Source organism: Polypterus senegalus, chromosome 18, assembly GCF_016835505.1.
Source record: "Polypterus senegalus isolate Bchr_013 chromosome 18, ASM1683550v1, whole genome shotgun sequence".
Classification (NCBI taxonomy): domain Eukaryota; kingdom Metazoa; phylum Chordata; class Cladistia; order Polypteriformes; family Polypteridae; genus Polypterus; species Polypterus senegalus.
In genome coordinates this window covers 31,169,538-31,457,895 of record NC_053171.1, presented here as the reverse complement: position 1 = coordinate 31,457,895, position 288,358 = coordinate 31,169,538, and the positions used below count along the sequence as shown (strand labels likewise).

The following is a 288,358-nucleotide window of genomic DNA, read 5'->3' as shown; positions in this document are numbered from 1 at the left end:
TATCCCAAATTCTAAACGTGCTCTGCACACATGAGAATAAACGTGTGGGTCAGTGCGCTGCGAGGGGGACTTCATTCGATCATGCCTTGTGTCTCGTCACGTAATTTGCGCGTTCTCTTTTTTTTTTTTTGCATGTATTTCTCTGTTATATTCCAGACATCATACTGTACCTCGATCAGATCATGGTTGGTTCCTGCTTTGCATCTGATGCTGCCTGATATGCTATAACTTTCGGCTACCTTACAAAAGCTTAAAGCGAGTTCAGGAAGCGTACAGATTGGAATGGACCTGCTGCAGTCCATGTTCGTCACCTGTATGTAACTCAGCTGGCACTGTGGCGAACACATCACGTACCGCCGTTGAGCAGACTAAACATCGGGAGCTAACGTTACACTTACACTGATTACTTGGAAAGTTTTGAAATCAGTTCTGATTTCATGTATTTAGTCCTCTGCAACAGACATTTTGAATAAGACAGAGAAACGGGAAATCTTAGCTATAAAAGAACAAACGATAGATAATTTGCATTTAAATGAATTTTTGTTAAAATATAAACATGTAGAGAAGTTATCAGTAACTGTAAAATTGCCAGCAGCTTGAACTTCTCAAAACCAACATTATTTTTAACAATGTTATTACGCAATTACTTAATGAGGCATTTGTCATATACAGAAACATATTATTTTCCTATTTCCAAAAGATCTCAGATTTTTCAGCACTTTGTTGGAACAGTTAGTTAAATCTATTTATTTTCCTTTTAACAGTAATTTCTAGAAGGCATGCTTAATATTGATTCTCATGTATGGAATTGATCAATTTATTCAAAGGCCCTAAATATGTAAAGCGAGTAAGAGAAAATGTATGTTTGTGTGAATGGACGGGACTGTTTTCTTTATCTGTAAGAATCCATCAGGAGAATTTCTCAAGTTTTCTAACCCACTTAATCCAAATCATGGTTGCAAGATTTCCTTAAAGAACTTCAAGAGGGAATTTTGATTCATGCAATGTAATTCAGTCCTTAGCTACTGAGATTATACTGGATAATGAAAACTACTTTTTAAGTTAAATCAAGTCATTTTCATATCATCCATACATCATATGCAACATACAGTGGCATAACATAACATCGTCCAGGACTGCAGTGTAACATATAAATAAACATATAGGACAAATCAAGACAGGTAAAGATACTATACTATAAATAGATAAATACATAATAAATGATAGGTAAGGGAATGGATAACAATCTGTCTATCTAAGAAAACACTAAGATCTGAGTGTCTAGTCCCTTAAGAGCAATCTGATTGATCAGTTTGGCTTTGGTGACGAGATGAAAGAGGAAGTGTGAGTGTTAGACACATGAGCAGGGATAAAGGTGTAGGAGGCATGCTGAGAGTCGCATTCAAAGATGGGAAGTATAAAACCAGACAGGAGGTGAGAAAGGCGCCTTGAAAATAATAACAGAGATTGAGAAAGCAGGCTTTATGGGAGCACGATTGAGAGAGAGAGCATTGATGGAGACTTTCAGAGACAGGCGAATATAGAGAAAAGACACTAAAGTACATGTAGGGCAAGTGATAATAAATATTTTTAAATTATCTGTCTTTCACAGGTACTGTGGGTAGAAAATCTTTATATATAATACACTACCGTGGCTGTTCATTTGTCTGTCCAGGATTTTAAATCACCCGTAGCTCGCAAACCATTTGAACTATTGACCTGAAATTTATATACTACGTGATGTCTACTATCCACTTTCAGGGTGATGATTTTTATTCCTCTTTTTATTTTATTTTATTGTAGAATCAACTATCGGCAGCCGTCAGCAGGGCGGCTGTGCAGCACATGCGTATGGGTGCCATTCTCATCCCTACCACCTTCCCCATCACTTTCCCTACCTCTTCATATCTTAAATCATTCTTGAGGCAGATTGAAGACTTAAGTGCCAGCTTAAGTGAAAAATTAAGGAAAATGTACTATGTAATTGCAACACAAACACTGACTTAATCAGTTTTAATGTGAAAAGATGCCGACCAAAGAAGAGAAGAAGCGGGCCACTAGGGTGGAGAAAAGAGAGCTGCTCATAAAGCAGCAAGCGCATCAACCTCTGCCAATCATACAGAGAAAGATGATGAAAACTATGAATGCTCAAGTCAAGAGTATTCACTGCACGTTATCGTGCAGTGCGCCGTTACTGGTAAATAAATAATACCAATAAAACAACAGAAGTAGCAATTTTAACAAATGTACTGCATATACAGTAAATAGGCAATATTATGATTGTGAGGTAAGTGAGCAAAACTAAATTCCTTTTGAAATGCTGTATTCAAAGTTTGGATTATAAAGAACTAATGGTAAAAGCTGTCACATTAATCCCCAGTATCAAATGCCACAAACTTAACATGGCAGGTAATATTAATTGTGTTTTAAAATCCTCATTTAGATAATCAATAACTACAAGTACACTTTACTAAATTCAAATATTGTCAAAGATCTCACTTTGCCAAATTCATGAAGGTTTCTCCACCACCATTACTAATTTTGTACTGGTAATTACTGTTGTTCTCAAATCTTGCAGGTACAAGATACTCATATTTTGGATGTGTAATCTTTAAGCTACACTGGTACAACGTACAACAGGAGATTCATCAGCTGTTAAAAAATGTATAAAATTCATTTCATAAAAAAAGCCAATAATGTTTTTTTATAGATATCTGTAAGAAAACTTTTTTGAGTCAAAAAATCATTTAATTTGTTTTGTAAAATTACAAGCTGGAAGGATGTCAAGACCAATTTAATGATTTCTGTAAAAGATTGCTCAATACTGTATTCTAAAAATATTTTGCCTTAAGCAGAATCAATGTTAATGTCATGATATTCTTCTTATGAACAAAAAACAAAAGCTAATAAAGGTTTAGCTCAACAGTATTACATGGAATAGAAGTAGGAGCAAAAGTTAGCAAACATAAAGTAATAAGTAAATTATTTAAGGGATACATACAATGTTATGTAAATCAGAGTGTAAATAAAAGTGAGGTGCATGTTGATGATTTGTTAGATTGCCACTACTTGATACAATGCACATAGAGGAGGTGAATAAACTGCCGAGGCTCTCTGAAATCCAAGATGCTATTAATTACTTACAAAATGGAAAAACCACAGGTCCAGATGGCTATCCAGCAGAACTTTATAAAAAGCTACCTGTTCATTTAGTGGAGTTAATTCTAATTAAGTTTAAGAAAGTTGGAGAAGATAATATATTACCAAAAACAGTATGCTGGGCATTATGTTCTTAAGTAAAGAATAACATCCTATTAGAGTGTACATCAAGACCAATCTCCCTGCTAAAAACTATATTAAAGATCTCAGAGAAAGCTCATTTATATAACATCACAAGATCAAAGTGCATTTGTTAAAGGCAGACATCTCTTATCAAACCGTTAACTATTGTTTAGCGTATACCTCTGCAGTGTGTGAGGTCTGCAGAGGTTTTCCTATATACAGTGGCACATAAAGCTTTTGATAGTGTTGAATTTAGGTATCTGTTGACTGTATTGTGAAAATTTGTCTTTTGGCCCTAACTATGTGCATCGATTAAATTATTGCACTCAACTTCAGAAACAACTGTAGAAACAACTGTAAACTTTGGTATGATTTTTTCTTTACTTTTTTTTGATACTATACAATGAATAATATTTGTAATTGTTTCATTTTAAGGAAATGGTCCACCCAGAAACAATGCTTTTATATGGTTCAAACTCTTGTAGTCTGTAGTGATGGACGAGAAACAGATTATAAAAGTTTCTGACAGAATAGGCACAGGCAACTATGGTGACCAACACTAAAACAATTTTTAAAAGTCCATGAAAAAATCTCTTGTTACTTGTGTCACATAATCCACATGTCAACCCATCCATTCATATGGTCACAACATCACAAAACACTTGTGTTTTTACATGTATACTGTTCAACAAATGTCAAAATGCTCTTGTGAACTAAAACAGAACCCACTCAAACACAGCCGAGAATTTAAATTGAAATCCTGTCACCTCTCTTATTCATTTCTCATGATGGTTTCAGCCCAGAAACAGCTTATTCATTGATTTAACGTTGCACTTCAGGTGATATCAACAGTGCAAAGTTCACTGAGTGGCATATACAGCTAAAGATTTAAAGTTTAAGAAAACATTATCTGGAAGATAATATGCCTAGAAGGTCTCCAAGATGCTTCAAAAGCTGAAGATCAGTTCACTTGTGCAGTTTCACAGGCTGCTACTAAATAGTCCTGAGGTACTCCTGTCGTGGAAATAAGTATAAACATAACTACTGGAGGTGGGTCTACAATCCACACAGTATGTTCCACCATAGATGACGAGACTGAACAAAAGAGTGAGAGGTGTAATTATGGGAAGGAATCTGTAATTCTTCATTGAAGCATTTATTTTAGGTTAAGTAGTGTAATCTTGTTTGTTGATAATTATCAGTGCAATTAATTTTTTTTTCAAACATAAACAGACAGTTGTCATCGTTAATGTGATCACCAAGCTTGGCTTTGTCCTTTCTTTCTTATCCTCACCCCATTGTGATAGCTAGATGTTATGAAGCTTTTTTTTCTTATTCACCTTCATTTTGTCAAACATTTTACAGAGGCTGGTCATGAACAAGTAAACTGAAAACAAGTGACGTTGCCGACTTACTTCATGTACTCCAGCAGTAAATGAAGCCAGCATAGGTTCGCCAGTATGGAGTTAGTAGTCTTCTTCTTATCAAGAGTTGACCATCTTTTACATATAATTGTATACTTGGTAAGAGATGACAGCATAGCAACCAGATGATGAGACTACTCATTGATGGGTGGAGTCTGCCAACTAATTGACTGCAAAAGAAAAGAAAAGCGACTAGGCTGATTCCAGGGTTAAAGGATAGGAATTATGAAGAAAGATTAAAAGAGCTGAACCTTTTCAGCTTAAGCAAAAGAAGATTAAGATATGACATGACTGAAGTGTTTAAAATTATGAAGGGAAGTAGTACTTTGGTTCAAGACTGTTATTTTAAAATGGGTTCATCAAGAACATGGGGACGCAGTTGGAAACTTGTTGAGGGTAAATTTTGCACAGATATTAGGAAGATTTTCTTTACATAGGGAACCATAGAATCTTGGAATAAGCTACCAAACAGCGTGGTAGACAGTTGGACTTTAGGGACTTTCAAAACTAGACTTGAAGTTTTAGATAGGACTGGTGAGCTTTGTTGAGCTGAATGGCCTGTTCTCATCTAGATTGTCCTAATGTCCGAAAAGAGAGCTGCCCAGGGGATGTTACACAATCGATTTTAAATACCAGGCACTCTGGCATTTCCAATGGCAGCAGTGGAGGGAATCCTTTAGGGGAATCCTCTGAAAGAATGGAAGGGTTTTAGTTTTGAGTAAAACAATGTATATGTACAGTATGTTTATCTCAAACATTTAAATTTATGCATCTCTTGTTGCTGATCGAGAACACACAGTCCTAAAGAGTATGCCTTCTTGTCTCTACTGTTGATGTCCCTTGCCCGATGTTTTGTTGCTGATAGGTAATTTGATTTCATTAAGTTTTGGCATAATTACTGTGTGGCTGTGGAAGGAATTGCAACTACACTCCATAGTGTGGCCATATTGAAGAATAATTAATCATTTATTTTATTTCTTTTTAACAAGTACACAAAAAAATTGTACCAAAATTGAATGCATTGCATTAATATGCTTTGCATTTCAATGTATTTTATGTGTTAGATTTACTAATGAAGTAATGAAACACATGTGAACAATCACAAACACCTGTGATGCCAATTGTCACAAACATTATGGTGCCCTGAAATTGGGGGACCATGTTTAAAAAGTCTTCATGGTGAGACTGAAATGTATGCAAATACCCCTAACTTAAATTTTGCAATATGCACTTTAGGGCGGCATGGTGGTGCAGTGGTAGTGCTGCTGCCTCGCAGTTAGGTGACCTGGGTTCTCTTCCTGTGTCCTCCCTGTGTGGAGTTTGCATGTTTTCCCTGTGCCTGCATGGATTTCCTCTGGTCTAAAGATATGCACGTTTGGTGGACTAGCGATCCTAAATTGTCTCTGGTGTGTGTGCCCTGCAGTGGGCTGGCACCCTGCCTGGGGGTTGTTTACTGCCTTGCACCCTGGGATTGGCTCCGGCAAACCCCTTTGACCCTGTAGTTAGGATATAGCGGGTTGGATAATGGATGGATGGATGCACTTTAATCATGTCTGAATTGTTTGATTTGTATATATACGTTTTTCCAGTCTTCTATTATCGAATTTTGCTGAGCCCATGTGAAGTGTAGCCTTTGTTGCCTGTTGTTAGCTGATAGGCATGACACCTGGTGTGTTCTCCTTCTGCTGTAGCCCATCTGCTTCAAGGTTCAACATGTTGTGCATTCAGAGATGCTCTTCCACATACCTCAATTGTAATGAGTGGTTTTTGACTGTTGTCTTCCTATCAGATAATACCAGTTTGGCCATTCTTCTCTGACCTTTGGCATCAACAAGGCATTTTTGCCCAGTGAACTACCACTCTCTGAATATTTTCCCTTTTTTGGACCATTCTCTGTAAACCTTACAGATAGCCGTATGTGAAAATCTCAGATCAGCATTTTCTGTAATGCTCAGACCAGCCTGTTTGTCACCAACAACCATGCCACATTCAAAGTCACTTAAAATCACCTTTCTTCCCCATTCTAAAGCTCAGTTTGAACCTCCGCAGGTTACTTTGCTTGAGTTGCTACCATGTGATTGGCTGATTAGATATTTACATTAACAAACAGTTGAACCTAAAGTACCTAAAAAAGTGTGCCACAGTAGTGGTAACAATACTGCCTCACAACACGAAGACCAGGGCTTATGTTCTGGGTGCTCCCTGTGTGAAGTTTGCATGTTCTCCACATCTCTGTGTTGGTTTCATCCAGATGCCCTGATTTCCTTCCACAATCCAAAAACATGCAGGTAAGCTGAATTGGTGTTACTAAAATGGCCAAAGTGCATGTTCACCGTGTGATAGGCTGGGGCCTGGTGCTCAGTGCTTGCTGGGATAGACTCCTGTGACTCTCCTCAGGATTAACAGATTTGGAAAACGTGTGTGCGTGTGTATGTGTGTGTGTGCGTGTGTGTATGTGTGTGTGTGTGTGTGTATGTGTGTGTGTTATGAATGGGTTTGTTCAACCATTGATGGATTGGTGCTCTGTCTAGAATTTGTTCCTGCCTTACACCCTATACACACACACATATATATATATATATATATATATATATATATATATATATATATATATATATAGTAACAAGAAGAGACATGGCAAGGTTTGGGGCAGCCACCCGTTTAATGCGGTTTCCTGGCTGCAAAAGCAAATGATTCATGTGAGTCAAGTTTACACGAGTCCAAAACAGAACTGCCTCCCAGAGAAAAGGCGGGACGCTTTATAGGAAGTTGGGCGGAAGTGACGTCGTCCTGGTGGGATTTCCCGGGAAAGACCTGTAGGGAATTTAGAAAGAGCGTCAGCGTACCCCCCGGGCAGATGTATAATCAGTCCTCTCTAAGCCCTTCAGCTGCCTCCTATGCACACGTGTGTGACAATATATATATATATATATATATATACTGTATATATATATATATATATATAGTATATATATACTGCTCAAAAGAATTAAAGGAACACCTTTTAATCAAGTATAGCATAAAGTCAATGAAACTTATGGGATATTAATCTGGTCAGTTAAGTAGCAGAGGGGTTGTTAATCAGTTTCAGCTGCTGTGGTGTTAATGAAATTAACAACAGATGCACTAAAGGGGCAACAATGAGATGACCCCCAAAACAGGAATGGTTTAACAGGTGGAGGCCACTGACATTTTTCCTTCCTCATCTTTTCTGACTGTTTCTTCACTAGTTTTGCATTTGGCTACAGTCAGTGTCACTACTGGTAGCATGAGGCGATACCTGGACCCTACAGAGGTTGCACAGGTAGTCCAACTTCTCCAGGATGGCACATCAATACGTGTCATTGCCAGAAGGTTTGCTGTGTCTCCCTGCACAGTCTCAAGGGCATGGAGGAGATTCTAGGAGACAAGCAGTTACTCTAGGAGAGCTGGAGAGGGCCATAGAAGGTCCATAACCCATCAGCAGGACCAGTATCTGCTCCTTTGGGCAAGGAGGAACAGGATGAGCACTGCCAGAGCCCTACAAAATGACCTCCAGCAGGCCACTGGTGTGAATGTCTCTGACCAAACAACCAGAAAAACTTCATGAGGGTGACCCAAGGGCCCCATGTCCTCTAATGGGCCCTGAGCTCACTGCCCAGCAGCATGCAGCTCGATTGGCATTGCCATAGAATACCACAATTGGCAGATGCACCACTGGTGCCCTGTGCTTTTACAGATGAGAGCAGGTTCACCCTGAGCACGTGACAGAAGTGAAAGGGTCTGGGGAAGCCATGGAGAACATTATGCTGCCTGTAACATCATTCAGCATGAGCAGTTTGGTGGTGGGTTAATGATTGTCTGGGGAGGCATATCCATGGAGGGTCACACAGACTGCTACAGGCTTGACAAAGGCACCTTGGCTGCCATTAAGTATCAGGATGAAATCCTTGGACCCATTGTCAGACCCTATGCTGGTACAGTGGCTCCTGGTGCACGACAATTCCTGGCCTCATGTGGTGAGAGTATGCAGGCAGTTCCTGGAGGATGAAGGAATTGATACCATTGACTGGCCACCACACTTTCCTGACCTAAATCCAATAGAACACCTCTGGGACATTATGTTTTGGTCCATCCAATGCCACCAGGTTGCACCTCAGACTGTCCAGGAGCTCAGTGATGCCCTGGTCCAGATCTGGGAGGAGATCCCCCACAACACCATCTGTCATCTCATTAGAAGCATGAACCGATGTTGTCAGGCATGTATACAAGAACACAGGGGCCATACAAAGTGCTGCATACAATTTTGAGTTGCTGCAATTAAATTTTGGCAAAATGGACTAGCCTGCCACATAATTTTTTCACTCTGATTTTTGGGGCGTCTTTGAATTCAGGGCTCTGTAGGTTGATCATTTTCATTTCCATCAAACGATGTGGCATCCTTTCGTTCCTAACACATTACCCAGTCTATATCAGTATAGATATCCAGGAGGATTTCTTTTTCCCATTGAGATCTGATGTGTTTTCAAAGTGTTCCTTTAATTTTTTTGAGCAGTTTATATATATGCAGTATATACACACATATATATATATAATCAACAATTAGCATGTCACTGTAACTTAATATTTCCATATTTTCCATATTAATTTAGCCAGTACACACCATAATGGCAGAAGAAAGTTTTTTGAAATGTAAACGCCTAAAGAAAAAGAAACAAAATGACAGCTGCAGGCCTACAATTTGCCATAGTATTCTGAATGCTGTAAACAAGAGAGGAAAGAGTGGGATAAATGCAATTATGTGATTTATTGGACAGATGCTGTAAATAAAATTTAAATTGAAATGATTAAATAGGGCCAATGAAATAGTCTTCTGCTGCTATCTACTGCTTTTTCAAGAAACAGAAAAATCCAGCCTTTGGACCTTACGTTGTATGGGCATGGTAGATGAGCCAAGAAAACTAAATGACAGACAAAACACTGGCCTTAGTCTTAGTATCTAATGGTATGATATACTAACTTCACAAATTAAATTTGGATTAAGGTAAAATGTCTAAAATTTGCACATTGTGTCCTACTTCTGCAATTTTGAGGTATGTGTGGATGTTTTGCATTTGCTTTAGACCTGTTATGAAATAACCTAGTATTCAGGGAGCTTTTGCCACATAGAAACATACAGTATAGACCTGGAGCATGGTGCTACCTATTTTCCAGTTTTATTATTGGGTTGTAAACATACAATATGAATTTTAAGGAAGCAGAAAGTAATGAAACTGCTCCTGCTTTGATATCTAAGGTAAGGAGATCTGTTCAAGCTCTTCATGTGACGCTTTTCTCTCTGCCTCTGAACTCACTAATTATTACCAATTTTCCTGTAATCCAGTGGTACAACACTTACTCAAAAAACTGTACCAATGTAGGAAACACTTTAAAGTCAAAAGGCTATTTTCACTGTTGTCCAGTGCAGGATAATCATGTATTCCAACTATCCTTAACCATATAAAGTTTAATTCATAGACGTTGCTAGTATCCAGATCTGTAGGGACATTTTCATCCTTTCATCAGTTATGTTGAAATACAATCTACCACTAGCGCACCACTTTTAGTATGTGCATATAAGGAACTTATCATTCGTCATCATCTATCAATATCTGTTGCTAAAACTATTCTATCTAGTGGTGGTGAAGCTATGGGCAGCATTACTATACTGTACACTATGTCCAAGTTTTTAGAATCTGTGAGGAAATTGTGTTGTGTTAGCTAGTGATTTAAATTTATTCATGGATTAATTACTTTTGCCTTTAATTTTGATTTTTGGTTAATGTTTTGGAGTTTGGTGATGCTGGTTTCCTTAAATTTCTTGACTTTTGTCCTCTGCTAGTTTAAGAATAATGTTTTTGGCTCCGCTCCTGGTCATGTTACCATTCTTTCCTCCAGGCCTGCCAATTGCACCCCCTTGCAATACAAATTTTGTTGAGAGCAATCTATTCAACTCAGATCAATCTTGTTCACCTCCTTACTCATAATTAACACGATGATGAGTTTTTAAGGCCCACATAGCCATACTGTCTACCACACTCCTTGGTAGCTTATTCTATGTGTCCACTGTTCTCTGTTTGAAGAAAACCTTTTATAAGATTACTGCACATTTACCTTTTAATAACATTTGAACTGTTGTCCAATCTTATTGTTAAAGAACTAATATTTAACTAGCACCTGATTTCTACGTAAACAGTCTTTATATTACTTATTAATGTGATTATCTTGCATTCTGACCTCCATACCATCATCACCACAATAGAGGCCATCCTGATGGACCTACAGACTGGATAGGCTCTGTTTAAGTCCACACTGATTTTTCACTCCCATAAATCTCCAGCACTACACAATAGCAATAGACATATACAATTTTACCTCTAAATCGACAAAGTTTAGTAGCCATAGGGGTACACTGGAGACACTAAAATATTTATTCCTCAAAACAGAAATTTGTTTTCTGAAAGAGACTTCAGCACCTGACCCGGGACAATACAACAGTCTGTTCCACAGTTAATTAATTTTAGTGAATGTTTTTCCTCATTTTGTTCAACATAAGAATTTCAGAAATAAATATGCATCTCAAATGAAAAAGCCAGTTGCCTTTATTGCTGAAATCTGATTCTGATTGATGTGATACCATCTGCTGAAAGATGGGAAGGATAGGTTGCATCAATTTTGATATAGGATACATCACCTTTTATAGCAAAATTCATATCACGTATTCTTTCTGTTGTGAAGAAATGTAGGTAGTATTGTTTTTCCAGGTCTACTCATTATAGACACATTTCATAACCAGCGGCTAATTTTGAAACAAAGAGTCTTTCAAATTATGAGATTAGGAAGGCGAGCAGACGATTCTCTTTCCAGACAGAGAAAAGTGACCCAAATCCCCCTCAAGGTAAACTGCCATTATTGTTTTCAGGTTTCATATTCTTCAATCAAAAATTTGATCTGCTGTCTGTAAAGGAACTGTAACACAGTAAGGAATATGACACTGTGTCCTCATATGCAAATTGCAGTTCACTCCTTTTTCAGAGGTTCTGTAAAGCTTTCTACTCAGAGTTTTCTGCTTGCGTGGAACTTTATTAGCAGCTCACTAAAGTGGGAGAGAATACAGAAATCTCTGATGGCTAATAGTTGCTTTGTGTTCTCATCCCAAACAAACCGTCTGCACAATGTGTTATAAAAAGGTAGGAACCCTTAAAGGTTAATTAAAATTAAAATATGCAGCTCTTGAGGAACCAGTTTTCCTAAAACTTCTGAAACTCCATTCATTCAATAATTTGTATTTAAAATTGCTTACTTTATTTTGTCAGACACAAATGTAGTTAATACCCAATAATATTAAAAGGCGCCAGGTCTGGGTGAGGTGACATTTATTGCTGACATTTATTATATTTGTGAAAAAAAATGGAACAGCATCAATTGCCATTAAATGTAACATTTATATTCATTCATCATCTGAAGATAACTGCAGTGCACTTCACATCTGCCAGGTGATTTGTGCATGAAGTTTATTAAAAAACAACATGGGGTAGCAGAGAAAGCTGTTATAATTAAACTGAGTCGGGTGATTTCACTACAGTAACTGAAAAATCATAATGCCTAAATTTAACTATGTAGAGACACATTTGCGCAAACGGTTATGCTTGCAGCTTGATCCTCATTTGAAACATAAGTCCTATATGATGGTAGAGTTTTTGGAAAATTTCTTTGCCAAAGTCTACATCCAGAATTCATACATCTGTGAGAGATGCCAGCTTATCCAGCAGTTTGTGCTCGCTGAACTTGAGGAGGATGTGGCTAGCCTGTTAAGGACTGGTAACTCTTGCCCAGATGTTCTTTATGTAGATAAAGTGAAACCCTAAAGTGCTGAGAGAGAAGACTCCAGATCATAGAGGAAAAATATGCGAGTCATGGCTGGACATAAGCACAAGGCAAGAGGTGCACACTGTCTGGGGCACCAACCTCAAAGTCTGAAGTTTCCAAGAAGCCTGAGGAGCTGAACAGTGATTCTAATAACTCTGAGGTGATACATATGGATGGGGAGCCACAACAGGTCACCTCAAGACCACTCCCAAGAAAGGGAGAGGTTGTGATAGTGAGGAACACCATCGTTAGGGGAACTGAGTTGCAGGTATAATCCAGGGACATAGAGTCTTATACAGAGTGCTGACTTTAGGGTGCATAGGTAGGAGATCTCTCTGGAAGGGTGGTAAAGCTCTTAGCTGGAGTGGGGGTGGATCCAGTTGTCATTGCCCATGTTGGAAGAAATGAGATATACAAGGGTAGGTTGTCAGTTATGTAATTTAAATATAAAGAGTTAGGTGCCAAGCTGAGGAGCAGAACTGACAAGCTGGCCTACTCTGAAGTTCTGCCTGTAGCACACACCAGTCCAGCAAAGATTGAGGAGATTAGAACACCTAACATGTGGCTCAAATATTGGAGTAGGGTGGAGGAACATAGGTTAGTGGGACATGGATTGGAAAAGATGGGACCAGTTTCACCGTGATGGGTTACATTTGAACAGAAGGGGAACCAATGTATTGAGGAGGCATATAGGTAGGTTAGTTGAGGATTGTTGAAATTTTCAGATTCCAAAGCTGAATTTCTTTGTTACAGCCTTCCATGCAGTAGTGATATTTTTAATACATTTAAAAAAAAATTACTATTTTCAAAATTCTTGCAAAGGTAGTTCTGGGTCTGTATGTGTTGCGGCTATAGCTTGGGCGAAAGTGGCTTAGAGATAGTACGCCTTACATACATTAATCACACCTCGGTCCATAGGTTGAATGAGTGTAGCTGTGTTTTGCAACAAATAAACAACTTCTGTTTGGAGGTTGTCTAGATGAGGTGGATGGCCAGGTACATTATCTAAGATCAATAAAAGTTTGAAAGGAATTCCTCTCTTGACACCATATTCATGAGCTTGAGGTATAAAACAATCCAGGAACCAGTCTTCAAACAATGCTTGAGTCATTGCTTGAGTGTTTGAGTGAGTCCTGATGCCGTTGTCTTCTTGGGGTTCACTGCCCACAGAAGATTTGTATACAGGTCCTCTGCAAATGATGCTAGAGTATCCTGCCGGCTATGCCACTGTGGTAGATAGGGGGCTCTCTCGCTCCCTTGAACCCTTGTCCACAACTCCAGACACCAGGTAAAAGTCCAATACTTGACTTTATTCTTCAGCCACAGTGTACAAAACACACTCTCCTCCACAATACTCATTCAACTCAAACAAATACTCAATAAACCAATCCTCCAGCTCCCAGATGCGTTGCCACCCTTCCACCCAGCTCAGCTCGCCATCTGGGAGCTCCCACAGTCCTTTTATACTCCCTGACCTGGAAGTGTTCCTAGCCAACAGTCCACAAGTCCTTATTCCTTCCGGGTCAGGGTAAATAGTACTTTTTTTCAACCAGGAAGCCCGTCTCTCTTCCTATGATGAACTTCCGGGTCATAGGGCACGAAGAACTCTTCGGTCCTCCCAGCAGCTCCCTCTCGTGGCCCCCATGGCATCCAGCAGGGCGGTGCATAAAAACTCCATTGTCCATGATGCCCTGCTGGTCTTCTGGGGACCCCCATGCTGCAAGGAGGGCTCCACCTGGCGGCTTGGGGGTATTGGCCAGGATAAACAGCCGGCCATCCTCCACAGCGGGTTTTCACAATGATAATTTAATAAAGGCTTGCAATGCTCCCACCAAAGAACAAAGTCAGTCCATCTTTAAATGCCTTAAAACCAGACATGCTTTTGACTTCTTTGTGAAAGTAGGTGCATTCTGACATCCTTTTCCAAAGTAATACAGTTTCAACCACATTGAAAAGCTGCTCTGGTTGATACCCTTCTTCTGTAAGTATATCATCCACACTTTTAACAAACTTTTGAGCTCTTTCTTCATCTGAACTCTTTGCTTCTCCAGTTACTTGACACTATGAATGATGAACCATCCGGTTCTTGTGTGTAGTCTTCTCCAGCACATTCGTTCACATGTTCAGAGTTGGTTCCTGCCTGATTGCAAGTGTTGCACAGATTCACCATGACCATGAACTGGATACCTGGTTAGAAAAACATATGAGTGTTTGGATGGATGTATGAATGGATGCATGTGTGGAGGAATGGGTGAATGGATGGATTGAATGATAATGTCTGATTATGGATAAAGACCACCTATCACTGTTGGGGACATTATAGGCACCTAAAAATGCACTTTGTTTCTCTGCAGTGACATGAACGAGAGCCACAAAATATAATTGATTTTAGTGGTTTACCTGCAATATTCAGCTGTGGAAAAAACTAGGCCTTAAGGAAAAACAGTCCTTGCTTTATGTCCAAAGAATTTTCAAAAATCCCCCAAACTTTAGCATCAGTTTTGAAAAACTGCATGCAAAAAGAAACTCATCTGTTCTGCTCATCACTAGTCTTAACAACAAAAAGTTTCATTTCCACTAAGATGTTAACAGATTCTCTGTATTTGTTGGTACTTGGAATTGTCTTCCCTGTACTCCACATCAACACACAATCTGATTATTTATAACCTAAGCTGAGTATCAAAACATTCTTTATGGCACTATGTAAGAAAGGCAGAATCATTCAAATTTTCATTGAGCAGTGGGCATGGCATAGAGAAGCGTCTAACTGTAGCCTGCAATACCGATGACATACTGTAAGTCAGGTAATGCCTACAACGTCAGTCACAAAACGCCCTTTGAGTCAGATAACCCACCCACAACCCTAATCTTAATCTCATAGTGTAAGGGGGTCCTAATGTTAACAATAGTCTAATGCGATGAGTGTTTCATGACTGACGTTGAAGGCATTTCGTGATGTTGGGTCATTACATAACTGACCTCATAGGTACTGTGGTCTGCAGATTAAAGTAGAGTTACTTGTAATTCCTTTATGGCAGAGTTAGGTTCAGTTTTTGCAATTCAATATTATATTTAAAGGAGAAATATAAATGTTATGTTTGTTTGTGACTAAGTTACAACTGTTGGCAGGTTCATACGTATAACTGAAAGGATAAAATGTCCAGATGCTGATTACTACACTGTTGAACTTGTTATTTTATTGCAGCATGATCTTTTAATAAAAAATACAGAAGATTACCTGCCTGCTGGTCTTCGTTCTTTTTGTGATGGTGCAAAGCAAGGCTTCCTGATACATTTGTTTGTTTAGTTGACATGCCTGTTGTGAACGGAGTAGTTGGAAATAGCGTCCTAAGTGGGGGGTCCTGATTCGACTGAGTATCCTACCCCACACACTAGTTAATTAAGGTCACTTTTCAAATGAACTTCTCACAGTCAGTTCTGCTTATGAACAGTCCTCACAGATTTGATTATTGCATCACTGATACATGGCTGATCAATAAAGATTATTTAAAATGAACAATTGATTGGGGAGAAGGTAACTTTCATGTAGAATTTTGTTATTTTTACACCTTCCAATAACAGTCCTGAAACGCACAATCAGAGATGGAGTGATAACCCCTCAAGACATTCCTATAGTGAAGACAATGAGGAGCTCTGGTTTTCAATAATGTATTACAAGATATGCAGCTACAGCAGATCTTGAAGCCATTAGTTGTTGATGAAAATTCTATGACAATCCAGATGAACTATGATGTGTAAGCATAAGAGGATTCATGAAGTATTTGAGGAACCACATTTTTAACCTCATCATTTTATGGAGCACAAAAATGACTGTGATAGACAGATGTCTGTTCAGAATGATTCCGGTTTCGCAATTCTGAAGACTGGAAAACAAATACAGTAGATGATAAGAACTGACAGAATGTGAAACTTGATACTTCGCTCTTGGAAGTTTCATGCTTGGACCTAATAAACCAAGCATTATAACATCTTTTCACTAAAACTAAATTGCTAACCAAATACAAGGTGTCTTAAGTAAACAATGTCAAAGATTTTGTAGTTAGCTGAGTGTCCAGGTTAATACAGATCATCTCCTTAAAAGGTTTTACTGCTAATACCATTTGTACTCTAAAACATGGTTTCATGATGTCATATTTTGAGGTGTTTAGCCAGCATGTAACCTGAATCACCTTCTGTCAAAAAGATGCCACAGTCTATGAAAAACAATGGCAACATCATGATTACAAAGATATAATTCAAAACTGAAAATGAAAGTCAGTAATGCTCAGGGAACAACAAAAAACAAAGTTCAGTTTTACCCAACACAATTGCTAATTCTGACATGAAGATGAAAGGTCAGGACAAGTTATTAGCATGCTCTGATTATTTGTACAATGGCCAATCTCAGAATTTCTTCTTTCTTTGAGTCTCCAATGGCTAACAGGAGCATCCATCCATTCATCCATCTTCTTCCGCTTATCAGAGGTCGGGTCGCAGGGACAGACACTTGAGCAGATAGGCCCAGACTTCCCTCTCCCCGGCCACTTCTTCCAGCTCTTCCGGGAGAATCCCAAGGCGTTCCCAGGCCAGCCGGGAGACATAGTCCCTCCAGCGTGTCCTGGGTCTTCCCCGGGATGCCCGAGCCACCTCATCTGACTCCTCTCGATGCGGAGGAGCAGCGGCTCTACTCTGAGCCCCTGCCGGATGACTGAGCTTCTCACCCTATCTTTAAGGGAAAGCCCAGACACCCTGCGGAGGAAACTCATTTCAGCCGCTTGTATTCGCGATCTCATTCTTTTGGTCACTACCTATAGCTCATGACCATAGGTGAGGGTAGGAACGTAGATCGACTGGTCAATTGAGAGCTTTGCCTTATGGCTCTGCTCCTTTTTCACCACGACAGACTGATACAGAGCCCGCATCACTGCGGATGCTGCACCGGGTCCGGTGCCCCATACTCCCGGAGCACCCCCCACAGGATTCCCCAAGGGACACGGTCGAACACCTTTTCCAAGTCCACAAAACACATGTAGACTGGTTGGGCAAACTCCTATGCACCCTCCAAGACCCTGCTAAGAGTGTAGAGCTGGTCCACTGTTCCACGACCAGGACGAAAACCACACTGTTCCTCCTGAATCCGAGGTTCGACTATCCGACGGACCCTCCTCTCCAGAACCCCCGAATAGACTTTTCCAGGGAGGCTGAGGAGAGTGATCCCTCTGTAGTTGGAACACACCCTCCGGTCCCCCTATTTAAAGAGGGGGACCAACACCCCGGTCTGCCAAAAACAGGAGCATCATAACTCTTTAATATATTAGAAAGAGAGTAAAATAAACACAATTTTAAATCTGCAACAAAAGATGGACATTGATTTTATAATTTTAAAACAACATAACACAGTCTTAAATTATGTGTCATACTAACTTTTTAAAACCTGTTTCATGTGTAGGCCATCAAGGCATGTCCTGCACCATTTGTAGTGTTTTCGGTGGAGCTTAGCAAGGCATATGTGATGATCTTAATGAGACTGGAAAGGCTGCAACCAGGAAATGAACACATTAAGAGATTGGCAGAACAGGCATGGGTGATTAAAGAGTGAAAGAAAAATGTGCTGAAAGAACAAACCAGAAACACTAACTAAATCTTGAAGTCTAAAATCATTGCTAAAAAAATGGTCCTGTCACTGAATTTCCCTTGGAAGACTGTTACAATTTCTCCAATGCTAACAAGAAAGGTTTACAGATTTAAGATGGAGGTCAAATACACTGATGACAATGATTTTTAATGGCTGTTTAGTGCTCTCCCTGTGTGGATTTTCTTGACTAGCTGTGAACGTGCTTCTCAGAAGCAATACAAATGTGGAGCAAGTTACTGCCTGAAGGACTGCTGATTTTCATACGCCTTTGTGTTGTTGTATTTGCTTCTGGGGCATTAATAAAGTCATTTAGCCACTTTGCATTGTGGTCTGCACACCTGTCAATTGCATAGATGACTCAGCAGCACCAGCACTTTCCTATAATTTCACTGAACTTTTGTTGGATGTGAGTTTTGCACATGGAAACCAGGTGATTTTGTGTTAAACCTTGTTGTTTTGGCTCAACGTCTTTATTTAGTGTTTATAGCTATGCCTAGCTTACGTGGTACATAATTCCTGAAATATACATGTATTGCACTAGTAAACATTCCAGCTTCTTCATTCATATGAATATATTACCCATTAATTATTCAAATCATGATATATTTATATATTATGACAGTGCTATCAAGCTAATCATGTACCCAGAATAGACAGACCACATTAAGGTTTGGTGGGGTAATAACAAACAAAATAATAAAAAGACAGGAAAAAATCAAAAGGAAAAATAATACAAATACAAATTGCAAATTAGCAAATCTATGCCCCTCTGGGCCTTCTTATTCCCAGCCTTTCTTTTAGTGAATATAATAATATAATATTTCCCTCTGTACCTCTTCTTAGAAACACTGACCTCCTTTTTCTCCCCATCTGGTAAGACTTTATCTTTGCTGCACTCCTAACTCCAAGCCTGTCTGACTGAGGAGTTGGAGGAGCTTTTTAAGTTATTCCCAGGAACTTTTTCAGTGCCACTCCAGCCTACTCGATCATCATCATTCCCACAGAGACTCTCTCACACACAGGAGTCTAATTAGGAACCTTAAATATTGCGGCAGGGAAAGACTACTGCCAAGTAGTGGTCAGTTGTAAAACAGCAGCTTTAGTGTGTGTGTTATGAAATGCTGCCCCAACAAAGCACAGGAATGGCTGTAGACCACAAAACAATCCATATAAAAGGACAGACCTTCAATATTTTCAGGTCTAGGCTCAATGGATTGCCAACACACCTACTAGACAATATTCAGCCCAAAGTCTGGAAGAGGACCAGGAGATGAAATGTAGTCAAAATCAGAAACAAGTCAAAACTGAGAAGACAAAACCTAATACCCCAAAGCCTAATCAGAAATCAAAGTCAAAGGGATAATCAAAAGTTCACAAGCTAGAAATGTGAGAGAGGACTTCATACTATGTTTGTCTGAGTTTTCATCCAAATCCTAGCTACAAATTAGGCCCTGACCACACAGGTGTTCAAATGTTGGTTAAATGAATGCGCTCTGAGTGACCTTGGCCTTTAAGTTGCAGACTGTAGTGACTCTTAATTGACTTCAATGTAGCATTACATTCTCGTTCGTTTGCCTCTGGTAAATGCCAACCTAAATCTCAGATTGTAGTTTTGTGTGTTTACCATTGGAGGGCAGTTATCAGGCAGTCCAGAGTGTTTTTAACTTGTGGGGTTTGAGGTTCATCCTTTATTGGATTTGAGAAATATGGACCAGTTGGCTTTATTAGACTTGAGCCTTGACCTCCTTGTATTAAAAAACTTCCTGATATGATGACGTAGGCAGAGAAAACATTGCCACCGCTACTGAGTTCACCCTCTGACTGCACAGCGTGTGTGTAATCTATGAAGAAAGACAACAATTTCTGCATAAGTTCTTCAAATACTGTTGGATGTCAGTTTTGACTTTTGATTGCCTGCTGAAGCAAATGATGTAAACATGGGACATGTCTGGTCCTTCAGAACGTTAAATGAATGACATCTAAGTGCAATACATTTTCTTCACCCTCATCAGGGTTTTGGCAGAAATTTGATGCCAAGATAAAGTTGCATGCAGCATTTTTTGATGCCATCCGAATGCGCTTCCAACCGAATGCAAGTGGTGAAAGCCCGTGTAGACAGTCTGATTCGCTGCAATGAGCAGAAAAATGCTCAGCGTTCAATCTGATCTCACCTGATGCTACAGATGGCAGAAAAAATGCTATATAACAAGGATAACAAATACAATCATCAAAATCAAAACTCAATGCAGAAGCATCAGTACAAACCGAAGCTTCTCCTTTTTTCAGCTAGGACATTTAGGTGGCCCTTCCGCCTTGGCCTCTACTTTAAGGTGTCAGGGCAGATAAAGGAAACTAAAACTTCCAGTATTAACATCCCAAAAATGGCAAAGTAATTAATATACACAGTATTACAAAATAATATAAATACAACTAATGAGGCAATAATAAAATATAATTGACAAAAATATAAACAAAATAATATTCATAAGACCAAAGAAAATTAAATAAACAAAAATCATGCTTGAGCCAGTGATGAGACCCTGGCTAGCACATAACACTTGCCCCCATGTAAACAAATGTATGGAAGACATCCTGGGTGGGAAAAATTTGTGCTGTCTGTTATCCCCTTAATTAATAAATACATAAACTGAATTTAAAGATAGATAGATAGATAGATAGATAGATAGATAGATAGATAGATAGATAGATAGATAGATAGATAGATAGATAGATAAAGAAAGGCACTATATAACAGATAGATAGATAGATAGATAGATAGATAGATAGATAGATAGATAGATAGATAGATAGATAGATAGATAGATAGATAGATAGTACTGTACTTGCTTTATCAATTTTAGGATTACTGAGGACCAAAGCCAGGATTCTAAGTCAGGAGCAGCATTGACTTTACGTCACTGAATTCATCCAGTTTATAAAACACTCTTACACTAACTCTTATTTTACTGATTTAGATTCACCAATTGATCTGTCATTCATCTATATAGCAAGTGGGAGGATTACCTAGAGAAAACCCAAAAAAGCCATGAAAAGAATTATAAATTTCACAAAAGTAACAGAGAAAATGTTGCGTTACACATTTTGCCTCCATTTAGTCCATCGATTTGTCGTTCATTATTACTAAGTTATAATTAGGACTATCAATTCAAGACCTACTAAACCTAATTCAGGTTCATGATAAATAAGAACATATCTTGGCATTAATTGGGGGCCAGGGAACAACTTGGTTGGTGTGGCAAACCAGTAAACAGTGCACTAACAGGACTGCAACTACTGTATACTTACACTGCAACAATTTAGACTTACTGTTAAACAAACATGTACATCTTTGTAAGATGTGAAGAATGTTAATACAAACATTGTGATATGATGTAAACTCTACAGGGACAGTGACTGTGTGAGAGCTTTGAACGCAGATTGCTGGAGCTTTAAGGTAGCAGTGCTAATCACTGGGCCACAATGCTGGGTTAATTCACTGTAAATGCACATAAATATAAAATATAATCTAATACATAATGAGAAATGTAGAGAAATATGATTTCACCATGAAGCCATCATCAATCATTAATACCTTCAGGTAATTAACAGTAATCATAATGATAAACAAATTAATTTAGAGTTATGTCATTTTATTTTTATTTTCCTCTTTGTGTTGTGACACAAGGTGCTTGAAGTTTGGACAGTTGCTCATTGGAAAAGGCACTATATAGAGTAAACACTAACTGAGCAGTATGGTGTATGTGGCAGCATAACTAAAGATGTCTCATTTACATTCTCAAGGCCATGTTCATGGTGCTAAACAAATCATTCTGCTTTACATGTAAATCAGATCATTTGTTTGGAGGCCTACAGATGTTAAATTCTGGTTGAATTCTGAGGTCACCCAGTGAAGATGATTTAGAGTTTATCCACCGAGGGCAAAACTGACTGTTGAGTTCTACTCAAGCAAAAGCTCTTTGATTAAGTTTGAATAATCTTATTAATAGCATGCACTGTAAAAAGACAATTTAGGGGACCAAAAGATCCCTGTACAGATGCAAGTTTTTATTCTTTTTACTCATTATTTTTTTAAGGTTTAACTGCGGCTTTGGCTGAGAAAAAAAAATCTTAAAAGGAATGGAAGTATAATGAAATTCAAAGCCTCAAAGAAAAAGAGGTAAGTAACTAAAAGGAATAGAAATTGAGAGGTCCAGTGAAGAGGAGAATAAGTGACAAAGTGACCTTAGAAAAGGTGACAAAGAACAAAGTTGAGGAATTAACTGGGAATTAGATAGATAGATAGATAGATAGATAGATAGATAGATAGATAGATAGATAGATAGATAGAAAGGCACTATATAACACATAGATAGATAGATAGATAGATAGATAGATAGATAGATAGATAGATAGATAGATAGATAGATAGATAGATAGATAGATAGATAAAGAAAGGCACTATATAACACATAGATAGATTGATAGATAGATAGATAGATAGATAGATAGATAGATAGATAGATAGATAGATAAAGAAAGGCACTATATAACACATAGATAGATAGATAGATAGATAGATAGATAGATAGATAGATAGATAAAGAAAGAAAGGCACTATATAACACATAGATAGATAGATAGATAGATAGATAGATAGATAGATAGATAGATAGATAGATAGATAGATAGATAAAGAAAGGCACTATATAACACATAGATAGATAGATAGATAGATAGATAGATAGATAGATAGATAGATAGATAGATAGATAGATAGATAGATAGATAGATAGATAGATAGATAGATAGATAGATAGATAGATTCCATAGTCACTGATATTATACTTATCCATTATTGCGTTCTAATGCCTGAAGACAACTGGTGAGAGGAAATTAAAATATAGGTCCATTATTTTTAAGTAGTGGGTTTGCCATCATCATCATTCTGTACCCACTTTTCCAAGCTGATGCAATTTTGATTAGTTTCTCAAGTCAGGTGAGCAAATGACAAAGATGGACATGTTGGTCTCTCCCATTTCCACATCACTTTGTGGTAGGCTCAGGTGACAGAGATCAATCACCATTAGGAGGATCCTCTTCCGTCGTCTGACTGCCTTGTTGTTGTTTACTCATTCTCTATCAAAGCAAAGTGTCAGGTATCCCACAAGATGAAGAAGTTGATCCTACAAATGCTTCAAGGATGACATCTCAAACCATGCTGAACATTCAAAAACCCCGGGATTCTAATAAAGTAACGTGAATCTATAGGTGGAAGAGGGTTACAGTTTTGTTTATGTTGCCTAAATACATAGCGATGACCTTGCATTTGTAATGGCCCGCTTCTTCATTTACAGAATCATTCAGAGATACAGCATTACCTGGCCATAGAATAAAATATTTTAGTGGGTGGAAGAGATATAATGCTATCAAATATTATTGTCTCAGATGGTCACGTACTATTAGCATTGAGGGTGTGGAGAACTTTGGTGAGGGTTGTCCAGATTAGGTTCATTCGGGCCACGTAGCCTACAGGTTTAAATTTTAACCAATTTGCTGTTCTCTCCATGCGCATAAAGCCATTCTAATGCTGGTAAATGAGGTCTTTATCAAAGCACTCTTTCCACCTTCAGTTCAACTTCCATTATACTCTGCAAAAACCTGGACTGAATATTTGGAGCAATGCCTGGGGAGCTTTAAGAACAGGATCTGAAATGGATAACAAGGAACATGAGAACAAACCAAAGAACATATAACATACTGAAATGAGAAATGATGAGAACATGTAAGGCAGGAAATAGGCCAGGATGGAACATCATCTTACTCATTCACACTCCCAAACTCATTCAGTAAAAAAATGGGATTGCTGATTAATCTAACTTTAATGTCTTTAAAAATGTGTGGAGAGGCAATATAATGAGTGCACAAAAATGAATCCACAGGGCAGATTTAAATGAAGTTATAATAAAATAGAGATTAAAAACACAAGAGAAAGAGACAATGAAATTGAAGATTATTAGATAGACTAGAAACTAGGGAAATTAATCAGTAAGTGATACACAAGGTCAGATGCAAGCAGTAATCCTAATGATAAATGAACCTCAGGCGAGGATGCTTCACAAACCCTCAGCTTCTAAAGCAAAATATCATGAGAGACATTGTTGATGGCTCTGACAGACAAGGAGTTCAAAATATTTGCTATAGAATACATCATCTTAGTGTGTTTCGTTGTCAGTAAACCTTTCAGTTTGTGTTTCGCACTGTCCATCCAGAGGAGTGTATGCCCACAGAGGAGTAGGGAGTCCCCCGTATTGCCTGTGGCCTCTGTGAGCTATGTCTTCACCACAAGAAGAATTTCTACAGGGGTGTGCAGAGAATATATAGGTTTAATAAACTGCAGCTGAGGACAAGAAAGAAATAAGTTATTAACGAAATAATAATAAAAAACAGGGCCATTCTGTCTTCAAAATCATAAAAGTGCAAGTTGCAGGGTAGTACTCTGAGAATGTTAGGCACACCTTGGAGACCAGTATTACGCTACGTTACAGTATACGTCAGCCAGACCACACCAACATACGAATGATTGAAGGATGTGTAATGTTATGTATGAAGAAACTATGGAAAACACACAATGAGACAAGCTTCAGAATTTTCTTCCCCATTTCCTTCTAATGTTATTATCTAGACTTGCAACAAGATACTGAGTCCTGCTCAGTTCAACTACTTGCTTTCCTGAGTTGCAGGATTCTAAATCAGTTTGCTTGGGAAAGTCATGCATTATTGCTGTATGTGCTGGAAAAAAAAACATTCTTTCGCTGAATAGCAGTGTCAGAGCTGTTAATGGCGGTGCCTCATTGTCAGTATCTGTGTGTGATCATGTCTACAACCTCTTCCACTATGTATGTACGTATTTTTCCATTGGCCTCTCATGTAACAAAGTTGCATGTTGCATGACTCAGAATGCTGATTTTAGGTGATCCATCCAAAATTCCCCTTCCACCAGACTCAATCAACCTTCTTGTACATGTTCTCTCTTTTTTTTTGATAATCTTGCCTGGATAAAGAATGGATGGGGAACATCTATGTGATAAAATAGAGCTTTGTCAACAAAACATCTTGCATATAGCAAATGATTCAGCTGTCCCTTTTTGCCAGAAAGTCTTGCTACACATGCTACAACTGCAAAGTACAATTGTTTCAATGATTCTTCACCGGAAGCTTCAATAAGAAAAATGATTTGCATGAAGTCACACATCACATTAGGTGTGTAATTTACCTGTACAGTCTAATACCTTAGCCACTCATCCATATTCCATGTAATACACAGAGAGTGGGAAAAATAATGGAAATGAAAGATGACTAAGTGGTTCAACTTTGAAGTAGCCATATAACATTGCAAAGGTGCTTCATCAAGTTATTTCATTTAGATTAGATTAGATTAGATTAGATTAAATAAACTTTATTCATACCAAGTGGACATTTAGATTCATACAGCAGCAGAAACATAAAAAACAAAGAAACAGATTCATATAGCAAATAATCCATCCATCTATATCCTAACTACAGGGTCACAGGGGTCTGCTGGGGCCAATCCCAGCCAACACAGGGCGCAAGGCAGGAAACAAACCCTGGGCAGGGCGCACACACACGGGACAAATTAGAATCGCCAATGCACCTAACCTACATGTCTTTGGACTGTGGCAGGAAACCCACACAAACACGGGGAGAACATGCAAACTCCATGCAGGAAGGACCCGGGAAGTGAACCCGGGTCCCCTAACTGCGAGGCAGCAGCACTACCCACTGCACCACCGTGCTGCCCTATAGCAAATAATACAATCAGTTAATCAAATAAATAAATAAATGTGTAATGTCCTGAAATTGCATATTAAATGTAATGAGTATCAGTATTTGGGATGTCAGGAGTAAGGATTGAATTGCCTGATAGTAGTGGGCAGAAAGATCACCAGAGGTGCTTCTTAGCACACCATGGAGCAATGAGCCTGTGGCTAAAAGTGCTCCAAGACAGCACCTCTTGGAGTGAATGCAGGGGATTTTCATGATGGCATCCAATTTTACCACCATCAACTTTTCCATAGCAGCATCCAGTGTGTTCAGGTTTATCCCTATGTTGGAGCAAGCTTTCCTTATATGTTTATTTGGGTATTGAGCTTGTTTTGAGTTCAACAACAACAACAGTATCGATTTATCAATTTGTATACCCCAAAATCACACGAAACATGTCGGAATAGGCCTTAACAGGCACTGTTTTTTGACAGCCCCCAGCCTTCACTCCCTAAGTGCTCAAGTTGCTTCCCCATTAGACCACTGTGTAGAACAACAAACTGGCTACACTTCCAGAAGCTTGTTGTAGCTGCATACACCAAAAGACCTGAGTCTCCTAAGGAAGTGCAGTGTGCTCTGGCCTTTCTTGTACAATGTAACTATGTTGTCAGTCCAGTACAGACACTTGTAGCTCTACACCACTTCCACATCCTTCCCCTGAATTGTGACTGGTCTCAGATGCCCTTTAGCACCCTGGAAGTCCACCAACAGCTCTTTTGCCTTGCTGATGTTGAGCTGCAGTGGTTCTCTCTGAACCACAAGATGAAGCCCTCCACAAGCCTCCTGTACTTCAGTTCATCTCCATTATTAATGTAGCCAATGATGGAAGAGTCATCTGAAAATTTCTCTAAGTGGCAAGCTCTGGTATTGTACTGGAAGTTTGTTGTGGTGAGAGTAAGCAGGAAGGGAGACAGGACAGTTCCCTGAGGTGCTCCAGTATTTCACACCTCCATTGCTGACACACAGTCCCAGACCCTCACAAACAAAGCCTTGAGATTTTTCCACAGTCAATGAGGCAGAATGATGTAAAAGGCAGTGTAAAAAACAAAAAAACATTATCCTCACTGTGGAGTCGGCTTTGAGCAAGTAGTAGTAAGCTCTGTGGAACATGTAAATCAGAGAATCCTACACAACTAAATGTGTCTGATAGGAAAACTGAAGGGGATCAAGATGTTCTGAATCCAGCGGTCGCAGCTGTTTCAGGACTAGCTTCTCAAAAGTCTTCATGATGTATGAAGTAAGAGCAACTGTTCTGAAGTCCTTGGGATTACTCTAATGCCCTTTCTTTGGCACTGGAACTACACAGGATGTTTTCTACATTGGATAACCTTCTGCAAACTGAGGAAAAGATAGAACAAGTGCTGAAGGACCTGTTTGACTGTCCATTAGCATTATGTCTTAACTGTGAAGGAGGTCTGAGAAATAGCACTTTGAGTTTTTAATGCAACATGTAGTAACTAAAGGTGCACCTAAAGAACAAATATTTAGTGTCTGAATTGTAGGCATACTTCAAACAGAAATTGCAAAGTTATTTCATGTGTCAAAAGGAACAGTCTCAAAAATGATTACGCTGTACTCCTAACATCACAAACGTTCAGCATTAAAAATGGCCGCATTATCGAATCAGTTCCTCTGTATTGCAGTCTCCAAAAGAAATGTATGTTTCAGGCATCGGAAAGCTGGAACTTGTCATGTGTTTGACATTTAGAAACAACTTGTATCCAAGACTAACATACAAACAAGTACATTCTGGCATAATGAGCACAAAAACCTAGATCACTGAGCAGTGGAAAAAGTAGTGTAGTCTAATGAGTCACCCTTCACCCTATTTTCTACATTTAGACAGGTTTGTTTTTGGAGAATGCCAAAGGAAGCCTTTAGCCAAGAATGTCTGTTAACAGCTGTTCAAAGCAGTGGGAAATCCACAATAATATTGTCAGCCACCTTATGGAAGTTAATGTTTAGGGAATGGTACATATTGTTCAAATATCTGTGAAAGCAAAGATTAATCTAAGTTGAGCAGATAGAGAGGTTTACTTACCTCGGCAGTGACATTCATGTCTCTGGTGACTCTTCCCATTAAGTCAGTAGACGGATTGGGAGAGCATAGGGGGTCATGAGGTCACTGGAAAGGGGTGTGTGGTGCTCCCGAAATCTATGCAAAATGACCAAGATCCAAATCTTTAGAGTCTTCCTGCATTGCTATATGGTTGCGATTCATGGACGCTATCCAGTGACCTGAGATGAAGACTGGACTCCTTTGGTACTGTGTCTCTTTGGAAGATCCTTGGGTACCACTGGTTTGACTTTGTGTCGAGAGAGCGGTTGCTCATGGAGTCCTGAATGAGGCACATTACCTACATTGTGAGGGAGCGTCAGTTACGACACTACGGCCATGTGGCACGATTCCCCGAGGGTGATCCGGCTCACAGGATTCTCATTGTTGAGGACCCGAGTGGCTGGACCAGGCTAAGGAGATGCCCATTTAACACCTGGCTGCTGCAGATAGAGGGTCAGACTGGGGCTGGACTGTGTGTCTGCCTGGGGGGTTGCCAACCAGGATCCAAGCTGTTTCATCATGTGATGGGTGCGGCAACGCACTGTACTACTGCATGCTCACCAACCTGACCTGACTGACCTGAACAGATAGAAAACTAGAAGCTGAATACTAGAGCTGTTCCCCATTGAAATCAGGACTCAGCCTTTGCTTAGGAGTTTGATGTCACTGAAATTTTGCATCCAATGCTGTCCTCTGGGACCAGGATGAGATACCCATTAGTTAGTTCATAAGATACATACAATGGTCCAGTCAGCCAGAAGGATACGCTACATACCATAAAGAACAGTTGGGTAAAACTGATAGGTAACATCTCAACAAATCTATAACTTAGACTCTGCTACTAAACTGCCATCCTTCTTCCAGATTAAAGGCAGATACATACACTGAAAGTTTCATTTTTTGAGTTGTTTATACTATAATAACCCCAAGAATGTGAAAATCACGACATTTTAATAACCACAGGGTTATTCCTCATGGTTTCATTTATTAGGACATCTATAAAATTGCAAACTGCTCAGAGTTAGAATATGAAATGGTAATTGATTGAGTGTGCTTTCATTGACTGCCAGCTCCCCTCGCACATAGCATTCAGGTTTAGGACTTGCAGTACTCATGGAGCCTTTGTCTATTATGGAGACCTGAGTGGCTGACACTTTGAGTTTCACTTGGACCAACATCAGCATACAAAATAGTTATTGATTTCTTATAGTCTTGGCTGTCACCTTGTCTAGGTTGATCAACTATTATGTTAAGGTTTATTCAAAGACCCCCATTTTGGCAAATTTTCCTAATCTTTTTAGCAGGAAACATTTTTCTATGTTATGTTTACTTACTCTTTCCCACTTTGTTCTCAGCAGTGCATCCCAAAGACTTAGAAGGGATCAAACTACCAAAAGCTTCAAGTCTGGCAGATGCAGCAGTACTCAAGCGATCTTTTAAGTGGAGGTCAAAGCTCTGGGCGTTCAATAGTCAATAACCTTTGACCTGTTCAGTTTGTCAAAAAGACGCTACAGCATGACATTTAATGGTTGGCCTGTGGGTCTCAGATTTCAGCTGATGGAAGCTGTTCTCCCTGGTGAGACTATCAGGGAGTTGTCCTCCACTTGCTGTGCCGCTGCCAAAATGTAAGTAAAGAGCAAACCACTTACATGGAATGCTGCTGATATTTACAAGGTAAAGGAAGCAGTGTTACAGAAAGGAGTAATATTATGGAAAAAGGATTTTGGAAATGGAAACCTGGCCTTTGTACATGAAGAAACACACAGGCTTTATTGTTATTGAGCTACTCCTGTGCTATCTCTATGAAGATAAGTGACATAGGTGAATGCACTTTATTTATGTAAAAAAGGTTACTTGCATGTGGATCAGAATACAGCTTGGAAATGTCAACCTAGAGAGCCAAAGAGGTGCTCACATGCACTTGGACAGTGTGTTCCTTGTGGCAAAAAAGAAGAATATGTTGATTTACTGACCCTGCTTAATCCAGTTCACAGACAAAGAAAAGCCGAAATCAGAAATTAACCCCTGATGGAGGGCTAGGGATCAAACCTGGTCTGGGTGCAAGTCCATCTCAGGGTACATAGAGTCTCTCCTACAGCGACAATTTACAGTTACCATATAGAGCAAAATGCATATCTTTGGGAGATATGAGGAAAACTGAAGACAAACCCACATAATCACATGGCAAATGTAAGAAATCCTCATAGAGAATGATGAGACAAGAATTCTAACCCAATCACTTGGAGCTACGAGGCAGCAAAGCAAAACACTGCCCTACCAAAATGCCTTCAGAAAAAAGAAGCAAAAATGGAAACAGGAATTTTAAACGAGAATAAGGAACACTGGTTAACAATGTGCCTGTGGCTACCACAGTACAGAGTCCTGGAGTTGTATGTGTCTCCATGGGTTTCCATCCCACATCCTATAGATATGCATGTTATATTATTTTTCAGAAAGCATTTGGCAAGGTCCTTTTATCTGGCAGGGGGTACATGCACCCTGGGAAGAGGTTCATTAGAGGTTGCAGCCATTACTAACGCAAACAATACACAGGATAAGGATATACAGTATCTTATATCTTTTCTTAGTGGTATAGCAGTGATTCTAAAAGGAATAATAAACCAATAACCCCAAAGGAAAATTATACTAGATATAATATACAGGAAGGCTTAACACTCACAAGAATATAATACTCTAAGGAGAGCTACTTGGCCAAAGGATGATAAAGTCGGGGTTTCCTGAGATCGTCCCACATGAGAGGTTGGCTTATTTTTAATTTAAATAAATGACTTGGATAGGAATATAAACAATATGCTGGTTATGTTTGCAGATGATACCAAGATAAGGAGACTGGAAAATAATTCAAAATCTTGTGTATCATTACAGAGGAACTTGGACAGGACAGCATACCAGATTGGGCAGATTTGTGGCAGATAAAACTTAATGTATGTAAATCTAAAGCATTACATGTAGGAAGAAAAGTGTTAGATTTGATTACTTGAACTTGAAAATACCTCTTATGAGGAGAACCTCAGACTCATAGTGGACCCATCACTGTTAGCATCCAGGCAATGAAGAGAAGTCATTAAGAAGGCTAACAGAATGTTAGTTTACAGTATATAGATAGATAGATAGATAGATAGATACTTTATTAATCCCAAGGGGAAATTCACATACTCCAGCAGCAGCATACTGATAAAAAACAATATTACCGGTTAAAGAGTGATAAAAATGAAGGTATAACAGACAATAACTTTGTATAATGTTAACATTCACCCCCAACCCCAAGGTGGAATTGATCAGTCGTATAGTGTTGGGGATGAACGATCTCCTCAGTCTGTCAGTGGAGCAGGATGGTGACAGCAGTCTGTCGCTGAAGCTGCTCCTCTCTCTGGAGATGATCCTGTTCAGTGGATGCAGTGGATTCTCCATGATTGACAGGAGCCTGCTCAGCGCCCTTCGCTCTGCCACGGATGTCAAACTGTCCAGCTCCATGCCTACAATAGAGCCTGCCTTCCTCACCAGTTTGTCCAGATGTGAGGCGTCCCTCTTCTTTATGCTGCCTCCCCAGCACACCACCGCATAGAAGAGGGCGCTCGCTACAACCTTCTGATAGAACATCTGCAGCATCTTATTGCAGATGTTGAAGTCTTCTAAGGAAGTATAGTTGGCTCTGTCCTCTCTTGCACAGAGCATCAGTATTGGCAGTCCAGTCCAATTTATCATCCAGCTGCACTCCCAGATATTTATAGGTTTGCACCCGCTGCATCACCAATGATGATCACGGGGTCCATGAGGGGCCTGGGCCTCCTAAAATCCACCACCAGCTCCTTGGTTTTGCTGGTGTTCAGTTGTAGGTGGTTTGAGTCGCACCATTTAACAAAGTCCTTGATTAGGTTCCCATACGCCTCCTCCTGCCAACTCCTGATGCAGCCGTTATCGACGACGATAGCAGTGTCGTCAGCAAACTTTTGCACGTGGCAGGACTCTGAGTTGTATTGGAAGTCCAATGTATATAGGCTGAACAGGACCGGAGAAAGTACAGTCCCCTGTGGCACTCCTGTGATGCTGACCACAGTGTCAGACCTGCAGTTCACGAGATACATACTGAGGTCTGTCTGTAAGATAGTCCATGCCATCAGGTATGAATCTACTCCCATCTCTGTCAGCTTGTCCCTAAGGAGCAGAGGTTGGATGGTGTTGAAGGCGATAGAGAAGTCCAGAAACATAATTCTTACAGCACCACTTCCTCTGTATATGACATGATGTATGGAATACAAGTCAAGGGATGTTATGCTTAAGCTTTATAACGCACTGGTGTGGTTTTACCTGATGCACTGTGTACAGTGCTGGTTTCTGGTCATAAAAAAGACACAGCAGTGCTAGAGAGAGTCCAGAGAAGAGTGATTAGGCTGATTCCAGGACTGATGAATTATGAGGAAAGTTTGAAAGAGTATAATCTATTCAGTTGAAACAAATAGAGATTAAAGGGTGACATGATTGAAGTATTCAAAATTAAATTAGGGTGGTGCAGTGGGTAGCGCTGCTGCCTCGCATTTAGGAGACCCAGATTCACCTCCCAGGTCCTCCCTGTGTGGAGTTTGCATGTTCTCCCCATGTCTGCATGGGTTTCCTCCCACAGTCCAAAGACATGCAGGTTAGCTCCATTGGTGATCCTAAATTGTCCCTAGTGTGTGCTTGGTGTGTGTGTGTGTGCGCCCTGTGGTGCCCAGGGTTTGTTTCCTGCCTTGCACCCTGTGTTGGCTGGGATTGGCTCCAGCAGACCCCTGTGACCCTGTAGTTAGGATATAGCAGGTTGGATAATGGATGGAAGGAAATTTAAATTAAGCTATGAAGTGAATTAGTACAGCAGATCAAGGCTGTTAATTTCAAAGTGAGTTCAACAAAAACTTGTGGGCACACTTGAAAACTTGTTACGGTTAAACTTTGCGCTAGCTAGCACTGTTGTTTGACTCTCACTTTTTGCCCAGTGCTTCCATGATGTATGTGTGGATGGATAAAAGATGTAACTAATGCAATGGGAGAGTGGCACCTCTACTGCCAGAATAATGAATAACTAAATAACAACACCAACATGAGAAGCATGGACAACAATTATTCCACTTTCACATGTGCTCCATTCTGCTATGATTCTAAATATATTTGAGAAGGTCTCCTTGTACTCATTTGGCAGACTGTCATGGGGTCACCCATGTCCTTTCAATTTCTTGCTACATTCACTTGTGATTTTTCACCCTTAGTCTGCACTTTGTGTTTCGGCCTCGCCAGTGTGTTGTTTCCTCAATCAGACCTTTGATCTTTTTACATGTGCAGTATATGACTCCCTTTTCTTGTCTTCTCTTGTTGTTCACTTTTTTCTCAATTGTTTCCACTATTGAACAGTGCTACAGGAGCTCTCAGCAATCAAACGAAAAGTATGGCTTACAAGCAGGCTTAAAAAAAAGTGTAAAGTAGACATCTTCTCTTGGTATCATGACAGCAACCATTATTAACATATGATTTGAAGAAGGTGACGTCAGAATATTGTGGTGGCCATGACTGGAGCTCAATCTGAGAGGACAATTATGAGGTAACAACGGATGACCGTCCTATTTCTTAGAGAAACTTATTAACACTCTTGGATTAATATAGTACAAAATGACCAGCTTTCAACAGAAATTTATAAAAGGCCTCTTCAAAACATATGTTGGAACAAAGAAAGTTTTGTTCATGGCTATACATGTGCATAAATACTTGATTGGATAACATACAGAATTAAGAAAGTAAATATTCACACCAGGCCTTATACAAGGTAGGTCCTACAAAATTGACCAAGTGGGGAAGAAAAATCACATTAAATTTGAATCTGATTTCATGTACTTTTGAATCTGGTGTGGTACACTACCACAGTGGGTAGCTCTCATAGTAGACCTCGAAATCTTAGGGGCCTGAGTTTAGATCCTTGGCCTAATTTGTCATGACTACTTTGACTGGTCATGTTTATATTTTATTTCTTTGCATATGTACATGATTTATTTTTAAACAGCCATCGCATTTTGTTCATTCTCGTTTTCTCCCCAGACTATTTTATACTCAAGTGGGTGGGGCACCATAATTACAAACAGTGAAGTGACACCATGAAACAACTGAGCTAATTAAGCAACCAGCTCACCTCCCCGCTGAAAACCCGATGGCCACTCTGCTCCACAGCAGCCGCTGCACCCAAAGAGCCTGAACCAGACTGTTTTTACTTGAAAATCTCACACTGCTATGGACCCTTTAATGCATTCATTTTCAGTGCATTTTAATATCATCCTTAACACAGTTGCGCTCCTGAACTTGTTTGTGTGTGTGTTTTTTCCTGGGAAGTGCAATTTTCCTCCAGCATCTGAAAATCATTCCAGTTAGTTTGACTGAGGAGACACGGTGGCGCAGTGGGTAGCGCTGCTGCCTTGCAGTTAGGAGACCCAGGTTCGTTTCCTCCCACAGTCCAAAGACATGCAGATTAGGTGCATTGGTGATCCTAAATTGTCCCTAGTGTGTGCGTGTGCCCTGCCCGGGTTTGTTCCTGCCTTGCGCCCTGTGATGGCTGGGATTGGCTCCAGCAGACCCCCGTGACCCTGTGTTAGGATATAGCGGGTTGGATAATGAATGGATGGATAGTTTGACTGAAGATGCTAATTTATAAGAAAGTGGGTGAGTGTAAAAGACTAATAAACTGGACTACAGTAGTATAGACTGGTGTCCTCATGATGGTTAGTTCCAGGTTAAAGTTCCTCCATCATCACCATCAACACTGGCCCCCCGCAGGGCAGGGTGCTGAGCCCCCTGCTTTACTCTCTCTACACCCATGACTGCTCTAACACCACCCTCACGTTTGCTGCTGATACTACTGTTCTGATCAGCGAGGCCTACAGGGAGGAGGTCAGACTCCTGGCAGAATGGTGTCAGGACAATAACCTCACCCTCAATGTTAGCAAAACAAGGAAAACAGGCAACATAGAACAGCCCCATTTACATTGGAGGTGAGGCTGTGGAGCAGGTCAGCAGCTTTAGGTACTTTGGAGTCACCCTCACTGATGACCTTAAATGGTCAAGTTACACTACGGCAGTAGTCAAGAACGCCCAACAACGCCTCCACAGTACTTCCTCAGGAGACTGAGTAAGAGCCGCCACAACCCTGGGCAGATTCTACAGGTGTACTGTGGAATCCATCCTGACAGGATGCATCACAACCTGGTACAGCAACTGCTCAGTTCAGGACTGCAGAGCTCTGCAGCATGTGGTGAATACAGCACAGCAGATTACGGGCACACAACTCCCTGTGATCCATGACATCCACACTACACGCTGTCTCAGGAAAGTGAACTGTATCAGGCAGGACCCCAGCCACCCTGCACTGTCACTTTTCACCCTCCTCCCATCTGGGAAGCAACTAAAGTCCATTCGGATGCACACCTCCAGGTTCAGGAACAGTTTCTACCCAACTGTAATCAGACTCATGAACAATCAGCAGCGTTGTGTCACCTCCACTGCTACCTGCACATATACTTCTGCCACTGTCTCTATTTATTCCTAGGATTCTGGTTTTATTTATTTACTTATTTATATTCATTTATTTATTGTGTGCTTTTTTGATTATGTTCACTGTCTGCGGGTGCACATGCAAGCAAACATTTCATTGTACATGGTACTTGTACACATGACAATAAAGAATTGAATTGAATTTAATTGAATAGGTTTGAAACTGGTGTTCCAACCAACTTAAACTCCTAGACAAATTAAGTGAGCTGTTAATTCTGAGTTTCTATATTTTGGAGTCAATGGAGAAATAACCAAACTACGTTTGGTAAATGTTTATTAAAACATACTAAGGACTTGAAGGGGATAGTTTTTTTTAAACTTTTTTACAATTTTCAGCCTGATTTTCATTCTGCTTTTCCAGGTGTTCTGATTATTTAATTTATCATTTACTAATAGTGGGTCTGATGCTAAAATTATTGCAGCCTTTCATCATTCAGAGTTGTTTACCTGGCTGTTATTAGGATACAATGAATGAAATATCCAGTGCGACTTGAACTTTATCGACGGGAAGCCTAATTGCTCGAAAGTTCTCTTGGTGCTCCATCCATACACATAACAAGGTACATGAAATTAAACAAAACAATTTATAATACATGACACCATCAGTTGCTAATGACCACCAGGAACTGCCCTTTAAATCTGTAGGGTCTTCCACAGTTCCTAGTCGTTCATTGTGAATGCGCTCCGCAGTTGGTGAGTTCATTGTGTTTTTGCTATGTTTGTGCTGTTGGCATATTTTGGATTTTTTGAACAGAGAGAGGTCCTGTCCCATTGTGACCCTGAAATGTACAAACTGGATTCAGAAAATTGCTGGAAGAATGGAAGTTACCATAATATATGAGGGGGCATTCAAAAAGTTTCCTCACTTTCATATTTTCGTTGAAAACAGTTAAGATGGAAGGAGTAGTAATTGGGCATCAAAAAGTTGGTATGATGCTGGGAAAATTGCATTGCAAAGGAAGGTGACTATGTAGAAAAGTGATGTCGTTTGTTTTTGAAATTCTCTCGTAATAAGTGAAGTAATACCACTTAAAATATTTCAGAAGGACATATTTCATTTGAGGACTACTGGAATGAAGCATCTTAATTAGACGTCAGCATGTTATAGAAAAAGGAAAATTAAAATGAGTTCTTGGAACAAATAAAGGGTAATTATAGGAAGGCAGAGTGGAGTCACTAGACATTTCGAGAGTGGGTCTTGTTACACTGCCCTGTATACACTTCTGACAGTGTGAAATCCCAGGAGAAGTGACGATGGCTTGCAAATGCCAAAGTTGGAATTGACTGAAGTACTTGTTTCTTCCGAATGTGAAGTAGCTGGATCAGTGAAAGGGAAGTTTTCTCTTCACAGTTTAAAAATACTTTTTCTTTCACTATTTTTAATAAAAAAATATAGAGTATTGGCTAATAAGATACGTTTAGCCTTTGTTTAGAATTTATAATATAATCATTTATGGAAATTCTGCTTTGATTTGAAACATAAGAGTAGCTGTGTGGAGCAAGAAGAGAATAAAAACATTTTGATGACTTGTGTACAACCTGCCTGAGGCAAGATTAGTGCCCTCTAGTCCTCCCACGCCAATGGTGGTCCATTGGACAGGACACTCCCGATAACAAGCCCAGTCTCTTGCTGAAACTGGGCCTCCCAAACGTGCCTTGGCAGATTGTCCCAGGTGTTCATTACTTTTTCCATAAAAACTTTCCAGCAGCTTCCAGCTCTCAAATTGCATTTCTTCAATTACCAAACAATGCCTCTGGTTAGGCTGTCTGTCACCTTAGAAAAATGATTTATGAACTTCACCCAAGTAGATGCATTAAAAATATTGAAACAAAAAAAGCACTTTTGTTAAGATCTCTCCCCTCTGTTCACGCCAAGGTGAGCGCCCTTTTCCTCCAGAAACTGTTTCCTTTAGTCTGCTCTGTGAGACCAAACAATTTCACACAAGTTCAATTCTAAGATATTCCAATATGTTTCTGTCCTTCAGGCATACAACGGAAACTAATGATCTATCATGACTGTCAAACTAGAAAGCAAAACATGCATATCTAGTGAGTCCACACATGGCTGCAGATATACAGTGCATCCGGAAAGTATTCACAGCGCATCACTTTTTCCATACTTTGTTATGTTACAGCCTTATTCCAAAACGGATTAAATTCATTTTTTTTCTCAGAATTCTACACACAACACCCCATAATGACAACGTGAAAAAAGTTTACTTGAGATTTTGCAAATTTATTAAAAATAAAAAAATTGAGAAAGCACATGTACATAAGTATTCACAGCCTTTGCCATGAAACTCACAATTGAGCTAAGGTGCATCCTGTTTCCCCTGATCATCCTTGAGATGTTTCTGCAGCTTAATTGGAGTCCACCTGTGGTAAATTCAGTTGATTGGACATGATTTGGAAAGGCACACACCTGTCTATATAAGGTCCCACAGTTGACAGTTCATGTCAGAGCACAAACCAAGCATGAAGTCAAAGGAATTGTCTGTAGACCTCCGAGACAGGATTGTCTCGAGGCACAAATCTGGGGAAGGTTACAGAAAAATTTCTGCTGCTTTGAAGGTCCCAATGAGCACAGTGGCCTCCATCATCCATAAGTGGAAGAAGTTTGAAACCACCAGGACTCTTCCTAGAGCTGGCCGGCCATCTAAACTGAGTGATCGGGGGAGAAGGGCCTTAGTCAGAGAGGTGACCAAGAACCCGATGGTCACTCTGTCAGAGCTCCAGAGGTCCTCTGTGGAGAGAGGAGAACCTTCCAGAAGGACAACCATCTCTGCAGCAATCCACCAATCAGGCCTGTATGGTAGAGTGGCCAAACAGAAGCCACTCCTTAGTAAAAGGCACATGGCAGCCCGCCTGGAGTTTGCCAAAAGGCACCTGAAGGACTCTTAGACCATGAGAAACAAAATTCTCTGGTCTGATGAGACAAAGATTGAACTCTTTGGTGTGAATGCCAGGCGTCACGTTTCAAGGAAACCAGGTACCGCTCATCACCAGGCCAATACCATCCCTACAGTGAAGCATGATGGTGGCAGCATCTTGCGGTGGGGATATTTTTCAGAGGTAGGAACTGGGAGACTAGTCAGGATAAAGGGAATGATGACTGCAGCAATGTACAGGGACATCCTGGATGAAAACCTGCTCCAGAGCGCTCTTGACCTCAGACTGGGGCGACGGTTCATCTTTCAGCAGGACAACGACCCTAAGCACACAGCCAAGATATCAAAGGAGTGGCTTCAGGACAACTCTGTGAATGTCCTTGAGTGGCCCAGCCAGAGCCCAGACTTGAATCCGATTGAACATCTCTGGAGAGATCTTAAAATGGCTGTGCACCGACCATCCAACCTGATGGAGCTTGAGAGGTGCTGCAAAGAGGAATGGGCGAAACTGGCCAAGGATAGGTGTGCCAAGCTTGTGGCATCATATTCAAAAAGACTTGAGGCTGTAATTGCTGCCAAAGGTGCATCGACAAAGTATTGAGCAAAGGCTGTGAATACTTATGTACATGTGATTTCTCAGTTTTTTCATTTTTAATAAATTTGTAAATACCTCAAGTAAACTTTTTTCATGTTGTCATTATGGGTTGTTGTGTGTAGAATTCTGAGGAAAAAGTTGAATTTAATCCATTTTGGAATAAGGTTGTAACATAATAAAATGTGGAGAAAGTGATGCGCTGTGAATACTTTCCGGATGCACTGTATATTCATACAAGCTTCCTTCTGCCATTTGCTCTTTTGTCGAGGACATGAGGCAGCAGTAGACACAAAACATAATTCAAATGTCCCTGGTTAGGTGATTGAAGACACTGTGCTCTATATAGAATATAAAGTCTTGATATCTGATCATGTGAAAGGTTGCCCAGGTGGAAGCTGGCTGGCCCAGGCATAAAGACAAATGTAAAGGAAAATAGAGGCCACAAAAATAGCTACAGGGCTGATAAATTGCCAAAAGTCCTGTGTAACTACCAGTTCCATAGAATTATAATAGACAGGGACATGTATGTGACAGAGACAGAGACAGAAAGAGACAGAGAGGGAGAGAGATGGCACCTGGGCAGAGGCATGCCATCCTACACCAGGAGACCAAGCTGACAAGAGGGATGTATGGCCCTCAACTCTGAGTGTGATTAAGGGTGCATTGGGTGTACAATGCTATATGTCAAGAAGAATGGGCCCATGTCTGTGTTAAACATTAGGACTGAAAGGAGGACAATCAGGAACATGCAATCCTGTACATGGCAGCACATGGTTCTGGACTGGAAAAATTGGAAGCAAACTGACTCTTTGAGGAAGGTAGCATGGAGACTGCCTGTAGAGATGTGAAAGATCGAGAATTGTTATGACAACAGTAAAAAACTAACTAGATTTCAGTCCCTTATAGAAAAGTATCAAAAGTAGGACAAGCCCTGAATCCAGAAGTAATATGCAAAGCTTGGAATTCAGTAACTTTAGGAAGGGGTTTATATCTCCCTCATCACCGTAAACCAATTGAGTGTAGAGTCAGAAGGTACAAAACAGAGCAGACAGAACAAAAGTCAGAAAAGAGAAGCAAGGACTATGGAATAGAGCGCTGGTGTTATTGGAGTAGTGGGCAGGTGGGGCAGTCATCCTCCCTAGCAGAGGTCATCTGGACAACTTCTCCTTGTAGTTCCAAGATCTCGGCTGAAGTCTAGTGGAGACAGAGCTTTCTCAGTTATTGCTCCTAGGCTTTTGAATGACCTGCCCTTCCATATAAGATCTTCATCGTCTGACGAGGTTTTTAAAAGTCGGTTTAAGACCTACTTGTTTTCTTCCGCCTTTCACTGTGTATGATGGAATTATGGGGGATGTTTTAATTGGTTGATTTATGAATCCACTTCTGTATGATTGTTTGTATTGTGTTTATTTTAGTGCTTCATTGTACAGCACTTTGGCACAACTTCTGTTGTTTTAAATGTGCTTTTATATGAGGGACGTTCAAAAAGTTTCCGCACATTTTTTTTTTACTCTATTCATTAAGAATTTCAAAAACAAATTACATCACTTTTTGGCATAGTCACCTTCCTTTGCGATGCAATTTTCCTAGCGTCGTACCAACACTTACATTCAGTTATTTTTCTGTTTTCACGAATCAGTTCCAGGGTTCTTTCTTCATTCCTTATGGTTGTGGCTGTAGCTGGAAGTCCGGAGTGCTCTGCATCTGTCACACTAATATGGCCATTTTCGAACGTTTCAATCCACTCATAGACGATGCTACGAGAGAGAACTTTATCCCCATAATGAGCACGCATGCGGAGATGAATTTGTGCTCCTGGCACACCTTCTGCCCACAAAAAATGTATGACAGAATGCTGTTCTTCTTTGGTGCAATTTATAAGTTTTGCAGCCATCTTCACCACAGGGTGAAAACTCTTATATTAAACTGCAAGGGCAGCCAGCTTGCCAGACAGAACTAGTCATATGACACTCTCAGACACAACAAATATATTCTAACAAAAATATAAAAGTGTGGAAACTTTTTGAACGTCCCTCTTAAATAATCTAATCTAATCAGAAAGAGAATGCCAGTCACTTAAGGTGGGCCTAGAGAGGAGGCGGGTTGGTTCTTTTGCTTCTATTTATTTTGTACTTTGCATTCTCCCTGCATTCTACAATCTGTTGTCTTATTTAGTTGCATTCATATAAAATGTGGAATTACCTACTAAAGGCTTGTCTGTCTATCCGTCTGTCTATTATCATGAAATAACTTGGATCCCAGTGGACCAATTGTACTGAAATTTGGTACAGCTATTCTCAAGAAAATCTGTCAGGAAAGCTCAATTTCCATTTAGATAGTTTGAACAGAGCACACGGTGCACATACTTGAGTTATGAAAAACTCCTTTTTGGAAAGTATTGGTGAATTTTTGAAATCGTGAATCTTAGAACAGAGAAACACTACTCTCTCCTTCAATTATTAAGCTGACTGCAAGTAGCTACAAATTGGAAGCTACAGGCAGGAGGAAACCATGTTCAAGAGATGTACCCCAAGGGTATGATAAAAGAGTTTGTTATGAATATGTCTTGCTTTAATTTTTTGCTGGGTTTTTGTTATGATTCAGGGTGGCTTCCTACCTTATGCCAAGTGCGGAATAAACAGGCTCTTTGTGCCCATGACTCTGCATCCCATTATCAGATTTGAAAATTATTGAATAGATTGAATGTCTTTATTATAAATAAGCAAAACATTTAAGCATGCATTTTCATTGATTTACTGACATCAAGACAAAAGAAAGCAAATCCAAAGTTGTAACCCAAATGAATAAAAGTTTCTTTAGAATATATTTGGTTATACCCCTACAGATATTATTTTTTTCTCCAGCCTTTTTTTTTTGTTTTTTCTGTCCACCCTGGCCATCGGACCTTACTCTTATTCTATGTTAATTAATGTTGACTTATGTTTATTTTTTATTGTGTCTTCTATTTTTCTATTCATTTTGTAAAGCACTTTGAGCTACATTTTTTTTGTATGAATATGTGCTATATAAATAAATGTTGATTGATTTGGTTATATATTAGTTGCACATCTTCTACCTAAATGCACACATCTGACAGACTATGCCTTTATTTTCATTTTTCAAATAGCATCATAGCTCTTTCACCTTGTTTAGCTAATGACAATCTTGTCTTAAACATGTGAATTTAACCTTTACTCCTTCCTTTAACCAAATTTGTCCGTGTCAATGTTGTTATACAGTAGGCCTCAAGTTTACAGACATTAATAAGAAGGCCAAACTGATCCTGAAAAGAGTGCTTATTGTGAAAAACTCACCCTCTGCAGAGAATTTCTGGTAACCTTTGTGTTTTTTTGGGACCAATAAAGCATTATTATAGAGTGCATTTTTCAACAGAATCATTCAACTTTCTCTAAATACATTAAGCCCTACTGTACATCTGCATGGCATAAGTAAATAAAAAACCATGTAGAGAAACATCCAGACCCACCTGTACAATATGAGTAAACAGCCCCCATTCTTCATATTCAGGGTGAACAATGTCCTGCAGCTGTATAAACGGACAATGTGAAAGCCTAGTACTTTGACTGCTAATAATAGTTGGCTTTATTCATATAGTGCTTTCATATTTAAATGTAAAAGAGCTTAATAATACACACAACACACAACTTTTACTTCTTGTCATTGCTTTATTCTTTATAACTCTAAAGTACTTGGGTGATTTAGGAGATATCGTTTGGTTACTTTTTCAGACAAAATGTGTGCATTGCAGGTAATACACAGACGCGTGGGAATTTTTATGCCCTCACAAATTGAATTGCTAGTGTAGAGCAACTACATTATAAATACTTTCTAGTATTTATCTATTTTCATTAGATAAACCAAATCAGGTACCCATCAAACCACGACGATGGTGAATAAAAATGTCACCAGGCCTAAAAATGTCTGAAATTATCATCTGAAATTAAATCTTCCAGGTTTGTTGTATGACATTTGATATTGGATTTAAAAAAGCAGTGTTAATGTTAGTGATGCACCATCTGTTGGATTGACAGATACATAAACAAACAGATGGACATACAGATACACAGACACAAATCCATTCATTGAGCTGGTTTTATATATATAAACATATTGTCACAAGAATGAGACATACTCAGATAAAGGTTTGGGGCAGACACCCGTATAATCTGGTACCCTATCTGCAAAGTCGTCTTTATAGAAATACAGAGCACTGAAGTGCATACAACCGAGTCCAAAACAAGACTGAGGGAAAAGGGAAAAAGGGCAGGCTTTTAAAGGGGAAGACAGGAAGTGAGGTCATAAGGATCGGGCACATGTTCATCAATCATTGACGTGATGTCAGAGGGGCCGGAGCTGGTACGGCCTATTTCCATTGGTTAGGTCCTGGAAGTGACGTCAGGTGGAATCTCCCGGGAATGGTCTACAGGGAAGGGAGAAAAAGAGTCAGTGCACTCTGCCACATCCCGGCATGCCTCCGAACTGCCTCCACTCAAGCCCTTTAGCTGCCTCCCATGTGCACGTGTGTGACAATATATATTTTATATTACATATATATGACTGTGCAAAAATCATAGGCACTTGTTAAGAAATGCTATAAAGTAGTTATTAATTACATTACTTATTTAAATATTTATTAATTAAACCCTTCTAGAAAGTGCAGCAAAAAAAAAAAACAACATAAAAGAAATGGCTGTTTTGTTTGTAATCCCAGACTGGCTCGATGATGTTGAGGCTCTGTGGGTGCCATACTGTCTGTTCCAGGATTCTCTGTTGCTGCAGATATTTTTTCATGATTTGGTAGTGTGTTTGTGGTCATTGTCATGTTGCAGAATGAAGTTGGAATTGATTAGACGTCTCCATAATGGTATATTGCATGATGGAAAAAAATCTGCCTCAGCAATGAGGAGGCCTATCAATTCCGATCAACTCACTAGCTCAGTTTGTGCAAGTGACAGCCAGGCCTACAGAAAACCTCCTCTGTGCTTCACTGTTGCTTACAGACATTCATCCATGTGCCATTCTCTAGCCCTTTGGCGGACAAACTGCCTTCTGTTACACACAAAAATGTTAAAGTTTGACTCATCAGTCCAGTACCAATTTTCTGCACATCAGTCTCTGCATTTTCATGCAGAGGTGTGTCATTTGGCTTTATTTCCAAGTTAGAGGAATAACTTTTTTTGTGGCTATTAAGACTTCTCTGAACTGTATATGGGTGCTTGATGATTCTGGATGCCCATTTTGTGTCTTGTGGCTATGTTTGCTTTTGCCATGGTGTAAGATTTGCAAATTAAACCTCTGCATCTACCATGACCTCACCACTTTTTTTAGTATGGTTTTCTCTGCTCCCTTTCGTCCCCTCTACACAACCATTTCTGTATCAGATAATAACTTTGGATCAACCTAAACATTATCACTGATCATTAGTTTATCATTATAGATTATTGTTATTTTTGCTTAATTAAACACCGGGTTACATACCTACAAAGATCTCATATTTTTTCACTGTGGTCCATTACTATGCTAGTTTCTTTCTTCAAGGACATGTGCTCTTTTCTATTGATAGACTAATCCAGAATATATAAAATAACTTTAAGACAAATATTTTTGTGAACTATCTAGAGTGTCACAATCTTAAGCACAGTATAAGCACTTATACCTACAGTACATGCTACAAAACCTGGTAAATAAAATTCCCCATTTGTGAAACATGGAGGCTCAGGCTAAAGTATACAAACTGACCAAATAAAAAAACTTACAAAAGCATAGTCTTCATGAGTACCTAAATGTACTTAAGTACTTAAACTGCATTAAAAAATCATTTTCTTTTATAGTTCATTAATGTATTTGGACAACTAAATAAAATGAATAAATAACATCTTGGACTTACTAGGGGGCTCTACCCCCTGCTCGCTTTGCTCGTCAACCCCCATACAGACCCTGCACGCTAGTCATTTCCTGAATCTGCTGCTTTGCGATGAATCGTGCTTTGCTTTTGGATAAGCACGAATATCAGCTCTGTCTGTGATATCTCCATCATTTGAAACTATTATCCCTGACAATTCGTCACATGTTGGTTTATTTTATATATGTGAGCGTGATCTTTCGGATTCATATAGAAATCCAAGAAACTTCTTTGTGTTTTTCAGATAAATTTTGTGTAAAGTGTGATACCTTTGGACATATGGATTTGTATCCGTTATTGGCTGTAGAATTTCTAATACTTTCCGATCATTTTATTCTTTTGATTCTATGTTGTATCGCTTCTCCATGAACATAAATATAAACCTGGCCGATTTTGTGGTTTCTTTGAAATTAAACTTGTAGTAGCTTTAATTGTTGCAGGACCACAGATTCTCATAGCGTATGGTCCTGAATCGTGTAAATCTATGTTTTGAGCATTGAATGATGTGAACGCAAACATTATTGTAGATTCTGATATTTTGCCTGTAGTGTTTGTGGATTTCACTTTCACCAAATAAGAAATCTTTTATTTATCACGGATACGCCTCTTCACTGGGAAGAAACACTATTTTTCCCTGATGGCAACACAAATTAGGCGATCTACAAGTCTCCAACTTAAACAATATCTACATACTTCTGTCATATCACCTATGTCCATATATTCGATCTCTTTTTGCTGCTCCATTATTTCACCGAGTAATAATTTCCATTTGTTAGCACTAATGCAATCTTTACTATCAGTTTTTTGAGATATGAGAATTTTAGTACTTTCATAATCTCTAACCTGCTCTGCATGTGTATCGCACGTGTATCTGACATTTTTGAACCTCTTTACGATGTTCTACTTTGTCTTCTACTCTTTGTCTTTTCTTCTTCTACTGTTTATCTTTAGATTCCGCCCCCGCTTGAACCTGTTAGGTTTTCAATTCATCTCTTGGCACAAAGTCTCGTCTTGCGGGACTTGAAATTATCTCTCTGAAAATGTCTTGTCTCGTCTCTCTGAAAAAGTCTCATCTCGTGCCAAGATTTTTTTATGTAATAGAGAGATATAATAGGGAAAAATAGTGAAAATCAGCTACTGTAAACATATGTATAAATAATGGACTACATTAGTGCAGACTGAGTGAGTAAAGAGATGCACCTAAAATACACAAAATGTAGGCCACTTACATCTTCTCCATTATAATTCAAATAATCAAATGTATGTATAGCATAGCATTTTATATAATGCGTTTAATGAAATGCAGATGATAGTACTGTACATAAACTAAGAAATGCACACAAAATAAACATGCTAACTAAAGTTATTTACCTCAATCGTTAAAATAGTTAAAATTCTGTATCCATGTAGATCCTAGATAAAAATAAATCTGACCATGGTAACATCTGACCAAATGAGTTTTGTAAATCATGGATGGTGTTTATAGTCTCCAAACCAGTTCAATAAACTCTTCAACTGAGTGTTTATACTTTGGATAAAAGAACACAGCACAAATATGGTGTTAGAGGGTACAGCTCTCTATGTTTATTGACACAGTATGTAGCATTATGAAAATGTCTTCCCAGGGACAGTCTAATTGTGCAACTTCAAGTAAAGAAATCATGAGAAAGTTTCATGCCGTCCCTCTATGGAAAAGGTAATTGGAGAGCCGACAGCGTTCCAGTTGGAATGGCTTAGCTAGCAATAAGCCCAGCCTGAGCGCCCTGCAGGCAGCCATGTGAAAGCGATGAGTGACAGAACTTCCTGCAGATAAGAAGGCCCAAGGCCACTGACAGCTTGGGAGCTGAGAAACAGAATTTTAAAAGCAATCCTATCCCTGACTAGCAGCAAGGCAGAGATTAGCTGAAACAAAGGGAATGTGTTGACTTGTTGAAGTTTTTACCCAGGAAGCATCCTAAGGGAACTGACTCGGGGCCTACGTGTCATATAGCTTGACAGAGATGAGTGTGAACTAAAACCTGATCGTAGACTATGCCTGGGAATGAACACCTTGATGGCCTTTGTCTTCTGTGACTGAGAAAGCAGACAATCAGAGAACTGCATTCTGAACAAATCCAATGCCTCCCACTTCTGTTTTGCATTAGCTATATATTGACAAGGAAGTTAAAACGAGTAGCTACTGGCTTGAAACTTTTATTCTCATTAATTTGTGAATGCAAGCTGGTAAAGCTAAAGGTGTAATCGGGGAGAAAAACTGTGAAAGGGAGGGAGCAACACAGAGGCAGATGTTCTGCTTCCTTCAGACACTGATCATAGGACCTGTTGCAGCTGATTCTCATTTTTATGAACATCATATAAATTACTAATCTGTGAAAAATTCTGAACTGCAGTTTTAAAAAATATATACAATTTAGTAAATCTATGGAAAAAGGTATGAAAGGTAAACATCCATCCATCCATTTTCTAACCTCCATCCATCCATCCATTTTCTAACCTGCTGAATCCAAATACAGGGTCACGGGGGTCTGCTGGAGCCAATCCTAGCCAACACAGGGCACAAGGCAGGAACCAATCCTGGGCAGGGTGCCAACCCACCGCAGATGAAAGGTAAACAGTGTAGAGTTATTCCATTATTGCTTTTCATATTAGATGTCATGGCCTATTGAGCTCCCCAATTAAGATGTGAAAATTAGTTTGTTCTTTCATTGTCACTTGTTTTAACATGGGGTCAGTTTGGAGGGGATCATCTGGCAGGCACAATATGAGAATCAACCATGGATGGGATCCCTGTTTATCACAGGACACAGTATCTCACTCATAAGTGAAGAGTTCAGAGGCATAAGTCCATTGGGTGCACATGCTGGGGTCATGCGTGCAAAGGGGTCTTCGCATATTTGGGAGAAAAAATGCCTAATAATGGGAAAAGTCCAAATGTACATCGACAGTACACAAGATCGTGAGAAATCTGTCAAACAAGAGGAGGCCATTCAGTCTATTAGGATTGTTTGTTCAGCTAATACGTGGCAAAGCTGTCCCAAAATATCATCCAGACACTTCATAAAGGTTGTCAAGGTTTCTGTTTTAAGTACATGGCTTGGTAGCTTGTTTCATATTCCCACAACATTTTGAACAAAGAAATGCTTCCTGGCTTCATTCCTAAATGTGCCACCTATTCATTTCAACTGATTCTCCATTTAGCTGAAAGAATTCGGGTGTATCTACTTTATCAATGCCTTTGAGAATTTTGAAGATGTGGAGATTAGGCCCCCATGCAGTACAGGCACACACAGCAATCCACCATCTCTAGCCCACCTCTACCCCACTTCATACCTCATGACTGCAAACATATCCAACCAGACCTAAATAAAAAGTTAAAAAAAAAAGGAGTCCTGGTTGGTTGATATTTGTGGGTCACAATCAGAGCAGGTATCTAATAGGTCACTTTTATGAGATTGAACATTTGACATGTTACAGAAAAGCCCACATGGACAGTCATTCAAAATGAGAGCCCCGTAGTGCAGCAATGAGAAAAATTTGAAAAGATTTAAAAGCAAGATATGTTGTTTTGCTGAACACTAACCTTAACTTAAATAAATAAATATTTCAACAAGTACTTTGAATGTGCCTTAAATACCGCAGTTGAGACTAATGAGAGCAACATCACAGAGAGCCAGGAGAGGTCTGATATCACCACTTCTAGCAGCTTCAGCATACATGCAGTTCAATACTGTGGATGCCAACATAGACATGAACAATAAAATGGAAGACAACAAGACCACTGCATCAGAGAAAACATACCAAACAACTCCCAACCTGAATGAAGGATCCCCTTTCCATTGATTAATTTTTTTATGGCCCCAAAATGCTCAGTTACATATCACCATTCTGCCACAAAATGAAACAGGTCTTTTAAAAATGTTTCATTGATGTTCAATAATACACTATAAGGAGAAAGTTGATTTCCTGCACTCATCAATTTGTTTGTTACTTTCATTGCAATACTGAAATGAACAAAAAGGGAAGTTGAAGTTGACCCTAAATAAAGCTTTGGAGATATTTCTACATCAATTCAGGCTCCTGATATTTTTGTACATGAACGATTTTCATAATGTTTGATAGGCAGTTGAAGAGTCTTTGGTGGAGTGAGGTGAGGTGAGAAGTGCCTTTTGAGCTTCGACACCCAGGGACACATGGGGGTCTTAAAGGTGGCCTTGCACCAGCCAAGCTAACATACCGTAGATGTCTTTGGGATGCAGTAGACACAAAGACAGTGGCCTGGTCAGAACTTGAGCCTAGTCTAATAAAGATGTAAGGCAGCAGCCTGCATGCTACTCAGCCGTAGGAGTTGTAACAATGAATGGCCCTAAGCACACCCTGATTACTGCAGTGAGAAGCTCTTGAGTGTCTGTCGGGCACACGTGTGTTTTCTGTTTCCCCAGATAGTTCCACTAGGACTATTTATATTGGTCCTGAGTATGATGAACTGCTGCTGCTTCCAGCCTATTTTCTTTGTGTGACTCAGTCTCATTCTGACTTTGCAAAGTAAATTGTGCTTAAAAAAATGGAATCTGGAAAGTGACGGTGTATACTGTGATGGATGGCCAGCCGTTTATCCCGGCCAATACCCCCAAGCTGCCAGGTGAAGCCCTCCTTGCAGTATGGAGGTCCCCAGAAGACCAGCAGGGCATCATGGACATTGTGGTTTTTATGCGCAGCCCTGCTGGATGCCATGGGGGCCACTAGGGGACGCTGCAGGGAGGAATAACGGATATATTCCCTACGCCCCAGAAGCACACGTGGACAAGAGGAATAACGTGCTTCCGGGGTGAAGAAAAGAACTTGTACCTGACCCGGAAGTGATTGAGAGTCACATGGACTGGGGATGGAGAACACTTCCGGGTCAGGATATATAAAACGACTACAGGAGCTCCCAGATGGAGAGCTGAGCTGGGTGGAAGGGTGGCAACGTGTCTGGGAGCTGGAGGATTGATTTATTGTAGTTATTATTGTGATTTATATGAATATTGTGGAGGAGAGGGTGCTTTGTGCACTGTGGCGATTAAATAAAGTCAAGTATTGGACTTTTACCTGGTGTTTGGAGTCGTGGACAGGGGTTCAAAGGAGCGAGAGCGCCCCCTATTTACCACAATACATATGTGGGTTTTAACAGCTATGAGGGTTTGTCTCAAGCAACTGAAATTGGAGAAATGAAAGTTACCTCACTTGTGACCCTTGTGGCTGATGGAGTATATTGCACTTGATTTGTGGACTGAAGAAGACTTGATCATGGGGTCTGGGTGGGTACACTAAAACACTAACTTCATGAGTACATGTGGTTGCACAGTTCTTTTAGGTTAGATTAGATATACTTGTACTTTATCAATCCTCAAGGGAAAATTTCATACTGCAGCATAACAAAAATCATGGAACCATAACATACACAAATATTGACTCGAAGTACAATATAAAACAATAGACTAAAAACACATATACTGTATATAGTTGCTGGTTGGAGAGAAGGAAGGAACATTGGGAGGAAGCACTAAAGTGTCTAATGGCAGCAGCCAGAATAGATCCTCAGAAGAGTTTCTTATTACACTGTGGATGAATGAGCTCATGGTTACAAGTATGCCAAGAAAGCACCCCCTGCAGTAGATGTCCGTGATGGCATCCGATTTCAGCACTGTCCTCTGTTCCATAACAGCTTCCATAGTGGCCAGAGTCAGTCCTGTGGTGGAGGCGACTTTACTGATAAGTTTGCTCAAGCATTTTGCATCTCCTGAACTCAAGTTGCTTCCTCAGGAGACAACCACATACAATAACACACTGGCTACAACAGACTTGTAAAGCATTTTCAGAAGTTTGCTGCACAAATCAAAAGACACGAGTCTCCTCAGGACGTGCCGTTTACTTTGGCCCTTCTTATACAGTGTCATTGTGATGTCAGACTAGTCCAGTTTGGTTTTCATATGGACCCCATGTACTTGTAGCTCTGCACCACATCCACTTCCTCCCCCTGAGTGGTGACTGCTCTTAGGGACTCCTTACCATGGCAGAAGTCCACCACTAACTCTTTTGTCTTTTTTTCTAATGAAGCTCCAAATCAACAGTTCACTTTACCATTGAATCCGAATCCTTTTCTCTTTTCTTTATTAACAGTGCCAAGTGATAAACAGAGGACTTTGCTCACTTTTCAAAGACATATGATACAGGAGTAAAAAAAAAATCCTGAGGTTGCTTGATAGGCTGTTCTTCAGTTGTCCATCTGTCCATTTTCTGAACATTGTTTTTCCTATACAGGGTGACAAGGAGCTGAAACTTATTCTGGCAATAAAGCAATTAAAGCTGGGAGCAGCCCAGGACTGGATGTCAGTCTATCGACAGGGCCAAAACACAAACATCATGTCAGTTTTCACCAATCTATCTAACTTGCATTTATTTAGTTTGTAGATAGAAACCCGAGTGTCTACCAAGAACCCACATGCACAAGGGGTGAACATACAAAAATGACCACCACAATGTTATGCATTATAGCTTGTTTTGATTTATCTTACTTTGAAGCATTTGCAAGGTGGAAGTCTTCTCTACTGTAGCATTCATAAGCAGTGCCTGATCTTTAACTGAAACTAGAACAAAGGTAGCACACTCTTTAAATAAGCATACATCAGTTGGGACTGCAGTGTAGGAAAAGCTACAACAAAGATGACAATGCAAACATATATATATTTATAACACATAGTGACCTGTGGACAGACTATGAGAGAGCCAACACGAAGAGCTAGAGCACCAAGCCAGGTTACTCCATTTTATCGTCAGCGCTGAGCCACAGAAAAATAAACAAAACAATTATTTCAGTGCTTTTGTGCGCACAAGAATCAAACATGGCTACTGCCAAAGACGCCAACTTAAGATAACACAATAGACTTTGTCAATGGGAACTCCATTCACCAGTTGGTTCTTGGGACCACCCATTTTGATTGTGTCCTGGCCAGAAAGGGTGGCGCTGTTCTGGGGCTATAAGCAGTCACTAAGACAATGTTAGTGACAGAGCCCCCTCTTGTCATGGAATGGTACTGTTTACTTCCACAGAGCTAGGAAGGTGACCCCCAGACGCACATGTGTGACAATATACTTTTCATTTTATGTTGTGCCCTTCAGAAGTGAACACCATACTAATATATTAAGCTACAGTATATTACATTAACATACGTATACATTTTTATAGATCGAGCAGAAGAAGGCTAAGTGACTCACTCAGTGTCACACAGTGAGTGCGACACAGCAAATGAACTGGCATCCTTGTGGTTTTATAGGACATTCCCTTAGCTGCTATGCCACACCAAGGGTTTGTTTATGACTGCAAACATGGAAAACAGGCCTCCTATTTAACAGAGGACTCATTTTAAGGCAGGAACAGATGACTTGCAGGCCCTGGGATAAACATTTGGATGCACTCAGCTAGAGTGTCACGACCACAGCTTTAGGTCTTGAAAATGACAATGACAGAGCTTCAGTGTGCAGCTTCCTGCACTGTAAAATGATCCCTTCAATATGCTAAACTGGAGGACAAAGCTCCATCTTTATTTGAAACAGAATTTTCTGTTTTGCAGGAGGGACTTTTCACATAATGATGAATATCAGGTTGTGCTCTTGTGAAGGTCCTCAGACTGCCAACCAGACATACCAGGGTTAGGAGACGTGACAGAAGGGCAGACCGCGTGAATTGCCTGTCTGATACACTCGTTCCTTAAGCCTGTATTGGTGTAGGACAGCTCCCTACACTGCCTCAGTAATGGAGGGTGAAAACAAAGCCAGAACAGGCTGTCGTGTACTCTCCTGTCATCACAAGTCTCCCCTGACTCAGTCAGTCTCAGATCTCAAAGGTAAGTGAGCCGCCTGCCTTTTCAATGGGTTTGCCCCACAAGCCCGGCTCACATTCCCAGGATGTGCTTTCACAGTTGAAAAAGCTGCCCTGAGGGTTGCTGAGTGGATCAGCCACAAAAAGTCTCTCAGCCTCATTAAGGGAGAGGACTGCCGCCTGGTCTCTGCTGGCTGACTCTTAGTGGTGGGGAGGGACAAGCTGGGCCGCTCCATATATATCGCCCACTGATGAATGCAGGAATACTATTTATAAATGTATATTACACTCTTAAAGACGAGAATAAAAAAAATCTAATATCAATGATGGCTTCCAGTTCATTAAAATCCTGCCTCTGCCTTTTTCAAGGCTTTAATGCAAGTGCGATAAATGATGGACTCAATTAAATTGGAAATAGATTACAGCTATTGAATAAATATTTATCTTTGGAAATTTTTTCTTGGAACTCAAAAAAAAAGTGTTACTATGTAAAAGTATCTGGATATTTAAAAAAAGGCCCGATTTCACAATAATTACAGTATTACTTTACAAACATATTGGTTGTTACTGTGGGCATCACTGGGCACGTGCGTTGTCTTCAGTTGTCTAGTGTCATCTGCTGAGCGAGAGATTAGTGTAGTGTGCAGTAATATTTTTCATTTTTAAGTGCTGTGGTGAAAATAACAATCAACACCAACCTGAACCCCCAAAGATTTGAAGTACTGTATGAACACTAGCTATCGTGCCACCAGATCAAAATACTATCAATAGAAAAATAACAGACTTAAAATGAAACTATTACTTTATTCATAGGTTTCTCCTTCTGGATTGCATGCAGCACACTCTCTTCTGATTGAATGCATGATTGTGCCCTGAAAAGAACTGGTGTATCAACCACCATGACTGAGTCATACCTTACAACCAGTGCTGCAGCGATAATCGCATGCTCCTTGTGACACTAAACTGGATGGATTAAATTTATCCCTCATGACGTGTAGGATTAATGGCATATTTGACTGGAAGACAAATGTGAACAAGTTGCTTCAAAATGTCAGGCACCAAAAGGGTGTCCCCGTTTAATAAAGTCAAATGAAACAAACCTAGGCATGAAGATGTCAACAAAAAATGCCATTTTCAGCCCAATAAACAGGTTTGCTTTATGCTTACAGAAGCTATAGCAACTTGATGGAGCTTGCGCCAGTTTGGGCTCAAGGTCCCATAGCAGACGCCACTCTGACTGTCTGGATTTACAGAGCCCCAACTGAAAGGAGTTCCCCTACTCGAAGCTCGGGATGGAAAAGGAGAGACAGTGTGAGCACGTCCCCTTATCCTGGAGTGGTACCAACTTACAAGGCAGAGCTGGGAAGGTAAAATAACACCATTTTTTTGAGAAGTAGGAATAAGATTCCAAAATGAGCTTAAATACATCTCAAAACATTTCAAATGAAACTTTCTTAGTCATTGTATACATTCCTGTGACCCGTGCAAATGAATTCATGTTTGAGTGCCGCAAATAAAATCATATAATTGGCAAGTGAGGGAAGGATAGGTAAAGGACAGAAACAAGAGCAACAGAATCACAGAGAGCTAGAGTTGACCGCGAAATGAAGACTGGGCATAAAGTATAAGTGGAAGAGAAGGAGAGGAATTGTATGAATCTGTATTTTATATGATGTCTTCCATTGTGAACTCTAAGTCATTAAGCTGTAAAATTATTATGAACATTCAAGTTTAGGAAGAGTTAGCAAAGGCCTGCGCATATGTAGAGGAGTTAATACGTCGTACTGTAAGATCCATTTTTGCTCCAGTACTCACCTCTAGCTGCTAGCTTCAGTCAGAAGACAATTCCTACTGTCAATCACCAGTTTCAGAAATTCAAACACTTGTTTTTGAAACACTGGAGCTAACCTTTTCTTTATATAAACACACACATGTAATATATGAATACATACATACTGTTTATATCTATACTTAAACCTTGTAGAAGCTGGTTTCTATCTCTTCTTAACTAATTGGATTCAATAATGGATGAATCTTATGGACATTCACTTTTCAAACCTGCTTATTAGTTCAGTGTCATGGATTGCTAGGGTCTATCAAAGTAGGAGTCAATCCTGAGTGGTGTGCCGTCCCATAACAGGCTACAGTCATTCACACACCCTATCTCACTCATACTTTGCCAGTTAATAACAACCAATGAACTTAACAAACTCATATTTGAAGTGTGAAAAGAAAACTAGAAAAAGTAGGAAAGTAAACTCCACATAGACTTTGGGACAATGCACAAACTCCACACAGACAATGCCAATATACTGTATATAACATCATTTATCATATCAGGTAAATCAATTTCTGAGTTGTGGAGGAGGCAAAGGTATTTTTGGAGCATGGGAGTAAGATGTGAACCAGTGTTGGACAAGGTGTAAGTCTGTCTCAAGGCCTCCAAATGCACTCACCAGTGACCAGTCTAGAATCTCACATGTACAGTATATTACCATGTTTCAGCCAAAACACTTGCAGATATTGTCAAGCTTGGGTCACATAATGGCACAGTAGAGTTCAGCAGGTTATCCAAGGAGTAGAAACCTTATTGCTGTTCTGCCAGTTACAAACACAAGTTTCTTACAGAGGCAATTCAGCCTCACAAGGAACAGCTGTCAAACTTGGTGCATCGGGCCCGACTCCTGCTCAAAACAACACAAAGTCTTCTTCATCAAGGGGATCCAACGGGCCGGTAGCAGTGGCAGGAGGGGAGGAAGTCTGGGGGAAGAGAGACAGGAGAGTGAGAGACCTCAGGATGGCTGAGGTTTGATCTTTTAAATGTTCATAGCCCTCTGCGAGGAGTATGTCGCGTGGCAAGCCAGCAAGCTGGTGCACAAAGAGGTCCCGCAAAGAGATACTGAAAGAGTGTGTTTCTTTTACATTGAAAAACTGTTTTGAGGGGGGTTTCTGAAAGGCCACCACATCCCCCTGTGGCAGTGGTCACAATATGAAGAGCATGTGCAAACTGCACATGGACATGTAAAGGCTTTAAGGATTAAGGTGGACACACACAGGTGCACATGAAACCAAACTATCTACTCGAATGTCAGACACTTTGTTCTTTGTAGCTATGCATTCATGTTAGTAATAGGCGGCTGGCTGAAATACAGATTACATTAGAAGTAGGCCTCAATTTAAAGAAAAGGACAGAAATTAAACCAACCTTAGCTGTGAAATCCGAATTTAACTCATAAAGCAGTGCAGGACGACAAAGCCGGCAATTGGGATTGTGTATGAAACACTCGTGGGCCTCAGGTGAGCTCAGCTCTCTCATACCGCTGCACGGGGTTGGAAGCACAGATGGGCCGTGGATGGTCAATGACAGCAAAAAGGAGGTGGGGGTGGGAGAGTGTACATGGCCTCAGGCAGATGAGTTAGATAATGGAGAACAAGGACAGGTTGTCACATAAGAGATGATCTTGAAAGTGTAATGGAAACTTTGGAAAGATGGAAGTGTAAGAAGGATGGGGCCACCCAGAGAATGAGGAAAATGCAATATTATAAGTATTTATAGAGCATCAACCACTGAAAGAGAATTCAACAGCAGTTACAGTTTCAAAACTGAGCAGTGAGCGATCTATGATCCTGAGCAATTATAAAAAATTGATTTATAACAAGGACCAAGCAATTCCAGGGGTTGATGTGGGGAATGTCTTCATTAGTCCACACAGACAAAGAATTCTGAGTCTGCTAGGATGCATAAAATTTTTAAAATTTGTGTCATATCTATAATGTACTTATGCATATACCATAAAAGAGAGATGAAAATCAATTAATGGCAATGCATTTTAAGTGAAATCAAACAACATGCAAAGAAGAGTACTTACATTTACCATAGTATGGGTGTGGAGTCACAGAACTTTGAGGACCATCTGTGGTTTTTTTTCCCATTATTATTATTGTTTGCAAAATTTGAACTCGATTACTTGCGACAATATGAAAATACTGCAGTGGGCTGATGCTCTGCCCGGGGTTTGTTTACTGCCTTGCGCCTTATGTTGGCTGGGATTGGCTCCGGCAGACCCACGTGACCCTGTAGTTAGGATATATAGCGGGTTGGATAATAGATGAATGGATGGATGGATGGATATGAAAATAAATTAGTTTATGAAGCTTTCCATACCTTTGTAGTTTTGGAGTAGACAAGCAATATTCAATCAGTAATAATCACTTTTATTTCGTTTATAGAATTGTTTCTGGGACCATCCTGCAGCTGCTACTTTTAATTTCAATCAGTTTTCTTAAAATTAGGTGCCAAAGGCTTTTGTAAGTGACCCGTGTGACCCATATAAGTGCAACCTGAGAATCTCATATTCAGCCCCAAAGGACAAGGTGCAGTTGGCAAGCAAGTGAAGGATGGATGAGAGAGAGAGAGAGAGAGAGAAGAGCAGGGTTATCACTAAAAGATGACACTGTTCGAGTAATGGAGATGTGAAAGGTGAAAGTGAAGGTGAGGGATGGTGCCTCACAGGGTTATGATAGAAATCAAGCAACCAAAATGTATTTTATAAAATGAACTTTCAGGGAGAGCTATCCAGAATAGACCATGACAATTTATAAAGAAAAAAGCAACACATGGTTGAGTACAGAAGAATACATTCAGAGTGGATGAGGAGGAACTCGCAAATTCCAGTTAGTGGCCACCTGCCATTGTCCGTGTTTAGAGCATATTAACATATACTGTATATAAGGTGACCAAAATTTTTTGGGCCAATCCAGGGACATGGCGGAGCTAGAGGAGTGTAGACTACTCCCCTCGTGCTCCGTGATTGAAGTTCTCCCACCACTACCAATGGAAAACTTTGAGTTGCACATGCTGCAGATCACAACAGAAGCATCTGGGGTCGGACGCAAATACAAAAATTCACGCTGAAGCCCATCATTGAACTGACACTTCCTTTTAGTACTTATGTTGAAACACAGGGATCACTGCGGCAAAATGCAGAAACAACAGGTGGAAGAAAAGAGCCGCCATGCTTCTCTCGCATCCAGAAGCAAGCCACGTGTAGACACAGCCACAAGCAGAGTAAGAGGCAGAGGCAGAGGCAGAGTACGGCGTGCCTCTCTTAGAAACACTACAGAGTACAAAGCGAAAGTTTATGACGTGATTTCTCACCAAAGTTGCAGGATGCGGTAAAGCATAACCTCCGTCAAAACACTGTGTGCGTGCGCCGAGTTCAAATTATCGTGGTGATGAGATACATTCAAAAAAGTGAACCAGCTGAAACCGGGGACAAAACGGGGACATGTTTCTGAGTGGGGACAGTTGTCCGAAAAAGGGGACTGTCCCCTGAAAACGGGGACGGACGGTCACCTTAATATATAGCACCTTTGATGGTGCATCTTAAGTAGCTGAAACCTACATTGTGAAGCAATTATGATACAGCAACAACGATACCTTATGTTAATGTGTGAAGTGAGGCAATTATATTTGGTACAGCTGGGGGTTCTCAGTCATAATTTTGGAGTGGACCTGTAGCTGCAGGTTTTTAATTGTAATTGGTTTCTATATTTAAGTTACAGGAGACAAACTGGTTAACTCCACTGCTTCCAAGATCAAAAATCTTTGGTTCACATTCAAGCATTGTCGCTACCCACATGAATGAATGTTCTCCTCTTGGCTTTGTGTTTTTCTACAAATACTGCAATTTTCCTTCCAAAAATCTCACAGATATGAAGATTAAATTATTTACTGCCTCACAATTAGTCCCCTGAGGCGTGTATGAGTGTGACCTGTCCAAACCTGGCTTCTGCCTTGTGTCCAGTGCTGCTGGGACATTGCTCAGTGATCCTGAACTGAATATATATGCTACAAAATGGATGGGTCTAAAAAAAAAAAAGAATATTAATGAAAGCTTTAAGTAAATGTGAGTGACAGTATGAAGTAATTAGCAATGTAGTGTGAAGAGCAGCAGGGGCGTCCCTGCCGGGCATGGGACCCGGCTGTCCTTCACAGTAGTCATAATTTGACATCTGTGGCAGAACAACGGGCGCTGAGCAGGCTCCTGTCAACCATGGAGAATCCACTGCTTCCACTGAACAGGATCATCTCCAGACAGAAGAGCAGCTTCAGTGACAGACTTTTGTCACCGTCCTGTTCCACTGACAGACTGAGCACATCGTTCCTCCCCCACACTATGCGACTCTTCAATTCCACCTGGGGGGGTAAACGTTAACACTACACAAGATTATAGACTGTTATACCTGCCTCACACTCTCCACCTTGCATTTTTTAACTTGCACTGTGCTTTTATTGATTGTTTTTATCAGCATGCTGCTGCTGGAGCATGTGAATTTCCCCTTGGGGATTAATAAATTATCTATCTATCTATCTATCTATCTATCTATCTATCTATCTATCTATCTATCTATCTATCTATCTATCTATCTATCTATATAATCAAAGAATATCTGAATGAAAAAAGAGGAGCAGTTACATTTAGAACATTTAGAGGGCACTGCGGCCCTGCAGTGGTCTAGGTACAGTTTTGTAATATTAGCAAATTCGCTGGCTACCTGTCAGATGGGTTGAAATGAACTGTAAGTAATAAACATAGACTTCAGTGCTAATGTTTTCAGTGCACTATTGATTGGAATGTATTTTTGTTACAGGAATAAAATGCATTGCATTTGCCATTCCAACAGATGGCACATCACAAACATTTGAAATAATTGTCAGTCCATCAGTCAATCATTGTCCAAACCGCAATATCCTAACATAGGGTCATGGGGGTCAGCACAGGGGGCAAGGCAGGAACAAATCCCGGGCAGGGCGCCAACCTACCGCAGTGAAATAATTGTTGGAATGACAAATGCAATGCATAAGTCTCTGTTATATACATTTTGGTATGAAGTACATAAAGCCAGTTTTAATGTTTGTGGTGCGCCATCTATTGGAATGACAAATGCAATGCATTTTATTATTACAAATGTTTGTCATTTGCCATCTGTTGGAATGACTGAAACATAGCAACCAGGCAGACACACGGACACTTGTCCTTTCATTAAGGTTTATAAGCGAACCCTAATTGGGAAATGAGAACATTAGAGGGTCAGCTCAGGTTGGACGGTTTGGAGACAGAGTCAGAGAGGCGAGATTGCATTGGTTTGGACATGTGCAGAAGAGAGATAATGAGTATATTGGGAAAAGGATGGTAAGAATAGAGCTGTCAGGCAAGAGAAAAAGAGGATGGTCTAAGAGAAGGTTTATGGATGTGGTGAGAGAGGACATGCAGGTGATGGGTGTAACAGAACAAGTTGATGAGGACAAGAAGATATGGAAGAAGATGATCCCCTGTGGCGACCCCTAACAGGAGCAGACAAAAGAAAAAGAAGAAGCGAACAAAAAAATGCAACAAAATAAGTCATGCACATTTAAAGTAAAGCCAAGAAAAGTGTTTGTTTTTTTTTTTCTTCAAAGAAGTAAAATGCACAGCATAGGGAATGTCCAATATTACAGGCTGAGAACAAACCAAAAGATATCAAATGCAGGAAGGCACAGGCCTAAAATTATGAAACTGAAAAACAAACCAGCAGGCATTGTGGGTTAATAAAGTGGGGACAGGAATGTTCCAGTAAGTCAAATAAAAATATTATCAAAGGTAATACAGATTCACAATGTAAAAATGAGAGTATCCGCATTTGGGTGTACACAATAACACGCGTTGCACTGTGCTTTAGAGGATGGTTCAGAAGGAGAGATTTTAATGGCTGATTTATACTTCTGCATTGCGCCTTTAACAGAGCTGTGTATGCAGTCTACGCCATTGAAGGCAGATTATACTATTGTGTTGCGCTGGGCTGCAGGTACACATGCCAGAACACTAGCTGGTGGTGTTTGTAGCATGCAAGAAAAGAGAGTGATCCATTACAATGCAGGCAGTTTTTTCCCTCCAGGATCACCGTTCCTCTTGCAACAGATTTTCTTTCATTGATGAACATATTTTTCAACTTTTTCATACATTCATCAAATTCAAAACTGGAAAAAGAACAGAAATATATTTGAAGAAATATATAGATACAAAACTGGCAAATCAGAGTCACAGGGTTCAGCGTAGAGTTCATCTTGATGCGGCACAAAGTCGTATTTTTGAGGAAGTATACATCAGAATATGCCTCAGGTACACCGTAGGCTATGCATGTAATGCTGTACCTACAACGCACGCTCAATGAAGAAGTATAAATCAGCCTTTAGGAGCAGCACACAACTGAAAGAGGTTGAGCAGCATGAGCTCCATGTACTTAGATGTTTGGCTTTAGATCCCTGCAGTTGTCTTATACACCTTGACCATTTATGACTTTGTGGATGTGATTAGTCAACTGAATTCAGAAATGAGAGAGCAGGTTGGCTTAACACAGATGAAGGAAAAAGAAATAACTAGAAAGAAGGGAAGATATGTGAAGAGGATAGATAAAAAGAGAGTGAGATGGAAATTTATAAAAAGTGAAGGGACTCACAGAGTAGGATGATAGAAAGTCACAAAGGGGGTCCTCACGGGTACTGTAGGTGAGGGGGTCATAGAGAGGCGAAGAGAGTTCACTACAAGAAAGAAGGGTATAGAAAATGATGCACTTCTTGTTTGATATGAGAAGAATAGAGGAATACTTCCTAAAATTCAAGGGAGGCAGTTCCCTATCCTCAACGAACACAGCAAGTGAGAACCAGAAGTAAAAGAGTGTGTGAAGCTAAAGAGCGGTCAATATTACTACAAAGGACAAAAACAGAAAACGAGGAACTGTGAATACGATGTATTTCTTAATAAATTACTTAAATAATTTTTTACACATTTTATTAATGCTAAAAATATATTGTTAGGTTAATTGGTGACTGTAAAATGGCTCATTTTGAAGTGTGAATGTATGCATGAGTTTGCTCTGTGATCGATTGCCATCTCCAGTGCATGGTGGTTAACACTATGTTTTATTTTTTCTTTTAAGATATACAGCATCTCCTTTTGCTTGGACTTAAATTTTATTAAGAGAAATGTGAGAACAGTGGAAGAGTGGATGGAGGAAGGGGTGGTGATAAACATAAGGAAAGAGGTGAAAATGTACTGTTATTGAGGTCTGCAGGATCTTCCTTTCAAATAAAGTAATCTACTCCCCCACTACACAGATCAGAAACTGGACCATGAATTACTGGCATGATGACAAGTAACAAAGTGACGTAGTAAGATTTCTTTTTTGGGTCAAAATTGCTTTTGGAGGTGACCTGCTAGGCTTACCCCAGAGTAAGGTGGGGACGGGCAATGGCTGAGCCTGACAGGCTTTCCACAGGGCCAAAGTCAGTCGAAATAAAGGGAATGGACAAGAACAGTCTAATTAATCCTCCTCAGTCTTCCCATGAGTGATCACCTGTTTCAGGGGCCATGAATAGCAGGTAGCGCTCTCAGGCCCCAGCTCTCAGAGGTCCGTTTGTTTAGTGACAGCTGAATGGCAGAGACTGAAACCCGAGCTCACTCTTCAGCCTGATGTATGGATAAAACCTGGATGTTCCCTCAAACATCTCAGGAAATGAAAGTTGTAACGCGATCCTTTTGCGCCAACATCTCCCCGAGCAAACACAAAGGCTCATAGGAATCCACACGTATTATTTTCAGGCTGGAGATGATGGAGGGAAAATGGAGATCAGATTGAGAAGCAGGAAATTTGCAGCTCTTTTAGGGCAGCTACCTGAAAAAAAATATATATATAATGGGACAAAGGAGCTCCATTTTTAATAAAATTTCAAACTGTTGTGTTCACACACACACACACTAGCTCAATGCTAGAGGGGCCTGAGCCGAGATTAAGCAGTAGTTCATTTTTTAGCTTATCATTTGGCATTTGGTGACAGTCTCCTTTTGTTGGGCTTCAGTCGTGTGAATCCAGACAAAGTCACTGGAGGGTAACAAAGAAGAAGAAAAAAAAAACAATCAATTTGACTTGCTGAAAAGACAGAACATGGTGTTCTCAGCATGTCTGGCTTCTGAGGAACTTCACACCAGCAGAGTGGTTGTTGGGCTTCAAGAGCTGTAGTTTTACAGACCGGGCTGCTTGGACACCGTTGATAGGTTCTCACAGAGCACAAACCTCTGGCTCTCAGAGTGTATCCATTAAATAGTCAAGATCTAACTGATTATCTGTTATAATGGTAAACCTAATAAACAGAGCACGAGCAGTGCCCCCAGCCAGAAATACAGCATAGCCAGCAGCAGACACCAATAATAAGCATTCACCCTTTCAAAGCCCCCAAAACAGTCATGAGAATAGCTGGGCCAGACAACCAATCTCTACCTTGAGAGCCGGCAGCTGGAGATCACATAAAAATGACTCCCGTGAACAGAATGTGAATGAATAACAGTCAAATTCCCTATTAGAACTACAACATAGTCCATGTTGAATCACATAAAGCAGCCATCTTCTTTCTAAACATTGCCAACAGGAGTCACACACAGAAATCACTCTCTAACAGATTATCATTTATGAAGACACAAATTCTAATTCTAATTCATACAGTAAAATGTAAGGAAATGACAAAGTTGCCTATTACCAGCATTCCAACAGAAGAGGACACAATCAGGTGAACGTCCATCAAAACCAATACATCCAAAAAAAATAGTGTGAAAAGTCAAACCCCATCACTTAAAAATAGTCATCAAATTCTGTAATCGGGTCCCCCTGAATCTGACCATTTATCATTTTTTGTATAAAAAAATGGAAAGCCGAATAATTGGAGCAACGACAACAGCATCCTGTCCTGTCAATGGTGCCATATATAGAGGTGACTGCCTTCCCAAATTAGTAATCAATGATTGAATGAATTCAAAAGAATGCGAATCAAGAACAGCAACATGTCAAGAAAACAGACAAATTTAAAGACTAAGATGTCATACATATCAGAGTACAGTCTGGGCCAGGGGTCCCCAACTCAGGACCTGGAGGGCCCCTGTGGCTGCAGGTTTTCATTCTAACCTTTTTCTTAACTAGCGACCTGTTTTTGCTGCTAATTAACTTCTATTGAATTAATTTTATTTCACTTGCTCTGGAAGACTCAGACCCCTTAATTGTTTATTTTGCTTTAATTAGCAGTCAAACAATAATGAGATACAAAATGAGCCAAAACATGACCATCAACGTGTGACCATCATACAATATTTGCAAATAAAGAAAGATGAAGGACTCAGGATTTCTGATCTGCTCAGGTTATCAGAACATTTTAATAGTGAGCTCTTAGAAAAGATAAAATCATCAATTTTGGAATTGTATGCTAATGCACTACGATAGCAGCAACAAGCCGTGGAATTAAAGAACGGGTTTAACTAACGACAAGAATCAGACCCTAATTAAGCAACTGGTTGGAGTGAAATTGGTAGGCCCTGACTTAGCTGGTCTTCTGTTGGCTCACTCACTTCACATTTCATTTCTGTTTAGATGCCATTTAAGGAAAGAAATGAAGCAATGCAGTGGAACGATGAAGACATTCAGGGGAACAAATCTTAAAAAAGTAATCCAATTAAAATGAATTCACAAGAAGTTAATTAGCAGCAAAAACAGGGCACTCATTAAAAAAGGGTTAGAATGAAAACCTGCAGCCACGGTGGTCCTCCAGGACCGGAGTTGGGGACCCCGATCTAGGCAATATATAGTAAACCAATCTGAAATGTTTATTATACAGCGCACCTCTAAGGTAAATGATTTCATTTATAAAGTAGATCCAAAGTGATGTCTTCATGAACTATCATTGCAGGCACATGAGGACAATGTAACATTTCTTTTTCTGTAGTTATTTCCATTTCCATATAGGGGCACTTTTTTTTTTAGACTTCTCCAATAGAGATTAAGGTATGATTTTTACACCAGATGCCTTTCCTGATGCCAATCCTGCTCATTTATTCGATCAAATATATTACTAGAAATGTACTGCGACATAGAAAACATAACAGATAAGACATATTAAAGATCATTCATTCATTCATTAAGTTTATTTGCTTAGCCAACAGCTAAGCTGTTGTAGTATCTCAAGCAAATACTTTTTAAAAGATGTTGAGGTTGTGGATTCAACTTCATGACAAAATAGTTCTCTCAAAATGCGTGGACATTGGTCTAGTTCATGTTGGGATGCTTTCTGTGTGGCGATGGCTTTAACTTCACAAGACAAAATAAACAGTTACATAGATTTGAAAGTATAAACTGGAAAGAAGTCAGTGAGTGTGCCCTGCAATGAACTGATACACCATCGTCTGGTTCCTTCCATAGGCCAGTTGCTGCTGGGTGACTCTAACTTTTGAAAGCCCTAACCAAGAATTAGAGGATATAGAAAATGGATTGATAGATGAGTGGAGGCACACCGATGTCTGTTTATACAACATGATCAGTGACAAGGGGTTTGTATGCATGCCACTAACGTTTATGGGTTGTGAATTAATGTGTACAAGTGAGCATGTACAAACATACTGGATATGTTGTATCAGTTTTGACATATTGAATACACAGTATTAATCTGAACAGCAAGTGCCCAACCATTTAAACATTCATGTCCATAAAATCACAATGTCTTTCCTATGCCATTAAGCCATTAAGTCTGAATGCAAGAACACTCACAGTGTAGTGTGAGATGCAATACAGTTGTAGGTGTCTTTTGGTTAATATCCTCCTCAGACCTTTAGCTGTTTAAAAACAATATTTAAACAAGTTCATGCTAACTTGACCCTAGAGTGTGGGTGTATGTGAGTGTTCACCCTATGATGGATTTGTTCCTGCCTTGCACCAGATGCTTGTTCGGATAGGTTCCAGCTTCCCTGTGACCTTACTCAGGATAAAGGAGTTTGAAATAGCTCCTTTATGGGTGATCATTTAGTATTACGTTGCAGCTCTTCCCATGTCCCCTCATTATTCTAATTCCTATCATGCATTAAACAGGTTTGCTTGCCTTTTCAATGCTAAATTTGCCCAGCTCTTGTTTTCTAACATTATGCACGTCCTTGCCTACTAAAGATCATGTCTCAGTATGCTAGGGACTGCCTGACGAATTCTCATTTTAATTGTCATTCACCATCAGTGCCATGCTACACCACGAGATAAGCTTGTTATCACACCTTTGGCCACACTTTTCACATTTTATATGTCACCATTTGGCCAGCCATCACCTAATACTTTTGTTGTGCTGCTCATAATCTTATTTAATGGCTCTGTGGGCTCATTCTCTTGATTTCTCTAGACTACATTCAGTTACCTTCAGATACTACTGTGTTGGTGGAACTGCCTTCAACCTTTATTGGTCAGGCTTTTCTTTATGATCCACCTCCTTATCGGCCATGGACTTTGTGTTCACATTTTAGCTTTTCTTTTACTGTGTACTCATCTACCTGCCCACCACCCTGTTGAACTACCTCCAGATTATATCATTCAATTTACATTTAATAAGGACCTTAGCTAATTATGTTTCATATACAGTAGCTGGTTAAAACTCTCAGTCTACATCTATTTTAAATATCCTACTGAAAGAGCAAAGATGGATGAAGGTCAAATGCTGGTGCATGATGTCAGCTAGCTATGGTCTGAAAATCAGTCCTGACAGTCACCGGTGGTGCTATAAACAGATGAAGATGACTCCAGAATTGGTCAGCATTGGGCTCAATTGTTGGCATCATACTTGACTCTTGGGTATGGCTATCTCTATATATAATCTTCATTTGGGTCTTGATCTTTGTTTGTCGCGAATGAATTAGAAGATGAAGCACTAGATGGCAATAGAGAGACAGCTAAAACATAGACATTGCATTAAGAATCTCCTCCAGGCTTATACTACTGAAGACTGTAGTACGCCAGTCACACCTCAAAACACAGGCATTCAAACTAAACAAATTGTTGTGCTTTAAATTAACTAAAGAGATCTTCATTTAGATCTTGATCTTTGTTTGTCCGCGAATTCCACACATGCGTAGACCACCTTCCAGTTTAGTACGTTGTTACTCACGGATGTGGACAATGTGCCGGAATAGGGAAAGGGGTGGTGGACAGTGTTACGCTGGTTAGCTCCTGAGGCCTGGTTAGAGAATGAGATTGCCGAAGATAAAAGGAACGTGCCTACTTAACATTTGAATGAAAGAAAGACAGTGGGTAAAATGAATGACAACGTAACAGCAAATTCTGGAAATTATTATTGTTACGTTGTAGCCGGTGAGTGCAGCGCGTCTCACAGTTGTACCGTGGCTTGCTCACATGTCAGTGAAGTGGTCCCTATTTATGCTTTAAAGAGCCTGGATACCTATGTGTCCCCCTTTTATAATCATTGCTCCGTGTATATTGCCTTACTCTTTGGATTGCCACAAAGCAACCTGCAAGATTGGAGAAAGGTTGAGAAGACATCATGAGAGGAAACGATAGCGTCGTGAAAACGAGACAGACTGTGAACGGACAGAAGCAGAAATGCTTCCACACCACCACCTAATTACTATTCGGACAGTGATTACGAGTAGGCCGTTCCTATTGAATCAATGTCCAAGGATTTTCTTTTGTAATTTTGTTTCTCTTATAAAAAATCATAATGCTGTGTGACTGGCCCAGTTCATGACTGCCAGCCACGTTTAAACAGGGAGCCCTTCACAGACAACTTTAACACGCAACGTAGTTGGGCGCACATGGCTAGTTGATGTGTAACATTAGATGGACATTGAGACAAGACTGTAAGTCTGCTAATGTAATATGTTTGCTCCTTTGTGTAGGTATAGATATCTGAGTGTGTGCCACTGAGTGCACATGCATGTGTATCATACAATCCTATATGACCCTTATGAGCACATACAGCAGGTGGTTGGCCATATGTTTGTGATTGTGAGCAAGTATTTCTTAAAAGCACTTTCTGTTCTCAAAGATAAATCATCCACACAAAGCAAGAGAAAAAAGGAACAACTTTAAAATATTTTGATTTATTTACCTTTATTAACAAAAGAGATATCATTTTCCTATCCTGGGAGCAAGAAGATTTGGCAAAGATTCTTACTTTGATGAATCACTCAATTTAGTCTTCCTCGGGGACTGGTCTCCATTGGTGTGCAACTCTCACTCTTGCTCTGCCTTTTCGTTTCTTTGTGTTGGATTATGAAAGCACTCAAATTATGGCTCCCAGTGCTTTGATCTGGCACAAATGGTACAGTGCCAACTACAGTGGGTTTTTCAAATCAGTTAGGTCATCAAAGTCGCTTGAGGCATCAATGGATGTGAACTGAAATGCTAGTCTGAACAAGATGACCACTAAAGCAAGAAAGCTGCTCTGCTGCTATACTGAACAGTTTAGCAAGTGAAACTACAAGGTATGGTAAAGAAAAACAGGAATAAAACAGTTTTACTAAATGAGCTCTCTCTGGACTTGTCAGTAGTTGAATTGGGAAATTAACCAATCTAAATAAGCTACTCTCTGAAGAAAAGCTGCAGCAACCGCTTTTAAGTCAAAATCAGTTGACTTAATGGTATGTTCCACAAATAGTAGAAGTGTGACAGCGAGCTTTAGAACTCAGGCCAAAAATAAGCACAAATAAGTCACAAATGCATATACTACTATAACATGGTTCAGACTTTCTCTGCTTTTCCCCTCGAGCATTAACTGGAGACAATAGAACTAATATTGGATGGATGAACACATATCTACTACTTTTTGTTTTTAAGAAACGCATACCAGTTTTGTTGCTGTTTGTCTGACAATACATCTGCTATCAACATTTTGACATCTGAAAATCCATCACTTCTGAAATTGCTTACTCTCATTCAGGGTTACAGGAAACCAGAACCTATCCCTGCAACATATTTGTTTATTAAATATTGATTTTATCCAATGCAACTACAAAGTACAGGTTTCTAGTAGAGCGGCGGTTCTCAACCTGTGGGGCGTAACAAAAAAGGGGGTGCGAAGATGTGAAAAAAAGAAAACAAGAATCGAAGATATGAAATATACATCTATTGAAACCAAACAAATGAACTCAAACTACATTCTGATACTAGAAAAATAAATTCAGATTAGACAAACGTCAATAAAAGTTAAGTAGGTATAATAAAACTTGTAGCGGTGCATCGGCAGCAATAAATATAGGAATAAATTTTATTAGGGTTTCAAAAAAACGTTAGGGAGGGCGCGATTAAAGCTGTTATGAAAACTCGGGTTGCAAATACTTAAAGGTTGAGAAACGCTGCAGTAGAGGTAGAGTGTGTTTGATCTCTGGCTGTTGTTGTTCTTGTCTGTTTTGTCTAATATTGTGTCATTTATTTGTATGAATGTTTCTTTTGTTTTTTATGTACATTAGTCTTTGTGTTTATTGGAATATGCCTTACTTATGTCCCATGTGTTTTGTGGTCCCTCCAAGAAGCGGGGTAACCTGCCAATCACCGCCCTGCACCAGAACTGCACCCCTCCCTATATATTGGAGGCCCTTCCGTAGTTCCTGGCGGTTCATTTTCAGAGTGCTAGGGAGTGGAGTGTTACTTGTGTTTAGGGTACTTTTTTGCATTTGTGAATTCCTGGATTTTTTGAACTTGTGCTCTGTTTTCGACTTTGCCTTAGGATTCTGTATTGGGACTTTGTTTGTGGTGGATTGCCATGCCTTCTCTGGCACATTCTTTTGTGCTCTTAGCAGCTTCTTGCATTGTAGAGCCTTTGTTAAAATAAATCTTTCATTTTATAAAAAATCTTCTATGGCCTTTTTGAGTCTACTCGGGGTTTTGGCAGTAATTCCCCCATAGAATGCAGCTTTTGAAAGTATTTTTCTGTCTTCTATTGCTTTTGGGACTCCTGAGTGACAACAGAGTGGCTTTAAATATTTTTTGATAATGAAGCCCTAGTAGGATCAGTTTTTCCTTTGATAGAAATGCTTAGAAATCAATATAAAAAAATAGAAGTAAAAACATAAGAAATATGACAAACAACAGGAGACCATTTAGTCCATCAAACCCATTTATTTAACTGATAGCTAAGCTGTCCCAGTACCTCATCCAGATGCGTCAAGGCTGTCAAGGTTTCTGGTTCAGCTGCATGACTCGGTAGTTTGTTCCAGTTTCTCTCAACTTTCTCAGCAAAGTGGTGCCTCCTTGCTTCACTCCTGAATGCACTACCCCTTAACGTCTATTGAATTGCCATTTACTTGAAAGAATTCAGCTGGATCTACTTTTTCTATGCCTTTGAGAATTTTGAAGACTTGGAATAGGTCCCCAAACAGTCTCGTCTTGGCTAAACAGGTTTAATTCTCTCTATGTCTGAGCATGACATGTCCTTAAGTGGTAGCACCTGGTTGCTTTCCTTTGCACAACTTCAAGTGCTGCTATGTCTTTTTTGTAGCATGGCGACCAGAACTGAACGCAGTACTCCAGATGTGGTGCCATTAGTGCATTATATATATTTAATCATTTCTACACATTGCCGTAATAATGAGAACGTTTTGTCAACATAAAGCTCTGAATCCTTTTAGAGGTTGCTTCATGTAGGACAGTGTCTCCCATTTTGTATTCGTAACTGATGTTCCTTTTGTGCTCAAATATCACTTTAAACTTTACTATGTTAAGCTGCACTGCTGTATTTTTCAAACGTTTACAGTTTTTGCTGCCTCCTCAGTGTCTGCTATCCCTCCAATTTTAGTGTCATCGACATATTTCACAAGTTTACTAAGTACACCAAAATTGATACATTTAACATAAATTAGGAATAGTAACAGCCCAAGAATAAACCGATGATGGACTCCACTGATGACCTAGCTCCATTTGGAGCATTCTCCTCTTATCTCTACTCTTTGTCTCCTCCTGGTTAACCAACTTCAGATCCAGTTTTTCAGTTTACCTCTGATGCCAACAGTTTCTAGCTTTTGTAATCTATTCCTATAGCCTGCAGAAAAAAATCTAATAGACTGGTTGGACAGGATCATTGTCTAATAAATTAATCCTTGCTAACTTTCATTTAGTATGCTCTTTTCATGCGGTAATTTTCTAGTTTTTGTTCTATATAGCTTCCATAATTGTGCATGTTATAGAAGTAAGACTTTTTGCATTTTGTCTCTCTTCTTGTATATTGGTGTCATGCTTTTATTTTTCCAGTTATCTGGTACTCCTCTTCTCTGAAATGACTGCTGAAATAGGCCTAATAAAAGTTTACATGGGTTTTACTAGCCTTCAAAGTACTGATGGCTTCAAACATAGCTGACTCATCTAATTTAAAATCTATAAACTCACAGGTTTTCATTTGTTTCTTCTTTAATAAATACTTGAGTAAAATTTTATTTAGTTCATCTGATGTTTCCTTTTCAATTATGTTTCTTGTCATGGCCTCACAGTTAAGGAGTGGACAGGATGGAAGTGTGTGGTTAACCAGTAAAATAGTCTTATTGCCATTTCTCTAAATAGTACATGCCATCATCTCAAATTGTACTAGTACTGTAGAAATATTGTATATACTGTACTAAAACTACAATATATATATATTATAATAAAAACATCCTGGGACGAGTCTTGACTTTTTCAGGGAGATACTTTCATGTCCCGCAAGACAAGACTTTATGCCAAGAGATTTAACCACACCTGGGGCCAGAAATAAAAGACAAAGAGTAGATGATGAAGTAGAACGTCGTAAAGAATCCAAAAACGTTTGCGAGGTACACATGCAGAGCAGGTTAGTGATAATGAAAGTACTAAAATTCTAAAGTCTCAAAAAAATTAAAGTAAAGATCGAATTAGTGCAAACGAACGGAAATTATTACTTGGTGAAATAAATGAACAGCGAAAAGAGATCAAATATATTGTTCGGATTTAAATTTTAAGTCAAATCCCTATATGCAAGCAGCAGAGACACGGAATAGCTGGCTCATAGTGCAGGCCAGGAGGGTTGGCGAGCGAAGCGAGCAGGGTGCGAAGCCACCTAGTATATATATATATATATATATATATATATATATATATATATATATATATATATATATATATATATATATATATATATATATATAAACTGCTCAAAAATTAAAGGAACACTTTGAAAACACATCAGATCTCAATGGGAAAAAGAAATCCTCCTGGATATCTATACTGATATAGACTGGGTAATGTGTTAGGAGCGAAAGGATGCCACATCGTTTGATGGAAATGAAAATGATCAACCTACAGAGCCCTGAATTCAAAGGCGCCCAAAAATCAGAGTGAAAAATTATGTGGCAGGCTAGTCCATTTTGCCAAAATTTAATTGCAGCAACTCAAAATTGTACGCAGCACTTTGTATGGCCCCTGTGTTCTTGTATACATGCCTGACAACATCGGTTCATGCTTCTAATGAGATGACAGATGGTGTTGTGGGGGATCTCCTCCCAGATCTGGACCAGGGCATCACTGAGCTCCTGGACAGTCTGAGGTGCAACCTGGTGGCATTGGATGGACCAAAACATAATGTCCCAGAGGTGTTCTATTGGATTTAGGTCAGGAAAGTGTGGTGGCCAGTCAATGGTATCAATTCCTTCATCCTCCAGGAACTGCCTGCATACTCTCACCACATGAGGCCAGGAATTGTCGTGCACCAGGAGCCACTGTACCAGCATAGGGTCTGACAATGGGTCCAAGGATTTCATCCTGATACCTAATGGCAGCCAAGGTGCCTTTGTCAAGCCTGTAGCGGTCTGTGTGACCCTCCATGGATATGCCTCCCCAGACAATCATTAACCCACCACCAAACTGCTCATGCTGAATGATGTTACAGGCAGCATAATGTTCTCCATGGCTTCTCCAGACCTTTCACTTCTGTCACGTGCTCAGGGGGAACCTGCTCTCATCTGTAAAAAGCACAGGGCACCAGTGGTGCATCTGCCAATTCTGGTATTCTATGGTGAATGCCAATCGAGCTGCATGCTGCTGGGCAGTGAGCTCAGGGCCCATTAGAGGACATGGGGCCCTTGGGTCACCCTCATGAAGTCTTTCTGGTTGTTTGGTCAGAGACATTCACACCAGTGGCCTGCTGGAGGTCATTTTGTAGGGCTCTGGCAGTGCTCATCCTGTTCCTCCTTGCCCAAAGGAGCAGATACTGGTCCTGCTGATGGGTTATGGACCTTCTATGGCCCTCTCCAGCTCTCCTAGAGTAACTGCTTGTCTCCTAGAATCTCCTCCATGCCCTTGAGACTGTGCAGGGAGACACAGCAAACCTTCTGGCAATGACACGTATTGATGTGCCATCCTGGAGAAGTTGGACTACCTGTGCAACCTCTGTAGGGTCCAGGTATCGCCTCATGCTACCAGTAGTGACACTGACTGTAGCCAAATGCAAAACTAGTGAAGAAACAGTCAGAAAAGATGAGGAGGGAAAAATGTCAGTGGCCTCCACCTGTTAAACCATTCCTGTTTTGGGAGTCATCTCATTGTTGCCCCTCTAGTTCATCTGTTGTTAATTTCATTAACACCACAGCAGCTGAAACTGATTAACAACCCCTCTGCTACTTAACTGACCAGATTAATATCCCATAAGTTTCATTGACTTTATGCTATACTCTGATTAAAAAGTGTTCCTTTAATTCTTTTGAGCAGTATATATATATATATATATATATATATATATATATATATATACACATATACATATATATATATATATATATATATATGTGTATATATATATATAGGTAATGCACAAGGTAATGCACAAGTACAAAAAATAAATTCTGGGGTACCAACCAGGTTGCCCCTTTTAATAAAGGTGTGATCAGGAAAAATAAACAGACACACAGTAGAAAAAAACAAGTACCTGGAAGCGCCTTCAAAATAAGGGTGATTTAATGTAACTTTAGGTTGGAGCTTTGTCTGGTGGTCTGGTCTTTCCTAAAATGAAAGCTTCTTGGATTTATGGTCTCTGGACCAGATGGGTCAGAATCATTTGCCCTTATTGGGAGTCTTATCAGAGCTGTTGGTGGAAAAATACACAATACTGTCAGCAACAGCCTCCTCTGCTGTCCTAGGGTGGTAGTGCTTACCTCTGATGAACCTGGAAGGTGACCCTCTGCTTTGCATATGTCATACACACACACACACACACAGAGTACAGAGATTTTACTAAAGCGTAAAGCCCTCACCTTTATATCCAATCATTGGACGGAAGCACTGTAAGTTTTCATGTAAACTGTAGCTTTTCTGAATGATCTCTATTGTAGGTAAGTCAACTTACTGAAAGTTAGTTTTGCTGTTGTATGTCAAATTGAAATACACACTGTACGTCCTTGTTATACCTCAGCGAGGATTTCTCCTCTTCAATTCCTTGTTTTATATTATTTTTGTTTGTTTTTCAGTCATTTATTTGTGTCAAGGCGGCATGGTGGCGCACTGATAGCGCTGCTGCCTCGCAGTAAGGAGACCTGGGTTTGCTTCCCGGGTCCTCCCTGCGTGGAGTTTGCATATTCTCCCCGTGTCTGCGTGGGTTTCCTCCCACAGTCCAAAGACTTGCAGGTTAGGTGGACTGGCAATTCTAAATTTTCCCTAATGTGTGGGTGTGGGTGAACGTGTACTGCGTTGGTGCCCTGCCCGGGATTGCCCAGTGTTGGCTGGGATTGGCTCCAGCAGACCCCTGTGTTCGGATTCAACGGGTTGGAAAATGGATGGATGGATTTATTTGTGTCAATGCTACATTTGTTCATTATCTGCTTTGTTGTTTATGCTTGCATTATGTTCAATGTGTTTTGTGGGTGGTACCCCAAGAGGCAGGACCACCTGGTAAACACTGCTAATCAACTGCCCTCTGCTCTATAAATCTGGAGGGTCTCCCACAGTTCCTGGCATTTCATTTCAAATGTTCTAAGGATTTGTGGGTTACTGGATTTTGACCTGGCCTTGGATTACTGTATTAGGACTTTGTTTACATTGAATAGCTTTTGAGTTTTTGATTCATTACTTTGCTTTTTGTGCTCCACAGAGCTTCACTGTTATTGAAGAGCATTTTTGAAAAATAAATCTTTTTATTTTATAAAGATATGGTGTTTGCCCTTTTATCCAGCCAGGGTTTGACAGTCCATCCCCCCTCTATTGAGAATTTTTTTGTAAGTGTTTTTGGTACTACGTGCTTTGAGACTCCATGTCAATGCAGTCCTGAACACTTGCCTCTATGATTTAAACAATGAGCAGTGATTGTTTAAGGAGTCTGTCAATTGACATTGGCCTGAGCATTGTGTATCCCTCAGTCAGCAAATTCAAAGATGGTAAATGAGGAAAGGCTGATATGTGAAATGGATGACCTGTCACAGAAAATGAGGTTCAGGACAACAGGATGATGGACAGATTAAAAAAAAAACTGTCAGGTCAACTAAAGAAAAATTTGCTTCCAGTGCTGGCATTTCACAAGACCATCTGGGTTCTATTATTACTGTTCTTAAATATCAGAAAATGTGTGCAAGGTGGGTTTGTTCACACTCCCAGTAGCAATGAAAGCTGAGAGATTTAAATTTGCCAGCAACATTTCTAAACAATACAAAGGTGAAGATTTTTATAAAAAAAATCATAATACACAAAACATCCACCATACAGTGCATATATGGCACCGTACAACTTCCACCCTTTTCCAGAATTAAAAACAGGTTTCTGAACATCAGTATTCTTTAAATGAACAAGTGAAAAATCTGTGTTGGCGAAAAAATGTGGAATTGTGAAATTTTCCATTACATCTTCATGAAATATGTTCATTATTGGCAGAAGTGTGAAACTGGTGTGGTGATTAAGTGGAAATTATTGCTGTTTGGGTTACTTAAAAGCATTATCTCCATAGTAGTGAAATTAGATCATTTTGGAAAAGTAGGTATATGGGAAGGGACAAAATCTATAATTTGTTATTTTAGGAAATTGTATTTTTCACAGAGGCTGAAATTATTTGAAAGTGCCATTTATATTTATATTTCTAAGGGTCCTGGTAACATACATACTGTATGCCAGAGTTTCAGCACTTGATATTTCAGTAAAGGAGTAAGTATGTTGTGTTTTAAGGCTGCAACAGACAGAGCTGGCATTACATTTAAAATGGTGCCAGTGTGGAGATCAAATTCTCATAAAATTTTGATGCACTGGGTTGTTCATATAACTGAGACGTTCTTTCCATAAAAACTCAAGTTGGCAAAAACTGAGAGATGAAGCCTCAAACTGTGGCACGGTGTATCTACACAGTAAGACATCGGTAAGTATGGCAGAGCCTGTCATCCATTCATCATAGACATTGGGGACTGCACTGTTTTTCTTAAGACAAGGACAGTTATTGCTTTAAATGAATAAGGATATAGCTGCATTTAAAGTCCTTAAAAGGCACTGGTCATATAAAGTATACAGTATGTTCAAAAATACAGGAACATAGGAAGAAATGTGCATTTTAATTTAATTCATTATTACCAACAGTGACAGATTTTTGGCACTTGGAAAGTCCTAATTGATATTTCTTAGAGGGAACATACAAATATTCTGGTGGAAAGGTGTATGGGAAAGGAGATACAGGACATCCTTGACAATAGCAGTCACCCTCCGCACAACATCAGAGAGGTAAACGTAGCAGTCGTCTTCTCTCACTGCACAGTAGAACAGAACACTTCATTTGTTCCTACTGTCATGAGACTTTATAATGCTGTTGTCAATACAAGTCATTCATGACTTGGTCACCATTCTGCCTTCCAACAGTGTAACAGTTGACCTATTTGTACCTTTTACTATTTATTTGTTTTTGTTCTTCTTGCTTTTATAATAACTTCTAAACAATATTTCACATGTGTTTGAGCTAGTGTATGCCTGAATTTCTTTGAAGGGATGAATCTATCTATCTATCTAATCTATCATATAGTGCCTTTCAGATCTATCTATCTATCTATCTATCTAATCTATCATATAGTGCCTTTCAGATCTATCTATCTATCTATCTGTCTATCTATCTATCTAATCTATCATATAGTGCCTTTCAGATCTATCTATCTATCTATCTGTCTATCTATCTATCTATCTATCTATCTATCTATCTATCTATCTAACATACTCAAGAGTATCCTGAGCCTAGAAATATTTTGTCACTTAACCTCGATCAGTAATGTCTAAGTAAGAGATAAACATCTAAGCCAGCTATTGGAGTGAAGGCACTACAATTGAACAGCAATAATGAGAAACTGAAGGAGAACGCACAACTCTGAGCAAAATCATGAATTTATAGAATTTGTACATTCTGAGGCTTTGGGATTTGAATGCAACATATTTTTGGGGGTGGTGAGGTTCACCCTAATCTGTGCTACGGAGGAGTGCATTTGAAACTGAAGCCAGGAAGCACTTCTTCACATAAAGAGTTGTGGGACTCTGGAATGACCTACTGAGACATGTAGTTGAATCAGAAACCTTGACAACCTTTAAGAAGTATCTGAATGAGATATTGGGACAGCTTAGAAACTGAATGTAATGGTCTCTTTGTGATATGGAACAATTAAGTGCTTGAAAAAAACTAAAAAAATATTTTTGCATCCAGAACCTTATAGCTTCTTGTCTTATTTCTTCAGGTTGATTTTTTAGGAAGGGCGACACGGTGGCGCTGTGGGTAGTGCTGCTGACTCGCAGTTAGGAGACCTGGGTTTGCTTCCCAGGTCCTCCCTGCGTGGAGTTTGCATGTTCTCCCCGTGTCTGTGTGGGTTTCCTCCGACAGTCCAAAGACATGCAGGTTAGGTGCATTGGTGATCCTAAATTGTCCCTCGTGTGTGCTTGGTAAGTGGGTGTGTGTGGGCTGGCGCCCTGCCCAGGGTTTGTTTCCTACCTTGCACCCTGCGTTGGTTGGGATTGGCTCCAGCAGACCCCCGTGACCCTATAGTTAGGATATAGCGGGTTGGATAACGGATGGATGGATGGATGTTTACAAGAGTACCAGTTTAAAGAAATTTTATTTGTGAAATTTTTACTGCTTTATTAATTTCCAGAGGGCACAAGAGAGGACAAAATATTGTGTCTGAGATGCAAACAGCATTGATTTAAATTTAGGGTTAGACTTGACTTTTTGGATTATTGATAATTCTTTATTCTGTACCTTGCAGACTTTTCCTTATCACAGCCTCTTGGAAATGCTGTGCTAACCAACAAGCGTACGACCTAAATAATGACCCAGGAAGTGAGATACAGCCATCCAAATGATAGCAGAGCTTTTCAGCATGCAGTTCTGCCCAAGGCGGATGAAAAGTGTTTCATCAGGTAGGAAATGTTTTTACCTATTAAGTTGGAAAGCATTGAATAATGCAAGAGACCTAATGAAAAGCTGCAGCGTCAACAGAGAAGCAAACAATGCAGTCAGCACCTGGTCACATCAGCAGCCCCCCTGCCTCCACCCTGCGACCTAAGCGAGCAATTAATTACTGTCATCAGCCTCTCTCAGGCACCCAAAACTTCCCTGTCATTGCATTGCTTTGTTTAGTGGTTGCTTGGCCACCACTCATTCTTCTCTTCTGAAAATTTTGAAAGCTTGGATTTAATTATCTACATGTTATCCTAAAGTACAGTACAAGTAAAGCACTCTAAAATATTCCACACTGGTATCCAATTCTCGAACTCTCTAAACCTGAATATTGAAAATTACATTTTTTAGTCCCGAATTATTCCAGTTGAGTGGCAACTCTAAGCTAGTCTGCTGTGAGGGAGTATGTGTAGGAGATGGTTGTGCTTTCTGTCCAGGTTTGATTCAGAAAAAAAAGTCAATGCTATTCATTTTTGTTTGGTAATAAACTTTGCTAACAATAAAAAAAGAACTTTTTTAAGATTTTATTTCTATACTCTGTAGCCGCAGATCCATAAGGCAAAGTCAGGCACGGGTAAAACGCGTGTCAAAGAAATCTCACAGTCCAAAAGTTCATTTTAAAATATTTAGTGAAAGTTAAAAACTAATAATCCACACAAGAACAAAAGGAAAAATAGTTACACACGTAGAATAAAGGCAAAAAAAAAAAATGTATCTTCTATAAACTTAGCTTTCCTTGAGAAACTTTAGTTATTTCTATGCTTAAACGTTCTTTACTTCTTTCTATACTTAAAGGTTCTTAATTTCTTCTTCTGTATGCCTTAAGCATACAGTTCAACATTTAAATAAAAGTGCTATTTTACGAGTTACTTCACACTCAAAAGGCCTGTAGGGCGGTTGGCACATAGGCATGTACCCAGGCACGATCACGAGCACGAACACGGTTAAAAACCGTATGCCTCTGTACCTTACACAAGGCAAGGCTAGACACTAACTGGAGAACATTATTCACTCAAAGCTGTTAGAAAATGACAATACAAATTCTATTCACGGGGGTTATAGGAACCTCCCATAGTTTCTGTATTATCATCTAGTAAAATACTCATGAATCTTATAGAACTAGGAAAATGGCTCTTACACACTCAAAAGCTAAAGCTAAACTAAAACACATATTCTAATACCTATTCAATATGAATGTGTTTTTTTACTACTATTGTTGCTATTGTCAATTTTATCAAGACGGGTATCACTTTCAGGTCAGTAATTATTTTATTGTGATTACTGACAACTGGCATACAGTATATTATAAATTTTTCATGATATTGACTTCATTTTTTACTACTGGGCTTCAGCCATCTAGAATTGAATAAAAGAGTTTGAGAATGATGTCCTATGCTGATGAGCACCCCATCACCTTGTTGCCAATTCACTTTTCAGACATGTCACTATCAGCCAGTCCACAGATCCACGTATCTTAAAAAATGGGTCCCTTAATAGTAGTTTACTAGGACAAAGAGTAATGTCATTCTGATTAGGGTTCTGCATGTATAAAATAGGTTCTTGAGGCTTGGAAAAGGTTCCTAATATGAGGACAAAACTAAAAATGCTCAGTATATTGTAGGCTACATAACTGGATAAAAGGCATTAGGGAAACTTGAATTTAGTCAGTGCTATGCAGTAAGAGTCCTTTTAAAATAAAAAAGCCCATTGGTGTGGTCACAAACCTGTTATCATCTGTTCATGGTTATTTATGGAGCAGGTTACAATCTAAATAAACTAAGGTTCTTTCTGGAACCTTCATGTGGATGGTTCTTTTGGAAAGCCAGATTGGTTCCCCTATGACAGTGGTTTCCAAACTCAGTCCTGGGGACTCATTGTGGCTGCTGGTTTTTGTTCCAACCAGATTCACTGCCTGATAATGACTGATATCATTTCAGTAGCTGTTTTTATCTCTTCTCTTCAGAAAAGCACAGCAGTACGATTTTTTTTACAATTGTGAGACATTTAGAAATATTTAGCTTTAAATTCTTGACTCTCTTTTGCTGTTTTGCAATTTCTTTGTCCTTTTTCTTCATTGTGTTCTACGAATGACAATTAAAAACAAGCAGAGCAGACACCCGGGCAAACAACACTGAATGATGAACTGCGTCAGCATCAGACCCACTAATTAGTGAATAATGCGTTAAATAATTAAACACTGAGGAAAGCAGAATTTAAACTAGGATGTAATATAGTTAAAAAGAAAAAAATCTAACCTATCCCCATAGTACATTTTAATACAAAATTACCAAACTTAGTTTTGTAATTTCTACATTGACCCAAAAACACAAAAAGTGGGAGTGACACTTAATTAGCCTAGGAGTCCAATTGAAAACAGAAGTTGGTTGGAACCTCAGGATCGAGTTTGGGAATCTCTCCCATAAGGCATTGCTCAGAAGAATCACTCTAGAAACTTTCTTTTTAAACAGTGCACTGTTAGCTGTTAATTAAAATCACTGCGTATGCGCTTTAACATTATAAGAGCAGTGCGCACGCGTGAATGGTTGTCACTACGGAAATCATTCATTTGATTACAAGTCGTCGAGTTTTTGAACCCATTACAGGGCCGCGGAGGCCGGAGTCGGGATCTGGCGCAAGATTTCCTTCGTTGAAATCTCAGCTTGCGACCTTTACTGAAATGTTTTTCTTAAATACAGGATATTTGTAAAAACCGATTACGGATTGTGTATTTATGTAATTTTCCCTGATGCACCTTTTCTCTAAATGCTGGAAATTTTCAAAATGCTTGAAGGCTGAACCGGAGTTCGGATATGCGTATCCCGCCTTACAAATGGTAATCAAAACGACAATGTATTGTTATCAGTCTTTAAAACGCTGATAGCGAATCTCTGAAGTAATTAGTCGATTGGGTAGAGCCTGCAAGAGGACTGATAAGAACTGATAAAACTCAGTCTATTGTGGACAGCAAATTCTCTTAAAATATTTGTTCACTTGGTAGTCCAATACAATTGCGCCATTATCATTAGCGTGGATACTTTAATTGTATCACTGTATCAGCCATCGGTATTACTTTATATATTTAAAATTGTTCAATTCGCGTATCCTACTTTCCATTATCAATTTTCAGAGCCCGAACAAAGACGCTCTCCGACACAGCAGGAATGAGCCCTGGACGGAGCATCACGAGGCCTGTGTCCACGGCACATACTGTATATGACTTCTTATAAGTGCCCAATTCAGAGCAAACAATTAGCTTATCACCTCAGACTTAATGTAATGAGAAGAAACAAAGCCTCATGGAGAAGAGCCAGCGCGGGTGAGGAGAACACCAAACCGCTTCTACTGCTTTGCCAATCCTTACAATTACTTACCACTACTGCTCTGGTTTTAATTCCATTATTGGTGTTTAGCTGTAATTTGTTACAGTCATACTTAAGTATTAGTTGCTCGATTTGCAATAGTTTAACTTCATTGGATATATTATTAACTTTGTTTATTTATATTTATTAGTCACGTATTACAGCCCGAAGGGCTGATTTGGCACATTAATCCTAAAGTATGATCTATGTAAACCGACTCGAAAACGCTCCACGTTTATTGTGCTCGTAATTTCCCTTTGATCTCCTGCCAACCTACACGATAACATAAAATTATTTTACTTCACTCACCCAAAAAGGTAAAAAGTTCATGTGCTAGCTCCCTTTGAAATAAGCAGTAAGTAACGTTTTAGTCAAATCCTTTTGCAAAACAATACGAATATCGCTAATGAACATTTTCTTCAATGAGGACTATACGGATTTCCTACTAAGGAGATTAAGAGGATCTCGGTACCCCTGAGGCTGACCAAACGATCTGAACAACTCAGTGCTAAACGGTGTTTTGGCCCAGCTTATAGTGGTCTTTCCTTCAAACGGTCCCGATCCTCGACCATTCTCTAGTTTAAGAAACTCCTTCAAGAAAGCGGACCATCCAGAGGAGCTATTGAAAGTCTTCAAGAATACGCTGTTACTGAGCTTGGTGACGTCAGGTTCATTCATTTGCGTAAACTGCAATTAATATTTTATGATTTTTTTGATTTGTAGTAACGCATTTGTTTTTCAGATGCTGTTTTGTCATGGTTTCCAGCACGTGAAACTGAATTTGCATTTAATTGCATTTAATTAATTTCTGAGTGCCACCGATCGACTTCAGCAGTAACGTGTGCATATAAATAAATAAATCTTTCTCATCTTGCTAGTAACTTCTCAAAAGACAGATACGTGCATGTGAACTGTAAGAGACTGTCTGTAGACTTTCTTCTGAATCTGAGGAGCCTTTATAACGACATCTCATAAAAGGCAACCTGGATAAGCCTATGCAAGACCTGAAGACAGCTGTACAAATGAAGACACACACACACACTTATTTATAAGCCTGAAAAACTCCCCAGAATTCCCACACACTGACCTAGCAGGCCAACTGCTGAACTCCAAGGGTATTGCAGCCAGACTGACTGTGAGCCTCTGCAGTGCAGCCTAATAAAAATCTCATAATTTAGTGAAAAGGATCAAAGGGGCAGAATCAAGTAACACAGTCGGGATTTAATGACATCACACGTGGTCTATCGGGAACTTCCACCCCCACTCTGGGCCTCCCAGTTCTGCTTTCTTTTTGGAGATTTCCAATTCGATTTGGTGAGGACAGTTGCAGGCAGTAGCCCGCAACCCCAAAGGACCTTATCTTTGAACACAAATTATTCACCAAATTCAAAGCCTTTAAATCTTCATGTCCAGATTTCAGCCAAAGTCATTCTTCCTTTTCCCTTCATGTTTGCATTACTGTTTGACATAGAAATGACCAAAGGACAGTATAAATATCTTCAAACTGTTACATTAAGAGCTTCTGAATGACCATTTTGAATAGTTTAATTGTTTTTTTAATTGTTTAATTTGACTTTTAAAGTCAGAACAGTAATGTCCAGTAGATTGAGAAAGTATTCAGACCCCTTCACTTTCTGTACTCTTTTTTTTTGCTGTAGATTTAGCTTTAAATGTATGCATTTGCCAACTTTGCCCATTTGTCTACACTCAGTATCCCATAATGACAAAATAAAAACATGTTTTCAAAAAGGTTTGAATATTTATTAAGGATCAAAAACTGAAATCTCTCATCCATGTAAGTATTCAGATCCTTCATTTAATATGTACAAGCGCATTTGGCAGTAATTATAGATTCTGTTCTTCTTGGGTAAATCGCCACAAGGTTTGCACACTCGGATCTGAGCAGTTTATTCCATTCTACCTACATGGCAGATCCTCTCAAGCTCCATTAGATTGGATGGGAAGAATTTGAAACTGCAATCTTCAGGTCTCTCTACAGATGTTCCTTGAGATTTAAGGCTAGGCTTTGGCTGGGCCACTCAAGACAGGCCAGAGACTTGTCCCAAAGCCACCTTTGTGTTGTCTTGCCTGCATGTGTTAGGTCATTGTCATGCTGAAAGCTGAGCTTTTGTCCCAGGCTGAGGTTGTGTGCACTCTTGAGCAGGTTTTCTTCAAGGAACTTTCTGTGTTTGGCTGCATTCATTCTTTCTTCAGTTCTGACCAGTGTCCCTGCTCCTGCCATTGAGAAGCACTACTATAGCATAATGCTGCTACCTCCATACGTCACCGTTGAGATGGTGTTAGGCAGCTGATAAGCAATGCCTGGTCTTCTCCAGATATAGTGCTTGAAGTTCTGCCTGAAGAGTTTAGTTTTCATCTTATCAGATCAGACAATTGTTTTCTTCATGCTTTCAGAGTCCTTTAAATGCAATTTAGAAAACCGTTACCCAATAGTGGCTTCCATCTGGCCTGACTGATGGAGTGCTGCTGAGATGGTTGACCATCCGAAAAGTTCTTCCTTTCAGTAGAGGACACCTGATCTCTGTAAGAGTGACAATTGGGTTCCCTCCCTGACCAATGACATTTTTGCCCAGTTACTCAGTTTGGCTGGATTGACAGCTCTAGGAAGAATCCTAGTGGTTCCAAATGTCTCCCATTTCACAATTGTCAAGGCCACTATATGCTTCTGGAAACACTTAAAGCTTTAGAAATGGTTTTATTTGTTGTTCATTCATTTCCAAGATCCTCACTGACACTATAAAACCTAGAGCTTGGCGTGACCCCTTTCCTAGTACCTTTCTAATCTGATTGACTGAATTCTCTCTCACTGTTTGTGACAGATGATAAATATTTAATTCCTTTAATTTTTAATTTTGGGTTGTCTGCCTTCTGCCATCAACTAGTCATTTCAAGCTGCAGCAAAGGTAAAACAAGAGCTGTGCATAGATAAGATAAAGCTTCATTTTTATTGGAATATAGATATGCATTTGCAGTTCACATGGTTACATTTAGAATTCACAGCAGGTTAGAAATGTATTTTGAAAAGCCATAAGACAATTGTTTAGGGAAGATATGAATAAACCTATTTTTCCAGGCTCGGTTCTCTGTACACTAAAAATACAAAGCCACCTAATAATTTTTGACTTATTAGTGAACTGCCATCAATCTCTCACAGCCTTACTGCTTGAATTCACATTTTTAAGTCTAATGGATGCAGCACTCCGTGTAAGGGCATGAGGCCATCTTTTTTTTCTTTACTCACATACGCTTACCCTTCCTCTCTGATAAAGCGGTTATCTCATGTAGTACAAGGTGAAATAGGCCAAAATACAGAGATCGTTTTAAAAAATAGACGTCATTTTCATTTTCACATCCTTTTAAATTATTCATTGAAATACCCAATACAAAATAAAGGCAGGGTTTCAATTACATCAGTGACCTCTGGCAAAGGCAAAGACAAATGAAAGAACAGAGGATGAAATCGACCAACCAAGAATAATGTGATGCAGAATTGTTTTACTGTTACTCAGATGGTATGCGAGGATGGACAAGATGAGTCATAGAACATGCTAAGGTGTGGTGGGAGCAATTACGAGGCGAATGGATACAGTGCGCGCCCACCCAGCGAAAGCCGAGCTTAACCGCGGAAGTGGAGGCAATCACAGGCTGACAGCGCCGTCTGCTGGTTAACGCACGTCTGCGCTTTTAGAGTAGAGAAACGCAATGGCGAGGATTTGCTGTTAACTAGCGATGCTCGCAAATTTCAATGCAGCTTTAGATTAGGAACAGTGCTTTGTATCTTACAGCAACAATAAAAAAAAATATATAAAACTGTAAAGGTGGTTTATTATTATTAACCAACTGTGGGTCAATTCTTCTGTCATTTAAATATTGTATTGACAAGCTACAAAATACAAGCATCTATCTATCTATCTATCTATCTATCTATCATACATTTTAAAATACCTGTAAGGTGCGCTTTGTTACCCGGCCACAGATGGGTCAAATTAACATTTGGAATGACTCTATTTAGCAATTCGTAGTCTGTGTGAGTCTTGGAGGGGTTCAATGGAGTTTGGTTAATAGGCTTGTTTGTAGAGTTGCTTACTCCTGACGAATGTGCGAGCTCCGCGGTATCTCCTCTTAGCCTCCCTTTGACAGAAACTAAAAGCATTTCGGTTGTGGTCTTCACCCTCAAATACATTGCCCCATCTTCCCGCCCGAGTATATTTGGTTATTATTTTTTTTAATCCATTCAAATGTCGGTTTTCAGTGGCATCTACTTTACAGCCAAAAAGCAGCAATTAGAAATGAGTACATTAGAGGGTGAACTCAGGTTGGACGGTTGGGAGACAAAGTCAGAGAGGCGAGATTGCGTTGGTTTGGACATGTGCAGAGCAGATGATAAGGATAGAGCTGATAGGGAAGAGGAAAAAAGGAAGGTCTAAGAGAAGGTTTATGGATGTGGTGGGAGAGGACATGCAGGTGATGGGTGTAACAGAACAAGATGTAGAGGACAGGAAGATATGGAAGACGATGATTCGCTGTGGCGAGCCCTAACGGGAGCAGCCGAAAGAAGAAGAAGAAGACTAACGGGAGTGCACGACTAGAGCTTTTTAAAGGCAAAACTCCTACAAAACTCGTCATTCGACACTAAACATGATGAAAAAACCTGCAAAAAAATCGCTTGATGATTTCTGAAATAAGTTAATAAAGTGGAGCGTTATTTTATTATGTCCTGATATGCCTGGTAACTTTTATACTGATGCCACGTTACCAATATATTCATTACGAAACTAATGGGTGCATGAAGGAACTTGATAAGCTGTCATCTCGGAATTGCTTATTAAACGACTTAGTCATTAACTCCTATGCATTATAGGACCCCTTTAGGGACAAAATTTGATTTAGTGTTGAACGGACAGTGCACTGCAAGGAAAACGGCATCTCTGAAACAACACCTCTCACGCCGACACAAATTAAAGTCGTAAATCAACCAGCCCTGGTTAATCCGAATGTCTCAAAAAAAAACCAAACCAAAACAAACAAAAAAAAAAAAACCAAAGAGATACGAGGAAAGATCAGGTACATTCCAAAAAATAATAAGAAATATAGCAGTTCTTCACAGCAGTGTCAGAGGGAAACCATTTTTGCATCCCGAAAGAATCATCCACATGAAGGTTCCGTAAATAACCTTAACCAGGTCCCATTAATAATGATGACTATGATAACAGATTTGTGAAATACCAGTGAGTTCGTGATTTCTAAAAGGATACTCGCTACATATGTTAACACAGGCTCAGGCTGTCTCGGTCTGTTAGTTTCCTGATAGGTAGCCTGTTGTACATTAAATATTTCTGTTTTATCCGGCTATTAGGAAGGCCCAAGGCCCAAATAACCAATTTCATACCCACAGAACTTGCATGAAACGATTCTTTGTCAAGAAAAGGTTCTAGAACCACAAAACCCATTAAAACGCCATTAAAAACATTATTTTCAAGAGTGTAGACCGGGCAAATAATCAAATAGAGTGTCACACAGACCCCATTAAGTTGCAGCAACGTAGAGCATTGCAGAATTGTGCCATCTCATTCTGAATTACACTTTATTTAAACTTGTTCATCCATCAGGTAATTCGTTTTCTTTTTCCATTACAGGGTAATGGGGAGACATTGTACCTCCAGTATATGCGTTAATTTCACGTTAGACCGTTGCAGGACAATCTCAAAAGTACGCACATTCGTTCTTACCAGCTCAATTTAAAGTCATCAATCAGTCGTATCCCTGTTAACGACACACAGAAGTTTAAAGTTATAATCGCTAACTATTTCATCACGACACTTATTTATATAGCGTCTTCTAGTACAAAAGGTGCTTTGCAAATGGTAGTAAAGTGGAAACAAAGAAAAGCAATAACCAAATAATCGAATTAAGGGTCAGGTGGTCAGTGGGGAGAAAAAAAGGATAAAGGAGTGAAGACACCAATTAAAGACAGAATCAAATGGAAAACGTTATTTCTTTAATTCATGCATTATAGGAAAGGCGCTTTACACTTCCGAGGTTAATTGATCTTAAAGCATTCTGAAATATAACGATAACTTGAAAACTGTCGGCTATACATTGTTCAACAAAAGTTTAAAACAAACAAAAAAGCTATTTTAAACATGTTTACATCAGGTAGAGCTCAGCAAACTTGACATAAGAGTGTGGATGGAATGCGTTTGTCAATGATAATCGGGAAAGAACAGCTACGAATCAACGGGATTAAGATATCAGACCATTTTTATGCGATTTTTTTAAACCAATCTTTGACGGTAATGGGGAGTTTCCAGAAATCTGTTGTGTGTACAGTTTATTGCTGTGTAGGGCACAACTACGATAGGAACAGCGGAAGAGAGCTCTGGGACGGACGGTCAAGTGATTCCGAATGTGAAGAAATGGCGCCACCCTGCGGATTAAAATGGTCACAATCACTTTAGTAAAATTACCGTGTTATCTTTTTACAACAGATGGTGCTGAAAACATTCTTCTACACTACTATTATTATTAATAATAACAGTACAATAATAGATACTTAAAATGTTTACTTGAAAAGTGGCACAATGGTCATTGGCTAACAGCTCCCGATTACTGGGAGTAATGCCCTCCAGATTGGTGGTGAATAAAAACGGAACAGTACCGCATCTACCAACCACGGCCATCAACAAAAACAGGCGGCGCAGTGGCGCAGTGGTAGCGCAGCTGCCTCGCAGTTAGGAGACCCGGGTTCGCTCCCTGCGTGGAGTTTGCATGTTCTCCCCGTGTCCAAAGACATGCAGGTTAGGCTGATTGGCGATTCTAAATTGGCCTGGGTGTGTTTGTGTGTGTCCTGCGGTGGGTTGGCACCCTTCCCAGGATTGGTTCGTGCCCTGTATTCGGATTCAGCGGGTTAGAAAATGGATGGGGTCTTTGCAGCTCTGCCTTCCTGTGAGGCGTATTTTTCAACTGAGACACTCTAGTCTATTGCACTGTGATTTTCTCCTTCAGCAACTCCTCATAAGAAAAGCTATCCATTCCAAAATAATTAGGAAATAGCTTTGTGTTCATGGTAAACACACTGAAAATAGTTTTTTTTCTGTTGTCCATGCGGCATTCGTCAGCAAAACAAGCAGACAAAGAACAAATTCCACAGGTTTGAAGTAGTTCTGTATAGTTCACATTTCCATTGACTATTTTATGGAAAACCTCCACCATCCTCTCTGAAATGGCAGTGATCTTCGAGTTCCTGTCAGGTTTGCAGCACCCAATGATTTCTTTTGCACTGGTCCACTTCTCAAAGAGTCCTTTTTTTATCAGTTTGTTTTCAAGTGGGAGTTATGGGGTGAAAACACTCAAGGTGCTCTGGATGTCACCTCACTCTGGAGTGTTTTTTTTCACATGTACGTTTGTCAGTGCCCTCAAATGATGCAGCCCACTGCTGGATGTAATCGAGAGCTGTTGAATAAAAGCTGGTCACTGTGGCACAAAACATCTCCGTTTTTACGTCACCCGCTCCAGTCAGGTCATTCAGTCACATTTTGATGACAGATGCAACAAATGTATCAGTGAGCCGAGCCTGTAAAAGATCGAATAGTTTCTGAATGTGCGGTGCAATTTCTGCTGTGGATATATTGTCCTGATCTACTACCTCATCTGCATGATTAGACAATGATGTTTGCTTTATCTACAATTAGGCACAGTGGTAAATGTTAATGTTTTTTCAGAAACGTTAGCCAGAAAAAATGCACAAGGTCCATCAAACTGAACAACATTCTTTTAAGAGAAGGTCCTAGAGACAGAAGATGGTTTGTTCTGGCATTCTGATATCCCCTTTTAAGGTTCGCATTCCATCGCTTGCTCCTTCAATATAATATATACACATCACTCTGCTACAGGCAAAACATTATACGTGAACATTTTGAAATGTATATGCCATTGAAACAACTAATTGTTTGCACTGGCAATACATGCTTTTTTGCAATATTTGTTGCACTGCTAACTCCATTTTGTCCACCTTTTGCAACAGATTACAGCGTCTGGCTCGTGCTTCTTGCTTTGATAAAATGGGAAAGTGTAAATAACTCATAGGGAGGATCAAAAAATGTTCAGCGTATCTCTCTCTACCTTAATCAGTTCATAAGCACTCTCCAGAAAAAAACGCAAAACTGTGAGAAATGATCAACTGGCAAAGTCATGTAGTGCCCACCAGGGCCCAATGTGTTTTTTTAAAAGTTGGCACCTTCCCAAACAATGGTCTCTGTATGATAATCTTAGTCTTAATTACTTTTGAGGGCAGTACTCTCTTTGCTAATTTCTTCTGACAGCTCAGAATTTTCATCTGCATCTTCAGTGCAGAATCAGAGTCATCAACAATCCAAAACATCATCTGCCTAATGCTTCTTTTGATGTAAAACTCTGCATTTGATATTAAAGAAAAATGAATGCATGAAGAGTGTGATGCTATTTTTCAGCCAGGGTTCCTCCCCTGTTTGGAGTTGAAACTCCTTTTTAATGTATATTTTGTTCAATGTTGATTACAGTACTTTATATTAATATTATAATTTAGTTAGTTTCTGTAAATCTTTTGTTATGCTCCATGTGTTTTGCGTGTGTTTCTCAAGAGCTGGGGCCACCTGCCCATTACCAGTGGGACTGCCCTCAGCTCTAGAAAGGTAAGAGTTTCCCACAGTTCCTGGCAATTCACTCAGATGCACCAGGGACTCAGTGAGTGTCTTTCCTTTGCTTATTGTGATCCCTGGAGTTTTGACCTTCTGCTCTGTTTTCGCCTTCACTTGAGATTTTGTTTGCCAGGGTTTTTTTTTTTTCTTAGGAACCCCTTTTTGTGCCCCACAGACCTTCATGTTATTTCACAGCATTTTTGTTAAGAACGCAGTTTTACTTTCTCGTATAGGGAAAATATTGTAGTTGTCCAAAAATTCGACCTCAAGATTTTGATGAATCTCAACATTTTAGACCTCCTTGAGTCCGATTTACGTTCTCATTGGGGAAAGCATTGTAGTTGTCCAAAAATTCGATTTCGAGATTTTGATGAATCTCGATGTTTTAGACCACTCTGAGTCCGAAAATATAAATTTGGGAATTATGTCTGTGTGTGTGTGTGTGTGTGTGTAAGCACGATAACTTTAGTACGCTTTCACTTAGGTCAACCAAATTTTGCATACAAGTATTAGGTACAAAACGTAGATTTCCATCAACTTTTGAGCTATTTCCGCTAACAGAGAGTGGTATGTTTTTATTCATGCAGCTGCAGCTTCCGATTTATTCAACTTTACTTTTATAAAAATTGTTCAATATATGATTTGATTTTGTTGATGATGATTCTTTAATGTACATGATATAAAATTATAATCATTGTCTTGTGGTGTACTCCTCAAATATTCATCCTCATACCTGAGTATACGAGGGGAGACCACGCCCGATTTTTTATTTTATAAATATTCTATGTGGCCCTCTGTGTTACTAGCCAGGTTTTTTGATGGGATTTCGCCCCCTAGTGAGCATTTTTGGAACTATCTGATACTTACCATATACTGTATGATGGGAACTCTCAAGCGATTTAAGATGTCTGTTTTACAGTTTTGCTGCCAGCAGATGACAAAATCAAGCAACACAGTCTAAGGTGACCTTTCACAACATTTAGCCTTTTACCCCTTGATGATGATTTATGCTAGAGCTTCCATGGGCGATTCCTGGTGTCCCTGCATTCCTGACACTTCAGTAGCTCTTTTAGGCAGCCTCTCAGCCCATTCCTGTGAAGGGGCAACCCCATACTATTTTCTGCCAGGTCTCCTTTGAATGGGTTACCCAGGCCAAGCTCTTTTGTCTAGTGGCCTTTGACTCTCCTATATCAGGTAGTATGACTATTAGGACTAGTTGTTTTAATCCCTTTGTAATCAGGACAGCATTGATTTCTTAGGTAGAACTGGAGGTGTCTTCATGGGTTTTCATCTGGCAGTGTTACTGCCTCATCAGTTGTGTACAAAGGGGTCACTGGGTGTTTCGGCCTTTATCACAATACACCCTCGCCCGAGGACAGCCCACCACAGGCTGATCAGACCTGGGTGTGTGCCGCGCTGGAGGCTCCATGAGCAGCCCGGTCTCATTCTGCTTCAGCCACAACCAATGGCTGCTTCTTATGGCGGTATCTGCCAGCTCCTTGATGGTCTTCCGCTGAGCCTGCCCACTGACTCCTACCTCCTTCAGCAGCCTCGTGGTGAAACTAGCTACGAAACCCCTGCAGCCCACCTCCACTGGATGCACAGACACTTTCCAGCCCCGGTCCTCTGCCTCATCTGCCAAGTTTGTATATCGCAGCTTTTTCCTTTCGAATGAACACACATAGACAGGATTTAGACCAAAGGACCAGGTCTGGCTGTAGGTTTGTTATTGCGATTTCAGGTGGGAAAGTTAGTCTTTGATTTAAATCCACTTGCATTTCCCAGTCTCGGGCTGCATTCAGAGGACAAGAGACTGGAGGCGCTCTTTTGGCCAGCTGCTTCTCCCCCTCATGGACAAAAGATGTTCGTTGCCAAGAGGCAGTCTCAGCTTCCAAGGGCATGGCGTTAGTAGTTACCCTCTTGATCTCCAGTGCAGCTGCGAAGCTCCTCAACACTTGGTTGTGGTGCCAGGTGTATCTGCCTCGGTTAAGGCTCTTCTTGCAACCCACCAGGATGTGTTTAAGAGTTACTGGGGCAGCACACTTGAGACAGGCCGGATCCTCTCCAAACCAAAGATGCAAGTTTCTTGGAGAGGGCAGGACATCATATGTGGCTCTGATGGTAAAGCTCAGCAAATGGTTTTTTGGCTTGTTGCAAGCTTTCTATGATCTTAACTCGCTTTCAGATGAGAGCATCAGACACGTCTAGCCCTGCTGCATCACCTAGACTCTTATAATTTTCTTCCTGGGCCATCATTTTTTTCTCTTTTCTGTATATGGTGCACAATCCATGCATATTGTCATTCTAGTATACAGTACCTAGTACAGTATATCAAAAAGGTATACTGCCTCCTTGTGGTGACCTGCTTACAGTGGCATTGTCACTGCCAGTACATTTTCCTCTATACCAGCGTTTCTCAACCTTTAAGTATTTGTGACCCGAGTTTTCATAACAGTTTTAATTGCGCCCCCTAACATTTTTTGAAACCCTAATAAAATGTATTCCTATATTATTTGCTGCCGATACACCGCTACAAGTTTTATTATACCTACTTAAATTTTATCGACATTTCTCTAACTCTATATTTATTGTTCTAGTATCAGAATGTAGTTTAAGTTAATTTGTTTTGGTTTCAATAGATGTATTTTTCATATTTTCGATTCTTGTTTTCTTTTTTTCACATCTTCGCGCCCCCACAGGTTGAGAACCGCCGCTCTATACCATAAACCACGGATATAAATATCTCTCTTAAGGTTACCCAACTATTATATAACCTGATTTATCAACCTCATGGTGCATTTAATGCAGTAATAAGAAGGAGTTTGTCTATGGGTATTGAGTTGAGATTGGAACTTGGGAGCTTAACTTCCTGCATGAGACACTTTACCATCTGAACCTACAACACAAGAAGGAACACCGACGGGGTTCATTTACAATATGGAAAGCAATGATTACAATAAGGACACAGGCTGCATTCAATTCTTGATTTTCAATTTCAAGTCCACACAATTCCTCTTTGAACTTTCATGTCAACAACTTCTTAAAAAAAACAACTTCCAAACAAGCTTGCAACACATCAGATCAACAGACCCTCTTTTCCTTTATTTGCAATAACACGCATGAGACAAACGTGTTATCACAGAGAGACGAAATTCAGGCACCTGGTGCTTTTATCTACCATGGAAACTGTCAAAAGCTCAGCCAATTATCCTGGCCAGCCAGTTCACTTTTTGTCAATTGAGTAATGATTCACTCAGGAGTAAATTGCCTAAATCAGTCGAAATTTGAACACAGAAAGAGCTGTTCACATCCTTCCCTCAGCTTAATGCCAATAGCTTTAAAGCAGTGCTGTAGAGTACGGTATGGAGTTACAAAAGAAAAAAACCTTATTTCAATGGTTCCAACAATTCAAGAAATTTGTCGGACATTTAAAGAAACATGTTGAAATATAATTTATTACATATGGATCAAATGACTCACAGAACATGTGTATTGATTAAAAGGTTTAGATGTTGGAAAAAATAAAGACTAGATATTAACCTAATTGTTTCCAGTATTGCAATTCTTCAATGATTTTTAAGTTTATATAAAGGGGAACTGAAGCTGTCTAGACATGCACTTAAATAAAAGTATTTCAGGGAGTATGACTAATGCAATATGGGATAACACCCCCCAAAACACGCCCTGCACTTATTGCAATTATCAAAATAATCATATTTATTTATTTATTTGTCTATGCACTTAAAATATATTTTTGGAAAAAATTTTGGCCAAATGTGTCACTTTGTATAACACTAATCTTTCGGTAAGCTTTGACAAACTTAAGATCACGGGAGAGTTAATAGAGGAAGTGTGCAAAGAACCTGAGGTCTTTTTTTTTAATTTTTGTCAGCTTTTATATGATTTCTTAATTTTTTTCACATATTCCTCCTTTTGTACCTCTTTAATGGAAGCAGCCATGTTGTTTACAGTTTTCTTGTGATCGGCGTCATTCACTGCGTCACATATTGTCGATTCTTTTAGAATGCTGGTGTGCAGATCTTGCTATCCTAGTACTGGAATACATCCATCCATCCATCCATTATCCAACCCGCTATATCCTAACTACAGGGTCATGGGGGTCTGCTGGAGCCAATCCCAGCCAACACAGGGCACAAGGCAGGAAACAAACCCTGGGCAGGGTGCCAGCCCATTGCATACTGGGATACAAATAACATGAAATTGTTTCATTTATATTTTCTTGTATTTTAGAAACGTTCCTGCTCGTAGTGGTCTGAACTTTTGGAAGCATTATTTCCAAGTACAAGTTTAGTTTAGTGTTGGTTGCCAGCTTTATCGCCTTCCAATAATGTCTTTCGGCCCATTTTTGTCTTGTTATATACAGTAAAACTGCATCTTTCCTGATCATTTTTTTTTCCAGAAACCATTCTCCTTTTGGCAGTCAGTTTTCCCTTTGGCATTGCAGGCTATCACTTGTCCAAAGTACATTTGCTTACATGAGTTTTCAACACCATTAGATGTTTCTTATTAGTACCCACTTGTGCATACTGGAGATTTATGATTAAGTTAATAACATTATTAAAGGCCAGAAATTGTTGGAAACCACAACTCAGAAACCATCAGTCCTAGTCAAGGTTCAGTTTTAACCACACAAACTGGTTTATTCAATAATTAATAAATGGCAGAGAGCCTCACTTAGTGTGCATGTGTTTACAATATGTGGCCTCATGGTGGCACTCCAGCAGCCAGCACAATAAATCTTTAATTAAGTTTCCCACTTCCAGAATATCCATCCATTATCCAACCCGCTATATCCTAACTACAGGGTAACGGAGGTCTGCTGGGGCCAATCCCAGCCAACACAGGACACAAGGCAGGAAACAAACCCCGGGCAGGGCGCCAGCCCACCGCAGCACTTCCAGAATAGAGAAATACATTTCATTACCTTCTTTTTTTATCTTAATTTATTAATTTTGTTTCAAAAAAATAAAATTGCATGCAATCAAGTTGAACTTACACAACAAATGACTTCATAGACAAAATAGAAAGAAAAAAAATCATAAAATAAACCTAACAAAACAGAAGTTAACCCCCACCTGAATTTTAATTACATTATAAATAAAAGCACAAGGCAAAGCAAGCACTAACGTCTGCTCGCATTACTCATTTGTCACTATTATTTATCCCTGAAGAGTGCTACACAAAATAAAGGTGGAGAGTCGTGAGCTTTTTTCTTTAACCCGCACACATACACCTGTCCCTAAGTTGTCAGAGTGAGGGTTCCATTAGCTAAGGTCGAGATCTGCTCCAATTAAGTGCCAGATGTGAACTGACTGGCTTTGAAGAAGAAATTGTTTTCTACGATATTGGAGTCAGCTGACCTGAAGAGGCCACTCCTTTTCTTTTCATAACTTTATTCGGATGGGCAACCTACTGGATATTTCATGTGAGCTTCTGTCGTGTGTCCTCATCTGGACAGTTTTTGATTTTCCTCTAAAGAGAGTTAAGACAATACAAAGAAGGATCCAGAGGTCTTCACCTTTATTTGATGCAATCACTTGTGCACCTGGCAAAGTGAACTTTGACAATTTAAATTTTAACTCAGAGATTTGTAGATGGTCTAATTTGTGTTGCTATCATGGAAAAGTAGCGTTTCTTCCCAATGAAGAGGCGTATCTGCGAGAATTAAAAGATTTGTTGTTTGGTGAAAGTGAAATCCACATACGCGAGCGGCAGAGACGCAAAGTGGCTGGCGCGTCACACAGGCACTGGGGGTTATTAAGCGAAGAGAACAGGGGGGATATCCCCCTAGTTTTAAAAAAAAAACTTTTCAGGAAGAAAACAACCCATTATTGGAGATTTATTCTAGTAAAATAGTGCATTCGTTAACTCCACTAGCTCAGACATCTTGGGACAAGTTGGCCTGTGAGTTGCAAGTTAACAGTTACAATCTATTAAATAACGTAAAATGAAAGAACACTCAGTACAAGTCCTGTTCATAGTTGCCACTTTATATAGCAGGGAAAAAACTTCAATTGTATATGTAGGGGACTTTAAACCTTTAGACCTCATTCAGAACTCAGATTCATTCTACAAATTACGCCATCTTGTTGACCACACTTGCCAGGACAGTCTTTTGGTGACTGCTACCAGGGCTGAAGAACTTTCAGAATCCACCTCTCCACAGTTAAACAGAAGGGAATTTTCTCTGGTTCCTACCTGCCTTCTGCTTTATTTACTTTGGGGTAGCAACGTCAATTTCAGTCAGTCTTTTTCCATGCATCTGCTTCAGGATTGCACAGATTTCCTGGCTTTATTTTCTAAAAAGACAATGACAGACCACCTAGGGCTGAATACTCCTGGGTATGACTGATTTCCTCAGAACTATCTGTAATGAAATATATTTGGAACATTCTGGAACACCAGTGTGAGAATGTACTACATTTAAGAAACTGTCTCTGGAATTTATGCAATAAAGATAATAATAAGGTTTCTTTTCTGCTTCTAAAATTACATAGAGAACTTTACAGGTTTGTAGGGTCATTATTGTCGCCTTACAGAGTTCAGTGAAATTCTTTCTTACTTGCTCGTTCTAATCAATATGTAACAAGTCCTCACTCTCTGGCAGCATGACAAGTGAGTTTATACAATTTAAAGGTAAAGTAACCTAAAATGAGTTTCATTTTCTGAAGTTTAAAGATGGTAAAAATTGTTTAAATAGCCAGGTTTTGATTGGCAAGCAGTGCATTCTGGAGCCTTAATTGTTTTAGGACTGTGCTACCCTCTTGAGAAATTGGTGGGATTAAATGGGTCTGGAGAACTCACAACAGGATCTGAGCATTGACTTTTAGGTATTGTAACATCGCTGTGTGTGTCTTAATAATAATAATAATAATAATAATAATAATAATAATAATAATAATAATACATTTTATTTATATAGTGCCTTTCCCATGCTCAAGGCACTTCACAGAGATTAAGAAAGAATGGCAGGGTATACAGTATATAGCATTGTACTAAACCAGATAAATAAATAAAGAAGCGTAAGATAGTAAATTCAGAGAAAAAAAGCCTAACAGACAACATAGTTGATGGTCTCATACACACACACAGGTTACATGAGCATCTTGACAGACAGGTAAACTGAGAGAAGGGTAATAAAGTCAGGTAGAGCTAAAAGCCTTCCTGAACAGATGAGTTTTGAGTTGTTTTTTAAAAGAATTCATGGAGTCAGCTGATCTGATTAATTTCGGTAGGCCATTCCAGAGTCTGGGCGCTATACAGCTGAAGGCCCTGTCACTCATGGAGTGTAGATTAGTGGGGGGTACAACAAGATTGTCAGAATCAGAGGACCTTAGTGGGCAGACAGGCACATAGTGATGGAGAAGGCCACTGTTGTAGTTTGGCGCAAGGTTGTTTAAGGCTTTGTAGGTTATTAGTAGGATTTTATATTCGATTCTGTAAGACACGGGGAGCCAGTGAAGGAGAAGCTGGATGGGTATGATGTGCTCGCTGCTGCTGGTCCGTGTAAGGACTCTGGCAGCCGAGTTTTGAATAAGCTGGAGCTGTGATAGAAGATTAGAAGGGGCACCTGCCAGTAGGGAATTACAGTAATCGATGTGGGATGTGATAAAAGCAGGGACAAGTTTCTCAGCGTTAGAAAAGAAGAGGAAGGAGCAAACACATAATATGTTACGTAGGTGAAAGTAAAGTTCCTTAATGTGATTTATGTGGGCGGAATAAGAAAGGGAGGAATCAGAAATGACACCAAGATTCTTTGCAGTAGAGGCAGGTCTGATGAGATCACCACCAAGATGGACTGGGAAGGAGCTCATTTTATCAAGTTGCATTTTAGCCCCAATTTGCAGGAGTTTAGTTTTGTTGCAATTTAATTTTAAAGAGTTCTGCTCCATCCAGGTATTAATTTCACTAAGGCAGGTTGTGAGCTGAGAGAGCTCTGATGAAGTTCCACTTTTAACATTGAAATACATTTGAGTATCATCTGCATAAATGACTTGAGAGGGACACACTCCCCAAGTGTCCATAAACAGTAAGAGGGGCCATAAAAGCAACTCCCACACATGTGGGATGGGGGTCATAGACAGAGTACTTGGAGAAACCACTTGAGGCAAGTCTCCCTGCTGGTGTAGTTTAATGGCCTGGGTGAACAGCTGCCAGTGAGACTCAGATGGCCTTGGGTTGGCTTATAGAGCCAGGGAAAAATGTGGTATACAGGTTACCTCAAACCCCAGGTGAGTGAGATAGAACTGGAAAGTGTGTATGTGCGGGCAATGGGACAAAGCAGCTGGGAGCATGTGGTGCCACAGAAAACCTGTGTGGCACAGAGGAGCAGCCAAGGAAGGCAGTAGCAGGACTGGCCAATGGTCCTGTTCAGGGCTAACTACCACCAGTATTCCATTCCTCGATCTCTTGCACTTGTTGTTACAGTATTAAGCAGAAGAGATAACAGAGAAACTGACTTAGAGAAATACCAGGATTACCTTGCTCCGAGTACAGCTTTGTCTTGTAGTACAGGCATCCCCTAAGTAGGTGGTCCGTCCTGCATACACCTAATTGGATGATTAAAGCATTGAATGATACAGAGACCAGCTCAACAGCTGAGGGGTGATTTTTGGCAATTATGTTGGCAAAACAGACATTACATAAAACCCCTGCAGGATACTGAGATATCATTAGGTAAAACTGAAGTCAAAAGCATAATGGAATAGCCAGCTTTAAATGATTGGCAAGCCCAGTGGGAAAATAGTCAGAAAGGAGGACATTTATTGCAGTGGCCTGAGATATGTTTAAATATCATCTTCATTATAGAAAATAACAATTTATTATAAATACAGAAAGAATAATATCACTGCCAAGTAAAACAAATTTATATGAAATTAGGAATTGGTAATAATGCCAATAAAGTGGTGTAAAGGAAATATTAGAACATTTTATAATGTATTGTTTAAAATATAGAGAGCAAATGCAGAGATTAATTTAAAATGACTCCAGTTTAAGTAATTTAAACAAAATAATTATGAAGATTATAGAGAATAAAACTGGATATTTGAAAGACACACATACAGTGGTGTGAAAAACTATTTGCCCCCTTCCTGATTTCTTATTCTTTTGCATGTTTGTCACACAAAATGTTTCTGATCATCAAACACATTTAACCATTAGTCAAATATAACACAAGTAAATACAAAATGCAGTTTTTAAGTGATGGTTTTATTATTTAGGGAGAAAAATCCAAACCTACATGGCCCTGTGTGAAAAAGTAATTGCCCCTTGTTAAAAATAACCTAACTGTGGTGTATCACACCTGAGTTCAATTTCCGTAGCCACCCCCAGGCCTGATTACTGCCACACCTGTTTCAATCAGAAATCACTTAAATAGGAGCTGCCTGACACAGAGAAGTAGACCAAAAGCACATCAAAAGCTAGACATCATGCCAAGATCCAAAGAAATTCAGGAACAAATGAGAACAGAAGTAATTGAGATCTATCAGTCTGGTAAAGGTTATAAAGCCATTTCTAAAGCTTTGGGACTCCAGCGAACCACAGTGAGAGCCATTATCCACAAATGGCAAAAACATGGAACAGTGGTGAACCTTCCCTGGAGTGGCCGGCCGACCAAAATTACCCCAAGAGCACAGAGACGACTCATCCGAGAGGTCGCAAAAGACCCCAGGACAACGTCTAAAGAGCTGCAGGCCTCACTTGCCTCAATTAAGGTCAGTGTCCACAACTCCACCATAAGAAAGAGACTGGGCAAAAACGGCCTGCATGGAAGATTTCCAAGACGCAAACCACTGTTAAGCAAACAGAACATTAGGGCTCGTCTGAATTTTACTTAGAAACATCTCAATGATTGCCAAGACTTTTGGGAAAATACCATGTGGACTGATGAGACAAAAGTTGAACTTTTTGGAAGGCAAATGTCCCGTTACATCTGGCGTAAAAGGAACACAGCATTTCAGAAAAAGAACATCATACCAACAGTAAAATATGGTGGTGGTAGTGTGATGGTCTCGGGTTGTTTTGCTGCTTCAGGACCTGGAAGGCTTGCTGTGATAGATGGAACCATGAATTCTACTGTCTACCAAAATATCCTGAAGGAGAATGTCCAGCCATCTGTTCGTCAACTCAAGCTGAAGCGATCTTTGGTGCTGCAATAGGACAATGACCCAAAACACACCAGCAAATCCACCTCTGAATGGCTGAAGAAAAACAAAATGAAGACTTTGGAGTGGCCTAGTCAAAGTCCTGACCTGAATCCAATTGAGATGCTATGGCATGACCTTAAAAAGGCGGTTCATGCTAGAAAACCTTCAAATAAAGCTGAATTACAACAATTCTGCAAAGATGAGTGGGCCAAAATTCCTCCAGAGCCCTGTAAAAGACTCATTGCAAGTTATTGCAAACGCTTGATTGCAGTTATTGCTGCTAAGGGTGGCCCAACCAGTTATTAGGTTCAGGGGGCAATTACTTTTCACACAGGGCCATGTAGGTTTGGATTTTTTTTTCTCCCTAAATAATAAAAACCATCATTTAAAAACTGCATTTTGTGTTTACTTGTGTTATATCTGACTAATGGTTAAATGTGTTTGATGATCAGAAACATTTTGTGTGACAAACATGCAAAAGAATAAGAAATCAGGAAGGGGGCAAATAGTTTTTCACACCACTGTAGCTATAATACTTTTAAGAACAGACATGAAACTATAAAAAAAGTCTACAACTCCGTCCAGCACATGGAAATAATGAATCATTATTAGTGAAGCCAGCCATACCAGAAACCTAAAGGGGTTAAGGTGGGAGAGTCTGAATGAAGACATGTTGCCTACTGTGACATGACAAATTCGTTTATTCTGACTTTTCAGTCAAGGTCTGAATTTGACTCTCAAGAACTTTTTAATTAAATTGAAAGTGAGGAAAATTATTTTATAGGTTTATACATTAGTTTCAATAGACCATTATTGTGATATGTACAAAGTGCAGTGAAATTTATAATTTTATGTGCTAGTCAATATGCAACATGTCCTCACTCTCTGGCACCATTATTTGTGAGTATAATATACTTACCTTGAAACTTTTGTGTTTTATACCTTAAAAATCTCCAAACATGTTTGTCATAACCTAGAAGTATAATAGATTACAATATATGCCAAATGTTTATATCTTAGTTGAGCATTAAGATAGAAAAGTTAGTCTGACCTCAGATTTCTAGTGCTTGGTGCCTAGTTTAGATTTATTTTACTTTTTCTTTTTTATTCTTTTTCATGATAATTATACATTTTCATTGAGCATCCTCAACTTTTGCCAATTCTTGATGTATATTATTCTTTTCAAAGAATTTTAACTACTCATGCACTGAGTGTCAACTTCTTCTCATCGTTGGTGTCAGTTATTTACTAGCACAAATGAAACACATTTTTTGGCAAGTGTATTATTTATTTATTGTAAAGAAAATCTATACAGTATTCTTAAATTTGTTGATGTGAGCTTTATTAGTGTCTCCTACATTTGTCTCAAACTACAAGTGAGTTGTGGTCTGATATTTGACACAGTTAGTGCTCTAAGTTTAGAACGTACTCTGTATAAACATGCATATACTGTAGGCCTAGTGCTCATTAACTTCCTGAAGGAACAGATTGACAGTGCTGTCCTGCATGTGTCACCTCAAGAAGAGCTAGACAACAAGAGGTAAGATTGAACTGCTTAAAAATGGTGCTTCAAAATGAACAAGCAAACAAGCCACTCACCAGACAGATGAGGGTCCGAGCCTATACAAGAGCGCTTAGTGAGGTGCCAGGGGTTTGTCTTGTTTCGGTCTTCTGCTACAGTGTACTGTAGTCTCATTTGCAGTATGGGACTTTTTCTAGTCATTTAAGAGTGAACACATCTCTAGATGCTGATAGAAGTGAACAGCCACTATGGCGCCGTGTGTTTTAAAATGTAAATGTTTATATGGTGTTTTCTGTTTTTATTTAAATTTACTTTTTATTTTATCATAACTCTTATCTAAAAGGTGTACATTACTCAGAGCTAGTCAATGGGAAGTGTTGTATCTTCTTCTTCTTCTTTCGGCTGCTTCCGTTAGGTGTTGCCACAACGGATCATCTTCTTACATATCTTTCTGTCCTCTGTCCTCTGTCCCATCGCCTGCATGTCCTCTCTCACCTCTCTCACCACATCCATAAACCTTCACTTAGGCCTTCCTCTTTTCCTCTTCCCCAGAAGCTCTACCCTTAGCATCCTTCTCCCAATATATCCAGCATCTCTTCTCTGCACATGTCCAAACCAACACAATCTCGCCTCTCTGACTTTGTCTCCCAACCATCCAACTTGAGCTGACCCTCTAATGTACTCATTTCTAATCCTATCCATCCTCGTCACACCCAGTGCAAATCTTAGCAGCTTTAACTCTGCCACCTCCAACTCTGTCTCCTGCTTTCTGGTCAGTGCCACCGTCTCCAACCCATATAACATAGCTGGTCTCACTACCGTCCTGTAGACCTTCCCTTTCACTCTTGCTGATACCGGTCTGTCACAAATTACTTATGACACTCTTCTCCACCCATTCCACCCTGCCTGCACTCTCTTTTTCACCTCTCTTCCACAATCCCCATTACTCTGTACTTTTGATCCCAAGTATTTAAACTCATCCACCTTCGCCAACTCTACTCCCTGCATCCTCACCATTCCACTGACCTCCCTCTCATTTACACACATGTATTCTGTCTTGTTCCTACTGACCTTCATTCCTCTCCTCTCTAGAGCATATCTCCACCTCTCCAGGGTCTCCTCAACCTGCTCCCTACTATCACTACAGATCACAATGTCATCAGCAAACATCATAGTCCATGGGGACTCCTGTCTAATCTCGTCTGTCAACCTGTCCATCACCATTGCAAATAAGAAAGGGCTCAGAGCTGATCCCTGATGTAATCCCACTTCCACCTTGAATGCATCGCTCCTACCGCAGACCTCACCATTGTCGCATTTCCCTTGTACATATCCTGTACAACTGTTATGTACTTCTCTGCCACTCCCGACTTCCTCATACAATACCACAACTCCTCTTGAGGCACCCTGTCATATGCTTTCTCCAGGTCTACAAAGACACAATGCAACTCCTTCTGGCCTTCTCTAAACTTCTCCATCAACATCCTCAGAGCAAACATTGCATCTGTGGTGCTCTTTCTTGGCATGAAACCATACTGCTGCTCACTAATCATCACCTCGGTACTTAACTAACCTTCCACTACTCTTTCCCATAACTTCATGCTGTGGCTCATCAATTTTATTCCCCTGTAGTTACTGCGGTCCTGCACATCTCCCTTATTGTTAAATATCAGCACCAGTGCACTTCTCCACTCCTCAGGCATCCTCTCACTTTCCAAGATTCCATTAAACAATCTGGTTAAAACGCCACTGCCATCTCTCCTAAACACCTCCATGCTTCCATAGGTATGTCATCTGGACAAAAGGCCTTTCCATTTTCATCCTCTTCATAGCTGTCCTTACTTCCTCCTTGCTAATCCATTGCACTTCCTGATTCACTATCTCCACATCATCCAACCTCTTCTCTCTCTCGTTCTCTTCATTCATCAGCCTCTCAAAGTACTCTTTCCATCTGCTCAACACACTCCCCTCACTTGTGAGTACGTTTCCATCTTTATCCTTTATCACACTAACCTGCTGCACATCTTTCCCCACTCAGTCCCTCTGTCTAGCCAATCTGTACAGGTTCTTTTCTCCCTCCTGAGCGTCCAACCTCTCATACAACTCATCATACACCTTTTCTTTAGAACCTCGCTACCTCTCTCTTCACCTTGTGCCTTATCACCTTGTACTCCTTGTCTACTTTCTGCATCTCTCTGACTATTCCACTTCTTCTTCACCATCCTCTTCCTCTGTATACTCTCCTGTATTTCCTCATTCCACCACCAGGTTTCCTTTTCCTCCTTCATCTTTCCAGATGTCACGCCAAAAACCCTTCTTGCTGTCACCCTTACTACATCTGCTGTAGTTTCCCAGCTGTCTGGTAACTCTTCACTGCCACCCAGTGCTTACCTAAACTCAACCTTGCCATCTTCTTTTTTCAACTTCCACCATTTGATCTTTGGCTATGCCCTCACTCTCTTCCTCTTCTTGATCTCCAGTCATCCTACAGACCACCATCCTATGCTGCTTAACTACACTTTCCCCTGACACCACTTTGCAGTCTTCAATCACCTTCAGATCAACTCTTCTGCATAGAATGGAATCTGTCTGTGTGCATCTTCCTCCACTCTTGTACATAACCCTATGTTCCTCCCTCTTCCTAAAATACACATTCACCACAGCCATGTCCATCATTCTGGCAAAATCCACTATCCTCTGACCTTCTTCATTCCTCTCCTTGACACCATACCTACCCATAACCTTCTTGTCTCCACAGTTCCCTTCACCAACATGCCCATTGAGATCTGCTCCAATCACAACTTTCTGTCCCTCTGGGTACACTGTTCATCACTTCATCCAACTCACTCCAAAAATCTTCTTTCTCACCCATTGCACACCCAACTTGGAGTGCATATGCACTAACAACATTCATCATCACACCTCCAATTTCCAGCTTCATAATCATTACTCTGCCTGACACTCTTTTCACCTCCAAAACACTCTTGACATACTGTTCCTTCAGAATAACCCCTACTCCATTTCTCCTCCCATCCACACCATGATAGAACAATTTGAATCCACCTGGCCTTACTCCCCTTCCGTTTAGTCTCTTGCACGCACAATATATCAACCTTCCTTCTCTCCATCATATCTGCTAACTCTCTCCCCTTACCAGTCATTCTGCCAACATTCAAAGTTCCTACCCTCAGTTACACTCTCTTTACTTTCCTCCCCCTTCTTCTTCTTTGGCCAACAGTAGCCCAATTTCCGCCAGCACCCTGTTGGCTAACAGTACTGGTGGCGGTCATTGTTAACCCGGGCTCGACTGATCCGGTATGGAAATTTGTATTGTTGTCCGCATATTGATTTGGCAAAATTTTACACCGGATGCCCTTCCTGACGTAACCCTCCCCATTTATCCGGGCTTGGGACTGACATGAAGAAACACACTGGTTGTGCATCCCCTGTGGCTGGGATGCATCCCCTGTAGTCAGAATGATATTTTTAACCACTTTTGTAATTTCCGTTGGGGTCTTGACCTGTTCAACTATACCCATAACAGCCCAACTAGCATCATAATGATGAAGTCACAAAATGACAGCAAAACAAAAGATAAATATTGTTAACATTGAAAAATAAATTTCACAAAATTAAACTGAAGCCCAAAATATAAAACACCTACTGAATAATAAGCCTGGTAACCTTGAAACTCTTAAATACCTTTGTAAAAGAAATGGCATTAATTAATAAGACAAAGAAAAATTGAAGAGCCAGGCCAATTCAACAACAGTTCCTTGGGTTCAATCCTGAAGAGCTGCAGAAATGAATGTTTTTGTTCCAACCAATTTTTAAACCAGTGGGTTATTTTACTTTTAAATTACCACATTGTTTTATTGTCCGTCCTCTTGCTCCAACTCTCAGTAGCAAGACATTTACATCTATGACAAATGTAGAAGTATTTGCATTTTTGCCATGTTTTTGAATTCTTAACACTCTTTTGTCAATTTGCTTTTAATTCATAATTAACATTTGTAGCTTTGTTTCTATTCTGATCTTAACAATTAAGAAGCAGAATAGACCCCAGAACAAAGCTGTTGAAAAGCCGCCGTTACTTCAATGTCAAACATACTAGTGTGCTCATTAGTAAATAAAGGCTTAAATAACTGGAACACCTGGACAACCAGAGTGAAATGATAATGATGAAAATATTAAAAAACATTAAAGATGAATATGTTCTCATGTAACACACATTAGTGCTTATAATATTCACAGTGAAAAATAGCAATTTTATAAGTTCTGGATTGACACCAGAAACAACAAACTTGGTAAATAAAAATTCACTTTACTAAGCAACAGTACAATTTAAAGCAGGAGATGGTTTGGAAGAAACCCCACAGTCACAATGGGTCCCAAGACTGATGCCCTAGGACAGGAGTCTTTCAAATAAGTCCTGGAAGACCATAGTGGCTACAAGTTTTTGCTAGAACCCGATATCTTAATTAGAAGTCAATTATTGCTGTTGAAGCACTTATAACTCAACCAACATTTTTATGCTTCATTTTTGTTGTCTGGCTTGTTTGTTCACTCTTTTTATTTGCCCCTTATTAGCAATAAGATGCAAACGATAAAGAAACCTACAGGCTACAAATCATTTGGATGACATTTCTGGAAGGGAAAAAAAGCCTATGATGTAAGAATGACCTGACATGGCAGAATGAAAACACTAACAGCCACAATATAAACTAAAATCTGTTATTGGCAATGATTGGTTTCTAATTAAACATTCGGGTTGGAACAAGAACCTGTTAGCCACTACGACCCACTAGAACTGACTTTGCAGACCCCCGCCCTAGGATTTAATAGCCACATGCCAAGATACATTTTATAAGGATCCATGGACATTTTATGAAAGTTGAGAAAATGATCCACAACAGAGAACGAGTCAGACAGAGAGTGAATGCATTTATACAAGAGGACTGTTTTGAGATAATAGCCAATATAACACTGCCATCCATGTTATTCTAACCACTTTTCAGGAGAGACTGAGGAGCTCCCAGACTATTCTCAGCCATTGAGTGTGTTTCTATCAAAATACTAAACAGTACTAAAAATCTCAATTCCAGTCCACAACCACACCCTCCATCCCATACGTCCTCAGTCCTTACAGGAATATAGATACCCAGAAGGCTCAATAGTGTACAACAAGGACCAACGGAAATGATGGTTTTAGATGTGTAACTTTTGTTGCCATAGTAATGATAGATTTGATCATAATAGGAGTTCAAACCAGCAGAGATAAAAGAAAAAGTGTACAGATTTAATAAACCAAAAGGCCAAAAATGTAGCCAAAAAAAGCAAAAGACGAGTTTCACAGTGCAGGTAAAAACCTGGAATAAACTCACTAGGCCGATGCCAGACACAGGGTAAAATTCAAAAATTGAACGAGATGAAAGCTTTTGTAATCAAAGGCTAAACATGCAATAACTGAGCTGCATAGGGAAGAAAAGCAAAGCTCTAGTAAGGAATCTGGAGCAAACTGCCAAGTCACATAACTGAAGAATCCTTGACTTTTAAAAAGTGTCTGAATGAAATATTGGCACAACAAGCTATCTGCTAACCAAATGAGCTTGATGGACTGAATGGTCTCTTTCTAATTATCAAAACTCTTATGCTTTCAACCCTCTCCTCATATCACAGCCAGGTAAGCAGTCAGTTCATAAGCGAGGTGGAGCCAAAGGCAGAATGCGCATGGTGGGCAGAACCAGCTGAAGTCTGCACTTAACTCTTGGGCTCTTTAATTTGGGGGGAAAAAGCACACTCTTGTTAAGCCTGCAGGCCATGCTCCTCAGGTACTTTGACATTGTGGTGGAGAAAAATGGGAATGTCTACAAAATATTGCTTTTACTTATACATTCTACAGTGCCCAAGAAAATGGCCAGAGCTTTCACTTTGGTGACTTTGGAGTTAAAACTGGACCAGATTTGTTTGTGTATTCCTAAATTTAATGGTCAAGTAAGATGATCCATGCTTACAGAATGAGGGGTTTTTGCTTTTTGGAAGCAGAGGTTTCATAAGATTGACGGGCTATTTGAAGGAATGCTTTGATCCACCAGTTAAATTGCCGTGTAATGGCCTATCATATGACACACTGAACTTTTGCCTGAGACAGAGTCCCTCGCAATGGACAAGAGCTAGACAACAGCTGTGGGTTTGTGATATGTCTCATTGTAAAAAGGATATTAATTATTGGATAGTGTGTACAGTGTAAAAAAATCTTACATGTATTCATCTGTTGTGAAATCTTCTTAATCTGGTCAGTGTTGCAGGAATTACATTTCTTTTATTGAAAAAAAGATTACATGTTTGTAATTGTAATGCAGCTAGCCAAAATCACTCATTAGCATAGCAGCAGTCCTGAGAAGATAATTAGTTTGTTATACAGTTCATTATATTAAAGGTGAGTTTATGCAATATCTGGTGGTAGAGAAAATGTTAGGAATTGGGTATTTATTGCTGTGGTATCACTGATCTTGTTTTTTGTCTACTTCAGCTTCAAAGCGAGGTACTCCTGCCAACCTATTCAGGTTTCAGCACAAATCTCCAGCTATCTCACTGCCATCTCAACATGGGTGAGTAAACTGAACCTTTCAAAATCAATCTTATTCTTATTCTTCTGATTTGTCACCTAGCATTGCCCTTGAAGATGTCAACTTTTCACCATCGGTCACAGATATTTTGCCATGACTTTAGACATTTCACTTTCATTTATTGAATATATTTCTTTAACAATCCAATACTGCCATTTCTTTCCTCATAATGTTCAGAGGATTTGATCCTTCCTCACTACTTATGCCACACAACACCTTGTTCAGGCACTGGCTCTCTGTCAGCTGGACTACTGCAACTCTCTCCTGGCGGGGCTTCCCTCAACTGCTATCAGACCTGTTCAGCTCCTCCAGAATGCATCTCTTTGAATGGTGTTCTCTATTCCTCATTTCGCTGATATTACACCTTTGCTTCACTAAATCTACTAGAATTTTGGTGCTGCAATGATCCATTTCAAAACTCTTGTCTTGATCTATGGTTCATTGAATGGTTCTGCTCCTCAGTATATCCAGCCCTTAGTCTCTCCATATGTCCCTTCATTTCATTAAATATTAATGAAATGCTGAGTCTATCTACTACTGAATAGCTGCTATTGAATTAACAAAGAAATTAGGATACTGATGTTTGTCTTAGTTTAGTTGCGGGTTAGTTTATATAATAGAAGTAGTATCTTGGTCTCTGTTAATTTTGATGCTTTCACTTTCTACTCATCCTTGTATGCATGATAATAATAATAATAATAATAATAGTAGTAGTAATAATAGTAAAAATAAATTAACCAATTAGGTAGTGTGGCTTAGTGGCTAGAGAACTGAACTTGAAGGCAAAAGAGCAGCAAGTTTATCTCAGCTTCAAACTCACTGTGTGGCTCATAGCAAGTCACCTAACCTGCCTGTGCTCCTAAAGAGTTGTAATTTATCCTGATCCTGTAAATCATCTTGCGTAAATCAATTATATATTCAATCAAAATAATAATAACTTGTCAGTCTTTGGATTTTCCTGGGAGATACAGCAAATCTTGGCACTGTTTTGATCTTGCATAAATTAACACTTTAGGCAACCATTTCCCAGTCCTACTCTTGTTGACCGGCCATTGTCCATGCCTGGTTTTAGCTGAAAGAGCTCTCCTAACTGTATAAATTTAAATATTATTTGTTAGTTCTCACTGGGAGTGTTGAAAAGAACTGATTGAGCACCATTGTAGGCAGGTCCAGTTCCAGAAAGGTCATGTAGGTGAGCTAAGCCCTTTATAAATATCATGTCATGCCCTCCACCTGTTACAATGTCATGTTATATTTAACTTTCTCTAGTCTTGCAAGGGGATATTTTTTGAAGTATGTGCACTCACTGTTTTTTGTTACGGCACTTACTGATGATGCTTAAAAAAGTAAGTGCATCCTTTAAGATTGTTGCTTGTTCCTTTGATTTTTGATGATCTATTTTTTCTGACTAGCTGGTTAAAATGTTTGTTCCTGACTGATCCCTTATTTTCATGCTGCTGTTAGATAATTGGTCTGTTGGCTCACTTGGGATTCTATTATTTTTTAGCTTCTTATTTAGAAAAAAACAACAATTAGGGGTTATGTTTAGGGAACAGAACAGGATTACTAATCTCAAAAAGCAGTTCAGTTGAAATTAAGGCAAAGGATCTGTTTTCTACTAGCAGCATTAGTAGAACTAAGTAAAGAGCTAGAGTGAAAGCCTACCACCACGAGGCCCCATGCAGGATCCGAGTTGACAGTCCTACCCTATCAATTCCCATCAGCATTGTGGAGATCTGGCACAGGTATTCCCTACAAGAACCCTCACTGCATGCCTAGTTGTATGATATATCTTTTTGATATACTTTGTACATCCCCAAGGAGATTTTGTCTTTTCACATGACCTGTGGGGGTTAGACTGCAGGGTCAGCAAAACTATATCGGAATATACAAATAATGAAATACAATAAAGCAAAGCAAAACAGAGAATCCCAGTGCAAAATATCACTTCTGGGGTGGCTTGGTGTGGCCTACTGACCACTGGACTGCACACCACAAGGCGCCTGAATCAAGTCACCTAACTTCCCTCTGCTATAGCTGCAAAAAATACCAAATTCAGTTTATTTTTATCATACACAGCAGATGTAGTAAGGGTGACAGCAAGAAGGGAGCTTGGCGTGACATCTGGAAAGAGGAAGGAGGAAAAGGAAACCTGGTGGTGGAATGAGGAAATACAGGAGAGTATACAGAGGAAGAAGATGGTGAAGAAGAAGTGGAAAAGTCAGAGAGATGCAGAAAGTAGACAAGGAGTACAAGGAGATAAGGCACAAGGTGAAGAGAGAGGTGGCAAAGGCTAAAGAAAAGGCGTATGATGACTTGTATGAGAGGCTGGACACTAAGGAGGGAGAAAAGGACCTGTACCAATTGGCTAGACAGAGGGACTGAGTGGGGAAAGATGTGCAGCAGGTTAGTGTGATAAAGGATAAGGATGGAAACGTACTCACAAGCGAGGAGAGTGTGTTGAGCAGATGGAAAGAGTACTTTGAGAGGCTGCTGAATGAAGAGAATGAGAGAGAGAAGAGGTTGAATGATGTGGAGATAGTGAATCAGGAAGTGCAACGGATTATGAAGGAGGAAGTAAGGACAGCTATGAAGAGGATGAAAAATGGAAAGGCCTTTTGTCCAGATGACATACCTATGGAAGCATGGAGGTGTTTAGGAGAGATGGCAGTAGAGTTTTTAACCAGATTGTTTAATGGAATCTTGGGAAGTGAGAGGATGCCTGAGGAGTGGAGAAGAAGTGTACTGGTGCCGATATTTAAGAATAAGGGAGATGTGCAGGACAGCAGAAACTACAGGGGAATAAAATTGATGAGCCACAGCATGAAGTTATGGGAAAGAGTAGTGGAAGCTAGGTTAAGAAGTGAGGTGATGATTAGTGAGCAGCAGTATGGTTTCATGCCAAGAAAGAGCACTAGATGTAATCTTTGCTCTGAGGATGTTGATGGAGAAGTTTAGAGAAGGCCATAAGGAATTGCATTGAGTCTTTGTGGACCTGGAGAAAGCATATGACAGGGTGCCTTGAGAGGTGCTGTGGTATTGTATGAGGAAGTCGGGAGTGGCAGAGAAGTACATAACAGTTGTACAGGATATGTATGAGGGAAGTGCGACAGTGGTGAGGTCTGCGGTAGGAGTGACGGATGCATTCAAGGTGGAAGTGGGATTACATCAGGGATCAGCTCTGAGCCCTTTCTTATTTGCAATGGTGATGGACAGGTTGACAGACAAGATCAGACAGGAGTCCCTGTGGACTATGATGTTTGCTGATGATATTGTGATCTGTAGTGATAGTAGGGAGCAGGTTGAGGAGACCCTGGAGAGTTGGAGATATGCTCTAGAGAGGAGAGGAATGAAGGTCAGTAGGAACAAGACAGAATACATGTGTGTAAATGAGAGGGAGGTCAGTGGAATGGTGAGGATGTAGGGAGTAGAGTTGGTGAAGGTGGATGAGTTTAAATACTTGGGTTCAACAGTACAGAGTAACAGGAATTGTGGAAGAGAGGTGAAAAAGAGAATGCAGGCAGGGTGGATAGGGTGGAGAAGAGTATCAGGAGTGATTTGTGACAGATGGATATCAGCAAGAGTGAAAGGGAAGGTCTACAGGACGGCTCTGAGCCCAGCTATGTTATATGGGTTGGAGACGGTGGCACTGACGAGAAAGTAGGAGACAGAGCTTGAAGTGGCAGAGTTAAAGATGCTAAGATTTGCATTGGGTGTGACGAAGATGGATAGGATTAGAAATGAGTACATTAGAGGGTCAGTTCAAGTTGGATGGTTGGGAGACAAAGTCAGATAGGCGAGATTGCAAAGAGGAAATGAGGAAGGCCTAAGAGAAGGTTTATGGATGTGGTGAGAGAGGACATGCAGGTGATGGGTGTAACAGATCAAGATGCAGAGGACAGAAAGATATGGAAGAAGATGATCCGCTGTGGCAATCCCTAATGGGAGCAGTCGAAAGAAGAAGAAGAAGAAGTTTGTAGATATTTTCCAAAGGCCAAATTATGTTTACTCAGATTTTTTATTCCTTTTTTTATTACTGATTTTTTCCGATTACTGTTTGACTTTGATTTTTGCATAGTACTTTTCAGGGGCAGACTGGCCATTAGGGCATTTGGGCAATGCCCGGTGGGCCGGAGACTCTGGTCTGGTTATGGACCGGCCGCTTCATAAAATAAATTTTATGTACTGATTACTGTTTGACATTATAAATAATTTTCTAAACTGCTAAACATTATCTGTCTGGTACTGTGATTTATATAGTCCTATATAATATACGGTATTACATCATCATGTTGTTTTAGTTGTCAGTACACCATGTTGCAGCGAAAAATTTGGTCAAAACTGCCTTTTGCCAATTTCTGTTTCAATACCTCTACATTTTGGTTAGCATATACATTATTGCAATTTATTTTATCTCATATCTAGTATTTAAATTCTTCAGTACTAATAATTAGTTTAGATTATTTATTATACATTTTATTGTTGTCTGGTCGTCGGCATGAGTGATAATAGTGATAATTAGTGGTTTTTAGCTGCAATTATTAGTATGATGAAATAAAGTTATAAAGCACAGGTTAGGAATTTTTCATATTAGGACATTTATAGTTATTTATCGTTAAGTTAATGGAAAATTTCAATCATGTGAGGTTTTCATTACAATCTCGGTTATAATTTATTCCATTGTAAATGAGCAGCTACTAGCCTACTAGGGTACTGGCACTTGGACATGACATTGACATTTGACATGTACTCCAATAACGTGTAAAACATGTTACTAAATTTTTATCCATCCATCCATTTCCTAACCCGCTGAATCCGAATACAGGGTCACGGGGGTCTGCTGGAGCCAATCCCAGCCAACACAGGGCACAAGGCAGGAACCAATCCTGGGCAGGGTGCCAACCCACCGCAGACTAAATTTTTATTCTTCATGAAATTTCATTTCTAAGCATTTCATCAAATTTTAAGTTATGTCTAAACAACAGTGTACAGATTAAGTTTGGCAACAGTTTAGATAGAGTTCATATCATAGGCTCATAGCAAGTAGAGAGTACTGAGTACTCATCACAAATTTTAAGAACATCCCAATGAACAATGGGCTGAGTGAGTGAGTGAGTTGAAGGATGCTTGGGCCGGTTTTGAGACTCAGTCAGCTTCTGGTACTTTTGTTTCTTTTGAGAGATTGGCCTGATTTTCTTGCTGTGGTCCTGGTGTATTTATTTACTATGTTTTATTTTCTGGGACTCTCTTAAAAATCTGTCCCTTTTCTATCTGGGACAGTCAGCTTTGGAACAATGTCCTAAGCCAGGGGTGAGTAATCTGCAGCCCTCCATGCTGCATTAAGCACTTTGAGCTACTGTTTGTATGATAATGTGCTATATAAATAAATGTTGTTGTTGTTGTTGTTGATGACTGATGTTGCTCACCCCTGTTCCTAAACAAAACTTTCAGAACGATAGGAGCAGCACTAATACCTCAATTTTATGGCTTGTAGCTGACTAACTTCCCTGTAAGCTAAGCCTTAGTGACCCCACTTATAACAGTATGTTTACTTTTATGCAGTACAGTAGTTTGTGGATTAAGGAATTTCTCAATGTTTGTAAATCCTATTAGAAAGAAATTAACCTATAGAAAAGTAAATTAAAAAGTGGTTAAAATTAATTATATAATTAAACAGTAATTGGTTAACTGGATCAAACAACATGATTCTTACAGTACAGAGCATATATGGGTGTCCCTTCTGGGACGGGTTGAGTCTCCTTACCTGGCGGGCAGGCCAACTGACCAGAGGAATGCCCTACCTGGGCCAGGACGCAGGCAAAAGATCTCTTTGTGAAAGTCAGTATGTTGGCACCCGGCTGGGAATGACCGAAGATCCTTTCCCAGCTGGAAGTCCAATGTTATGGAGAGACCGGTTGGAGGAAATCTGCTATGACTTTTTGCACCCCTAGTATGCTAAAATGCAGAATCCCTGAGCTTTGGTGCCCATTCATACATTCACAGAATATGCTGGGAATTGTAGTTCCATAAAGCAGCTTTAGGGAGTGCTGTGGGAATTCATAACCCTTACATTATGGGACTTCTGGCTGACAGGCAGTGCCCTGCCACCGGAAGTACTCCATGGTCTCAGATAAAAGGAGGTGCTCTGCCTCATCCAGGCAAGTTGGAGTCGGGAGTGGAGAAAAAACAAAGCTTGCCTGAGAGAAGTGGAGGAAGGAAAAAGATACAACCTCAAATCAGAAAAAGTTGGGACAGTGTGGAAATGTGAATAAAAAATAAAGCAGTAATTTACAAATTTCCCTTAACTTTTATTTCATTGCAGACAGTATGAACACAAGATAATTCATGTTTTTTTGGTCAACATCATTTGATTTGTAAATAAACATCCATTCTTGCCATTCAGGCTTGCAACACATTCCAAAAAAAGTTGGAATGGGGGCAATTCAGGGGTAGTAATGAGGTATAATAACTAAATAATGATGTGATTTGAAACTGGTGATGTTAACAGGTAATTGCAATCATGATTCTGTACAAAAGCAGCATCGAGGAAAGGCCTACTCCTTTAGGAGCAAAGATGGGCAGAGGATCGCCAGTTTGCCACCAAGTGCGGGCAAAAATCTTTGAAATGATGAAGAAAAACGTTTCTCAAAGACAGATAGGAAGAGATTTGGGCAATTCTCCCTCTACAGTGCATAACATAGTGAAAAGAATCAGGAAATCTGGAGAAATTACCGTGCGCAAAGGCCAAGGGCGCAAGCCTGAACTGAATGGCGGTGATCTCCGAGCCCTCAGACGGCACTGCATTAAAAACCGTCATTCATTAATAAATGATATAACTGCGTGGGCTCAGGACTACTTCAGGAAGTCACTCTCAAGCACTACAGTACATAGTTACATTAGGAAATGCCAGCTAAAACTGTACTGTGCCAAAAGGAAGCCCTACATAAATAGTGTTCAGAAGCGCCGTCGACTTCTCGGAGGCATCTGGGATGGTCCATTGTGCAGTGGAAACGTGTATTGTGGTCAGACGAATCGGTTTTTCACATCTTTTTTGGAAGAAATGGATGCTGTGTGCTGCGGACCAAAGAGGAAAAGGACCATCCAGACTGTTACCAGATACAAGTCCAAAAGCCAGGGTCTGTCATGCTATGGGGTTGTGTCAGTGCCTTCGGCAAAGGTAACTTGCACTTCTGCGATGGCACCATCAATGCTGAGAAGTATATCTCAGTTTTGGAGGAACAAATGCTGCCTTCAAGACAACGTTTTTTCCAGGGACGCCCATGCTTATTTCAGCAAGACAATGCCAAACCACATACTGCGCGCATAACAAAGGCATGGCTGCGTAAGAAGAGGGTGCGGATGCTTGACTGGCCTGCCTGCAGCCCAGATTCGTCTCCTATAGAGAATGTTTGGCGCATTTTGAAACGAAAAATGCGTCAACGAAGACCCTGTACTGTTGCGCACCTAAAACGTTGTTTGCAGGAAGAATGGGACAAACTAAAACCTGCAACACTTAGTCACTTGATTTCTTCGATGCCTAAACGTCTTTTAAGTGTTGATAAATGACAGGGGAAGTGTACAAAGTGGTAAACTGTCCCAACTGTTTTTGAAATGTGTTGCAAGCCCGAATGGCAAGAATGAATATTTATTTACAAATCAAATGACGTTGACAACAAAAAAACATGAATTATTTTGTGTTCATACTGTCTGCAATGAAATAAAATTTGAGGAGAAATTATAACTTGCTTTTTTCTTTTTTTATTCACATTCTCCACACTGTCCCAACTTTTTCTGATTTGGGGTTGTAGAAGGGAAGAAGATTTGTGCCTGTGCGACCTTTCGAGAGGCCTTTGTAAGGTACTTGGTTGTAGTAATCCTTTTATCTGAATTCAGGACTTGTGTCTGTGTGGTTGTGTCTGGCTTTAGTGTGCTGCAGTGCCCCCTACAGGTCATGATTTTAAAATGTAACTAACACTAAAAGTTGTTCATACTCGTGACATTGTGGAAAAGCAAGACATATTTTTTTTAATTAGCAATACCAGCTACAAAATTCATGAACCTGTAATGTCTAAGTTGATAAGCAGCTCTGATTTCACTCATTTCTCCTTGTACAAGGTTTACCAATAGGCTTAGTAAATATGCCTATACAAGCATTTGCCATGTGAATGTTGTTCTAAAGATAAGCATTTTCTTTAAATTTAAACAAATATCTTGTCCTCACTGGCTTCTTACAATGGAGGTTAATGGGGATTGAGCCACCACCAGAAAAAAAAAGCCTAAAAACTTACAGATGAAGTGTCAAAAGTTTCAATGTAAGTAAAAATTTTGTTTGTGGCAACCAAAGGGATACGGAAATAATAATTTTATCACATATTCCAGGTACTCTTTTCCTTATAAAAAGGATACCTTTACTATTAGTGTGTGTGAGCTCTCACATAAATATAGCGGAAAATCAAAACTAAATATCCATGTAACATGAAAAGTTTACTGCGATTTGGTTTTTTGAGAGGAAACCATGCCAGTGGGGGTGTAAGAATATGGCAGAAGAAGACAAGCACTGAGATTTCGTGCATAGCTGGGTTTCTTTTAAAATGGCTGAAATTCATACTATTGGTGTTTATTTGTTCAAAAATAACACATATAAATGATTTTACAAGGTGTGTTGTCTGCAGTGGGCTGGCACCCTGCCCAGTGTTTGTTTCCTGCCATGCGCCCTGTGTTGGCTGGGATTGGCTCCAGCAGACCCCCGTGACCCTGTAGTTAGGATATAGCGGGTTGGATAATGGATGGATGGATGGAGGTGTGTTGTGGACAAGTGGAAGGACAATAATAATGCCAGATGGTGATAATAGCAATTAAACAGAAACAAAAAGCTGTCTTTGTGACTTTTCTTTTAAAGGTAGCAGCTCGATTGAGCAGGTCTTTCCTTGGGAGCTCTGTTCTGGTGGCACCTTGGGTTCAAAATGAGACGTCTTTCTCTGGAGTGTCCGCTCTTTTATTGGACTGCAGCCGGGAAGGGGCGGAGTCAAGGGTGAAAAGGGAGATGACAATGTTAACAACAGCAGCTCCTCTCAGCCAAATGGTGGTATCTCTTACCTCTGATAAACTTATCCTCTGATGTGCATGCATGACAGTGTGTAATTCCAAGACGCAGATGAGTACTTGACAAACGTCTTGGATGTATTTGCTAAGTTTTTAAGATTTTTTTATAGCATGATGCCCCATTAGCCTCCATTGTAAAGCTCCAGTAAGGGCAATTTATAGAAAATACATAACTTGAGAATGTAATTTCGCAGGGTAATTGCATATATACTACGTTTGTGAAGAAATAACTTTGAATTGTAAAATACTGAATTGATCCTATAACGTAATAAAGTAACCTCACTACATAATTATAATTAAATTAGAAATATTGGTCATTTCATAACCATTTATTAAGCACATAATAAAGTAAAAAATAAGCTAATTCATCAAAATGGCTGGTAACATCAAGGACAGTCATTAGAATGAAATAATAAAGAAGCAACCCCCAAGTTACAAGCTTAAAATCCGAATTTGAAAGCATTCCCCAAATGTCAAATCACAGACACTCCCAAAACTAAAGCTTTCAAAAATAAAGGGGCTCAAGGTGGTGAGGCCTCCACAGAACATTACAAAATCTCTTTTCATTTAATTTTAAACTATCCTTTTTCATACAAGGAAATGATGCAGTAGGAGTATAGACACCAGAAGGAACTGTATTGTAGTTTAGTGAGGATGGAATTAGATAAACCAATGAACAGGTCAGTTCAGGTCAGGTTGGGGAGCGTGTACTGGTACAGTGTGTTGCTGCACCCATCACATGATGAAACAGCTTAGGATCCTGGTTGACAACCTCCCAGGCAGACACACGGTCCAGTCCCACCCTCCATAAATGACCCTCTATCTGCTGCAGCCAGGTGTTACGTGGGTGTCCCCTTAGCCTGGTCCAGCCACTTGATTCCTCAAAAATGAGGATCCTGCAAGCTGGATCACCCTCAGGGAATTGTGCCACATGACCATAGTGCCGTAACTGAAGCTCCCTCACAATGCAGGTAATATGCCTCATTCTGGACTCCATGAGCAACTGCTCATTCGACACCAGCTTGTACCCAAGGATTCTCCAAAGAGACAAAGTACCAAAGGAGTCCATTCTTTGTCTCAGGTCACTGGATAGCGTCCATGTCTCACAATCATATAGCAAGACAGGAAGCACCAGGACTTTAAAGACTTGGACCTTCGTACTTTTGCATAGATATCGGGAGTGCCATACATCCCTTTCCAGCGACCTCATGACCCCCCATGCTCTCCCAATCTGTCTGCTGACTTCATAGGAAGAGTCACCAGAGACATGAATGTCACTGCCGAGGTAAGTAAACTTCTCGATGAGGTCAACACTCTCTCTGCAGACAGACACACTGCTGATGGCCGTGACCAAGAGGTCATTAAAGGCCTGAATCTTGGTTTTTATCAGGAGACTCGCAAGCCCAGGCACTCAGACTCCTTGCTCTGTCTCTCTTTCTTAACAGTGTCACCAAATTATCTAACTCCTAATAAGTGAGGGCTCAAAACGTTTGATCTGTTAGGACATGTCCAGCAGGAGCCTTGGGATGAAAAGGGCATGTCTAGGTGAGGAAAAACTGCATAACTAGAGAGGTATCACCTGAAATTTCATTTTCTTTTCAAGCAATGTAGAGACTATTAGCTAGCTACATCCTGCAGGGGGTGCTCTCTCACCAGGCATATTTTCTTCTACTCATAACCCTAGATGAATACCAACATTATTTGCCAACATTGCAACAAAAACTTCACTTCGCTTGTTACTTTCCTTGTGTGCTTACATTATCAAAAACAAAGAAGTGAAGAAGGCACAGAAATCAGAAGACTGTCACCTGGTCACGCCTGTGAATCCAGGAGTAGGCTTCCTTGTGTTGATTTCATCAGGAAGACTTTGCAAGGTGACATACTGAAACTGTAGGATTACAGGAGACCATGTTGCTAAATTCCCGTTCAGAAGCTTGACTGACTGTGAGTAAACTCATATTTACTATAATACCAATTCCTGCATATGCAGTAAGTTTCCATTTTCTATCTTTTAAACAATATGAATATTCCTCTTGTGAGGAAATTAACTAACAAAGAAATACATAAAGGGGGTTTATAGTTTCATTGACCCATCAAATATCTGAACCCAACTAATCCAGTTCAGGTTCACTGGGGCCTAGAGACTATACTGTAGACTGGCACCAGTCCTATGTAGGACCCCAATTCATACACACACGGGCTGATTTATCATCACAGACAAACCTATCAAATGCCTATTTGAAGTTTGGGAGCAAACCACTGAATATGTACTCAAACAACGCCTTTGCATGGATTTGAACGCTGTCTAATGGAGGCACAAGCAGGAATTGCTCTTTCAGCTTGACACTCAATAACTTTTATATTTTTCAAAGTTTAGAAAGCCACTTGTTCTTTACATTTCCATTGAGTTTATTTTTACAGAGTACAATATATGTAAAAAAAAGAATTAAATTGGTTTAGTATGGTGTAGTGCACTGAAAAGTAAATGGAAACTTTGTAGAAGAGCATACTATCTATATCTTTATAAGCATATGGAATCCATGTAAGTTTAGTAACATAGCATAATATTTTTGAATTTACTTAATCCAATTCAAGAAGACAGTGTCTTTATCTATTCCTACAAGGCATGCTACAGTTTTTAACAGGGCACCAGTCCATTGTGGGCCCAGACACATGCACAACCACAGCCATAGTCACACAGGCCTAGTCTCATTAGGAAACATAATGTTAATTTTCACTCGTATGCAGATGACACCCAGTTATACCTTTCACTTAAATCAAATGAAGTATCTCCGATGTTGTCTTTAATTAGTTGTGTTAGTGAATTAAAGGAGTGGATGGATGAGAACTACTCATCTTTAAACACAGATAAAACAGAGATGTTAATTGTTGGAGGGAATGACGCTGATCACAGCAATATTCTGTCATCATTTAACTCAGTTGGAATCCCCATTAATTTTACTGAATCAGCCTGCAATCTAGGAGTTATCTTTGATTCTAGCATGTCATTTAAAGCACATATTACAAAGTTGTCCAAAACATGTTTCTTCCATCTTAAAAATGTTAGGAAATTAAGGTGCTTTCTAAATAAACAGGATTGTGAGAAATTAATTCATGCATTTATCTCTAGTAGGATTGACTACTGCAATGCGGTGTTCACTGGCTGTTCAAACTGTTCTTTATACAGCCTCCAGTTAATCCAAAATGCTGCTGCAAGAATTATTACAAGAACAAGAAAGTATGAACACATAACTCCAGTTCTTAAATCCTTACACTGGCTCCCGGTTAAGTTTAGGGCAGATTTCAAAATCCTCCTTTTAACATATAAAGCATTAAATGGCCAAGGTCCGGCTTAGTTGTCTGAACTTATCATGACTTACAAACCTGAGCGCACATTAAGATCTCAAGATGCTGGTCTGCTTAGGATTCCAAGCTTTAATAAAATAACAGTGGAGGTCGAGCTTTTAGTTACAGGGCCCCTAAACTGTGGAATGGTCTTCCTGCTTCTATAAGAGATGCCCTTCGGTCTCAGCCTTTAAATCTCCGCTGAAGACTCACAACTTCAGTTTAGCATATCCTGACTAGAGCTGCTGATTAACTGTACAGACTGCATCTCTGTTGTTAGTTATTAGCACTAAAACATAAGTAACATGATAGTTAGAATTTGATACTAACCCTCACCTATTCTGTTTCTGTTCTCGGTACCCAAATGTGGCAATTGGTGCCACGGCCCACCTGCCAAGTTGTTTGCCTGCCTATGGTAAAGTCATCCCTGATGGAGGATCACAAGAATCATGGGAAAGAGGGGTCCTTTCATCAGAGCAACGTTTCAGCCGTGGAATGGCCAAATGGGGAGGCAGCTTGATGGATGAGGTCTCCAGGACTCTAAAAATATCCAAATCTTATTATGTGATATCATCTACTGTTAAATTCTGCTCCGTACTTCTAAAATTTTTATTATTATGCTGTATTGAGGATTTGTTCTGTTCTGTGTATTGTGTTGCATTGACCCCCTTCTTTTTGACACCCACTGCACGCCCACCCTACCTGGAAAGGGGTCTCTCTTTGAACTGCCTTTCCCAAGGTTTCTTCCATTTTTCTTACATGGTTTTTTGGGAGTTTTTCCTTGTCTTCTCAGAGAGTCAAGGCTGGGGGGCTGTCAAGAGGCAGGGCCTGTTAAAGCCCATTGCGGCATTTCCTGTGTGATTTTGGGCTATACAAAAATAAACTGTATTGTATTGTATTGTATTGTAGTCTGGAATCTTCAGTCCACCTAACACATGCAAATTTGAGGATATGTGAAGAAAACCAAAGAATCCAAAGGATGCTGAATCCATGAGACTGCAACATTAACTATTACACACACTTAAAAGAATGGCATCTATTTAAAATATTAAGGCCTTATGATTATCAAACAAAATGGTAATCAAAGAATTAAGACAACAGTTTTACTCCATATTCTCAGATTTCTATATGAGCATGGACAGTAGTTCTGCAGACATCAAACTAGTGCTGCATCGTTCAGTTGTGTCTTTTCAATCATATCTGGTGTGATGATGGCTACAGATGCAATGAAGTTCTCTCACAGATGATTCACATTGTTGACTTTTTCAGTTTTTCACATACTGCTCCATGAAAAAATGTGGAGACATTGGATCTAAACATCGGGGTGATTACCTCTATAGTGGTAATGTAATAGACAGTTTTTTGATGTGTAAATCTATTAGGGTGAGTTGTATTGAGACAAACTGCCAACTTTCCTCTATCTTTACATGTGCCCTTTTGTTTAGGATGTGTCATGATTTGTGATTTTGTTAAGCTATAATAATTTCAGGGCGGCACGATGGCGCAGTGGGTTCGCTTCCCGGGTCCACCCTGTGTGGAGTTTGCATGTTCTTCCCGTGTCTACGTGGGTTTCCTCCCACAGTCCAAAGACATGCAGGTTAGGTGCATTGGTGATTCTAAATTGTCCCTAGTGTGTGCTTGGTGTGTGGGTGTGTGGGTGCGCCCTGTGGTGGGCTGGCGCCCTGCCCGGTGTTTGTTTCCTGCCTTACGCACTGTGTTGGCTGGGATTGGCTCCAGCAGAACCCCGTGACCCTGTAGTTAGGATATAGTGGGTTGGATAATGGATGGATGGATAATAATTTCAAATAGTCCATTTCATTTACAGTGAAGATTGCAACAATACAATTTTAGAGATCATCCATACTTTAAGTGCTGGTTAATTGCAGCTTTACTAAAGTTTTAATTGAATAAACTACGTCACGACTCCTTACATATTGTTAATGTTTTTATTCCCTGTGGCTTACTGCTTATCTTTATCTTATGTGTACTGTTTGCCTTGTAATACTTGTACAGAGATGACCAAATGATTTTACTATTATGGCATAATAGAAATTTGGTATAATGTTAATTTATATAATCTTTAGCCTATCCTGTAATCTTTTAAAATTAGCTGACTGTGGGTCTCGATTCTTAACAGCTTGCCTAATCTCATCCCTTAGATACTCAAATAGTATGTAATATAATTAAAGTGGCGGTCAATGCATGGAGCTGAATTCTGTAACCATGTTCCTAGAATCATCCCACTGAAAATTCTGGAATGATGTTCAGATCATTCAGATCTTCTTACTTATACCAGTTAATCCAATGTATGTCACAAGAAAACCTGCAATGATAAATCTGGAGTCATGGAGTTTTCATCAGATTCTAATCTTTTCACTAGTGTGAATAAGAAGGATCCAGCATCTTACTAAGTGATATTGTTCGATTTCTATCATTTTGTCCACAACTACAGTTTTGTTTGCTTTATCACATCTGTGACAAGGTACAAGAAACTGTATATTCTGATAAACCTGTTTTTGTACCTGTGTTGTATTTAACTGACATTACTCTGATTGCTTGTTTGCCTGTTACTCTATAAAAGTCATTCAATCCTACAACAGCTAAAGAAAAGACAGAGCAATATCATTTTTTAAGCATTATTTATGTAAAGTAGCTGTTGATTAAAATTCTTAAAAAGTCTTATCTACTGTAAAAATGAATCAGTCATTCCTGTATAAATGATATTTGCTTCACTAAGACCCTCCATATTTTATTAACTTGATGTTCTGATTTTAGAGGATATTATTATTCAGACATTTACAAATTTGATTGGATTCATTTTTCTACTTTATTTGGGGGATCATTCACTATGCTTGGGTGACATGGTAGCTCAGTGGATAGTACTGTCACCACACCAACTCATCTTTCTGGGACTGACTCCTGTGCCAGTCATTGTCTGCATGTAATTTGTATACTATCCTCTAAATCCTCTGCTTTTCTTCTTACATCCCCTAAGTCGTGTTTGTTAGGTTAGCCAGAGACTACAAGTAGGACTCTGTATTATTGTGAGTAAGGATTTGTGTGTATGTGTGTGTGTGCATACGACTAGTACTAACAAAAGGACCGTCACCCTGTCCAAGGCTGTTTTCAGCCTTTCACCCAGTCATGCCAGGATAGGCTCCAGCCCACTGTGATTTTGGGTTAAATTAATCAAGTCTGGGAATGTTACAGTAAGTTAAGTTAAATATTGCGCTTATCATAAACCAAGAAATAATATATTTAAAAAGTCTTACTACATTAGTTTCTCTCTGATAAGAACAGTAAGGTAAATCATAGGGCAGCTCAGAGAGGATCTAGCAAGTGAATAACAGAATTCTGATAGTAAAGACAAGATGGTGATATGACAGAGGTATCCAAGGCTACGGGCATTCAGCATTTGTATATATATATGACAGGCATATGCTATTCAGCATAATGGCTAAAGCTAAGTCACAGTGCAAGTTTCAACTCTGCCCTTCTGTAAGTCTTGAAACTCAGCTTTTGAAATGACTGTCAGGAAGCAATGAAACATGGCGGTGAATATTAACTTTTGATAGAAAACTGGTGAATTGTCCTGGTATGAGAGAGACTGATATCGCTTGTTCCATGAAAGGTCACAGATAAGCATAACCTGTCCTGGGCCGCATCAAAAATAAGAGAGAAGCCAGCCATGGGTAAGATGCAGGGCAACGTCTTAGAGACTTTATAGCCGGTGATTTGGAAGATCTGCATGTCTTTTGGAGGTGAGAGAAAAGTGAAGTGCCTCAAGAATACATGGAGATCGTACAAACTCAACGTTGACGGTGACTTGCCTAGGATTCAATGGACTGTGATGTTTAATGTATGTTACTTGTCTTGTATTCCAGTTTGCCAACGCCCATTTCCAAAGAAAATACAGTGCTTTTTATTTGTCACATGTACACACACAGGGGTGCACAGAGAAATACAACTCATTGAGCAGCCTGTATTTGCAATAAAATTAGAAAGTGTACGTTAGAATTTAATATTAAAAGGTAAAGATTTAAAATACTCATTAATTACAGTTTTATCCATCCATCCATTATACAACCCGCTGAATCCGAACACAGGGTCACGGGGGTCTGCTGGAGCCAATCCCAGCCAACACAGGGCACAAGGCAGGAACCAATCCTGTGGCAGGGTGCCAACCCACCGCAGGACACACACAAACACACCAAGCACACACCAAACACACACCAGGGCCAATTTAGAATCGCCAACTCACCTAACCAGCATGTCTTTGGACTGTGGGAGGAAACCGGAGCGCCTGGAGGAAACCCACACAGACACGGGGAGATAATTACAGTTTTAATAACTGTTAAATAATTATTCAATATTAAAAATAGTTCATACAAAAACAAATGACTATTTTCACAATTTTGAGAGATGCCTGTCAAGATGAGCATTAGTTATTTTTATCCCCTAGAAATTAAGCTCTATTTCAGTCTTTCTGTTCTTGATCTGAGGTAACGCAGGCACCTTCTAGATCTTAACCACTTAAACTGGCTGTAGAAAGGGTGAGAGGAGCCCATCATGTTCCTGGCTACCTTAGTAATATGCCATTTTGTATATCGTCCTATCGGGGTGGATGGTAGTGATATCCCCAGGACACGCTCAGTCGAGTACATACCGGTAGCTCTTTTTATCCCAGGCACTGATGAATCTTGCCAGTATGCTTTCAATGGCTGTGTGGTAGATGTGCCTCAGGACTTTTTTTGACAGTCAGAATTTCTTCAGTTGCCTGAGATGATCAAGGTGCTCCCTTGTGTTTCTTACCAGAATGTCTGCGTGTGTGGACCATGTTAAATCACTCCTGATGTTCATCCCCAGGTACTTGAAACAGTCAACCTTCTCTACAGCAGTACTGTTAATGAACAGACATGTACTTCATTTTTTGCTTCTCGTTCTCCCTGCTGAAGTCCACTATGAGTACTTTTGTTTTGCTGACATTGATGAACAGGCTGTTGTCCTGCCCCCATAGTGACTGGACAGACACTTTGTCTAGGTAGGGCTCCTTATTGTTGTCGCTGTTGTCATCAGCAAACATTACAATGTTATTTCAGCTGTACCTGGCTACACAGTCATGAGCTAAGAACACATCCCTCGGGGTTGCCAGTGTTCAGGATAGTGGAGCTGGAGGTATGTTTTTCCACCCTGACTACTTCAGGTCTGGCTGACAGAAAGCCCGAGATCCATGTGCAAAGGGAGAAGTCTTGTGGGGACAATTATATTGAAGGTTGAGCCTCACATAGGATTATGTTGTATTCTTTGAAAATCAACAGGTAATGATGTTATCTGTGCAATCGTCTGCATAAAATAATGATTGATCGATGGTTCACATGGTTCCAAAGGGATCTATTTGGAGGGCTGTTTCACCGCATAACAATAGTATAGAGGGCAAAACTTTAGAACAAGACATTTTTATAATGTAGAAAATCTGCAGGATTCAAACTTCAAAATGAGTAGAGAAGTATTGCCTCTACTGCGATTGTTTAAAAAGATATTGGACAATTTCAACCCCATTTTAGCCCATTTTGAGTCCTTGGACCCGAAGAGTGAAAGCTTAATCTACAGTAGTAGAGTGGCGAGCCTTTGAGTTGAGGCATAACTTCAGTACCGGATAATATTGATAGGGAAAATAATTCGACAGCATCTCAAACTGGAGTCAATAATCAACTGTGCAACATTAAACTGATTTAGATTTTAATGAATTTTCCTCGTGCAGATGAACAAAGGTGTGCAAATGTAGTTATTCCTCATGGAGTATACCATAAGCATTATTGTGATTTCAAACTAAATGATTAATAGCTTGCTCCTACCAAAATAAATTCAACAAAAAAGAACCAGAGCTCCAAAGATCTTCATGTTAGTCTTTATCATTTGTATCTGCTGAAGACATTGAAGTGTTGGAGAAATTACCTTTTGAGCTTAAGCACATCCCATATAAAGTGATGCAGATAGAATGCCCCTTGACTATCAACTGCTCCATCATGCAGCTGTTTAAATTAACCCTCACTCAGGTCACCATTGGCCAGAACAGGAGGCATCATAATGGAGATGCAGTCAAGACTCTTCAGGTGCAGTACCACCAATTTGTAAGGAGATGTCAAACTGTATACCAGTAAGATAACAACCCATTAGAAATCACCAATACACTGAGATTAAACTCTAAACCCCAAAGCTGCATGACCAACATCTGGCCTTCTTAATAAAATACACAAAATAATAATTTACACTACTGTCTAGTCTACGAAGTGCCTTTTAAAGTTATCCAAATTCATTTAATTGGTTGTTAAAAAGCATAATGTATCACACATTGAGACTCTTTCTAACTGGACTTAGTGATATGTTTAACTGAGAGGTCCACTGTAACCTTTTACAAACATTTATAAATGCATAATCACACACAAAACAGAAGTATCTATCTTTGGTTTGTTCCAGAGTGACCATTCTGCAGCAGAATACTTTCAGTTGCTAAATTGCCTCCTTATTCTGTTTTTTTTACCTAATTAAAAGATTCTAATTAATGTGATTGCATGATCAAATCAAGATTGGTGGTACAGATTTATCCATTTCCTAAGATTGAATTTGACAAGTTATAATCTTGGTGGGTTAGAGACTACCCTGGTACAGAACAGTAACCAGTTTTGATCAAACCAGCAGTGCATCAGAGGAGACACCACACACTCACACACCATCCGGCCATCATCACCCCTCCAATTTCCAGCTTCATAATCATTACTCTGTCTGATACTCTTTTCACCTCCAAAACACTCTTGACGTACTGTTCCTTCAGAATAACCCCTACTCCATTTCTCCTCCCATCCACACCATGATAGAACAATTTGAATCCACCTCTGATCCACCTGGCCTTACTCCCCTTCCATTTAGTCTCTTGCACGCACAAGATCTCCATCATATCTGCTAATTCTCTCCCCTTACCAGTCATACTGCCAACATTCAAAGTTTCTACCCTCAGTTACACTCTCTTTACTTTCCTCCTCTCCTACCTGCCTCCGGACACGTCTCCCCCTTCTTCTTCTCCTTCTTCTTCTTTGGCCAACAGTAGCCCAATTTCCGCCAGCATCCTGTTGGCTAACAGTACAGGTGGTGGTCGTTGTTAACCCAGGGCTCGACCGATCCGGTATGGAAATTTGTATTGTTGTCCGTATATTGATTTGGCAAAATTTTACACCAGATGCCTTTCCTGACGTAACCCTCCCCATTTATCCGGGCTTGGGACTGGCACGAAGAAACACACTGGTTTGTGCATCCCCTGTGGCTGGGTCAGCAAGAATACATGTACTGTGGAAAGCAAAAGAAAAGGCAGAGGAAGGTGTTTGTGCTAGATGTGGTCAGTAGAGGGTGCTATTGGCATTTGTTTTAAATTTGGTGTCTAAATGGAACCAAGCATTATGGATTTCATAATTTTCGGTTTATGTAAAGTATGCCGCTGTAATGCCAATCAGTTGTTGCATTTCTTTTCCAGTGGGTTCATACTGCTTCTTTATTATATAACATAATGTTTAGGTTAAGCTAATGCTGTAGTTACTTCCATAAAGATCTGAATTTATCTGCAGCAACTAGTTTAATGAAGCATGAATAAATGACAGCTGTATGTTTCCTGGACCCGTTTATTCTTTTACAGGAATGTGGAGAGCTCTAGCCGATGTCAACACTTAAAGAGGTACATAAATCCAGTGCTGGGCACACAACCACATGGCGACAAATTTCCATGACTAATAGACATACAGTATGTTCTGGCTGCAGTGAGAAAGCAGATTAACTGAAAAACACAAAGACGCAGAAACATTTTTAAAATCCTGAGGATCGTGACAAGATTCTAACTATAGGATGTACAGCTCAGTCACCTTTGATCCACATCAAGCTGCCTTTAATGATCAATTCATTTATTTCTCCTTTCATTTTCAGTACTTGCTTATCCAAGTTAGGGCCCCTTGTGGCATGAGCCTATTCTGGCATTATCAAGCGTGAGGCAGGAAGCAAGCAGAATGTGCCAGTCTGTCTCAAGACACACACCCGCACTCAGTTTAGTCAAGATCTCTGACCCATTGTTAACAATGTATATTTTCAACTCATATAAAACTTGACACCACAAGAATAATGTTGTGATTCATATAACACCAACTGTGATATGTTAAACTCGACCTCCAGGAGTTTTTTCATCTTTGCCTATACAGAAAATTAATTTACTTTGTCATTGGTTAAAAGTATATTTGCTTCCTTTTAATCACTGTGGTCTTCTAATAATGGAGTCATAGCAGTAGTAGTGATATGAATATTATTATTAGTAGTAGTAATAGAAGTGCTACTAGTTTTAGTAGTAGTAGTAATATTAGTTATAGTAGTACAGAAGTACTAGTACTACTTGTAGTAGTGGTGGTAATAGAAGTACTACTAGTTTTAGTAGTAGTAGTTGTTGTAGTAATAATATTTGCAGTAGAAGTAATAGAAGTTGTGATGGGCGGCCACGGCCACTACCTGGCCAGGACACCAGCAGAGTGGAAGGACCAGGGGAGAGGGCATTGATGAGGCAATACCTCCCCTGGGACACTAGAGGGCAACCTTCTGCAGGGCATGTCAGGAACTGGAGTTTGGTGAAGCCCTGTTGGCTTCCGTTGGGGCCGCCAAGGGGAGCTGCAGAGCCCTGTAGAGGTCCTCCAGTGCACCTGGGAGTGATTCCAGGTTATATTTATGGTTATATTTAGGACCTAAGAGGAGCAGCCTCACTCCATTGAGGGGCCAGAGTTTGGAGGAAGGAATGGACAAAGCCTGATGAAGAGTGGAAGTGGATGGACTGGAGGCAAGGAAGGGAATGGACTGTATATTGGTGTGGTGTTGGTGGTTTGTTGAATGTTGAATTGAACCTGTGCACTGCCTGTCTGTGTCGGGGATTAGGGTGGCAGTACGCCCCCTAGTGGCTCACAAAGTACTAGTATATTCAGTTTAAATCTAATGAGTGGTTCGTTTCACCTCTAAATTTACCAAGATTATTAAGTACAGTACTACTTTAGTTTTGAAGGGTTTTCTGGAAACACTTGCTGATTAACCAACAATCATAATTACAAGGTAATGAAGTACTTAGCGTCGTGAAGCTCTCAGAAAATGCTGCTCAGTTTCTGATGACGGAACCGGTATTACATGTTTTAAGCCTGTTTTTACATACATGCTCCATTGAAAGCCACGCAAGTCTTACACTAGCCGATTCTCCCACTGAACTGTATGCACACACGATCCGACATACCTGCAGCTCTGCCCTCACGTGTGTGGTTGTGAAAAGGAGAAAGCAGAACGTTAAGATTATAGCCCACTTTCATTATCTTTAAACAGTGCAGAGACACCACAATTTAATAAAACTGATGAGGTTCTAAAAAATATATAAGCAAGAGCAAAACAGACAAAATGTTTTAAAGGTTATATTTAAGACAGTGTAATGCAACACAATGAATCTCAGGAGTCCACGAAGTGTAAAAATGCAAATACACCTGGGAACTCATTTATAAAGCTTGTGTACGCCGACTCGACACAGACTGGACACAGAGGCACACGTAAAATAAAACACTAATTTATTTTTCTTCACCTGTGGGTGCATGTCTTCCCCGTGTCCCACAGGCACAGCACCGTCTCAACAGCATTCCAAATACCAAAATAAAGAACACCACATTCTTCTTTTCCTCCACTCCTCCAAGGCAGCTTCGTCCTCCTCCTCCCGACTCTGGTGCCCGCAGCAGTGGCTGTAGGCTCCCTTTATAGCCCACCTGGAAGTGCTTCAGGTGGTAATTAACCTAAATTAGGCTGCACTTCCGGGTGCGGCTGCGTTGCCGCCCACACGGGGTCAGGAAGCCTTGCAGCTCCCCATGGCGGCGGCCACGGAGCCCAACAAAGATGAGCTCCGGTGTTCCAAGTTAATGGCCCCGATGCAACCCAGGGGGGCTGCGACTGAGTGTTCCGGGGGATGTAGAGTGCACCCCATGGGTGCTCCCCTGGATCCAGTGTTGAAGGGGCATCCCGAGCGGGCATGGGTCCTGGCTGTCCGCCACAATGCACCAAAAGAAACTCCAAATGTATGTAAGGAATTTGCCACGCAAATGTTGTGATTTATAAAAGAAAACTCTATGGGGAAACATGCTTGTATTTACAGCAACTCTGACTTATTCGTATGTAACATTTTGGAGAAAGTGGGAAATGACGACACCCTTGACCAAATAGGGAAATGCAACCAATCCAGCTAAATGAAGAATCACATCCATCCATCCATCTGTCCATCATCCAACCCGCTATATCCTAACTACAGGGGTCTGCTAGAGCCAATCCTAGCCAACACAGGGTGCAAGGCAGAAAACAAACCCCAGGCACGACGCCAGAACCACCGCAGGGCACACACACACACCCACACACACACCAAGCATACACCTGAACAATTAAGGATCACCAATCCACCTAACCTGCATGTCTTTGGACTGTGGGAGGAAACCGGAGCACCCGGAGGAAACCCACGCAGACACAGGGAGAACATGCAAACTCCACACAGGGAGGACCCGGGAAGCGAACCCAGGTCTGAAGAATCACATGCATTATTATATTATAACATAATTTAATAACAGCTTGTGATATCTATATATATAATTCACTAAGGCAAGACACCCATGGAAAGCACGCCGTAAGGGGCGTGGATTCACTAAGCCGCCGACAAGTAAGACACCTATGGCACACGCAGGTAGGAGCCACGCCAGAGGTGAATCGCCATATGCCTCGTGTAAAACGGTTTGCGAGGGGTATCCCATGGGATCCTTAAAACAATCCTTTACAACTGAGGTTAAAACACAATGAAGTAAGCAGTCTTTAAAAACCGAGTTTTCGGTTACGACGCACGACCGTGTGCACCATAACAAACTGTTTTACACGCTACATACAGCAATTCGCATCCGCGACAAACATGCGTCTTCTTAGATGCTCCTGCAGGAACACGGAAAGTCTACGTGAGTCACAGGTGCATCTGGACTGTGCAAAGACGACAACGACTCAAGTGACAAGTTGGAGGTGGGCACATGAGCGATGGCGGTCCGCCAGTTATCAGTCACGGACGATTGTGTGTTGGTTTGTTCCGTGCATTGTTACAATGTTGCTTTTCTTGCTGATTTATTACATTACTGATTTTTCACATGTTAATTTTCTCCCTGTGCTTAAAAGTGATTAAAAAACCGGCCTGATTATGCGGCGTATGGTATGCCGCGGGTTGGTTGGCTAGTTAATTATAATGCGCCAAACATTTTAAAACCCAAAAGTGATAAAGATGATGGAGAGATTGTTTTTAGTTCCCTTTGAAGAGGCCAATGCTGCTTAATTTTACTGAAGAACTTGTTTGGTTTTTCATCAGTTTATGTTGGTATTCCTGTTGTTACTTTTCAGAGAACTGGCCAATAGGTCAGGAATATCTCAGCCAGTCTTCACTCCATCATGCTCGGTGTGCTGAAAGCCATTAGCTGACCGAGGAGGCACTATATCCCAGTTACGTATGGTGTGGGTGTACATACATCAAAACTAACATTTTCACCAATATAAAAAGAGAATCTGCAGCAATGGAGCACTTAACTGAACTCATAAGGACATCTAGCAAGAATAAAGCTGTTTTTGTTAATTGTACGGTGGTACATTATATAAAAGTAAGTCATATGTGATTCCATGAGGAGGGTGACAAACAAAACATCTCCTTGGCCTCTTCAACCCGTGACTCATTTATTTTGAGGCAAATTGGCTTTGGCAGACCTCAGTTTTTCATATGTTCTATACTATTTGACATTACATCCATCCATCCATCCATTTTCCAGCCTGCTATATCCTAACTACAGAGTCACGGGGGTCTGCTGGAGCCAATCCCAGCCAACACAGGGTGCAAGGCAGGAAACAAACCTCGGGCAGGGTGCCAGCTCACCGCAGGGCATGCACACACACACCAAGCACACACTCGGGACAATTTAGAATCGCCAATCCACCTAAACCTGCATGTCTTTGGGCTGTGGGAGGAAACCGGAGGAAACCCACGCAGACACGGGGAGAACACGAAAATTCCAAGCAGGTAGGACCCAAGAAGCGAACCCAGGTCTCCTAACTGCAAGGCAGCAGCACTACCCACAGTGCCACATATAAGGTAATAGCACCCACCCACTGAAACGGTGGCACCATGTGCCTTTTCTGGACACTCAGAACACAGAGAAGAGGAGCTATGATGCTGCACATGATCTTGTAAGCTCAGTAGTGGAGTGCAGGCAGATACTCTTGAATGCAGTTGTGGGGTCTCAACACATCAGGAGGATGGAGGCTCTACCAGCCAGTGGAGATCTACTGCATCGTGACTGCATATGTGTGAGGCTGATCAGCACTGAGGTGTGTTCACTAAGTCACTAAGGCACATTTACAAGGTGAATGTGGTTTATCAAGGGTAAGTCGCATAACTTTTTTTTGACATGCGCATATTTTCACAATAATATCCATGTAACGTTTTATAAATGATTCCTCGGGTGATGATGGATGCGAACGACTGCCAGTGCTCAGTGGTGAATAGTTTAAAGACTCCGAAAACATCACTGACATAATTGATTGTTTAGAGGGAAAAAATAATGTGCATTATGGAGTGAACTGTGCATTGATTTGTTGTGGGGAAATCACACACACCTTTCACTTTATAAGGTAGTGTAATATTATTCACACTTTTTATGGTGTATTATTTTCCTAAATAATAATAAAAAAAAAAACAGAGACAGCTATTTTTGAATGGTGGCTGCAAACTTTTATTGTAATAAGCAGCTTCAGAAAATGAATGGATACATTATGACAGTCTGTAATAATTGATTTGCTTAAAAATTTGCATTTTGCAGCTCTTTCCTTCAATACATTATGTTTTTAAGTGCGAATCAAAGAACTAATACCAGATATGACCAGGGTGCTGTTCACATTTGAGAGCTTGAAAGCTTCATCGAAAGGCAGTCATTGAACTGCTGATTTTTCGGTGCTGAAAAATCAAAACTGTTCTGTGGATTCTATCTGTCCTGATGTTAGATGTTAAACAAAGTTCTGAGATCACACTTTCTTTGGTTTGATCCTAATCTTACCAAACTCGTTCAACTGCATTACTAATACACATATATATGGTTTGTCTTTGAAGATTGGTACTTAATGCCAATGTGTGGAGGAATTAAGTGGTTCACAGTGGAGGCTAGATGCTGGGAGGAACTAAATAAAATGAACAGATATGTATGCCTGTTAAAGCATTTTAAAGAGTGACTGAAGCTGTGAATGTTACATGCTATTTGCAGCTACTGTATCATGCTTTCTGGTCATTTAACCATGTTTTGGTCAAATGGTCATATTAAATTACCAAAAAAAAGTCAAGAATTCAGGTCCATTGAAAGCCTGATTGCTGACCATTAAGACGTTCATGTGATCTGAGACTCTGTTGTCCGGAACCTGAAATTTCTGACTTCTCTGCACAAGAGGCTTGTATCCTTCTCCCCTGGCACCTGTGCTTATGGACATCTCAAGGATGCTCTTGTCTGTTTTCAAGACGCACCGGGCTACAGATATAGGAAAATTGTGCTACACCAGCAGCGTGAACGGAATCCAAGCTTGAAGTGCTGAAGAAGGTCTTTGCGTCACTCATTCAAGCCATCAAGGAAAGGGCTCTGACCTCTAACACCTCTAATGATGAAAAGATGCGACAAGGGTTATAGTTGACTAAACAAATGATTGAGGTCCTTCTGTGAGGGACAGGCTGTCAGCTTCATTGAAAACATAGACCTTTTATGGGAAAGACCACTCTTCTACAGATGGGATGGCCAACACCCAAGTAAATTAGGCACCTGGGCCCTTTCCGCAAACACTGCAAATGTACTACAGCTTTCATGGTACTTTGCATTATGCATAATAATAGTCATGAACGTGTAGTAAAATGTAATAAATATAAAATGGGTTTACCTGTATCAAGCCTATAATTACGAAATATATATAAGTTGAAGTTTTAATCCATCCATCCATTATCCAACTCACTATATCCTAATACAGGGTCACGGGGTTCTGCTGGAGCCAATCCCAGCCAACACAGGGCACAAGGCAGGAACAAATCCCGGGCAGGGCACATGCACACCAAGCACACACCAGGGACAATTTCGGATCATCAATGCACCTAACCTGCATGTCTTTGGACTGTGGGAGGAAACCCACTCAGACACGGGGAGAACATGCAAACTCCACGCAGGGAGGACCAGGGAAACGAACCCGGGTCTCCTTACTGCAAGGCAGCAGTGCTACCTCTGTGCCACCATGCCACCCTTGTTTAGCTTTAATATTATGTTTAATAAGTATCTGTAGTTACCGTACCACTTCTGTGCTGTCTCCTTGTCCCAAAACCGTTAATATGGCATTACTTTATTTTTGAGGATTAAAATGTAAGGTCTTTTATGTAAGTGATCTTATAGCAGACAGGAAAGTCATTTTTTTAATTCATGGAATATGGCCCAGTAGTGACTACTCCTCTGAACTGTAATTTAATACTCAGTAGTTTCATCAAAGGGAGAGGTGGTAGCTTAGTGAATACCCCCCCGAACAGTATAAATTTTGGTACTTTTTAGCATTTCATCACTATTAAAGGAGTTTCCCATTCCCCTTTACTAACTATTCATCAATCTGCAAAATAAGCTTATAATGCCACATTTATTGATGAATGATCTGATTCATTAACTTATAATAACTAGTTATGATAATTTTGTAACAAGTGATTTCAATTGCCATGTAGATAATCATTGTGATCCCAAGGGTACAGAATGTATTGATTTTTTTTTTTTTTTACTTTACTTGACATCTGGGGGAGCTTTCAATAGATCTGGTCATCTCCTTCTGGCTTAGAAGTGCTGTGATACTTGTATATCCCATCATTACTCTGTTGTCTTTAATGTAACAATGCATTACTCTAGGACTAAAGAGGAGCATGTTTTTAACAGATATTTTTGATGACGCAACTGGTCATTTAATTTCTTATATAAATAATGAGTCTTACTCTGGCACTTACTGTAATAACCCAGTAATGTAAATAATAATGTTGACAGTTTTAATGCAAAACTGAAGACCATTGATGACATTGTACACTTTTAAAAATAACGGTTCATTAATGGCATTTTACTGGGTATCTGTGATTCCAGAACCACTTCATTCTGTGAAGTTAAGTCTCGGTATATGAGGTTGGTTCTTTGGCCTTTTAATTGGGTCCTAATATGTGAACCATGCAGTAATCTTTAATGTACAGTACCTGTAGCAGAATACCACACATCAAGGAACCCGGACTTTGTCTGTGTTATTGTATGCAGTAAGTATCCTTTGGCAATCAGAAACCCACTGGTATTTCATAAATCTGTCATCATCTATTCATAATAATTTATGCAACCTATTACAGATTTGAATGAATAAAGGTTCTTTCAGGATCCTCCTTGTGGATGGCATCATTCTTAAGAACCACTTTGGCCCCTTTTTTTAAAAGAGTGTAAAACCCTGAAAAACTTGTTAAAAATTGATGAGAAAGCACAGCTGGAAAGCAGAAACAATCTGGATACTTAAGAAAGCATCCCATAAGGCAGAGCATAAACAGAGAGAAACAAAATTATGAAAACACAATGAAATACCAGATCTGAGAGATGGTCCTGTTTCTCCAAAATTATAAACAATAATAGAATCTTATTTTCAGCCATTGACCATCTTTTGCACCTGGTGAGTCTATGGAAGGGATGTTTAAACTATCAATGGCTAAATATGAAGGTTTTGCAGCATTCTTTTCAGTGAAAGTACAGTGGTGTGAAAAACTATTTGCCCCCTTCCTGATTTCTTATTCTTTTGCATGTTTGTCACACAAAATGTTTCTGATCATCAAACACATTTAACCATTAGTCAAATATAACACAAGTAAACACAAAATGCAGTTTTTAATGATGGTTTTTATTATTTAGGGAGAAAAAATCCAAACCTACATGGCCCTGTGTGAAAAGTAATTGCCCCTTGTTAAAAATAACCTAACTGTGGTGTATCACACCTGAGTTCAATTTCCGTAGCCACCCCCAGGCCTGATTACTGCCACACCTGTTTTAATCAAGAAATCACTTAAATAGGAGCTGCCTGACACAGAGAAGTAGACCAAAAGCACCTCAAAAGCTAGACATCATGCCAAGATCCAAAGAAATTCAGGAACAAATGAGAACAGAAGTAATTGAGATCTATCAGTCTGGTAAAGGTTATAAAGCCATTTCTAAAGCTTTGGGACTCCAGCGAACCACAGTGAGAGCCATTATCCACAAATGGCAAAAACATGGAACAGTGGTGAACCTTCCCAGGAGTGGCCGGCCGACCAAAATTACACCAAGAGCGCAGAGACGACTCATCCAAAAGGTCACAAAAGACCCCAGGACAACGTGCCTCAATTAAGGTCAGTGTTCACGACTCCACCATAAGAAAGAGACTGGGCAAAAACGGCCTGCATGGAAGATTTCCAAGACGCAAACCACTGTTAAGCAAAAAGAACATTAGGGCTCGTCTCAATTTTGCTAAGAAACATCTCAATGATTGCCAAGACTTTTGGGAAAATACCTTGTGGACTGATGAGACAAAAGTTGAACTTTTGGAAGGCAAATGTCCCGTTACATCTGGCATAAAAGGAACACAGCATTTCAGAAAAAGAACATCATACCAACAGTAAAATATGGTGGTGGTAGTGTGATGGTCTGGGGTTGTTTTGCTGCTTCAGGACCTGGAAGGCTTGCTGTGATAGATGGAACCATGAATTCTACTGTCTACCAAAAATCCTGAAGGAGAATGTCCAGCCATCTGTTCGTCAACTCAAGCTGAAGCGATCTTGGGTGCTGCAACAGGACAATGACCCAAAACACACCAGCAAATCCACCTCTGAATGGCTGAAGAAAAACAAAATGAAGACTTTGGAGTGGCCTAGTCAAAGTCCTGACCTGAATCCAATTGAGATGCTATGGCATGACCTTAAAAAGGCGGTTCATGCTAGAAAACCCTCAAATAAAGCTGAATTACAACAATTCTGCAAAGATGAGTGGGCCAAAATTCCTCCAGAGCGCTGTAAAAGACTCATTGCAAGTTATCGCAAACGCTTGATTGCAGTTATTGCTGCTAAGGGTGGCCCAACCAGTTATTAGGTTCAGGGGCAATTACTTTTTCACACAGGGCCATGTAGGTTTGGATTTTTTCTCCCTAAATAATAAAAACCATCATTTAAAAACTGCATTTTGTGTTTACTTGTGTTATATTTGACTAATGGTTAAATGTGTTTGATGATCAGAAACATTTTGTGTGACAAACATGCAAAAGAATAAGAAATCAGGAAGGGGGCAAATAGTTTTTCACACCACTGTATATAATATGATATGCAGTATATACCCCAGATGTCAGGATCAAACCTAGCAGTGAATTAAAGTGAATGTAGTGAATAATGTGAATTTAACGCATTTAACTGATATTCACTCACTAAACACAGTCCATGTGTGTCTTTGATCCAGTCCATACAGGTGTCTGACTAATCAAAAGATTCATTTAAGACAGTTAATTGTTCTTTGGATTTGAATTTTTTTCATGATTCTCTAAGACCTCAGCATTGTTAAGCAACTACTTAAGAAAAATAATCTTGATGTTTCTGTTTTGGACAATTTTGATACCTATCTCTAATCTTTCTTGAAATTCTAGACGAATTAAATTATTGATTGAATACAATTTTTATTCTGAACAAGTATCAGGTTTCAGACCAAATCATAGTGCAGAAACTGTTTTGGTTAAAGTGTGCAGTGTTTGATAGCACTGATCACAGTATTCTTATTACCCATCTTAGACACTGGGTGGGTCTTTCTGGCAGTGCCTAGAGTTTTTAAGCTGTGGTAATTATACAACATAAATCCATTGAATTATGCATGATGTAGTGTGCCACAGGAATCTCTTTTTGGGTCCCTTATTGTTCTTAATCCAGCGTTTCTCAACCTTTAAGTATTTGCGACCCGAGTTTTCATAACAGTTTTAATCGTGGTCCCCTAACATTTTTTTTAAATGTAGATGCATATTTTATTATACCTACTTAACTTTTATCAACATTTATCTAACTCTATATTTATTGTTCTAGTGTCAGAATGTAGTTTAAGTTAATTTGTTTTGGTTTCAACAGATGTTTTTTTTCATATTTTTGATTCTTGTTTTCTTTTTTTCACATCTTCGCGCCCCCCTTTGTTGTTACTTCGCGCCCCCCTAGGGGGGCCCACCCCACAGGTTGAGAACCACTGTCTTAATCTGTATGCTCCTATTAGGCCTGGCCATTTCAAAACATAAATTGATTTACCACAGCTATGTATCTATCTATCTTAGTAATGCCAGATGATCCTGAGGCTCTAAATCCTCTGATCCAGTGTCTTCCTAGCATCACCAAATGGACAAGTGCCAATTTCCTGCAACTAAACAAGGAAATACAGAAATTTAAATTGTTGACAGCAAGCAAAAAAGTACAATTAAATTAGACAATCTCATTTTACAAATAAGACTAGACATAAAGTATCTTGGCATAAGTTTTGGTTCAGACCTAAACTTCAAATCTCATTAACCATGTTACTAAGACCGTGTTCTTTCACTTAAGATGTTTTGTGCTAATAGATGTCTTACATCAAAGATGTCAAAAAGTTAATACATTGTCTTTAGTCATCTAGATTATTGTAATGCACTTCTATTAGGAATATCTAAAAAGATATAACTTGGCTGCAATTAGTCCAAAATGTATCAGCAAGAATCTCAATGTGTAAAAAGAAAATCTGAGCATATCTCACCAGTTTTTACATCATTACAATGTCTGACTGTGTCCTTTAGAAGTGATTTTAAAACACTTGTAATTGTAAATAAGACTTTAAACCATCTACCACCTTCTTATATTTTAGACCCACTACATTCCTCATTGTAATCTTAGATCCTCTGACACTGACTTGCTAAGTACTCCGAGAATGAGGCATAATAGAGGTGGCATTTCATTTTATGCAACACAAATGTGGAATTCTTTATTGCTAAAGATGTATTGGGCCAAAACAGCTGAATGCTGAAGCTGCTGAAAAAAACATCTCTTTAATTTGGCTTTTTCGTGATCTCTTAAACAAATGACTAGCTTCACTAGCAGCCCCTTGTACTGGGGAAGGTGGAAATTGGTTCTTTTCATAAGACGCAATTTTATTTGTAGATCTATAGACTGGTGAGTGATGAAGCCATTTGTGTGTTTTCTTGTTTTTGGTAGTCCGTGGTGGCACTATGCACCCCTGGCCCTTGATTTGCTTCAGCCAACTTCAGTGCTGGGCATGAAGAGAGTTCCACAAGAGTGTCCTGCTAATGGTGACACATTTATTGACTGTAGAATGCCAACAGTTGGATGTGTGGTCTTTTGGCCTGGGGGCATCTGCAGGGTCATTTTCTTCAGCATCCCACCACCTTCAGGTATTATTTTCTCCCCTTCCCATAGTTTTTGCTACAAGCCTGAACATTTTGATTGTCGTTTCTAATCTATTACACAACCTGTTACAAATAACTGTTCTTTCTTTTTCAAGTCTGTCTTTTCATTATTATTGTGAAAACACTTTAACCTACTTTCAACCCTTAAAATGTGCACACTAAATGAATTTTGTTGTTGTTGTTCTCCTTGTTTGTATGTTGATTTTCTCTAGAACTTTCTTCCTTTACCACTCCAACAACAGTGACACAGCAAAATGACACTATGGCAAGTGAGTATTTTAGTATTGCCTTGCTGAATCAGGCTGAATGTGATTCATCAAACACAACAGACTCTTTGCATTCTCCTTTAGACTTTTTACTGGTTACTTACCTCAAGTATAAGTCCTGTAATTACGCTGTTGAGTTCAGGGACTTTTCCAATGCTGTCTTTTATAGTTACATTTAAAAATACCTCCAGAATTCTGAGCATTTCGCAGGCATTCATCAATATCTTTTGAGGTTGTTTTCCTGATGGAATTGGCCACATCTGTCCACAGAGATTAACCAGATCTGAGCCGTTATATGTCCTTGATCTCAATCTGCTTGCTCTCGCAGCGAAGAAATGTCTCACTCAAAGATAGTAGAGATATTTATAGAAAAAATATCCATTTTTAAGATTGTATATAAAATATTGAATGAATGACTCATATATCATTACAGGTACTGCATAACAAATGTTGCTTCATTCATTTCCAGACTTAAAATTGCTTTTATGTTTAAAACTGATTGAAACTAAACAGTTAAGTAATGATATTATGTATGATTAGGAGTGAAATTCACATTTTATTCCAAAAGATAAATATCACCACTGAACTTAAGATCATTTAACACATACCTGTGATTGTGGCTCAAAGCATAACATTAAAACACGGAGGAGGCAGGTACAAAATGCACAAAAGGATGATTGGATGCACAGAAAACCAACAGTTTGTTAGATGATTAACACGTCAAAAATAAGGGGAACTTTCTTGTCATAGAAGAATAAGAAAATTTTGAATGTGTCTAAGATTATGGCATACATTTCTATGTATTTACTTCACTCTTATATTGATTGATGTTGAATAATTTGTAGTGTAAAACTGCATTGTAGAATTTTCCTTAGTTTTCTGAAGCATGTAGAGGTTCACATCTTAAGAAAATGGCTGCCTGAGCTGGTCAGTGTTATAATTGTATTATAAACTCCTCCCCCTTTCTTCATTAGTTTTCTGGAGCTCATAGAGGTTCGCATTTTACATTGATCCAGCAGTCAAACCAAAATGGACAATCGACATTAAATGTATGTATACTGTGAAAGAAAATATAACAAGGGTATTTTCAAGGGCATTAATTAAAATGTGTTCATTGTAACTGAGAAAGTGCTTAGAGTTTCTACAAATGTTTGCCATAGTATTCAATTTGAGACTCTTGTTTTCTGAGCTCTCTGTTATCAATGTCTTCATAAGCCATTCAGACAAATTAAAATGAACATTCATTTTCTAGTAGAGAGCTTAGATTATTCTTAATGTAAAGGCTTGATCTCATATGTGGGTAGAATTCGAATTTCATCATTTTAATTAAAAGTCAGATTCTATTTCTTGTTTTAAATAGTGACTTGCTTTATAAGAAAGCTCACATCAGAAGATCTGTGACATTTTCAATGACATTCATTATGTGGTGCTGGTATTCCCAAGGGAAAATACGATGTCCATTTTCATCCTTCAAAACCGTGGCATTGGTATATTGAGGAGTGTCGGGAGAAGTTCTTGTGAGACAAAGCATAACTTGGCAAACCGCAGCAAGAGCAGATATTCTAAAACGCTGGTCAAATTACTTTTCATTAAATCTGAATACGTCTTTCTTAAGGAATGATTATTCACAATTGCTGGACTTATTTTCTGGAAAGTCCTTCATGTACTTGTTTGACAAGATTCGCCCCTCCAAAGCCAATTTTTTTTGTATTCTTTTAATGTGGCATTTATTTTTCTGCTAATGTGATATGATTGACTCCACAGCTAAATCATCACAGTTACCCTATAAAACCTATAAATGAACAATTCAGTCTATATATAAAAACACCATTTCTGTGTACACTTTAGAGTTAAATAAACACTGACGATTTTGTTGTTTAGCTGTATTGTTTTCATTTTATAATCTTTAAACTTAATAGTATAGGTAGTACTGACGTTCTTCATTTGTTCATACTTTTTTCTTTTATTTTTGTATAATTTTTATGGTATACTATTCATTTTGTTGAAATAGTGTTTACAGTGAAAGTCATAAAATAAAGATTCATTGATTCCACAGATGCCATATACACAATAGATGTATTTTGGTTATTTATTTAATATAGGTATCCAAATACCTCTGATCTATAAGCTACTCTGGATGAATGTAACGAGTCATTCATGTGATGTCCAAATTCTGTTTTAGAATTGCCGGGAGTCACGGCCCATCTTGCCCAACATACAGCACACTCAAAACAGATTCACTCATAAAAGTCAGGCTGATTGACCCTTAATGCATGTCTTTTATATGAGGGAGGGCTATCTGTGCTCTTTGAACAGATCCTTAAGCAGAAATTGGAAGAAATGTGCAAACTCCATTAAGATATTGATCAGTCAAAATCTGAACCTCTTCATTTAAAACACAGAGAAATGAAATTGTTGCTTTGCCTATTTTGAGTAGATTTAAAGTTTAAATTATTAAAAGTACATTTGCATTAAAATATATCAAGCAATTATACAAAGTCACTACTCTTTGTGATGTAATAAATAGCTCACTTTCATTTGATTTTATACATCACACCATAAGCATGGATTAAGAATATTTAGCACCACAATTTGATTCTGCCGTGGGTACTTCCTATGCAGATTTTTTAATGCTTGTTTCGTGAAGTGAAAACAACTGTGCGCTCTTCCTGGGTCCCGTGGAATTAAAATGTTTTAGTGATTAAAAAAAAAAAAAAAGGCATTTCATCCAGAATAGTTTATGGCCTCTACCGTTAAGATGTCTTTTTGGTCCTTCGCACTCTAAACTTGAAGATGTGAGTAGCTAGAAATAGATAGAAGTATAGATACAAAGAATGGGCACACAAAGTAAGCTTTTATATTAATCTTGATATGAAGGTAGGCAATGCTATTGAAAAAACAAGGTAAGCATTCAGAGCACTGCGCTTTCTGTTACTATTGTGATTTTAAGAAATCAGTCATGAACTGGTCACATTCTAGTCAGCTCCATTAAGCATACAATTCAGGGTGAGATTAAATAATACTCTTGGGGTTTTTAAGCATCATTTATTTGCCCCTTATATACATTCTTAATATTTTGAGATAGTAATGGTGTGTTCAGTCAGTAGCATTCAACGATCAATACTATTTTTGCACCTTTTGTTCTATAAATGTTATACTTCTAAATGTCTACTATTTCATTTCCCTTATACCTTTGCTATGCCATTTTCATTTTTATAGTTTTTAAGTAATCATCCTAGTTATGAAGCATGCACAGAATTTATTATATGTTTTGAAAGCGTGTTTTTGGAAAAACATTTAAATCCTCAAATCATTAGCACTCTTCTACTCCAAAATGCAAATATGCATGATTATGAAAATACTATTTTTAATACAAATGCATTCGGCATAGATTAGTCGAGAGTTCGTTTGACAAACACAATGGTGACCTCAGACTAGGAGTTTACGTCTCTGAATGGCAGTGCTCTTAGACAATGACAGGGATTGTACACAAACCAGGAGTAAACAATCAGCAGCTCAGTGTACGCAATGTGTCCTGAATGTCTAAAGTGACATCTTTTTTGGAAGGGATGGTTACCCAGTAATAGGCTCTAATCAACTGGAACCTTTGTTCCTCTCAGAAAAGATTACTTACAGAATTAGTCAGTGTCTCTGTAGCTGCCAAGTAAGAGCTCCAGGGAGAGGTCCCACTGGAGCCCTGGGAGAGGGACCCTCCCACAAGGGGCCGCTAATTGCCAGGGCGGAGCGCTCACTCTTGTGTGCTGTGTACTTTGCAGTGCCAGTTTTATTCAAATGTGAAAGAGTGGCAAGAAAACTTGAAAGGCTTAGAGTGAAGAGCCCACTTCAACTCGAGGAAGTTGGATAGAAATAAAGGTAGAAGGAGGAGAACTGGGCCTTAGAGCAAACTAATGAGGCCAAGAAAAAGAAAAGAGGTCCATCCAGCACACAATCCAGAAATTTCACTTAAATATTAGCATTGCGGCAATATCTTGAACAATAGCACTAAAAACTTTGTTTAAGTCTTTGGCGTTTGAAGCAATGACTGCAGCCACTTTGAGCAGCATTAGAGGGGAATAAGGTTGAGTCACATCACCCCTCACGTCTATTATGAATAAACACCCAGTACGCATACTCACAGAAGAAAAGGTAGGTGCTTAGAATCACATTTTGTGTACCAGACGCATAAATAACACAATAGCACCAATTCAAAAGATCAGAAATGTTTCAACCCATCTTTGCATTACATGGACACAGGCGGCACAGGAGCTAACCCTGTTCAGGATGATAGTCCTTCAGATGGCGTATTCACAAAACTAATGGTGAGCAAAATCTAACAGAATGTCATTGGACTCTAGGGGTCAATAAGTGCACACATGGGTAGAACATGCAGACTCCAGACAGAATGCACGCTAATCTGGAACAGACTCCAGCTTCGAGCTGGGAAATAGTGGACTATCCGCTACAGGACTAGTCACATTCGCCAAAAGCATATGATACACAACACAGTAGACCACGTACGCTAACTGAACACTTATAGCACACATAACCAGTTAGATTATGCAGAGAAGACAAGTCTCGTAACTGTTTCCAGACTATTTCTACCCTAATTGTTTATATTTCAGTTCCAGGGTCCTAAATAAATCCACACATGCAGCACCACTAATGAGTCCAAGAGATTTTGTTCTTCTCTCTCTACACAGAATGAACAGTATTTGTAAATCCCAAACAACTGAAAACGACTAACGCGGGCTTCGTAGAATCTCGCTGACTAAACACGAATAAAATCTCGCATGAATAAATGAACAAAAAAAAAAAAAAAAAAAAAAAAAAGCTGGGCGGCAACGTACGAAGATTCCAATTTGTATAGACAATATGGTTAACATACAACAGAGAGTTTCGAAACGCAGCCAGATTGAAATATTCATGGCTGAACATTACACTGATGGGATGCGTTTTATGTCATCGCATTTAGCACCAAAAAAAAGTGATCAATTTTAAAACATCCTTTCTGTTTACATTTGACATAGTTATTGTTAAAGGTTGAAGAAAAAGTCGTGCATTGTCAATATCATTTTCAAGTAATCCATGACTCTGAGGTAAAAAAAAAAAAAAGATCTTCCAAACCGGATTTTTAACTGGTTTCAAAATGCACCATTCCGAGAATTATATGTGATAAACAGAAGCAAATGCATCAATGCAAAGCGGAGGATGCTGTACATCTTAATTCATTACATATACTTCTGACAAAAAGAATACCATGCATACAGTAAACGTCAAATGAAGTACTAATAAAGATTAAAAGTTAAAAATGAATCCGTGAAGCTTGAACAACGTTTACATACGAGCTAATGCATCTGCTACTCAAAGAACATGCGAACTGTGAATTCGGCGCTGTCGTGCACTTGAGGGTCATTCATCAACGAGAAGAAATACGTGGGGATATCAGGAACACCGTCGGGTTTGATGAAAAAGTCAATCGCGATTTATGTTTATAACTAAAAAGCTGAATTTGCGTGTCAGTGGAAGCAGCTCACTTTATGACCCCTGAAACACGCGGTTCTTTGGAGATTCTCAGGTAAGATTACCAGTACTAAAAAGCAACAGACTGGATCTTTAAAGGCGTGTATAGCAGATCGGCTGGAAACGTTACAAAATCAAAAAATAAATAAAATGACAACAGAACACATATTCCTTTCGCATTTTAATAATGGAATGTGAGAAGAAATTCTCCGTAGCATAACTAATGTGATTGTTTTTATGTAGTCGTAATTTACATTAGACAACAATGTCATAAAACTACACATACGACCGTATTTCGTCAAATCAACCAGCTAACTGCTAATTTTTTAAATGCAACATTTTATATCAACACTTTACTGTACTAATATATATATATTGTGAATTTCCCCTTGGGGAATAATAAAGTATATATCTATCTATCTATCTGTCTATATCTATATGTTTGTGTTTGTGGGTATGTGCTTGTGTTTTATTTAAATCGTATTTAGGAACCGTTTGTGCGTATGGATTAACCTAAAACTACGCCTATTTCTTCAGTTTCAAATCTATAATGAGCTCCCGTTAATCATCTGTAGGTTATTTCGGGCGGTGGACTGGGTTAATTATGTATATTCGAAGACTTGTAGCGGATTTAGCCTTTTCTCTCCACGCAGCTGCACATACATTCCCCCATTAAAAAAGTTTGATTTCTTTGGCCTCTTCCAAACTCAATCTGTTGACAACTAACTCTTTCATAAAAACTCCTTATTAGCCCATTCTGTTCACAAAACATTTGGAGGCCACTTTTGTTCGGCGGGGGTCTTAAGCCCCAGTCATTAGCACGTATTACGCTGACCAGTCTGACAACCTTATTGACTGCTTAAAAGACTTCTCTATTTATCTGTGCCCAGGGCTGCCCCCGCTCTCAATGAAAACGGAAATATTCAAACTTTTTTTGTAGCTGAATGAGAAGTAAGCTGTTTCGTTTCCCCTACCTCCCTCCATCCATTCATTCTGAAACAATATTTTCCCTGTTTTTTTTATCTTTCAGGATAAAGGCGACAAAACATTTACAACTTAGCGGTTTTGTTTACGCCGATAATTAGATGCAAATAAAGCCAGAAACAACTAGAAGTGCACGTGTATGTAAAACACAATGTAAATTTTATTTTTTAATACTCTGAAGTTATGAGGTTTATTGAGAAAAGCTGTAATGGGATCATTAGACTATAAGTCAGTGACTGCGATTTGAAGCCGTAAAAAGAGAATTATTTGATTTCAGTTTGTCTGTCAGTGTCCAAAAAAGGTACTTGAAAAAGAAAGCGCGTCCCCGTCATTCTTCAAACCTTCCTGCAGTATTGTGATTTTACTCTTGTTCGTGTAAAAGATAAATCCACAGATAACGCTTAGTAATATTTTGATCACTTATTACTCACTTCTACGATAAATTGGATCATTGCATTACTTTAACATAAAACGAGATGAGTGTAGAGAAGACCATTTTTATTGTGCTCGTACAAAATTTATAACTCTGCGGTGTCCACGTCTCCCTGTTCCCTGTCATGCCACCTCTTTCCAGTAGCATTAAGACTGTTCAGAATATTAAACTAGGCTCAGTGGCAGAGCATACTTAAAAAAAAAGCATAAATACATAAAGAAATTAATTTAGTCATTCATTTTCTTCCTAAATTTTTGACCCTGTTGACGGTCTCGGTATTCCATTCTAAGCATAGATGAATAATTTAATGCACGCTATGCATATCGACCAAATATTACGTGAATACCTCTGTAAAACCAACTAATTACATGAAATATAAAAAGATATGAATCCAGCAAAATGCGGATAAAATATGATGTCATGTAATAATACAAATGCTCAAGAAGTACAAATATTAAGACTGAGCTTATTAACTTTTTACTTTAGGTGTCTTCAATTAATCTTTACCAGAAAGAAAGTTGCTTACAATGAGACACAACAAAGTTTTAAATATGGAAGTAATCAGTGGATTGTAAGCAAAAATGACCACATGCGGATCCTTACATGTCTATTAATATTTCAGTTTTTAAAGCTAAACATCACATGTAATAATAATAATAATAATAATTCGTTGCATTTATATAGCGCTTTTCTCTACACAAAGGGTGTAACTTACAAGCTTACATTTAACATACTTATATTACACGTATTTCATGTTCATTTCATGTACTAATATTTCCGATTCATCCACTTTCATATAATAATTTCCTCGGATCTTGCCAACCAGCGACACGACATGCAGAGCTTTGGGGATTGTAAAAGCATTGCAGTTTACATTTCATAACATAATTCATAAGCAAACTGACGCCACGGCCATCTCTTGCAAGAAACAATGACCAGTGTTTACACCGAACGATCAGTTAATTAAAAAAAATTTTTTTTTCAGAAAGCAATTACATGCAACATATTTTCAAATGTGAGGAAGATATATATTTTTTTCTCTTGATTGCTATAGCATTTTGTAATAATTTAAGGCAAGCTTGAAGCCCCTCAAAACTAACTCATTTTTAGCAAAGGCAATATAACCTGCAGTAAAATGACGTTCAGTCCAGGGTGGGCTCCGGTTTCGGCTGCCCAGTTTGGCCAGAAGATAAATGGCTGGAATAACCCAATCATGTTATAGGTCTGCGATCAATACCATCACCTGGATGCAGTTGCCTACGGCCAGCTTATTCGCTATTTAAGACGCTTGTTTTTTTCTTTATCTCTTTTTGTTTTTACTTTACAAAGTACACATTATTTCAGGCTGTTATCATATACGGAAAAAGAATCTTCAATCAGCAAATACAAAATATAACAACAAAGCTACAATGTAAACGTGTTGGAAAACGCACCAGTGAGCGTTGTAAGAAATAGAAGTAAGGTTAAATTGGCAACAAATAAAATAACAATAAATAAATGGAAGAGAAGGCTCTTGTGATCGTCACACACTTCCAGTTAGCCTGCGCTTAAGAAGAACGGTGTATCTATTTTAGAAGAGTGGCTTCTACGAAACCTTATACATGCCACGGCGTTTCGTTATACTCAGTGGCAAATCAGATTAAAACGAAATATACATCTTGTAAAGACACAACCCCAAATGAAAAGAGACTGAGCAGACAAAAAGAGCACAGCTCAAGCGATTTACAGATCAACGTCAAATAGTGTAATACAAAAATCCTTCAGCTATAAAGGAAGGCTTAGCCAAGTCTGAGAACCAAACACAGCAGAGTTACTTGTTCGATAGCTCGCTTCGGTTTGATTACGATGATTATCAGTGTTTGTGCATCTCGTTTTAGACGCAGGTATTTGACAGGACACATATAATAAAGCGAATGACATTTGTAACGACATCTTATGCGCGTATACACACAGAACGGAGGGTTGGTAAAAGCAATCAGAGACATTTTTCTCTGTAGAAAAAACGACTAATAAATGAAAACTATCAATTTGCAACACCTTTTTAGCAGAAAATAAGTTATTGCACTTAGGATTTTTTTTCAGATAAATATGTTTTTGTCTCGTCAGAAATGGGTCTCTTACTTTAGATTCCATATGGTGTACAAAATAATTCACGCTTACAATAAGATTTGTTAACGATTAAACATGCGAAGTCACAGTTTATACCGTACATCAATCGTACAGGCGAACAATTAGAAAATGAAATGCACTTCACCCGTCCAGCCACACTAACAGAAATGACCCGCTGTATAACGACAAAACAAAAAGCATAAACTAGATCATTATATTCCACATTTTTAACACCAGACGTTTTATTCATTTGTCGTTCCTGAAACAGCATGATCCACTAACTATAGCGCACGTGCTCTACAATATTCACCTGTGCACAAAACAAGCAAAATAAAACAAAATTAAAAAAAAAAACTAACATAGCATTTTAAATAAGTAAATAAACATTATTTATAAAACTTTAAAAGTAAAGTAAAAATATAACAGCGTCTTCTTTTCAACATGAAATACCCACAAGAGTTAACAGGGCACACCCCTCAAAATGCTGCAGCTTTGCATATTGTTTTGAGGCGTCGTTTCCAAAAAAATCCTTTTTTTATTATAAAGGCTTTAAAAGTCGGTCCTTAATTCTCATTTTAAGATTACAGTCTGGTACTGTAAAAATAATAATAAGAGTAATAATAATAATAATAGTAATAATAATAATAATAATAATAATAAAACAAAAATAGCAGAACATTTTAAGACAGGGTATTCTGATGATATCCTAGCATTTTGGCAGCCATCCTTGAGGCTCATTCTGGAGCAGTTTGCTAGGGTTTTGAACAGGCACTGTTTATGGGTTTAATTTTTTTCTCTCTCTCTCCTTGCTTTTATCCCTTATTTTTCGGAGATCACCAATGACGGATTGTCAGATGTCACATTCACTGTCGCTAGATGTGATGGAGATGGCGGAGGCTGCTGCCTTGCTGGACAGGCTGGCTTCGGGACTGGAGGCGGCCCCGAGTCGGTCCACTGCGGCCTCGTCCTCCGTCAGAGAGCGTACCGAGCCCTGGGACAGGACCTGCTGCTGCAGCCTTTGCAAGAGAAAAAGACATCTTGATAAGAAAAGCACCGCTGAGATGTATACATTCACTCCACAACAACAAAGCACAGTGTTTAACGGAGAACAAGTGGGGGGTGAGGGCTAGGGCAGTGGTGGGCTAGTTGTGCGTACGTGTGTTGGATGGTAGTAGTGTGTGTGTGTGTGTGTTGGGGGTGGGGGTGTGCAGAGGATATCACGAATGGATACACGAAGGATGTGATATTTAGGTGATCGGATTTCATTGTTCAGGTGAGGCAATGGGAGAAGCTCATTCAAATGCCCGGATTAGACAAAACGGCCGAAGCTCGTTTATGTTGAATAAGCAACACTTTAATCAAGCAGAACGTCTAACAAAAATAACAAAATGTATATTATTAGATGCAAATTGCTTAATGCTAAATTGTATACGATTACATGGTGTTCTTAGACATCAAATTAGAGGTAATCTGCGTGTCCTTTGGTTAATACTGACGGCAACATTCTTGTGCATTGCAAATTCCTGTAGACTGGGTATTCCCTAAATATGTGTGGGCAGCCCAAAAGTGTGCGGTCATCTTTACAGTTAAACAAGCATTTAAACATCCTCGGTTCTGCAGGATGAGATGTTTACTTGTGCTTCTAAGGTTGCTTTAAAGATAATGCAACATTTACAAGATCAACAAGACTTACGTCTCAAGCACGTTCATGACATTCTATACGAATTTATAACTCTTAATAGATTGTTGGCACATTAAATCTTTATTAGAATCAGAATATTTATTAAAAAGTGCTTACTTAAATTTTGCCGTCCAGTTGTTAAAAATTACACGTTTTTTTAAAAAATAAATTAACAGCTTTATTTGTAATATTGTTTTATATAATACTGAATAAAGAAGTGTGACGCAAGTAAGCTATATATACATGTTATATTTACAGTACAGTATATTTTTAGATCCCTGAACATAAATATTCTGGCTACAAATTATATGCTTTTAAAAATAATGCATAAACATATGAACATTACACACGCAGACATACCGTTCTTCTTTTGTTTCTTTCTTTTTTCTTTAAATTTGCTTAAAACTCATGGTATATTTTACGCACCAACATACTGTTGAATATTATTGTAATTAAAGTAAAGCGTTTGGTGAATTTCTGTTATAAGACGGCCGCATATTTAAACTGTACATAGTTTTAAACTGATGCATATTGAAGAAGTAAATGATAATTAGTGAGATAATTCTTGATTCCTTATAAGTGTTCTGCTAAAATTTAATATACACGACTGAAAAAATAACAGTCAAGTGAAAATTGGAATTATTTAGCATTTCTCCATTTATTTTATAACCCTGCTATGAAATATTTATGGCCAATGGCTGAATTCCTTTACACTATAGGAGATGCTTGAAGTAAACGATTAATTGCGTCTGATATTAAGATGCATGCAAATAGCTCCTAAGAGCGCAATCGACGTAAATATTGTGAAGAATTTAAGCGTAAAATAACTTTTATTAACACGCACGCACGCGCACACACATACACACACATACGCTGTTTGCACGGATGTGGTTATGCTAGAACTGAAGTATACGTACATACATGTAGTTTTCAATGTATTCTGAATTAGTATCTTTCGTAAAATATAGATGAAAGCAATATCGATGTCTAACATACGATATATAACGGAGCGCTTAAAATCGAAAAACAGGGGTCAGCGCTTATTTAATAGAACCTCTCTCTCGGATCCGACATCAGATAAGGACATTTGAATATAGTAGTTCAAATTCTTAATATTTACGCGCAAAAAATTACGTTAGCACATGCTGTATACAAAAAGGTAAGCAAAGGACGAACCTGTATATTTGCGACCCGTCAGAGTAAAAATGCGACAATTTCAGATCTTAAGTAATTTAACGTGATACACAAAACGGCGAAAACATTGCGCGATGGAGTACAACAAGGCACTTTGCTGCTGCACAGTGGAGATCACAGAGGATTTTGAGAAGCGGGTATATTCACACACCTGTTCTTAGCGGCCGCCGCTCTGTCCCTTTGTCTGCGGTTTTTGAACCAGTTCCCCACCTGTGTCGGTGTAAGTCCGGTGGCCTGTGCCAGCTCTCTTTTTTTGCTGGGGTTGGGGTAGGGGTCTTGAAGGTACCATTCCCTAAGCAAGTGTCTGGTTCTCTCTTTGAAGCAATGTGTTTTTTGCTCCCCATCCCAAATGGTTCGGGGCAGAGGAAACTTCTTCCTGACTCTGTACTTGTCCACCGGTCCTAAAGGGCGACCACGGAGCTTCTCGGCTTCTTGATAATGTGCTTCCAGCCAGAGGGCCTGTAGCTTGGCGTGGGAGTCCTTGGTGAACTTGTGATTCTCCAGGATGTGGTAGAGCTCCCTGAAGTTGCCAGTGTGAAAGGCCACGATAGCTCGGGCTCGTAAAACCGACTCGTTCTTGTTAAGCACCTCGCAGGCGGCTGGGGCGACCGGGAGGGACCAGAGAAAGCGACCAAGGCGCTCGATATCGCCGCTCTCCTCTAATGTCTCACACACCCCAGCTACCTGCTGGGGGCTGAAATTCAGTATGGGTAGCTGAAACATGGAGGCTTCTCCTTCTCGGATCCAGACGCGCGCACGCACACACAGCAAAAAAGGAAACCCCAAAATAGACAATCCAAAGTCAAACAGATGAACCGTTAAACACTAAAGTGGAGAACGATGCCCTCTGGCTGGCAAACAGCCTCTCTGGATGAACTTGGTTGCTTGATGTACGCGGCTATACAACTCGATCCGAGATGTTTTTGAAGAAAAAAGGGCATTTCGGCTGCGCTGATTTTCTATTGGACTTGGCAGATTGGTTGCGTGGTTGCCATGGATGCATGTCAATCACTGTCAAGTTTGCCAATCACGCGGAAAGGGGCGCAAAGAGATTTCAGCACCTCCCAGAGCTCGACAGCGCCTGTTAAAAAATAAACATTTTGACCTTTGCTTCCTGCATCTAAACATACAATAGATTCGCAAGTCTTTATAAGCATAAATTCAAATTTGCATATACCGCAGGCCCCCTCAACATAACTGCAGACTAAAGAATCACGGTACGATGTTACATTTCATCCAATACAACTATCATATCTCGCATAATATAATACTGCACGTAATACATTAATAGGTAATAATTACCGATAATGTAGCAAAATTACACTTACTGTACGTACGTTTAGGTTGACTAACAACAAGTGAATGATTACATGGCCTACAGATACACAACCCTACTTTATAAAAATTTGAATATTGTGCAAAATTAATAAATAAATAAACTGCGACAATTATAAAACTTTAAAAACACCAGATTATCTGACGTATGTTATGTCTTGAAATCATTACTCAAATTAATAGCTTAAGACAAGAAAAAGGAAGTCGAAACTACAAAAGGATAAAGTATACAATATAAATGGATACATTCTAAGTGTTTAAAAATAGAAATACACATAGAAGGGATCACCTGGGATCACATCCGAAACAGTGCAATGATTGTACAACTGTCACAACATTATGTTAAAATACAATGACCTTTAATTTTACCTACAACTAAATTTGTATCGTTTTCTCAAGATTAAACATCTATTCATTTAGAATTCACAACAAAATGCAGCAGATTAGTTTGTGTCACCAGATATGAGAGAGAGATTAAAGCATTTTCCCTAGTAGTTACAAATATTCGTCGGACTATTGGTTGGATTTATAATTTCATTCCAAACGCAAGATTCATGTGCAGCACTACTGAGTATTTTTTCGGTGTTTTTCCACCGAGGGCAACTGTTGTTCAGAAACATTTTTTTTCCAAGGGACTTAACATCAGAATTATGAAATTAAGGATGATGTGAGCAGTGCAGACACAGCGAGAGAAGAGTGCGAAGTCACAGATAGGTCAGGTCACGTACATTTACTAGAAATATTCAAATTTTACATATGTCTTGTTTTCGACTTTTTTTTTTGCATGGCATTAGAATTCTATGAACTGTAAACCACCAGAAACTAGTCAAATAGAATTAGTCTTTAATTTGTTGGAAGAAATTGCCTAACGGACACGTTTCCAATAACAAAGTACGTTAATTTCAAATGTCCTGCATTGGGTGCGTTACAACAGCTGTACGTGTAAGTCTAGCGAATGTGTAGCAGCTGATGGAACCACTTTCTATATGGTATATCCTGTTGTCTATTTAATTTATTAGTAACTGTGTGGATGGCTTAAAGTGAATGGGCAATGCAGATGTCTATTTATCTTACCGTAAGCGTTTGCATTATATAAATGGAGCGGTAGGCAAGGCGTATAGAGTTTAAAACGTTTATTGCACGAAACAAGATAGACTAAGGGTAAGAGAAGCACACAGAGGCCGCCTTTTGGATTTAGTATCAGATACAGTTTGTCTTGTGCTCAGGCTGATTTAGTAAATAAGAAGGCCGATAGATAGCGCAGATGGTTTGAAGTGTCGGGTCAGATTATCGCATGGCTGAATTCAGAGGAAAAGTTCATTCTGACGGAAAACCCTGATATTATTTTCACAGATCTACACAGTTCAATTGAAGAACCCCCTTCAGGCCATTCTGCATGATTTATACGACGCTCATGGCTCGGGTTATGGAAATGCCTTCTGTACAAAAAGCTGCTCATTTTAAAACAGTCCACTGGGGCATTAATAATATCCGTTATGTACAAGTGTAACGTCCGTCTTCCCAGAATTTGGAATATTCGAACAAATGAAACTCGTGGAAAAATATATGATGTGTTTATTTTAACAAAAACGATATTTTATTTTTATAAAGCTTCTGTAAGCATTCATTATAGGTTTAGTTTTTAAAGAACGTTGTAGGCTTCCTCATTCTTTTTGTAACCAAGAGTCGAGGACTGAACGTGTTACAGTGTAATTTTTCAGCTCCACTGTCTTCCCATATTTCGACATTTTCATCACTGAAATTGACTGTAGTGTTAGCATTTTGTCGTCTCACCATCTGTATGTATCCGTCTTTCTTTCACAAATGGGAATAATCTGCATGCTTTCTATAACGAAGGTGACAGTTTTGTGAAACGCAGAGGTTACCCATCAAGTTCATGGATTCAGCGGGTCACAGAACAAATGCAATAAAGTCTTTTGTGACACGCATGAAAGCTACAGTTCCAAAGAAGACACGGAAAGATAAAATATAATAATAATAGTAATTACAATGAAAACAAAATTACACCGTCTTGTATTTCTGTTAAGAACACATTTTGAAACTCAGTTAATAAGTCACAAAGAAACGTATGTCTGTAGTGTTTTATATATAAATAAAACTGCAAGGCGGGTATAAGAAATTTCTGACACTATTGTTTTAAATTTTATACTGTTCTAATATTATCAGCCCCTGGCATAAACGTTTACGATGTATAGTTTCATTTTGAAGATCTACTTATGATTTTCTATGCCAATTATTGGTTTGTTTCCTATTGGCGAGTGCGTTAGAGAATATACATTTATTTAAAGCAGTCTTCTGCAGGTTTTCTTTATTATATTTTAGAAAGTCTCGTAGTTCTTTTTAAATATGCTAAGATCATGACGTTGAGTGTGTTTTCTTTCTTTGTTTAAAAAACATAACATTAAATATTTCAATGTCGGATCTGTGTAATATTTCAGCAATCTTGGCTTGACTCGAATCAGTGCGACATTACAAGATGACGCTGAATGGACATTTAGAAGCGCGAGGCCGATTAAAAGAACCGGAGTTTTAACTAGACGATATAAGGCGATTACATACCGCAGTATTGTCACACCCAGGTCTTTATCTGAACTTGGAGACTGAACCACAATTGAGATTTAACAACAAATTGAGGAGGCTACAGTTTTACAGTTACTCTTAAAGCTATCGGTACTTAATGAATGTTAGAGAGCGGGCACAGAGCCGCATATACGTTGTGATCATCTTAAATAAATGCATTCGTTGTGATGCAAATTAATGAAAAAATAATCTGAACAATTTATTATTAGCATAATATCTTTAACTTTATACGTGTATTCTGTAATGCTTCAAAGAACTCTGTGGGTGACAGTTTCTGAAAATGGAGAAATATAAAACAGTGATTGTTCAATTTAAGAAAATATCATAATTGTGGGTCTCAATATTGAAAATTCCAGGAGAAATAAATACAATTTTAAACAGTAATACTTCAAATTTATTTAAGTCCAGCATTATCTTTTTTAGAATAAAATATGCAGCATGTACTTTAGGTTATTTTGTGCTATGATAGAGTAAATGACGGATATCTATCTATCTATCTATCTATCTATCTATCTATCTATCTATCTATCTATCTATCTATCATTATATAGTGCCTTTCGTATCTATCTATCTATCTATCTATCTATCTATCTATCTATCTATCTATCTATCTATCTATCTATCATTATATAGTGCCTTTCGTATCTATCTATCTATCTATCTATCTATCTATATGGAAGTCGCCACACATGAAGACATTTTATTAAGAGAATGTACGGTTTAAATCTTTATTAAACACGTATTTTAAACCTGTGCATCTTTGTAATCGCATGTATACCACAGACGTTCATAATAGTTCCACCTTTCAGTTCAGGGATAAAGCATAAATTAGCCTAGATCAAACCATCTATTTTCTCATTAATTACTTGTTGTCTAATTGTCGCACGAGAAAAATAAAATAAAAACGCTGGTAATAATCCGAATGTTACTAAATTAAAAACATCATTAAAAGTTAAATAGATTTTGTACTTTTTTTTTAAAATGTGCAACTTCAAAAAACAAAATGGGAAGTAATACACGAATTATTAAATGAATTGAAGGTGCATTTCCTATTTTGCCAAGCTGTTGTTTGTGGTGCTATTTGTAAAAAGCCCTTTATAAAATAAATTCATTTTGACCGATGTACGGGTCGAAAAGCACAATCAGCAATTTGTAAACAAGTTACAATATAAATAATGCAGTCTATCTGAAGGATCTAATAAAAAGATTACTATTGTGAATGGTTAAGCTACAACTGATTTTCATGAACAAATGGTTTATTTTCTTTTACGTATTTGTTCTAGATATTAACAATTATGCATAAACGTCACGGACATTAATGAAATTTAATGAAAGTGCTGACCATAGGTGTTCCTTTCATATCTATCTCCACTTGTAGTAACTTAAGGAATGACAAAAGATACTTTTGACGATTACCATTTTAAAGGGGCTGTAATTACCTGTCATCAGTTTGATCCGATGTGGTTTTATACATTGGAGACATTTTCTTGAAGTTTATGTGGAATGTGTTATGTACTTTTCTTTTCTGACAATTCCCCCATCGCCCCTGGATTTTTTCGAGCATGTCATCTAACAATTTCGAAGATAGTGTGCATGTCCTGCCATTCCGTCCAGTTTAAAGCTGTAGAGTGAGACAATTCCAGTTTTGCCAGCAGAGGGCACTCAGCTCGTCTCTATCTGTCGTCACGACATCATCAAGAGCCCAAGGGACAAATGTGGCATTTTCATCGCATGTGTAATTCTGTCTTAAACTGCACTCATTTGCAACACACTGAATATTTAATTATAGAAACACTACAGCACAGATAAGAAGTGGGATATGCTATGGACGATTTCTGCATTCATTTTATGCCTGTTTCTTGACAGCAGAAAGAGAATGCCTTCATGCAGATTAATTTATCTACCAGAATTTACACCTGTATAATCTACATACTATAAAGGCAGAATCTTGTTTTTATATATAATGTGCATCTCTGGAAGTTTTAACTCTCCAAAAAAAGTGCCAGAGCTTAATTTGTGCTAGATATGCAAACAGCACCATATGCTGTTATTTGATGTGTGCTGCACTTCTCCCATTAGAAAGAGGAAAACATCTAAATTACTGTGACACTTTACTTTTTGTCTTTGTTTATATTACACTGACGAGTCAACATGATGTAAATAAAACATGTCATTGTGAATTAGTGCTTCAAAATGCACCACTGTACGTACAGGTTGATTTTGCTGTATGATTATGAAGTGTCTGAAATATAATCACTGCGGTGGGCTGGCGCCCTACCCGGGGTTTGTTTCCTGCCTTGCGCCCTGTTGGCTGGGATTGGCTCCAGCAGACCCCCGTGACCCTGTAGTTAGGATATATCGGGTTGGATAATGGATGGATGGATGAAATATATTCAAATGTGTGTGTGTGTTTGTGTATTTAAATAGGTGAAATAGCTCTCTCTTTTAAGATTATCAACCCTCTCCTAGTACACCTCAAGCTTTCTACTGGGGTTCTCATTTTTAGAAATGTCCTCTCTTCATGTTCTCTACCCATCACGCTGGTATCCATAATGAATATGTTACATACTACATTACAGGTGCCTGAATATGGCAAACACAGAGATGCCACTTTGTAAGAGCATGCAGTTATACTTACTGCAATTTTGATCCTCAATACTTTAGCTTGGAAATCTCAAGCCTTTCAGCCTCTCTTCCTCCGAGAGACACGACATTCACAGCAGAGTAAGTAGAAAGGATAAATATCTGGATAAAACTTAAAATGGCTCACAAAAGACACATCAATCACATCAATAATGATGTTTAATTGCCCTTTCCCCTTTATCTTAAAACACCTGCTCAGGTGCTGACATCCATATTAAATGTATCCAATACTCAAGTCTCCTACCTTGTTTTTGTGTGCTGGTTGGCTGCATTGCTTATGACCGACCGTCTGTGCTATGATATTCACAAGTTTTCTTTTCATCTAGGAAGAAAAATAAAAGATTTTCATTCTTGTTTAACATGGGCTTTCAGAACCTGTTGGCTCGGCTATTCACGATAACCTATTCAAAACATTCCCCACATAATATTTCAACCTTCTGAATGGTTTTCATTATAGACATTTTTTCAGTTACTTTTAAATCAATGTGAAATATGTTGATAATTCACGTAAAAATGACATTTATGATATGGTGCCTGTGATCATCAGGGGCTTGGTTGCAATATTTTTTTTCTTAATGTACATTGTTTTTACATAAGAAATGTATCTGTTTGTGATCTTAATATTCTTAACTTAATTATAAAAATGATCATCAAAATTCTTATATTTTGCCAATGTTTTAATATTTCCACTCTTCCTACTATAATGTACTATTACATAAAATAAATAACATTTCTTAGACATACTTCATACTTTATTATTCGCCTAGCATAAATATTTGAAACAACAGTATGAATAAATGACTTGCAGACCACCTTGTCCTTTAGTACAGACCCCCCTAAGCAGGTGTTCACATGCAGTACATGTCTACAATGAGAGCACACACAGGGTACGGGACTTACACAGGACCAAGCAGGGCCTGAACACGCGTCCTTAGGTTCTAAAGTCCTACATTGAAGCCACAAGGCCACACTATCTGTCAAAATACGTAGTTATCTTTTTTAGGTTGTGTATTTAGAGCATGCTCTTTTAAGGGCTACATAATGGTGTAGTGGTTAGCACCACAGCTTTGCAGCTCCAGAGTCCTGGGTCAAAATGCCAGCCTGGGCACTGACTATGTTGAGTCTAAAGGTTTTTCACAGGGTTTTCCCAAAGTACCCCATTTTCTGCCAACCTGCCAAAGCCAGTTGATCAGGTTTTTAAGAAATTAGCAGAACAATGAAATGTTTTTAACATTTTATCAGCAAAAGCTTGGGTGGGAAATTAGAAAAAAAAAGTACCCTGATCTAAGGACAACAGGATTGCATTGATAATTTCCTTAAAAAGCAGAAGGTGAAGTTCAAATGCAATGTTATTCAACTGTAAAACTCTTGGATGAGTTAACATAGGGTAGCCACTGTCTATAGTGGAATTATTTCGAAAATAAAACATTCTGTATAAGCACAAAGCATATCTGAATACTCTGCCGTTATGCCAATTTAGATAATTTCTTGTGCTGAGATAAACAATGAACGTTATACCTCTGCACATTTCTGGCTTAGTCTGTTGGCATGCTACCATTTTGTGCACACCATTTCTACGATGGTATATTAAAGTCTTACTCTAACTGTCATCAGGAAAGCATAATAATAATAATAATAATAATGTACAATGATGGCTGTTCTAAGTACTGTAGATTAGCTACAACAGTTTTTCATGTCAGGAAAACAGTTTGCTACATTTTGACAAATTGTGAGCAGTGAAGACACAACACTTTACCACCATGTTATAACTGGCATTGTCTTTTTATGTGTTAAGGTGGGCCAAAGGCATTGATGAAAATGGGAGTCCCTATGATGAGCTAAATGATTCAAAATATAAGCAAAATATACAATTAACCAGTATCTTATACACATAATTTGGCCTCAATTACCATTTTAGTTGGAGCTGAATTAATGATAAACACACTAGAATAAGCATTGAGGTATGAAGCCTCATATTTATCAGTTATGTCTTCCAATCTACTGACGTATAGGTTTGAACAACAATGCAAAGAGTGAGTAACGGGGAGGAAAAAAGCACACTTAACACTAGTTGGCCTGTAAACTTATAAAAGAGAAAGTGGATGCTGAAAAAGGAAAGATGCACTCAGATAACTGAACACAGCAATAAAAGGAGCTCTTGTATTGCAGATAACCACACCAGAGAGAAAAAAAAAAACCTCAGCTGTCGGTAAATTACAAAACTATTTACGCCGTAAGGCTATGATGACAAACGGGATACCCATAAACAATTTTAACACAAAATATTTCACAGAGGAGAAACACGGAGTATAAGTTGTTGGGCGGCTGTTCTTTTTAACGGCTTGATTTGCAGTTTTATCTCTGCTGTGTTTGAGATGTAGTTACAATAGTAAGCCTTGCTCTATCTTTGATGCACGTGCCTTTTAAAAGGTCATAAATAAAACTTTATCAAACTTTATAAAGCCTAAAAGCAATTCCGTCGGCGCGTTGGGGACGAGTATAAAAAAGTGCGATTAGTAAAGGAGTGAAGTGGGCGCGAGTGAAGACATCCGACCATAACTTACTGTGAGTCCCATTGCACAGATACCTCTGGAATTAGCGTAACGAAGCCCTAAGAATCGGGGATGGGATTTTTGTTCTGAAGTCGGGTGGCTTTGCTTCGACCTGCCTGTGCCAGCTCCAGAGAGCGCTCCTTTCCTACGTATTCAGCCTCATTTGGTGTTTGAGAAGGAATATTTTGGAAAATTCAGCACAGAATGAACACAATTGTTTTTTCTTATTTGTACAATAGTTTTTACTCAGTAACGCCCTTAACAACAGGCAAACTGGATCTTTCTTTCTTTCTTTCTTTCTTTCTTTCTTTCTTTCTTTCTTCGTGTATTAAAAAAGTCAGACCCCCGCAAACAACGTAGAACACCATTAACTTCATTCCTGTTTATAACAAGACGAAAGGTTTAACAGAGGACTAAGCAGCTGAAAACTTTTGACAAACAAAGCTGAGACGTTGTAAACAATTTCAATTTTCGATGAAGGCCGTTTTTAACGTGCCAATTAAATTAGTAAATGCATCTACCAAAAGAACCAACACTAAATCATCACCCGTTAGTATTCTTTGAACTATAAAATTCAAATGAGCAATACATGATAACGAAGTGATCGGTATTAACGTATCATGCTAACGATTAGGCGTTGTTTAAAGGGTCAACCCGGATAAACCTAATATTAGAAGTGCAGTCACCACGGGCGGCATGATGATGTAGAAGATACCATTTGTACCCCGAAAATGGTGGATTTTAAAGTGCCCCCGCCTACCCCCCAACTCCTTATTTTCTTAACGCTAATGAAATATTTTTTCGAAAATAGGTAGTGGACTTATTTATTACTTAGGAATTTAGCTATTGTTTTACATAGTATGCTTACAGCCAGGTCAAATCAAAATCAAGGCGACAACTGCACAATGAATTTAGGAGTGTGAATGGAGACGAAATCTTGCCGAAAGTCCTCCAGAAACCTTCATAAAACCATTTTTCCTTAAATATTTCATTAGGACTCAAGTTTCTTAGTTGCGTTGTCCTTTCGGTTTAATCCAAACATTTTTTTTACTCTGTGTGAAAGTGAAAAGTATACAAAACAAAACGCATTTAAATAACTAAAACAAATGTTTCAATGGTATGCACATCTGCACACTTTGAGCTGCTACTCATCTGCTCTTAAAGCTTGTGTAATTCTAAAAGTCTGCAAAAATCCAAATTGTGGTTTTCCTTTCTTTTGATTGCGTTTAAACAAACCATGTTTCAAGGAACCATTACCCTTTCATACTTAATGTCCGGGAATTATTGGGTTGATCACCCAAAAATGTCTTGGTGTTTATTAGATCGCAGTAGAATCGCCTTGAAATGTCCAGGATCTAAGGCATTTGAAATATGGCAACAAGGCAGGGACCCTTAAAGACAGAAAAACAGAGTGACCACCAGCGTCACCTGAATTTGTATTGGTTCTAAGAAAACATTTGCAGGTGATGGACTGTGATTAAGTGCTTGCTTATATATATATATATATATATATATATATATATATATATATATATATATATATATATATATATATATATATCCACACACACACACATATATATATATATCATGTTTATAGGGGGCTCCGCCCAATACTCGCTACGCTCGCCCAACCCCCGTGTTTGGTTTACCAGATATACAATTTAAAGAGATTGTTATTTTCGTAGAAATTGTTACATATGCGTTATTTTCCCTTTTGTAAATACAATACTTGTCCTTTATTTCTTGCCCCATGCGTGGTTACATCTCTTTCTCGCCAGATGTATAATGCTGCTAGCTTTGTGAATAGGGGGGGCTGAACGCACGCTAACGATATGCCGTCGGATCATCTGCTGTCTTTTTGCTGCTTGTGAGCTGCCCGTTCTGCTTGTGGCATGTCGTTGTTTTAAGAGCTGGAGCACATGATGCTTGTCTGCCAAAAACAATCCCACAACTGATAGGTAAGATGTCCGTGGACTTGTTTTAAATGATGGCTCACTGCCTTGTCTCGTGTGACGTTGTAAAAACAATAATTGTCCTTTATTTCCGGCCCCGAGCGTTATTAAATCTCTTTCTTGCAGGACGTATAATTCTGGTCGTGTTGTGGATGGGGGTGCAGCTGCTCTTGCGCTGCCCTTTGATTATTTTAAAGCCTGCACAGCCGCTGTCCTTTTTGCCACTTCATGTCTCTGCTGCTCGCATTGTGCTCGCTTCTCCTTGATCATAAATATACACCTGACCGAATTGTGTTTTCTTTGAAATTAAACGTGTAGTTGCTTTAACTGTTGCGGGACCACAGATTCTCATAGCGTATGGTCTATTATTGTGCAAATCTATGTTTTGTGCATTGAATGATGCGAAGGCGAAAAGACTTTGCTTTCTGCTCTTTGCCTTTGATTTCTGACCTCGCTTTGTCCTGCTATTTTTTCAGTTACACCTGGTCCTGATGATTAATTTCCTTTTGTTTGCGCTAATGCGATCTTTCAGTCGACCACGTTTTATTTATAATGTATTGTCCTTTATACGCTTTATATGCACTGAGACCCCCGTATCTGTGTGTGCTGCGTGCCTTTACACTACTGTTTTTTTAATGGTCGTAGTCTGATATTACTTGTAAGTATGTCTTGCAAGAATCTCATGTTCTATATCCCCGGGAGAAGCTCAGTGGCCATTCTCTTTCGTCTAGTGGGTCTTTTATTTGTCTTCCATGATCTTAACGTGAAGATCACGTATATCTCCTAGTCATTCCCTCCCACAGGATTTTTTTATTAAAAAAAAAAAATATATATATATATATATATATATATATATATATATATATATATATATATATATATATATTTACACACACACACACAAGTGCCCTCACTTTTATATTTTCGTTGAAAACGGTGAAGGCAGGCAGAGTAGGAGCATTAAAAAGTTGCTTCGCACAGAAAGGTGAGTAGAAAAGTGATGTAATTTGTTTTTGAAACTCTTAATAAACAGAGTTAAAAGTGTGCGGAAACTTTTTGAACGTCCCTTATATATTTTTTTTCCTTTGCATAATGTATTCTAATAAAAAAAAAAAAATAAATTATGCATGAGAAGCAATTGAGTTAGACTCAAAGCATCAAAAATTCAAACGTCACGCTATTGCAAGTTTTCTTTTTCTTTTTCTGAACATTGCACAATTTCCTTTTCTAGATGATGAGTGTCCAGCACAATCCATTACATTTTTCGTACCCTGTTTCCTGAGTAAACAGCTTCCTTGTTAAGGGAAAAAATATTTGATGCAAGCACAGGAAATTGCAGAAAAACCCCATCCAATGCTTACACCTCTTACCAGCATTCTCCTCTATACCCCTAGTTCATAGTACATACGATATGCGGATATTTGCAGCCATTTTTTGGCAGCCAACCCTACAAACCAGAGTAAATAAGCTTCTAGTCTTCTTTATGAAAACTACTGATGTAGTCGTACACTAATGACAGTCTTGGCTGAAGTCTTTTATGATCAAGCTGCATGAATTAATGTTAGTATTAACATATGTGACTCTTTACATTTTAAAGCTTTGTTCCATAAGGGTAGAGAAGGTAGTGGTGGTAGATCATATCCTGGGAAATCGTCAGCTGAAGTATGAGGTTTTCTTTACACATGTGCTCCAAGCCTAGAAATTAGCAGTAGCCATCATTGGCTAAAAAGGCTTCAAACCATCAAACATTTAGAGGATACAAGTACTAATGTCCCTTCACAAAGGTTAGTGTTGCTGCCTCATAGCTCCAGAAGAGCTCTAGCACCTGGTAAATTTTTTTTATGCATCTGTGTGTTTTTCTCTGGTGCTGCTCTAGTGGTTCTCTGGTGTTCCCCTCATCAACATGTGTTAGTTTGACTGTGGCCACGATTGTAGTTTTGTTTGTTAACATTTTTTATTTTTTTGTAGATTGCATTTTTGTATCATTTGTAAATTTGCCCAGTCCCTTTTCCTGTAGTTATATACTTAGGTCCTGTTTAAAGCACTTGCTGCCATAGCCTCACTACAGAGGCATTAGCTACCTACACCAGGCTTTTTTTAGCCTCCCTTTTTGTAACTTTTTTGGTCTTTTAGCCACAATCGCTTTGGCTCTCTGAATTTTTTCACTTTTGGCATTTGTTTTCTAGTACACAGTTTTGATTGGAAGATTTGGTTTTGTCTTTGTTGTTTTCTCCTTATTTGTTTTGTTCTTTTCTTTAATATTGTTATAATTTGATTGTGTTTTGTAAATTTATTGCAACTTTGTTTTTCATTTTTTCTTCAATGTTCTGGTTCATGAAAGAATTTTGAAGGTTGCTGAATCTTATTTGATAACATGTTGTTGTAAACACGTCTATTTAATAAAGTTCAAAATATTTTTAATGTCTTTCGAGCCATTTTGCATTCTGCCGGCGGCGCCATTTTTGTTTAGTGTGTATACTGTTGCTAGCCATGTTGCTATGCAGAATGAACAAAGGTCACGACCTGTGATGTCATGGGTTTAAAGGTATAAAGATTTATCCATCCATCCATTAGCCAACCCGCTGAATCCCAACACAGGGTCACGGGGGTCTGCTGGTGCCAATCCCAGCCAACACAGGGCACAAGGCAGGAACTAATCCTGGGCAGGGTGCCAACCCACCGCAGGGTATAAAGATTTACCTCAATGATTTCCTGGTTTTCAGAGTTCTAGATAAAAATCTTTATTGGCCAGTGCATTTTGTTTTTTGATCTTCTGCTTATGACTTAGTGCTTTGTATTCTTTTGACTTTGGTTTGTGGTATTTTTGTTGAGACTTAACGACAGATCATTTCAACTTTCAGGTTTCATTAAAATGCATTAAAAATCTGCCCCAACATTTTCTGTGGCAGAGTAGATATTTTGGTTTCTCATGTTTTTAATATATGCAGTCTTGCTCTTTAAATTTTTCTTAAACTTTATTCTTTCTCTTGGAATTTGCTAAATTGAAAAGTATTTGAGTTTTGGAATTGTCTGGTTCTTTGGTTGCCTGTTTGATTTGCTTGTTTGTTTTGGTGGGTCCTCAGCCCCTTTTTGTGCTTTGCACACTCTTTTGTGAGTATTTCAGGAGCCATAAATGGACTTGCATCCCATTCTAGTTTGGGCTCTGCTTTGTATAAGATGATACTTCACTTTATAACTCTAAAATGAAATAAATGTGCCCAGACATTAGGCAGACAGTGTGCTAGTACTCTGAAAGATGAGATTTGTTTCTGCATTCTATTATAAAAGGCATAACCTTAACCTAGTTTCACTTTTAAAAATTCTGCATATTTTACAAAAACATACTTTTGGGACAAAAGAAAATTGTTGCCTCTATTTGCTTGATTTTTATAAAACATCTACGTAAGTGGCTTTTAATTCTTTGAACACAGCCTCATCTTCTAGAGTACCAGTATATATTTAATAAAAGCCTTGATATATTGTTTCGTTAAACCACTCTGTGTTTAAAAGCTGTTTCAAAAGGGGTGCTCCTTCAAAAAGGCACAGACTGACTGAAGATGCAAATTCAAGCAAATCTTTTTTGAATCTTCTGCATTTTTATTTGGTGGTAGTTGACCAGAATGCTGGACTCTGATTCCGATCCAAATAATTTCAGTGTATGCTCACATGATATCTTTAGGCTCAGTTTTCTCCCCCATTTTAGAGACATATAGTAAATCTAAAGGTCATGTCACATTACATGACTTTTCCAGTGGTGTCCACTTACATACATCATTTATATAATCTTAATGTAGTCTGACATACTTAGTGACTCAGTCCAACTAATCCACAGCTCACTCTAACAACAGGTTTGATTTTATCTTAAAGTCAGTGGGACTGGCTCTGTGTATACGGGAGCTAACAATCAGTGACCACTCACCCACAAGTATAATGCATACAATGCAGCTACAAGGAATAAGGAATGCAGGTGTTTTCAAGCTCGCAAACAGAAGAGAGACTCATCTGTAAGATATCTCATGTTTCACATACCATAACAGAATGTTTAAATTTAAAAAGAAGGGGCCCAGATTGTGGCTGAACTTGATCTACCTGTAAACCCTGATCACAAGAAGCAGCTCTGTCAGGCAGCATGTTATTGGCTGTCAGAAAAAGGGGCAAGCACCCAATATTTGAGAAACTTTGAAGGAAAGTCGACATGTAGTCACGAAATTGAACATGCCAAGTGATTGTCAGCCATTTTGATTGACATGCTCCAGTGACAAGACCACCGCCTTCTGTTGTCAAGATTGACACCCCCTTTGACTAGATAGAAGTTGCGTAATGTGACAACGTCTTTAGGCTAATTGGTGGCTCTAGACTGGTCTGGTATCATTATGTGTAAATGTGTGAATGAGTGTGTTCTGTGGATCATACGCATCCTGTCTTGGGTTGGTTTGAACCTTACGCATATTTTCTAACTAGATAGGCCATTGCTCCCCACAAATCTGAAGTAAAAAATGCATACTCATAAAATGTATTGATTCTTTACTCAGTAATGAGAAATTCAAATCCACTGAAATCCAGCAGTCACAAAGTTTTACAATTTCCATCAGATTCGATAAAATACATTAAAAAATGCATTGGTAGCTTTTAAAATATTATACATTTAAAATGTACCTCTATGCATTTACAGTAATATTAGTTTTAAGTTAGGAAAACATGTATTGCTATTTCATACCTCGAGATCTCTCTACCTTGAGAACTTCATAAAAGAGATCCATTATCTTGTAGTGATCATACTATATTGATATAGCAGCAGCCATACAACATACACTTCAGAAGAGGTCATCCACCTGAAGGTAAGCATGCTTGGATGAAAGGGCCCAAACAGGAAAAGCTTTAGTTGCTGCTGGAGGAGGTGTTGGTGAGGCCAGGAGGGGGACACTTATCCTGCATTCTGTGTTTGGATCCCTATGCCCAGTTCAGTGACAGGGACACTATGCTGTAGAAATGGCACCATACTTCAGGATCTGGCTCTCTGTTGTCATAAAAGATCTCAGGGTATCCTTTATAAAGAATAGGGTTTATCCTGATCTCCAGAATAAATTGCCCAACTCAGCCTAGTCATTCTGAGTCCCCAGTCATCCACCGTCACTAATTGGCTAACAATCTCTTGCCCCTTCACCAGCTAATTTGTAGTGAGTGTATTGGTGCAAAATGTCTGCCGTCGCATCATCCAGGTGGATGCTGCACATGAGTAGTGGTTGAAGTGGGTTTCCATTCTCTACGTAAACTGCTTTGGGTAGTGAGAAAAGCACTATATAAATGTAGTTTATTACAGTATTATTATTATTATTATTATTAAAAACAGATAATATTTACCCTCGAGTTCTTAAGGAGGCTAGCAAGTACATACTGTATATAAACCCTTGACACATATTTTCAAGGAAGTCACTGTGCGCTGGAGAGATTCCGAAGGACTGGAAAATGGCAAATATCATCCCATTATATAAAAAGGGTGACAGGGCAGATCCAAATAACTCTAGCCCAGTAAGCTTAACATGCGTCACAGGAAAATTAATGGAAGGAATTATTAAGGATAAGATTGAGCAACAGCTGGCAAGGACAGAAGTTATTAGGAACAGTCAGCATGGGTTCAGAAGAGGGAGGTCACATTTCACTAACATGCTGGAATTCTATGAGGAGGCAACAAAAGGATACGATTAAAGTGGAGCTTATGATATTATTTATCTGGACTTTCAGAAAGTATTTGATAAGGTGCCACATGAGAGATTGGGCATCAAACTAAAAGAACCGGGAGTTCTGGGTGATGTTTATAGATGGGTGCAGAATTGGCTCAGACACTGGAAGCAGAGGGTTATGGTGCGAGGAGCCTCATCAGAATTGGCTGATGTTAAGAGTGGTGTTCCACAGGGGTCAGTGTTAGGGCCCCTGTTATTTTTAATAAATATAAATGATTTAGATAGGAATATAAGTAACAAGCTGGTTAAGTTTGCAGATGATACCAAGATAGGTGAACTAGCAGATAATTTCAAATCCGGTATATCAATGCTGAAGGACTTGGATAGCATGCACGCTTGGACACATTTGTGGCAGATGAAATTTAATATCAGTAAATATAAAGTATTACACAGAGGAAGTGAAAATGTTAGGTTTGAATACGCAATGGGCGGTTGGAAAATTAAGAGTACACCTAATGAGAGGGATTTAGGAGTCATAGTGGACTCTAAGCTATCGAGTGTTCAGAAGCCATTAAGAAGGCTAACAGAATGTCAGGTTATATAGCACCTGGATGTGTGGAGTACAAGTCCAAGGAGATTCTGCTCAAGTCTTTATAACACACTGGTGAGGCCTCATCTAGAGTACTGTGTGCAGTTTTGGTCTCCAGGCTACAAAAAGGACATAGCAGCGCTAGAAAAGGTCCAGAGAAGAGCAACTAGGCTGATTCCAGGGCTACAGGGGTTGAATTATGAGGAAAGATTAAAACAGCTGCGCCTTTGCAGTTTAAGCAAAAAAAGATTAAGAGGAGACATAATTGAAGTGTTTAAAATTATGAAAGGAATTAGTACAGTGGATCGAGACGGTGACTTTAAAATGAGTTCATCAAGAACACAGGGACACAGTTAGAAACTTGTTAAAGGTAAATTTCGCAAAAACATTAGGAAGTTTTTCTTTACACAAAGAGCGATAGACACTTGGAATAAGCTACCAAGTAGTGTGGTAGATAATAAGACTTTAGGAACTTTCAAAACTCGACTTGATGTTTTTTTGGAAGAATTAAGTGGGTAGGACTAGCGAGCTTTGTTGGGCTGAATGGCCTGTTCTCGTCTACATTGTTTTAATGTTCTAATGCTTTGGGTAGTGAGAAAAACACTATATAAATGACATTTATTATTATTATTAAAAACATTCTCTTTTATACATCGGATGCAGAAAGGTGCAAACAAAGAATACACCATAATATGACAATTCTAGTCACATTTTGGATGTGGCAGGATAAAAAAAGGCTTGTCCAAAGGCTAGGTTTAAACTATTTATTTTGCACTCACAGATAAGGACAAGGGGTCAAAGCAAAAAAAAGAGACAAAGTAAAAACCAGTAAGTTAATGGCACCAGGTGAACAAAAGCAAAATGCTAGACAAAAGCTACAGTCAAAATCACGAATGCTGAAAGTCAGGACTGATGAGTGCTAAACTAATTTACTAACAGGCCAAAAAAAATTATTCTGGGTATTTGTGTGCCCTTCCATTTACCGGTCCACCAATTTATGACCCCATGTAATTAAATGCAGGGTAGCAGGAGTTAGAGCCCATCCTGGTGTAAGGGCAGAAGGCAGAGACGAACCCCAAATGGTACACAAGCCCACTGCAGGACTCACTCATATGGCTCACTCATATTGGATTGATCAACCAATGTCTCACATCTTTGAAAAGGTACAGAAAAACCATGGTGCCCAGAAAACACCCAAATTGACAAGTGGAGAACACATAACTACTATACAGAGGGTGCTGAGGCTGGAATTTAGACTAGAAGTTTGCAGTTATGAGGCTGCAGTGGAGTATTATGCCACGCTCTCGGTCGATGATTAGTAAAATAAGCATTCATGTATGTGAGAGATGAAAGTTTACTCTGGCGCTGATCGAATTCTATGCAGTTAAGTTTCAATTAAATCTGTCTAATAAGAATGTTTTAGGTCTGGCACAGTAGTCAACATTAAAGTAGACACAGTGAAAATATATAAATGATGTTTATTAGATGATATAATGATATCATAGTGATAATATATAATAATATATAGTGATATTTATTAGATGTACACAGCTGTTGTAACTTGTAGCCACACTTTGCCACTCAGCTTTATGTTTATTTTTTCTTTAATGCTTTCATAGTGTCTGCTGCTGCTATTTTTACACTTCCCTTTAATGCTCATGGCCACCGTCCCCTACCTCACACAGATAATGCCTTAAGCGTGCCCTAAACGTTCTCTCAGATAGATGTTCACTTCTAGGGATAAACTCGTATTAGTCAGTCCGGTTTATCCAGAGTGCCTTAGGATGTCTACAAATTCACTTTCTGCACAGCTCTTCTTAATTTAGTACAGTGTAATGATTGTATTGCTTTCTAACTGTGTCCACAAATCAGCAAATATCATATCCACAAAATGCATGGAGCTCATTTTTGGAAAGCATCTCACCATGTTGTATCATAGTAAGTTATATGTAACTTAGCTCAGTGATATCTTCATTTTAAAATTTGACAAAACTTCACTTTTATGATTAAAAGGGTTGGTCAGCCTCAACCCTTGAAAAATGTTCTGGTAACTTTGTTGAGATAAAGGTTCTTCGATTAGAAACAAGAAGCAACCTGCTTATTACAATTAAATAATTTACCAAAGCCAGGTTACACAATGTGCACATTCATCTTATATAATGGACACCTAACACAATTCATGTAATCCTTCTACCAATCACATGATAATGATCACAAAGCATTTTCATTTTGAATATCATCCAAGGATGTTTTGCAAGTACAGCAACACAGAACAACTGTTTGGAATCTGTATGTACACTCAGTGGACATTTTTTAGATACACCTGTTTGTAAATGTAAATGGCTGACTCCTCCAAATGGCCAAATTCCGTGCTTGCAATTCAGTACACATAGCAAGTAGACATGTTTAAGAGGTTTAGATGTTGTTTGACTAAATATTAGACATACGATCAAAGTGAACTTGACTATGCTATAGCTATTGTTGCCAGATGTGGTGGTTCTAGCATGTTAGAAACCACTTTCCTCCAGGGATTCTCACACACTTCAGTCTCTAGAAGTAACAGAGGATGGTGACACAAGCAAAATCAACATGCACAGAAAAGCATTTCTGTTGGTGAACACACCTTGTCAATGGGAGAGGTCAGAGACAAGTGGCCAGACTTATTCAAGCAAACTGAAATCCGAAAAACATTCAGATCAAAGCTCTATACAATGATGGTAGGCAGAAGGGCATTTCTGTATGAAGAATGCATTGCCAATTTCTTTTATACAGCACCTGTTTTATCATGCACCCTCAAAGGATCTATTTTAATTACAAATATTACAGAAAAAAAACTTTTATGTACCCGTTCCATTTTTAAAAAATATTAAAACAACGCACTGTATCTATGCTAAATTATTTTATTAATTTTCAGCCAACAAAGCTGACAGTTAATAATCATTATACTGAATCTCAACAGAGACAAACTATGGCACACACAGCCTGGAATCCTGTTTACAGAAGTGAGTTATGCCATCTCTCTGCTATCAGATAATATTCCCTAAAGTTCATGATCAACACTTTAGCAAATGCATGTGTAGCTGCATCTTTTCCAGGTTCCCAAAGTCAATCAGCTATTGAGCTGGCAAGGTAGGATCCAGTATGAGTCAAACTCGTAACAAAAGAAATTTATCAGTCCAATAAAGTTCATTTTAAATCACAAAAACTTAGAAAAAAGTTATTACACACAGAATACAAGGGAAAAAAGGTTTCTTCTCTGTTTCATTACAAACTTAGCTTTCTCCTGTTAAACTTCAGTTAATTTCTATACTCAAATGTTGTTACTTTAATATGGCAAATTTCCATAGGCCTCACTTTGGTACGTTAGCACATTCGGTATGTTCAGTACATTCAGCACATTCAGTATGGCTTGAAACTGTTTGCCCTCCATGTCTTACCAACTGCAAGGCAGATCATAAACTGAACTTGTCTGTAGTCAGAATGACAAAAAATTATTAGAATATCCCATTTATAATTTAGCTTGTATGGGTTAGAATAGACCCTATCATTGACTATGCATTAATATATATAGGCAAACATTTAAACATAACTAAGAAAATCCTTCTATCAACTTAACATAACCTAACTAACAAATGGCTCTTACAGTATGCCTTCTGTAACAGACAATATGTAACGTATAGTGCGAATTCATCATGTTGTGGGCCACTTCACATATTATAGAATGGACAAAATGATGCAGTGATAATTCTTTTAAAATACTTGCTCAATTATTCATAATTCCTGAAGCAACTTTAATTAAAAACAGATATAACATTTTACAATTAATTCTGCTCAATCTTCTGTCTGCTTGCACTCCTATTGTCATGAACACTTACTAATGTGCAGAAGGTTTATTTTCAAGGCAATAACTGGATCATTCACTCAGTCTGATAAATAAGAAGTCTGGTAAAAAATATTTGCAACCATTACTTATATAACTCATACAAGAAAATAAAGTATTGCTAGTGCATAATGAACACTGTTAGCATACATACCTGGAATGTTTCTGTTTACCACAGTGATAAAGGATTAGCTTTTGTTGCTAATACTTTTACTATAGCCACTAAAGAAAAGAAAGTACAGCTCAGAGGTTGAGTAAAAGGTTAACTAAAGTTATTTGTTGCGTCATGTACCTGACATTTGCTTGATGATCTGTCTTTACATTGTTGTTAAAGCAACAACAGTTGCTTCTTCTGCTTTACTGGGAATTATATGACCAGGATTTGGGACCTGGCCATATGTTTTCAGGCAGAAATTTAAATTCCCAAGATTGTTTCAAGTATTAATTGATGCAGAGTTTTCAGAAATATAAATTCATATGGAATGCAAAACCACCAAATCTCTTACCTGGTCTATATTGTAATCATGAATTTATTTTTATTGTATGCACTACCTCACCATTTATGTATGTATGTATATATGTATGTTGTCAGGGATGCCAGGGGCAATGACCCAGCCGGGATGCCGTGAGGGACCGGATGTGGGTCTGCGCCCACCTTGGATCACGTGGGGGCCGCCTTCCTGGTTGCTTTGGGGGCCACGGGTTGAGGGCATGGAAGCCCCACCCTGCAGGGGCCCATGGTTACCGACAGGAGGCGCCCCAATGCCTTGGGGACCTGTTACCCCAGCACTTAAGAATTAGAAGGACACCTGGAGAGCTGCCAGGAGAACAGCCGGCACTTCCGCCACGCTGGGGTGTGGCCAATGGGGGAGTGTTGGGAACCACCTGGAGCTCATCTGGGAGCATATAAAAGGGGCCGTCTCCCTTCATTCAAGGCTGGAGTCGGGTGGAAGGAGGACGAGGCACGAGAAGAGTGTGGAGGCGGCCCGAAGAAAAGGCATTGAGTGGCCAGGACTGTGTGTTGGGGGTATTTGTGTACGGACTGAGTCTGAGTGACTTAATAATTGTAAATATTATTGTAAATAAATACGTGTGGTGGTGATTAACAACATGTCTGCCTGTCTGTGTCCGGGTCTGCTCCACAATGTATGTATGTATGTATGTATGTATGTATGCATGTACCCAGTGGATGTGTTTATTCATATATTTATTTCATGGTCTCAATCCCGTTCAGCTAAATATGCAAAATGTTTCAGAGCAAAATTACAATTTTAAATTACAATCATAATTATAGGGTGGCACGGTGGTTTTACTGTTGTTTTGCAGTAAAGAGACCAGGAGTTCATGCGTGGAGTTCTCATGTCCTCCTAATGTCCATGTGGGTTTCTCACAGATGCTCCTGTTTCTTTACACAGTCCAAGGACATGCAGGTTAGGTGACCATAGTGAGTGTTTTCTCTGTTATGGACTGGTACCCTGTCCAGGTATTGTTCTTACCTTGTTCCATTCCTAGTGATTGCTGGGAACACTGAACGCTGCACTGTATAAGTGAGTTAGGAAAGCGAATGCATGGATGGATCTCAACTATAACTATACATAGAAGTCATGATCATTTTAAACCAACTGTTTCAGTGTGTTTGATTTAAAGGGTAAAATTAAGGAAAATATATGTTAATTGTCTGTGACCTCTAAATTTGATTAACAGCTTTTACTCCAAGCAGGTGGGCATGCTAATATTCTTTTATTGTAACACTGTGGTCCAACAAACACAGATGCCACATTTTCTGGTCTTATTTTGAGTTGGACTGCAGATATTACGTTAATAAGCCAATTACTCACTAAACACATTTGTTGTTTATTTTAGCATTTTCAATTTTAATATTTTATTGTTAACAGTGTTTTCTTGTTGGACTTGTTTTTGCTGTTTGCTTCTTCCTATGTGTCAAATTCTCTGTTTAAAATTTCTGAACAAAAATTAAAATACAAAAACATTCACATGCCTACTTGCAATATTTGTAAAATAAAGCAAAATCAGTTCATAGATTAGTTCATAAATCTGTAAAAAATAGTTAATTTATTTTTCTCTAATTTCAATCTTCTGTAGGTGTTATTATCCAGCTAATGTCTCCTTCATGTGCTGATGCAAACAGAAAACTGATGACACAAACCTAACAAATGTTTTCTGACAAATCTGATTTCAAAAAATGTGCTGTTATAAAAGCAGCTTTAAACAGTGAAAATATCCTGAATTCGTTTCAGGTCAAGTCAAGTTGGGGAGCATGCACTGGTACAGTGTGTTGCCACACTCACTACACGACGAAAAAGCTTGGGATCCAGGTTGGCAACTCCCCAGGCAGACACGCGGTCCAGTCCCACCCTCCAGAAATGACCCTCTATCTGCCGCAGCCAGGTGTTACATGGGTCACCCCTTGGCCTGGTCCAGCCACTCGGGTCCCCAACAATCAGGATCTTACGAACTGAATCACCCATGGGGAAAAGCACCACATGGCCATTGTGCCGTAACTGATGCTCCCTCACAATGCAGGTAATGTGCCTCATTCGGGACTCCATGAACAACCGCTCATTCAACACGAAGTCAAACCAATGGTACCCAAGGATTTTCCGGAGAGACACAATACCAAAGGAGTCCAGTCTTTGTCTCAAATCACTGGATGGTGTCCATGTCTCGCAACCATTTAGCAAGACAGGAATCACCAGGGGCCTCATGTATAAATGGTGCATACGCACAGAAATGTTGCATAAGAACCTTTCCAGAAGCCAACTTTGGCCAGAAGCCAAGAGAGTAAAACTCAAAAGGGTGGTTATAAATTTAATTGGAGTAAATCGAGTAAATATGTACTTGAACTTCCCCAACAGATCATTTTCTACCCCCCCTCCAATTCCTATTGTAAGGCCTTTTAACTATTTTTGCATCACTTTATTATTCATGTTAAAAGAGACTGAAGAGATTACTTTCAAAAAGTTGAGTACATTACCGTGATTGATTTATGTAAGAATGGGCGGCACGGTGGCGAAGTGGTGGCGCTGCTGCCTTGCAGTTAGGAGACCCGGGTTCGCTTCCCGGGTCCTCCCTGCCTGGAGTTTGCATGTTCTCCCCGTGTCTGCGTGGGTTTCCTCCCACAGTCCAAAGACATGCAGGTTAGGTGGATTGGTGATTCTAAATTGGCCCTAGTGTGTGCTTGGTGTGTTTGTGTGCGTCCTGCGGTGGGTTGGCACCCTGCCCAGGATTGGTTCCTGCCTTGTGCCCTGTGTTGGCTGGGATTGGCTCCAGCAGACCCCCGTGACCCTATTCGGATTCAGCGGGTTAGAAAATGGATGGATGGATGGATTTATGTAAGAGAGGTGCTATCTCTAAAACACCACTAGGCACCCTGTTTTTGGTGTGATGCACGTTTGCAACTTTGATCTTTTTATAATGGAATGTGCATCACCCAAAGGTTAAACATTTGGTTCTAAACTTGGTCAGGGTGGATGGTGACAAATCACTTCATAACTTTGAAGTTTATTATTGGGCCTTGGGCTTTTTCCTCTGTACACCCCCTTTTTGGCTTTTCATCCAATCCATTCCATCTCTGCTTCTATCACTTCAGATATTTCTTTTAGTCTGCACCAAATATATTATAGCTCCAACAAAATAGATTTTATTATTTTATACACATCTCAGAATTTTAGGAAAATCTGGGTTTTGTGCAAAAATGGTATTCGCAAACCCTGTTTATTACAATAATGCTCTTAATATTGTCAGGTGTCCCATTTCTTTTCCATTTTGGTCCACTTTACATGTAGGTATTTGTACACTTGATGATCTTTTTTTAGGGTGTCAGGGTTCCTTTAATTCTACAAACTTTCACCTAACATGTCAATGTCTTCCTCTGCTTTTTTCATTTACCTACAAATAAGGTCAGTTCCAAAAACATGCAGCATCTTTCTTTTGACCCCTATTTCATCTCATCTGAAATTGACATCTCAGAGAAAGAAGAACAACAATTGAACAAAATGTATTGCAACTAAGCAAAGATGTCGTTTGAGGGTGTTGATGAGGTGAAAGAAGTTATGAATAACTTTCGTCACACTCAACACTTCAATTCTTGTAGGCCACCAGTGAAAATTCAGTGAAAGGCATGGAAATAATACTTTAAACTGATGTAATACGGAACATCTCCAAAGTAGGTAAAATGTTTTTTTATTAAATATGTAAGCTTTCTAACACTGGCCTTTGGATATAAAATAAAACCGAGGCCCTGATTCTCTGTGGTCATAAAAGATCCTTGGGCATCCTACGTAAAGAATAAGGTGTATCCTGATCTCCTGGCTAAAGTTGCCCACCACAACCAAGTCATTCTGAACCTCTAATGACCCCTTGTATCTAACTGGCTAACTATCTCTCACCCCTTCACCACCTAAAACTAATGTGTAGTGCGTGGTCTTGGGCAAAAAATGGCTACCATCGCATTGTCCGGGTTGATGCTGCGCATTAGTGATGGTTAGAGTGGCTCCCCAACTCACTGAAGCTCTTGAGTAGTGAGAAAAATTAAATGAAAAATGATTATTATTATTATTATTATTGAATTGAACTAAAATATTATATATGATTTACAGAAGAGGTGTAGTCATATGCATCTACAAATTAAAAAATGCTAAAAGGTTATTTTCTCATGGGAAATAAACCAAAAGTAAGAAATTTAATGTGCCCTTGTGATGTTTCAAAGGCATTCTTAAAACTGATTATGAAACAAAAAACATTTTATTAAAAAAATAATTAGTGCCAGTCAAATGTCTAAAATCAGAATACGATAAATGGTTATACCCAGCAAAAGTAGAACATTAAGAAAATAAAGAAATAAAAAGCTGCACACTTTCACCTTTTCATGAACTGCCAGACTATTCTGTTTAGGTTTTCAAACTATAGTTGGCTCCTGTTTTGCACATTACTGCTAGTGTTGGCCCTGGACCCACCATGACTCTGAATTAAAATAAGAAAGTTTGAAGATGGATGACTATATTCTTTAATAATTTGCAAATAATTCAGTGGAATAAAACTAGTATTATTAATTTGTTATATTATTATTTAGGCCTGAAAGATTAAATATTTGGTCATTCTGAGGATCCCCAGGAAATGCTGGTAAATGGTGCCACAGTAAAGTTCTCTTGACCTGTAACAGTTTGATTGGACAGTACACTAACAGGCCTTACAAAAGAGTGACCAAGTAGTACAAATGCAACACGACTAGAATAAAGTAAAGCAAGGATCGGACTAATTCAGTCATAATCATAAGAAGCAAAACTTGGTAACATACAGTATGTTGCAGGAAAATTTTCTAAATCATTGCATATTTTAAACAGACTTCGGAAAAAGTGAGAGACTTACTGCAGTACGAGTTTGAATCCCGGGACTGGTCACTGTCTGTGTGGAGTCTCTTCACATGTGTCCATGTGAGTTTTCGTCAAGTATTGTGATTTCTTCCTGTATCTGAAAGACATGAATGTTACACTAATTTGTAGGTTTATATTGGCACAAGAAAGTGTGAGCTTGTCCTGTAATGGGGTGACATTCCATCCAGGGCTTATTCCAGACTTCTGTCAGAAGTTGATGTTATGAACCCATCCTTTGAATCTAAAATGGAAAATACAGAGTAAAGCAGATGCATGCAAACGTAACCTTTGACTAGACAAAATGGCATTTTCACTATTTGTTAAGTCATAATATTTCAACTAGTGGTAATTATATTTTACCAGTTGAACTGCCTTTCCCAAGGTTTCTTCCATTTGTTCCCTACTGGGTTCTTTTGGGAGTTTTTTCTTGTCTTCTTAGAGAGTCAAGGCTAGGGGACTGTCAAGAGGCAGGGCCTGTTGCAGCACTTTTTGTGTGATTTTGGGGTATACAAAAATAAATTGCATTGTAATTGTACGTGCGATACACTATAACACTTAATTTTTACTTTGAGGTGTTTCAAATGAACACTTCGACTTATCAAAAAATCATAAATGATGGCTCCATTTTCATTAGGGGTCAGATATTTAAAATTCATTTTGGATTAACTGTTGTCAGACAGCACAGGAAACTTTAATTGTTGGGTGCGTGGGGGGTCCTATTTGATCATATAATTAATCATGTTATAAATGTTTATTTTTATGATCATCATTATTACTCATCCTCTCAATCCAATTGGCAACCTTTTCACAAATGCTTTTCATTGCCGTCTTTGGTTTAAATTTTAAACATTTTTGTCTTGTAAATTTTGTTTGTGTTTTTTTTCCTGTTTATCAGAATTAAAATGTATCTTGCCAGTCTGCTTTACATTTTGTCTTTGATCAGTGAAAAACTTTTTAGTCAGAGGGAAGAATACTGTAAAACAAAAAATAAACATAATGTATTAAATTAATATGTTTTGAAAGTATACTTAAAAAGAATAAATATCAGTTGGGATCCATTAAAAAATAAAAAGTATGCAAGTTTTGTACGCAGAAACATTATCAATGTTTTTCCTTTTATTATTTAATTTCATTTCGTGGATGATTAAATCAAAATGCAGTTTCCTCTTGCATGTCAAATATAGTCAGAATATTAAGGATTCACATGTCTTACTTGTGGAGTTGTCATTCTTACCAAAAGTTTTCAAATATTCCACACTCCTGAACACATGTGCACCTCGTGGTAAAGATCTGGGCTTCTATATAGTTTTAGGATAGGCTTGGATTCCACCCGATACCCTTCACCCCTACATTGGCTGACTATTTATGGTAACTTTGTCGCCCTTTTATCTATCTGTCTATCCTTTCTCTTTGCCTTTTTGAATTTAGACCCTCCTTCCATAAACTAAGCTGTTGTATTGTCTATGCCCATAGAAGATGGTGCCTAGTTGAGGGATTTCTGTTTCACTGATCAAAATGGCTTTTACACTCACCAGTTTTTCAAATTGGAGGGCAGTCACTCTTCTTTCTTTGAGAGCCTTGGAGACCTCTTTGAGAATTCAGGTCTTGGAACGTTTCAAGTGGCTGCAGCCTCCGTTTTCTCTTCTTCCACATTCTTTCTTCTTTTTCCTTTAGCATAAAACATGTTGCATCATACTGTCCTCCCCTCTGTTCTCTCACCCTCTTTTTAAATGTTCTCGGTCATTGTCTAAATCTGTTTCGGCCCTGTACTTTCTCCTGCACATAGCCACCTATAAACTACTCTCACTCCTCTTTATTTGGAAATGTGACCTTTCAACCTACCATCCTCTGTCCTGGAATTCTGTCTTAATGAATATTCTTCAAGCCTTCAAACCTCCTAATCATCAATACATTACATTTATATTCATACACCATCTCTTTCATATGCCCCTGAAAATGCTTTGCTTTGGGACTATCACCTGACCTCATTCCTGGTACTTTTGTTCACACATTTTGGTACTGTCCTCCTGTCCTCAACTTTTGGCCCTTTGTTGTTGTATCTCAATCTGTAATTCTTTCTCCTGCCTTCCCACTTCTTGATCTTCTTGCCTTCCAGATTACCTTTCTCCAGCAGAGGTTCTTCTCCCAGGTTACTATAACAGCCATATTGATCCTGCCCTCTTGCAAGAAATTTTCATCATCCTTTGTAAATACTCTTTCTATAATATTTTTTTTTGAGGCCTTTGCATTGCAAACTAATCGACCTTCCAGCACTGGTATTAATAAATGGTCATCTTTGGTTCAGGTGATGCAGGGACCTTCTGGATCATAGATTTGTGATGCATTCACATGCTATTCTAAGATTGGAACTGTGACGTTAAGTGCATCCAAGTCAGCATCTGGTTGGACAATTCGGACAAACTTGTCTGCAAGAAAAAAGGAATTTAAGATAAATATCATTTTCATGGAAAAAAGGGCAAAATAAATTTATTAGATATTTATCACTTCACTCCAAATTCAATACATCCTAAAAATGGTTAATCATGTTATATTTTTTGTTTTTTGCAAAAGGCTAAGATGAAAGGTCAGCATTACTTTACAAATCTGAGAATTTGGGTAGCTTTGTTTTCTCCAAATTGTTCAACTTTGTTCACGTGGAATTTCCAACTTGGAAACTTGTAGCTACTGTCTGTCTGATAGCACATGAACGCTACAGCATCCCAGGGGTCTTATCACCCTTACCAACAATAACATTCGTTTTCTTCATTTTTTTCCACTCAGTTGTTATTGAATGACCCTTCACTTAGCAGGAAGGTCTGGTCAGGAGTGTGGTTTGAAGGGGTTCAAGTTTATTATCTTTACTGGAAAATGTCTCTTCTTGTATTACAGTTTTCCTATTTAATTTCTAGTAAAAGCTTGCCTGAAAAAAAAAATTAAAACAGATTTGCTTTGGCTTCACACGCACAACTCCAATTTTTTCTTTTGACGTTTGCTTGAATCTAAATTCCTGTCAGAAATTCTATGTACAAACAGTAGCTAAGAATGTTTGAGGTTTTTAGACTCTGGTACATCACATTTAGTTGTCCACTCATCCGACATTCTGTTTGTAAAGGTAAATTAAAATGTTCTTCTGATTTATTTAGTTCACCGTGAATTTTGTCATTGGGAAATACAAGAAGTGTCACTTAAGTTTAGATGACTTACAGGGGTTAAAAGGTAAAGAACACTATTCCAATGGCATTGACAGTAAATTAAAAAGTGACCCTCACCCCAGAAACGCTTACCAGATCATTCTTTGGCAAAACAATTGAACATCACTTCTTACGAAAAAAAAATAGTTGAAAAAAGAGAGAAGGAGATACGGCACATTCAAAATGCTCAATTATGTTTTGCTCTTGGTCTTTCAGGATCTACAAATCCTTGACCTAAGGTCACTTCACACCTCGGCCTATTTACTATAGAATTCTGTAGGCAGGCATTTGCTCCCTTTAAGCAATAATATCACTGCTATTTCGATATATACCAGTGCAATGCAATAGAATGGCCTTCTGCATAAATGTAAAAAAAGTGAAGAGATGTCCATTCACAGGCAGCACAATTGGTTTGAGGCAGTCAGTCAAGACAGCTGCATTGTGGTCCAGCTTGTCTTTACCTTCACATTCCCCTTGCTGTCCGTAAGGCTTTTATGTTCTTGGTTTTCACATATTTACAGTATGCAAGCGTGAGCTAGAAGAATAATTACTTTAAGTGCAGGAAAATAATGAAGATGATGTGGTAGCCACTAGTTTGTGTTACCTAAGTGACTTCAGCAAAAAGAAAGCTTTTATAAATTGAAGGACATTCTATATGACGTCCAAACATGAAGCAATCACAGACATTATGTGCTCAATAGAATTGCACAAGAACTTGGTGTCATTGTCTACAGCAACCAGTTCCACCTTTCATTACTATAGGTCTGTCCAGCAAGCAAGACAACAGTAGAGCAGTGTCCCAACACATTTTCCTGGAGTCATAGACTAGAATTACAGTTTTGCTAAAGAAAACAAGTCATGAGAATACATAAAACTGACTGAAAGTTTATTAGAAACCACAATACGCAAAAGAGCCAAGATTTTGCATGTAAGTCCACAGTCCTTTTTGTTTAACGCCATGGTTATCGAATTCTGCTTGCTTGTTGAGGTTTAGTTGCCTAACAGAAGACTGGCAATTCATTTGGAACTAACAGAAGGGTTTATTTAAAGCAGTGAAAGGCAACCTTTTTCGAGTTGCGGCGCACTAAGTCCAAAAATTTTCTTTCATGGCGCACCTGAGGGACTAAATAAAGTCGTGACGAGAATAAACTGTGTATGAATTTTTCTAGATAAAGTTTAATTAAAATTACTGTTAATAAAAAGCGATTGATAATCGTTGAGAATTAAAAAGGAAGTATTGAATGCTTGCATCACAACAAAATGTTTTTCACCACAAAGAACTAGAAAAGGTCACTGAGTTTACAAAGTTTACTGTGTTGATTAGCGGTATCAGAGCGAAAATAAGGTTAATTTTTCCATAGTAATACTCAGACGATTAAGTGGTGAGAGCTGCAGCTACAGCGATACTCTCTCGTCGGCAAGAGCCGAAATGTGGCGTTCGTATTTTCTCGTTCTATATTTGCTCCGCCTTCTTCTGTCTTACAGTGAGCGAGATCTTCTAACAACGAGACTTTTTAAGTCCCACGTGATGTGTTTTTGACACCGCTGGTGTTGATATTATGATGAATGGTGAACAGCGAAAATTTTAACTTGCATTCAAAATAAATACATTCGTTTATTCAACAATCTGATTAATCGTTATCTGTTTTTCCAACGTAAAATATTTTTTAAACATTATGTTTTTAATCAACCAAAAGTTCAAAAACACTAGCAATTTTAAATATTTTACAAAAGTTTTTGCGGCGCCCCTAGAAATTCCGCGGCACACTGTTTGCCCGACAATGATTTAAAGCATAACTTCAGTATATTTTAAGTCAAAGCTATTTCTTCACAATCATGGCATATACAGTATTTATTTACAATTAAATTTGTTCTAAAGTCAAATATCTGCCAACAGTGTAAGTAAAATTTCCTTGACAAGATTTCTTAAAGTAAGCTAAAAAAAATTTTTCTTTTTTGATAAGTCAACAATTCTTACAATAAGGAAAACAAGATTTAATGTCACATTATAAATACTTTTCACTTGCTTAGATTTCATTTTTTGCAGTGCAGTCCAGAGTCCCTCCACTAGCAATTTTAAATATTTTACAAAAGTTTTCGCAGCGCCCCTAGAAATTCCGCGGCACACTGTTTGCCAGACAATGATTTAAAGCATAACTTCAGTATATTTTAAGTCAAACCTATTTCTTCACAATCATGGCATATACAGTATTTATTTACAATTAAATTTGTTCTAAAGTCAAGCGTTTTTTATAAATTTGAATAATACCTTGTCTGTTCTTGCAGCTTACAATGGGTCTTAAGGGCACACAAGTCTGTAGGCGAATGGAAAAGCCTTTTAATCTACCAAACACGTCCATTTTGAAACAGCAAAGGTTTCGACTTTAGAATTATGCCTTCTGCGTTTATGAGGCATCTTTCTGATAAAGAAAGGAGACTAGAAATAATTCTTTTATATTTCTGCAGTTCTGTTTGTGTTACATTTATGTTCTGCTGTGGCTTTTAGAAAAAACAAAAAAGCGTTCAGATAATAAAATAGCAAATTGACGCTGCTAAAGTGGTGCCAGTGTGTGTGTGTGTGTGTGTGTGTGTGTGTCTGCTCACCCTGCAATGCACTGGTGCCAAGTCCAGGTGTTATTCCTGTTTTCCAGATGCTTACTGGTATGGGCTCCAGCTTCTCCATGCCCCTGCCCCTGCCCTGATTAAGCAGGTTAGGAACGATGGACGACTATGTGTTCAGTTTTTGTCACCTGATAACATACAGTATTACATGCCTTCTCAATATTCTCTGTCACTGAAGCACACTCTTGCATGATCAATCTAGCAGCAGTACACAATCTTTACGACATTAAGAAATAACCTTCCATACAATGAGAGAACAAAAGCAATTGTATGTGTGTCTTTCACTCTATTTTAATTTTTCAAGTTGTTTCTTGGCCTCAAAAAAGCTTAGGCTATCGGTTTGTTTTGTACGGAAGCTGAGAGAGGATGTGCAATATCATTATTTTTTTAAATTGTCTCCTCAAGATAACAGACTGATTTCATCGAGATGTCGAGAAAACGAAAATTTATTTTCTTGAGCTGATGGACTAATTTTATCACAATCTCGAGAAAACGAAACTTAACCTTTGCTCCTGGCATCAGGCTCGCTTAGATTGCGACACCTACTGTATACAGCTGAAGCTTTGCTGTCTTCTTAAATGACGGACACTAATGTTATTATTTTCTATTTTCTAAGGCATAAACATATTTCAGCCTGTGTGAGCCCTTGATTGAACAAAAATGTGGCGAGCTGATCAATACAGTTCAGCTCTTTTGCCATTTCAAACAGGATATGGCTTCAATAAGCTGAACATTAAACGTTAGATATAATTAATTCATAATTTCGATAAAACAAGATCTTTCATTTTCTCGAGATCACGATAAAATTATTCAGTTATCTCAAGAAAATTAATTTTCGTTTTCTCGACATTTCGATAAAATGAGTCCATTATTTTGAGGAAACTATTTTAAAAAATAACAATATTGCACGTCCTCACTCGGCTTCCATAGTTTTGTCGTTTTTTTTTTTTTTGTTTTTTTTTTAGGTCAAGGAAATCCGTAATTACATTATTTTTTTTGTTTTGTTTTGAAGCACTTTTAATGTTTCATTTTAAATTCTATCTCCTGTTGTTTTCACATTGCAAAAAAGGCATATACAAAAACTAGACAAAAAAAACTTTAAATGGAAGTTGTTTTGCTCTTGCTTAGTAAAAATATCTGCCAACAGTGTAAGTAAAATTTACTTGACAAGATTTCTTAAAGTAAGCTAAAAAATTATTTTTTTTTGATAATTCAACAATTCTTACAATAAGGAAAACAAGATTTAATATCACATTATAAATACTTTTCACTTGCTTAGATTTAATTTTTTGCAGTGCAGTCCAGAGTCCCTCCCCTGGCTTCTTTTTGTCTTGTCTGTGTTCTTTTCATTATTGTTCATTGTTTTCCATTATTTTGTTTATGATATTGTTCTGTTCATTTATTAGTTGTCTAATTACATAATATCTGTTAATTGTATTTAGTTAGTTATTATGCAGTTCCTGTGTTCTGCCATATTCCTTGTATTTTGTGAGTGGTTCCCCAGGAGGAGGGGCCACCTGCCAATCAGTATCAAGGGACTGCTCCAATCCCTATAAAGGGAAATACAGTTACTCACTGTCTGTGTTAATTATGACATTTTAGTTTTAGTCACATTTTAGTCATTTAATTACTGTTAGTTTTAGTCTAGTCTAGTTTTAGACAAAAAGTAAATGAATTTTAGTCGAGAAAAAGTAAATTGGTTTAAGTCAACTAAAAGTAAAAGTGAATTAGTGGAACAGTCAAAATTAAATAAATATCTTGTTTAACATATGAATATGCACAAAATATACTGTATCTCTAAAGTATTATACTAACATGTAGTGATTATTGAACATAAAATGAAGAACAGATGCAGAAAGGATTTATTTTGGTTAGATAATGGCAGCTCTAATCTGGCATCACAGTTTGCTGGTCTCCAACATGCCTTAGTTATGCTGCTAAAATATTTTACCTATATATATATATATATATATATATATATATATTGTCAGGGATGCCAGGGGCAACGACCCGGCCGGGACGCTGTGAGGGACCGGAAGAGGGTCAAGGCCCACCCTGGATCACGTGGAGGCCACCTTCCTGGCTGCTCTGGGGGCCATGGGTTGAGGGCATGGAAGCCCCAACCTGTAGGGGCCCATGGTCACCGCCAGGAGGCGCCCCAATGCCTTGGGGACCTGTTACCTCAGCACTTCCGCCACACCAGGAAGTGCTGGGGAGAAGAATAAGGATGATCACCGGAGAGCTGCCGGGAGAACAGCCGGCACTTCCGCCACGCTGGGGCGTGGCCAACGGGGAGTGTCGGAAGCACCTGGAGCTCATCCGGGTCATGTATAAAAGGGGCCGTCTCCCTTCATTCGAGGCTAGAGTCGGGTGGAAGTAGGACGAGGCACGAGGAGAGTGTGGAGGCGGCCTGAAGAGAAGGCATTTGTGGCCAGGACTGTGTTTGGGGTGTTTTGTGCAAAATTAACTGGGTCTGAGTGACCATATTTATAAATAATTGTAAATAAACGTGTGGTGGTTTGAAAAACAACATGTCCGCCAGTCTGTGTCCGGGTTGGCTCCACAATATATATATATATATATATATATATATATATATATATATATATATATATATATATATACATATATATATATACAGTAATCCCTCGCTATATCGCGCTTCGACTTTCGCGGCTTCACTCTATCGTGGATTTTAAATGTAAGCACATCTAGATATATATCACAGATTTTTTGCTGGTTCACCGCTTTCTGCGGACAATGGGTCTTCTAATTTATGGTACATGCTTCCTCAGTTTGTTTGCCCAGTTGATTTCATACAAGGGACGCTATTGGCAGATGGCTTAGAAGCTACCCAATCAGAGCATGTATTGCATATTAACTAAAACTCCTCAATGCTATAAGATGTGCTTCCTGTGTGGTGCTTCGCACACTTCAAAGCTCTAATAGCCTGTATTGATTTTTGATTGTTTGCTTCTCTCTATCTTTCTCGCTCTCTCTGCCTGACGGAGGGGGTGTGAGCAGAGGGGCTGTTTGCACAGAGGACACGGACGCCCCTCTACAAAATGCCGCTTTATCGCGGTGCTTCTGTATACTTAAAAGCATGTATTGATTGTTTTGATTGTTTGCTTTTCTTAGCGAGCGCTCCCTCTGACATTCTCTGCTCCTGACGGCGCTCCTTTAAAGATAAGATATGTTTGCATTCTTTTAATTGTGAGAAAGAAATGTCATCTCTGTCTTGTAATGGAGCACAGTTTAAACTTTTGACTAAAGGGTGTCATTTCATGTCTAGAGGGCTCTAATAATGTTAACAGGGTGGGAGAGTTTATAAGGGCTTAAAATATATAAAAATAACCATACAAACATATGGTTTCTACTTCGCGGATTTTCACCTATCGCGGGGGGGTCTGGAACGCAACCCCCGCGATCGAGGAGGGATTACTGTAAATGGTTTTGGAATTTGGGAAGTTTTTTTATTTGTTATATAACTTTTGGGCTTTCAATTTGGGAGAGAATCATAACAGAAATAGCTTTATCTTGCAGAAACAACATACTATCATTAATTTTGATAAACTGGCTTACTATTTTGTGTCAAAATGTGAGTCCTATCAGATCTATTATATTTTCATAATCTTTAAAGAAATAAGGGTTAATGATGTTGAAAAACTGAATTGTTCAAAATATGAAGTAATTAGCACTAATAGTAATCGTAGCAGTACCATTACATGGACAGAATGGGATATGAAAATGTTTTATTTTACGAATATTGAAAGGCTTGGTGAAATACATAAAGAGACAGGACAGTCTAGTGATGTATTTATTTCTGGTGCCATCTCATCGCTCCATTGACTTGTCTTTTCTCTGTGTTTGTGAGGGTATTTTCTGAATACTTTAGTTTTCTCCAGCATCCTAAAGTCATCCATATTTGACTATCTGGGGCTCTCAATTGCCTCTGCATCAGTGGGTGTGAGTGGTTGATATCAGCGTCCCTTGTGGTTAAGTCACATTCTGGCTCCTGTCTATGGCCTCATGCTGCTAGGTTCCAGTTTTCCGTAGGCATGTGATAAAAAAGTCAGTTCACAAAACAAATGGCTGGTACATGTTTGACATACAAGAAGAAATATATAAATGTACTGCATTTCAGTAAAAATAAGGTGCATTTTGCCAATGTAGTAGAGTCAGGAATTCACAATATAAAAGTTGAAGAGAAACCATCCCCTGCAGTGGGTTGGCACCCTGCCCAGGATTGGTTCCTGCCTTGTGCCCTGTGTTGGCTGTGATTGGCTCCAGCAGACCCCCGTGACCCTGTATTCGGATTCAGCGGGTTAGAAAATGGATGGATGGATGGATGGAAACCATCCCCTTTCAAAGGAGAGTTCAATTTTGTATGGTTAAAAAACTCATTTTGAGATACAAAATTCTGCTTAGACATTGCTCTTTTGCTCTCTTGATCAATAAAATAGGTCTTATAATAATATACCTGTAGATATTCCATTCAGCAGCTTTGACACAGTAATTATTATTGAAATTTATCTTAATCATGAACACATGTTGTTTAAAACACAATAAATTACTCATTCTAATGGCAAACCTATTTCTTGTTAGCCTGAGAAAAATACAATATACCTCCATCACTCAGAATCATAAAGGTATTGACAAGGTTCCATTAATATAAGCTTTAACATAAGAATACAAGAAACTGGTTCCAATAATGTTTTGTAACTATGTTTGATTTTGTTCTTTTTCATATTAGAAGATCATAAACATGAAAATATGAACAAGTAGTTAGAACTGGAAAAATGGATTTCTAGCAACAAAACAAAATATTTGTTAGCTGCAATGCAGCCACTATACAGAATTAAGTAACTGAATCTTGATGATCAAACTTATTAAATATTAGTTCAAAAGTTCATTCTTTTTGCTTAATGCTAAAAATGGCTATAATGCAGATTAGTCCTGGCTGAATTACCCTATTCTGTATTTTGCATTTTGATGGGACCAGAGGCGACAGGAGTCAAAAGTGATCAAAGTTGTATTTCAAGCTGGCAAGTGATGTCCTAATGATCTCTGACTTGCTTCCAGGTTCTTTGCAGTTCTCCCATTCTGCTCTGAGACACATCCGTTTGGTCTGATGTCGATGATTTTTTTCAGGATTTGCCTTGTGGCTGCTAAACTGCTTTTTGTACAGTTCACCCCTGTTCTGCATTACATTGCAGGTTGTTCATTTTCATGTTTTGTTTCAATTTGGAAATTCTGTATCTCTATTACTAAATGCAAAATATGGGTGAGAGCCAGATTAGATGAATACAAAGATTAGGCTTAGCTGTGTATAATATAAACTGGACAAAGCTATTTTTTTAGATAAAACACCCTCACTTGACCCAAAGAGAAGAAAAAATAGCAACAGGCTACCAAATTTAATTGAAAGTTTCTTGAAGGATTTCCCAAGGAGTTTAAAACACACAAACAAAACAATGCCCTCCTGAAGAAAAAAAGGTTTAGGAAAAGAGTGAGAAAGGAAAGAAAAAAGAAGTCAGATAGGCAGACGATTTGTCATGGTAGAGTCCTGTGTGACCCTATATACTATTTATTACGTAAACTTGAATAAAATACCTCTAACTTCTGATACAACCCTAATATGCTACACTACATTTTATATCTTTGACCTCAGGCCTTATGGTTCAGCCAGCACATTGTCCTAAAGCCCAGGTGTCCAAAGGGGGCCCAACTCAGGTTTGCCAATTTTCTATAAAAGATTTTCAGAATTGGAGCCTGTTTGAAATACCAGAAAAAAATTACGCCACCATTAACAAAGCAGTACTATAAATCAATATTTATTGCAAAAACAAGGCTATGTGTGCTTTGTACTATTCTCTACATGTAAAGCATGGACCATGTTGGTCAGTTCCCTTAAATGTGCCTGTCAGTCAAAAATCAGACAACCGACACACGGCCAAGGCACAAGTGCATACACTTACTACTTGCTTTATAACAAGTCGTACAATGGACGAAGGCAAAGTCGATTGATCAAATTTAGCCAGGAATCGTTCTTTCCAAACAGCTCGAAGTAAAGAGTTTATGCAATGGATGTGTACAAGTAAAATGAGCATTGTTTGTAGTTCAAAGACTTTTTCAATTGTTTCTGGTGATCTACTGGTTTGCAAAAAATGGAAGTACGAGTTTTCATTATGTTCTTCATGTAGTCAAAGTACAAATTTAAGTTATGCAGCACAACAGATTGTTAAATTGCTCAGAAATCATAATACAGTGTACTGCTGTACTTAAAGCATCATCACATCATCAACACACAAAATCATATATTGCTTTTTTAAGTCCGTAGACTAACCACTTGCTGTGGCTGCAGTAGCTGAAATTCTTATGTGCCTCCTTCTATTTCTTCTTCTTCTTCTTTTCTTCTTCTTTTGCAGCCAACTCTGAAGCTGCTCATTTGCATGATAGAATTTCAGCTCAGTCTTTTGGTGACTTATCTTCAGGCTGATGTACTGTGTCAGTATTGTTATACTATTTGGTACAGCGTAAAGACAGCCAATCACTGGGATGAATGTTCATCACTTGTTTTTATTTTAGTATTGGATAACATTAATTGCTCACACCCACAGTTCTCTTAAAATGAGCAAGAAATGGCAAACTTGAGAAAGCTTTTCAGTGCTTGAACATTAGTGTCAAAGAAAGGTCCAGTGAAGAAGATGACAATAAAATATAAAGAAGAAATCATCATTTAATTGGAAATATGACAATTCTTACATTAAATCTGAATTTTTGGCAATGACTGCTATAAAGACGAATTCAAGAAGCTGACTAAATGCGAGCAGTGCACTGAGGGTGTCACTCAGTATTACTGAAATTTTTCCCAAAAAGGGAAAGGAAAGCTCATTTTCAAATAAATACTAATCATATTGTTTTACATTTGATTTATATTTGATTGATGTATAATTATATAATATAAATAAAAGGATATTCAAATATATATATTTTTCACTCCTGATATGTATTGAAGCATAAAAATATACTCAAATGTGCAATCTTCCCTCTGACCCTTATGTCACTCTTTCTCACATAGGAGGAAGTATAAGGGCATAATGCCTGAAATGCAGAAAATCAATAAAGCAGCCCATTCCACTCCTTTATCACCTTCTATACCATTTGTTCACCTAATGCTTAAGAGCATAGTGGATAAAAACATGAAGTCTAATGAAGCAGAACAGAGGCCTTGAAAATATTTTTGCAGCACCTCATAAGATTCCTCTTTAGCGGTCCTACCTCAGGAAACAAGACAAACGACTGAAACAGACAGAAGAAAGAGTTCCACAATTATTCATGTATTACCTACAAAATACCAAAAATGTAATTAAGCAGAGTACAAATATTGGGAAGATAGTACTAATACTAATACTAATGCAACCTGGTTCATATTAAGAATCCAGTATATTTAGATTACCAGGTGGCTTTCTTTCTTACTATATCAATTTGTCTCTGGTCCAATGTGGTCCAGAATGGCCCCTGATCCAACATGCTGTCTTCATAGTGTAGTAGAAATGGCCTATCCTCAGGATGGAATATGACAATGTGAGAGAAAGCCTCTCTGTCAACCTGAATACAAAAGAATCCTGTGGCTTCTTGACACACCTCCACAAATCAATTTATATCATCAATGAACAGGTCAGGCAGACCCAACACTCTCAGACCATCCCATGAATGTTTTGTCAGCATCTTCTCCAGTTTCAAAGGATGCACAAATGTAGTTTCAGACAGAGACGAAAATAAGAACATACAGGTAATTAAGTTATAAACTGCCTTATCCAGTCCAGGTTATACTCTCTGTTAATGGCCTTTCATCTCCCGACTAGCCAAGCTGACCAGTCAGTTTCTGAGATTTTATCAATACTAGTTCTAACCTGTGGTGAGTACAGTATAACAATTGGAATGTGAAGTACTTTTTTGTAATTAAATATTTTTATTATAATATTATCATAGCGTCCTCAAGATAGCAGTTTTAAGGAGACAGTAATAGCCATAACTAAAACGCAATTCAGGTTGTTAGTCATGAACCAAGCAGACAATTAAGAAACAGATAAACCAGACAAGAATTTAACTTTTTGAAAGGGATTGGAAATCATAATTTACTTTGAAAATAAAAAACAAGAGTAGACGGCAAATGACCTATGAGACAACCTTAATTATGGCTAACATGATGTCACACACTATCCCATGTGCATGTGCCATGAAATGCACTACAGCACAGTAATGGGTTTGATAGACTGGTGCTGATATGATAAAAAACACAGAAAAAAATATATAATAAAAAGCTGCAATCTTCAAAGACGACTACTCTTTCAGGAGTGCACCCATAACTAATTATTTCATTGTTTAAATTGTTACTAACTTGCATACTTCGATAGTATACATGATAGCCATTTAATTCTATTCAACTAGCATGTTTAAAGTTGTGTGAATGTCCCCAACATGCTGCTTTCAATTACTCTGTAGTTTCATAAATATACAATTACTTGAGGAAAAAAGTAACATTGGATTGTGTTCACCTTATAAAGGTGTTATATAAAAGAATAGTTATTTTCTTGTTTGTTTACTTATAACTGTGTTTGGTTAGTTACTAACAGTTTGTATTAATAGTGTATATATTCAAAAATCCACCATTAATGTTTTTGAGGAAAAAGACACTTCCAAAAACACCGTAGCAACCTTTCATACTTGACTTTCTAAAAACGTAAAAATAAACCAAAAACAAGATAGAAATCACTAATATTAGAGACCTGTTTTTCTTTTAAATATTGATGACAAATGTTAAATACAGAATTTGAAAATGTCAGTAACTGAAATTGCTGTGAGTTAAAGGAACAAGAGAAGGAAAATATGTAAAGGTCTTGGAAATCTCAGAGCCACAAATGGGCAGAGGTTAGAAAAGAGAAAAGAGTTACAAACTTAGGAAAAAAAGGTTTTGGGAGGCAAAAGAATAACAAAGTCAGGAAAACCAGGCAGAGTACAGAAGTCCAAGTTATCAAGAATACAACACTAAGCAAATAAACACAAAGTCCCACAAAAAAGTATTTTCCTTTGAGAATCTGTAGACTAGGATCATGCAAACATCATGCAACACAGTAATGTTGGTCATGTGACAGCAACCTAGTTAGCAACCAGTATACAACATGGCCATGGCTATAAAGTAACACAGTAAAACGGCAGCATTAACGCAAAAAGATTCTCAAAATGATGGAAAAAATGACGTCACTGTTCAAAAAATATGCACAATCTAATTAATAACTAAAAGTTATACATATTAAAGTTGCAAAAGTAGAAAATAATTATGTTCATGATACCAAGATCTTAGCATACATATTCAATAGTCATCTATGAAGTTTATTACCCTCCATTATTACATTTATATTTTGATTTAGTCTTCAGTTCACATCAATTTTTTCTCTATTAAAACTCTGTTGTTTAATCATTAGTTGTTTAATTAAATTCTTATCTATCTGCAACCTTTTCCAAAGCCTTTTGTTCTTAGTATTTTAGACATGAAAAAATAATAAGGTAATATTTTGATAAATTCACATGAATGAAACCTCTGTTGTGGGTTTGCGTATGTGACTGGTGCCCTTTGGATTCCTGAAACTCTATAAAAAATAAGGGCACCTGTGAAGTTAAGGTAACACTTTAGTTCAGGTGGTGCAAAAATGCATCTATTACCCATTTACTCTTATATAACAAGACCTTAACAAAAGCTTCTTTTGGTCTTCATAACACTTATAAAACATCAGTAGATCGGTTTTTCATTTCTGTGCAGTGTGGCATATTGATATAACATAAGTAACATGATAATTATATTTGAATACTAACCCTCACCTATTCAGTTTCTTTTCTCGGTACCCAAATGTGGCAATTGGTGCCACGGCCCACTTGCCAAGTTGTTTGCCTGCCTATGGTAAAGTCATCCCTGATGGAGGATCACAGGAATCATGGGAAAGAGGGGTCCTTTCATCGGAGCAACGTTTCAGCCGTGGCATGGCCAAATGGGGAGGCAGCTTGATGGATGAGGTCTCCAGGACTCTAAAAATATCCAAACCTAATTATGTCATACCATCTACTGTTAAACCGTACTTCTAAAATTTATTATGCTGTATTAAGGAATTGTTCTGTTCTGTGTATTGTATTGTATTGACCCCCTACTTTTGACACCCACTGCACGCCCAACCTACCTGGAAAGGGGTCTCTCTTTGAACTGCCTTTCCCGAGGTTTCTTCCATTTTACCCTACGAGGTTTTTTTTTGGGAGTTTTTCCTTGTCTTCTCAGAGAGTCAAGGCTGGGGGGCTGTCAAAATGTAGGGCCTGTTAAAGCCCATTGCGCCACTTCCTGTGTGATTTTGGGCTATACAAAAATAAACTGTATTGTATTGTATTGTATTGTATTGATATGATGGTAACATTACATGTTAATATGAAGGATTCATGTCTTACAATACATATATACTATCAAGTAAAATGTGTGTCAGTTAAGCCACCTCAGACCACTCCAAAGCGATGTTTTGTTAGTACATCACACTGCAGAGATGAATAAACACTTCACTGATGCTTTGTAAGTATTCTGAAGACCCAAAACAAGTGTTTGTTAAAGTCTTGTTACATAATTTAAATAAGTAATAGATGCATTATTGCAGTACCTGAACTAAAGTGTTATCAGAGTTAATTATTTCAAGAGATGGTTGTGGTAAATCAGAGTGTGGTGAGAATAGACAGAAGCTTATGCAAAATATTTTGCATTTTACTGTGCTAATGTAATTTAAGATGGACGAAATCTTAGAGTTGGCTTTACTGGCAATTTTGATGTCTCAAAACTTCTCACAATTCTTGTTTCAATGGCAACTAAGCTTGAATGGTTCCTCTTCTTGCCTATATGATCTTTTGTTCTTCCTCTATGTCATGCAGTTCACAGTGAATTTGCGTAGCTGGATTTTACCCAAAGAAGTCCATCTTTTCCATAGATTTTCCTTATCATAGCTTTGCTTTTTGATAAATTAGGATACAGATCTCTGTCATATTGCATAGGAAAAAGCCAATGCTAATATTGGGGATTCATGTACAGCTCATATTAAAGAAGCAGTATTGACGAGAGCAAGGTTTTGAGGCAGAATTACAATCCATAGCTTAAAGTTAAAATTTCCAATTAGAAATTTTTCTCTTAGAAGTAACTGCAAGCAACGAAAAAGTGTCTTTCAATTTTTAAATGAGGAAAGGTTGTGCTTCCAGAAAATCACATAATCTATTTCGTATTATAAAAATTAATAAAAGATTATTCAAATGTAACTATATATAAGTTTCAAAATATATGCATTATATATATATATATATATATATATATATATATATATATATATATATATATATTGTCAGGGATGCCAGGGGCCATGACCCGGCCGGGACGTCATGAGGGACCGGATGTGGGTCTGTGCCCACCCTGGATCACGTGGGGTTGCCTTCGGGTTGCTCTGGGGCCACGGGTACAGGGCATGGAAGTTCCACCCTGTAGGGGCCCATGGTCACTGCCAGGAGGCGCCCCAATGCCTTGGGGACCTGTTACCCCAGCACTTCCGCCACACCAGGAAGTGCTGGGGGGAAGACTTTGGACGTTACCCGGAGAGCTGCCGGGAGGACAGCCGGCACTTCAGCCACGCTGGGGCGTGGCTAAGGGAGGAATGCCAGGAACACCTGGTGCTCATCCAGGTACTGAATAAAAGGGGCCGTCTCCATTCATTCAAGGCTAGAGTCGGAAGGAGGAAGGATGAAGCACAAAGCACAGAGGAGGTGTGGAGGCGGCCCAAAGAAAGGCATTGTGAGGCCAGGACTGTGAATTGGGGGTTGTGCACGTGACTGGGTCTGTGTGACCATTTAACTGGGTCTGTGTGACTTCATTGTTGTAAATAAACGTGTGGTGGTTTGAAAACAACATGTCCGCCTGTCTGTGTCCGGGTCAACTTCCACAATATATAATATTGCAATACGGTTGCAATTAAAAAAAAGAACAGCCTAGTCAAAAATTCAGCAAATGCAATATTTTAAAGAGAGCTAAAATATACTAAATCATACAGTCACGGTTATCTAATTTAGAGATCTTTCGAAAAAATAAAATTAAATAATTCCATTATATAATACAGAACTTCCTCATATAAATCAGAACCCTTTACAAGTGGTCAAACAGAAACGAAGGCAGGCTAATTTTAATATAATATCAACAAATTCTTGCCAAATTATGAAATAAACTGCACTACTGCACTCTAAGAACATGTGATTTTTTTGTAGTTTAAAATCATTTAAGATCTCTCTTTTCCAGCGAATGTGGACAGTTTATTAGTATTGTCTATTGAAGCAAAATCAGTTGATGCCCTAACAATGTAATATAAGAGATCACTGTGAATTTAAGGCTACATAACCTAATACCTTCCAGTGCTATTAAGGCACACAACGGATTACAAATAATTGTCAGTTTGACACTTGCTGATTGGCAGACAAACATCTTCCCCCAAAATGGTTTTATTTGAAGACGATCCTAAAACAGATTAGCTGAGGCCACTGCTAAAAAACTTTAAGGTTCACAATTTGGTTCCAGACTCTGATATGTTTTTAAATCATTTTAATCTAAAAAGATGTGTATGATGCCTAATTCTATACTGAATTACAACATGTTTTGCACAATATGTACATTGTGAACAACTGAGATAATTCCCTGCCTGAAATACAAATAGTGAGGTCTCTTACTGGATTGTCTAGTGGCTCACATCATGAAATTAATTGATAAAGTCTGGAAATATACCGGTACCATCAATATCCACCTCTTTACTCGCTAAACTATGTTCAAGTGTAGATATTATATGAAATTAAACAGCAAAGGAATCAGAAACATCTTGAGACTGATAACAAAATGAATAAAACCAAATCAAAAATCGTTTTCAGAAGCAGTGCAAAGATGACCTGTGGTGTGTCTTCACTGGAATATCCAAGTCCACATTACATTGAGAAGTATTTAGTAACCAACTCTTCCATGATTCCTGTGAAATTCTTCTGTCTGAATAAGGTTTTATTAGGTGAACCCACGTAACCTTTGCTGTGGGCCATCCTATCGCTGATCTACTCTGCTGCTGCCCAATTAGAAGTTCTTAGGTGTGGGAAACAGACTGGAAAGAATCTGTCATGTTCTCTATTGATAAAAAGTAAATAAAAGCACATAAGCAGGTGTATAAATATTCTCAATGTAATCTGAAGGAAAATAATGTTTGTCTGAACACAATCACATCAAATGAAGTCAAACAACGGTTCCAAGGTCACAATGACATTATATGAAGTTGGTTTTCTATCGGATGGGAAAAAAGCAATTACAGAGGTGCATCTTTCCTTTTAAAACCAGTCAAAAAGATTTTTGAAGGTCTTAGTAAAATGCTGTTCTGCTATTTGTAATTAACCTAAGAGAATACATGTAAGGCTAGAAATTAGATAATGAGCTGATATTCTACTCTGTGTATTTGGCTACTGGTAATGGAGACGTCCTTGTCAAGATGATGCTGCTGGATTAGCAATTTCAATAGTTTTCTGTGTAACAGAATGTAACAGATTCTTTGATGGCAGGTCTTCATTTAAAAATTAAATGGTATTTCTAAATAAATTTATAGCATGTTAGATGTCAAGTTGCATCTTGACATCTTTATGAGTTTGTAGGCCTACACTAATAAAAACATAACTGCATGCCAAATGGCAATGACATCGTTTCCAAACATGATAATTTCAATTTAAGGTCATTGGGTTGAAAATCTTCTTCTGGCAGTATAAGACACTAGGAAGAGGATAAAATGAATAACAGATTTGTCAGAAAAAGTTTTAATTTCAAAATGTAATGCAGAATGTACATTTATATGTGTATGATACAATACAAGCCAATGGTGACCATGCTGGGCAATTGCAAATGATGTGAAAAACATCCATTAAAAAGGGAAATAAAAAATCTTATATTAATGAAATGAAATTCATTAATTAAGCAACACTCAACACCCCACAATGACAAAGTGAAAACAAGAGTTTAGAAATGTTTGTACATTTATTAAACAAAAAAACCCTGCAATATCTCATTGATACAAGTATTGAGACCGTTTACTCAGGACTTCATTGAAGCACATTTTGGCAGCCATTGAAGCCTGCAGTCTTCTAGGGACTGATGTGACAAGCTTCACATGCCTGGATTTGGGGATTTTTTGCCATTCTTCTCTCCAGATTCTCATGTTCTGTCAGGTTGAGTAGAGATTGTCAGTTTTTTCATGTTTCTCAGGGGGTGTTTGATTGGAATTAAGTCTAGGCTTTAGCTGGGCAGCTCAAGGATGATCACAGAGTTTTCCCTAAGGTGCTCTTGTATAGACATTGTTTTGTTCTTAGGGTCTTTGTCCTATTGGAAGGTGATCCTTTGGCCATGTCTGAGGTCCAGAGTGCTCTGGAGAGGGTTTTCATTAAGGATATCTCTGTACTTTGCTTCATCCAGCTATCCTCAACCCTGTTTACTCTTCTAATCCCTGCCACTGAAAAAACAATCCACCAGCAGAATGCTGCCACCACCATGCTTCACCAATAAAATTGCATTTCATATTTAATGTGCAGTGTCTGATTTCCTTCAGATATGATGCTTAGGATTGCGTCTATGCACACTCTCTTCCGGATTCCACATCAGCCAGTTTCTTCACTTCCAGCATTAAAATTAAAATGCACTAGCTATGGCTTTTTTAACCTGATTGCTTCAAGAAGTGTCCAATTGTACGGTAAACAATATAAGTCACATTATTCAAACATTGTGCCAAACATGAGGAGCTAAAAAGGAGAAGGACTTCAAACTCTATGTTTCAAGCTACATCCACAATTACAAAGGTAAGATTCAAAAATATGAAAAACTTGTGTCTCCTATGAACTTACATCGGACAAACATGTGATTACTTTAGGTTTCTTTAAAAAATAAAAAAGCAGAATTTCTATAATTAGTCCTTGAACTTTATTCAGGGACCGGTGAATACGTATGTAAGTTTAATACATTAGAACATTAGAACATTAGAACAATCTAGACGAGAACAGGCCATTCAGCCCAACAAAGCTCGCCAGTCCTATCCACTTGTTTCCTCCAAGAAAACATCAAGTCGAGTTTTAAAAGTCCCTAACGTCTTACTGTCTACCACACTACTTGGTAGCTTATTCCAAGTGTCTATCATTCTTTGTGTAAAGAAAAACGTCCTAATGTTTAATACCTAATAACATGAGTCTGCTGGGCATGTTACCTGATAAAAAAGTGAATGTCTTTCTCTGAGCCAGCAAAACTGTGAATGCCAAACCACTGCTTCATTGTAATGGACTCAGTTTGTTTCCTTAGCTGGAGGATCTCCTCTCTGAGAGACGTGTTGTCATCAAGTGTTATGTTGTACCACTCAGAGCCGAAGCACAGTCATGGTCCTCAAGGATTTTATCCTCCTCCTCGTCACCTGGTGTGTCATCCTCTGTCGATTGCTTTATCCTCTCCCAAACTCCTGGTCTTGAAAGTGGAATGGAGAAATTGTTGTACTTAAACAACACAAGAACGGCTCCCTTCTTCAATAGTTACTGCCCTGTCTCAGACCCAGGCTCGCCAAAATCCTCTTTTTTAAAATGTCAGCTACAAACTCGGGTATGGGGACTAACTGTAACGCTCTCTCTCCGGATAGTGATGATCCATTCAGATCGGGTTTCCGCATTGGAGAGAAATGCATGAAAACTACGTATACTATGTTGTATTTACTGGAAGCTTCACATAAAAGTGTAAAACAATGTTCAGCTGTGGAGCTATCTGTATGCTGAAAATTAATCTTCTTCTTCTCAGACATTCTTGTCACTAAACAAAAGTTACAACTGCAATAAGAACAATGGAAGTGACTGAGTTGTTGAGATTTCCCCGGATGTACGTCAGCTAAACCATGTGCATATAGTCTATTGAGGCCAAACATTTCAATCTCTGTGTCATCAGAACAGAGAATTTTGCTTCTCACAATCTGAGAGTCCTGTAGGTGTCTTTTGGAAAACTCCAATAAGTCTTTAATGTGTTGTCTGACTACTCTGTTATAAAGCTGGTCGTTTTGCTGGAAGTTTCTCCCCTCTCCACATAGGTTCTCTGGAGCTCAGCCAGAGTGACCACTGGGTCCTTGACCATCTCTCTTACCAATGCCCCTTCTCTCCTCATTGCTCACTGTGGCTGTATAGCCAGCTCTAGGAAGAGTCATGGTTGTTCAGAATTTTTTCAGTTTAAGAATTATGGAGGCCACCATGCTCTTGGGAACTTTCAACGTACAGAAATTTTTTGTACCCTTCCCCAGATCTGGGCCTTGACAAATATTTGACGGTTAGCTCTGCAGGTGATTTGTTTGACCTCATGGCTTGGTTTTTTGCTCTGATACACATGGTCAGCTATGGGACTTTCTGTATACAGGTGTGTGTGTGTCTTTCCTAAGCATGTAAAAAATCATTTGAATCTACCAAAGGTGGGCTCCAAATAAGGTGAAGAAACATCTCAATGATGATCAATAGAATGGGATGCACATGGGCCTCATTTCAAGTGTCATAGCAAAGGGTCTGAATACTCTTATCAATGTGATAGTTCAGTTTTTTTATTTTTTTAATAAATTTGCTAATCTTCCTAAAATCCTGTTTTTGTTTTGTCATTCTGGGGTATTGAATGTCGTTTGATGAGTGGAAAAAATGTAAATGATTTAGCTCAAGGCTGCAAAATAATACACTTGTAAAAAATAGAATACCTTTTCGAGGCACTAAACAGTAAAATTATGAAAGATAAAGTAAAAAAAAAGCTGCTACGAGAAGTCAAAATGGAACAAATTGCTTAAAAATAACAAAAAAAAATTGAATGGTCAGTTGATTCATCTAAATGAATGCTAAATTGATTTGAATGCATTAACAAATTAGTGAGCTGGCAATCCTGAGGACTGGTGGATTAAAATGTCAGTCGGTTGATTACAAGCAACAAATATCAGAATGAATTCGATCGATTAATGCATGAGAATGTTGATTGACTGCTTACTTGGCTAACAAGAATGAATGAACGGGTGGAATGGATGGTCAATTTCACAGAATGAGTGAATGAGGTGTAACCACATCCCAGTAAATAAGGCAAAGGTAGATTTGAATGAATAGAAATGAGCAAATATTTATTTCATTTCAACATATTTTTTATAGTTCATTTGGTTTAAAATGTAAAGAGCACTGTTGTTCTTAGCCCTAAGTAAATTCATGATCTATTTGATCCTTGATTAATACTTTTGACAAGTCAAATACTGTTTATACATATATTCACATTACCACTTAATCTGGTTCACGGTTATAGGGTGCCAGAGCCAATCCTGACATCACTTGACATTAGGCCCCAGTCCTACACAGGGCCCATTCATGCACACTCCCACACAACTGCAAGCTGCTGATCAACTTGGGGTTCTGTGAGGTGGGGTTTGTGGTTATCCACAAGAAGGACCACATAGAAATGAGGCAAAGGGGCAAACTCCACATGAACCAACACCGGGCATGGGCACTGAATTTATGAATCAGTAGTACTAGTCACTGCACCATTGTGCTTTCTGAATAAAATATTCATATATTAAATTAGATAGATAGATAGATAGATAGATAGATAGATAGATAGATAGATAGATAGAACAAACGTTTATTTGTTCCCAGGAGGAAATTTGGCTGTTTACATAAGCTCTTTAAATAAATAAATGCATAAATAGATAAATAAATATTTAACAAATCAATTACTGAATGAATTAATTAATGTGTCCATTAAATTCATGAACCTGTTAAGTGCTAAGGATAGCTGAATGAAAGAATATCATACTGATTTTGAAGAACAATTGAACATATTGTTTAAAAAGGCCAGTTATTGATTTACTGGTTGGTAAGTTATTTGTTCAGCTGATCAATAGACGGATGGGCGGGTTGATTTTATTCAAATAACAAGGAAACAGATGTATCAATATATGAACAAACAAGCAAATAGGCACCTGACAGACTGGCCTGCTTAAAAGCAGCAGTAATCGGACTGCGAAGGAGGACTGAGCAGAGCAAAGACTGTAGGTGGTGTAATAAGGTGTGGGGAAGCCCTTTTATTTTTATGTCTTCTCTCTGCCTTTTTCCATTTTTTTATCTTTTCCTTATCTGGGTTTTTTTCCCTTAAGCAAATGTGTATTTCTTTTGTCATGTCTTTCTTTCAGGCAGCTTCATCTTGCTTTCTCACTTCATCAGCAAAACATTATTGCTGGTCTCTGTCCCACCATGGAGTCACAAATGATTTCCTTCCATCTATCATCTGTTATTCTGCACTTGTTAAGAATGACCAACTTACTTCTTACTCGGGTGACCCACAGTTTATAGTAAAATTATTGAGATTTTAATCCTTCTGGGAAAAATAAAGTACAAATTCTGGAACAGATCCGTCTTAGAAGATCAGACCTTTCAGTTTGTTACATATCCCTTCTCTTTATTGTTGCCACAAAAATAGGATTGTACACTTATAAAGACAGTCTGAGTGCCAGAGCACTTTCTCCATGATGGCATTATCTGTTTCATATTTTTTATGCTTGCTGTCTGAAAATGCAAAACAAATCCTCCTTTGTGTTTGTTGGCCTGTGATAACCTCGCCTCAAAACTATTGTCAGGTGCATAAAGCTGAATTATCTTTTTTCCTGAAAAAATGAGTGATTACAATACCACAATTGATAATTGCACATGACACTTTAGATGTTCACTGTAGAGCACTGTAATCTAAGGAGCAGCAAAAGTGACAAAATACTTAATGGGTATAAGGCTAAATTCACCATTTCATTAATCATTTTTAATATATGTTCTAAATATAACAGTACTACTACTCATAGCTATCTACGATTAAATTAATTGGTCTAAAATTATAAACTGTGCAAATGAAGACTTTTTTTACACACCTCGTATATATATATTGCCATGCATGCGCATTGGAGGACCTCCTCACAGGCATAGTTGAGGTGTATAATCAAATGCTTAGACAACAAGGGGCACTGCTGCTAACGTTGGCATCTTCTTTTTTTCCCTACAGTGCCAAGAAGCTGCCCAGGGATGCCATCTGACCCCACCCTTTCCAGTCCAACTACCATAAAACCCCAGTCATCCTAGAAGAAGGCATCATTACTGGGTAGAGAAATGAAGCTCTTTTTGAAGCCACTACAATCTGCTACTTGTTTTCTGAATTTCCTCATATGTAACACATGGCAAACAGCTTTATTTCATTTATTTTGTTTTCTTCATTGTCCACGGACAATAAAAAGGACGGCCTGGTTGGTGCCCCAAAATTTTGTCACTGCTTTTATTCCATATATATATATACTAGCAAAATACCCGCGCTTCGCAGCGGAGAAATAGTGTGTTAAAGAAGTAATGAAAAAGAAAAGGAAACATTTTGAAAATAACGTAACATGATTGTCAATGTAATTGTTTTGTCACTGTTGTGAGTGATGAGTGTTGCTGTCATATATATATATATATATACATACATACTGTATATACACATACATCCACATATATATACATATATACATATATATACATATCTACATATTCACACATACATATACATACACACACATATATACACACAAATACATATATATATACATACATACACATATATAAACATATATATACATATACATACATATATATATATATATACACTATCTTTGGGGTGCGAGCAACTGTTGCTGGGGGTGCCAGAATCCATCAAGGAAGAAAAATGAAAAACATTATTTGTACAAAATCTTAATTTATTTATCCATTCCTAAATAATTAAATGGACAGGCTATTTCGTATCAGTGCAATACGCTGTTTGTTAAAACGGATGACTCCCGCTCTTACGTGCAAGTCTGCGTGGAAATTATGAACTATCGTATCTGTTCAAGTTCTATTTAAATTTTAAATAGAAGGAATTTTTATTTAGTCGACAGAAAAATCTTTGGTAGGAATGTAAGTTAAATGTAGGCATCATTGCATAAATTTTCTTCACCATAGAAATGTAAAGAGTAAATTCGCCCTCCATTCCAACCAAAGATATTTGTGTCGACTAAATAGAACTTGAAAAGATATATTTTTTTGAATGTGATCGCGCATTTCAGATCGAGTTGACGCGCACCGACGTATCGAGCCCGCGTGCTATTGTGCTTTCGCCTGCGTGCCTCAATAAGTCATCCTCCCCTCGCTCTTACTTTTTTACCGTTCATCTAATGATTACACTGAGTATGGCTTTACCAAAACAATCATTGATGGCGAATAAAGTATCCATTATTCATAAAGCTTCAATTGGTGATCTGTCTTTCTGCGTTAACCTCATATTTTTTCATACGTCTCAAACCAAGGGGGTGCAAGGCTAAAATGAATCGGGAAGCACTGATATATATGTATGTGTGTGTGTATATATATGTATGTATATATATATATATTGAAATAGTTTTACTGTGAAATAATGCAAAGAGTACGCAACACGTGTTTCGCCCTAATTTTGGGGTCATCAAGCGTACATACTTAGTGCACTCCCTCTCGGAAATCGAACCTCGGCGCTAGAGGCGAAGCCTCTTCCATTGCGCCATGGCGTGTGGTTTGTCTATTTGAGAGTATGTAGATCGGGGTATATATATATATATATATATATATATATATATATATATATATATATATATATATATATATATATATATATATATATATATATATATATATATATATATATATATATATATATATATATATATATATATATATACCGCGCAGCGGAGAAGTAGTGTGTTAAAGAAGTTATGAAAAAGAAAAGGGAACATTTGAAAAATAACGTAACATGATTGTCAATATACAGTAATTGTTTTGTGAGTGTTAGGAGTGTTGCTGTCATCAAGGATTTGATTATCATTATTTCTTTCAATCAGGTTCGTATTTGTAGGATGTGTTGTGTTCAAGTCACATTCCGTGTTTGTCAATCGTTGTAAAGATGACAGGTTTCATTCATCGATTCGTTTCTTACTGCATCAATAAACAGCTCATCTTCCTCTTTATCTGAGACGTGACACACTGCATGCACGGGTTTTTTTTTACACTGCCTTCCTTTAGCGGGACATTGACTTTTTCCACCGTGTGCTTTGTTTCCGCAGTACCTACACTTATGAATATGCTTGTATGTGTCACACGCTTCATATTTCTTTGCTGCCTTCTCAATTGTGTAATTTGGTTTTTGTTCAGCACTCTTTGGAACTGTTGCTTTTTGTCTGTGCACTGTGTCATTTCATGTGAGTCGCTCGGTGTTCATGCATCGAAGGTTCCCAGCTGTGCTGGTGCCATCTCGTGAGATGTTCACGGCTGTATGTAATGTTAGCTAAGACCCGGCACTTAAAAGTTTCTCTCGCAGTTTCGCTGAGTTTGTGCCAACCACCACCCTGACCATCTCATCTTCGTCTGCATAAGCACAGTCCTTCACCCGTGAATATTTAGCGGCAGTGTTTCTATTGGATTGCCGCTGACGGACAGCCTTATATGGGCAGGCACTAAATTACTAAGTTACGCCTCCCATGGCCATCGAGCAGAAGTCTATTATAGTACATGGATGAAAAAATAGGTTCCAGTTATGACCGTTACGCGTAGAATTTCGAAATTAAACCTGCCCAACTTTTGTAAGTAAGCTGTAAGGAATGAGCCTGCCACATTTCAGCCTTCTTGCTACACGGGAAGTTGGAGAATTAGTGATGAGTCAGTGAGTGAGTGAGTGAGTGAGTAAGTGAGTGAGTAAGTGAGTGGGTCAGTGAGGGCTTTGCCTTTTATTAGTATAGATATATATATGTGTATGGGTTGGGCAAAAATAGGTTTATAGTTGTTTGTATGGAAAAAGACATGCAAACTGGGATAGCTACACTCAAGCACACTTTATTAATAATAATAATAATGATGATGATGATGATAAGAAGACAAATAATACAAATAAAGAGTGTAATAATAAATAATAATACAAGAATAAACTCTGTGTTTCGCATACTCACAACTGTAAACTTACTTTTGTACACACTTGTGTATATATATATATAATATATAATATTATAGCATCACACTGCTGCTGTCCCCACCAGTGCTGAGTGCCAATGGACTCTCCCTTTTTAACACTGCTGTTTTAGTTAGCTAGCTAGTCATCCTTAAAAGAACTGCTCAGTGTTGTTGTGCTGGCTGGAAGTCTTCTGTTTCTTTGGCAGGCTTGCTGTTTTTATGGGCTCCCCTGCAGCTGACTCAGAAGTTGCTCATTTATATAATGGAATGCCAGCTCATTCTCTTGGTGGCTCATCGCCAGGCTGTTGCAACATGTCTGTGCCATTTCATAGCTCTACCTTGAAAGTTTCTGATCCCAGTAGTCATTTTTATTTCCTTGAAGAGGAACATAAACACTTTGGGATATTGAATTCTGTGGTGTCATGCAGTGCAGCTGAGGTGTTGAACATTGCACTTTTGTTTGGTGATCTGACCATGTGGCCAGTCAAACCACCTTGTTTGGAGCTGCAGATGTAGCCATCTCTTTGTTGTCTTCCTTCACTGAACTGACACTGCAAACTATGTTCTGTGTCTGGATCTCAGCTTTGAGACGCTCCCTCCATGGCTGCTCCATAATGTCTATATGATCCGCCTCCTCTTTCTTACCTGCTATGAGAACAGCAGCTTCCCTATTTATACTGCAGGGTGTAGTCTACCAGTTGCATCATCTGGTGGCCTCACCCCCTTGAACTCCACAGATAGGAGACAGGACAGATAACACATAAAACTGCATATACAGTATTCTTATTGTAATACAAAATGGCAAAATAATTATTAAACAGCACAATATTGCATGAATATGACATAAATAGCACATCACAATCAACAGAGATAATAACAAAATACATTAAATAACATTCTTAGGAACAACAAACACGTTAAATAAATAGAAACGAAAACACACGAGTCAGGGAAAAATCCTAACAGAAACATGAAAAATGATAATAAAAAATATAATTGATTTAAATTTTGATTATATTGATTTATAATGAATTTACAAACGTTTCTTAAAACATGTTTCTTTCATGTTGTTATGGGTTATTAAGTGTAGGTTTATGGGCCAAAATGACAAATATGTTCATTTAAAATGAAGCCTACAACACACTAAAGTGTGCTGACAGTAAAAAGGTCTGAATGCTTTCTCAAATCACTGTAAATTCATATTATGTTCCTGACAGTGGGAGGGAAATCAAAGCACAGAGAGAAAATCCCACATAGACACAGTCAGAAAGCTCAAACTGCATATGGAATATCTTCATCTTCCTCTTCATCTTTTTCTATAGAATATACAAAGTTTAAAGATTCTGCAGTGCTAAGGCTGGAGTGCTTACCACTGCCTCATAGTAGCACCACTGTAAATTGTCACATAATTTAAGCAAGCCTTACCTTGTCAATTTATTTTCAATCCCTGATCCAGTAATCATGGAAATGGTTCTGTGCTTTTGTGCAGCGAAAGTTAGAATGTTACATTCTGAAATAACTGGTAAGGTGAAGAAAGAGAGATATTCTTTCAGTTTCTCCTACCATCAATGGCTCGAGTGTTAATATAGCATGGATATCCTGGAAATTGTATCAGTTCTTCTACAAGAGACATTGGATAAATATCAAAACAAAGTTTATGTAAGTTTCCTGAAGTCATTTGGTTACAGTCTGGCTTTGGCACCAACACTATACAGTAACTCTAGACCACTTAATCCTGAATTCTTTGATTACCCCAATTGGAGTACAAGCATTTTTCTGTAGTTATAGTGACATTATACAATAAGTGTTATGTTTTTCTGTTGCCATGGACAGAAGTAAAAGCAATGAAATTGCATGTTGCTCCCACTAATAGCTGCTCTCCTTTAATTATCGTGATTGCTTTCCAGCAAGATTCTCACTTGTATGCTGTTCTTTGTGACATGGCACATTTTTGGTGTTTGAGTGAGCTCCCCTAAATACTGTAAACATGAAAGATTAACTTGCATGTGTTCAGTTTCCTCCATTTGCATTATTGTTCAACTTACACCTATATAAGCATCCAGCATCCGTACAAATTTTAATTAAGCTTCAAAATTTTAAAAGCAATCATTTAGTGGGCTTACATGCTCACAATCTTGATTGTATTCTTATGTCTGTTCATTGTCTGCATCATTTTTTCACTGCTTCATTTTATTATTAGTTGTCCTATTTTGAATGGTGATTACTTTGCTTTTTCTGCTTCTCGGACAGTTACCATGTGGACCACTTTTACCTTAAGGGGTCGTCCAGAAGGTTCACAGAGCAGATAATTAGCATTACATGTTACCTTCTACCTGTCCTAACAGTACAGGGCGATGGCAGTTAAATGTAAGATTGAATCAAAAGATCATTTGTGATTGCAATAACCAGTAATAACATGCATCAAGCCAGTTTGGCAATGGTGATCTGCTTGTGCTTCACATAAGCCCATCCCTCAAGGAAGAAAGTCTAGACATGAGGGTGGGTGTGGAAAGACAGTTTGTGCACCCATTAGTCTGAAGTATGGGACTTTATGATTGATCTTGTTTCAGAGGCCATTCTGTATCATGACGCCCCATTGGTTCATGATTTGTGATAGGAATTATATTAGTTTCCCACTTTAACTTTTCCTCTCTCTCTTGCCTTCTTGCTATGAAGAGAAGACCACCTCCCTCTCTTGCCATTTCTCCATGATAAAGATTACTCCTCCTCACATGGCCTGTTTCGAGACTCCATTCAAAGGCCATGTGGTAGCAAAGACCAAGCCAGACAGAACATAAAACTGAGAGCCACCTATGGACACAATATTCACTGCTACTTAGGCTGTAATGACATTTTTGTCCCATTCATTTTTACTTTGCTTATTATTTTAGGCATATTATCTATAGCAGAAAATTAATTAAAAGTGTAATTATCTCATGTGTGTTCTATTGCTCAATCTTGTTGCCTGAGAGCATAGATATAATATACAGTGTAACCTATCAAGTATGGGATTTAAGACATTTTGTTAAGGTGTACACAATGAAGAGTATAAAGGGGAAAATAGGGTTGCAAAACAGGCGGTTTACCAGTAGATAAAACTGAACTGCAGTGAGTGCTGTAAATTACACCTTGTAATAAATTTAAGCAGATACAAAATACTAAAATACAGTGATCCCTCGCTAAATCACGCTTCGACTTTCGTGGCTTCACTCCATCGCGGATTTTAAATGTAAGCATATCTAAATATTTTTCGCTGGTTCGCGGATTTCTGTGGACAATGTGTCTTTTAATTTATGGTACATGCTTCCTCAGTTTGTTTGCCCAGTTGATTTCATACAAGGGATGCTATTGGCAGATGGCTGAGAAGCTACCCAATCAGAGCACGTATTACGTATTATATAAAACTGCTCAATGATATACGATATGCTTCCTGCGCGGTGCTTCGCACACTTCAAAGCTCTAACAGCCCGTATTGATTTTTGATTGTTTGCTTTTCTCTGCCTCTCTCACTCTCTCTGACATTCTCTGCTCCTGACGGAGGGGGCTGTTTGCGCAGAAGCTGTTTTGCTTAGAAGATACGGACACTCCTCTAAAAAATGCTGAAAAGACTACCTTTACATTGATCCCTTCATTGTGGAGGCTTTATCGCCAGTGCTTCGTTTACTTAAAAGCCCAACAGTCCTATTGATTTTTTGATTGTTTGCTTTTCTGTCGCGCGCTCTCTCTCTCTCTCTGACATTCTCTGCTCCTGACACGCATTTCTTTGAAGAGGAAGATATGTTTGCATTTTTTTAATTGTGAGAAAGAACTGTCATCTCTGTCTTGTCATGGAGCACAGTTTAAACTTTTGACTAAAGGGTATTATTTCATGTCTAGAGGGCTCTAATAATGTTAAAAACGTATTTAGAAGGTCGTAAACAGGTTTTCTATGCTCTAACTGCGAAAATATTATATTAAATAAAGAATCCTACTTGTGGAAATTCATTTATCTGTCTGAGCGGATTAACGCGATAAACGAGGTTTACTATATAACTGTGCAGAGAATATTTATAAACAGTGTGGGAGAGTTTATAAGGGCTTAAAATATATAAAAATAACCACACAAACATATGGTTTCTACTTCGTGGATTTTCACCTATCACGGGGGGTTCTGGAACGCAACCCCCGCGATCGAGGAGGGATTATTGTATATTATTTGTCCAGTTCTTAATAATATGGTAAGGACATTACAGTTAGTGCAGCAGTTAAATGATATTGCTGTTTTTCTCTAATACGTTCCTTTTATTGTAAGTATGATTGGAGTCAGTATAAAGCAATTAGTAACTCTAAATGCATTGAATTCTGGAGTTTTGTTGTCATAATTGGAGTTGTATTTTAATTCCCTGCAGTTGTTCCTTGCCCCGTAAAATGAAGCAAGTCATCATGTTTCGGATTTGTAAGGCCAAAGAACAAACCTGATTCATTTAATGGAGGGTGGCCCATGGGTGCAGTTGTAGCACTGCTGCCTCGCCGTAAGGAGAGCCAGGGTTCATGTCTTGGGCCCTGCCTGCATCGAGCTTACATGTTCTCCCTGTATCTGTGTGGGTCTCCCACCGTCCAAAGACATGCAGGTTAGGTGAATTGTCAACGCTAAATTGCCCCTTGTGTGTGTGTGTGTTTCCTTGGTGATGGACTGGTGCCCTGTCCAGAGTTTGTCCCTACATTGTGCCCCATTCTAATTGGGTTTGGTTCCAGCCCCTGCAGCCCTAGGCTGGATTAAGTAGATTAGAAAATGACATGTTTGTAATTAGGTTTTAAAAATAGAAATATTCTGCCCAATCAACATTTTGTTTTGTTTGTGATTTGGGTGCCACAACTTTCTGTTTAGTGTGGTTGCTAGGTAACGTCAACCAGAGGTGCATGGTGGTGCATGACTTCACCAGGACAAAGGTATAAAGGTCAGCATCCTGCACTTCAAATTGTCAGAGTCTGTGGATAAAAGACAGAAAAGGCTAGCATTCTCATGAGTGTTTCAATCTGATTTTTTGCAGCAATTTCTTTTGCTAACTGACTAGAACTTTTGATCTTAAGGTTTTGCTCCGGTTGTGTGACATGTTTCAGTGTTCAACACCTCCATTCCACTCTTTGAATTATAATTTTGGTTTTATGATCTGGGTTCTTGATTAGAGTATTGTCTTCCCAGTGCTGACCTTTGCTTGTTGATAATACCACAATCTGTTGTCTGATTTCATTATTATTTAGGTACTGATGCACCACATCTGTGCTGTATCTCCTCCCAAAAGGAATTATCTGAAGGTTGTTGCTGAGGCAATTTTCACATGGTTTATTGAAATTTTTTTTGCTTTTCTTTTTATTGACAGGTTGGACATTCTTTGAAGCCTCAATCATTGTTGTTCATTGAGGGAACATTCCAGACTGATTATTTTCTTTGATTTACTGTTGTTCCCAGAAAGACCCAAACACCCAGGGTTACTTACTGAAAATGTAAATACATTCTATAAATCATGTGTGCAGTTATTCAAGGGTGAACCTTTAATATAAAAACAGGAGTGAGTGGAGCTTCGGAGGAAGCTGAGGAGATTTGTCAAGGATACTGGATGGTAAACCTCCCAGCAGACACCAGTGGCACCTGACCTTCTACTAATAAACAGACAAAATCCATGAAGGGAGATCAAGAGGCCACAAGACCTCTCAGTTAATAATTGTCAGTACAGCGTCTTTGACTACCCTTACCCAGCCCAGGTTGCCCTTTTCAGAACAAGGCCAGAGGTAGCTGTCAGAGGAGCAGGAGCCTTCTATGTGGCTGACGGGAACAAACACCTTGCCCTGGAGAAATGTCACCATGTTGCCTTTTTAAGGGAAAGGGAAACCCTAAATGCTACAAAGGATTAAGGTTTTCAGTGGCACCTTATGGCGTTTCAATCTATAAAAAGCATCCACCGAATCCCAGAAACTATTTCAGGAAATGTTCAGAAGTGATGCTGGGATGGAGTTAGAACAGAAATTGTACTGAGCTTTGAGAGGAGAGTTTGGAATAAAGGCTCATTTTCAGAGAGAAGATGACAAGGTTAGGACTATCATAATTAGGAATCACAAACATAGTGAAAGGGGTATGTGATCTCACAAATATGTCATAAAAAGAGGTTCACCCCAAGGCAGCCTGACCTCCCATCTCCACAGACAGGCTTCGGCTAACTAGGCCCAAAATGGGGAAAATGGCTTTTAAAGTACAAAATATATTTTAAGTTCCAAAATAGCCTAAGAAGTATCTAAATGGAGGAACACAAATGTGAAAATTCTAGGTTTCAGTGAGACTGTGAAGTGAAGGAGCTTTATAAATAAAGTACAAAAAGAAACCCAAAAAAGACAAAAGGGAAAAAATGAAACAAAAAATGATTTACCGAAAGCAAACAAGTTCCAAAATATAATCCAATAATCAAAACCAAGAACAGAAGCGAATATGTACAAGAACCAGAAAAAAATCAAACACTCAGAATTGCTCTTTCCAAATTTCAATCAATGAACTGTTAAAGCACCTGCTTCCACGCTTCAGATACATAGACTGACGGTGGTCCTTCACCGGTAACATAAGGGTGGCCCTGCCTCTTTTGGTTCCACCTACAAAGCACAAGGAACAAATGTTAACACATAGTGCACACATAGTAAATTAACAAACAGGTTCATTAAACACAGGATAAGATGGTACTATCCATCATGTAAGCACTTAAAAGATGTGCTCTTGGTGTTGATGACAGTCTGGTTGGCACAGAGGTGTTTTCAAGTGGACATTCTCCTTCCTTGACATTTCATCAAATAGCCCACAACATCTCTGGAGGTTTTCATGGCAACAATGTCTGCCATTTCCAGAATTACCCCCTATGTGTCTACCTAATCTTCATTATCACTACTTAGGAGTCTAGCTGAGGTCATGCCTTTCCAACCAAATCCATCTTTTTTGCCGCATCTGTGGCAGATTTGATAGTTTGTTTTAAAGGTCTGGCCATGGTTCCCCAGATCTTTGTGTAGACAGGTGGTAGAGGCTGACACGGAACCTCTTCATCCTACTTTCACTGCACAGACTTTAGTGCCCCAGCCTTGAAAAAGTGCTTCAGTGCAAAGCTCCACATAACATAACTTTTTGTGCTTAAATACTTCATGTATTCTTCCAAGGGTACAGTGAGCTCAACGATGCAAATGGTATTTACCGAAGCACAAGGTCAGGCCTTAAAGAAGTAACAGCAGTCTCTGATGGAAAAGTAAGATGTTAGCCATTGGCAGCCTTCATACCCCAGGAGCACGCTAAGTGTAACTGTCCTAGCTTTGGGCCTAAGAAGACATTCCTGGCTGTTAATTATAACAAAAAAGCCATTAATACAATAAACAATGAAAAAATAATACCTAACAATAAAGAAAGAAGAGAATGAAAAAGAAAATAAATATAAGCCAGGGGACACAGCCTGACTGAAACATAACAGTGACACAGTGAGAGAGACTGGAGATGGGAAGGAGTTTCTTAAGTTTGGTACTTGAATGTTGGGCAAGTGGACAAGGTAACCAAGTTGAAAGAAAGGATCTGAGAAACCCAAGGGAGGCAGCCTTTCCAACTCTGTGTTCCCCCCATTTAATCTCATATGTCTGTTCGTACATTCAGACAAGAAAACAGTTTTGAGATTTGTGTCCACTTTGACATCACTCAAGATGTAAATTGATATCATATCAGTGTCTTTCAATTATGATAATTCTTATTATAAATAATTTTAGAGAGTTTGCTTGATAGGGAATTTTTAATATAATATGTTTTATCCTACAACATAATGATAAACACTATCTCTTAAAATAAATCTGTTTCCAAATTTCTACAACTGGACCCGGCAACCTCAGGCAACTCATCCTACAATTGAATAGCAAATCTAATTTAGTTAATAAATCGTTAGTCAATGGTAGAGTATTTGGTTGTGTATTGAATAATTCCACAAGTTAGGTTCCACAGATACTGTAGCTGCGAAACAATGTGGCTGCTGCAATAACTTGCGCGTGTCCAGTCCTTGGCATTTCACATTTATCCACTCCGTTGTTGTGTAAATCAAACGTTTATTTTACAAGTTATCTATTTCCACAGTTATAACGTGAAACTTAAAGACAGACATGTTAAGAAAACCGTGCGTTTCCACAGCTTTAGCAATCCACACAAAAACTTAGACAATACTTCCCATTAACCCCTGCAATCCAGCACCCCTTCTTAAAGAAACAATATCCCATTAACCCTGAACCATTATCAACCCTGTTCTTAATACATAAACTCATCTTGATCTGCAAAATAAATTTCACAGATGTTTGAATTAACAGATTTAAAAATGTTAATACAAAACTTGGCTCACACAAACACTAATGACGTATCTTTTGAATAATCAGAATAAATGAAATACATAAATATAATCTTGTCATGCCTTCACTTTTAATTTTTCCCTTTTAGAAAGTACAATAATGTGTGAAAGTGCAATTTTTAATCTCATGTACCCTCATTCTAGTTCAAATGGCTTTTATATAAACGTGTATAGGCCATACCTACTTCTTCCATTATTCACATATTCTTTTATCCGCAATCAGAGAAATCAGAAGGGAATTCACTTGAAGCTAAAGGCCCCTTCATTTTAGGTAAACAAAGTAATTATTCTCTTACTATTCTGCAGTTAATGCCTAATGCTAAGATTAATAGCATAACCAACATCTGCTATAGCTAATGAGGAATTAGTAAGCTCAGACTGTTCTTGACAACTTAAGGTAGTTTTCCTAATATGTTGATTAAATCTGCGCTTAAGGGAGGTAGCAGGCTTTGTGGCGAACACTCACCGCCAAGGCTTAGCCCATCTTATTTCAAACACATTCTCTAGATTAAGGTCACGTTAATGAGCAAACAGCTTGCACTGATTATTACGGTGGACTTTGCATGGAGACGTAGGTCAAGAAAATTTTTTAACAAACTTGACATCTGTCTTCAAGACAGCACCAGTAAAAGGTGACAACCTGATCATCTTAAATTCTACATTTTCTACTAGAAAAGGCTCAGTGTTCACATGTCAACTTGTTTCCCTCTCCTCTATTTTTTTAGGAGTCCGTGCTTTGTCGGTTTCTGTAGGATGGGAATTTTAAAAAAGTGATTAGCCCTTCGAGCTAACCTGCTATGAACATGCATTTTATAATTGAATTGCAAGGAATTAAAAACAGGGCATCGTCAAGAAAATCGACATAAATGCTCTCCATTCATTGGATTTTCTGACAAAATGAATCAAGCGAGACACAGAACACCTTGCTTGGCAAATTGGACTTTTTTTTCTGATTTTCCTGTTTTGTATACTCTTTGCAGTTTACAGAACCTCTGTAATTTGTATTACCCCTTCAACAAACTATACTTTTAAAGAATGTTGTAATTTAGGATGTGAAGAAAACAGAAGAAATTAAATTAATGAGGTTGGTCAGAGGGATTTAATTACAGAACATGACAGGAGCTGACATGTCACAAAGGAACAGAAAGAGCCATGAAGATACTTTTGGAAAAGGTTGCTTCAGAGAATATTGTGAATTAGGAAGTGCGTCAGTGACTGACTTGGTGTTCTTTTATCTGTTTGTAAATTTAAAGTCACATTGGTAAAAAGTCCTGCCATGTTAGTATATTCAATAACTAGCAAAATACCCGCGCTTCGCAGCGGAGAAGTAGTGTGTTAAAGAAGCAATGAAAAGAAAAGGAAACATTTTGAAAATAACGTAACCTGATTGTCAATGTAATTGTTTTGTCCCTGTTGTGAGTGATTGTTGTCATATTATATATATATATATATTTACACACACACACACATAAACATATATATATATACATATCTATACATATACACATATATACATACATATATATCTACATATATACACACATACATATATAAACATATATATACATATACATACATATCTACATATATACACACACAGCTATTTCGTATCAGTGCAATACGCTGTTTGTTAAAACGGTTGACTCCCGCTCTTACGTGCAATAACAAATCAAATCATTCAGTTGTCTTTGCTCATATGTCATTTTAGAGCTGGACGCCTGGCATCTTTTTTTGGCCACAAGTTCGTTTCTGTTTGGTGTGAGGTTCTGTGTTGTGGAGATTCTCAGGATGGATTGCAGGTGCTCATCAGTGAGGCGACTCCTGTGTGCTGTTTTGTTAGTCTTTATCACTGAGAAGAGCTTCTCACACAGATATGTGCTACCAAACATGCACAAGGTTCGAGCCGCATGTAGACGGACTTTTTTTGTTCTTCAAAGTCACCAAAGCGCCATGCAAACTCAGTGCGCAATAACTCTAACTTCGCAATAACTTGCCGCATCATAAGGTAGACTTGATTAACGCAGTAAGTGTTCGGCAAGGCAGCTGAAGCGCTGCATTATGGGATCTGTAGTTTATTGTGTTACCAGCGCTTCATATACCCGGGCTTTAATAACAATAATACAGTATATAAAATGATCTCGCGGGCGGATATAATTACACGCCGGGCGGATGTGGCCCTGGCCCTTGAGTTTGACACATATGGACTAAATAGAACTTGAAAAGATATATTTTTCAAATGTGATCGCAATTCAGATAGAGTTGACGCACTACAGCCTGCATGCCTCAATGAGTCATCCTCCCTCGCTCTTACTTTTTTACCGTTCATCTAATGAATACACTGAGTATGGCTTTACCAAAACAATCATTGATGGCGAATAAAGTATCCATTATTCGAGTATGTAGAGCGGGATATATATATATACATACATATATATATACCCGCGTATCGCAGCGGAGAAGTAGTGTGTTAAAAAGGTAGAAAAGAAAAGGGAACATTTTAAAAATAACGTAACATGACTGTCAATATACAGTATTTGTTTTGTGAGTGTTACTGAGTGTTGCTGTCATCAAGGATTTGATTATCATTATTTCTTTCAATCAGGTTCGTATTTGTAGGATGTGTTGTGTTCAAGTTACATTCCGTGTTTGTCAATCGTTGTAAAGATGACAGGTTTCATTCATCGATTCGTTTCTTACTGCATCAATAAACAGCTCGTCTTCTTCTTTATCTGAGACCTGACACACTGCATGCACGGGTTTTTACACTGTCTTCCTTTAGCGGGACATTGACTTTTCCCACCGTGTGCTTTGTTTCCACAGTAGCTGCATTTATGAATATGCTTATCAGGCGCTTCATATTTTTGCTGCCTTTTCAATTGTGTAATTCGGTTTTGTTCAGCTCTTTGGAACTGTTGCTTTTATCTGTGCACTGCGTCAGTTCACGTGAGCCACTCGGTGTACATGCATCGAAGGTTCCCAGCTGTGCTGGTGCCATCTCGTGCTATGTCCATAGCTTTATTTAATGTTACCTTAGTCCTGGCACTTAAAACTTTCTCTCGCAGTTTCGATGAGTTTGTGTCAAACACCACCCTGACCATCTCATCTTCCTCTCCATAAGCACAGTCCTTAACCCGTGAATATTTAGTGGCAGTTTGCTATTGGATTGCCGCTGACGGACGGCCTTATATGGGCAGGCACTAAATTACAAACGCCAGCGGCAGCCTGTCTATGAACTTAATTTAAAGTGTAGGTTTACATCGTGCTTTGTTTCCGAAGTAGCAGAACTCATGAATATAGTTGTATATGTCACTTTCGCCGCTTCTTATTGTTTAGCTGCCTTCTCAATTATATAATGCATGTTTTCTTGAGCGCTTTTTTGAGGTCTTCCTGGTTTTCTATGTACTGCATGATTACGTGGGAGGCGTGATGATGTCACACGAAACTCCGCCCCCACGGCGTTGAAGCTCATCTCCATTACAGTAAATGGAGAAAAAGTGCTTCCAGTTATGACCATTACGCGTAGAATTTCGATATAAAACCTGCCCAACTTTTGTAAGGAAGCTGTAAGGAATGAACCTGCCAAATTTCAGCCTTCCACCCACACGGGAAGTTGGAGAATTAGTGATGAGTCAGTGAGTGAGTGAGTGAGTGAGTGAGTGAGTGAGTGAGGGCTTTGCCTTTTATTAGTATAGATTCAGCCACTCATCCATTATCATACCTGATTTATTCAATTCAGAGTCTATCTTGCATTGCAAGGTGTACCCACAGCATTAACTACTCTAACATTCACTACTTTGGGACATAAAAGAAAACAAGAGAATCTGGAGGAAAACCCACAGCTACATGAGGAGAAAATGCCAAATCCACAACAAAAAAAGCACTCAATTCAGAATTTAAACTCAGGACGCAGGAGTTGTCAGGCAGCAGCATAAACTACTGTACCATCCCACAACCAAATACGAAATCATTATTTTAGCGGCTAGAGGATCCAATGCATCCTTCAGTCCTCTGATGACACCACCATTATTGCACTTAATAATAATATAACAGCTTACAGAAAGGTGGCGACTTGTCTTGTGTCTTGGTGTGCTGCCAATAACCTGCTGCTCAGTACCACCAAGACAGTGGAAATGGTCATTGACTTTCACCATCAGTAGTTACAACATTTGCCACTAGAAATTAATGATTCTGCAGTCAATATCGTGGAATCCATCACATTTTTGGGTGCAATTATCACAGACTCTCTTAGCTGGGGCACAAACACCACTTTCATCATTTAGAAGGCTTAGCAGTGGTTGTACTTTTTACACCAGCTAAAGAAATAAAATATTTCCCAGCCAATCCTAGTGCAATTCCACCAATCCATAAATGAAATTGTGAACAGTCTGCTTCAAAAATAAATTACAGCATGTTGTGAGGTCTGCTGAGAAAGCAATTGGCCGTACTCTTCCATCTGCTGCACACCTATATACATCTATAATAATAATACAAATTCTTCACATTTATATAACGCTTGTCAAGGTACTCAAAGTGCTTTACACAGTGAGTATGGGGTCACTTTAACCACCACTAATGTGCAGCATCCACCTGGATGATGAGACAGCAGCCATTTTGAGCCGTTACGCTCACCACACATTAACTGTTAGGTGGTGATGAGCAAGAGAGATAGCCAGTTAGAGACAGGGGATGATTAGGGGGCCAGGTGATTTAGCCAGTATATTGGGATACACCCTACTCTTAATGAAGAATGCCCATGAATCTTTTAGGACCACAAAGAGTCAGAACCTCAATTTTTCATTCTGTCTGAAGGATGGCGCCATTATTACAGTACAGTGTTCCTGTTACTGCACTGGGTATTAAGATCCACATGCAAACTACATGGTAGGCACCCCCTGTTGGCCTCACCAACAACTCTTCCAACAGCTACCAAAGCTTTTCCTGGTTGGTTTCCTACCCAAGTACTCGCAGGGCTCAAACATGCATAGCTTTAGGTAGATGACCTGTTCTGAAGTGCATGTGGTATGGCTGCTGCTGTCATGGCATTACAAACCCTGTCAAAAAGACAATCATGGACTCATCTCAGCCAGTCATCACTTGTTCCAAAAACTCCCCTCTGGTAAACACTTAAGGTCAATCAAAAACTAAAACTAATAGACACCTCAACAGTTTCTTTCCCAGAGCCATAGCCCACGCAGATCAGTAAGCAGCCGGTCCTCCTCACATATACTGTATGAAGGTGTGTGTATGCACAGTATATGTACATATACAGTATGTGTGTGCATGTGCAGACACACTGTACACTCACTTGCACATCATCAATTGCACATCTCCTTTATAATTGCACTACTTTGTAATTGTTTATAAAGCATGTAATTTAAATTATGTTATTTAAGTTATTTGCATGTGAAAGTTGTTTTCTGCTATAAGCAGCTCCAAAGCTATCAAGTTAAATTCCTGTACTGGTGAATAAAAGTGATTGCGATTTTGATTCTGATTAAAGTGGAATTAGAGTAAATATTAGGAATGATGTGAGTGAGAATGGGAAACAACAGGAAAATAATTGAAGTCTGTGAAATTATTACAAAAGACACATGCCTGTTTGATCGTTTCATTTCCAGTGAGCTTATGTGGAGGCAACTCTGCTAGGACATTGAGGCTGATAAGTCCGTCTTAGTGCTTAGCTCCTTACAAAGTTTATTGATCCCAGTGTCCTTCAGCTAAGAGATGGGAAGCTTCAACAGTTAATCCAATCGGCTAACAGACAGTCCATATGGTTGTTGAACAGCTTTGCTTTGAGCCAATCAATAATCACTTTGATGAAGGACTAGCCTATATCCTGAAAAGATGAGCAGTCATAATCTGTCAATGGTCACTGCGATATGTGGTGTCAAAAAGCTCACACTAAGAATAGAAAGTGCGTGAAAGGGATTTATTTCATAATAACTTCCTTGTCATTTGTTAAAATAAAAAAATAAGCAAAATATCACTTGGTTTACAAGTCTAGTTATAACTTAATTTTGGTAACTCATTGTCCTACTGTATATTAAAAATGGAATTTGAAATGAAGAAAATAAATGTCCAACCAACATGCAATACATCACCACTCTCCAGTACTATGATAAATAAGCATGCACTAAAATACATAATCAGTTCATGTGAGATTCTTTTGGATAGAAAACACAATCCAGCTAACCTGATGTACTCCTTACTCCTTACCACTTGTTCACTTGTGTTCACATCTCCTAAATCCTTATGGAGGAAACCCTGTGGAAAAACACCATAGAAAAACTCAGATAAACACAAACAAGTGGTTAGTGATATGAATGTAGAGTCTAAGAATAAATTATATCCTTTTCTGAGTTTATACAGAATGCTGTAACTTGTGAAAGGGATTAGAGCTCAAAATATATTGAAAAAATCTAAAGAAACGGCATTCTGTGAATTAAAACATGTCCTAGGAGCAGGACTGGTACGTTCTGCATCATTTTTACAACCCTGGAATAATATACCATGTAATAAATGTCTCCTTCTTCTTCTTACTCTTCCTCTTTTCAGACTTCTTTGTGGGGTCGATGTGCTTGATCAGCCTTATCCAAACAGTTCAGTCTTTCACCTCCTCCCCAGTCAAGCTGTTTTCCTTCGGATCTTCTTTTACTTTATCCATCCACCTTTGCTTTGTCTTCCCCTCTACTTCCATTCCAGTCACTCATCACTGCTCACGTATTCATTTTCTCTCCTCGTCACATGGCCTACTTTCCAGTACTTTCTTAGATATCTGTCCCACTTTTGCTGTACCTCTGATTGTCTCATTTATCATTCTGCCCTTTTCGTAACTCCACACATCCATCTCAACATTTCTGCCAAATCCAATGTCTTCTCCTGCACGCCCTCTATTGCCCATGTCTCACCTCCATACATTATTGTTGGTCTTATGACTGTCTTAAAAACCTTACCTTTACCCTTCACCTTAATTCCTCAATTCCACCATACTCCTGGTACCTTTTTCTAATTGTTCCATCCATACTGCACTCTATGGGCAGTCTCTGTATGTTGTTTTCTATTGTGGACTACCACTGATCCAAGATATTTAAATGTATCCACTCTTTTCAATAGCTCTCCCTGCAGGCTAACATCTGAATCCTACTGTAGATGGATTCATTTTTGGGAGTGAACAGAACAGCAGGGAAATCTCTGGACATCACAGTCTCTGTTTATTTAGCAGTTATTTATGTTCATGCTGCAAGGAGGGTGAGTAGCCTCCACCACGTTTGAGTATTAGGCACACTCCTGAAATATTGCATGATTTGTTACAGGTTCATGGAGAACTTCCTCTTTTGCACATCAACAGCAACTAGCAAGGTATGGGCCATGGTCTGTTGAAGATGCACCAGTCCCTCCTGGACAAATGAAAACCTGCATATTGTTGGGTGAGATTTTCAATGAGTTATTTATGTGTCTGGACCACAGTGACCAATTCTGGGCCAAGGTGAAGTCTGAGTCAAGACCTGAGAGTTAACTTTGCATTTTTGATGTGAGGTGTATCTTGCATGGATTGAAAATCCCCTTATATTTTGAGGAGGACATTATGAACTGTTTCAGACAATCCTCCACAAATGTGGTGAAGGGAGGTATGCCAAGACCAGAAACTGAAGATAATGGGGTAGGCTGAAATGTTCTAATGATTATGCACTTTGTGGCATTTGTCTTGTCAGCTTTGTGAGTGAGAGGTGACATTGACAAAACTGACCCACATCACTGTGTTGCACCAGTAAGCAAACCCCCTTATCCAACATCAGCTCAGGTTCGGAATTGTCCTTCTGCTGCTTCCCCACCACCTGTGATGCCAAGCAACACCAATTTTATGATATCACTAGATATCACAGTTATTCTGATTATATGAGGCTTTCCGGTTACCACATTATATATTTTGTGAAATTCATCTTGTTTGTCAGTGGAGAGTTGGGCACCTTTCATACTCTAGTTTTTCATTGCTGTTATACCTGTATTTTTTAATATTTAATACCCACATACTATTAACCATCTGGATTGGTTTAACCTACCCCAAATGCATAAATCCAGGGAGTAGTTTAAGTGAGGGCCTCTTCTTCAAGTAATGAATTATTTTGATGCTTGCAGGGATTTGGTGATGCTGGTTTTCACTAACATGACAAGCTAGCCCTTCCTTTATGTCAAGTGTTGGTTTGGGCTTCCTCTCCTAGTCTGTCTCTTAGTAAATTGTTTGAGTCTGGCCCATCCAGTCAGTGTCTTTTGCTGTTCACTCTTATTATGTAATAGTCACATGGCAAGAGATAGAAACATAAAAAGCACTGCATAGAAACACACACAGACCGGGAGGGCCAGGACAAATGATATACCAAGGGATACAGCTCAATACTGGACATAAAGCCACTTCCAGTTCCTGACACCAAAGCTAAAGATCTAAGACAAATTAGACTTCATTTTGTCATGACTGAGATGGATCATAAAATAAAAACAGGTTATTTCTTTGTACGCCTGCTGGTTTGCTTATGGTACTTTTCAGTTGAAGTACTGGCATACAAGAAAAAAAAATCTGGTCAATAAACAAAAACTGGGGTCACAGTCAACAGATGTGTCCAAAAGCAAAACTAAGGATATTCAAGAGCTGTGAATAAAATTTAAAGTCAGACTAAAAAAAAATAGAAGTTCAAATTAAAAATCAGAGCCTTCAGAATAAGCCAAGCCAGAGACAAAAGCAAGGTCAGCACCAGATATTAGAAAACATATTGATGCAGCCTACTAACCAGCACAATGGGCTTCACAGACTAAAAGCTGCTGCCTGCAAGCGTCAGAAGGTAGACAGGAGACAACATCGCCACCAGTCCAAAGGCTGTGCAGCTGAGAGACACAGACAAGCAGAAAAAGGTTGATGTTGACTGGCTGTGGGTCAGGCAGCTGTACAACAATGACAGAGACAGAAAGCTGAATCTCTGCCTGGCGATCAGTAGCTGTGCAAACAGACAGCAGCAGACATGTCTGGGTGCCAACCACACAAAATAAAAGCTGAGTTGATGGAGGAGCGATAAGAGAAACAAAACTCAGCTGCTATGCAGGGTGAAATGGCTGTTTTTAATAAGACTGGACTGCCAATTCTCATCACAACTATCATGATTTCTTGAGATTCCAATACTTAGTGTGACACAGACAGTATCTTACAAGTGCTTAGCAACATAAGGATAACCAGCAGAAACCAAACTGAGCAAGTAACAGCTGTCACTTAGACATAACTGCTGCTTCATGAAAGACATTCAGTTAGGCAGGGTCAAAAGAAACTAAATCCCTGAAACCGATTATACCTAGGCTTCTAGAACTTAGTAGACCCTAACACTTTAACTAATCAAAAGGAGCCTTCACTTCAAACTAAATACGCTTTTAAAACAAAATGTCTTTTTACCAAAACAAACTTTTCTTGTTATATGATTTTTGAAGTAGTTTTCTCTCCTGTTCTTTTTTCAAACAAAGCACCAGCAATTAGTGGCCAGAGTGCAATGAGTATATGAAATAATGACGCACATGATGCCAGAGATAGAGAGAAAGAGATGATCAAGTACAAGTAATTGGCCATTGATAAGTGGCTGTTGTGACTCTCGAGAAGACTCCTGATTTGGATTGGCTAATGGATTTGGGGAAAAGTAACGAATATCATATTAGCTTTTGGCAGGTTTGCAATTCAAATGCTCTTTCATGACTGAATGCATTCCATCTTTGTTAACAAGAGCATTTTCTGGAAGAGATTTATCTCACTATATTCTAGTGAAAATATATGTGTTTGGGACATTGTGACCATATGACTGGATGACTTGACATGTGGATTATGCAACATGACTATTGTGAGATTTTTTTTATAGACTTCCATTTTGCATGAAAACACAAGATGTTTTTTTTTTTCTCGCCCATCACCACAAATGACATGAGGTAAGTAACACATAAAAAATATAACTTTAGGGTGGAGTATTCCTATAAGGCTCCAGGACTTCTGCAATATGTGAATCTGCACTCTGCTAGATCTGTTACCATTTTACGTAAATTACAGTGTTCAGCTGTGTCAGGGATATATGATGCTTCATACTCACTTTATCTCTAGCAAAGGATGTAAATGAGCTGATATACTTCGGAAAAAGTGAGGAGGTCCAGTTGTGGGATCTGACCCACCACAGGCCCATGGTGCAATTCCTTCTGACTTGAATGTTCTTTGTTGCTTTTTTCTTATGCATGCGAGCCTGGTTGTTTCTGTTTTGTCACTCTCACATGCTGGATATCCCTCATCTGAGTTGTGTACAGGTATGTTCAAGCCATCACCAGCACACAGGTATAGACTTGATGCTTGTGCATGGACATGAGTGGCTTTGGGAAATTGTACAGCAGTTACAGTGTTTGATAAGATGGTTGTGATTAAGTAGTTTCTCTGTGTAGTGCTGGATCTGCAGTAGGTGGCACAGCCATTCTTGAAATGGAGAAGAGAGAGAGAGAGAGAGAGTTAGGAGCACTCCCTGATACAGCACATTGCCGCACCCACCACATGACAAACCAACTCAGAATCCCAGATTGAGACCTGAGTGCAGCCATGCAATGGGTGACACCTCAGCACCACACAAGTTCAGATGGAATGGAACCAGTGTGAGACTTTTTATGGTGGCCGGGGTGCCAATTCTGCCATAAGAATTGGAGGGCAGGTTGGAGGGCCAACATGCAGGGCTGGATGCAGATTAACGTCATACAGAGGACGGAGTAATTGCAGGTTAAGGGGCCTTGCTGAAGGGCCCAACGAAGTAGAGTCATTTTTGATGTTTACAGGATTCAACATGGAGAAGATAGGCAGATAATTCATATAAGATTACATGTTCAGCCATCAGCAAATGCTCTAAACTTGTATTTTTCTGAGGTCTTCACATGTGAGGAAGTGGATAACCAAAGGAACTACTAAGTAGGCACTGGGTGATTTGGAAACTGTAGAGGAAGAAGTGCTGTTTAGATTAAAAAGGCTGAAATCAAACAAATCTCCAGGACCAGATAATATTTGCTCTTAAGGAGGTTCGCAAGTATGTAAAGAAACCCTTGATGTGTATTTTTGGAATTCACTGCACACTTGGGAAAATCCAAAATACTGGAAAATTGCAAATAGTTTCCCATTATATAAAAAGGGTAACCAAGACCAAGTAACTATAGGCCAGTAAAATGAATCAGCATCACAGGTAAATTAATGGAAGGAATAATTAAGGGTGACATTGAGGAACACATGGCAAGAACAGGAGTTTTACTAAACAGTCTGCATTTCTTCAGAAGAGGGAGGTTGTGTTTTACTAACATGCTGTAATTCTATGAGGAAGCAACCAAAGATATGATCAGAGTGATACATATGATATTATTAATCTTGGCTTTCAGAAACCATTTGATAAGGTGCCACATGAGAGGTTGGGCATCAAATTAAAGGTTGTTGACTCAGACACAGGAAGCAGAGGGTGATGATGCAAGGAACCTTATCAGAATCAGATGAAGAGTGGTGTCCCAGAGGTCAGTTATAGGGCCACAGTTACTGTTTATAGATATTGTCACACACGTGCACATGGGAGGCAGCTAAAGGGCTTGAGTAAGGACAGTTCCGAGACATACCGAGATGTAGCAGAGTGCATTGACTCTTTTTCACCCTTGCCTGCAGACCATTCATGGGAGATTCCACCTGGTCCTCTTGACGTCACTTCCAGGACCGAGCCAATGGTAGGAGACCTTGCCGGCTCCGGCCCCTGTGATGGCACATCCGGGCTCGCACCAATGACAGAAGACCTACATGAACCCGACCCCTTTGACTTCACTTCCTGTCTTCTCCTTTAAAAGCCTCCACCTATTCCCTCAGTTCTGTATTGGACTTGGTTTTGTGCACAGCAGTGCTATCATTTAAAAGACGATTTGCAACCAGGATGCCAAATTATACTGGTGGCTGCCCCAAACTTTGCTATGTCTCATTGTGAGTTTTGTGACTATATATATATATATATATATATATATATATATATATATATATTAATATTGTAGATGATACCAAGCTATGTGGATTGACAGATAATGTGAAATCTGTCGAGTCATTACAGAGTGACTTGGACAGCATACTGGCTTGGGTAGATTTGTTTACAGATGAAATTTAATGTAAGTAAACAGATTTGAATACACAATGTGAGGTCTGAAAATTGAAAGTGCACCTTATGAGAAAGATTTTGGAGTTGTAGTAGACTCAACGCTATCAACTGGCAGGCAGTGTTCAGAAGCCATTAAAAAGGCTAGAAGAATGTCAAGTTACGTAACGCCCTGATGTGTAGAATACAAGTCCAAGGGGGTGATGCTCAGGTTTTACAATGCGCTGGTGATGCCTCATCTGGAGTACTATGTGTAGTTTAGGTCTGCTGGCTGCAAAAAAGATAGCAGCACTAGAAAAATTCAGAGAAGAGCGATGAGGACGATTCCAAGGCTACAGGGGATGCATTATGAGGAGAGATTGAAAGAGTTTGAGTAGAGTCTGCACAATTTTCCATCTTCCTGCTTGCTTTCCATGGATGAATAGATTAGGTTGATCGTCACCTCTAAATTGGACCCATGTTACTGTGCATGTAGACCTTTTAATGATCTGTATCCCATCTAAGGTTGTTTCAAATAAGCCGCACAGCTCCATCAAGTTATACTGGAATAGTCATGCTCTGAGAATGAATGAATGAATATTAGCAGAATGCTGTAGTGGGTCCAAGGCACTGAACAACAATGCAATGTGGTGCAACAAAAACACCCATCCACTGCCACTCTGTCTCAATAGGAGGGAACTTACTGTATATCAAATTTTTCAGAGGTAATAAAATATTTTACAAAGCAGCACCTTGTTATTCAAACTTGATGCAAAAATTGTGGCAAGGAGGCTCTATAATTTATGAGACCACATTACACTTCAGTGTCTGGGCGTGATATCTTGTATGTATGGCTAACACATTCCCGCTGAATGGAGCAGGTAGCAAACGGTGCAGTCAACTAAAGTCCCTCTCATGGATTTTACCCTGTCATGTTAAATTCTCTGACAGAATGTCTCGATAAACCTTGCTTAACATTCTAACTTCAAACAAAAACCACAGATTTGGACAATCCTGTTTAGCTGCCTTCAACACAACCAGTGTATTACAGAGAATGTGGTCGCAGAAAGTGAATTATCTGACCTGATCACATCAACATCGAGAGTCAAAGAGAGCCATCACCATGGAAACAGGGTTAAACAACCAGTTTCAAGAAAACTCGCTGGAGTTGGAGTCTTTTAGGACAAACACTTTGAAAATACTACCCAGGTATAAAATTCTGCGCTTGAGACTTTTAAACGAAACTAGGCTTGTTCTGAATGCTTGGAAGACTTTCCGTGACGTACAAAAGATGATCAAAATAAGAGAATAAAAAAATTTTGTTCACAAAAAAACCTTAATGAAGGAAGGCCTAAACTTATACACAGTATGCCTTTACTAAAGTTAACTAAATTTGCCCAGTAAATAAATCACACAATCAAGATTTAATTCCTCAGTTGACCCCAGACACCAAGCAAGTCCTCCATCCTCAAGGCGCCGAGGCCGAGAAATACAAGCATAGCACGCAGGACGAGCAACTGAGAAGCCTGCTGAACCGAGTTTGGCAGGTAAGCCGCATAACCTTTGTGCACATGGACTGACTTCTTTCTTTAGTATTTCTTTAGCTCTCCACACAGCAGGAAATGACATTGTCCGAAACAATGGCACAGAAGACGGAGGGGGCCTGTCTGTTACTCTTGCTTAATGAATAGAGTGATTAAAAAGCCAGCCTTCAAACCCCACATCAGCTGAAGTGGCCCTCAATGGCGTGGACCCCACCAAGTCGGACTTGGCATCATTGTACCTTGTAGTTTTAATCAGAGCGGGCTCTCCCAGCAGGCGCACAAGGCCGTCACAGAGAGCTGGCAAGCCATTGTTACCCGCTTCTCTTTGTGCTTGCAGATACAGTCGTCAAGGGCACACAGTGTAAAAAAAAATAGTTATTCCGAGAAAAAGGTCTCAATCCATTGTGGCCCAGCAAAAGGCATTAGATGAAAATCATTCTTGGGTTATTAATACACTGAAAAGATGTGCCCTAGTATTCACTGTTGCCATGAATCCCTGTGACCACATCCTTCACATCCAATAAAGCAATTCTTTGAAAAAAAAAAAATCGGCCTACATTAACTTGGCAGCCTTATGTTTAAAGAGATTTTTTTGGACTTTTATATACACTTTTATACCTGTACATTCATAAAGCTGAAAGAGTTACCTGCCAAACATCTTCTTATTTAACAGGAACTTGTTAAAAAATGCAGTATATTAGTCGCACATCTGCAAATAATATGTAGAAGCAAAGCAGAGGACAGCAAATAGTGACCGAGGGTCAATCCAAAGTTTCATTAATGTATGCTATAGGAAAATATTGGTGAAAGGGCTCTGCTGGTTTGGGGTCTCCCACTGTAGAAGAAAGACTCATATTGTATTTGAAATATGGAAAAAGATCAGACTTCAGAAAATGGCTGGATTAGCCTTTAAAGTGAAAAAGACCAAAATAGCAAAGATCTGAAAGAGAATTGTGATTCCTACTGGAAAATCTGTAGTCAGTACCAAAGAATATTATCTTCCATCCATACCAGTCTGCCAATGTCAGCTGAAGTATTTATTTATGTATTTTAAATAACTCAATAATGCATTCAGCCGTGGAATGTGCTTAATCTACAATGTCTCCCAGCGCACAGCTATTCAAATACCTGAACGGCTTTGAGAACATCCAGACGGGGAACTTCACCAAACCCATTTCTACCAAAACAAATAAAAGACAACACATTGAAATCCATACTGAAACTTCATTCCAAATAGATACGGCATGTTTTTTTAAAAATATTTAATTTTCACAGAAACGTCACTGTAAAAAAAAAAATCTGATGGAAAAGTGTGTACATATACATACAAACATTACGGTTTATTCAACTATGCACTCTTAAAAATATTGGGTTTTGTAAAATCACTTTATAGTTCTCTACTGGGTTGTGTTTTTCCTCGTAGAATTATTGCTTGACAAAGCACCATTTCATTCTGGGAAGGGTTCTTTGCCATTGACGTTAGTTCTTTGTGCTTTGAAAAGCTTCATATGTGGGGAAACAAAAAACAAACTAAAAGTTCATGGTAAGCTATAGCAGGTCATCAAAAGATTACAAAAACCTGGACTTAGCCTGTGTGCGATTGTATCATGACCCATTGGTATTTCACAAGTCCTTGTCATATTGTACGCAGCCTGTTACGGATCTAAATAAATTAAGGGTCTCTCCGGAACCCGCATGTGGATGGGTCTTTCTGCAGCCGAAAATGGTTCCCCTATGCCATCGCTCTGAAGATCCACACTGGCACCTTTATTTTTGAGAATGTAACAGCAATTGAATTTAATTATTCTGTTGAACAGAGTTTTGAGTTTATTATTAACAAGGCAGAAGGAAACGTTTCAGTTCTGATTTTTCAGCCCGCGTACTGCAGAGAAATTTCTGTAACTCTGACTCTTTTTCAGTTATCTAATTTTATCGATTACCATTCAGGTTTTTAAGGATTAAGGTAACGCTATGCCTTTGTTGATGGTTATAAAATATTTTCCTTCAGCTATAGGCACGATAAAATCCTGTTATGGCCGATTACGTCTTCCGAAGACTTCAAAATTAATAACAATTTAAATAGCACAATGATAATAACAACGACATCAAGAATAAGGACTTTAGCCTTCATCGTCCGATCGATAGCCGTGCGGCTCGCACAAGTCGCCGCTCGGGCTGCACACCCCGCACTAACACTCGCCATTGCTCTCGAGTCATATCGTAAAGTGCACTTTAATAAAGCTGACTTAAAAGGAACTGGGAGGCCTGACGCCAAGAAGTAAGGTGCATCTTGGCATCTTTATTTCAGAAGTGCTATTACTGTTCTTTTGTATAATGCAATATGGTCGTGTTTGTGAACCAGGTGGGGGGTAACCTGCCTCTGAAGTGGATTCTGACGATTTCTGTCGAAGAAGAAACATTCCGCATCTATCTGCTGCGCTAAACAGGTCTACTCTACTTTTATCAGTTACCCGTTTCCTGTGTGGTATTCACTTATGTAGGCGAAGGTGTGAGTAAAATCCCATCTAGACAGACATTCCCTTCTTTTGGGGGAAAAACTAATAGGCTTTACGTGGATAATGACAATATGATCAGTGTTGGAAAGATCATTGACAGCTGCAGAGGGAATATTGTCGTTAAGCTCATAAGTACCTTATTATCACCTAATGATGTCACTTAACGTTAGGTTTCAGTCCATTTACTTAAATGTGTTAACCTGCAGATAAACGAGAGGTTCCGCAGACTCTGGCCCAGTTTTCCAGCTCCTAATCGCTCGCTTTCCGGACAAAGCTGATCAGATAGACAGTCCGCGAAGAAAGCCACCTCCTCTGCCATACCTAGGATTAGTAAACTGATGCAAATTGACTTATGTTTTATATCCGGGCCGTTTTCAGCAGTTCACATGTGTTTAATGAAGAAAGGATCAAAATATTGTATAATCCTCTCAGTAAAATGATATCGAGAACAGAAACGAATGTGACGCGCATGTTAAAAGACATTCTTTAACGAGTGTTCCTTACCGCTTGTTAATATTAATAAGGCCAGTTTCTTTAAAGCATCGCTCTCTGTACGTACCAATGGAATTTTATTATTCAGATATAAATCGAGACATTGTTTAATGTATTCTTTATTCACGTACATTTTTTTTCAAATCAATGGAATACAAGTTTCATTTCTCAGCTTAAAATAGGTAGTGACCTTGCGTTGCACAGTAAAAAAAATGAATTAAAAATAATTGTCATGAAATACCATTATTTCCGTTACATTCAGTGAAGTACAAAAGAAACTCCAAGCACTAAAACGTGTGCCGTTAAAAGAACCCGAATCCAAAAAAAAGTTGGGTTTTTTTTGGGTAATATTTTAATAAGCGGTATTCTGTAACTCTTATGACATAGTGGTAACAATTGTTACAGTTGTGTGCAGTGACAATTAGTTGGACATTTGAAAGATTTACTTGTTTTAAATGCTGTTGAGTAAATATCATTTTAGCGAAAGAAAAATTGCAATATCTCATATTGCTAGTCATTTAGCTTAATGGAATTATTAACCTTTCAGACAAGAACATGAAAGGCACAGGGACACATCACTCTTAATTATCCGCAGTTACATTCACTTCAATCGCCTACTTCGTTCTATACGGGCAGAGATGCACGTGACCATCTTACACCCACTGTCTGCTGTTTGTGCTCACTTCTTGAACCCGCTTTTCACACTGCTGGGGTAGTGGAAGGTGATCGCGAGGAATATCATATATAGTTGAAATAAACGGTTACTTCGGAGATTTTTTTTAATAATATACCTATATTCATTAGACTCAGTTCTAGTTTTACTCTCATTATTATATGTTGTATTGTTACTTTTGACTTTTTTTGGTTTGTTTTGTTATCCAACCATATTTTACAGCTCCTACCCACACTCTTATAAACTCGGGATCTCAAACGGCACTTTGCTGGATTGTGTGGTTGCCCGGAGAACCCGTGCTTGACGAAGAACCGTTTTATTCCTTGAACGGTTCTTTGCATGTGAAATGTTGTTGGGGGCTTTGAAAATGTTTCTGACGTGTGAATAAAACAAATCTTAAATGTTTTATAGTATACAGGATATTAACAGATCAAGAAAACCCGAACTTAACCCGTGTTAGTGTATCGGGAACGTACTGGTAATTCCCGAATCCGTCATCATCCGCTCATGGCTATTTCAGTAGCGTGTTACACATTTAATAAATTCAGGCTATTTCCAAAGCGATGTGGGTGGATCTTTTGGGAACCAGAAATGGTTTCTTCATGGCATCGCTTTGAAGAACCACGCAGGCACCTTTATATTTAAGAATATGTGCTTCACCTTTATTATAAAATGTGCATAATACATTGTATAGCTACAACATACATATGCGAAATCATTCTATGAAATGTATAGATAAACGGCGGTAGACAGAACATAATAATGATTAGCCAGTAAACTCCAATATCCAACTGAACAGAATTAACACTTGAAACGCACCTGATATGAAACGTGCAACGAGTCCTATTCAGAAATTCAGCAAAACAACTCGTTATAATAGACGGAAGTAAAATAGGACGAGTTGAGGAATTAATTCAGTGATGCATTGAAAAAGTGGAATAAGATGTCACCTGCTTTAAAAAATGACGGTGAAAACGAAACCATACCGATCTTTTAATTACTGGTGGGAAATCTGACGTGTTTCTACATTTGTTTACGTATTTTTATTTATGTTATGCATTATGGCAGAAAGATGGATAGGAAAGGCACTATATTAGATAGATAAATGACACAAAAATGATTCATTCAGACACACTTTTAGAAAACTTCATTGTTTCGATGACAATGAAAAAATGCGGAGAACATAGGTTTTCACAAATGTTTTGATAATCCCAAATAAGGGCTGCATACGGTGGTCTTTAGTCTGCGCGCTGTCTCATGATTAGCGCCTTTTTATTCCTGGACCCTCCGGTGAAGCCTCAAATGCCGATCATCATCCTCATCCACACACAGACACACACGCCTTTACCAGACAAATAGGTTCGTTTAATTGATGGGTGTTCGTGGGATTCCAGCCTGGAAAGGCTTCGGTTGAAATATTTGGTTTAATAAACTGATGATAGGTGAGTATAATCTGTCAAATCTGTAATAAGTGTCACATATTAAAGAAAAACTCCTTAAATGACACTTTAAAGTCAATGTAGTTTTAAAATTCAGTGCGGCAGTCGGCACGGCAGCGTCCGTTGCAGTGTGGGCTTCACTTACTTTAAATGTTAGTCCCATGATATGCCATTCAGTAGATTTTATGTGTTAAAACGCGTATAGGTTTTCGAGGCACTTCATCTATCCTGCATGCACTCTTTTCACATCTTTCCCAAACGGCCGAATCAAATATCCCCTAGATGTTAAGTACTTTGCTCCCGGTGTGTAACAACAGGTCAGCGCACCAGTCGGTCAGAACGTGAGCGCCCCGATTGACGCCTCACTCCGAGCTCCTGATCGGCGCTGTCTGGGCACACGGACCAGTTGCGAGCACGCTGAATGTTTTGACAGTTGTTACAACATTAACAAGCTGTTCGAATTCTACCTTTATAAAAACGACTATGACAGTGCATTGCCTTATAGTAGCAGCATGTCAGCTTTAATTTAACTAGTCAGTTTCTCCCTGTCTTAAAAGATGCAATCAACTAACAGAGTGGGTTTGAAAACATCATTTTCACCCAAACCGTGTCTACCTCATCATATAACACTTTATGGAGTCGTACAGCAGGCAAGTTATTGTTACTTGAGCGTTGTCTCCACGACATTTGTACTTTTTTTTGGTTGGAGACATCTGACAGCAAGGCGCTCGCAAATTTCATGCAGATGACAGCGAAATGAGCAGAGTACCGCAGCCCGATTCCTTAATTTGTCTGATAGCAGGATCGCAGGGTTAATAACTGACTGGAGCCTGGAGGTCGATGTGGAGCTTATGGTGGCTTGTGTGTAGAGAAACCAGGCGTCGTGGACCTGTCACTGTCCAGACTGTGTGGAAATAGAAAGCCACAGAGCGTAATGCACGAGTTAAGTGTATGTGAACCGGTTACGGTTATTATTCTGTAAGGAATGCCGTTTTGTGACCACATGCGCAATTCTTTTCCATATTAAAGGTGCTAAATTCATTTCACGCAAAAACACGCATTTCCGAGTGACAGCCTAAGAATGCTTGGCCTTTATAACATTGTGATGCTGACCGCGGAGGTCATTTTGCAATTTTGCTCACGGCGAAAGGCGCTATATAAAATAAGAACTGATTGATTGGCAGGCTTATTTCAGGACTGGGCATGATCCTTTTTTTCCTTGGTGCATTTATGGGAACTGAACTGAGCAGAGCAATCAATTTTAATCAAGAAGTCAATCTAGGAACCTTCAGACTGGATTTCTTCTGTTTTAACGTCCAACCCTTGCACCATTGTATTTTTACTGCTCGTTACCGTTTCAATTATCTTTTGTGCTGCATCGTAAAAGGGGGAAAAATATAAGGGTTTGAGGTAAACGGTATTGTTTCTACCGAGTTGCCTGTCTGATTGCAGATAATGGAGCGCTCAGAGTTTTAAGCTGCCGAGGGAGAAAGCTCAATGAACTGCAGTCATTTGCAGAAATCATTTTATGCTGTTATTTGCACTTTTTTCCCATGCCTGCTCATTAAAGGATGGATGAAGTACAACGGAGGCAAAATTGCCGAGCGGGTCCTCGACTATTGGCTGTCGCTTGTGTAGCTTTTACCAGACTTGTCATCGGGTTGAATGAGCCGACAGCAATGAGCTGCTGTCATTTTCAGGGCTTGATGTCCAGGCACATAACAAACACAGCCTTTTCTCCTTCTACGCATAACGATCGAGCGTTTTATTGTCAACGCTAAACGTGTGATGCCCGTTCATTACCACATATTCAGTGCTGCTTCTGGGCGACGGAAGGATCTTAGTTAGAAATTTCACATTTTTCTTAGCTGTTTCGATCGTAAGCATAAGTGCATGCGCCGAGCTGGTGGTGTTGATTTCGACCGTGTCGCCTTCACTCTAAGCAATGGCCTCTCCATATATAAGCGTCACTTGGTCAGCAGTTCCGAGTCCCCTGTAACCCCCATGCCACCAGCACCCTTCACACGTCTGGCTGTCGAACTATGTCTTCCGGCCATGACACAAACTGAAGCAAAAGTCTGTAATTCTAAATTCCGGAGTATATCAAATGCGACACAATCTTCATGAATGGTTCCAAATCCATTTTTAATGCTACAGTATGAGTTAATAGTTGAGATGAGCCTTTAAACAGCCCGGACTCAGTGACGTTCTGCACTCTTAATAGTCCTAAATGGCCTGAAGTGGGTGTGACATTTGCCTGATGATGATCTGAGGCATTTCTGGCCCTGTCCTTTCTTAACCTTTGCTCATCCATCCATTTTGTATGTCTGCTTAACCCCTTCCACATTCCAAAAATAAGCATGTTTGGTAAACTGGGGACTTGTTCAAACATGGCAATGTGACTTATGAGCACCTATTCAGCATACCACATCCATGTCTGAGTGATAATGGTTTTATTATTCTCCCCGACTGCACATTACTCCTAGATATCACAAAGAAGAAAAAGTAAAAAGTGCTATGTTAAAGGACATTCCACAACTGTTTTGTAGGAAAAAAATGTTTAAAATTATTTAAAACAAACCACATTTAGGTAAAATCCGATGTGAGGTCTCTGCATGCTTCCTGGCACACCTACTAAACTGGTCCACAACCACGAGAAAGTTGTGCAATGCCATTAGTAACCATTTTCTCCCCTTCTTGTACCTGTGGCTCCTAAACCACTTTATGTGATGTCACTTCATCTGTCAAAGTTCTCATTCTAAAAATTAAAAGTGCAGTGATGCTTCAGAGTGGTGTCATCGGGGAACCAGTTTTGGTTCCCAAAAGATCCATTGACGTGAAAGTTCTAGGAGGAATCTTTATTTATTTAGACCCATGGCAGGCTTCATATACAGATGATAATAGATCCATAAAATACCAATACATTCATGATATTAAAGGACTCTTGAATAAATTCAATAGCAAAGGCTAAGTTCAGGTTTTCTCAGACTGTTGTGCCCTGCTAGGTGGCTTAAAATAATTTAAAGATGTCTGCTTTTTTTGGAGAAGAAATAGTTCAATAAGGAACCACCCAATGCAGTAAAATGACATTAAAGATCTATTATTGTAGTTAAGAGTGTAGGTGTCCACAATTACTCATCCTCAGAGTGGCTGAACCCTGGTTTGATGCCCAGATTAGGGCCCATTAAATTGAATGCACACATATCTATGCAGCACACTGTCGTTCATTGCAGGAGAAATGCGTGCACTAACAAAATATCCTGCTATAGCTCCCACAGGGTGGGCTTCCAGAATGTGCTATTAAACCAGTTAACCTCATCAAAAAGCAGCAGTTTCAGTCTTCATACTTTGTAACACATTTCACTGTCACACATAGGGGTGGACTTAGGCAGGAGGGGTCTTCTGGACTTGAACCGCTGTTTGGTGCCCCCTAGGTGTGATGAGAGAAACACCTGATAATTAGTATGTAATGGGTTTGTTTCCTGCCTTGCACCCTGTGTTGGCTGGGTTTGGCTCCAGCAGACCCCCATGACCCTGTGTTTGGATATAGCGGGTTGGATAATGGATGGACGTCAAAGCTGTTACATTTGTATTACTTGAGAACATAAGACCAGTCTAATCGAGAACAGGCCATTCAGCCCAACAAAGCTAGCCAGCTTGCCAAGAAGAGCAAGTATTGAGAGAAGATACACAAAATACACAGAAAGCATTTAAAATTCTGAGTGATTTATACTGTATGCATATCTATTTGTCAATCTATTATATAATGCCTTTCCTATCCATCTATTTCTCTATCTCTTTATTTGAACATACATACACATATAGTGTATTGTCATGCGTGTGTGCCATAAGGTCACCTCCCCTGCTCCTCAAAGGTAAGCAGTACTACCCAGGGACACCAGGGGACATAATCACTAATCATTTTATTTCTTTTTCCACCCACAGCCCAGAGAAGCCCCATGAAGTGAGGGCAACTAATCCTGCACCTTCCCGTCCAGGAACTATAAACAGGGAGCTCCTCGAAGGTGGTGGTTCACATGAAAGACACCCACCCAAGGGAAGGAAGGCCAATGACAAGCCTTATTAAAAAACACTGCACTAGTGGATGGCTTTATTAATTTGTTCCATTTTTGTGCCATGGTGTGCTTGTTGTTTTTTTTTTTTGTATCAAAGAAGTAAATGGGGTGGCACCCCAAGATTTTGCCTGCCTGAGGTCATGTGGTTACTAGTGGTCAACCACAGTATATATATATATATATATATATATATATATATATATATATATATATATATATATATATATATATATATATATATATATACTCACCTAAAGGATTATTAGGAACACCTGTTCAGTTTCTCATTAATGCAATTATCTAATCAACCAATCACATGGCAGTTGCTTCAATGAATTTAAGGGTGTGGTCCTGGTCAAGACAATCTCCTGAACTCCAAACTGAATGTCAGAATGGGAAAGAGAGGTGATTTAAGCAATTTTGAGCGTGGCATGGTTGTTGGTGCCAGACGGGCCGGTCTGAGTATTTCACAATCTGCTCAGTTACTGGGATTTTCACGCACAACCATTTCTAGGGTTTACAAAGAATGGTGTGAAAAGGGAAAAACATCCAGCATGCGGCAGTCCTGTGGGCGAAAATGCCTTGTTGATGCTAGAGGTCAGAGGAGAATGGGCCAAATGATTCAAGCTGATAGAAGAGCAACTTTGACTAAAATAACCACTCGTTACAACCAAGGTATGCAGAAAAGCATTTGTGAAGCCACAACACGCACAACCTTGAGGCGGATGGGCTACAACAGCAGAAGACCTCACCGGGTACCACTCATCTCCACTACAAATAGGAAAAAGAGGCTACAATTTGCACGAGCTCACAAAAATTGGACAGTTGAAGACTGGAAAAATGTTGCCTGGTCTGATGAGTCTCGATTTCTGTTGACACATTCAAATGGTAGAGTCAGAATGTGGCGTAAACAGAATGAGAACATGGATCCATCATGCCTTGTTACCACTGTGCAGGCTGGTGGTGGTGGTGTAATGGTGTGGGGGATGTTTTCTTGGCACACTTTAGGCCCCTTAGTGCTAATTTGGCATTGTTTAAATGCCACGGGCTACCTGAGCATTGTTTCTGACCATGTCCATCCCTTCATAACCACCATGTACCCATCCTCTGATGGCTACTTCCAGCAGGATAATGCACCATGTCACAAAGCTTGAATCATTTCAAATTGGTTTCTTGAACATGACAATGGGTTCACTGTACTAAAATGCCCCCCACAGTCACCAGATCTCAACCCAATAGAGCATCTTTGGGATGTGGTGGAACAGGAGCTTCGTGCCCTGGATGTGCATCCCACAAATCTCCAACAACTGCAAGATGCTATCCTATCAATATGGGCCAACATTTCTAAAGAATGCTTTCAGCACCTTGTTGAGTCAATGCCACGTAGAATTAAGGCAGTTGTGAAGGCGAAAGGGGGTCAAACACCGTATTAGTATGGTGTTCCTAATAATCCTTTAGGTGAGTGTATGTATATATATATATATAAAGATCATTTTTATTTTTTTCAAACTTGTTTTACTGTTTGTAGTTGGGATTACCAGACAAAGTCAACTAAATAGCATTGATAAGTAAACATATACATCATGGCAAACCTGCAGTGAATATGTAATTTTATTGTTTGGATAAATGTATATTGGTGTGCATTAATGTGTTACTTAAGCTGATTTTGTGCCATTTTGAGGTAATTGAAATCAAGACATGCTAAGGAAACATTTCACAGAACACACTCCGGTTAATCAGTCCTGATAAGTCAACAGTTTGCCTTTTTATTGAACATCATGCATATCATTTAATGGCGCCATCAGCAGCAGGTGATATCTACTTACTTAATCACAAACTGTTCTAATCTATTTTTTTTTCTAAATCATATCTAATATTTACACCAACTCACAGTCCTAAATATCTCCAAACCATCAATAAGCCTGCGCTACTCGTCTGAAGACTCCACCATTTGGTTTAGTGACCTGCCAGTTCAGTCCTCAATAATGGCTCACTGTGTGATCCTCAAGAAGATGCTCCAACACACAGTACATACTGGTCAGAGCGGCGTCTCCTGATCGTCTGTGTTAGTTGCTACTCAAGGGGCAGTACATCTACTGCTCATTGAGTCCATGTTCTACTCCTCTAGAGGTGGAAATTCCTTCTCATGACAAGTCCCAAGTCAATATCTAAATCAAGGCAGGCTTATTGTCATGTGTATATGGTACACTGTTTTATTCACAGATATATCATGTGACGTTTCACTCTTCTGGTGGGCAATTTCACTCAAATGTAAAGACACTAAAGGGCCCAAAACTAATCAAAGTAGTGGCTTTAATCCAGAATCACAGTGAAAGGACAATCACATTGAAAAGCACAAAAATGGTTCAAGCAACAAATACAAAATGCAGCCTTTCTTTCCACCTGAGCATTTTCATGAAGTGGGGTTAATTAATTTCTGTTCATCTTTTGCATGTTAAAATTACTTTTCACACTATTGTTTAATGTTGGAATTATTTAGGGGATGATTTATTTCCAATGATCACTGCCATTTTGTCTTTTCCCTGCATGGCCATTGTCATGTTCATGTTCTTGTTGTTTATAACAAACCCCTCACTGCTACCACATGTGGAGTTACCATTATTTAAGATGTCACTTGCAGTTCTCAAGATGAATACAAAACGATATTCTTGTCAGTGTGCTAGTGTAATTAGGGCTAATCTTTATAAGTTAGACTTCTTTGCATATTGTTTGACTTTGATTTTTGGTTTACATTTTGGGTGGATGTTTGGTCCTTTCTGATAATCCTGTCTTGACTTTGCCTGTTTCTGTCTTCATCTAATTCTTTCTTCATCCCCTGATCCAGTGTACATCTGCCTCCCATCATTCCTCATTTTTACCACCTAAAGCATAACAGTCATGATGATACATTGTGGTTTGCTTTTAACAAATTCATTGCAGCACCTTGTCTGTTTACATCCATCTGGCCGGACATACAAACTGATGCCTTGACATTCTTTCTGATACTTCAGCTGCTGGACTCTCTATCTCCCAATAGACAAGCCTTTGCCCCAACTTATTCAATGTGGCTCTGTCATTAATACATTTTAGAGCCTCAAAGATTACATTTCTATTCATTTTTAATTTAGAAACTTTTTTTGAAATTTTTATCATTACTTTTATGATGCCACATCAATGCCAGTGTATAGCAAAGTTTGTAAATAGGTGCCAACATCTTCAGCATTATTTCTGAGGCAGCAGACATACTGTTCTTGTTTACCACACTCATTGCTGGTGCATTATCTTGGGTTTATGATAAATATTACTTTCTGATCCCTTTTGGGGATAATGTTTCCAGAGCAAAGATCCCCCCTGCTTTACTCCCAGTGAGAAGAAGCTTCTTTAAATGTGACACTCTTCCATATGCACACCTTTCTCTTCAAGACCATTGGGGTTGGCACTGCCCATGTACACCCACTGACACACAAACTGCTCTTTGCACATACAAGCATGTATGTCATGCTCAGGAAGCAATGGCAGACAGGAGCCAGTATCACTGAAACACACATTATTATTGATTCAGACAACCTATCAGCAAGATTTTTATAGATTTTGCAGGTCTTGCAAGAATTCAGACAACTCTTCCATACACAAAATAGTTAATAGTTGCATTAATTAACAGCATCTTAGAAAGCATTCAAATGTTTATGAATATTTTTTTAAAAGGATATATAACAGTCAAGGGAGACAGAGGCCCCCAGGAACACCAAATGACATAGCCATTTACAATTAAACTTCACGTTTAACTCCGAACTGATGATTTCATAATTCCCCTGCTTCAGAATTTTCACATCACCTTTGCCAACTATATAGTGCTTTTTAGAGAGCATCTGATTACATGGACATACAGTAGACTCACTTTTGTGTCAATTTTCTTTTGTAGTGTGTACAGGTGAGGGAGGACGGTAATGGCAAGGGAACTGAGTTAGGTGTGGATGTCCAAATTTGAGAGTTTGATAACAATTGTACCTTTTTACTGTCCCTTTTTTGTTTTGTTTTTCAATATGCTGTGCAGACTTGTTTGTTAAGTATCGAAACCGAGGACAGAAAATTTACAGTTTGCTGAATATGACTTCTAATATTTCATTTGGGCGACACGGTGGCGCAGTGGGTAGCTCTGCTGCCTTGCAGTTAGGAGACCCGGGTTCGCTTCCCGGGTCCTCCCTGTGTGAGGTTTGCATGTTCTCCCAGTGTCTGCATGGGTTTCCTCCGGGTGCTTTGGATTCCTCCCACAGTCCAAAGATATGCAGGTTAGGTGCATTGGTGATCTGAAATTGTCCCTAGTGTGTGCTTGTTGTGTGTGTGTGTGTGTGCCCTGCGGTGGGCTGGTGCCCTTCCTGGAGTTTATTTCTGTCCTGTGCTGGCTGGGATTGGCTCCAGCAGAACCCCGTGACCCTGTAGTTAGGATATAGCGGGATGGATGGATATTTCATTTGTGTGTTTTATTTTTTGTGTTTTTTTATTTAGGAATATTTAGATTTGTCTTTGAAGTGAATAAATTGCATTACCAAGGTTGTAAATTATAGCGCTCATAAGGTAAAGCTGACATTGTTTGATCAAAGTGCTCTGGAAGCTGAACAGCAGGCAGGTGCAAGTGAGCTTATTAGATCATAACAACCAGTGATTTGTGTTTTTCAAAAGAGATAAACTAGGATGCAGACAAATGTGTTTTAAAAGAGTGTTGAATTCTGGGGGATATGTAAAAGAAGATGCAAGAAAAGGTGTTACTATCATTAGAATATATGTGTTTAAGCTTAGATAATCTAACCAGTGGGTATATGCTTGCAAGAAAAAGTGAAATAAGGGCTTGGGACTTTGTAAGTTAACATGTTTAAAAAGTAACCTTACTAAAAGGCAATCAGACCAGAGGATCTCATCAGTTGTCCAGTTTCGACTGATGAAACATCTTCCATAAAATACTGTAAATATCAAAGGTACCTAAAAAGGACAGGGTTTTCAAATCACGTTCAGAGACATCATAACTACCAGAGGCAGTGAGAAGACAACAAGATTCGATTTTGCCATCTCTAACCATCAAGATGCTCACAAGCATCATACCTGGCTTAAGAAGACAAAGACTGCAACAACTAATGCTGTGTCCAGCACCTGATATGAAGCTTGCTGTGTGGCCCTGATGTGAATCATTCAGGTTGCATGTTTCTCTGTATGTAACATTTATATCTGTTTTTTTTTTCTTCCAATAAACATAGGTAATAATTGAAATAAAGATTACCTCACTGTCGTTGTATTGTTTTTTTTTCTGACATTTACTAATGACTAGTGGGTGTTAATATAACAAATCTTGTTCATTTAGGTTACATTTTTTCAGGGGCAGTAATTCAAGTGTGGAGCTGTATCTGCAGCTCAACAAGGGAAACATTTTTCAGACATGCCCTTTATCTTCTGTTAGCTATGTGCAGCCATTTCAAAGGCAGCTATCTGGGTTTGCAGCTCCACATCTTGAGTCCCCGCAGTAGCGCATCCCTTAAAGTGGCTTCTGGCCTTTGTTGAGGTATTCTGAAGCATAGCCCATTCAGGAGAAGCAATCTGAAGAGAGATAGACACATCTGTGAGTCCCTGCAGGAGTTTGGCTTGTGAGCAGAGCGGCTTTTAGCCCCTGTTAAGGTCCTGAAGCCGAGGTAGCCAACCTTGGCCATTGTGAAAGTATTCTTGTTTTGCATTTGAGGTTATCTGTGATAAGTGATTGTCACACAGGCAGGTATTGCAGGATATATATGTGAATCAAGACTAATAATTTAGATATTTCCAGTTTTAACTTGTCCACCAATATAAAACCAACCTGAGAGGTTAAGGTGCCTTTTATGGACACTTTTTCACAATAAAAGACTCAGAGTGCTTTCTTTGGGGTGGGTGGAATTCGAAAGGTTTTTTTGACACTTTATCCTGGCTTTTCAAACCCCATTTGAATAAAATAAATTGCAATGGGAAGCTACGTGAATCTGAAGGCTCTCCCAAGAAAATCACCTGGGGCCTCATGTATAACGCCGTGCGTAGAACTCGCACTATAACATGACGTAAGCACAAAAGCCGAAATGTGTTTACACACAGAAAAATCCAGATGCAGGAAACTGTGCGTACTCCAACTTCCACATTTTTCTGCTACATAAATCCCGATCAGCGTGAAAAGTAACGCTCGTGCACGCGCTTTATGTAACACCCCAACTCCTCCCAGAATTACGCCTCTTTGAATATGCAAATCAATATAAATCGCCCTTAAGCTTAGCCTTCTGTGAAAAGACAATGGGAAAAGCACGGGGGAAAATCTAAGAATTTCAGTGAATACCAAGTGGAGGCAAAGGAAAAACTTACTTATAAGTACAAACAGTTCTACAAGGTAAAAGTTCTTGGGATGAAACTGTTTCTGAACCGCGAGGTCTGTACAGGAAAGGCTTTAAAACGTTTTGCAGTGGCTGAGACTGCATGTCCATGAAACTGTATACCGATAATTCTCTTTCCGATCAGCTGCTGCTGTGATTCACACTCAGATACAGTGATATAAATACTCCGAGTGGTGCAGTGAGAGTAATATGGAAAAAGATGATCCGCTGTGGCAACTCCTAAAGGGAGCAGCTGAAAGAAGAAGAAGAAGAAGAAGGAGAAGTGAGAGTAACAACACTAAAGCAGTTATGGTATTTGGAATACTATGGCTGTTCCCTGGACCATTATATTGTTACAAGTTAATTACAATCAGATGCGTTACACTAATAAACAATATGCGGTTAGTTTCAGTGTATTTATAAAGCCACGTCAGGAAAATAATGAGTAACCACACAGGAACAGTAGCACTGCTTTGACGCTGGGTGCCGCCAGTCTGCAAAACCGAGCGGAGAACATGCGTAAGACAAGGTATGAGGTACCGTGGAAAAGTGCGTGGCTTTACGCCAAGTGTAGGTTTTATACATCGCGATTTGAACGTGGAAAAGGTCTTACGCAACATTTCTGTGCGTACGCACCGTTTATACATGAGGCCCCAGGTATGGGCTAGAAACGTAACCCACAGTCTGGGGTGGTTACATTGGAATAGCGGAGTTTAAAAAAACGAAGACATACAAAACACATCTGCCACACTAGGCCTTCCAAATGAAGATGACAAAGCCTGTCCTTTCTGTTCAGAGCTTAGGAGATACAGAGCACTGCTTTCAAAATTATACTTGTCAAGGTTCGTCACAACTTGAAATTATGCAGTCAAATACACCCCTGGAACTTACATCAAGGATTGGAAATCTATGCAGATTTTAAATGATTTTCATTATTGCTTTCTTTAACATACAAAAAGTCAAACCAGATAATATTCATCATGTAAGGTTTAGGAAACTTCACAATGAACCAATGGCAAAAAAAGTGCTGCACAGCAAAAAATATGAGTCCCACATATCAAAGCACTCTTGTCTTACATAATAATAAGCAACTGCATACAGCGTGTGTTTTAAATTGAATATACTATATAGAGAGCAATAAAAAAATCAATCTCGCATTCACAAATAGCATTTCAGTAGGTTGGTAGATTATGTTCAAAAATGGTGAGGCTCCTGGTTAATAAATTGTGAAAGGTTTTAATTTGCCTGTGTACTCTTAGCTTTGTGAACATTACTCAATGGTTTGCTGTGCTCCAATCAGATGCAGCAATATGTTTATTATTTTTCCCCCCACAATTGCCCAAAAATTCTTCACTTCCACTCTGCTCTCTTTCTGTCTCCTTGATAATAAGCCCTCATCCCAAATCACATATCACTTCATCTTTATTTTACATTTCAAAATTTTCAAAGAAGATCTTCTGCAGAGTTTATATGTGCAGGTTTCTTTGCGGACTCCCTAATTTCTTAGTATAGTTGGCAACTGACTGAGGCTAAGGTGTTCAGTACATAAAGACCTGAACCCACTCTACGGTGCTGCCTCCTGGCATCTACAGCCAGTGCTGCTTTGCATAATCATGGCTGCCCTCACCTTGAAAAGAAGCACACAGAAGTTGATTCAAATGATCCATGGATGAGAAAACTCGACCATCCTCTTTACATGCAAACAGCTGTCATCATTTTGCGGTTCATTTGTTTTCTACCCTGAATGTGGATCCTATGCAGACTTGGAAATACCTCTACAAGGACATGATCACATCCAGATCAATGACTGACAGTATGAACATGCTGAAGAGAAATGAATATCTGAAGCATTATTCTGGTATTCAAACATTCATTTACATTTGCTTTGTTTTATGCAATACTTTCTGTTTGTCCAAAAGAGAGAAACAAGTTTGCCAGATCCTAAATCATGTGTAGACACTAATTGACTTGAAAACTTCAAAATATATCAACAAACGAGTGTGGTGCTGAGGTGTCACCCATTGCATGGCTGCTATGAGATGACTGCTTTTAATAAACTTTGAAATTGCTATGGTCTGGTGCATTTCATGATATTCAAATTGAGGCTTTGCCTGCCAAACTAGAAGAGTCAAGGCTCCAATGGAAAAGCAGCAACAAGGTCAGCCTTACCCCAAAATTAAAAAGCAGGTTTATGGCCTGCACAGGCCCCATATAAAGCCTAGGCTGATAAAGGCTCGATGAAGAAGGGAAAATTAAAAAAAAAAAAGTTTACTCTAATCAGAACAGAAATTGTTAGGAGTTAGTTCCTTTTTCATAATCTATTTTGGTTTTCTTGGTGTTAGAGCTAAGGGGCATGTCCTCAGAGGTCAGGATCTTTGATAATGATACACATGATAAAAGGTCACCCATGAAAACACTTCTGGACTGTGGATTTAAAACCCAAATACCCAACTGACTTTGTGTAATTTCTATCATCGATTCCAGGGATTTTTGACTGTTGCTCTTATTTCAACCCCAAATTTTTGTTTCACGTTTTTAGCTTAGATGTTTGTTATTATTGATCTCCTGCTTTTGACCCCCTTCCTGGCCCTTATTCTGGCTATTCACAGATGTATCTGACAAACAGTATGTATAATAAACAAAAAACAACAGCAAAAATATATTTTTAATACACATTTTCTGCGGTGGGCTGGCGCCCTGCCTGAGGTTTGTTTCCTGCCTTGTGCCCTGTGTTGGCTGGGATTGGCTCCAGCAGACCCCCGTGACCCTGTGTTAGGATATAGGAGGTTGGATTATGGATGGATGGATAAAATATATTTTAATAAAGTACAAACAGAAAGAAAATATTACAATATTCAATGGTATACTATACAATGTAATTTCCAAAAGGCAATGAAACAGACTAATATATGAAGCAAACGCTTGAGCCAGGGTGAAATCCTGGCTCTGCCATAAAAGGATGTGCAGAAAGTTTCTTTAGCACAGGCTCATTGCAGCTGTTTTATTTCAGACTTGGTTCCTCCCCAGCCTGGAGTTCTTGTCTTTTGTCTTTGGTGCTCATTATTGAGTGTTTGATTTGTGTTAATATTACTTTGTTTTTTATTTGTTGCATTTCCAATGACTGTCTCGTGTCCCTTGTGTTTAGTAAGTGGTTCCCCGAGAGGTTGGGCCACCTGCCCATCACCACAAGGAACTGCCCTTAGCCTAAAGGCGGGGGCAACTCACAGTCCCTTGCAGTTCCTTTGTATGCGCTTGGCAGGGGTGGCTCTAGGCTTGTGGCGGCCATGGGCAGAGAAAGACTCGGTGGCCCCTTCGCCCACCAATGTCAATATTGTATCTTATCTACAATGGATGGCCACGTCCATTTCGGACACTGCATAGCCGCCTTGTGCTCATGACACAAGCGTTTAACTTTTGCCAAAATTTGCCGCTGCATTTTTAGCTGTGTCGTTATTTTCTCTTTCTCTTTTATACTTAATATATATTGGCGTGGAAGACCCTGCGATTTGGCGGCCCTGTGCAGGTGCACAGTTTGTACATGCCTAAGGCCGCCCCTGCGCTTGGGAGTTGGTGAGCACTTGTTTGAAATTCTATTTGTGCTTTATTGGATTTTTTAGCCTTTTTGTCTATTCCTGACCACACTTTGGATTTTGTATTGGGGTTCTGTTCACCTTGGATTGCATTTGCAATTTTCTGTCAATTCCTTTTTTACCTTTTGTGCACCACAAAGTTTCTTGTTGTTACAGATCATTTTTGTGAGAGAAAAATCTTTTTGTTTATACTGTCCTGGTCTAATGGTTTTCTCTCTAGTGAGTACTTTCTAAAGATTTTGGGACTTTGTGCTTAAGAAGTCTCAAGTTTCATAACAGCAGCAGATTGATTGTCAAAAGATTCCCATAAAACAAAAGTTTAAATTAAGCTCAAATGATTGTGATCCCAGTACCAACACACATTCTATGCGCAGGGTACTGAACTGGCTGCACAAGGTGACAGCAGTAAAATGTAACATTAAAGGAGTTAGAGTCAAAGTCAGAAACCTGCCAAGGCCGAAAATAGGGAGGTAAATGAATCTTTCAAACATGCCAAAGACATTAAACCAAAATCGATTGAAATAACTGAAAAGAATAGCATCAAAAGCCAATAATTTTTGTGAGTAATCAATGTCAAAATGAAAGACAAAATTGTAGTAAAAAATGTAAGAGAATTCATACCCAGGGAGTAAGAGAAAACTAATCAAGGAACGCTAGATTTTTTGTCTTTGAATTATCCACAAACTTGGACAACCAGGAGAAGTACATTGTTGACCTTTATACCTTTGACCTGATGATGTCATATGCTTATACTGCAGATGTCCTGTTCACCTTACTTAGCAACAGCTTGGTAAGCAAACCAAACAAAATGCACAACAATGGCACAGTGGAAAACGTATTTCATTTTTAAAGTTTTTAAAAACATCACTAAATTAATACTTAATGTAACCACTAAATTTCGTGTCTTCCCAATCTCCCAAAGTGAAGTCTTGTTGATTTTAAAAGCCAAAGATTGGGTAAAGAAAAGGAAAAACATTTCAGCTCATGACAGGTACTTTCACAAAGAAAAGTCAGATTTTTGTGAATTTCAAAGTTCTGCCTCAGGGGTAATTCTGGGTTGTCCTTGGGTAAGGAGACATATTCTTGTCATTAATTGAGTTTCTGGTAACTTAGAGTCATGGGGAACTAATTGTTGTAATAATTTTCTGGACACTATCATAATCAAACTTATACAAGTTGTCCTGGCTCGTCAGGAAAACAGATAATGAATTTCTTGAGAAAACAGGGAGATGCAAGCAAAAGGCAAAACAAAGAAAATAAAAAAATAAACTGAAGCAACCAAAACCCAGGCAAGAGGCAAAATTCAAAGTCAAATATCAAGCAATAAGTTGAAAACCAGAGAAGAAAAATAATCACATGAGAAGTCAAATTGAAAATAAGGGTTTTATCCGCAGATCACATAAGACTCAAAACAAAAAGGCTGCTCTTTTATACTGATTTGTTGTTTAAGTAGCCTAAAGGTCACGACCCCGGAAACATCGCCCCTAGAGACATGGAACGTGACCCTAACAACGGTACACAATATGGCTTCTCTAAAAGGCAAGGCCGCAAAACATCAATTTTCAGCCTAAATCCAATCAATTTGTTGTTTCACCACAGAAAATGTTGCCTACTCAATACACTGTGTTCAAGTCTGTTTTCAGTACACAGAAATCATTAAATCTTCCCCTCTACGAACATTATGGTTGCATTGTTAATTATCTTCTTGGTACACATTTTCCACCAAGGAAAATATTTAAGCCTTTTTCAAGCCCAAGTTAGAGATTATAAAAGAATACAATCAAGGAAGCTGCCAGGAATGGCTTCTTAGACATTAGTGTTTATCTTTGTCTAGAAAAAGATGGCTTGCTTCATTCTTACGTAGGTTATATGGAATTGCTGGAGTTATTGGGGAAATAGTAGGGTTCATTGAGGTTAGCAAATTGCTATCTAAAGTTCACAAACAGTTTTAGTTCTACCATCACCCCCATAACACCTTCGGTAAAAACGGATACACCAAAATTCATTTGGATTCCTGACTCCTGCCACCCTTGGGAAGAATAGGCAATGGAAGTTATTGTCGATCTTCTTTCCTTGCTAGGTTTCACGTCTTTTTGGGTGGTGGTTGATCTCTTTTCCAAAAGCCCACATTTTATTCCTTTAAAGAAATTACACTCATCAAGACAAATGGCAGATAGACTTATTAAAGTAATATTTATCTTACATGAATTTCTGAAAGCTATTATGTGTGAGAGGCAGTGAGGCATAGTGTTTAAGGCGTTGAACTTCTATCCCTGAGGTTGTGGGCTCAAATCCTAAAACTGCCGCTGTCTGGCCCTCAGCCTGTCGCCTCACTTGCCTGTGCTCTAATTGGAAACACTAAAAGAATTGTAATTAATTGTATTTCCAATGTTGTAAATTGCCTTGGATTATGACATCAGCCTTATAATATTAATAGCTGACTCCAATTTGTTTTTTATTTCTAGTTCTAAGTCAGTGACTCTCATGAAGTCTTCTTTGAGCAAAGTAATGGTTAACAGAATGGATAAATGAAGATTTCAAAAAATTGATGATGAACAATAGGGTGGATTCAGTCTAATTAATTACAGTTTGGTGTAACCTTTGGCAGTGAAATATTTTGTATTTCTCTTCTATTCAGATGTCATCCCCTTCATATGTTTATATTGATGTTTATGGATTTAAACCAGCTTTACTGAAACTACATTAGCTTAACTCAACTATCACTAGTTTGATGCTAAATCTTAGTAGGCTACACAAAAATTGGAAGTTAGGCAGGGTCCACCTGTTAATATCAGAAACCTCTTCCAAACAGTTTTTGGAAAGTATAAGAATTACTGAAGAGTTTACGCAAGACATTCACTTTGGAGAGCTGTATCTTGAAAGCTCGCCCCCCAATGCGATGGCCTATATACAAATCCTTAACTAAACTAGTCTGGAGACTGTCACACATGTGCGCATGGGAGGCTGTTGATGGGCTTAAATAAGTGCAATTGTATGCTGGACCAGGTGGTGACATTGTCCACTAATGCCTTCTCTCTTTTCTCCTCTGCAGACCTCCCTCAGAAGGAAATTCTGCCTGATCTCACTTCCTGTTCCAGACCCAGAGACACACCCATTCCTGTCAATCTACTATAAAACCGCCAGCTAATTCTATCTACCTCAGTTCAGCTGGGTCTTTATCTTGGTTTTTGTGATCATATCCACAAGACATATAAACCAGCTCCACCATACTATTATAAAATTTCACCCTTCTTACCATGTTTCAAGGTTTAAACTGGTCCATTATCGAACCATGTTTAAGAACACACCTCATCCCATCCAGGGGAGTAGAAGGTGAGCAAGAATACATAATATGTAAAAAATTTAGGTTGACGATAACGAGGTTCTATGACACTGGTGTGAATATGGATCTGAAGAGTGCTCCTGGGTGTTATGATCTTGTTTCATTTCAACATTTCACTTAAAATGAGATTTTTGCAGTTTTTAAAGTATTGTTAATTAACTACTAACCCTACTTTCTCTACTCTTCTTTTTCCCGTTTTCTGTGGTGGCGATTTGTGCCACCACCACCTGATCAAGGCACCATACAGTCCCTACATTGATGGATTGAAGGCCAAATGTCCAAATGACCATCATCATCATCTAATTCTTCCACATAAAGCCTGAAAACCTTAAGGACTGATTGAGATCATTTATGTTAGGTAGAATGCCCAGTGGGGGCTGGGTGGTCTCATGACCTCAGAAACCCTGCAGCACTACGGACATTTTTTTTGTTTTATCTATCCTCCTGGCCATCTGACCTTACTTTATTCTTTGTTACTTAGTGTTGCCTAATGTTATTTTTATATATTTTTTCCTTTTTCATCTTGCAAAGAACTTTGAGCTACATCATGTGTATGAAAACATGCTATATAAATAAATGATACTGTAATTTTTAGATTAGACGTTCTTTTCTCGTGGCTTTAGAATTTGACATCTTTTTTCAGTGCTATCTTTGCGCCACCTTGTGGTGTGTTTGCTAAGCGTTGCTATGTAATGAGCGTGCCAGTAGGCGTGACTTCATAAAAGGTCACTCGGGATGTCCCGTGTCATTTGGATTTGGATAACAAATGTGAAGGTAATATATGTTTTTGTGTAGTTTTTGGCTTTCGGCAGGTTTAGGGTTTTGTTTTGTGATTTGGTGACAGATCACTTAGTCTTTTCAGTAATGATCCTGCTTTGGGTTTTGACCCACGTTTGCTCTATTGGGTCCTATTCATTCCATCTGCTCTGCAGAATGCTGGGTTTTCATGAGATAAAAGTTGACATCCTTGGGGCTTTGGGTGGGGGCAAGTAAATAGACAGGAATGTCACCAGAACTCACGGCCATCAATTGCTTTTTATTTCTAAGATATATCTGTAGAGGCACATAACATGTCACACTTAAAAATAGAGAGCACCATTGGAGACAAAAAAAAAAACACAACAACAACATAATACTTAGAACATAACTGCATAACTGCCCATCTTCAAACCTCCGAGACAATTGTCAGTCCAGCAGATGAAACTTAACAGCAGTTTGTAACTGGATGTTTGCTCTTATCTCAGCATGGACCACTCTTGTCTCTTTTGTAATAACTCTCCAAACACTATCCAAAGGACAGGCAAGAAATTGCTATATTTAATCTTAACATCATTCAGGCCTACAGTACTTTCCACTCTGACTGATTGTTTTGAAAGATTTGTTGCTTTGGAAAGCAACTACCTGTACTTAAACGTCCCCAGAAAATAACTCTGCTATGGAAGGAACTCTGCTGGAGCCAGAGATAAGCCACTTTGAATGGGCCATTGTAGAGCTTGCTTCATTTCGCTTGTATTAAAAAAGAAGCAAAAGAATGAAAAGAACACTGCAAGAGCGTAACGTTTGGGTGAGACATCAATGTCCTAGTGCAATACACCCCAGTGTGTCTGGGCTCCAGTTAGTTAATCTACAGCTGGGCAAAGTCCTTCCAGGAGAAATGGTGGAACAAGAGGGTTCAGAGTTCACCCACCTTATTTCTTTGTGTCATTTCACTTCCATTAGAACTGAATTCAGCTCTAGCACTGACCACCACCACGTGCCAACCTCATGTCAGCTTTCATTACGCCACGTTACCTTTTCCCCACCTTGGCCATTGACCATCTATATTTCACATAACGTGTTATTATTATTTACTTATTTGGATGACGCCTTTATCCAAGGCAACTTACAACATGTGAGATATAATTGGTAAAATGTATCTTGGTTTTCAGATTGGAGCCCAGGTCTCACAGAGTCAGTAGTGGGATTTGAACTCACAACCTCAGAATCTGAAGTCCAAAGACATAACTACTATGCCATACTGCCTGTCTTCATCCCCAAGCTCAGCTGTTAAACCTTCATTGTGCAATCAAAAGAGTTTACTTACAATGTGTCACAATGTCAAATTTCATCAGCTTCTAGTGATTAGTGTGACACTGAATCATGTCATCTTGCTCCTCAACTCAGACACTGACAACCAGTGGTGCTGGGGTGCCATCCCCTCAAATATTTTACTAACTTATTTCTACTTAAGTAAAGTAGGTAATGTGAAATCATCATGAAGAAAACTTGTTTATTTGCACAACGTGTCTGGTGTCAGAACATGTCAACATGCATTAAAGATTGGTTCTAACTTGTATTGGTTTAATTTTAGCGTGAATTTAAAAAAATGCTGTGTAAATACCTACATTTCTGGAGTGAAGGACGCGGGCCAAATGAGAGTGTTTGCACTCTCATCTTGATCTTTTGGCAAGCAGGTTACCTGAGGCTGCCTTTTAATTAGTTGCTCTCAGATTTTTTTCGGGGACACAGCTCTGTGCCCCTCAGACAAGCCTACATTTATTGGCAGTGAATTAGTATTGTTTTAGGTTTTTTATTTTAATGTGATTGGACAATCACCCACTCAGTATTTCTTGTTGACATCAATGGTTCACAGTTCACACCCGCCATTAACGTTATATAACTACAGATGAGCAAGCGTGACTTTAAGAAGATGGCAACTTCAATTGGAAGTTCAGAAATCAAAGAAAATTCAGTTATTTCTTTAATGAAACAGCCCTTCAAAAATTGTTCATTTGAAGAACAAAAAAAAAAGATAAAGGATCCAGAATCGAACCGACCTGACTTAATTCTGCAGAAGGCAAGTGATCGAGGACAAGCTTACACACAGACTTTTTCCAGCTCTTGTTATGACAAACAGTAAGGTAACTACGAATACAGAAAGGGCAAGCCTTTGTGTGTGTATTATTTTCAAGGAGATCAGTTCCAGAGATTTTTAAATTCTTGAGATTTGTTTTGTTTTTTGCATCATTGTAAGGCCATACTTAAACAACTGAGTCTTTGAATTTGTGGCATGCATCTTCCAGCATTGTGTGCATTATTGAGCAGGGTCTTATTAGAGGATCCTTCTCATTTCTCAATAAACCCTCTTATCTGGTTGAAATTTTATTCACCAAACTAGTTTCATATATGACCACCCACCAACACATTTCTGGCTATGCTACTCTACTAATAATAATCTTTTACGTTTACATAGCGTTTTTCACACTACTGAAAGCATTCTGGGTGCAAGAAACATTACAGTTTGTGTATGTTTTTATTTTCTTTTCTCCTGAGCTATGAAGTACTGCTTCAGTTTGTCCCCTCCAAAAACTACGCCCCCACCCACATTTTTTACCCAGCCATTTCTGGTGACAACCACCATGTCCAAAGCCAAGTTCATTAATCTCCAAACTAAGCCATTAAGCCTACAACATGCCAGTAATTAGTCTTTCTGCCACTGCAGCCACTAACCAATTACTCACCAATCCATAGCACACTGCCTTCCAATCTCATTCTGACATCAATTTCAGTCACCATGCCTAATGCCACTACCATTGACCCCCTATAATGCCCCAAAGTCAGCCTTCAAGTTAAGCCATTAAGTCTCCAGTGTGCCACGAGGTTGATTAATCCCTTCTCCAAAAGCCAAGTCCAATCACACTCAAGTCAATAATTAACACCTAGTTTGACACCATGTCCAACTGATAGGCTTGCATATTCTGTAGTAATTTTCTGCTATGTACCAAAGTCGTCTTGGCACCCCCTAGCTCAGCTTTTAAGCCATCAGAGTGCCAGAAATACATTTTCCCTATTCCTAGATGTGTCACAAGCCATATTATAAAGTCAAGTACCATCACCTAAGAGTCAGTCATTTCCAGTTTGACACCAGTTTCAGTCAGCTCATCTCATCACTCCAACAAGTACTTTCACTTCAGATGTCAGCCATTTACCCTCCAGTATACCCCTGAATCCATTTACTCATCTCCCATGTTAGCGTTTGACAACCAGTATATCTCAAAGCCAAAGTGCTTCATCTTCCAGTTCAGTTTTCATTCCAAATCAGTCATCATGCCTCCCAGCCAGACCAAAAAAACAACACTGTACTCCAGACTTAACTTGCCATTTAAGCTGTTACTCCAGCAGTGCGGTGAATCCAGTTACCTCTCATCTAGCATTGTCTTTGACCTGTATTGTGCACATTAGCCATGTTTCACCCACTGCTCATATGCTCTTACTCTGAGCATTTCACCTCTCTGCTCAGCCTTCTTGTGTGGCTTGGGAGTTCAGGCTGAGCTAATACCTACCATAGAGCCTAGATAAGCCATATCCCTGTAAGCATACATGTTCATATAAATCCAGGGAGAATCAGTTCCCAGCCATACTTCTCAGCATGACTCGTTCCATGTCTCAGTCACCCATCACAATCAACACATTAATTAAAGGCCGAAAAGCAAGAGGCCATGTTAACAGTTCGTATGTAGCAGTGCTACTTAAAATTGCCAAAAACTCCCAGCAGCCCTGGCCATATTACACTATTGGGCAGATTTAGAGGGCACAGGGTTTTTTTGAAAGAAGGATAATTAAGCAGGCTCTTTTAAAGGGAGACAAAAATATACAGAGGAGATCGCAATAAAAAATTAGATAAAAATAAAAATAAGTTAAATAAAAAAAGTTTGTGAATTTCCCCTTGGGATTAATAAAGTATCTATCTATCTATCTATCTATCTATCTATCTATCTATCTATCTATCTATCTATCTATCTATCTATCTATCTATCCATCTGTCTATTTGTTTCTTCGCATCACACACGCTATTGAATTACAACTGAAACCATGGTGGATTACAGTTTCTCCTAGATGTATATGTTGTCCCGCACCCATTTGTCCATTGTGATTTCATCTTGGTTGAATATATCTTCATCTGGGAAATGCTCCCAATCACACCAAATTTGGAAGCTACAAGTGGAACCTGGTAGGACAAAACTTTACATTTCATTCAGAGATCTGTTCATGGGAGTTTTCATTCCACACATCATCATCAGCACCTGCTATACTGGACAGTGTTGGATTTTATTGTTAGTGTTAATTCATTACTGAGTAGTGTCTGTTGTTTTATCCGGTCTCACATATGTAAATAATTGTTGCCGTTGGGGTATTGATAAGGGCTTTTGTTTGACGTGTTTTTTGTTTAATAATTGTTTTTTTGCCTTCTTTTTTTAATATATATTTTATTATCTTTATTATATATTTATTATTTAGTAATTATCAGTGTTTCCACGTGTGGGTGTGTGCATGCTGGGTCAAGGTTGGGTGTGTTCCTGGGGTTTCCATAATAAAATAAACAAAATCACCATAATCCGACAGTGTGAATCTTAGCGTCCTCATGACTGCTACATATATGCAATGGGGTTTCAGTACTTTGTCTCTACAAAGCCATACTACGCTGTGTGGCTTTGGTCAGGAATGGATATTTCATCTTGTTCTGACTTTTACCAGCTTTCATCTGCTACCTTTGTAATGGTAATAGACATGTGAAGGTTGCATTTCTAATGCCAGAAATAGTAAAAGTATACCACAGGTGCCCAGAATCATAATAAGCATTAGAAAAAGATGATTTATAATGAAGAAAAGACATGCAGAGGAAAGTCATTGCTGTTGTCAGTCCTGTGCTTATTCAGCAGCAAGTGAATGTTATGCAAGTCTCCTGCTTTTTTATGTGCATTCAGCCAATAAATGATAGAAAACTGTAGATTAAATATAGAGATTTCTGTCTAAATTTCTCTTTAACCTTAGCGAGAGAAAGGACTCAAAACCAGAAAGTTAAAAAAGTAAACCAAAACAATTCTTGCTCGATATGTAAACCAAGAATCAAAGTCAAACATACCATGCTAGAATCCAAAAACAAGAAGTCTTAAAGCACAAAATTAGTAATGAGCACAGTTTTGGATACAGAAGGTAGTGTGCCGCTATCTCATATAGGCGGAGAGTCCTAACATAAAACGACATGTGACACCTCATGAGTCACATGGCTACCAACAAGCATAGGATCCACAAAAAATATGACCATGCGCATGCAGAAACACAGAAAAATGGTGGCAGCCACAATTTTAAACACAAAAGAAAATGGTGGCGCAGCAACATCACACACATGATGATAAAATATTTTAATAAGCAGAAAACAAAGCCCAAAATAAAAACAAATAATTTGTAGGCTTTTTGGCAGAATACAAAAATGACTGTTAAGCAGCTCAGTCATCATAAGCTACACCTCTATAATGGCTCAGCATGCACTAAACATACAGAGAGCTATGCCAAATGGCTGAGTCCTATGGTGCTTTGTGAGTCTGATGTATAAGATGCTATAAGCAATAGAGACTTTTTGATTTTTATTACAGAAAATTCATAAGGCACCTGAAATTTAGACACAAAAAATGTATTTTATGTTGAATGTGTCTGTCATTATAAAAACCTAATAAAGAAGTAGAAAGCTTGATTAACATTTCAGAATAGTTGTTGCATTTTTATTTATTTACTATGCTCTGGTTTGAAAATAATTACAATCTCAAAGTCAAACTATATAATAACTTGGTAAATATAATTTTTTTTAATTTTTGCAAGGCTTTAAAATATTATATGCTTTAGCCAGTCTATGTTCTCCATTTGTTTAAAATTGTTTTACTTCATGTGTTCCATTTATTTCTCACATTCCAGTAGTAGGATAGACTGGCATCCTGGCCAGGGTTGGTATCCAATTTGCATTGCCTGCAACCTAAATTGTCTATGACTATCAAACACCCGGAGTTAAATTAAACATAGACAAAAAGACTGATGAGTGGATTAAAGTAATAGCTAATATTAGGCAGGCAGTGTGAATGTGGGACTTAAGTGTTGGACTTAAACTTGAAAGGCAGTCAGCAGGGTCTGACACACTGTGAGGTACGGAGCGAGCCATTTAGTTTACCAAAGCTCCTTCATTGTACAAAGTATTTGAACAACCTCCTTGGTGTTCACTGTACTTTGATGTCATATATACATTTTAACACATTTGTTCATATGTCTTGGCTCAGCCTAATACAAACCTGAATTGAGTTTGAAAACAGATGAATGAATTCTTTATATACCTGGATTGACATATCAGTGTCAATCATCTGTATTTTATAGTAGCTACTTTACAGATAATAGTATAAAGATATTTGATATCTCGTGCCTTATGTGTATCCTCAGAATTCTTCCTACACCTTTCTTTGTTATCTTCACTTCCCCTTTCAGTTGTGTTCCTGTAAAGTCTGCTTCTCAGACACTGTCATTTTGAGGCACATTGCTCACTTCCTATCTGCTTTTTGACAATCACTAGTGGTAGACAGGACCCCATTACCTGCAATGAAAACATCATTAGTTTTCTCACAAATACGACTCGTGTTGAAAGCGACTCTCAGCGTTCCTCCGATTGCTTTCCTCGGTAGCCTCATGTAACTCAACCTCCCTCTCTTACCAGGTGCTTCATCCTTCAATTGCATTTAAATAAGCAGACCAAAGCAAAACTGGAGGGACCAGAAACACACACACACACACACACAGAGAGTAGCAGTTTAGTATACAGGAGATAGTACCTATGTAGGGGCTACTAACAGAATGCATTTAGGCCTGTGTAGACTAGATAACAAGGAGAAGAACTATAATACAAAAAATGAGTTGGTCAAGTCAGATTGGTCTGTTAACATCCTAGACATGGAAAGAGTTGTCTGACTACTGTATTTGTAATATGCCTTGTAAAAATGCTCACTATGGAAATAATTATAATCTGTTTATATATCGTGGACACCAGGGAGCGCACCAGCTCGCCAAACACCAAACACAAGCTGACTCATACACAAGTATAAAAGCACAAGAGAGTTTATTCTTGGTAAACCCTTCTATGTAAGTTTTACTACAGCAACAAACACAAGTACAGCTATTAAGCACAGCAATAATATTTCTTTTTCTCTTCTTCATTTTGTCACACTGCCTCCTCCACTCCTCCTGGCAAGCTTTGTACTCCTTCCTCCTGGCTCTTGGAACCGATGCAGGCATCTCCTTTTTACTACCACCCATTAGTACATGTGGCCTGAAAGCACTTCCATGAAGTAGGGCTCCCCAGTCCCTGCTGCACCCCTTGGCGGTACCCATGAAACCCAACAGGGTTGAGTTGAAGAACTCCATGTCCCATGATGCCCTGTGGGAATCCCAGGGGGCTGCCATCTAGCAATCTGGGGGAGATAATGACCTGTGCACACTCTCTCTCTCCCGGCCCTTCCATCTTGAGAGTTCGCCGGGTAAAGACACTGGCCATCCTTTACAATATCTACATTGTAAAATAATTAATCTAATATGTTTACTTTATACATTGACCTCCATAACAATGCATTTTGGCTAAGTTGCTAAGGTATTGGACTGCAGGTTAAGCCCCCAACATGTTACACATGATATTAACTATGGTTAAAAATCTCTGACCTCTGAATGTCTCTAAAAGAGTCATGTAACCTACTAGAGCACCACTTATACAAATATAAAAGAATTGGACAGGACCTGGCCATTATGACTTTCAACAGGATAACCATGTCTGGATAATGGAATGATGGATGGGACACACCATAGAAGAGCCTTTGAGTCACATTCATCATGAAAAAGTTCTACATAACATATAACAGCATTAGTTTGGAAGCATTTTTTGATTTCTTGAATTGTTAAAAATGGTTCTCTCATAGCCATTAGTTTTTACTGTTATATTTTTGATATTTTCAGAATTGAATCTTTCATAGTTATTGTCATTTTGTGGTCTTTTCTATTGAGAAAGAAATCCGTTGCCAATTATGTGGTTCATATCCAGTATTTTGGATGATGCCATCACACTGAGAATATTTAAGATGGTGGCACACAAGACAAGGCATCTGAGCTTTTGGATTAAATCAAAAAAATTAAATGTCTGGATTATTAGTGTTGAGTTAGGGAGAGAACTAGATATGCTTTGAACTCTATTGCAATGCTATTTCAACTATAAGTCCTGACATTCTTTTTGGGTTTATTGCCATCATTACATCTGAATCTCAGGCTTATGTTCCCTGCTTGTCTATTTTTAATCCATCTGTTTCCATCCATCCATCATCCAACCCGCTATATCCTAACTGCGGGGGTCTGCTAGAGCCAATCCCAGCCAACACAGGGCACAAGGCAGGAAACAAATCCCGGGCAGGGCACCAGCCCACCGCAGTAATCCATCTGTTTTCTACCTTAAAATCTCTTAATCTCCTGGTTTTTGTTATAATTCAGTTGGTCCTTTGTACTCCTTGACCACAATAAGTATGATCTGGTGGCTTAAATGATGGTGTTTGCAAGCCATTGGACCTGCCAGTGCTCTCTGTGCAGGAATGTAGAATTTACAAAATCATCATCCAGATGTACTGGTGAAAATGGAGATTACTAGATTGGAAAAGTGATGTCCAGTTTACACCATTTTAAAGGTATAAGTTATGACTTATGTTGTGAAACTTCAGTTGAACTCTGATTGATGAATATTATAAACCTTTTTCTTCAACAAGATGTTGTATAAGGTGGACAAGAGCAGTGTTGTTTTAATATTGGTCAGATCACCAGCATGTCTGAGACTGGCATGCCTCTCTGAGATGTTGCAGAACAACTAAGGTGAAAGTCTCTTCAGTGAGATGTACTCTATGTTGTGCCAGAGCAAAACTGAAGGAGTAGACACTTGTGTTTCTCAGGCAGCACAATCACAAACAGAGAAGCTTGGCATGAGCCAGATGGTGATAACAGACCACTGGACAACAACTGCACAAACCTGTCTTGCCCATGCATTGGAAGTTGTAACACAATACATCTGCATGAAGCTAACTTGTAGTCCCAAGTAAGGGAAGTCTTTCTCACTCCTCTTTCAAGTGAGATTGTCCTTGGTGTCATAGTGATGCTAATTTATGTTCAGGGACAAGTAAGGTTTTAACATTAGATGGAGTGATGGGCAATATCAGGTCTACAAAATACCAAGAAAAAGGACTCCTGTGGAAATGAAATGTCATATATGAAGAACTATAGCACATGATGGCAGACTGCAGATGGTTATCTTCGTGGTAATGTAACTGCTCAATAGTAAGTCTGCTGGGAGATCATACTAATGGCATTACCATCTATTTACCTATTAAAAAGCATGTTGTTTCAGTTTTTTAAAGCATAGTCATGCACTTTTGGCTTCACCAGAGAAGCACTTTGAAATATCACAGTTATGGAATGACCAACTAAGACCCTGTGAACTGAATTCAAACAAACACAGATGGAACATTATTTGAAAGACACCTGAATGTGCACACATGAGTTCCCTACACAGTCAAAAAGTGGACAGGAGGTGAGCAATGTGCCTTGAAATAAGAGTCTGAAAAGAAGGCTTTAAAAAAAACGCAATCTGGAAAGGAAGAGTAGGGCAGGAGAGCTTGAGACCATTGAGGATACCAAAGAAAGGTGTAGGAGGAACGCAGAGGGTACATGTAAGGCAAAAGATATCAAAAAATTAAGTCTTTTAAAATGTATTTTATTACCTGTAAAGTAGCTAGTACAACATAAAGATGATTGATTCCTGTGGAGTGGAAGAGTACTCCACAACAAAGTATGCACAACCTCACTGACATAATGCTAGGTTGACAGTGGACATCCTACTGACTTTTGCAATGAAACTGTAAAAACTCGTAGGCCCTGCAATGGATTAGCACCATGTCCACCATCCCATCTTACATCCAGGGTGGCAGGCACTCTGACCCATCTGAAACTCTGAATTGGATTATGCAGATTCAAGAAAGATATAAAGATGTCACACTTCCTTGTGTACGTAATCGTTTGTTTCATATATTATAATCATCATTTGGGACAAATAACATGGAAATTATAGAACTGCTATTTTTCAAAAGTGCAAGTTAATACCTTATCACATTCCATGACTTTTCCTCCAATTTTCAGTCGCAGACTTCATTTACATAATCTTAGCGATTATGAAGTCAGTTGTGTAGTCTGACATATCCAGCAAATCAGTCCAACCAGCTCACCACTTGATCCAACAACATCAAACAAGGTTTGATATTGTCTTGAGTCGTACGTGAGGGCTCTGTACACATGTGAGAACTGACAACCAATGAGTGCTCACCTGGAAGTACAATGTGTACAATGCAGCTACGAGGAATAAGGACCACCAGTGTTTTGGATATGAGAGAACAGAGACTTGTCTGTCTGATGGCTCATGTTTTAAATCCTACAAAAGAATAAAGGAAAATGAAAAATGTCAGAGATTGCGGCTGAAAGCATTGAACCTGTAATGCTTTAGCACAACTACCGGCTTTGTCGGGTAGAATGCTCTTGGCTGTTAGAAAAAGGAGTAATCTTGCAATACTTAAGAAATGTGATAAAAGTACTGCGGTGGGCTGGCGCCCTGCCCTGGGTTTGTTTCCTGCCTTGTGCCCTGTGTTGGCTGGGATTGGCCCCAGCAGACCCCCATGACTCTGTAGTTAGGATATAGCGGGTGGATAATGGATGGATGGATGGATGTATAAATGTAAAGCTTTCAGTACTAAGGAAGCATGAAATTCTAATGGAAAATCATCACACAATCATCTAATTTGACATACCCTGTGATACCTACTCGTGTTTAAGACATACTCCAGCAACAAGATCAGCAACTGCAGTCATCGAATTTGACATCCCCTCCTAGAACATTGGCTTTTTTGAAAAAAGTGTTACTAATTGTTATGAGAGCACATTTTGTAGAGTGTGTTTTATAGTTTTCAATGTATTACCATTCAACTACTGTAGTCCACAACAAAACTATTCATAATGCTGATGCTTTTCCACTGATTGCTTATACATACCCACTCAGAACATAACCTGAAGTAAGTATAAACAGCCATTTATGGTGATTATAGTGCTGCTGCCTCGCAGTTAGGAGACCCAGGTTCGCGTCCCAGGTCCTCCCTGCGTGGAGTTTGCATGTTCTCCCCGTGTCTACGTGGGTTTCCTCCGGGTACTCCGGTTTCCCCTCACAGTCCAAAGACATGCAGGTTAGGTGCATTGGCGATTCTTAATTGTCCTTAGTGTGTGCCCTGCGGTGGGCTGGCACCCTGTCTGGGGTTTATTTCCTGCCTTGTGCCCTGTGTTGGCAGGGATTGGCTACAGCAGACCCCCGTGACCCTGTAGTTAGGATATAGCGGGTTGGATAATGGATGGATGGATGATACTTAAAGCCTTTAAGCAAAGCCTCTTCTTCACTGCTCCAAGTTTGGGAAGGTCCCTTTCTCCAGTCTCACATGCCATTTACAGTTTAATAGTAATCGGTCAGGATCTGAGGAAAGGTGAATGATGAACCAGCCAAGACAAACTTTGCTTTCTTTACACCTGAGATGGACTGGTGGACTTCTGCCTAATAAAACACACTACATCCCAGCCAAAAAAAAACAACTAAAAAAAAGCTAGGGTTTCTTACGTTCTTTTGCTCTGCTTCACCTATAAAGTATACCTGGGGACAAGTAGCATGGCATGAGCAGAGTTAACTTTTTCAGGGCATTAATAGGAAAGAATGAAAGGGGGGTTAAGGAAAAAAAAAAGGAAACACTAACCTCAGGCAGAGAGTAACTGACATACAGCAGTTGTCAGTCACCTAGCAACAAGTTTCCGATCTCCCACTGAGCTCTTTAATTCAGCAAATCTGCTCAGGATGTAGGACTCCTCTCCTGACAAAGCGCATTATGCGGCAGGGCCGAAGGACAGAGGACGCCACTGTACACAGCACTCCGCAGCCTATTGACCGCTGCTCCTTTCCCTCGACTCACAAAAGGGGCCCGCACAATGCACTCAAAAGGGGGACGTCTCAACAGAGAAAACATTTGCTTGTAATTGTGATTGGCTGCATAATGAAAATGATGTTCTTTTTTAATTTCTGCTTGTTAAGGCCACACTTTTGTCACCTGGCGCACATAAAGGATTCCTGCTGGGAGAAGGGGCAAATATTGAAAATCCACAAACCCTCAGCTTTCTTTTGAGACGGTCGGAAAATATGCACGAGAGATGGAAAAGACAGTTGCGTTGAATGGCTGGATGGGTTGGCGGGGGTGTGTGGTGGGGGGGGGGCGCACAGAGGGTACAGGGCAACTAACGTCTCCACGGGTCGCCTGGAATCAGCCACGTGAAGACCAATCTGAAAGGGCCAACTCCACACCGACAAGCGCAAAGGGTAGCAGCATTCCTTCTGGGTTCAAAGATGAGGGCCCAAACAGCTTCTTAATTGCACAAAAGGACTTCTTTCTGCTAGTAAGTTTCCCACTTGGAACAGCTTTCTTTTGCACTGATTTTATCGACATTTGGCATTAAAATATAGATGGTGATTGAGTTCTACAACAAACCTTTGGAATTCTATCATTAGCCCCACTCTTTTAAAGGAGCAATCATTTCAAGTTCGCCTTTATGGATTTGCATAATTTTGAAGAACTATGAGCACTGGTGGAAAATTGTTATTATTTCACAAACCTGGGATTTAGTTAATTCCTGGTATCAGCCTTCAGGAAGAGTTTATCATCTGCAGGTTTTCATCATAGTACAGTTTTTATTTTTCTTTCCTCAGTAACCCCTTGGCATAAGCATGCTAACAGTGTGCCACGAGTTATCAGAGATGTGCTCCTAAGGGCCACTCAGACAGGCTGCTGATTGAATCTCAGCTCTTATTCACTTAATCACAGCATGAAATGTATATGCAGACGAACATCTAACACTGTTGTTATGTTTTTGGATCATGTTGTCACTGCACTACAAAAGGTTTGCACAAACATCCTCTTCCACTTAAATATGCCATGCTCAACCAAGGGAGGCCCACTTTAGAAAACACTGCAACGGTTGAGAATGAACCCTGGTCTTTGCATACACAACTTTGTAAAAGGATTTAACCAGTGGGCAGCCTGGGTGCTCAACATTATTTCCTTTTGTGAACGCCTTTCCCTGCATCATGACAGGCTTGCTTGAACATAATTTTGTTCTCCCTTTCCTACCATTTTCCAGATTTTTCCTCAGGTGTCCCACTTTGGACAGCATTATAACTAAAATTAACATGGCTTTGCCCTCAGCACCTGAACTTAAACCTAGGATACAAACACAGAGCTCACCAATGCACCAACACCTTTTCCCATGCAGCTCCTTCAGTTAGCTGAACTCATCCAAGAGCATTCCACCTTGAAAATGGAGGTCAAGCTAGCCCTTCGAACCGAAAGCTGATGTCACATTATGCAACTTCATGGGGTATATCAGACTTACTAATTACCGTTGCGGATTGCATTGCCAGATTATATCAATTTACATGCCTGAAAATTGCTGAGGATGTCAGTTTTAATGGCTGCGTGATGACTCAGTGTCATCATTAGTGCAGTGCTACCCGATGGAGCCGGTGCTGCAGGAAGGGTTAACAGGTACGGCGAGTTCAGCCACAGTCTCATCCCTTTTCTTTTCCTCTTTTTCTATAAAATTGTAGTATGTAAAACACGAGACATCAGACAGATGAGCATTTCTTTTATTTCTGAAATCCAAGACACTCGTTATCCTTATTCCTTATTGCTGCATTATTTGAATTGTACTTCCAGATGAGCATTCATTGGTTTTCAGCTCTCAAGCACACAGATTTAAATTGACTAAAGAGAAGATCAGATCTGTTTTAATTTGTTGGAGTGAATCACTGTGTATGTCAGACAGGGCGACTGACTCCAACTCACTTACATTACATAAATAAAGACTAAAAATGAAAATCACTGGACAAGTCATTTAATGTGACAGGACCTTAAATCACTTTGTCCCCCACCTGTGGTCAAACCCTAGACCTCAATATTCCAAATTCAACCACATAAAACAACATAAGTGACCTATTTGACTTAACTAATGGAGGACACTTATTGCTCCTGCCAACCAGTATCAAGATTAACTGTAGGGACTGTGTCATCACAACTGCTTAGCAGGCTTATACTGTATGTCTGCCATTACACTCTCCCTTACTTAAACATGCTGTTCTCTGCTCAAGGAATCCTACCGCTGACATTAGTGAAATTTAAATTGGGTACGTCCAAACTGCAAACTGCAAATCGGCTCTCAACATGTAACTGGGTAAGATTAAGAAGTACATTTTGTTAAATATTTGTGTGATTGGTGCCATCACTTTACTGCAGTAGACTCACCACTGAGTACTATAATAATACGAGTATATTAGCTTTGTGCCTTATTATATTGGTGCAACTGGCAAAAACTACTTTTGGATCCTGAGACAAAACCATTTGGGATACCTCCTGTGAGGAGTATGCACGTTCTACATGTATTCATGTGGCTTTTTCGATAGACTCCAGTTGTCTCTGACTGCCAAAAACATTTCTTTTACATTGACTACCAAATCTAAAGTAGTTTGATATGTGTGTATCCACTGAAGAACTGTCATCCCTCTCTGACTCTTACCTTGCGCCCTGTTCCTAGAATCTGATTCATCTCAAGACAGCTCTGGATTAAAAGAGCAGGCTCACAATTTGGACACATGATACTTATCTGCACTGCTTTGTGTTTAGCAGCCTGTGTGGTATTCCATGAAGAGCACTAAAAAAAAATGAATTGAACAGAATCATTTTGTTGAATTACATTTTATCTGGACATTGACCTTCAATACTTTAATTCCCACTTCACTTTGTGAACTACTTTACATAATTCTATAACTTGATGGACGCAGATCTTTTTCTCCACAGTTCCAAAATGGCCACCTTTTCATAGCGGCCTAAAGAAATATAACATGAATGCCTCACTGTTTCACTCAAGATGTGCAGGGTGGTCTTTCCTTCTGGTTACTTCACCTTCACCACTATTGTTAGAATGACTGTAACTCACTGGTAAATATCTCACTTAGCAGCATTATTTGTAATTACACAATATGCTTTGACTTACTTTAACTTGACTTTTTCTTGCTATTTTATTTAATAATAATTAATTACATTTATATGGTGCTTTCCTCACTACTCAAAGCGCTTAGTCTGGGCGTATACAATTGAACCTCTGCCGATTTGTAGCACCCACCTGGATTAGGCAATGGCAGCCATTATTGCGCCAGTATGCTCACCACACATTAGCTATTAGGTTTTGAAGTTGTGAGAGAGATAGCCAATTAGAGACAGTGGATGATTAGGGGGCCAGAATGATCTGACCACAGAACATCTGGATAAACCTTAATGTTTTCGAAAGATACCCAGGGATCTTTAATGACCACTGAGAGTCAAGACCTTGACTTTACATCTCATTTAAGGGGCTGTGCCATATTTACAGCACAGTGTCCCCGTCACTGCACTGGGGCATTGGGATCCACACACAGACCACAGGGTAAGCGCACCTTGCTGGCCTCACCAGCCCCTCTACCAGCAGCAACCCAAGCTTGTCCTACATCAGGGGTGCCCACACTTTTTCGGCTTGCAAGCTACTTTTAAAATGACCATGTTGAAATGATCTACCTACATTAAAAATTATATATATATATATATATATATACAGTATATATATGCTGAGTATACTTTATAAACTACATAAAATGTATGTTGTAGTACCTTGCATAACTGAAAAACCTTTATGGCACAATAACAATTCAATACATTTATGGTCACTGCAGTATTTGGATTTAATAATCGTCATGTGGGAAAAGGCTGACTCGCATAAATAAGTAGAGTGGAATAATGCAGTCAAGGAGCTTTTGAATTCAGCTGAGTGAAAAATGACGGCTGTCCGATTAACTGCGATTTTAGTTCCCTCTCCTTTCTCTTTCTCAGATCGGTTTTGGTAAGGATGTCAGTTATATAGTTTTTATGAACAGTTCGAAAGTGCCTTTCCACATTTTCCTTCTTTGGTATAGCAATGATAGATTGACAGATCAGACAAATGCACTTCGATTGTGACATTGTGAGAAAAAAATCCTCTTCCAATTTCACATCCAGCCCATACCCTCCCCAAACTATTTTTTTTTTTTTTGAAATCCCTTCTTTAGTCGATATAAATTGGAAGGCTAACTAGATCACAGCCAGAGTTTTGCAGTAGTTTGCGTGTTTGATCGTGCGGGCAGGATGACCAGTGTGTTAGAAGAGAAGAGATCTCAGACTGGCAACCCTGTATGTCAATAAAGTGGCAAATGCGATAGGGAGGATATATGATAGACTTTTTTGAATGCAATGCAATCTACCTGCACTACCTTTGCGATCAACCCGTCGATTGCGATCGATGCATTGGGCACCCCTACCCTAGATGGTCTCCCATCCAAGTACCAGCCAGGCCTGAACATGCTTAGCATCAGGTGGAATGGCTATTTTCATATTTATCTTTGTTTGTATCCTCTCTATTGCACAAGTATTTGGGCTACAGAAAGATTCTGTAGAAATGTGTCATACTTACTTGCCACAAGCACATCTGACATTTTTCACTCATGGACTCATGGAATTCCTGAAGCCACTTGTTTGATCTGAAGCCTGTCCCTAATTAGCCCACTGTGTCTTGCAGAATTGTTCAACCCTAAATAGCAAAGACGTTTTATAAAAGGACCATTTTTAATAAAGCTTGAATACTCAAAATGAATCATTTTATAGGGAGACAAAGGTTAGACATTGGAATAACAGAGGAAGAAAACTGTTAAAGTATTGACCTTCGAATGCCTGAATACCTTTGCTGGTCAACAGCGCTCATTAGGAGTGTTTCCAGATCAATCAAGCACAACAGAATGGTGCCATTTGCACTCACGTCCCTTGGGAAACTAACTTGGACTCTGGCCCAGGTGACAGTGGATCGCAGTCTTCCATTTTTTCTTGTCTTTTGTTTAAGGTTTCTTTTTTTTGTTTTTTTTGCTGATCTGTATATCACAAATTTGGAGCCCTCAGTTTGATTTAGGGGAGAACTCAAGAAAGGGTCTATCTACCAAATTACAGTTGTGCCATTGCCTGCGCATTTATGTCATTCGAGCACTGAGGACAGGACTCTGAATGAGGGGGAGACATGCACCATTATGGGAATGCTTTTCTTGTTTATGATGTGCACTGACGTTTCTGGAAACATGTTTAAAAACATTTTAGCAAAAAATGGATGTATGTAAGTGTTGAGCATACAACTTGATAACTGACATGTGGACTATGCAACATGAGAAATTTGTTGTCTTTTTTTTTCTTTTTTCCATGCACTTTTTCATATTGTTTGCCATCGTTCAGCATTGGTCACCAGTGGGGTCTATTATGTCATAAACATGTCTGCTTCCATTCTACATGAAAATGAGATATTCTGATTTTTTTTCGTCAGCACTACAAACTACATGGAGTAAGTCCATCCATCCATTATCCAACCCGCTATATCCTAACTACAGGGTCACGGGGGTCTGCTGGTGCCAATACCAGCCAAAACAGGGTGCAAGGCAGGAAAAAACCCCGGGTAGGGCGCCAGCCCACCGTAGCATGGAGTATGCAAGATATAAAATAAATAATTTGGGGTTGAGTATTCCTTTAATCCTTTCTGGCCTTGGAATAAGATCTCGGATTGGATGAGGGACATCTTTCTCACCAGTGACAGACACGGAGTGACCTTTAAGGAATCCAATCTGATTTGTGGATGTTCGCCCGCAACACAGAACATCGTAGACTGCCCAGGGACTGGCTGGGAGGCCTGCTGCCCCTCTATAGGTGACATTTCTTTAGCATTTTCTAAATTAATTTATTTACTTTGGAGATTTTAGAATACTGGTATGTTGTTTCCCTCCCTGTTATTGCCAACTGGCTTTACCTTCTTAAGCATACATTGCCATTTCCTAATGTTATTGTGTATAAAAGTCTTTCAAAAGGTATTCCTACATCTGGAGACATTATTTACGTGTACATACTGCATTTCTTTTTGTATATTATTGCATCATGTTCTGTGTTTTTTTTTTTACTGATTTCTATTTTGTGTTTAATTTTAAACATGCATAAAGTGTGCAATATAAAAAAAAAATTGATTTGAATTAGCTTGTAGTTGGTTGCTCTGTCAATGCTTTCCTTTATTCTGATCGACTTCCCAGTTGCTGTTGATCAGGAGTCACCACTGTAACTAAATCTTCAGCTTTTCGACAGGAAAGTTGCAATTTTATTTCATCTAACTAAAAAATCTCTTTCTGCAGATCTTAAACCTTTTTCATGGGGTTTTGTAGATGTGTGACTTTCATGTCTCTCACCACAAAAGGCTGCATTGTGGAGTTAGAGATGGACACTTGCGATCCATCGATTGGCGCACATCTTTCACTATTGCCATGGGCCTAACTACCAGTTTCCTCATTCTTATTTCACTGAGATGCCATGCTATAAAGTGTTCAGCTAGTCTTGATCAGCCAGGCTTTCAATTAAAGCCTTCTTAATAGAACTTAAATGCCAAAAAGTTTAGCTTCTTCACATTAATTTCGCATTGGAGTTGTTGTTTTGCTCTTCTCTATTTACTTCTACATTTGAGCATGTTAGCCATTTATTATATACTATACCAAGCCCTTTTCTAAGCCCACTTAATCCTGATCAGGGTTGTTGGGGGCTGGAGCTTATCCCAGCAAGCATAGGACACAAAGCAGGGGCAATCGCTGGACAGGGTGCCAGTCCAACACAGGTTGAACACACTCATACACAAAACAGGGACAATTTAGCAACACCAATCCAACTAACCTGCATGTCTTTGGACTGTGGGAGGAAACCCATGCAAATATGGGGAGAACATGCAAGCTGCACACAGGGAGGACCAGGGACACGAACACTGGCCTCCTTACTGTGAGGAAGCAGCACTACCATTTCACCATTGTGCCACCCCCATTTATTACACACTAGCTGTGTTAGCCTACCACCTACTCAAAGCTTCATGATGCTCCAACAATGATGGACGGATTAAAAGGCAGAATTCTACGTGACCATCTTCATCAAGCCCTTCCGTGAGAACCCTAAATCCAAAGAGGACTGTTTCATTTATGTTAGGTAGAATGCCCAGAGGGGACTGGGCGGTCTCGTGGCCTGGAACCCCTGCAGATTTTATTTTTTCTCCAGCCGTCTGGAGTTTTTTTGTTTTTTCTGTCCCCCTTGGCCATTGAACCTTACTCTTATTTGATGTTAATTAATGTTGATTTATTTGGTTTTATTATTGTGTCTTTTATTTTTCTATTCTTTAATATGTAAAGCACTTTGAGCTACTGTTTGTATGAAAATGTGCTATATAAATAAATGTTGTTGTTGTTGTTGTTGTTAGCCATCTAAGATGGGTTGAAATCAAAACAATCAATGTAGACCTCAGAGTTAACATTTGGAGTGCAACATTCAGTGCATGTGTCTCTATTATATGCCATTTAGTGTGGCATTTGTAAAAGCAGTGTTAATGTTTGTGATGCAACATCTACTGGAATGACAAATGCAAAGCATTTTGTTTCTAAAAATGTCTGTGATGTGCAACCTTTTGGAATGACAGTGACAGTGACTAGGTTCAAATCTCATCCCGGACTTGTCGCTGTAGAATTTTCTTGGTCTTCCAGCATCAGTGTTTGTTTTTCCTTTGGACACGCCATCTAAAAATATCCAGTTTATTATTAATTGACAACTGTAAATCTAATATATATAAATGATTTGGATAGGAATACAAGTAACAAGTTGGTTAAGTTTACAGATGATTCCAAACTGGGTGGATTGGCACATAATCTCAGATCCATTGAATCTTTACACTGGGACTTGAACAGCATAGAGGTTTAGGCAGATGTATGGCAGATCAAATTTATTGTAAGTAAAGTGTTACATGTTGGAAGTAAAAATGTTAGATTTGAATACACAATGGGAAGTCTGAAAATCGAAAGTACACCTTATGAGAGGGAAAGGAAAGTGGACTCTATGCTCTCAGCTGCCAGGCAGTGTTCAGAAGCCATTAAGAAGGCAAACAGAATGTCAGGTTATATAGCGCCCTGATGTGTGCAGTACAAGTCCAAGGAGGTTCTGGTCAAATTTCATAACACACTGGTGAGATCTCATCTGGAGTACTAGGTGCAATTCTGGTCCTCAGGTTAGAAAAAGGACATAACAGCACTAGAAAAAGTCCAGAGAAGAGCAACTAGGCTGATTCCAGGGTAGAGGATGAATTATGAGGAAGGATTAAATGAGCTGAGCCTTTACAGTTTAAACAAAAGGAAATTATGAGGAGACATAATTGAAGTGTTCAAATTATTAAAAGAATTAGTTCAGGGGATTGATGACACAGTTGGACATTTGTTAAGGGTAAATTTCACCCAAAGATTAGGAAGTTTTTTCTTTACACAGAGAACCACAGACACATGGAGTAAGTGACCAAGAAGTGTGGTACACGGTAGCACTTTAGGGACCTTTAAAACTCGGCTTGATGTTTTTTAGATGAATTACGTGGATAGGAACGATGTGCTGTTTTGGGCTGAAAGGCCTGTTCTCGTCGACATTGTTCTAAATTGACCTTGGATGTGTGCACTTGTCTGCTCAGTATTAGACCTGCATCGGCATGTAAAAGCCCTGTTGTAAGTTATGGTGTCCCTTTAGTGTTTCAGTCCTGTTGTGATGTGAAATTTTGCATACAAGTTGATAATTATTTTATATGTCTTTATTTGTAACTTAGACAAAGCAATGTAATATTAGTGTTACATTATAGATAATAGCAGCAATGGTTTAATGGTTTAAGAACACCTTCCCCCATTTAAGGAATGGGTCTCTTTGTAATTTTACAACAGGGTTTGGAAAAGTGCCTCAAACAAGTTTGACCAATATTTCTCTGTTAAAGGCTCTCAGTCAACCTCCACAGGAAAGCCAGGCTGCCTAACTGCCAAGCTTTACCATAACACATGGTTTGGAGGGCAGGAGTGAAGGTGTTCTATCCCCCATTGGTCTGAAGTATGGCTGTTTGGAACTGTCTTGTATCAGAAGCCTTTAAGTACCATGACATCCTATTGACTGTAGGAGTTGGACAGAAACCCTACACATTTGCTTGCTTTACCTCACTCACGCTCTCTCTCGTACCAAACTGATGAAAGACCATCTCACACACCATGAACTGAAAAGAACAACACAATGGAGAGCACAGCTGGGCAGCCATATTGAGACAGGCAATGCGGCCTGTTCTGAAGAAAGCTGACCACAAATGGTGCCTTAACTAGAGACATTTTAAGTAACTAACAAGTCAGTGTGCCTCCTGAAACTACACATCAACAATTATCAGGTTGTATGGTTGCCAATATTCAAATGTACTTTGCATATTGTTATTATTTATGAATATTATGAATAATACATTGTTTAAATTGTAACTTAACTCCTGCTTGTCTTTTACTACACCTAATTGCCTGAGGTTATACATGTAGAAGGGAAGGTGGGAAGAAGGTATATGGCATACCTTATAAACAGTGGTAAGTCTGTGAGATTTGAGGTATTCTGATAAAGGCTACATATTAATAATACAAAAGGGGAAAGTAGAGTAATATAATACTCGACCAAGACAAAACAAGTCCTAACTGAACACTAAATTCTTTCTCTGATACTGTAAAATATACAATAAATCCAATACATAGAATACTATCACTTTAGACATGCTTATATAAAACAGAAAAATCAAATTAAACAGATACACAATGTGCAAACAAAAGCTATGCCACCTTGTACTTCTGACCAGCATCTCCCAAAACATCCTTTACTTAGAGACAAAGGCACTTAGACACTACATGCGATATGCTAAAATGGCTGTTTCATCAAGGCAATTGCATGCCCTGAACCAATATGAGCGGCAACATCCTGCCACAGACTGGTGCTGCAACTCTAGGAGAAGAAAGCTGAGCAGGCCGGGCTGAGGGTGAAGCTAGCAGAAATAAAAGCAAAAACCCTAACATTCACCCTTGTGAGAATGTTTAGTTCAGTAGAATGTACCTGGAACTGAAACCGAAGGGCTGAGGCATTAATTAAATAACTAAATTAATTAAATAAAATGAGGATTGTTCATTGAACAGTAATAAACAGCAACTTCTAAGAGCCTAAATGAGACTGATTAAAACTCTTTCCATGTGTTATGGACCACAAGAAATTCCCAAAACAGCAGATGCAAGTTGTGAACGAGACACGGCTATCCTCACTGCACGGCTACCACGTGAACTCTGTCGTTATCTGGCTACCAGCATTGCCTGCACTTTGCTCTGTCTGTCATTACAATTCACAGCATCACCTCTAACCAAGGCAAACATTAAAGCTGCGTGGGGCTGCTATTTAAGTTACTCCTCTGAAAAAACTCCGCCTTTTTTCTCGAATCCTCTCAAGGCTTGTCAGTGGATGCGCCTCCTTCCATTTGGCCCCGCCCACCCGGCGATGCGTTCGCGGACAGTTCAGCCTGCGCAGAGCCACAAGTCCCAGTGATGAACACAAAGTGCTTTGTAACACCATAACATGTCGCTTTTTCTAAGTTTATTTTCAGAGATCAGTTCTGATTTTCAGGGGGTTTGATATAAATGGGTTACAATCTTGATGGATGGCTGGCTGGATGGATGGATCAATTATGTGTGCGTGCTTGAGTCTCTCTCTGTTTTTAATTAACAGTACTAACAATGAAGTCAAGAAAACTATACTGTACCAGTGAAACTGTTAGTAAAAGCTAATTAGACTTTAACATAAATCAAAAGCAAGACTTGACAAACCAACAATAACAAAACAACATATTAAATCAATCAGATATATTTTAAAGCCCTTTACAAATGTCGCGTTCAATGAAAAAAAAGTCACCGAGGATTATTCCATTCTGACCTCTAAAATAAGAAATTTCAAGATTCGTGAAGCACTAACACAAAAGGCACAGTTTTCCTTAGATTAATGTTTGCTGTTTAGAACAGTACCTGTATATACCTCAATCCACAGCAAACATTTAGGAAAGGTGCCATATAACACAACTCAAAATTCTACCTGGAATTACTCCAATGGATCTGCAATTTTACATTGTAGGTCCCTCTACGAATTTGGAATTCAAATTGACCTTCTTTTCCTGAAGGACCGCTTGTAAAAGACATCGGTATTTATGGGAGTCAGAAGTTCATAGCTGCGGTCAGAGGCCTTCTGGTCCTGCACACACGGGCAGAGGCCTACGGGACACTTAGGATAGAGGAGGCCATGATAGTGGAAAGGCGCTATAAAATGAATAAGATTGTATGCTTATCTATTTCGCGTTTTCCCTGGGCGCTGATCCGTTTTATGCATAAATATTCAGTCTAAAAGAAAAGAAATTAAGTCATGCAAATGTTTAAAGTACCGGTGGGGCTGAGCAAATTTAAAAGGTATATTACATAATCGGAATGTGTCAGGTTTTCTTGTTCATAACTGTACTTTATATCTCAAACGCAGACTATAAAAAGCAGCCATGACCACCAGATATCGGAGGGGATCCACGCATTTATTAGTAGGGCATGCGTTTCACTTTAACGTTCTCACTACAGTGTAAGCGTTTCAGGATGCGCAGAAGAATGAATGAACTCGTAATATAGAATCTAATAGATAGCATCTTTGTAAACACTTTGATTGAGTTAACTCATTTTTTCTAATAGAAAGCTTACATGTGTTTAAATAAGGAAAAAAGGTCACATTGGGACCGTACGGCAGAACATCATCGACTAAATATTGTAAGTAACCTTGACATTTTCAGTCGGATAGGCATCAAGAATGTGCGGCAAGTGCAATAAAACTTTCAGCCGATTTAAATTACTGAAATATTGGCTTTCTGTAAAGGTGCCAAAAGTTATATATGGTCAAAAAATAAAACTGAGTGGACCGATCATGTTTGGCTATCATCTGCTGAAACTCTATGCTGTTAATGAACTGACGCAAAGAGAAGAAGACATGCGCATACAGTGAACATGCGGAAAAAAAAAGAAAGAAAATGAAATAAAGGAAAGTTAAGATATGCACAATCAACAGAGAAAAAAGACCCCTTCGCATGAAAAAGTAACAAAAGCAGCGGATCTGTGGCTGATCAAGACTTTATAGAAAACGACACACATCTGCAAACCGTCCTCCATACCGCAACTTAGTAAATATTGAGCAAGAAAACAGAAACAGCCGAAGCGAATGATGTGATGACAAGTCATTCAGTTCATTCATTTTCCATTTCCGATTATCTAATTCTGTGTCGCCGGGGCAGCAAATGAAAAATATAATTCGAAGATAGACAAAGGCAACTGATTTGAAACGGCGTGTCACAAAAGACATCATTTTACCAAGCTTTAATACCGCGTGTCAAAAGAAATCCGTGTTTTTTTAGTTGTGTCTCCTAAGCCGATACTTTCGTTATTTTAGAAATACAAAATAGCTAATTTCTAGGGACAGAAAATTACTTTTTTGTCCGAAACCGGGAAGTCAATCAAAAGTTCTAAAATGTCTAAATATTGTAAGCATCGTGTGTGCTTTATGACGGCGACTGCGAGGAAATTCGGAGAAATCGCTCGAAATGAAAGCCAAACTTATTTGCCGGCCAGTTTAGAATGACCGACTCAGATACACACGCACATTTATTTTTTATTCACTTAATTTGCACTATATATTTGCAAAATAGGCAAAGTGCCTAACAGGTAAATTAAAAGGTATTATAAATAGAAGTGATATTTCGCCGTGTCAACACCTAACGGGAGCAGCCGAAAGAAGAAGAAGAAGTAGATAAATAGAAGTGATCCTGCTGTAATTGACAGTGCAGAAAAAAAAACCCAAAATGATACACAAAATTCATTGCCAAAAAATTAATTAACGCCGAACTGCTGGCACACCTCTGTTTTTGTAAACAATGATAGACAAAGAGAATAAATGATCTGCCATTTACGTTTATTTTTTGAACTGATATATGATGTGTAACATTAGCAGCTAATATTTAAAAACAGATATTTGAATGTTTTCTTTTTTATATGTAATCAAATTATTTTGAAAACCGTATTTAAGTAGTTTTCTTCAATTGACTGTTTTCACTATTAATCAAATTGATACAAATTTTTGCATTAAATCTGAAAATCTAGAATATTCACCACCTTTATTACTGGACTTCCAATGAAAGTCTTCAGAATACTTTCCAATCACAAAATCTATGTTTGTACAGTTGGGCTATAGAGAGTATTCCTGTTCACACTTACGACACGCCGTTTTCATGCCCACACTCTGTATGCCCACGCGTGGACTCGTGAGGTGCGAACTCCTCGACTGCGAGGTCGGCTCTCCTTCTTAGTGACCTGACTACACGTACAGTTATGTATAAACATACTCTAGTTAGAGCAAATTAAAAATAATGGAGTGGATAATCTTTTATGCATTTCATGCTCTAACAGACCTTACATTCTTAAAATTAGAGCTGCCCTTTTCCAGAGGTGAACCAGTGCTGGTTCCCAAACGACCCCATGAAAGTTCCACAGACAACGCCCGCTGATTTAGATCCGTAACGTGTGAATAGATGATGACAGATTGGTGAAATACCAGTGGGTTTCTGCTTTTAAATGGGCTTGTCCGGGGTTTCGCGATCCGTCAGTATGCTGCCAGTTGCCTTTCTTGTTTGTCCGTACATATATTACAAACCTTTTTTAAAGTATAAAAATAACCCTTCCCAGAATAAAGTGTTTGTTTGTCAAGCAATGTCAGCCCATAAAGTGCCGTTTAGGAACCAATATTTTTAAGAGTGATGCATGCGCACATATGTGTATGAAGTACATGCACTCACATACATGGCTAGATGCAGATTTAAATGGTATATTCTATAAAAACATGTACATTCTGTCACAAATGTATGAATGCACATTCACACACTTTTAAATGTGCATGTGTGTTCTGCGCGTGTAGGCCCACCCTTTTATGCATACAGCACTATTTTTCAGAACATATACTATATTAAGTTATTTATATTGTTTAACTCCCTTAAATCGTATCCCTATCACTTTAAAATGACATTGCAGGTATTACAAATTCAATATGTTTTATTACAATTCCTACTTAACATATATGAAGTTGTCTACATGATTAAAACATTTAAATACTATGTTTATGTAAGTAGTGTATTAACTTAGCTTAATTACAAGTATTTGCAAAACAACTTGCACTCTTAAAAGTAAAGCTTCGTTAATGGCGCTTTACTGAGCGGCGCCATTTCTCATTGAACCCTTGCTTCACAAAGAAACATTTCATTCTGGGAAATTCCGTTGCATGTGAATTTGGGTTTTTAGGCTTCGAAAAGGTTCTTAATACAACAGACAACTTGAAAGTACAGTAAGTGACTTCTTCGCAGGATACTAAGAAATTAAGAAAACCTGAACTGGGCCCATTTTATTGAATGCAGGAGGAGTCCTTTTATAATTGGGAACCCCATGGCATTTCACAAATCTGTTATCATCTATCTATGATTATGTTTAAAGCCTGTTACAGGTCTAAATGAATGAATGTTCTTTCTGGAACCTTCATGTGGTTGGGTTGTTTGGGAACCAAAAATGGTTTCCATCCAACCTCTTTATTGCCACCTTTATTTTTAAGAGTGTGGATGGCTGACAGGATCGCACCGACACCTTGTATAACAAATGAAACTGCGTCAGTATTAACCATGTGGCAACGGGTCTGTTCATTCATTTTGAAGATCTGAGTGTGCTGGTACAAAGAACAAAATGAACCGACCCAATGGGGTGCCAGTCTAATGCAGGGCACTCTCGCACACACATGTCCACAGTTAGTCTGAACTGCATCCTTTGGGAAGTATCGGGGAAAGCTGTTAGCAAGAAATATCTGTGTAGACACGGAGAGACGATGCCAATTGTGGAGAGGTTGTAACCTGAGTGTGATTTAAATCCAAGCTCCCTAACCTCTTGCTAAAAGAATTTTATAAACAGATCAGCAGATGTTTGCTGATGTTAAATTATAATTTTAGCTTGGAGATTTAGCAGAGCCCCAGACCATTTTCAGGGTGGGATCAAAAAACAAAATGGAAGGCTGTCAGACAGATCTAACTAAAAAAAATAAATAAATACGTTTTTTTGTCCTATCCTCTTACTTCAGCTTTGCAATCTCCCTTATGTTTTTATGTGATAATGCTGTTGTGGTTCTTGTCATTTATTTCAGGAGTGTCTCTGCATGGCAGTTCATTTCTATATTAATCTGCTCCTCAGTCAAATGTCTACCCTGACCAACCAACAGAATGGTCTTTGCGCTCCTTTTTAATGAGCTCAAATGAGTTCACTTCCTTCTACTTTTTCCCTACTGCTACCCCTCATAGACAAGACCCTCATCCTGTCCCTCTGCAGGCCTATAGCACATTCAGTAGACTTCTTCTGCCAGGCAGGCCCAGCTGGCAGGTCAACAGCCCCTAAAACGCAGTCTGGGGGTCTCCTGCTGAACATTCACTGGTGTAACATTAGCAGTCCTGGATGGATCATTCAGTTCAGGTTGTTCAGCATAACAAACACAAGCTACTGCATGACACTGTTGTGTATTTCGTTTGTTATAACTTCTAACCTTTAAATTTTCATTTTTTTGTTTTGAAAGGTGAAGAATCCATTTTTCATATTTATTTAGAGACCTGCAGCATTTTTAGGGAGATAAAAATTATTTTTCCACTGTTTCTAAGTTTGTTCCATCATTGGAAGTTGCCCTTTTGGGCATTTCCGTTGTTATGATGCAGGTCAGGTTGCTAGGGGCGTGGCTTTAGGTATCACAACCTCAGCATCCATCGATTGCAAGAAAGGTCAGTTCTGACGGCCATTTTCTATCTAAGTTTGAGGGTTAAACCTCTAAAAGACTTTCTCGGAATTTTTTATTTATACCTGTTTTTCGACATTTTCAACATTGACTTTGATTCCCATGTTTTCTTTTGGTTTTGATATTTTGAATGGCTTGATTTACTGGATTCTCTCCTAGCATGTCTAGTTTTGCAATCATATCTTCAAAATTCTATCTCCAGTCATTTGAGATCATACAGCGAGCATGGTTCCATTTTTGTTTTTTGAAAATGTAGTTGCTTAAAAGACATACAGTGTGAATAGTTATTTGCTTTACTCACTTTCTGTGGACCAAAAGCAGTTTACGAACACTTCAAGGTTACATCCACACTACTGCATGGTCATTTAAAAATGGTAGTTTTAAATTAAAATGATTTCTGTCCACACTAGCATTTTCAAAATTGTTACAAAAATATTTCCACCAACACTAATGGCCACACATATGCAGTGCCAGTGCTAGGTTAGTTAATGCCCTAGATCAAGCTTTTTAGTGCATGTGCCAACGGACTGCTCGGTAGCTAAACCATGCGGCTCAGTCATCCAACCCCCATGATCTGCATCCTATGCCAATGCCTAATTCGCCTTAATGGTGGCACTGGCCATATGATGTAGATGTTCACCAGAACTGGGCATGCAGCAGAATCATCCTTGAAGGGACGGTAACAGCGCTAGCCACAGGATTTATCGCACAACTGTAGCAACCAGTAAATTTACTGTATTTGCTTTTAAAGCATATATGCAGCATTACACTCAAACTGTACATGATACAATTTAGATGCATTCACACACTTAAAAATAAATGGGCTAGTGTGGTTCTTCTGACTGGCACCATGGGGGAACCATACTTGGTTCCCAAAACACCCATCCATGAAGATTCCAGACATTTATTTATTTAGATCCATAAATACAGCCATGAATAAATGGTGACAGATTTGTGAAATACCAAATGGTTTGTTATTTTAAAGGGACTCTTGCTACATAAAATACTGCACACTAAGTCCATGTGGTTTTTTTATTCTGTTATAGGCTCCTGCTAGGTATCCTATACCAAATATTAAAGATCTCAGTTTTTCTACATATTAGGAAGTTTTACAAACTTCTTCATTGTCAAGCAATAGTTCAAAGAGGAACCACATAACACAGTAAAGAACCATAAAGCACCATTAAAGAACCAGGATTTTTAAGAGTGCAAGTAATCAACTCAACCATATATCATGGAAAGCAAATCCTCTATGTCTGCTAGATTGTTTTCTTCTGTGATGGGTGACCAATCAAAGAAATGTGACGTTTTAAGGAGAAGGATCCAATCAGGGAAGAGTAATAAGCAATACAATCAGGGTGCAAACTGAGTCTTTGATTTTTCAAAATTCTCCATTGTGACCATTGCATCACCAAGGCAGCATTTTCAAAAGGACTTTGGAGAACATTTTCAAAAGTCTCCGTTTTCCAGGGTTAAAACACAGCGGCAGTGTGGATTAAAGGCAAAAACTGAGCCTAATGTTAGTTTTTCAAACAGTAGTGTGGACATATGGCGTACTTTTTTTATCCTAAAGAAGACGTGCCTGCAAGTTGGTAATAGACCCGTTGCTGTACATCAGCTTAATATCCATGAAAAATTATTATCAAGACAGAAGTGTATATATATTTGAAAAATAGCAAAAGAACATAATAAAAATTAACCCGTTCTATTATATTAAAACTCATAATTGACCCTTTCAGGGTGCTTGTGTCTCAGTCGGAGGCTCTACTGTTCCCCGTTATTTTACGGGGTGGTTTTAGGGCTTATTTCAGATGTTGAACAGCTGGATTGTTTCTACCCACTTTAATGGGATCTTTTCTTTTTAGTCCATGTTAGCCTGTGTTGCCTCTTATGAACTCCTCATTTTTAGCTTAAACGTTTTTTTTTTTTCCTAAAGGCGGTGTAGGTGGGTAACTCATTATCCCCCCACCCGCAGACCAGAGGGCATCTTCGCTTCCCTCGTCTCCACATCGGGCCTGGGCTCGTCCGGTAACTGATCAGGCCCGCTCCGGTGCTGGTGTAAAACCAGGAATAGCCGCAGGGGGCGTGTAATCGTTGGATGTTAATCCCACCGCCAAATGATCTGCTTTGTGTTGACAGCCTCACAAAATTGTAATGGCTTTCTAAGGACCTGTTTCATCTGCTGCGAGCGACGAGTGAAACTGCTGTCTGGAGGTGTTTCGGAAATCTCTTTCACGGGCAAGATTCCTCGTCGACACCAATTAAACAGATTATGTCTCCAAATGAAAAGAAAGCAATAGCCTTGCGTGTAGGTTAATGCAGTGATTACTGTCGACAAGGTCACTGGACCCCCTGAAAACGAAGCGCGACCCTACGCGAAATTAACTTCGCTGCTCAAACACCAATTAGAATAATATTTCTTTGTTACCATTCTTGTTCTCCATGAAGACGGATCTTTGTGAGTATTCCAAACTCAGAAAAAAAAACAAGGACTGTTCTTTTATTTCGTTTCTACAATCTTTACCAAGTGCACGAGAGATATATTTACAGTTATTTTAACGAAAGCGAATTCTGCAGTGAAACGTGATTTAAAATCTCGTTACATTCTATGTAAATTAAACCAATATCATTAACCTCAGAAAATGAGCTGTTTTGCAAAATGGTGACATTTAAGGCGGTGTGAAATTGCTGCGTTTGGGTTATACTGCACTTTTCAAATATTCAGATGATTACCTTTAAACTGATCATGTGCCCGTTATAACTTAATTTGCTACATACTGCTTTTAAAATTAAATTTATGATTAGGGAATTCCGAAACATATACTGTACATGAACCTTTTAGATCTTCTTTGTTGACTCTGCTCGTGCCATTTCGCACAGACTAATCACAACTAGAGGTAACTCGGCATATTCCAAGATGCATCGCGGTCTTGTGATGCCTGACGAACCGTTAGCCTCTATCGATTGGTTACTTCATATGTGGCTTCTCTTAAAGTCAGTGGTGGTTAAGGCTTTAGACTTCAGACCCTGAGGTTGCGGGATCAAATCCCGCCACTGACTTTGTGTGATCTTGAGCCAGTCACTTCACCTGCCTGTGCTCCAATTGAAAGAACAAAACGCCTTGGATAAAACCTTCCGCCAAATTATAAGTGGTAGTAATTAATCGGACTGGGTATGAGAGTGAACATCCCTTGCGATGAGCTTGTTACCCCGTCCGAGTGCGCGGGATGTGCGATGTGCCCTGTTAGATGCCCTGTTACACCAGTCCCTTAAACAGGGCAGGCAAATGGACGAATGGACAGACTGAATTTATCCAACAAGAAATGTTTAACGTTTTCATTTAAATGCAGCACGCAACCGTATTTTACATGTCATCCTCCTGCCGTGAATACTTTTCTAACGTGCCTTACAAGAATAGAGCAGGTTTCTTCAATGTGTGTATAATGTGTGGATTTGCAGGTTAAAGGACACGACCTGAAATCAGTAGTGACATTTAACTGACAGCCATCTCTTAACTTTATGGGTGTTGATTAAAATGATTCCTTCAGCTTCATTAGCCCTTCCTCTTTATATAACCTTTAGTATTGCACTGATAAACTGTGTAAATCATGCCAGTATATTTCATGTTTAGTTTCAAAAGTGTTTGAGAATCCAATCAAAAGTAAGAAAAGATCTATTCGATTAGGAAAACAATCCATCGTACGACCCCGTCACTCCCAAAGGCGAGTCACCAGTTACTTTAACATGTAAAAAAAAATAAAAATAAAGAGTACCCACGGGAACATCTGGAGAAGAGTAAAATCTAGTTTGACAGAAAAAAAAACAAACAGTCAGGGTTTGATCCTGTATATGTTCTCGACAGGTAAAGAAAAATCACAAAATTATCTTACCTTACATATTGAGTATTCTGTCATGTTCCTTCAAATATGGCCCACTTTTTCTCCTTTTCACATCTGCCAATAAATAAATAAATAAATAAAAGAAAGAAAGAAAGAAAGAAAGAAAGAAATGGCGCGGCACGGTGTCACAGGCGTGGTGTTGCTGCCTCAAGGGGAACAGTGTCCACGTCCGGGGTCGTCCCTGCGCAGAACTCACATGTTCTTCCTGTGTTTGCGTGGATGTCCTCAAACAGTCAAAAGACTAAATGCACTAAATTGAGCTGTAGTGTGTGCGCGGGTGTGTGTGTGTGTGAGAGAGAGTTCACCCTGCGGTGGGCGGCTCCACGTCCTGGGATTAGATAGATAGATAGATAGATAGATAGATAGATAGATAGATAGATAGATAGATAGATAGATAGATAGATAGATAGATAGATAGATAGATAGATATGAAAGGCACTATATAATAGATAGATAGATAGATAGATAGATAGATAGATAGATAGATAGATAGATAGATAGATAGATAGATATACTCATATTGGCACCAAATCCTAAGGATCCCGTTGAAATTAATCGCACTGTAAACTGTAATATAAAATTGGCTTCCATCCCTGCGCAACTTATTTTAATCGATGATTTTAAATCAGCACAGTATCAGTGTGGAGCTGCACTCTTAAAACACTGCATTCTAAAATGGAAACTTTACTGAGTTGTGTGGTTTCTTATGGCTCCATTGCTTGACAAAGAACTATTTCATTCTGGGAAATGTTCTTTGCACATTAAATTGATTCTTCTGGCTGAATGCCTATGGACACAGCAAATCAAGAAAACATGAACTTGTGTTATTATATACATCCTCCTTTAAAAATCAGGATCCCATTTTTATTTCTATATTCACATATTCATTGATATTTAAGGAACCTTGTTACTGATCAAAATAAATAAAGGTTCTTTCTGGGACCTTAATGTGGATGGTTATTTTGGGAATCAGAAATGGTTCCCCTGTGGCACCACTTTACGAAGAACCATTAGGCACCTTTATTTCTTCTGAGAGCGTGATGCAGTGATTAGTGTTGCTGCCTAGCAAATCTAGTGATTTGGATTCTATTCCGACCAGTCACCTAATGCCAAATCCATGAATGTGTCTTCCAGGTACAACGATTTCATCCTATACAGTTCACGAGCATTAACTGATGACTCCAAATGACCATATGATGAATTGCGTATGCTTGTGTGCTTATCGAAATGGACGAGTGTTACGCCCAGGGCTTGTTCCTATACCTGAAAGTGACAGCTGATCTCGGACACAATGGAATGGAAATGGCAGATTCAGAAATCAAGTATATAACCTGTGATGGATGGGCTTTAGTTCCCATGACCCTAAAAGTAATTAAGTGGTTTAGTACCGTTAATGAATACTGCGCCTGCGCAGTGTGACAGTTACTTTTATGTTTGGGTAGCTGGTTATGCCAATATCTCAGAAAACGGAAAGAAGTCGTTGAATTTAACTGACTAAATTGAAAGCTATATATAGCTTTGCAAAAAATGAATAAGCATTGTAACAGATGGACGACGCGACGTGGTCACGTTGACCTCAACGATTCTACCTGCTAAGTAGCGCATCTGACACTTAAATGCCCTTTCCGTAGCACTGATATCATTGGAATTTCAAAAACACTTTAGACACTTCTTTTGCTTGTCCGTGTTAGGGAAGGCAGGTCTTTGACGTTATGAGCAGGTAAACACCGTCCAGTCCACCTGCATGGTGAACACGTCTAATCGGCCGCCTCTCCCCATCCCAGTATTTAAGACACGATCACATGACTGTCCATCCACGTGTATGGTCACGCGCGGGTGCATTCAGTGATCAAATGCGCGCAAACATTAAAGATCAAAGCACTCTGAGGGTATGTCACCTGTTAACATCTCAGGTCAAAGGACAAAATACGCTTTCGTGCAGTTTAGACAAATCCTTTCAGAGCTCACGCGCAAAATATATCATCTGCGATAAAAGGTATTTATAATAATGGTTAATCAAAACTATGTAAAAAAAAAAACTCCGAAACGAATCGCTGAACATTTATTTTTCAGCAGACTTTATAGTGGGGACCAAAAAGATGATCGTCTTGGCTCAACTTACACGTATTTCTTCATCTACTGTCCCATACGAGCTGATTTGTTTTTAATAACCAAAAAGCCAAAAAGAATCGTAGAAATCAAAGCGTGTAACGCACCGCTATACATGATTATACACATTTACACACTGAACATACAAGTGTGGTCTAATAACTGCACAGAAAGACACAACAGCTCGTTTAATTAAATTGCCCTTCTTTGCATAAACATCACTAATGAATCATGAACAACGTAAGCCATTTTAGTGATGATGGACACGTACTTGAGTCGAGACAAATCGTAGTATTTAAGACTGCGGCTGAAATGGTGTTGACTTCATTGTTTAAATTCTGTCTTCGTTCGCAAAGATAAAGTTAAATAATATTTTCTGTATGTCCTGTTCTGTAACCTACATCTAAATTTCAATGCACAATTATTTACTTTAAAGTTATATAATAATATGTATGCTGGAATGCTAGTATTTGAACTAAAAGTAAATGAAATATTCACTAATACTTTTTTATGACCTGTAATAACTTTAAAAACCTTACAATAGTATGGGAAAAACGTGAGAGGCTAAATTAATGACCATAAGTCACAAGTATTAACATCATCTCCCCCGAACATTTTTGTGCGTTTGGTGTATTTGTAATTAGTAAGCAAAGAGTCTTTAAGCACATTATACACTGTTCAATCAAACTTCTAAAGAAATATAAGTTTAACGTGTGTATGTTACAGTAATTAACAATTATAATCAAAAATTGCTTAGTAATTTACAGAATGGGTTGACGTCACTTCGATGAGCTGCAGGTGGGATTTGGTGGGTTTATTGGTAGCCAAAATGTCAAGTCAAGTTTAACACCCTGAGGAAGATTTAAGCATATCATATATGAAATTATGATTTGCTAATTTTACCTCATGATAGGATGCTTTTCATAAAGCTATATAATTTTCTCATTCATAACCCCTTAATCCAGGTCAGAGCCGCGTTGGGCCGGAGCCTACCGCGACAGTAAGGGGGGAAAGGCAGGAAACGGCACTCTTTAGTGGGGCCCTTGGTGCGCGTTTTCATGGAGACAGATCTAACTGGGAGTTTTAATGTGGACAATCAGAGTCGTAGAGAACACCCGTAAGCTAACTGGTAAAATATTTTAATATAAAGTGACATCGTCTAACCAGCACCTACTGCATACTGCATTACACCATTCATTCATTTAGCATATAAGGTCTCCGTTAGTTACTGAGTCGTACTCGAGTCCATAGGAATTGTCCCATCAGCAGTATCCCTCCAAGTCAAGGGCTGTTTTGAACTCAACGCAAGCAGGAAAACCGACGCCAGTCCATCACTGGGCACACCCACACCTGGCCGATTTAGTGCCACCCCATCCAATGAGGAGAACTGAATTAACGTGGAGACACCGCAGCGCTCTGAGCCAGCAGCTCTTAAACCGTTGAGCCACCTCGCCGCTCACTAACCACGTAACTGCTCGGGTAACGGCGAATAACGCATGTATTTTCGTTTAAAAAGCCGCTTCAGCTCTTTAGTACCAGCACTAGTAGTATT

At 39.0% G+C, this 288,358-nt stretch overlaps 1 protein-coding gene and 1 long non-coding RNA gene across 2 annotated transcripts; one reads left to right on the top strand and one right to left on the bottom strand.

Moving 5' to 3' along the window:
* Nucleotides 1-78,060: 78,060 nt before the first annotated feature.
* On the top strand, nucleotides 78,061-204,627 carry LOC120519024. The gene is made up of 3 exons (XR_005631364.1): nucleotides 78,061-78,186; nucleotides 108,505-108,583; nucleotides 204,424-204,627. It is a non-coding gene; the product is annotated as an uncharacterized LOC120519024 (long non-coding RNA).
* On the bottom strand, nucleotides 150,187-153,700 carry LOC120519022 (homeobox protein SIX6). Its single transcript, XM_039742105.1, has 2 exons — nucleotides 152,971-153,700; nucleotides 150,187-150,960 (listed from the first exon to the last, which is right to left on the bottom strand). The coding sequence occupies exons 1-2, from the start codon at nucleotides 153,540-153,542 to the stop codon at nucleotides 150,795-150,797; spliced, it is 738 nt and encodes a 245-aa protein (XP_039598039.1). The 5' UTR covers nucleotides 153,543-153,700; the 3' UTR covers nucleotides 150,187-150,794.
* Nucleotides 204,628-288,358: the final 83,731 nt, after the last annotated feature.

What these genes read in the sequence shown, in the direction of transcription:
- LOC120519022 (XM_039742105.1), bottom strand. Translation starts at nt 153,542, where the DNA reads ATGTTTCAGCTACCCATACTGAATTTCAGCCCCCAGCAGGTAGCTGGG. An exon ending in GCGGCGGCCGCTAAGAACAG is followed by an intron (nt 150,961 to 152,970) that starts GTGTGTGAATAT and finishes TCTCTTGCAAAG; the next exon opens with GCTGCAGCAGCAGGTCCTGT.